This window comes from Heterocephalus glaber, unplaced genomic scaffold (genome assembly GCF_053883595.1).
Source record: "Heterocephalus glaber isolate CG9 unplaced genomic scaffold, H.glaber_assembly_v1.0 deba00001532, whole genome shotgun sequence".
NCBI lineage: Eukaryota > Metazoa > Chordata > Mammalia > Rodentia > Bathyergidae > Heterocephalus > Heterocephalus glaber.
In genome coordinates this window covers 20,044,683-20,333,040 of record NW_028258330.1, presented here as the reverse complement: position 1 = coordinate 20,333,040, position 288,358 = coordinate 20,044,683, and the positions used below count along the sequence as shown (strand labels likewise).

General features: G+C 43.2%; 6 protein-coding genes, 1 long non-coding RNA gene and 5 other non-coding genes across 17 annotated transcripts; 9 read left to right on the top strand and 3 right to left on the bottom strand.

Annotated features, from left to right (window-relative positions):
* Positions 1-30,061: 30,061 nt before the first annotated feature.
* Tgm6 (transglutaminase 6) lies at positions 30,062-49,213 on the top strand. Its single transcript, XM_004841155.2, has 13 exons — positions 30,062-30,206; positions 31,696-31,869; positions 32,421-32,663; positions 33,376-33,494; positions 35,125-35,253; positions 36,497-36,674; positions 37,295-37,433; positions 38,318-38,421; positions 38,496-38,738; positions 40,349-40,690; positions 46,550-46,704; positions 46,952-47,085; positions 47,989-49,213. Exons 1-13 carry the CDS (start codon positions 30,062-30,064, stop codon positions 48,140-48,142), a joined length of 2,259 nt encoding a protein of 752 aa, XP_004841212.2. The 3' UTR covers positions 48,143-49,213.
* Positions 49,214-70,254: 21,041 nt separating this feature from the next.
* On the bottom strand, positions 70,255-78,942 carry Snrpb (small nuclear ribonucleoprotein polypeptides B and B1). 4 transcript variants are annotated; one of them, XM_021254973.2, is made up of 7 exons: positions 78,753-78,942; positions 75,813-75,964; positions 74,018-74,129; positions 72,520-72,672; positions 71,931-72,069; positions 71,494-71,619; positions 70,255-70,780 (listed from the first exon to the last, which is right to left on the bottom strand). In XM_021254973.2, the coding sequence occupies exons 1-7, from the start codon at positions 78,753-78,755 to the stop codon at positions 70,743-70,745; spliced, it is 723 nt and encodes a 240-aa protein (XP_021110632.1). In that variant the 5' UTR covers positions 78,756-78,942; the 3' UTR covers positions 70,255-70,742. The 4 variants fall into 4 exon arrangements, with proteins under 4 accessions (XP_021110632.1, XP_012926141.1, XP_004840725.1 ...); XM_013070687.2 differs by having other exon boundaries at positions 70,255-70,931; positions 78,753-78,936; XM_004840668.3 differs by having other exon boundaries at positions 70,255-70,931; positions 71,503-71,619; positions 78,753-78,936.
* Positions 78,943-80,845: 1,903 nt separating this feature from the next.
* LOC101708846 (uncharacterized) lies at positions 80,846-90,377 on the bottom strand. The gene is made up of 4 exons (XR_015441991.1): positions 90,013-90,377; positions 87,795-88,261; positions 86,632-86,837; positions 80,846-85,757 (listed from the first exon to the last, which is right to left on the bottom strand). It is a non-coding gene; the product is annotated as an uncharacterized LOC101708846 (long non-coding RNA).
* Positions 90,378-99,365: 8,988 nt separating this feature from the next.
* On the top strand, positions 99,366-164,199 carry Tmc2 (transmembrane channel like 2). Its single transcript, XM_004841156.3, has 19 exons — positions 99,366-99,399; positions 112,720-113,038; positions 115,970-116,125; positions 122,814-122,904; positions 129,038-129,119; positions 129,539-129,645; positions 131,519-131,617; positions 132,020-132,162; positions 133,983-134,130; positions 136,147-136,335; positions 138,900-139,079; positions 139,655-139,804; positions 140,740-140,868; positions 143,170-143,237; positions 144,007-144,246; positions 152,231-152,356; positions 159,457-159,535; positions 160,706-160,820; positions 162,549-164,199. Exons 1-19 carry the CDS (start codon positions 99,366-99,368, stop codon positions 162,764-162,766), a joined length of 2,673 nt encoding a protein of 890 aa, XP_004841213.1. The 3' UTR covers positions 162,767-164,199.
* Positions 164,200-179,013: 14,814 nt separating this feature from the next.
* Nop56 (NOP56 ribonucleoprotein) lies at positions 179,014-184,312 on the top strand. The gene is made up of 12 exons (XM_004840672.3): positions 179,014-179,044; positions 179,199-179,288; positions 179,628-179,742; positions 180,450-180,611; positions 180,765-180,963; positions 181,323-181,510; positions 181,592-181,743; positions 181,908-182,008; positions 182,360-182,508; positions 182,754-182,875; positions 183,058-183,195; positions 183,847-184,312. Exons 1-12 carry the CDS (start codon positions 179,042-179,044, stop codon positions 184,213-184,215), a joined length of 1,788 nt encoding a protein of 595 aa, XP_004840729.1. The 5' UTR covers positions 179,014-179,041; the 3' UTR covers positions 184,216-184,312.
* Positions 180,239-180,309, top strand: LOC147824685 (small nucleolar RNA SNORD110). Its single transcript, XR_015442093.1, has one exon. It is a non-coding gene; the product is annotated as a small nucleolar RNA SNORD110 (small nucleolar RNA).
* On the top strand, positions 181,059-181,190 carry LOC147824684 (small nucleolar RNA SNORA51). The gene has a single exon (XR_015442128.1). It is a non-coding gene; the product is annotated as a small nucleolar RNA SNORA51 (small nucleolar RNA).
* Positions 182,070-182,155, top strand: LOC147824683 (small nucleolar RNA SNORD86). The gene has a single exon (XR_015442126.1). It is a non-coding gene; the product is annotated as a small nucleolar RNA SNORD86 (small nucleolar RNA).
* On the top strand, positions 182,590-182,659 carry LOC147824682 (small nucleolar RNA SNORD56). The gene has a single exon (XR_015442122.1). It is a non-coding gene; the product is annotated as a small nucleolar RNA SNORD56 (small nucleolar RNA).
* Positions 182,917-182,987, top strand: LOC147824681 (small nucleolar RNA SNORD57). Its single transcript, XR_015442121.1, has one exon. It is a non-coding gene; the product is annotated as a small nucleolar RNA SNORD57 (small nucleolar RNA).
* Positions 184,313-190,138, bottom strand: Idh3b (isocitrate dehydrogenase (NAD(+)) 3 non-catalytic subunit beta). Of its 3 annotated transcripts, XR_002393444.2 has the most exons (13): positions 190,051-190,137; positions 189,839-189,913; positions 189,630-189,728; positions 189,406-189,526; positions 186,750-186,810; positions 186,543-186,675; positions 186,308-186,441; positions 186,112-186,214; positions 185,870-186,016; positions 185,540-185,634; positions 185,382-185,442; positions 184,511-184,763; positions 184,313-184,437 (listed from the first exon to the last, which is right to left on the bottom strand). XR_002393444.2 is itself a non-coding variant. In XM_004840670.4 (12 exons), the coding sequence occupies exons 1-12, from the start codon at positions 190,084-190,086 to the stop codon at positions 184,357-184,359; spliced, it is 1,146 nt and encodes a 381-aa protein (XP_004840727.1). In that variant the 5' UTR covers positions 190,087-190,138; the 3' UTR covers positions 184,313-184,356. The 3 variants fall into 3 exon arrangements, 2 of the variants coding, with proteins under 2 accessions (XP_004840727.1, XP_004840726.1); XM_004840670.4 differs by lacking the exon at positions 184,511-184,763 and having other exon boundaries at positions 190,051-190,138; XM_004840669.4 differs by having other exon boundaries at positions 184,313-184,763.
* A 19,713-nt stretch (positions 190,139-209,851) lies between these two features.
* Ebf4 (EBF transcription factor 4) lies at positions 209,852-268,145 on the top strand. The gene is made up of 18 exons (XM_004840674.4): positions 209,852-210,148; positions 210,637-210,758; positions 222,316-222,472; positions 222,696-222,759; positions 222,931-222,986; positions 224,611-224,684; positions 225,716-225,784; positions 258,518-258,599; positions 259,323-259,440; positions 259,526-259,659; positions 259,749-259,875; positions 261,413-261,501; positions 261,638-261,703; positions 261,802-261,979; positions 262,071-262,256; positions 265,337-265,534; positions 267,036-267,111; positions 267,353-268,145. Exons 1-17 carry the CDS (start codon positions 209,852-209,854, stop codon positions 267,104-267,106), a joined length of 2,088 nt encoding a protein of 695 aa, XP_004840731.2. The 3' UTR covers positions 267,107-267,111; positions 267,353-268,145.
* The last annotated feature ends 20,213 nt before the right edge of the window (positions 268,146-288,358 follow it).

Genomic DNA, 288,358 nt, shown 5'->3' with positions numbered 1-288,358 from the left:
TTTCTAGCCTCCAGAACCATGATAAATAAATTTCTCTTTTTTTTTATTAAATTCTTTTATTGGTACATTGTAGGTATACAACACAATTACATTTGTCATTGGGAATTGTACCTTTACATAATGCATCTTGGTTCTTATGTTTTCCCCATTCCTAGCCCTCCCTTCACCCCCTCCACCCTTCCCTATTTACAAAGACTTTATTTCCATTTTTTCCATTTCTCATCATTTTTCCTCTCCCTTCTTTCCTTTCTCCTGCCCCTCCCACTACCCCTACCCCTTTGGACCTTTTCTTCCTATTTTACATTATCGATTATTCATTCTAATCATTGGTACATGTTAGGTATACAATATAATGACATTCATCATTGGAGATTTGCACCTTTACATAGTCTCTCTTGGTTCTTATTTTTCACCCTTGCCCAGCCCTCCTTTCAACCCCTCCATTCCTCCCTATTTACAAAGATTTGGTCCCTATTTTTCCATTTTCTTATATTAATCCCATTCCCTTCTATCCTTTCCCCTAGCCCTCCCACTTCCTTCCCCTTTGCCCCTTTTCTTCCTATTTCACATTACCTATTATACATTTAGTCCTTATTTACACTTTCAGTTTCTCACACCAGAGAAACTATTCAGTATTTACACATGTGTGTCCTATTTATTTCACTTAAGAGTATCGCCTCAATGTGCATCCACTTAGCTATACATGTCTCTAATTTCTCATTTTTTATGGCTGAGTAGTACTCCATTTATTTAAAAAACCACATTTTCGTTGTCCAATCTCCAGTTGGTGGGCATTTGGGCTGTTTCCAAGTTTTAGCTATTACAAACTGTGCTGCTATGAACATGGGCGCACATATATCACTGTGGTATGATTCTTTTAATTCTTTGGGGAAGATCCGCAGCAGTGGAATAGCGGGGTCAAATGGGACTTCCAGTCCTAGTTCTTTGAGGTATCTCCATACTGATTTCCACAGTGGTTGCACCAGTCTACACTCCCACCAGCAGTGGTGCAGGGTTCCTCTTTTCCCACAGCCCCGCCAGCATTGGTTATTGGTTGATTTCATGATAGCAGCCATTCTTTCTGGAGTGAAGTGGAATCTCAGCATTGTTTTCATTTGCATCTCTCAAATGACTAGTGATGTTGAACATTTTTTCATGTATTTATTTGCTATTTCTACTTCTTTGTCTGAGAAATGTCTGTTCATTTCAGATGCCCATTTTTGGATTGGGTCTTTAAATTTGGGAGGTCTGATCTTTTGAAGTTCTTTATAGATTCAAGACAGTAGACCTTTGTCTGAGGAAGAGCAGGTGAAGATTTTTTCCCACATTGTAGGTTGGCTGTCTCTTCACACTGCTGGTGGTTTCTCTTGCTGTGCAGAAGCTTTTTAATAAGAAGAGATCCCACTTGTTGATTGTTTGTGCTAATTCACGGGCAACTGAGGTTTTGTTCATAAAATCTTTTCCTACACCGATGTCTTCAAGGGTTCTACCTAACCTCTGTTCCAACTGGTTCAGAGTTTCTATTTTAATATTTAGATCTTTAATCCATTTTGATTTTAGTTTAGTGCATGGTGAGAGATACAGGTCTAGTTTTAATCTTTGGCAAGTTGAAGCCCAATTTTTCCAGCACCATTTATTAAAGAGGCTATCTTTCCTCCAGTGAGGGTGTTTGGCTCCTTTGTCAAAGATGAGATGGCTGAGTGTGTCTGGCATTGTTTCTGCATCTTCTAATCTGTTCCACTGGTCCTCAGGTCTATTTCTTTACCAGTACCATGCTGATCACAGTAGCTTTGTAGTATAGCTGCAGATTGGGGATTGTGATACCCCCAGCCATGTCTCTGTTACCTAGAATTGCTTTTGCTATTCTGGGTCTCTTCTTGTTCCAAATGAATTTTTGGATTGTTTTCTCAAGGTCCATGAAGTATGCTGCTGGGATCTCAATTGGAATTGCATTAAATCTATATAGCAGTTTTGGAAGTATGGCCATTTTCACTATATTAATCCTTCCTACCCAGGAGCAGGGGATGTCTGTCCATTTTCTGATATCATCTTCAATCTCTTTTCAGAGTACCATAGTTTTCAGAGAAGAGGTCTTTGATTTCTTTCGTTAGATTGATTCCTAGGTATTTCAGTTTTTTGGATGCTATTGTGAAAGGAATTATTTGCCCTATTTCTCTCTCAGTGAGTCTGTCATTGGTGTAGAGGAATGCTATTGATTTTTGTGTGTTGACCTTGTAACCAGCTACTTGACTGAATTTGGTTATTAAGTCTAGAAGACTTTTGGTGGAGTTCTTGGGGTCTTCTACATAGAGTATCATGTCATCTGCAAATAATGACAATTTGACTTCTTCATTACCTATCTTTATTCCTTTTATTTCTTTCTCTTGTCTAACTGCCGTGGCTAATGTTTCCAGAACTATATTGAACAAGAGTGGTGATAGTGGACATCCTTGTCTTGTTCCTGATTTGAGTGTGAAGGATTTCAGTTTGTGACCATTTAGTATGATATTGGCTGTTGGTTTTTCATAGATGGCTTCTATCAGTTTGAGGTAGAGACCATCTATTCCAATTTTTTGTAGGGTTTTTATCATAAATGCATGTAGGATTTTGTCAAATGCTTTTTCTGCATCTATGGAGATAATCATATGGTTTTTGTCCCTGGCTCTATTGATATAGTGTATTACATTGATTGATTTTCATATATTGAACCATCCCTGCATCCCTGGGATGAATCCCACTTGATCAGGGTGTATGATCTTCTTGATGATCTGCTGCATTCTGTCTGCCAGTATCTTATTAAGGATTTTTGCATCTATGTTCATTAGTGAGATTGGCCTATAGTTCCCTTTTTCAGTTGGGTCTTTCTCTGCTTTGGGGATCAAGGTGATGCTTGCTTCCAGGACTGAATTTGGGAGTATTGCTTCCCTTTCAATTTCACTGAAGAGTTTCAACAGTAGTGGCAGCAGTTCCTCTCTAAATATCTTGTAGAATTCAGCAGTGAAGACATCAGGGCCCGGGCTTTTCTTAGTTAATAAGTTTTTAATTACATTTTCAATTTCATTGGTTGATATTGGGTTGTTCAGAATCTTTAGGCCTTCTTCATTCAACTTTGGTAATTCATATGTATCTAGGAATCTGTCCATTTCTTTTGTGTTGTCCATCTTATTGGCGTATAGGCTCTGGAAGTAGGTATTGATGATCCTCTGGATTTCTGTTGGGTCTGTTGTCATTTCACCCTTTTCATTCCTAATTGCATGGATTTGGGCCTTTTCTTTCCTTTTTCTGACAAGGTTGGCTAAAGGTTTGTCAATTTTGTTTATTCTTTCGAAGAACCAACTCTTGGCTTCATTGATTTTTTGTATTGTTCTCTTAGTCTCCATTGCATTGATTTCTCCTCTGATCTTTATAATTTCCTCCCTTGTATGAGCTTTGGGGTTGTCCTGCTCTTCTTTTTCTAGAAGCTTGAGGTTCAGCATCAGGTTGTTTAATTGGGATCGTTCTGTTTTCCTAATATGTGTATTCACTGCTATGAATTTCCCTCATAAGACTGCTTTCATTGTGTCCCATGGATTCCGATATGTTGTATTGTCATTGTCATTTAATTGAAGGAACTGTCTGATTTCTTCTTTAATTTCCTCTGTGACCCATTGGTTATTCAGAAGTGTGTTGTTCAATTTCCATGTGTTTATGAAATTTTTTTCACTTTCTTTTGCTATGGATCTCCAATTTCATCGCACTATGGTCTGATAATATACAGGGGATAACTTCAATTCCTTTGCACTTACTTAAACATGTTCTATGTGTGAGTATGTGGTCTACTTTTGAGAATGACCCATGTGCAGCTGAGAAGAATGTGTATTCTGATTTTGTGGGGTGGAAGACTCTGTAAACATGTTAAGTTCATTTGTTCAAGAGTTCGATTGAGTTCTAGTATTTCATTACTTATTTTTTGTCTAGTTGATCTATCTATTTGTGACAGTGGGGTGTTGAGGTCCCCCACTACAATTGTATTAGTGTATATATGATATTTCATGTCCATTAGTATTTGTTTTATATAGTTGGGTGCATTAGTGTTTGGTGTATATATGTTTATGATTGTCATCTCTTCCTGTTGGATTGTTCCCTTTACAAGGATGTAGTGTCCTTCTTCATCTCTCTTAATCAGTGTTGGTTTGAAATCTACTTGATCTGCCAAGAGGATAGCTACTCCTGCTTTTTTTCGGGTTCCTGTCACATGGAGTATTGTTTTCCACCCTTTAACTTTCAGGCTATGAGTTTCCTTTTGAATTAAGTGTATTTCTTGTATGCAGCATATTGTTGGATTTTGCTTCTTGACCCATTCTGCCAATCTATTTCTTTTGATTGGTGAATTGAGACCATTAACATTGATGGTTATAACTGAAACGTATGGACTTGTCATTTCCATGACTTTTTCTTTTTGTTGGGTTCTCCCCCTTTACATTTAATTTCTTGTTGTGCCAGATGGGTTCATTCTGCTGTGCTTCCTGGGGTTGTGATCCTCATTGTCTGTTCCTAGGATATTGTGTAAAATTCTTTGGAGTGCTGGTTTGGTATTCATGAAGTTCCTAAGGTGCTCTTTGTCATGAAAGTATCTTATTTCTCCATCCATTTTGAAAGATAGTTTTGCAGGGTACATCAATCTGGGTTGAAGGCTGTTTTCTTTTAGGGCTTGGAATATGTCACTCCAAGCTCTTCTTGCCTTGAGTGTTTGTGTTGAGAAGTCTGTTGTGATTCTGATGGGCTTTCCTTTGTATGTTATTTGTTTCTTTTCTCTGACTGCTTGTAGAACTTTGTTCTTCTGTTGTGTTTCTGGAATCTTAACAATTATATGCCTATGTGTAGATTTTTTTTGATCAAGGCTATTTGGAGTCCTATATGCCTCACTTATCTGTATGTCAAGTTCTTTTCCCCTGCTTGGGAAGTTTTCTGCCATTATTTCTGTGAAGAGATTTTTTTATGTCATCTCCACTCTCTCCTGTTTCTTCATTGAGCCCAATCAGTCTTATGTTATTCTTCTTTGCATCATCTAGCAGCTGCTGGATTGATTTCTCATGTTCCCTTATAATTTTGAAGCATTTTTTCTTTTCCTGGTCACTAATTACAATCTTATCTTCTATATCTGAAATTCTGCCCTCACATTGGCTCATTCTGCTGTGTAGACTTTTAATGGACGTTTTCATGTCCTGGAAATCTATTTGCATCTGTTTTATGGATTCCATTTGTTTCTTATGTTGGGATTCCATCATGTTCCTGAGCTCCTCTCTAGATTTATTAATCATGTCTTGCACTAGGGGCACAATTTCTCCTGTTATCTGAGAAATTATTTCTGATTTCATTTTTTCCAGATCCCCTTTTGTTGCCAGTTCAGTGGGTCCAGGTGGTTGAGTATCAGAGAGAGTGTTCCATCTCATTGCCCTTTGGGGTTGCTGTAGGTGATCTGGAAGTCTGGTTTTGAGACTTATTTATGTGTTTTCTCATTTCGACTGGGGCGGTGGGCTGTTAGTGCCTGCACGGATTACCTCCCCTGAGCTGGGAGAGGTGGGACAGGGGCCTGGAGCAGCAGTAGGGATGGTGACGCAAAAGCCCTTTCCTGTGGGCTGGTAGCAGCGGGAGGGATGGTGGCTGGGAAGCCCCTTCCTCTGGACCAGGAGCAGTAGGATGGTGGCTCAGAAGCCCCTCCCTCTGGGCCGGGAGCGGTGGGAGGGATGGTGGCCTGGATGCCCCCTCCTCTAGGCCAGGAGCAGTGGGACGGTGGCTCAGAATCCCCTGCCTCTGGGCTGGGAGCAGCGGGACTCAGTACCTTGGTCTGGTGGTCTGGTGTCCTCTGCGTCTTTGTAGTGTGGAACCAGGTGGCTGCCTGTCTGCAGCGGGGTGATTTGGCATCTTCTGTGTGACTCGGGACCTTGGTAGGGCGTGCACAGACCTGCCTGTCTGCAGCGGGCTGATTGGGCGTGTTCCATGCCACTCGGGACCTCAGTAGTGCATGGGCAGACCTGCCTGTCTGCAGCGGGGTGATTCGGCATCTTCCGCGTGACTCGGGACCTCAGTGGGGAGTGGCAAAATTTCTATTATTTATAAATTACCCAATCTCCGGTATTTAATTACAGTATACGAACAGACTAAGACACTGCTCATACATACAGCACTTAGAAGAACCTTATAAAAATTCTGCTATAAACTCTGCTACAAAGATTATGTGGTTCTATTTATGTAACATTCTTTAAATACCAAAAATTATAGAAATACAGAATAGCATAGTGATTTCCAGTTATCAGAGATGGGATAGAGATGTGAGGGAAAGAGATGAACACAGTTATAAAGGAACAACTAGGAGATTCTTCTAGTGATGAATTTTGCTTCACGTTGGCTGCGGTCATGGATACACAAAATCATGTATGATAAAATTTGCATAAAACTAAATACACACATAAGTATGAATTACAAGTGAGGACATAACCAGATGAACCTTTCAATAGCAAAGAATTTTCCCTGCCGGTTCATTGAAGAGGAACTCAGAGAGACCTACTTCAGTTGCCCTGGACAACACCATGCACCCATGTCCCTACAGGGGCCACTTGAGGAAACTGTGAATGACTTCTAGGAGCTGAGAGCAGGGTCTAGTTGGCAACTGGCAAGAAAGCAAGGACCTCAGTCCTACAAGTTTCAAGTTTTACCAACAATCTGAGTGAGCTTGGACACGGGCTGTACTCCCAGATGAGAGCTGCCCTGCTCAACATCTTGGTTTCCACCTCACAGTGCCCTCAGCAGAGAATCCAATTAAACTGAGCCTGAACCTTCAGAAACTGTGAAATAGTAAATGGGAAGGGTTTGGGTTTTGTTTTCAGAAAGAGAATTTTAACTCACATATTCAACGTCTTAATTTCTGGCTACTCCCCTCCACAATGCTGGAGAATGTAGACTTGTCATATTTAGTTAATAGCTCACATTGAAGAGAATCAAAACATTTTCCAAAGATACTAATTATCACATCCCTAACTCCATTTTTAAGGTTTTTTAAAAGGAAACTGTACATTTTTTATAATGAGATTTAATGGAAGAAAAGACTGGAAATAGTCAAAATAAACAAAGAGAGCTAAAGGATATCTGAGTTGTTTCTGCCTTTTGACTATTGTAAATAACATTACATAAACTTGCATGTGTATGTACTTATTACGTAGTTGGAAGTAGAATTTCTGGGTGATATGAAATTTCTGAGTAATTCTATGTTTAACTCTTGAGGAACCATCATTGTTTTTCATGGATGATGTTTTCAGCTGCAAAATTTGTGGGAATTTGTTACACAAAATTAAAAGACAAATACACATTTTTATCTGATAGATTTTAAATTTATATTGATATCTCTAAATAACCTGCTGTAAAGAATATAATTGCTATTTATTGCCTTATTTGAAATATGGTAGGGAGTGCTTGGTAACTTCCCAGCCCAGCAAGTGCAGTTTAGTCCTCTTCATTCCCACCAACACCACACCCAAATACAGCCAAATACAGCCTTCTTACCTCACCCTTCCTGGACTGTTATGTCCTAATTTTGGTTAAATAACTAATTAATGTTTCCACTTCTATATCCACACATAGTTAATCCCTATAGTTAATCTCTTTACTTTTCTTTTCCTTTCCTTAACAACGTTTTATTTTCCTTGGAATAAATGATTCAAAGTCTAGGCTTTCCATTTGCCTAGTTTTCTACGTCCTTATTACAATTTCAACACCAAGCACTGACTAATCGTTAAAATACCCTGGCAAGACTTCTAGACACACCAAGTATTCTGTCAGATTTAATATATTAGATGAGTTTCCCTACAAGTCATGTGACCTGCTGGACCTGACTGACTGATTGGCCTTTGCCCAGTTCCCAGGTGACAACTGGGTTTTCCCTTCAGGATCACCCTGGACTCTGCAAATACCCCCTGCTGGGTCTCTCATTTCCTGTGTCACATACATTACCTGCTTACCTGGCTCCCTCCTTCTTCTATGTTGCAGAGTATCCTCCAGCAACTCCCACAAAGGGTTTGGCAGTGAATCCTAAAATGGAAATTATTTTCCCTCCAAATTTTCTGCATTCTAGTGTCACTGTTGGGAAAACTGAAGTCTCTTCAATTATTATCCTTTGTGTGAGGTTTTTCACTTCCCTCGAGAAGCCTGCAGGATTGGCTCTTCATCTCCAGTATTCTGTGATTTCACAAGGTGTGGTAAGTGCCCATTTTCATCATTATCCATTCTGCTTGGCAGTCAATGATTCCTTTCAGTTGGAAAAGTCAGAGCCAGCCGGGCCGTTGTGCCTGTAGTCTCGGCTAGCAAAAGGCTGAGGCAGGAGAATTGCTTGATCCTAGGAGTTTGAGAACAGCCTGGACAACATAGTTAGAACTCATCTCAGAAAAACTGGAAAACTGTATTTTTCATTTCTGAACATTTAAAAAAATATTTTATTTATAATTTTCTTCCCTGTTTGCTCGCTTACTCTCTCACTCATATTGTCTCTCTCATTCCTTCTAAAACTCATATTGCTCAAGTATTGAACCTGTGTACAGGCTTTCTAATTATCTTATCTTTCTCATCCCTCCTTGTTTTTCTTTTCACACTACTTGCTGAAAAATACCTTCAACTTTATTAATTCATCTTTATATTGCTCTCATATTTGGAATTTTCTGAATGTTTCTTTATCAGACCCTGTTCTTCTTGTTTTGTAGCTACAGTGTCTTTTCAGAGCTTTGAAAATATCAAGCATAATGTCTTTCCCCAAATTTTCTCCTCAAATTTCCTCCCAGTTTAACATTTCAATATATTTCTTCCTTTCTTTTTCATGTTAGAAGTTTCCTTCAGATATCCAGCAATTCTTATCTGTTCATATTTAAGGGTATGGACTATAACAAAGCTCATCAGAAGTTCTAAGAGAGTGTTTGTTGACCAAAGCTGTCCTTGAAGGGTGACTACTCTGGAGCTGTTTGACTGGGAACACCAAGTGTCCATATTTTTAGGTCTTTCTTATGAGCTAGTCAGACTCCTATAAGTTGTTCATTCCTGGATGGCAGCATCATGGGTGAGACATGTGGGTCAGCATCTCAGCATCCAGTATGTAAATGTCCCTTCATACTCCATGCTCAGCACAGCTCCCCAGCCCTCAACAAATCTGCTATGCTTCAGTCAGAGACCCTCTGCTATGATCTCTGCAAAGAACGAAGCATATTGGGCCAGGGGCAGGAGAAATCATTCAGCTCAGAGTGGTGAAGGGATCCAGGATTGACTTTCATAAACAGACTTCCAACCAATTCTTTTTATTTTATTACTACCATATAAGTCTCTCCCCACAACATCCATTTATGGAGGTTTCTTTCAAATTCTAGAGCCTTTGAAGAAATTCTGCAGTGAATATTGGGTTGGTTTTCATTACTGCCTTGATTTCTCCATTGCCGGGTTTGGAATAGTTCTTTCAGATCTGCTAAATTATTTGCCAGTCTTCCCTTTGCTTTCCAACTGTCAGAGTTTTGCTACTGTAACCTTCTCTCTGATTCTGCCATCCTTGTGCATTTATAACTTTTGCACATATTTTTATATATATATATATATATATATATTTTTTTTTTTTTTTTTTTTTTTTGTATCAGGGATCCAACTCAGGACCTTGTGCTTGAGATACAGGCAGTGGCACCACTGAGCTAAATCCCCAGCCCCGATATTTTTTATTTTTAATTGTTGCCTAATGTACATACAATATGAATAGGGTACAATGTGATATTTTGACATATGTATATAATATGTAATGATCCAATCAAGGTAATTAGCATATCTATCCCCTCAAACATTTATCATTCAAAGTCATCTCCCTTTAGCTATTTTGAAATAGACAATAAATTATTGTTAACTAGAACTTTCCTGTCATTTTGGTGAGATCCTGGGAAATGACTGCAGGTGTCCACTCTAAAATCTACATCTTATTTCCCCTTACCTCTCTGGCCTGCAAAGCTCTCAGTAAAGTGTGTTTGTGTTTCAGTGGGCAATATTCCTGTCTGGATTTCTGGAGTGAGTGGGCTCAATGTGATTCAAGTTGTGCTGGCCAAGACACATCAGAGCTGGAAGACTCACACCTAATTGTTTCATCTTTTTGTTCCTTTTTCACATATCTTCGGAGTTTGAAGGATTCTTTGGGGGCAGGAAATATTGGGAATTACATTGTAAGAATTTTTTCCAACTGATTCCACTTGAGATGTAATAAAAAAGCACTTAGGATTCACAGGAAGAACATCATTCTCCAAAAAGAATTAAATTACTTTTATTCTGTTTCCTAGGAAACTTCTGTTAGAAACATCCTCTCCCAGCTCTGAGCTAACATGATTCTCTGTTTATGCATTTCATAGACATCACCAATTATTACACTGTTATCATATTATTACGTATTATATGTTTATTATGTTTGCTTTTCTTTCTTAAGACACTGAGCTCCTTTCAGGCTAGGGACCATGTCTAATTTATTTGTACATCCCTAGAGCAGATATTAATAAACATTTTATAAATGAATGAATGATGGAGAGATCCTTAACAAAGTAACAACTGATGGTGGGAATGTGTCTTAACTACTCGCTTTTCCACAAATGAGTGCCCAATTTAAGCATTCATAAATGTTTGGTGGTTGGCAGGATGAAGTACAGAATGTTGAACACAGTGGTAACTAGACCAGTGAAGCCTATCTGAATTTATTAAAAAGATGAGGAGGGAGTGACAGAGTCAACAGGAGCACGCGGCTTCCAGCTTCTGCAAACTCAGAACTGGCCCAAAGAGGAAAGGGCAGCTGCTGCTGATGCTGCTGTCCCTGCCCTGCCAGTCCCACTTCTCTCAACAGTTTGGAAACCATAATCTTATATAAGTTGGTCTCTGCCCCATCCTAAGCCCACAAACACTGGTGTGTAAAGACTCAGTGTCATCAGACTGCACACTTCTGAGCTGGAGTCCTGCCTGCCTGCGGCTCACTGAAGAGAGCAGGTTTCAGGCCAGGGTCCTACCTCCAGGGAAGCTAGGCTTTGAGATTTCTGTGTTCTAACTTTGGATGATGGGAATGTTCGGGCTGGAAACTCACAGCATACATTAAAGACATTCAAAAGAGTCTGGCCAGCTAGACATCATGACACCAAATGAAGCAAAAGCTCTTATCTCAATTTTAGTATGAAAATTTTCAAATGTAGAACAAAGTTAAAAGAATATAATAGTGAACACCAATATACCCATCAACTAAGATTCTACCATTAATATTTTATTATACTTGTTTTATCATGCATCCATCCATCTACCCACCCATCCAATCACCCAACATTCTTATTTTTTTTCATGTATTTCAAAGTAAACTGTAAACATTGGTACACTTTTTTCTAAATATTTCAGCATGCCTATTATTAACCAAAGGTTAAATTTTGTTTGTAGCTTTTTTTCTTGGATGTTAAATTCACATGCAAGGAAATATACAAATCTGAACTGTATGTTTGCTGAATTTTAACAAATACTTATGCAACCAACATCCCAATCAAGATAAAGAATAAACTATCATACTAGAAATTTCCCTCATGCTCTTTCCCAGTCTCTGTTGCCACATCCCCAGTGGCAACCACTAATCTGGCACTTTTCCTACCATAGATTATTTGCTAAAGGCCCTCTTAACTTTGGTTTTTCCTCAAATCTATGTAGCTACAACTGGATCCTTACCATTGGAAATCTGATCCAGAGAGGTAAGGTCTGGTAGCGATCTCACCTGCTTCTCCTCCCTTGGCCTCCCTTCCCCTTTCTACCCTAACACAGATAGCTCCCCTCATTCCTTTGGTGGAAAGAGCATCCCTTAAATGGTATAGCTAGAGATCTCTGGCCATGGCTAATAATATAACCTTGATAGTTAAGTCCATCAGGCCTGACTCCCAATTTTTGACAGAAATTTAAAGAATTTAGTAACCCTTCATTGACAAACTCTAGCTTTAAAGACAATATTATCTTAAGAGACTAAAGAGAACAACAACAACAACAACAAAAAACAGAAAACAAACACTTTTATGAGGTAGTCAGTTCAGGATGACAGCCCATTGCAATTGGTCCCTTCTGCCCTATTCATGAATTACTAGCACACTGGGCCTCTGTGGGTGGAGAGTTCCAGGGTGACATAATTAGCAGGAAATATAGCTGAAAATATTTCAAAAAACCATCAAGGAATGAGTAAGCCAATATGAGCCAAAGAGTATTTAAACATTGACAGAAAAATTTGTAACAGCCACTTTGGTTTCAGCAGGACCCACAATGATTTATCCTTTAGTGGGCATGAGGAAGTCTCTGATGAATGAATTTTGGAGTGACTAATTAAAGAATGAATGAATCCACAAATGAGGGGATCATAAGAGAGGAGACTCTTGAGCCTCCAGAGAAAAACCCAGTAAGCACTGAATTCTTTGTAGCTTCATAGCATCTTGTAAGTCCCAGTGGTGTTTGATGGATGGAGAGACAACACTGAGAAACTGGGGGCAGGTGAGCCGCCTCTGTCCTACTGGCTGGACCCACAGCTTCTGAGGATGGCACAATGTTGTCTTGCCTTCTGGCTAGGGGAGGACCTCCTGAGTCTGACCGCTGGCTACCTAAGTCATGGATGAGGTGATGCAGAGATGAGTTAGAGCCTAGTGACTTTGCCCAGGGTGGGAGGGAGCAGTGTCATCTTAATTTTTTTTCCATTAAGTTTATTGGTACATTTTAGGTATACAATACAGTTACATTCATCATTGGGATCTTGTACCTGTACATGACATATCTTGGTTCTTATTTTTTCCCCATTCCTCTGCCCTCCCTTCACTCCCTCCATCCTTCCTTATTTACAAAGACTTTGTTTCCATGTTTTTCCTTTTCTCATATTTTTCTTTTCCCTTCTTTCCTTTCCCCTACCCCTCCCACTCCCCCTGCTCCTTTAGACATTTTCTTTCTATTTCACAATATCAATTATACATTTAGATTCTTATTTACACTTTTAGCTTTTCACACCAGAGAAACTATTCAATATTTACACGAGTGTCCTATTTATTTCACTTAAGAGTATAGCCTCAGCGTGCAGCCACTTAGCTACAAATGTCTCCAGTTTCTCATTCTTTGTGCCTGAGTAGTACTCCATTTTATATTTTAAAAAAAACACATCTTCTTTATCCAGTCTCCAGTTGATGGGCACTTGGGGTGTTTCTAAGTTTTAGCTATTACAGACTGTGCCACTATAAACATGGGTCCACATATGTCACTGTGGTATGATTCTTTTAATTCTTTGTCAAACATCTTTTTTTGCTTAAATTCTTTTATTGTTGCATTTTAGGTTAGTACCTGTACATGATGTATCTTGGTTCTTGTTTTTTCCCCATTACCTGTGCACCTTTCCCCCACTCCACCCTTCCCTATTCACATAGACTTTGTTTCCATTTTTTTCTTTTCTCATAATTTTTCCTTTCCCTTCTTTCCTTTCCCCTTTCCCTCCCACTTCCCCTACCCTTTTGGATCTTTTCTACCATTTCACTTTATCAATTATTCGTTTTAATCCTTATTTACACTTTCAGTAGAGGAATAGCTGGGTCAAATGGGACTTCCAATCCTAGTTGTTTGAGGTATCTCCATATTGATTTCCACAGTGGTTGCACCAGTATGCACTCCCACCAACAATGAAGAAGGGTTCTTTTCTCCCCACAACTGCACCAGCATTTGTTATTGGTTGATTTCATGATAGCAGCCATTCTTTCTGGTGTGAGGTAGAATCTCAGCATTGTTTCCATTTGCATCTCTCAAATGACCAGTGATGTTGAACATTTTTTCATGTATTTATTTACTATTTCTACTTCTTTGTCTGAGAAATGTCTGTTCATTTCAGATGCCCGTTTTTGGATTGGGTCTTTAAATTTGGGAGGTCTGATCTTTTTAAGTTCTTTATAGATTGGAGATAGTAGACCTTTGTCTGAGGAACAGCTGGTAAAAATTTTTTCCCACATTATAGGTTGTCTGTTAGCTCTGTTGGTGGTTTCTTTTGCAGTGCAGAAGCCTTTTAATAAGATGAGATCCCAGTTGTTGATTCTTTGTGCTAGTTCCCATGCTATTGAGGATTTGTTCATAAAGTCCTTTCCTATGCCAATGTCTTCGAGAGTTCTACCTAACTTATTTTCCAGCAAGTTTAGTGTTTCTGTTTTAATATTTAGATCTTTAATCCACTTCGATCTTAGTTTAGTGATGGTGAAAGATAGGGGTCTAGTTTTAATCTTTGGCAAGTTGAAATCCAGTTTTTCCAACACCATTTATTAAAGAGGCTATCTTTCCTCCAGTGCGGATGGTTGGCTCCTTTGTCAAAGAGGAGGTAGCTGAGTATGTCTGGAGTTATTTCTGCGTCTTCTAATCTATTCCACTGATCCTTGGGTCTGTTTCTTTGCCAGTACCATGCTGTTTTTATCACAGTAGCTTCATAGTACAGTTTCAAGTTGGGAATTGTGCTACCCACTGCCACGACCCTGTTGCCTAGAATTGCTTTTGCTATTCTAGGTCTCCTCTGGTTCCAGATGAACTTTTGGATTGTTTTTTCTAGTTCTGTAAAATATGCTGTTGGGATTTCAATTAGGATTGCATTGAATCTATATAGCAGTTTTGGAAGTTTGGCCAATTTCACTATATTGGTTCTTCCTACCCAGGAGCAGGGGATATCTCTCCATTTTCTTATATCCTCTTTGATCTCTTTTTCAGAGTGCTGTAGCTCTCAATGTAGAGGTCTTTTGCTCCCTTCATTAGATTGATTCCTAGATATTTCATTTTTGGGGGTGCTATTGTGAAGGGGGTTGTTTCCCTAATTTCTCTTTCAATGAGTCTATTATTTGTGTACAAGAAGGCTATTGATATTTGAGTGTTGACCTTGTATCTAGCTGCTCTACTGAATCTGTCAATTAAGTCTAGAAGTCTTTTTTGTGGAGTTTTTAGGGTCTTATATGTAGAGTATCATATCATCAGCAAATAATGACAGTTTAACTTCTTCCTTTCCTATCTTTATTCCTTTTATTTCTTTCTCTTGTCTAATTGCTGTGGCTAATGTTTCCAAAACTATATTGAACAGGAATGGTGATAGTGGACATCCTTGTCTTGTTCCTGATTTAGCATGAAGGTTTTCAGCTTTTGACCATTTAGTATGATGTTGGCTATTGGTTTTTCATAGATAGCCTTTATCAAGTTGAGATAAAGACCATCTATTCCAATTTTCTTTAGGGTTTTTATCATGAATGGGTGTTGAATTTGTTGAATGCTTTTTCTATGTCTATTGAGATGATCATATGGTTTTTGTCCTTGACTCTGTTAATATGGTGTATTACATTTATTGATTTATGTATATTGAACTATCCTTGCATCCCTGGGATAAATCTGGCTTGGTCAGGGTGTATGATCTTCTTGATGACCCTCTGTATTCTGTTTGCCAGTATCTTGATGAGGATTTTTGCATCTCTGTTCATTCAGGAGATTGGCCTGTAGTCCTCTTTTTTGGTTAGGTCTTTCCCTGGTTTTGAAATCAAAGTAACACTTGCTTCCAGGAATGAATTTGGAAGTATAGCTTCCCTTTCAATTTCATTGAAAAGTTTAAAGAGTAGTGGCAATAATTCTTCTCTAAATGTCTTGTAGAATTCAGCAGTGAAGCCATCAGGACTTGGGCTTTTCTTTGTTGGTAAATTTTTAATTACATTTTCAGTTTCACTGATTGTAATTGGGATGTTCAGAATTTTTATATCTTCATTCAGTTTTGGTAATTCATATGTATCTAAAAGTCTGTCCATTTCTTCTGTGTTTTCCATTTTATTAGAGTACAGGTTCTTGAAGTAGGTATTGATGATCCTCTGGATTTCTGCTGGATCTGTTGTGACTTCACCTTTTTCAATCCTAATTACATGCATTTGAGCCTTTTCTTTCCTTTTTTTGATAAGGTTGGCTAGTGTCATCTTAATTTTACAGCTTGATTAACATAGGCCCATAGAAGGGAAGAGGTATCTTGCCAACCAACCAGTCCAGATCTAGCTCGACAGATTCTTCTGACTCACTATCTTGTGGAGATGAATGCCCAGTACAATGTTGGTGACTCCTGACTGGAGCACACAGGAGATCCCATGTCTAGCTAGGTGCTCAGACCTTAGAATCCACCCATGGGAAGCACCAGGTCTTTGGCTACTGGGGGTCTAGGGTGCCCCTGCAGAACATAACTCCATTAGACTTTCCCAATACGTGGTCTCATCTTTAGCCTCAGGCCCCTCTCTATTGTTTGGGTCAGTCTGCAATTTTTTCTTAAGGAACAGAACTGGAACTCCAGATGGGAAACATTCTCTAAGACAGCAGATCTCAGATAATTACTCTGTTAAAATTATTGAGAACCCCAAAGAGCCCATACTTATGTGAAAGTTAATTTGGAAGTTAGCACTCAGAAACTTACAAAAGATTTATTCATCAAAGCATTTTTAAAAATAAGCCTATTTACACAAATGAGAAACAACATAAATAAAATATAGTTATATGGGGCTGGCAATTTAGCTCAGTGATTTCACTGCCTGCTGCATAAGCGCAAGAACCTGAGTTCGATCCCCAGTACCAAAAATAAACCAAACAAATAAAATATAGTTACAAAAAAAATAACTAAATCCTCCTCCAAAAAATAATAAGAGTACCATTGTTTCATGTCTTTTGTTGTTTTGGGGTTTGGTTTTGGTTTTGCAAATCTTTTTAAATGGAAGACTTAAGAGAGAACAGCTGGATTCTCATAGGGCTTCTGAATTCAAGTTTTTGCAATCTCATATCGTGTTGCCTCTGGAAAATTTCACTGAACACTCATGAGAAAATAAGAGTGAAACAGGCAAACAAAGAAAATACCTTAATAATGTTACACAGTTCCCCAAACACTTTTGGGGACCCTGAAATTCCTTTTGAGGACAACTGCTGCAGATAGTTTCCAGAACTTTAATGTGCGCATGAGTCATCTGAGGAACTGTTCAAGTGCAGTTTCTGGTTGGAGGCTTATGTTAGTCATTTTTCTGTTACTACAAAAAATACCTGAGATAATAAGTGTATAAGGAGAAAAAGTTGACTTGGCTCACAGTTTTAGAGGTTTCCATCCATGGTAGATGGGCCTCATTCCTCTGGGCCTGTGGTGAGGCATTGCATCATGGCAGGAGCGTGTGACAGAACAAAACCACTTATCTCATGGCCAAGATGTGAAACAAAATGAGAAAGAAGGGGTAGGGCCCCACAATCCTCTTCAGGGGCACTTCCTCAATGACCTGAAGATCCCCCACTACCTCTTTAAATTAAATGGTTCTCAATAATACCAAGCTGAAGACCAAGCCTTTAACACATGGGCTTTCGGGGACATTTAAGATCCAAAGTATAGTAGGGAGTCTGAGGTAGGGCCCAAGAGTCTGTGTTTCTACCCACTCCCCCTCCTCACACCTTCTTCCCATGAAGCCAAGGCTGTTGGTTAGAGGGCTACACACTCATGGAGTCACAGCTCTGCCTCCAGCATATCCCGAGGCAGGGCTAGATAGATGTTCTGAGCTCTGGAAAAATCATGGGGCCCTCTCTATCCATTAAAGCAATAATTAAATTAAAGCAATAAATTTAAAATTAAGTAAACTCAACAAAATTCTTATTTTCCCAAAGTAATTAGATTTTTATTTTAAATTATTTTTTAATGGGTTTGGTGTCCACACTTTGCTGACACCCTTCACTGCTCCAAAGGGAGGGGCCAACACAGGCCTCTACTTCTTTGCTCCCTGGAGAAGCCCCTCTTCCATCCTCTGCTGCCCATTGAGAGGCCCCTGATTCTCATTACTCCTTCCAAAAAGACAAGGAGCTTTAGCATGACTTCTTCTCTATTGAACCTAAAGTTCAACTAGAGAGCAGGTGGGAGAACAGCAAGATCCAAGGTCCTTAGCATGCTCCATCAAGGAGACTGAGAAGAAACAACCTTTTGCAGAATGTGGCACATAGACAGACACTATGGGGAGCTCCACAAGGCAGGTGAGACCCTAGAGGCTATGATAGTGGGGTCAGGCTTCCTTCAAGGAGCGCAGCTGGACTGCAGTTTGCAGTGCATGAACAAGGGGGTCATTCCAGCTGGAGGACCAGACTAAGATATGGTGGGGCGATGTGCAAGGTAAATGTGTGAAAGGCTTCGATGTTGAATTTTCCACCTGTGACATTAAAAATGACACAAACTGATGTAGAAGAATCAAATGACACAGAAAATAAAAAGAAAGTAGTAATAACAACTACGTTGGCTACATGCCAGGCATTGTCCTAAGTGCTTTACATTTACTGACATTTCATTTTCACAACAACCCTACTTTTATCCTCCATTTTACACATAAAGAAACTGAGGTCCAGAGTAGTTGAGTTACTTTCCAATAGGGAACTAAATGGTGGAGCTGGAATTTGACACAGGCCATTCAACTCCAGAGCCAAGATCTTAAGCAAATATGTAACCTCTGTAAACGTTATTATACCCTGAGCACCTGCTATGTGCTGGGTAATCATCTAAACTCCAGATTCTTGAGTCCAATTCTTAGCTATGATTTCCCACCTGAACATTTAGGATATGAACACTTATTTTTAGAAATAGCTTGTTCACTGTCCTCACACCATGGTGGGGTAGTAGATGGCCTGGGGGATGCTGCTGAGCTTGTATAAGGCAGAGTATTCACCCAAAGAAACAAGTCTTGGGGAAAATTGTGGTTGTGTTGCAAAGCGTATTGAAGGCCATGACAAAGGATTTGAACTTGACACTATAGGCAGAGCATTAAGGACCAGGAGTGCTACAAGAGAAATGATGCTTTAAAAGTTATGTGTGTCTATACAGGGCAGCTTAGAAAATATGTGATAGTATTATTCTTTTAAATAATCTTTTTGAAAAGACAGTATAAACCTACAGTAAAATAGTCTAAGAGGTCAAAAATCAAGTTTCTCCCTTATTTCAGGCCTCTATCCCTGTATGAATCCATCTCCTTTTTTTTAAACAGCTGGATTGGTATTTTATTGCATGGATATTTTGTTATTTAACCTATTGATGAACACAGGAGTGTTTTCATCCTTTCTGTTATAATCAATGTTGTAATAATAAGTTCCTTGTGCGTAAGTCCTTGAATATAAATGAATACATCAGTCAGACAAATTTCTACATGTGAAATTGCTACCTTGAAGAATAGATTCACCTCAATAATTTTACTTCTTAGAAATTGTTTCATTAAAGAAATACACAAAAATACATGTAGAAAATTATTACTTTTCTTCATAAGGGCAGAAAATTAGAAACAACTTAAATTTCCATTAATTTGAGAAGGGTTAACTAAATGATATGAATTCACACACGTTGACACTAATAATGACAATGCATACCCACATTCTGTGATTTGAAAAGGGCACACAATATTTGATTTAAGCAAAAGAGGCAGGTTACAAAGCCTTTTCTATTACAGTTCGATTTATTTATGAATGTTTGCAGTGATGGACATTTTGCTTTCTTCTTTCTCTGTATGGCTTGAGTTTTCTACATGAGTATTATCTTTATAGTCAGAAGAACAATTAACTTTTTAAAGCATTTGATTTCTCCATCGGCATTACAAGCAAAGATTTTAATTTATAGTAAACCCACTAGGCTTTGGTCCAAGTGTTTACACTGGGGTATTCTGAGTTGCCCTGAGTCTCTGGCTCTTGTCTGCCATCTCTTGCTTGGTCATTTAGTCAGAAAACATCTAATTTCATGGATGAAGTTGCCAATGGCCAAAGAAGGCAAATGACCTACTAAAGATCACACAGCCAGTTTGACCTAGAGATAACAGAGCCCAGGGCTCTGCAACCAAGGAACATTGTTCTCCCTGAAATCTGAGTATGAATCTTAGGGGATGGGGAGGGGAGTGATCTTTAATGCCCTGTCTTCAGGGAGACCCTGTCCAGGCAAACCCAAGATGAAACATAAAAGCACCCTAAATAAAACTGTCATTAGTGGGGAGGGGCCTGAGCTTGCACAGGCAGAAGTGCAGCTTCACTAGGCCTGGGTCTGCCTGCCACCCAGCAGCAGGCTACAAGGCCTTAGGGAAGGAGCGTCTCTGAGCTGGGGCCAGATGTCATTAATTATAAGGCTACATGGACCTGCAAATACCCTATAAAATGCTTACTGTGCATCAAGCAGAACTCAACCTCTTTGCCACTTTCTATAAGAAATAAAACCACATCAACTTTGGGGTTTTTATATACTTTCCTGATTATTCGGATGATCCAAGGGCATGGTCACATGGCACTGGCACATAGCCACCTGCTTGCCCCTCCTTGATCCTGTCTCAGACTCTATCCCTCCCTCCCTTCCTTTCTCCCTGGCTCAGCCCACACCCAGCCTCTGAGAGCCCCAGGTCATCCATCAAAGCATTTCCCCCACAAAGAGAAACTTCCCCACCAGCTTCCATGAAAATAAAATTTCTTCTATTTAACTACATAGAAGACTTCAGAGGCCTGAACACCTGAGTCATTGAACCCAGAATCTTAGATTTTGGGCAGAAAAATTCCTTCAGTTTATAGGTGGAGACCCTGAGGTTCAGAGTAGGAAGGGGGTTGCCCAAGGTCACAGACACCCTTGGCTGCCAGGTCCCTGAGCTCCATGCTAGAGCCAGCTCACAAAGTCAGGACATATTAGCCTTGCCATTGAATCAAAACATTGGCTCTCCTCTTCTTCCTGTTTACCTCCTCCCCAGAGTCCAGGTGGCTGCTTCCCCAGCAGATGGGTTGTGATAGAGGGGCCCTGTAAGATGTCCAACGGGCAGAAGACCCTGAAAGAAGCCAGAGGAATCTTCTCCAAGTTTCCAGGGTCCATGTACCCCAGAGGCCAAACAGCATGACATCATCATCACTCCACCTCAAAGTCCACAGGCTCAAGTGGGAGTGTTTACATGTACCAAGGGAGGTGAATGTGCTCTGCAAAATGGCCCAACTCACAATGACAGAGAGTGCAGTAGGGATGGCTGAGGGCGTGCAGTGCCTACGAAGGGAGGGACAGGTGAGTCAGGCTCCCTAAGCATCCAGGGTCTGTCCATGAGTTATCTTATTTACCCCTTAAGGAGACACTGTCCACTTTACTAAGGCTCAGAAGGCCTTGGGACCCAACCAGATCACAGAGAAGGAGGCAGGGCTTCAGCATCAGGCTGTGGGTCTAAAAAGACCCCTCTGCAGCCAAGCTCCCCAAGAGGCTGAGCCTACCTGGGGGTGGAGTACTGGCAGTGTGTCTCCGAAGGAAGATCAAGGATCTGCGCCTCTGCAGGTACCTGCAGAAGAGAGGGGAGCTGGGCTTCCATGACTCTTCTCAACTCATCCAGAGAAGAGACAGCTCTGGACTGGATGCTGCAGCTCCTGGGCTCTGGTCCTACTCTCCAGCTTCTAACCAGTGCGTTCAATTCCTCTGAGTCTCCATTTCCCACCTGAGGGTTGGTATAAAGGGTAAGAATAGCTGGCAGAAAACCTCAGTTCTCTCCCTTTCTCCCTGTCCTTCCCTGCTCTGCTTCTCATCAGCCTTATGACCACTCCCAGCCTCAGTTTCTCTCACAGCCCAGTTCTCAACTCTACGTTCCAAGGCCTCTAGGCAGGAGCCCCTCCTACACCGGACACATTCTAGGTGCCAAGCAAGGCAATTATGGGTGATTATGTGTCTCCTTGGTGTCAGTACCGGGTGAGGAAGGCCACGCCTCCTGGATAAATTCCAACTTCCCTGTCCAGGAGCCTCCTGAGGTTGGCTCATTAATGAGGCTCTGGCTGGCTACTCTGACACACTGCGCTGACAGTCACACACCACTGTGCAGAAGCAAGGATTCTGTCCAGCTTTCACATGGCAGGTGAGCGGGCAGGGCCTGGGGACCTCAGGCATGAGGGCCCAGAGAGGAGTTCGGAGGGATGAAACTTTGATCTTGCTATGGGCCTGGGTTCTAGAGCTAGTCAGTCCAAAAGCTGTCAGCAAATAGGGGATCAGAGATGGAAGGAGCTGGCCCCCAACCTTGTAGCAAGTCCATGACTGAGGTTAGGCTGCGCTGGGCTCAGGCCTTCCCCTCAGGCCTTGATGAACTGTGGGAGGCAGGAGCAGAAAGGCACTGGAGGAGCTCAGAGCTTCTCTTCCCCAATGCACAGTGTATGGATCAAGAGACATTTCTGGGCATAGTTGGGGATTATTTCTGGATGAGAAGGACAAAGAGGATTCATGGACAGTATACTCTCCTAATAGCTGCCCCAAGCACTTGAGGGCAACAGAAACTATCTGTGGTTGACCTTGAGCAGGAGTTTGCCCTTGGTGCCTCCATTTTCTTATCTATAATGTAGGAATTATAATACAGATCACCTCACAGGCCTGCTATGAGGAGACTCAGTGTGCTATTCTGTGTCATGGATCTCACGTGGGGTCTTGTGAATAGTAGACTCAGAAAATCTGTCTCCATGTCCCAAATACATTGGGAAGCAAACTCCCTCCCATTCCATGCAGCCCAAGAATGTGTCAATTAGATGCTGGGGTCTGGTAAGGAGCCAGAGCCCTCCCCTAATAGGTCTCTAAGGGATGTTTCTGTTTCTACATCCATTGTTTTCAGTTGTTCAGCATCAGGTGAATCAATTCCTGTTATTTTTTTACTTTTAAAGGAAGGTATTTTAACTTCCTTGCTATATTTTAATTTCTTCTTCCTATTTCCTCCTAGTAGTTGGTAATATTATTATGCCTCTAGGCCCATTTGGCTCCTGGGATGGTCTGCTTCCCTAAGGACAGCCCAGACCACCTATTTCAATCCTAGTGCAGAGGACACTGGCTTTGTTTCCACCAGGATTTGATTTTCAGGACTCATGCAGAGGGTCCCTCCTCCCTGAGCATTGATGAAGGATCAGTCCTAAACTTAGCAGTACCAAGCTTAATTGCTGAGGAAGGAGCAAAGTTGGTGGTGGGGGTCCCCATGTCAGGTCTATAACTAATCTGGTGGCCAATCCTTTCCCTTAACCTCGATTTCCCCATCTATAAAATGTTGAGGTCAGACCCATCATGCCTAGCATATAAACTATTTGTTGATTGAATTCAATTCCCTTGGTTTTCTGGGTGTCCTGGTTTCTTTAGAGGATCTTCTCAGAGCAGCAATCTGTCCCTATTGTCTACTCTACGTATGAATAAAGGAGACACAAGATCCTGATGGAAAGTCCATCCATCATCCCAGACTCTTCCCTCTCCCTCACTCTGTTCATGGCAGACATCACTAGTTGATCCCAGAGCTCTACACTACAGACAATTCTCCTCAACAGTTATGCAGCAGTCCCTACTGTTTGATCAGCATCAGCAAATGAGATAAGACTCCCTTGCCATTACTGATTTATAACAATCTTCCAACTCTAGAGCTCTACTATTGAGTGGAATACTCGGTGTAAGTTGGCTCCATGTAGGACATTGGTTGTAGCTGAGAGAGAGGCCAACAGCTTCAACAGGAACAGGAAAGAAAGGGAGATTGGGCAATAGCCCCAGGAAGGCTCCAGGCAACTCCCCAATTAATCATTTAGCTACAGAGCTCAGGCGCCCATGATGCATACTAGGATGGAGTCATTATGGGGCCCATTAAAAACTAATTACAGAGTCCAGAGTCTGGGAGATGTTGCTAGCTTCAGCAAGCTTCCTGGGATCAGCTTCATGGGTGCGATGCCCAGGCCAGGACAGAGAATCAGGAGGGTAGTACTGTATTATTCGATTCCTTGGTGTTAGCCAAGGGTAGGAGGCAGAAGAACTGTGTTGAGCTAGGCTGGGTGGGGATGATGGTGGAGAGTGAGTGGGGATTCTGATCTTCTGCCCACAGACCCCTCCCTCTCCCTCTTTCTTAGGCTGATATCTGAGGTTGGTGAGCACGTGAGCTGGAAAGGAGAGGTGAAGGTGGCAGAGAGGGGAGTGGTGGCCAGAGCTAGGATGCCAGCAGGATGTTTGTGGACTTCATGGTTCTAGAGCAGGGGAAATGATGTGCTGACACTCACTCATGTAATCAGGAAAGTCTCTCTCCCACTCAAAGTCTGTTTCTCCAGAGTGACAGGGTGGATTGAATAGGAGGAGCTGCAATTTGTTCCATGTTGGGACCATGCAGTGACTTAAGCAAAAGGTTAAGAAAAGAGAGTAAAAAGGAAACCACTGTGTAGGAACTGGGGTGGGAGGGCCAGAGTGATAGGGAGATTTGGGGAAAGGAGGTGACAGTATAAAAACTCCCACCTCCTGGGCTTGTCCTGACCATGGACCCAGAATTGTGCTAAGGACTTGTAGACAGGGAGCCAGTGCTTCCAGGTGGAGCCTTTTGTCCTAGTGTGCTTGTGAATAGCTTCTTTCATGCTCAGAATTTCCTGGTTTAGGTGGGGCATTCTCTCTTTACCCTATTTATAATCACTACCTCGATTAATCCTCCTTAAAAACCTATTAGGAAGATATTATCACCTCTTTTCAGGGAAGAAAATCTGAATCTCAGAGAGGCCCAGTAATTTACCAAGGCTGCACAGCCAGTAAGAGATGATTCCAAATGGCATTAATTGGCAGAATACTGGAATGGCAGCCAAGAGGTCTTGTGCAGTACAGATGATGATAATAACATGGCTAAGAACACATTCACAGGATACCTGGTGTGTACCAGGTACTATTCTGACTGCCCTGTATGAATTATTTCTTTAAATCCTCACAACCCAATGAGCAGGGAACTATGATCACCCCCACTTTTACCAAGAGACCGAGTATTAGAGAGGTTCACTCAATTGCCTCAGGTCACACAGCCAACAAATGCCAAAGCCTGCATTGAAATTCAAGTGTGCACTGCTGAAATTGGACTCTGAGTGGCTATGCAGGGTGGAAATTAAGACCAAGAGAAGATGATGAGAGGAAGAGGGGAAGAAGGGTGGTAAAACTGGAAGGGCCGCGAGGCTTAGGGTAACAGGCAGGTGGAAGAAATGGTCTTACTGCAGCCTTCTCTCCCCGAGCGTGGTGGCCACTGCCCCAGCCTGAGGTGTGTGGGCCCAGGGTTTGGCACTCACCCTACATATCCCCCAGAGGGAAGGTCCGGGGCTACCAACATGTTACTCATTCTGTCCTCTGGCCTCGGGTTCACTCCCAACCAGAGGGGCCCCAGATCAGATATTGTCTCTCCCAGGCCCTCACTAGTAGCTACCAAAGGGCTGTATGACTGTCCCCACATCACCACCCTCTGGAAAGGGTGGCCAAGTGGAATCCTTGGAAGTATTAGATTTGCTTGTTTTAGCAAACCCCAGCCTCTCCGAACCAGAAGGGTCCTGCTGGGTCATTTCACAGATAGGACAACTGAAGGCCAGAGAGAGGAAGACTCTTACTCCAGAACCCAGGAGGAGTCAGTAGTAGATCTGCCCCCCCCCCAACAGAGGCCACGCAGACCTCCTCCTCCTGGACACAGGGCATTGTGGGAGAAGGAATTTAGGAAGGAAGGGCAAATTTTGGAACCTGACAGCTTGAGAAAGAATGATGATAGGGTGGGTGGGTGTGGGCAACTGATGAGTGGGGGTGTGCCCAGGATGCTGGTGAGTGCCAGCTCCCTCGTCATACCCCAGCCGAGGGACAGGGAGAAACATTCATTTATTCATCCAAGTATCTACTATGTCTGGGAACTGAGTCAGACTCTAACCACCCAAAGAGGACAAACTAGGCTTCATCTGCATGGAACTGTCAGTCCAGTGGAGAAGAGAGACCTGGGAGCAAACAACTACAATAGCATTTGTGAGCACAGATCAGGAACAGATGACTTAGTCTCAGATAGCAGAATCTAGCTGAGCACATGAGGAGGTGACATTGAGCTTATTTTGACAAGAGGTCTGGAAACCATCCCAGGTGCACTGCTATGTCCTGTGGGTTGCCCCTATAAGCAAGATTCCTCCTCTGTGCCCATGGGTCTTGCTAACCTCATGAGGGCTAGACATTATGACAGAATTGAGCTGTAATCACCAGAATAGTTGCTTTTCTCTTGCAGAATCTTAGACCCCCAAGTTTGACCACCATTCCACAAATAGCAAGTCATGTGGGTGTGGTGCTGATGGGTGTGGATGACTCAGATTGCTTAAGGAGCAGCTCCAGAAACAATCACACAGGATTTGGACAGTGACATTCTGGGTTATGGGACAGGCATAGAGTTGGAGTGGGTAGTAGTAGGTCGAGATTCTAGGTTATGTCTCTACAAATCCACCAAGGAGCAAAAAAAAGAAAAAGAGGTGAGTTACTTAGGGGCAGTAAAGGAGCAGAATGGAGACCAATAGGGGGAAACTACAAGAAAAAAGAACTTGACTCATCAGGAGGAAGGACTTTCTAAACCTTGGACAGTGGATGAGTTGCCTCTCCTAAAGTGGTAACTGGGACCATAATCAAGTTTCTGCCAAGAATTTGGCTGAGGGCATTTGATCCTGGCAGGAAGCTGTAAGAGAGATAATCGCTGAGATTCAGGAATAATGATAATAGAGATGACTCTGACTCATCCCACCCCTTTTTGCGCATCTGTGATAAGGATGCAGATGCCTCGGAGGGAAACAGAAGCTGGCTTGGGCTGGGGCAGGGAAAGAAGAAAACACTGCAGCATCCTCAGGGTTCAAACACAGGACCCTGGGTCCAGGAACCTCATCAAATCCCGAGCCTCCTGCATCCAGCCCCCGGGGCATGCCAGGTTGAGCTAATTACTACTCACTACCTTCCTCCCCGTTCCTGATTCATCTTGGAAAAACAGAAAACACTAGCATCCTGTTCTGTCCTGTACCCTCTGGCACTAGGCTTGGAGGGTGGCAATAGGGCTTGTGGGCCAGAGAACAAAGTATCCTCAGGCAAAAAAACCCTTTCTTCCCATGTGTATTCTATGGAAGTAAACAGGCCTGGGATTCTAATGGCTCTGTTGATGCTAGACTTGTCCATTCCATGTACAAGGTACTTGAGGTACCTGCTAAACAGAACTACCTCTGCTCAAAGTCCTGGGGCTTCCAAGGCATGTGTTGCCCAGGAACTACTGGGGTGAGAAGCCATCCGCTCCTTTCCCTGGTGAGCACTGTTGTTCCAGCTCCTGCCACAGAGGGTCGCTGTTGAACACAGGCCCTGCATATCACACAGCCTTAGACACAGGAGCAGCCAAACAGGACGCAGAAGTCAGCTGTGTAAATCCCTATTGGCTCCAAATCACAATCCCAGGATGGGATTTAAGTTTAAGCCAAGTTTAAGCCAAGTCTTTTCCATGAATCTTGCATGGCACCCTCCCAGACAACTCACAAGAGACCATGTAGGAGGCTGTTGCAGATTAGACAAGAGACATAGCTCCCTGCGAGGCCGGTATGTGTCACTGTGTGATGAGCTACCTCAACACTTCGGGCCAAAGACAACAGCAGTCATTCTCTTGCTTTGAACCTGCAATTTGGGCAGAGCTCAGCAGAGATAGCTGGTCTCTGCTTCATTTGGAATCAGCTGGAGCAGGCTGATGTGCTGAAGGATCTGCTTACAAGCTGGCTCACTCCCATCGCGGCCAAGCTGGTGATGCCAGTCAGCTGGGAGCCCAGCAGGCTGGAGGCTGGAGGCCTAGTTCTCCACGTGGGCTTCTTCATGTTATGATGGCTGCTTTCCAAGAACAAGCACTCAAAGGAGCCAGGAAGAAACTATCAACATTTATAAGCTAGCCCTTGGAAGTCACAGAGTGTCATTCTGTTTTTGCTATAAGTCTTTCAGATTCTGGGGATAGAATTCATCCATCCCATTTATCAATGACAGAAGTATCAAGTTCATACTGTAAGAGTGTATGTGAGGAAGGAGATATTATTGCAACCATCTTTAGAAACTACAATCTGCCACAGTCCTTACCTAAAAGATTATTTGACAGGTATTGGATTCCTTAAAAAGTTAAATATTTTGGCCAGAACTCTCCAGACCTTACTTTGGCTAAGCCACTGTTGTAATGTCCATGATCCAAGCTCATGTTGTATTTTACAGTCTGCAACTTTTGGGTCTGTGATTCCTATGTGATCAGAGACAAAGGTAGCAGAGCCGAGGGTTCCATAGAAGCATAGAATTGGAAATGGAATTCCCAGCTCCCTTGTTATAAGGCCATGTGACTCTGTGCCTCAGTTTCCTCATCTGTTAAGTCAAGATAACTATAATATATCCATTTTTTTTTTTGGTACCGGGGACCGGGGATCGAACTCGGGACCTTGCACTTGTGAGGCAGGCGGCACAACCACTGAGCTAAGTCCTCGGTCCCATAATATATCCTTTAAATGGTTTATGAAGATTAAAGAAGCAAATATTTTTAAAATATCTAGAAAAATGCTTGGTTCACAGGAAGTCTTATTAAATAAAACCTATTTAATGGTTCAGCCCACAATTACTAAGCACCTGCTGTGTGCTTGGTGCCAGATAAAATAGAGGCAAGAGCCCCACAGCAGAGGAGTAAGTACTTAATGATACCTCTTCAGTGTTCCTCAATTTCATACAATGGTCATATTGATACATATCTCCTAATTATTTTTATAATGTGATATTGATATATTTTCAGCAGGAGATGGAGCATTTTTCCTCTTCCTGAATCTGGGCAGACCTCTGTAACTGCTTTGATGAGTAAAATACAGTAGAAGTGGCAGTGTGTGACTTCTGAAGTCACTCCCTAAAAGCCATCGCAGCATCCACCCTAGTCTCTTAGATCACTTCCCTGAGGGAGGCCAGGCATCGTGCCATGAGGACACTTACGCTGTCCCAGGGAGAGTCTATGTGGGAAGGAACCAAGGTCATCAGCCTAAGTAGAGCACCAACTCGCCAACCATGAAAGAAAGTGAGCCACCTTGAAAGTGGGTCCCCCTACCCCAGTCAAGCTTCCGGATGAGTGCAGCCCCAGCTGCCATGTGATTGCACCTGAGTGAGGAACTCCAAATACAAACTGGCCAATTGAGCACCACCCCAACTCCTGGCCCACAGAAACCAGGAAAGGGTCAAATTCCGAGTTAAGCAAATCAGTCAAATAGGAAAAGGTAACTAAAACATCAGCTTTCTCATCCATAACACCCTCTCACTATGACAAATATTTTATAATAGTTCACTATCCTGAAATTAAATCAATGCATATTACTGACCTTCATCCCTCACTTTTAAAATTATGTCCTAACTGTAATGTTAAATGGGAGGAAATCAGTTTTTAGCTAAATGTACTTAGTATGTAAGTGCTTATTGAAGCTCGACCAGAGATATATCAAAGTGGTCAGATGCTATCCTGCATGAAGCCACCAGCTACAAAGGCAGACTCACTCCTGTGGGCTGTGCTGGAAACTCAACTACTCACAAGCAACATTACCATGTGTGACACTACTTTCCACAGTCTAAATGGGGGACCTGGGAAAGTTTCAAATGATGTAAAACATAGTCTTCAATTTACATAATAGTTAATTCCTCTGGATTCATTAAATCTTACAATACTGTAAAACTTGATGAATATAAACATGTAAAACAGAGTTGGATTGGAGCTTTGATGATAATAAATAGATTTTCTTCATCTGAATGTCCATCAGGACAGTTAAACACTGTGTAGGACTTGGAACAACTGTCTTATCCTTTGTGTTTTTTGGTTTTTGTTTTTGTTTTTGTTTGGTACCGGGGATCAAACTCGGGTTCCATCATGTTTCAGAGTCTGACATCGCTGGTCTCTCTCCATCTCTGCAGCAGTCAAACAGTTTGCACAAATACCCAAAAAGCTTTGGGGCCGGGGATTTAGCTCAGTGGTTCCACCGCCTGCCCCGCAAGCACAAGGACCTGAGTTCAATCCCCGGTACCAATATATATATAGATATAGATATATCTATATATATCTATATATATATATATATCTCCAAAAAGCTCCTGGGCAGCATCATTCCCAGAACCACCACCAGTGATGATGGATCTTTAGCAGGAGGGTTACACTGCAGGCCCTTTGAGAACAAGGCCCTGTCTTTCTCCTGTGCTTCACATAAAGGAAACAGCATGTCCAAAGGCCCTGAACCAGAAGCAAGCACAGCAGGTTCAAGGAACAGTCTGGAAGCCAGTGCAATTAAAAAGGTTGAGTCGGGAGAAGAGAAAGAGAAGACTCAGAAAGATACCAAAGGGCTCAATCATGAAGGATTTGTGGGTCATTGTCAAGACCTCAACTCTGCTGAGTAAGACAGGAGCAATGGAGAGTTGAAAGAAGTGAGGTGACCTTAGATTTTAACAGGGTCCTCTGGCTGCTACCTGATTTGCATAATACTGATCTTCATTTGGCCATCAACTGTATATTTCATGACTATCAGGTCCCTGGCACCCAGCAGCACACCCAACACCTGAATCAATAAGCCTGATAGATGAGGGAAGAGAATGTTTGGGCTGAGGCCAGATTCATCACCCTCCTCTCCCCATCCAATTCAAGACTCAGCCTCAATGCCACTGTCAAGGAACCCATGCTTGTCACCTTCACACCCCAGACCTCTCTGTCATGTGCCCTTTCAGCACCTGTACTTCTTCTTTTTTTTTTTTTTTTTAGTACCAGGGATCGAACACAGGACCTTGGGCTTGCGAGGCAGGCGGTAGAATAGTTAGTCACCAGGTGGACTCATCTATTTGGGCATCACCCCTGCCCATCTAGAACATAATGAACATTGACTATCTCCAAGGACAGGCAGTGAGCCACACCATCACTCCAGAGGTTTTATTATTTCCATTCTGCAAAGAGGAAACTGAGGTACATAAGCAGAAGCCAGTAAGATGGCCAAGCCAGGATGTGTACCCCAGAGGCCCTGCTCATAACCGCTGACTCACACAGCCTCACATGCCCCCTGCTGAAGATAAGACCATGTTTACCTTGTTCACCATTATATGCTCAGCACCAGCCCCAGTCTGAAGAATATGCATTCCATCTTCAACATTGGATTGTGCATTGTGAATAGACTAACTCACTAAAATTTATTTTCAACTCCAAAATCAATTTTCTTGGCACTCTCTTGGTCATTTACAGACATGCATAGGATGGCAAAAAAAAAATGGAGGCATCGAACACTCATGTTTCTTGCTGACGTAAGTTGAACAGGTGACACTCTGGCTTCTGGTTTCAACTTTCATGAGTGTCCTTTCTTGGGTGGTTGCATTTTTGTGCTTTTTGTTGGTGATTTGCCGTTTAGAATGACATAGTGCTGAAGTGCTGTTTGGTGTTCTTAAGTGCAAGAAGACTGCATGTACCTTACAGAGAAAATAGATGCATGGGATAAACTTCATTCAGGCATGAATTACAATACTACTGGCAAAATGAGTTCAATGTTAATAAACCAGCAATATAAATTAACTAAGATGCCTTTACACAAAAATACACATAAAACAAAGTTACAGATTGATGAATAAATTGTGACCAGAGGTTCACAGGACCCTAACCCTTTATCTTCCTTACCAGCAAAAGTACTCACTAATTCGGCATTTGCCAGAATTTTATAGAGCATAATTGCAATGAATCACAAGAATTGAGGGTATGCGATAAATAATGGCTGGATGGACGCTTGGTTGGCAGGACAAAGTGGGTGGGCCACAAGCCAGGCTTGGATGAGAAACATGCCAAGGACTTAGCCTCATCTCCCTGTTCTCTCCCTGCTCAGGGGTCAGAGTCACCAAAGTGGATTGGCAGCAGACAAGGAATGGCGCTGCCCACAGAACCCGGGAATACTCTTGCTGTGAGCTGGTGGTTCGCAGAGGCCAGCTGTTCAGCATCAGGCTGTATCTGACTGGAGTCCTAGACAGAGAGGAGACCCTCACCCTCACAGTGGAGACAGGTAACTGAGCCCGCTCACGCCCCCTGCTGGGGAGTAGTGGGAGAGAATTCTTTTGTGACCAGTAATTTGAGACACTCAGGTGAGCAGTCTTTAGGGGAAATAAGTCCTTACGGTGGACCTAGCCTTGAACCCTGGAGGCTGCTGATAACAGCTTCCTGAAGACCACTGGAAGGTGCTGCCTGCAGAAAGTGGGATGAGTGAGGTGACTTCTCTGGAGCTCTATGCATGCCAAGGAATCCAGGGCTGCAGAGGGTATGGGAAATTACTGTGCATTTCTGGAACTCAAGCTCTTCCTTTCTTTCCTGGCCAGTAATAAGGCAGATTTTGGTTTGGAAAGGTGCTATCATGTTCTCCTTAACCCAGGAAGTGGCTGGGAGTCAAGGCAGCTGAAGTGTCCCACTCTGCTATTGACCTTGTGATCATTTGGGTGCTTCCCCCAACCATCTACAGCATTTCAGGGAGAGATCTGGGCTCCCAAGCCTGGGATTTCTCCACTTCTCTAAAGCTGGGTTCCCTAGGCTGGGTCACCTGATGCCCTCTCCTTCTGCCAGGGTCTCAGGCTTCCGAGGCCCTCCACACCAAAGCTGTGTTCCAGACAGCACATCTGGAGGTGGGTGATGCATGGACAGCAGCGAAGGAGGCACAGACCGGGAACACCGTGACTGTCAGCCTTGCCAGTCCTCCAGATGCTGTCATTGGCCGCTACCTGCTGAGTGCCAGGGCTTCCTCCCGCCACAAGCACGGCGACCGGAAGCTGGGCGAGTTTGTTCTGCTTTTCAATCCATGGTGCCCAGGTAGGAGCTGCCAAGTGCAAGGCAGAAAGTCTCCTGACAGCTAGCCTCAGAGGCCAGCCTGCCCCTGAACAGTGGGAGGCAGATTAAAGGGCAGGGAGGTGAATGCAAAGAACTTGACATGGACAGCAGCAGGTACTGGGCAGAGGAATCTCCTAGCCTGTGCCTAAGAGACAGGAAGCTAGCAGGTTCTGGTATCAGAGGCCAGTGGGTAGGGGTGGGGCCTGATAGTCAGGAGAGGCCTGAGAGTGGCTAAAAGCCAGGCTTTTGGACTCATTAGCTCCAGCTCTGCTAAGTCATTCTCTGTAATATGGGAATAATAAATAAAAACTAGTTCTTGGAATCTGGTAGGAATTCATAGAGCTAATGCTGTAAGGTGCAGGGTGCATCATAAGGGTAAGGGGCACCCAGGATCAGTATTCTTTTCCATGTTCAAGAAATATGAGTTTTCCATGGGTATCGAGGTGGGCCACCTAATGTGCAAGGATTTCTAAAACGCTCCCATCTTGGGCTGGGCAGGGGTTGGTCCCTGCCTGGAAAAGGACCACCCAGGAGGGATGGGGCTTGGCAAGGAGGAGGAGGGAGAGCCAGAGAGATGCCTGCCCCAATCAGCCTCCAGGCATCATCTGTCATTCCTGACCCCTGATGCAGCCCCTTCCCCAGACCAGTAGGGCCAGAGCCCCAGCCCATGCCAGGCCTGATGACTGCTTTTCAGAGGACGATGTATTTCTGGCCTCGGAGGAGGAGAGACAGGAGTATGTGCTCAACGACAGTGGCATCATCTACCGCGGTGTGGAGAAGCACATTCGAGCCCAGGGCTGGAACTACGGGCAGGTCTCCAAGGGCACAGCCAGAGGGCTGGGGTGTGGGAAAGGCCAATCTGGGAGCCCTGCTGGGTGCTCGCTTTTACCCAGGAGGGCAGGATGAGCTGATCCATTCATCTACACAGCAAATCCTTTCATTCATCCATTCATTCATTCAACCGCTATTGTGCAAGGGCCTGTGCTGGATCCTTGAAAAGGGGTGATACTTTGAATAGGATTTGCAAATAAAAGAGGTCAGTTCTGAATGGAAGAATAAATAGCTTCAATCAGTGGTTCTGAAACCCAAGTGTGTGTCAGAACCCAATGGAGGGCCCCTTAAAACACAAGTGGTGGGGCTCCTACCCTACCACTGCTGATTGAGCAGGTATAGGGCCAGGCTGAGAATCTGCAGTTTAACAAGTTCCTAGCTGATGCTGATGCTGATGCTACCAGGACCAGACTTTGAGAGCCACTGGCCTAGGGAAATACTGTCATCTTTCAGTAACAATAGGCAACCCGTTTCAGAACCCCCTGTAGGTACCAGATTTTGCAGGGGCTTGAGTCTCTTCCTCTTGTATCTTTAAATCATCTCTACATTACTTATAAAATCTAACAAAATGGAAGTGCTATTTAAATAGTTGCTATCCTGTATTGATTAGGAAATAATGACAAGGAAAAACTCTATACATGTTCAATATAGAGGTAATGTTTTTTTCCCAAATATTTTCAATCTGAAGTTGTTTGAATTCCTAGATACAGAACCCAAGGCCACAGAGCCCATCTATATGGAGGGCTGACTATAGTTACCATGCCAGCTGCAATGGAGGGAGGAAAGTTAGAGTGGTAAAGTGGGAGCAGAGGAACACAACGAGGGCAAAAGGAATCTCCATCTTGGAACTGAGGGTTTCATGATATTGGGATGGGGTCTCCAAATTTGGACAGGATCTGGGCAGGCAGGGAGGGGAAAGACTAGACAGAGAAGCATGGAAGTGGGAAGTAAAGGAGTCCGGAGTCTTCTAAAGGATTCTACCTGTGGGATCCAAGTGCCATGGAGGAGGAAGGTGGGACAGGCAAGTTAAAGTCTTGATTATCTAGCTGAAGAGTCCTACAGTGCCCTGCAGGCTAGAGGGGAAAGCTTTTGAGGCCCAAGGACTGGGTAAAGATGATATAATGGAGGGGCCCATCTAAGGAGTAACCACTACTCAGCACCCACCTCTTATAGCCATGGGAAAAGTCATCCTAGGGTTGCCCAGACTTTCCCAATTTTCAGAGAATAGAAAGCTAAATGTATATTTAAAATCCCTCAGGTTTTAAGTGTAACCAAGTAATCCAAATATATTGAAAGAATCATGTAAACCAAAGGAGCCTATTAGTGAGGCAGATGTGGCTTAAGAGCCACCAGTCTTATGACTTTACAGGGGGTGAGGGGAGCCATGGAAAGTTATTGCGCAGGAAAGGGACATGACTAAGTCTGAGCTTCCACTAACCCTGGTATTGCTTAGGGGAGAGTTTCTGGCACTTGGGGAGGAGCTGTGATGTTTCTGGGGACAGAGTGGGGGAAACTCCCATGCAGACAACCGTGACTGACCAGGTAGGGCTGTGGAAGGGCCTGGAATGTGCATGAGGCTCCAGCCTCTGAGCACAGCCTCTCTGGGAAGCAGTTTGAGGAGGACATCCTGAACATCTGCCTCTCCATCCTGGACCGAAGCCCCAGTTACCAAGAAGACCCAGCCACAGACGTGTCCTGCCGCCACAACCCTGTCTATGTCACCAGGGTCGTCAGTGCCATGGTGAGTAGCCCCGGCCTTCCCCTTCTCAAGATATATGCTCCTTCAAGGATCCACAAGCCAACTCCAGGGCCCAGCCGGGGATTTTTCCCAAATCCCCTTGTTTCTGTTCTCTATTGCTGTATAACCAACCACCCCCAAACACAGGGGCATAAAGAAACCTGTGTTGTGATTGCAATTCTGCAGATCAGGAATTTGAGCAGGGTACCATACAAATGGCTTGTCTCTGCATCAAGATGCTTCACTGGGGGTGTCTCAATGGCTGTGGCTGGGTGGGATGGTTTGGCAGGACCATACATCCGGGGACTTGATTCTGGTGATCAGCCTATGCCAGGTCTGCCTATGCCATGTCTTCTGGAGCTGGAATGTCCACTCTCTCACACCAGGCTCCTGGACTGAGGAGCAGCAGGGACTAGCCTGGCATCAAAGTTTTTCTCTGAGCAGCCTCTCCCTAAAGCTAGCTTGGCCTTACTCACAGCAGAGCAGCCTTATGCAGTGACTGTTCCAAGAAAAAACTAGTAAAGTTGCCCATCTTCCAAGGCTGGAACCTGAAACTGGTCCAGTAACTCTTCCACCATAGTCAGTAAACAAAAAGTCCCAGGCTGTCTCAGACTCAGGGGAGAGGCACAGATCTCACCTGTCCCTGGGAGGAGTGCATAGCTACACAGGCTCCAGGTTCAGGATCAAACTTTACCCAGCTTGCTGTGTAACTTGGGCAAGCCCCATAACCCCTCTAAACTTAGGTTTTCTCATTTAATATGAGAACCTACAGGTAAACTCAAACTAATTAACCTAATGTGCATAGATAGAGTCCTTAGAATAGTGCCTGGTCCACAGTAAGCACTCAGTAGATGTCAGCTGTCTCTATAATTATTGTACCACTAACAGCCCCAAAATAGAGATCATTTAAAACAGGAAATACTCTAAAATTATACATGATTTTAAAGAACAGATTATCCAAATCAAAGATAATTGGAAATTGTAAGTAGTGCCAAAAGTAGGAGTAGGTATTTTCTGGGGATTCAACCCTGGCCCTTGTGCATGCTAAGGACACACTCTACCCCTGAACTATATCCCCAGCCCTCCAAAAGTAGGTATTTTAAGACAGCAGAGCCCCTAAGTTTCAATTTAAAAGCAAGGAGTAACCCCAGTTGACCTGATAGTCCAAGCTGGGAAGATTTTGCAATGGTGAGGTTCCTGAAGGGGAAGGCCAGCCCAGTAGTGGACCCATGGCTCCTTCCCCCAGGTGAACAGCAACAATGACCGGGGCGTGGTACAAGGCCAGTGGCAGGGCAAATACAGCGGTGGCACCAGCCCGCTGCACTGGAGAGGCAGCGTGGCCATTCTGCAGAAGTGGTTCAAGGGCAAGTACAAGCCAGTCAAATACGGCCAGTGCTGGGTCTTCGCGGGAGTGATGTGTACAGGTATGGGAAGGGCTCCTCTCATCAGCCTACTCCCTCATTTGCATTCATTAACATATATTCGTATGTGCTCCAATCAGTCTGCCTTGATGAGGACATAGAAGTCTGGTTAATGAAGGGAAAGACCAGATACTGTAGTTTGTTTATTTGACTTTTGATCTTTCATTTGGCAAAAGAGTCCTCCCTTTGCCTCTAACTCAGTGAGTGGTTTAGGTGGGCTCTGTGGCCCCTTAGGACTTAGGTCCCCTCAGAAAAACTCTAACGTGACCCCAAGGGTTTGCCAGAATCAGAGCCCACCTGGCACTAAGGTCTCGGGAAGTTCCCTAAAAGATTGCTGAGAATGGGGCTGGGGATTTAGCTCAGTGGTTTCGCTGCCTGCTACGCAAGCTCAAGGACCCGAGTTCGATCCCTGGTACAGGCAAAAAAAAAAAAAAAAATAGATTGCTGAGAAGATGGTGGTATTGTGGAGGGAGCAGGAGTCCCAGCTCCCCGACCCTCCACCCAAAGTACAGGAAGTGGCCAGAATGAGGTGGAGCAGCCTGTGGGGGCACACAGATCCCAACTCACCTCCCAGGGTCTGGGTCCTGCCTGCCCCTGGAGCCTTTGGGCCCTCTGCTCTGCAGTCCTCAGATGCCTGGGGATCCCAACACGGGTGGTGTCCAACTTCAACTCAGCCCACGACACCGACAAGAACCTGAGTGTGGACAAATACGTGGACTCCTTTGGGCGGACCCTGGAGGACTTGACAGAAGACAGCATGTGGTGAGTCCCAGGCCTGTCCAGCCTAGCCCCAAGTGGTCATTTTCTTTTCTCTTCTCCTCATACCGACATTTCTTTCTGATGGTGGGGCCTCCACCACCACCTAGCTTGATAGAGTCACCCTTCTTACTCCTGGGTGCTCATCAAGATATTTTCCCAAAGGGCTGGGGATTTAGCTCAGTGGTTCCGCTGCCTGCCTCACAAGCACAAGGTCCCGAGTTCGATCTCCAGTACCCCCCCCAAAAAGAAAAGAAGATATTTGCCCAAAGACAGTGATCTTCCTCAGAGGAGCTCTGAGGCCAGCTGTAAAGATGCCAAATCAGGCAAACCAAGAACGAGTTTCTCTCTGCTGCCTACTTCCTGTGTGACCTTGTGAGACCCTTCCTAGTCCTATATCCTTACCTTGAATACAGGAAACTGAGGATAAACCAGGAACTGCTTACTAGGGCCTACAGACTTCTGCATAATCTAAACCCTACCTATCCTCATATTCATCATGTCTCAGAGATACTTGCATACTTTCTATTCCTTGTCTCAGAAACTTTGCACACACTGTTCCTTCTGCCTGGTGTATTCCCTTCACTCTTCCTCTTGCTAATTCTGTCTCACCTATGGCATCATGTACATAAAGTAGGTCTCCAGAAGTTATTCTCTGTTCAAGCCCCTCTTTCTTCACAGCACTTATTGTCACTTGCATTGTTTAAGTTTATCCACTAACTTGATCTTTCCTGTCCTTCCATCTGTCCCCTTTGTTTGACTGTAAGCTGCAGCATGAGGGCAAGGATCTTCTGTCTTGTTTACAGTTGTATTTCTGGCACCCTGAAGAACAGGTTCTGTATATATGTACGTGCTCAGAGAGGGCACCTTGCCCATCCTTTCTCTCACAGGAATTTCCATGTCTGGAACGAGAGCTGGTTTGCCCGACAGGATCTGGGCCCCTCTTACGATGGCTGGCAGGTTCTGGACGCTACCCCCCAGGAAGAGAGCGAAGGTGGGACTCACTGGATGTGTCCCAGACCCCTGTCTTCCCTCCCAGCACTGCTCACACCCACCCATCCCACCCAGGCATGTTCCAGTGTGGCCCAGCCTCAGTCACAGCCATCCGCGAGGGCGACATACATTTGGCCCATGATGGCCCCTTCGTGTTCGCGGAGGTCAATGCAGACTACATCACCTGGCTGTGGCACAAGGATGAGAGCCAGGAGCGTGTGTACTCAGACACAAAGAAGATCGGGAGGTGCATCAGCACCAAGGCAGTAGGCAGTGACTCCCGCGTGGACATCACCAGCCTCTACAAGTACCCAGAAGGTAGGGGCCACGTGGTAGCTTTTATTAGCTTCCCAGGATGGCCCATGGGCTGTAGAGAGCCAGGGCAGAGAGTGGCCCAGGGCCAGATCCTATCTGAATGTTATGACAGTGACCAGCACTTCTGCTCAGCATTGTCTCAGGCTGGAGCCAAGTACCTCTATTTAAGCTAAATTAATTGCTTCCTCTGTTTGCTAAGTTTCTCCACTGTGTTAGATGATTTCCCACATATAATGATAACAGCCTCATTTCCTTGACCACTTGCCATATGGCAGGCACTGTATTTAGGTACATTCACATATGATCCTGATAATTACTGCTAGTAATAATAGTGATGGTCATAACAGGTATTGTCCATTGAACACCTAGGAAACATGGTGCTAGGCACAGTTCAGAATAATAGTGACAGCAGTTTCTGCTTGTCATCTGCCAGGACCTCTGCCATGGTCACTCGTTTATGGTCACTGGTTTATGGAAGAGCCTGTACAAAAACAAGACAGTTGCATTTTTTCTCATAGCTGCCTCCAACTATATTCTTTTCCATGGAAGAACGTGTCCCTAAACAAGGACACGATCTGATCCATATATGCCTAGCCATTTCTGCTTGCTAAAACAATGTTAACAAATAACTAAGACTTCTAGTTCAGCCAGCCAACTGGTACATGCCTATAACCCCAGCTACTTGGGAATCAGAGGCAGAATGATGAGAAATTTAAGGCCAGTCTCAGCAACTTAGTGAAATACTGTCTCAAACTAAAAAATGAAAAGGGCTGGAGAAGTAGTTTAGTGGTAGAGTACCCCAGGGTTCAATATTCAGTAATAGAAAGAAAAAAAAAGACTTCCTGGAGCGGGGACTTGGTCTGCTCTAGCCACCTCCACTGCAGATGAGCAGAGAGGTCTCCATTTGACATCACCCTCAGGTCTCAGATAATATGTGGCTCAGCAGAACAGGTGAGCAAACCTCCTACCAGAAATAAAATGCCAACCTTCCCTTCCAGTAGGTAGTCCAGTCTTTACTGGCCAGCCGCTTCTTCATGTTGATTCTTTTAAACACCGCCCTCCCCCCACACACACCACCACCATTCCCTCCCACCTGTCTCTAGGAACATGGCACTTGAGTGACTGATGGTGACTTCCCTTCTTTGTCCTTTCCTTACTGTCCTGGACTGGGCAATGGATGGGTGGAGGGTGGTGAGGCCTCCTTGGCACCAGGGCCTCTCTCGCAGGTCCTCCAGGTTGGCTGGTCCCATCTGCTGAGAACTTCTGGAACCTAGAATGCAGGGTCTTTAGCGGCATTGGTCCTGAGCTTTGGCTATACCTCAGGAGAAATCAACATCCTGCTACATGATGACAATGAGTTTCTCACCTGCTTGTCAGAGAAGCCTGAAATCTGCATCTGTATGTGAAATTTCCTGATTTGAAGCTATTGGCAGCTGGTTAAAAATTCATTTAAATAGAGAATCTGATGCAGACAAATGAAATGGCTGACTTCTGCAATTGAGGCCATGGGAATTTGCAGTAGTGACAGAGTGGTGGCCTCAGCCAGAGAAGTAGGCTGGGCCTGGTGGAGGTGGCAGGGGGTGCCTGTCACTGACGGTAGTACTACCCTGCAGGGTCTCAGAAGGAGAGGCAGGTGTACCGCAAGGCCATGAAGAAGCTGCTCAGTGTGGAAGCCTGGGGGAAGAGGTCGCAGATCCAAAGGGCCAGCAGGCACAGCCTCCAGCATGATGACCTCCTGGAGCCGCCCACCAAGCCCAGCATCACTGGCAAGTTCAAGGTGCTGGAACCGCCAGTGCTGGGCCATGACCTGAAGCTGGCTCTGAGCTTGGCCAGCCTCACCTCCCAGGTCCTGCAAGTCCAGGTCAATCTGAGTGGTGCCACCATTCTCTACACCCGCAGGCCAGTGGCAGAAATCCTGCATGAGTCCCACACAGTGAGGCTGGACCCGCAAGAAGGTGGGAACACCATGGCTTGGTAGCATTTGGCTAACCCAGAGAGGGTTGGGGATGGGGGTGGGAGATTCTGGATCTATGTTCATTCCTGGGAAGGAAAGGGATATTCCTGAGCTTTGTGCTCAGTGCCTTGTCTCTTGTCCCCACTTTACAGTTAAGAATACTGAGGCTCAGAGGGGTAAATAATGGTAATATCAATAGAAGGCTACAATCACTTGTAGCAAACTCATCTGATGGTGAAGTGATTTGTAGTCTCAAAATCATCCTAACTGGTATGAGTATTTATATTTCAAAGAAACACATTTCATAGTGCATGATGTATGCCTTGTATTATTTTCTAATATCCAAAAATATCTCGGAGTCCATCCAGCTCCAGGTGTGCAGCATGAGAGGAGAGGACCAATAAGAGATAGTAAGTGCCCTTATGTGCCAAGCTGTCCCAAGAACTTGTCAAGTGCTATTGGGAGTACCATTCCTTGGAACCAAGGTCACACAATTAGTGCAAGTAGTGGTAAGACTCAACCCCCAGCAGCCATACCATAGGGACACTCCTAACCAAGGACAGGGACTGACCAAAACCAGGATTCTAAGTCAGAACTGTTGGACCCTGGGGCATATGGTTGCAGCTGGCTCCATGGCTTGACTGTGGGTGGTGGGCAGATCAGCACACGCCAAGGACACTTAATGTGCCTGACAGTACATTTGCCTCAAACGTGACCTTAGTATTTCACTGCAAAACCACTAAGTGGCTTCAGACTTTTTGAAGGTTTTTGTATAATTTTAACTGACTTTATTCCAATTGCCTTTTTTTTAATATAGCAAAGATTTTTTCTTTCATAATTCTTAGATACATAGTGCTTCATGTATGAGTTAGTAAATGTATCCCGTTTGATTATTCTTTCTTCCTTCTTGTCTCTCTGTCTCTGCTTCCCTTTCCCTCCATCTCCCTATCTCTCTGTCTGTCTGTCTCTCTCTCTCTCTCTCTCTCTCTCTCTCTCTCTCTATTTCCTGCCTTGGTCTCATTGTCTCTTTCTGACTCTGTTTCTCTCTCTGTGTCTCTGCTCACCCTCTTTTCCCTCCCCGCTTCCCTCTCTCACTTCCTCCCCCTTCAAAGAGTCAGTTAAACAAAGTTTAATTGAAGTTGTTCTCTGGACCAGTTTCTGGCAAGTGAACCTTGTAGAGTTTGACAGGGCATGAAAACATATGAAGGAGGTGTCACACATTTGTAGCTCTTTTTGTCATTTTTTTGTCACAAAATTCAAATCATAAAATAACACTTCATAACGAAATACTAATTAATATACACTTTCCCCTGGCTTTTAGCAATCTTTTTCATGTTAAAAGGAATACATATTCATTAAAGATTTTAAGAGCAAACAAAAAAATCGCTTGTGATCTTACCACCCACCTACAAACTGTTAACAGGTTTTCCTTCCAAATTTTTAATGCCAATTTGCTTTTGAAAAACAGAGTTCTAATTAAATATTGCAAATACTCATTAGTGCTCTGCTCTTTTCATATTACATTGTAATTTAAATATTTCTAAAGTGCTTCATAAACATTTTAATAAATATGTGCTGTTTAAATAAATATATGATGATTTATCTTTTCTTTTGGGTAGTTATCAGCTTATTGTTATTAAAAATAACATTAAAGAAAACACCTTCGTACAAAAAATTTTCATTTTTTTCTTCTGGAGTTTGGACTATTTAATTAGAATAGATTCGCAAAAATGGAATTCTTGAGGCAAGTGGCATGGCTGTTAGACTTATGATCTATTAAAATATATTAATAGACTTTATTTTTCTAGGTTTTAGATTTACAAAAAAAATTGAGTGGAAAGTACAGAGAATTCCACCTAACACTTCACCACCGCCCGTATTCTCCTCTTATTAACTCCTTGCATACTTGTGGTACATTCCTTACAATTGATGAGCTGATGTTAACTTGTTATTTTTAACTGAAGTCCATAGTTTACATTAGGGATCACTCTTGAAGTTATACAGTCTATGAGTTTTTGAAAAATGCATAGTATCTATTATTAAAGAATCATAAGAAATCATTCTATTGCCTTAAAACTCCCCTGTGCTTTGTGTCTTCATCCCTTTCTCTCTCCCTCCCTCCCTAACCCTGCATCCCCAGCAACTACTGATCTTTTTGCTGTCTTTTTAGTTTCATCTTTTCCAGAAAATCAGAGTTGGAATCATATAGTTGGTAGCCTTTTCAAATTGGTTTCTTTTCCTTAGCAATATATATTTATGTCTCCTCCATGTTTAGTTTTGTTTATCTCTTGATATCTCACTTCCTTTGATCACTGAACAGTATTCCCTTATGTGGGGTGCAGTGTATATGTCCACTCATCTACTGAAGGCATCTTTCTTGGTTGCCTACAATTTGGAGCAATTAAGAATAAAGCTGCTGTAAGCATTTGTATTAGTCCATTCTGCATTAGTACAATGAAATACCTGAGGCAAATTAACTTGAAAAAAAGAATGGAAAGGAAAAAGGGAGAGAGGGAGGGAGGGAGAAAGGAAGGAAGGAAGGAAGGAAGGAAAGAAGGAAAGAGGGATGGAAGAAAGGAGAAGAGATTTATCTAATTCACAGCTTTGAAGACTGAAAATTCAGATACATGGCACAGGCTCTGGCAAGGGCCCCTCCACAAATGACAGAGCACCTATCGAGGGAAATATATCTTAAAACAGAAAACAAGACATACTGAGGTTTCAGTCTCCTTCAGGGGTACACCCTCCATGACCTACAGACCTTCCACTAGGCCCCACTTCTTAAAGGTCCCACCACCTCATAATATTGCTACTGTGAGAAAAGCCTCCAACACAGCAACATTTTGGGGAACACACTTAAGTAATATCTAAACCATAGCAACACCATGTGCAGGTTTTTGTGTGAACAATGCATTTTTTATTTGGATAAATACCCAGGAGCTCAACTGCTGGATCATACAGTAAGAGTATGTTTAGTTCTGTAAGAAACTGCCAAACTGTCTTCCATGGTAGCTGTATCATTTTGCATTCCCAGCAGCAATGAATGAGAGTTTCTGTTGTTCTATACCCTACCCAGCATGTGATATGTATTTTGGATTAATACCATTCTAGCAGGTATGTAATAGTATTTCATTGTTATTTTAATTTACAATTTTCTACTGATGTGTGATGTTGAACATCTCTTCATATGTTTATTTGACATCTTTGTGTCTTCTTGAGTGAAATGCTTATATCTTTTGCTCATGTTTCAATTGGATTTTTTGTTTTCTTATTGTTGGATCTTAGAAAGTCTGTGTCTTTTATCAGATGTGTCTCTAGCAAATATTTTCTACTCTAACTTGCCTTCTCATTCTCTTGACAGTGTCTTTTGCAGGGTAGAGTTTAATTTTCATAAAATCCAATGTATCCATTTTTTTCTTTCATGGATCATGCCTTGGTATTGTAGGCAAAAAGTCATTATCAAACACAAGGCCATCGAGGTTTTCTGCTATGTTATCTTTAGTTTTACATTATTGCATTTTATGTTTACGTCTATGACCTATTTTGGGTGAATTTTATGAAGAATGTAAAATCTGTCTAGATGTTTATTGGTTTGTTTGTTTGTTTGAGGGGTCTCACTATGTAGACCAGGCTGGCCTCAAATTTGCAACAATCATCCTGCCTCAGTCTCCCAAGTGCTGGGATTACAGGCATGCACCACCGTGCCTCTTCCAGGCTGGGAGCCATGGCACGCTGACCTGCAAGTCTCCTCTGGGCTGGGAGCTGTGGCATGCTGACCCAGAGGCCTCCTCCATGCTGGGAGCCACGGCATGCCTTTGTCTAAATATTTAATTGAGCTGTCATTCTTGTATCTGTAGGTGTGTGAAGCCCTTTTGTCTTTTGGTTTTTTGTTTCTTTTTCTGTATACATGTAAATGCAGCCAGATTCGCACCTGTGCTGAGCTGAGAGCTGTGTGCAACCAGATTTCCCCACTCTGTATCCTCCAGGGTCAGTGTTCTGGGGGCAGTTTCCTCTTTGGTTCTCAAGAAGAGATGATTTCCTGTAGGGACAGTTTGTAAAGGTTTCAGTCCATAATCAGCTGGCTCCAAGGAAGGGTGGCATGGTAGAGGGGCATCACAGAGGAGAAACAGTTCATAGAGTCCACATGGTACAAAAAGCTAAATCTTATTTCTTTTCTACTCTATGCACCAAATGATAAACATTGTAATTGCTGCTTTTGTCACATTCCACAAATTTGATGCTTTATTTTTGTTTTCATTTAGTTGATAATATTTTAAAATTTATTTGAGATGTCTTATTTGGCCTACATTTTTTTAGAAGTATGTTGTTTAATTTCCAAGCACTCTGGATTTTCCAGCTGTCTTTCTGTTATTGGTTTCTAGCTTAATTCCACTGTAGTCTCAGGGCATACATTGCATGATTTCTATTTTTTCAAGGTTGTTAATATGCTCTTTATGGCAGAGAATGTGATCTATCTTGGTGACTGTCCCATGTGAACTTGAGAAGAATGTGATTCTGCTGTCATTAGAGGAAGTATTCGATAGATATCAATTATATCCAGTTGACTATTGATGCTGTCGAGAATCACTGGTCTAGGGAAAAGGTCTCAGCTTTGCTCAAATTATCAGTAGAGTCCATGTTTCAGAGGCCTTCAAGAAGCTTTACTCTGAACATTGTGGGGGGGGAAAAAACTTTCTCTGACTTTCTCTCTAGGTTTGAACTTGTGTCAAAGCTCTGTTTATGCATATCATTTGGTGGCATACGATGGTTCTTTATGCTGGAGCCTATTTGCATTTCTAACAAGTTTCCTAGTGATGCTGATACAACTGGTCTCAGGACCCACACTTGGAGAACCATGGTCTCCCAATATGCAAGGAGTAAATGAAATACTGTATACAAAGTATTTGGCACATTCCTACCATCTAATAAACATAGACTTTTTGGTGGTATTTGTCAGTGTTTTCATATTACTGTTAAGTTGGGGATAACAGTAATAATATCTGCTCATGGAACTGTGATGATTAAATGAGTTAATCCATGAATATACTTCCAAATGCCCAGCATGCTTTAATCCTTAATTAAAAGTTAGCTTTCATAATTATGAATTATTGTGTTCTTGAAGTAGAAGTTCTTCTAGCAATAACATATTAGAATAAGGGAGTCCAGAAAACAAGGTAGTACTTTAACACATGGACAGCCTACTGGCCTTCAGAAGCATGTACTATATGCAAAATCCTGAGGGACCAAGAGTATGAGGTCATTCAAGCTTAAGCATCTTTTCCACAAGTTCAAAACTCAGATGCCTTTGGGGTCAGGGGAAAAAAGCATAAAAGGAAACACTAACAGAAAAAAGGATGGTAGGGCCTAGAACAAATCAAAAAGGACACGATGCACCTAAAAGACATATAGTGGACTGAAATCCCAAGTTTAACTGATGGGGAGATATGGCTTGTGGCCACAAGAAGAGAATCCACAGGCAAGGAGTCTGTAGTTGAAAAGAAGGAGATTAGAGATGGCCAGGACCATGGGAACTCAGAAAGCATGTGGGTACTTCAGTAATTAGGGAAAGTTTAGACACACATTTGAGAGGTTTTGGAGAGACAGCCTGATGTCATGATAGCTTCCTGCCATAAATCCAAACCCCATTTTGCTTTGGTTCCTTATGTACTTACTGGGTGACTTTAGATAAGAAATTACCCTCTCTGAGATTTGGGTTGCTTTATCTATGAATTAAAGAGAATATTATGCCTTTCTCTGAATGATTGCAAGGATCAGAGGGGATACAGCTATTAGTTGGGCATCCCTTTCCTCCTGCTGGGTACCACTGAGCCCCAACACCCATTTCTTCCTTCCCTTCCAGAAAAGAAAATTCCAATCACAATATCTTACTCTCAGTACAAAGAGAACCTGACTGAGGACAAGAAGATCCTGTTGGCTGCCATGTGCCTTGTCACCAAAGGAGAAAAGCTCCTGGTGGAGAAGGACATTACTCTGGAGGACTTTATCATCATCAAGGTGATGCCTGTCCACATCCACCAACCTAATCCTAGCAGACTCCCTTCAGAGCTTGGAGAGGCCATCAGAAACTGGGAGGTTGTGCCTTTGGCTCTCAAGGGTGGGAAGGAGTGGTGTGGGTGCAGGGGCATCCAGTAATGGGGCATGTGGAGGCAAGAGTAGATCTGACTAATCCTCTGACCCAACCAGGAACATGGGCTTCCTGGGAGTAAGGGGAAAGGATGGCTCATGGGTGTTGTCCCTCCAGGTGCTGGGCCCAGCCACAGTGGGAGTGGCAGTTGCTGTAGAAGTGACCGTGGTCAACCCCCTCTCAGAAAGAGTGAAGGATTGTGTGCTGATGGTGGAGGGCAGTGGCCTTCTTCAAGGACAGCTTAGCATTAAGTATGTACCAAGCTGGGTTGGCAAGGAGAAGGGCTGCCTTCCTCAGGCCATGAGCCAGAGAGAATCTCCTCAGAGAACAGGAGACATTCTAGAAACTAGCAACAAGCCTATCACATCAGCCTTCATCCATTCAATCATGAATTTACTCAACAATATAGTTATTTGCTCACTCACATCACTCATTGACACTTTCACTCATTTACCCATTTGCCTGTTCATTCACTGTTCCTCATTCATTCACCCTCTTTGATTCATTCATCCATTCTTTTATTCACAATTTTTACCCACTCATTCAGTTTTGATTGGCTCATTCATCCACTCATTCATTCTTCAATTTGCTCACTTATCAATAGCATATATTATATATGATCATTATATTCACTCATTTATTCATTTATTCATTCACACATGCTCCATTCATTCATGAACTTATTTATTGAAAAGGGCAGGAGATGTAGCTCAGTGATAGAGCGCTTGCCTAGCATCATAAGGCCCTAGATTAAGTCTCAAGTACTGGAAGAAAAAAAAAAAGAGGGAGGGAAGTAAGAGGACTTGTCAGACAGAGGTCTCTGGACTGATGTAGTCAGAGAAGGTCCCCTAAGGAGTAGAAACTTTACCAGGGCCTTGGGTGTGAGGAAAATGGGAAGGCGTCCTGGGAGAGAGGAACCCTAAAGACAAAAGCCCAGGGAAGGGAAGTGTTAGGTAAATTCAAGACACAGAGGAAACTAACCTGGCTAGAGGCCAAGAATGTGAGTGGCAGGTGGAAAGATTAAGATGGAAACATGTTGATGAGGTTCAAATGTCAAACAAAGTAAACTTGACCCTGTGTGCTTCTGGGAGACTGGACTCACTTAGAATGGAGAGAGGTCTGATGGTTTGCCTTCCCCTTCCCCTTGCCTCCAGCATACCCACCCTGCAGCCCCAGGAGAGGGCCTTGGTCCAGTTCAGCATCACCCCAACCAGGAGTGGCCCACGGCAGCTGCAGGTGGACCTCGTCAGCCCCCACTTCCCAGACATCAAGGGCTTCGTGATCATCCACGTGGCCGCAGCCAAGTGATGGGCCCAACTGAGAGAGGAGGATATGTTCACCTCATATTGCTTCCTTGTGGGGAGCCAGAAGCCCTGGGTTCATCCTGTTTCAGACTCTGCCCTACTTTGAATTTAGGTCCCTCCTAGGCCTCACCTTCCTCATTTTTAAAATGAGGTGTTGGACTCAGCAGTCCCTAACCTTTTGGACACATGATGTAAGGACCTAGGCCTCCTCTACCCCACCATCTCATCATCCTCCTACTATAGCTGGGAGGCTGATGTCCACAAGCATCGCAGCAGCCTGGTCACCCAGCTCCACTGGCTCTGCCCAGCATTTTACCTCCTTGCCTCTCGCTCAGCTCTTCAAATATCTTGGCCACATCCAGACCGTAGAATCCTCCCAGACCCAACAGAGACCCCAAAATATTACAGCTGGACCTAAACATCCCTCAACACCCCCATTACAGAGAAGAAAAAGTCTAACCAAGGCCACAAGGTGAGCTAAAGACAGAGTTGGGCCATGTGTATGTATCCCTTTATCCCATCTATATTCTACCCCCCAAATCATGTTTCAATTTCAAGCAAGGGGAGAGATTTCCTCTCAATGGAAACCCAATCTCTGGATTTGAGGAGCTACTACTGCCTAAGAGCTGTTAAAGAAGATAAAGGAAGCTCCATCAGACTGGATTGTATTCCCGGAAAATATGCTGCCAAAAATCTGATCTGGTTATGGCAAGCCCAGCCACACCCAGTAGTTCTTCCTTTGGAACCAGCACAACACTAGCAAAACATCTCTAGGAGCTTGCACTATACAGATCATGGGATTGGAGTCAAACCAAGCACAGACCCCAGGGATAAGAACCAGAGTAGACTCAACCAGGCTCTGAGATAACCACACTGGATATGAAATTCTGTGGAATTTTCTACACAGCCCAAAAAACCCTAAAATTCATGATATAATTTAAGTAATCTAAACAACAATAACAAAACAGGCTCCTCTGCAGTGAGACACCGCCTGGATACAAATTCAGATGAGAATAACTTATGTGGGGGTCTCTGCTGAAAGGGGGTCAAACAAACACACAAGCAGCATGTGATGGATGGTCCTCGTGACACTTTGGTGCAAGCATTTCCCAGATGGTGCTACAGAATGTGGAATGGGATTTGGAGAACCAGATGAGCAAATGAGTAGATTTTCTTCTCTTTTCTTTTGAGACAGGGTCTCACTAATTTGCCTGGGCTGGGACTGAAGTTGCTATCCTCCTGCCTCAGCCTCCCAGGGTTGGGATTACAGGTGTGCCACCACACCCAGAAAGTGTATGTGTTCAATGTGTTCAGTGAGTCAGGTCCTCAGGCTGCTTCCCCTCCACAATCCCTTTTGCAAATCTAGGTTTTTGATATTGATTCCATATAAGAGGGGCAGCTGGAGGAACAGGGCAGGCAGCCTTTCCCTGGGGACTGAAGTCAACACCAGGCCATTGTCCCACTCCAGGGGGCTCTGTTCTGCAGGTAGCCAGGAGGGGACTCCCTAAGTGGGGCTCAGGACTGTTCACTCTTCCAGCAAACACCACCAAACTTCCCCCCTGAAACTCCCACAGCTGGAGTCTCCCAGGAGCTGATTCTGAGGTGGAGTTTGGGGAGCAGCATGTTGGCTGAAGAGTGACCTGGAGATCAACATCCATGGAAGGCAATGGGGGAGCAGGAGAGGGCAGAGGCAGGGCTCAACCATGAGTCAGGCCCTGTGACAACCTCAGGGCAACCCACAGACAGCTCAGAGCTAGGACGGGAGAGTACCTGAAGGTGACAGGGCCACATGCCAGGTAGCTGTTTCCAGGACAGCTCTCGAGATTGGTGCCTACCAGCTGGGCTGAGGCAGCTCTTTAATGGGACCAAACTGGCCCCACAAGATATTCCAGCCCCAGCTGAAAGCAGAGGCTGCCTAGCATGAGAGGCACCTGGCTGGGTTGGGGAGGTAGGAAGGCAGGTGAGACAGCTCAGAGGCCCAGGGAGAGTGTGCTCTGAGAATGCAGCTTGGGGGTGAGATTACCTTGAGGTGGGCAGGGCAGCACCCTGACAGTGCCCCTGACATACAAAGGGCAGAACAGGTAGTTCAAGACTGAGAAGAGCCTTGGAGTTGGGTTGTCACAGGTACCCAGAAAGACACCAGCACTGGGCTTTCCTGGAGGCCCAGTCCTTCTCTTCCTTGGTCCTATAGATACCTCAAACCTTCACAGAGGCTCTGGACACTGAGCTGCATCAAGGACCTGGGCTCCTGCACAAGAGAGTTCCCCCAGGCCTTTAGAACAGCGGTTGGCAAGCTTTTACCATCAAGGCCCAGAGAGTAAATATGTTAGGTTGTGCAGGCCAGAAATTCTCTGCTACAGCTGCTCAACTCTGCCCCTACAGCACTAATGCCGCCATAGAAAGTGAATAAACATATGAGCACAGATGTGTTGCAATAAAACTTTCTTTACAAAGACATGCAATAGGCCAAGTTTGGCCCAGGGGTTGTAGTTGCCTAGCCCTGCTGTGGAGCAAGAGCTAACTCAAATGCTTACTCCAGGACTGAGCTCTGACACCAGATTGCACTGGGGCCTAGAACCAAGCACAAACCTGGGCTAGGCCTAGCCCTGTGGACTCCCCAGACCAAAACCAAAATGAGATTCCAGTTTGTGTGGGTGACCCCAGATAGAGCTGTGACTCAGACCCAGACTGGTCCAGACCCTGATGATGGCACATGCCCCAAACCTTGACTTTCCATCAAGTCCTCGCTCCTGCCAAGCTGAACCCTGATCAATCCCAGGCCTAGTCTCAACTCTGACTGGTCCAGCCCCAGATGGTCCAGTCAGAGCCTTCATCCCAGGCTCAGACCAAAGTCCAGACCCCACATTGAACTCCAGTCCTAATCTCTGATTGGACCCTAACGCTAGGCTGAGCTCAGACCACACTGAGGCCTGCCCTCTACCAGACCCCAGCCAGAGCTGGCTTAGGCCTTGGCTTTGGATTTCCTGTCTGGATCTGAGCTTCTCAAATGGTCCCTCCTTCCCCTTCCCCAGTCACTGGGTGAAAATGGCCTGTCTTCCTGGACCAGGGCTCTGAGCTCCCTTCCTTCCCTTCGAGGACATTGGGCAGAAATACTGGAGAAACACAGTGAAGTCCTGGGTCCTTCTGGCTCTGTCACACTGAGAATCTGCATTCAGGACTCAGTTCTCAGGAACACCTGACCAGGGCCTCCTCTATCACAGGTTCTCTGCTTCTCTTACACATGTGTCCAGGAACTCTGCAAGCTCCTGCCTGGATGGAGAACTACCTGCCAGTCCTGGCATCAAGATGCTCCTTTCTGCAGGATTAGGAACAAGAGTGGGTGGAGGCAGGGGTCAGCCATGAGATGGGCCTATGATAATTTCTGGGGACCCATAGGCAGCTTGAAATGCCATGACTGGAGAGATGGCTGGATCTTAACATGCAGGCATCTTTCACTGATTCACCAAGAAGTGTCTTGCCAGGGATTTAGCTCAGTGGTTCTGGTGCCTGCCTCGCAAGGGCAAGGTCCTGAGTTCGATCCCCGGTACCAAAAAAAAAAAAGAAGTGTCCTGACTCTGGGTGAGACAGCTCTCTATAGCTGGGACATTCGGCAGCTGGCCAGAAGCTGAGGGGCATAATCCTTCCACCCAGGGAGTCTGGGCCAGGCCTCTCCATGTCCCCACATGACATTCCATTCAACTCCTGGCAGGGCCAGGGATTTAGCTCAGTGGTTCCACAGCCGGCCTCGAAAGTGCAAGGTCCCAAGTTTGATCCCTGGTACCATGAAAAAAAAAAAAGTGTCCCCATTCAACTCCTGGGACAGGGTAGTCACTTACGTTCCCCACATGTGTGCTAACAGGCATTAGGAGTTCAATCACAACATTTTAAAAGGTATGAACAACAAAGTGAGAAATAAAAGCAAATGAAAACACAACTTCTTAAGTAAATAAGCTAATTAGATTTAGTGGTAAGTGCCAAAATAAAATAAGTGAGTGATCGTGTTAGGATACCTTTACTTTAGAGAAGGGAATCAAAGAAAGGCTCTCTAAAAAGCCTGACATTTTAATAATAATAAAAATAATGATTAAAATCTAAATCAGAATGTGTACCAGGAACTGTTTCAGGTGCTTTACACATGTTAATTAATTAATCTTCATAAGAACTCTGTGAAGTAGGTAATATTATTCTCTCCTTTTTCCAAATAAGGAAACAGGAGTGCAGGGCAGAGGGGGGACTCAGAGAAGAAGTCACTTTCAGACACTTGCACAGGACATAAATGGCAGATGTGGTATTTGAGGCCAGGGTGTCAGAAGCAGTGCTCTCAGCCATTTTGTTTTTGTGGGGGGTTTTTTATCCTTTTATTGGTACATTTTAGGTGTACAATATAATGACATTCATCATTGGAGATATGCACCTTTACATAATCTCTTGGTTCTTATTTTTTCCTCCTTCCCCTGCCCTCCCTTCAACCCCTCCATCCCTCCCTATTTACAAAGACTTTGTTTCCATTTTTTCATTTTCTCATATTAATTCCATTCCCTTCTTTCCTTTCCCCTACCTCTCAGCCACTTTGTTAACTGCATGTGAAGAGCCAGTTGTGTGGCGATCTGAGAAACTGTGATCCATCAGAGGAAAAAGTCATGTCAGTTTGGGGCTTGTATTAGTCAGCTTTCTGTTACTATAATAAAATACATGAAATAATCAGCTTATAAAAAGGAAAGGTTAGAAAAAAAAAAAAAAGTAAAGTTTGGGTCGGGGATTTAGCTCAGTGGTTCCGCTACCTGCTTCACAAGCATAAGGTCCCGAGTTCGATCCCCAGTACCAAAAAAAACAAAAAACAAAAAAAAACCCACAAAAATTCAGGGCCAGGGATTTAGCTCAGTGGTTCTAGCACCTGCCTTGTAAGCACAAGGTCCCAAGTTTGATCCCTGGTACCAAAAAAAAAATTTTTTTAAAAAGGAAAGGTTTACTTTTGTTCACAGTTTCAGAGGTTCCAATCCATGATCAATTACCTCCATTGTTCTTGGTCCTGAGGCAAAACAGCACATCATGGCAGAAGCACAGTTGGAGCAAAGCTGCTCACCTCATGGATGAGATGCAAAAACAAAAAGGAGGGGCCGGGGTCCCAAGACCCTGCAATGACACACCTCATATGACCAGACAATTTTCAAGTAAGCTATACCTCCTGAAGGTTCCACCACCCCTAATAGTGCCACAAGCTGGGGACCAAGCCTTTAACACATGGGCCACTGAGGATACTTCCAACCCATTAGACTTATGGGAAGTCACCTTTCCTATGCAGTCTTGTAGGGAGCAACTCTTGGCCCTATCTCTTTTTGGAATGAAGAACAACAAGCATCCCTCTACCTATCCCAGCACAGCCCGAGCTGAGCAACTTCGCCCATACAGTCACATGCTGTCTCCTGGGACTTTGACTCTCAGGAGATTAGGAAGAGGGAATGTTCAGGGCACTTTAGACTTGGTGGTGAAGGTGGGGGTTGTGGGGTGGTGACAGAACCCTAGGCATCATCTTAACCAGTGATTTCTGCCATAACTGCTCTTTTCTGATTACCAATTTCTGTATAACAAACCAACCCATAATGTAAGGCTTAAAATGATGACAAGTGTTTTGCTCTCACAAGTCTGCACTTTGGGAGGGGCTTGGTGGGGATAACTGCCCTCTGCTCAACCAAACTGAGGTGATCATCTACAGCTTCCTCCATATTGCTGGCAGCTGACTCTGGTTGTCCACTGAGCCCCCAGTGGGATTTTTGGCTGGATCACCTGCCCACAATCCCTCCATAGCTTGGGCTTCCTCCCAAAGTAGCAGCTGGTTGCCAGGGCACACGCTGCAAGACAGCAAATGCCAGAGAAGTCATACTGCTTTGGTGGCCTCTTGCTGGATGTCACCCAGTGTCATTTTTGCCACATTCCATTCATCTTGGCAGTTACAAAGTTCTTCCCAGTTTCAAAGGGTAGGGAAATTGATTCTAATTCACAACAAGGCATGGAAAGTTTCTAGAGGGGGTTGGGGGGCTGGAAATTTGTTATGTCTATCCTGGGAAATATACAACATGCCATACTGTTTTTTGCTGCCTGCTTCTTGATCCTCTGGTATTCATGGGATCCCACTTCACCATAGGTTGGGTCTGTGTCTTAGCATCCTCTCCATTTCATGCTAATTTCTACTCCATTCTCTGTTTGAGCCACCAAATTTCTTTTACTTATAACCAAGAGCCCTGATTCACAGAGATACTGAGGCAGAGATGAACCAGATATGTCTAGGGAACTGAGGGAAGCCAGTGTGCCCCAAGTGTCCTGCAGCTCATCTCCCTCTTCCTGACACTGGTCAGCAATCCTGATCTTCAAACCCTAGAAGGCAAAGGAATTTGGGAGGCCAGGACCTTGACCATGATCTCCAATAACTTCTTACTGGAGTCATCTTTGCAATTTCTTCAGGCCTTCGGGGCTGTCCCTCACAAAGATCCCTAGCCTCCTGTTCAGTGGTCAGGCAGAATGTGTTACAAGACTGTTTCTTAAGTTGAAGCAAGGAAGGCGAGGGATAGTTATGGTAATGCAGTGCTGGCAGTAGATTGATCCTAGGAACAGAACCAATAGAATGCATATGTAGAGAGAAGGGGATTTTTTTGCAAGAAATTGACTCAAGTGCTTATGCAACTAATGCATCCCAAGATCTGCAGCTGACAAGCTGGATTCCTGGGAGAGTTGATGGTAAAGTTCCAGCCCAAAGACTGGTAGGCTTGTCACTGAGGAAGAGACAGTGTTTCAGTTCAAGTTCAAAGGCAGGGATACCCAGTTGGAAGGCAGGCATGCAGCAGGGCTCCCTTTTATTAATGGGATAACTGCCTTTGTGTTCTCCTGATTCCTTCCACTTATTGGCTAAGACACACCCACACTAGGGAGGGCAAACTGTTTTACTTAGTGTACTGATTCAAATATTAATTTCATCCAGAAACACCTAGAATTGTACTTGACAAAATGTCTGGGTACTCCATGGCCCAGTCCAGTTGACACAGAAAATAAACCATCACACTGATGAAGTCAGTTATTGACTGGACCTCAGGAAGCAGTTTCAGCCTAGGTTGGCTATTGCAATTTCTGAAGTTTGTCTGCAAACATAAGCAGAAGAAGCAGGGAGTCAACATTCTCTAACAACAATGACAATATTTAATGAACTCTTATTATGTGCCAAATAGATAGATAATATTCTTATCTCTATTTTACAGACAAGGTCTTTGAATCTGTGAGATGCTGAACAGCTTCTCAGAAGTTAGTAAGTCAATAATAGTAGGGCAGGCAGTGAATTCAGGTAACCTAGCTCCAGAGTCTATGTGCATAATCACCAAAGGATATGTTTCTTCATCTTCTTCTGGGACATTTCCCCGGTGTCTTTCTGAGGTGGGAAGAGAGAAGCTCCCCTGGTCACTAAGGTTGGGTAGGCATGCTGTCCTATGTGTGCGTGCACGTGTGTGTGTATGCATGTGTTTTGCTGGTATTACTAGAACTGTGTGACACTGACAAACTGTGTGAAAATTACTTGATTTCTTCCCTCTTCCAAAGGGAAGACAGATATCTGGAGAAGGTAATACCTAATTCAATTAGAAGAGTGACTCTCTTAGGGTTTTTTTTTTTACTCCTAGGCAAATTTGAAGTATCACCAGTGGAACTTACTTGGATTACAAGACCTCCAAAGAATCACTCAAATTTTAGGATGCCTTTGGAACTAGGTTAAGTTCCAAAATTCTGCTTCAGCAGAACCAGGTCAAGTGATACAGAGCAAACTAGAAATCAGCCCCCTTTCACTCCTTCCTTCCTCTGGAGAAGGTGTCAGCCGAGGTGCCAACAGGGACTTGATTGAGACTGTGACCTGGGTGAACCAAGGAAGGTTAGGTTTAGGGGAGGTTCAGGCTTTTTCAATCTCCAGGAAAGGGCTGTGCTCCAAGTATTACCATGGCCACAAGGCTGAGCCAAACAGATGAGGGTGGCATGATGATGCATCTGCATTTCAGCATTTATATTTCTTGGGTATCCAGAGGAGGAGCCCTGATTGGGAATGAGGAAGAGATGCCCATTATCATTACTTTTACTTCACATTGTCCAGGAGTCCCTAGTACAATCAAGTAAAACATAAAAAATAGAAGAAGAAATTAAAAGGATAAGGATCAGGAAAAAACTAAACTGTGTTTGTTCATAGTCAACAAGATTATGTAAAATTATAGGAAATCTAAAAGTGTCTACACATATTAGGATTGATAAATGAATTTAGTAAATGTGTTGTATATAAGGTTACTAAAAATCAATTTCATTTCTATATATGGCATCATAAAATGTTAGAAAATAAATCTTAAATATACCATTGCAACAGCATAAAAAGCATGAAATATTTGGAGAAAGAATACAACAAAAATATGTAAGGCCTCTATCCAGAAAACTCGAAAACATCAAGAAAAGTGAAAGATCTATACAAAGTAATTGAAAGATTATACCATGTTCACGGGTTGGAAGGCTACAAATTGATCTTGGAAAGCAATGTAATAACAATAAAAATTACTACCTATCCTACAATGTACATGGAACACAAAAATAGCCAAGACAATTTTAAAGAACAAAATAAGAAGACTTTCTCTACAAGATATCAAGGTTGATTATAAAGCTATAGTAATTAATATATTGAGCTATTGACAGGAGTAATAGAATTCCTCCAATGGAATAGAATTGAAAGAGAAATAAACACTATATGGGTATTTGAGTTATAAGATAAGTAGCACTATAGAGCAGTAAATAATGGAAGATTATTTTCAGTAAATAATGCTGGGTCTGTCAAATATCCAGAGATAAAATCAAAATCAAAATCTACTCCATGCATTCACAAAAGAGCAGCTTTCCTCCACCCAGGCCCTTCCACCATGCTGTTCTGCCTTGGAGCCAGCCAGCTCTGGACTTAAACCTCTACAAACTTTGAGCCAAAATAAACCTTTCCTATTTTAAGTTGTTATCTCAACAAGGAGAAACTGACTAAGACAGTTTTTAGCATAAGACAAGTGGAGTCATTGCTGTGACTACCTGACCATGTGGTTCAGAAGCCTTTGGAACTGGTTCTTTGGAGAGCTTTGGAGATGTCAGCCAGAGAAGCAGCCCTAGCATGCTGTGAGCTGAGCTTGATGAGAAATTCTGGTTGGAAGACCAGAATGCAGATAGAAATGTAGACAGTAAATATTAGACTGAGATTTCAGTTGGCAACAAGGATTAGATTAGCAGTTAGACTCCAGACCATGTGTATTATGCTCTGGCAGGAAAAAAAGGTTTTTTAATTTTTTGAGACAGGGTCACACTGTGTAGTTCAGGCTTACCTTGAACTATGTAGCCCAGGCTGGTCTTGAACCAGCCGCAACCCTTCTGTCTCATTCTCCCGAGACCTGGAATTATAAGCATGTGCCATCATGCCCAGCCTTTGGCAGAAAATTTGTCTAGAGTTTGCTCATGTCCTGAGACTGTACAGGAGACTGAGTTTAAAGACAGTGGACTCATTAATCTGGCAAAGGGGCATAGTGGAAAAAAGCATAACAGGAAATAAATTGTCATTTCCTTACAGTAAGAGAGATTGCTTAAATAGAACACACAGAAAAGGATTAACCTTAAAATAAAATATTAATAAATTGAACTATATTAAATTTGTGTGTGTGTGTGTGTGGTACCGGGGATCGAACCCAGGTCCTTGCACTTGCGAGGCAGGCAGGGGAACCACTGAGCTAAATCCTCAGACTACTATATTAAAATTTAAGTCATTCTTTAAATCAAAAAAACACTGAGAAATAAAAGGGCAAACTACAAAATGAAAGATGCTATTTGTAACATAAAACCAACAGAGATTTATAGCAAAAGGCTGTCTATAAATCAATTAGGAACAGCCAGATAATTTAAAAATGGATAATAGGCATTGTAGCACAGCACTCAAGAGACAGAGGCAGGAGGATCACTGTAAGTTTGAGGCCAGCCTGGGTTACATAATGGGTTCAAGACCAGCCTGAACTACATAGCAAGACCATGTCTCAAAAAAACAAACAAACAAATAAATAATGAGGTTTGTTTGTTTGTTTGTTTTTGGTACCTGGGATAGAACTCGGTCCTTGTGCTTGTGCAGCAAGCGGCGAAACCACTGAGCTAAATCCCCGGCCCAATAATAAGTTTTTAAAAGCACTTAAAGTGCTATATAACAAGATGCCCTCAGTCCCAGGATGCCATCAAGAATGGGAGAGTAAGAATCTTCAAAATTCCATTCCTCCATTAAAACAACAAGAACACTGACAGAAATTATGAAAACCAATAATTCAGTACAGTGGAAATTAACCAAAGGGTTGCAACAATCTAAGGAGTGTATATGCAAATAAAAGTAGCTGAATACTGATAAGAAGAGCAATTGTTTCATGTTTTAACTTGCCAATTCCCACCCTTCACCTTCCCACTCCCCCACCCCCATGCTGACTCTGGTTGCCTTAAAAATCAACAACCCTGCAATCATGGTGAAGTTCAGCAGCTTGGCAGCCACTGGAAAAAGTAAAACAGATTTGGCATTCCTCAAAAGCACCATTCCTAGTGAACTGCTATCATTTGAGCAGTTGTGTGTTTCTCTAGAAATCTCCATTTGTAGAGCTTCTCTTTATGTGACACAGTTAGAGATTCCTAAGTGCAAACAGCCTTTTCTCCCTGTGTATTTGTCAAAAACAACCAGCACCAGTTGTTTAACATCACAAGTACCTAAAGTTGGGGCCAAAAAAGAGCTGACTAAAAATCCTAAAATATGAGAAATGAGATGTCCATAGGGGACTGTAAAACATTCCAGTATATACCTAGAAATCTCAGAAGCAGCAGGCATGCATGAAACTATGCATGTACACAGGACTTTGTACCGTCCAGGAAAGACCATAGAAGGCCCAAGTTCTCACCTCTGATTGACCTTGAGGCTCTGCACAAGAAGGAAGTGAAAGATAAGGAAGAGTTATGAACTTTCAGCCTAAGAATTGAAGGTATGCCTCATCACACACAATTCCTGGAGAATTTATCATTCAAAACATTTAAGAAAATCTCTGCCCAATAATTTGCCAACTAATGATCAGAGACTTTGGTTATTATACAAAATTCTACAGAATTAGTACAAGAAAGTCACAGATCAAACAACAAAAAAAGCACAGCAACAAGAGCTGGGGAGGCAGAAGAATTTAGTTTCCAGGCTTGCCACATTGTATTATTTTTAATGTCTGGAGTTCAAAAAACTTATAAAACATACAACAAACCAATAAAATATGGACCATATTCAAGCCAAAAATAAAAACTCAATAAAAACTGTCCCTTAGGAAGCCTATAGACATTGAGTTTACCAGACAAAGGGTATAAATCAGCTGTTTTCAATATGTTCAAATAACTTTTAAAAACCATATGTAAAAAACAAAAAAGATGGGAACAAGATCTACCAAATAAAGAATATCACTAAGGGATAGATACCATATAAAAAAATTAAACAGAAATTCTGGAGTTGAAACATAATTAAACAAAATGAAAAATTTGCTAGAGGGGCTCAACAGCAGATTTAAACTGGCAGAAGAATCAGATTCTTTGGGGCTTCATTTCCTTATAAGGGCACTCATGTCATATAAAACATATTAAATAAACTTTTATACTTTTCTACTGATAATCTATTTTATGCCAGTTTAATTCTTAGGCCTAGGCAAGACCTTAAGAGAGACCCTAACTCCTCCACCCATACAATACAGCAATTACTCCTATTTATTTAACCCAGAGAAATGAAACTTGTGTTCACACAAAAACTTATGCATGGATGTTTGTACATCTTTGTTCATAATATCTCCAAACTAGAAAGAATCCAGGTGCCCTTCAACTGTTGAGTAATTAAGCCAAATGTAGCAAGCTGGGCATGGTGGAACATACCTATAATCCCAGCACTCAGGAAGTTCTGACAGGAGGATCAAAATAAATTCAAGGCCAGCCTGGATTACATAGTGAGTTCAAGGCCAGTCTGGGTCTACACAATGAGACCCTGTCTCAAAAAACAAAAAACAAACAAAAAAAAACTGTAGCATATCCATACTATGGAATATTCTCAGCCATCAAAAAGAAGGAACTATGAGCACAAACAACACCTAAACAAATTTCCATAAAATTATACTGAGTGAAAAAAAATCTAAAAAATAACATACTGTAAGATTCCGTTAATGTAATATTTTTGAAATGATGAAATGAAAACAGATTAGTGATTGCCTGAAGTCAAAAAGACAGTGGGGCTGATTCTGAAAGTGAAAAAAGGACAACACACAATATAAAGATATTCACTGTGATGAGATGTTCTGGGTCTTGATTATATCAATGACAACATCCTGATTGTGATATTTTACTACAGTTTGGCAAGATGTTACTATTGAAAGAAACTGGGTAAAGGGCATAGGGGACCTCTCTGTATTGTTTCTTATAACTGCATGTGAATCTATACTTATCTCAAAATAAAAAGTTTAATTTATTGAGATTTGTTTTATTGTCTGGCATATTGTCTATCTTCAAGAATGTTTCATATGTGCTTTAGAAAAGTGAATATTCTGCTGTTGTTGGGTTCTGTAGATTTGATAGGCCAATATATTTATAATAGCTGCTTTGAAGTGTTTGCTAAATCTAACATCTGGGGCCCCTCAGAGATTTTGCATATTGATCATTGTGTTAGTCAGCTTTCTGTTGTTGTGACACAATACCTGAGATAATCAACTTATACTAAGTAAAGATTTATTTTGGCTCAAGGTTTCAGAGGTTTCAGGCCATGGCGCTGTTGCTTTGAGCCTGTGGTAGCACAGTACATTGTGGCCAAAGCACATGGCATGGGAGGTCTGTGCATTTTATAGTGATGAGAAGCAAAGAGAGAAATACCAAGGGGGTGGGGTCCCAATATCCCCTTCAAAGGCTCAGCCCCAGTGATCTCCTATTCTTCCACTAGTTCCCACTTCCTAAAGATTCCACCATCTTCTCAATAGCACCACATGCTGGTGACCAAGCCTTTAACACAAGGGCCTTTGTAGGACATTTATTCAAATCATAGCAATTGCCTTTTTTCTGTTTATGAGTCACACTCTATTGGTTTGTCTGTGTGTGTGTGTTGCATGTCTCATAATTTTTTTGTTGTAACTCTGAATTCTGATCCTACTAAGAGGAATGGTTGTTATTATCATTTGTTTCTTTATTTGCCTGGATTAATGCTATGAATCTATTTTCCTGCTACTGTGTAATGGATAATGTCTCTGATTAGGACTTTTTAAAATCTTGCTTTTACTAATAAGCCTGACCGGGCCTGAGATTTAGCTCAGTGGTTCCGGTGCCTGCCTCGCAAGTGCAAGTATCCAAGTTCAATCCCTGGTACCAAAAAAACTCACAAAAACCTGCAGTTATTAATAAGCCTGACTTCCTAGAGGTCCATGCTGGGTTTTCATAAGCACCTTGAAACAGTAAATCTTCCATTATTTGCTGGACAATCTATTCATGACATAAAGAAAAATAAATAAAAAGTAAAAGAATCTATCCAGGTTTTAAAGAATGCATTAAAATTTCTGGAAATTTACAAGGGCCCCCATCTTTTACTCTGTTTTCAAGATCTCACTTTTAGCCTAAGAGGACTAGTAAGCTGGTATCTTCTCTGGTCTCTCCTTAGCTATCCATGACCTTCTAGACCACCAGGAATAAGTAGGATCCTGTCAAGATCTACTCTACGCTAGGGATGTAGCTCAGTGGTCAAGTGCATGCCCATGCATGCAGCCCTAAATTCAATCTCCAGTACAAAAAAAATCTCTCTAGCTGTCTCTTTCTAAATCTCCTTTGCTGAATTTCTTACTGGTCTATCTGCTGTTTGCCCCAACTAGTATGGAAAGCTCTGGCTATGATGGTAGTCTTCTCTGAGTTTTTGCTGCTGATGTTGCTTTTGTTTTAACAACTCTTCTCCAAATAAAATTGCCCCTCATCATCAGAGCTCTAGTCCCCACAGCCTGCCCTGCTGGTAGGACTACAGAGCGTGAAGGACAGCCACTGTGGGGTAAAATGCCCTGGATTCCAATTGTTTTTACTGAGGTTTGATGTTTTCTTAAATTAATGCTTCCCAATTTATTATATCTAACCTAATACAGATATTTCTTGGCTTACAATAGGGTTTCATTCCAACAAACCCACTTTAAATTGAAAATATCACAAGTTGAAAATGTATTTAACACCCTAACCTACCAAATGAGCTAGTTTAGCCACACAGTACCCTGTAGTCTTGGATGTTGTCCCTCGTGATTGTGTGGCCAATGGCAGCTGCCACTTGCTGCTGCCACCCGACATCAATGAGAGAGGATTGTATCACATCCTAAGCCTAGGAAAAGGCCGTCTACTGAATACATACAACTTTTACACATCATAAAGTCAAAAAATCCTAAGCCAAGCCATTGAATTTGGAGACCATCTGAACATCTAAAACTAAATCCCTGATTCCTATACCCTCCAATACAAATGCACACTGTATCTTTTCAGTTCTTTAGGTCAAAAACCTTGGAATTATTTTTTGCCCCTATTTTTCTCCCTCATCTCATTAAATCCAACTATAAATGCTGTCCATTCTACATTTAAAGGATGCCCAGAATCCATCTGTCTCCTGTCACCACCACCACCACCCTGGATCCATGCCACCCTTCTCTCTTGGTGTCCCTGATTCTGCTACTGCCCTCTTCATCCCTTCTCTAGGCAGCCAGGGGGAGCCAAATCTGAGCCACAGTGTGCCATTCCTTTGTTCAAATCCCCTCCAGGCATGCCCCATCCACTCAGGATGAAAGCAGGTGTGAGGGGGGTGCTAGCTGCTCTCTGACTTCATCTCCTACTACAATCTCAGTGCTTTACAACTAAGATGGCCATATCAGTCAGGGCCTATTCATAAGGTAGGGGAAAAAAACTATGCAGTAATTTGTATGGGTAAAATTTCATATAAGGAAATATTTGTCATAATGGGGGCAGGAGGTTACAGGTTAGTTAGTAAGCAATCACGATAACTCCAGAGATTATAGGAATTTCAGATTTAAACCATCCTTAGGGTCGGGACAGAGATCCAGGCCTCGCTGGAAAGGACATTCATGACTCAACAGATGACAGAGAAGCCACTGTGGTGCCTCATTACCAGAACTTGCAAGAAATTTGCCCTCTAGGATACCAGGGAAAGCCATTCATGAAGTCTGCCCAGAGGCAGTGTTACAAAATCACCCACGAAGGGTGCCAGGGGACACTGCTGGGTGCTGAGTGCTGATGGCCACTTTGCCTTGCAAAAGCCATCTTCCCTACAGAGCATGCACTAGAGGAATCACTCAGGCTGCGAGCTAGGCCAGAGAAGCAAGGAAAGCTGCTGAAGCCTACTGGGAACCCACCACAACCACAAAGGAAGCCTTTTCCTGAGATGTCTCTCCTGCGCCCTCTACTGACAAACCTGAACATCGTGCCGGCTGACAAGAAATAGGAGTCTAACCGGGAGTAGGCTCTGAAAGGTGCTTTTGAAACTGAGATGCAGTAAATAGATAACTGGCACTGCAACCTTCTTGGTCTGAGAAACAAAATGCACCAAATTGCCTTTGCATGTGTTGTGTTCCCTACTTGGAAATTTTTTTTCAATTCCCAATCATTTCTGCTTGCCTTGTTTCCTTACTTCCAACAGGTTACTGCTCAACTTGCTCTTTATGACCTCTCTACTTACATAAACCCATTCTTCCAGTACATTCCATCTCCTCTCTGACTTGCTTTTCTCCATAGCAGTTATTCCCATTTGAATTCCTATTATTCATTTATGTGTTTATTAATTTATGTACCATCTTCCCATTCTGGATTGTAAACTCATTAACTACAAGGAATTTTTCTGTTTTGCTTACTCTTGTATGCCCAGCAAAGTTTAACAGAACAGTGTCTGGCACACAGTAGGTGTTCAGTAAATATTTTTGGATGAATAAATGAAGTGTACATTAGAAGGACATCAGAAGAGAACAGAAAACACCAGCTAGTGTCATCTCCTGGACTCTCCCACAGTGAAAACACGATAGTACATTTCTCCTTAGATTCTCCTCTGTGAGGTGTTTTGTTTTGTTAATTCTTATAGGACCTTAACATATACTGACAAATTTATTCATATCAAAAGTGTGGAACTCACTGAATTCTTTCACAAACCAAACCCACACTCCTAGATCAAAAATAAAACATCACCAGCACCCTAGGAGCCCCCACCCTTCTGTGGCCCCTTCAAGGATAACCACTACTCTACAGGAGCAAAGTTAGTTCTTGTATTTTATATGAGCGGAATTACATACTATGTATTTTTTTCATGTTTGATCTTTGGCTTCTGTCACTTGGCACTTCATCTGAAAGACTCATCCATATTTCTGTGTTACTACAGACCTGTTTTCATGTTTTGTTTTGTTTTGCCTTGCTTTGTTAAGAGAGGATCTCACTATATAGTCCAAACAATCTATAACTCATTATATAGCTTAGGCTGGCCTTGAACTCTCAAACCTCCTGCCTCAGCTTCCTGCCTCAGCCTTCTGAGTGGTAGGATTATCAGGGTATGCCACCATACCTGGAGACTGCAGACCTGTTGAACTACTCCTTGATGTGTAATTGCTTGGATAGGCTACAATTTGTCCATTTTACTATTGAAGTGTATTTGAGTAGTATCTAGTTTTAGGTTATTATGAGTGGAGTTGCTAATATATTTTCTCATACATGTCTTTTTGTAAACATACATCAGCATTTCAGTTGGATATATATTATATGTATATGGAGTTGCTTGATCATAGGATATGCATACATTCAGATTTGCCAACCAAACCCCTCCCCCAGGGGTAGACTCATTCACAGCAACTAGTGTCCGCTGACCTAACAGGTGAGGCACCCAGCACTGAGTGTGGCACTCAATACAAGGCACTCTGGAAATGGGAACAAGCTTTCTTTGACTTCCTGCTCAACACTGCCCGTGGTTCCATGGGGAGAAACAAAGACAAGGAAGATTAATCGTACAAGGGTAGCCAAAAGCTATAACTATAGATCTCACTCCCAGAAAAAATAAGACAAGATTCAAAAGAAAAAGCTCTTTAGAAAATCAGAATCGAGAGGCTCAAGAAAAAATAGTAATGGCAAATATCTACTCACCACATTCTCTGTGCTAGCCACATTACCTGGATTAGCTCATTCAATCTTCAGTAAGATGAGGGTTTTTTTCATTCTGCAATGAAAAGTCTGAGTTGTTTTTTTTTCTCTCTTTTTGATTTCTGACAGCTCTCAGGCACCACCCCTCTTTTTTCCCTCTAATCCCACATCTGGGCCAGCCCATGAAAAAGACTGTGAGCTGGACTAGAGGTGTAATTCAGAGGCAGACCGCTTGCCTAGCATGTGTGAGGTCCTGCGTTTGTCCCCTAGCACTCCAAAACTACATATATAAATAAAGACTTTTGGCACGAAGGTTACATATCAGGCCATTTAAGTCTGGGGGTGGTTTCTGGGCATCAGTTTTTCATCGACCACACATTTAGTGTCTGAGCACCTCAGGTGACACACAAGAGATGATACTTGATTCCTGTTCTCCAGACCAGTATCAAATGGGGGGGGGGGGGGAGGAGGAGGGGAAGGGAGGAAAGAGGAAGAAAGTGAGGGGGATAGGAAGGGGAAGGAGGACAAGGACAAGGAGAAGAAAAGAAAGCCAGCCTGTGGTCTCCCTCCCTTGAACTATGCAAGCCCAACCCTTTTCTGGGATCTCACCAGAGCCCTACCCACTGAACACAATAAAATGGCTTTTTTGCCACTCCTATCTCTCAAACCATTTTGCACATGTTTAAGAGGCTGCCCTCCTCTGCCCAGAAAGCCTCATTATGCTAGTAGTAAATCCGTTCAAATCCAATTAAGGCACGTGTAGAGTCAGCAGTTTCACATTCAGGAGATGGTCAACCCACACCTGCCCCTGAGGTGCCCACACCTGCCTCTGTGAGGCAACTACAAGACACACTCCCATTTTGCAGATGCGGAAACAAACAACACAGAAGTTTTTCTCCATTCATTCAACACAGAGTAGTGGGAATATACTGTCACAGTGGTATGAGATAACACAATTGGAGGGCTCTTTGGCATGCCTGGCAAGGTGTTTGTTGTTGTTGTTGTTGTTGTTGTTGTTGTTCTGAGGACTGAATGCAAGACCTGCTAGACAAACACTCTACAACTGAGCTACACCCCTAGCCTCATATCAACATATTAAATTCAATCTAATTCCCCTCTTCCTCACTAACTCTACTTTCAGAGATATAAACATAGAGAGGTATGGCCACATAGCTAAAGAGAGACAGCCGTTGCACTTTCTTCTTTAATTAAATAAAACATATTCTATTCCTATATAGATCTTTGTAGAAAATTTGGATAATATAGAAAGGGAGGAAGAAAAACATTGACTCCCATTCCCAGTGCCCATGCTTCAGACAACCTCATATTTGCCTCTCAACTTCCTCCTTACAGAGCAATGCTGCCTCCTGGTGGATGTGGGCCTTTTAAATTCAATCATTTTTCAGTTTTAATTTTTTTAAATGTATTTAATTTTTAAAACTAGGTAATGCACTCACGTTCAATATTTAAAAGGCTGTAAGTGGTATTCAGTGAAAACTCTTCTTTCCATTCCTGTTCCCCTCAAAGGCAACCAAATTGGTCAATTCTTTATACACAGCCTTCCAGGGATATTTGATGCAAGCACGTGGACTCAGTAAGAGATGGTTTCCTTTCTAGTTCCTGCCTCTAAATAATGAATATTGCTTCTAAGAAATTTGGAAAAGCAAAGAAAATATATTTCTGCAGAAACTAATTCATTTCTGTATAATTTGTAAAATCAGAGATAATATGAATTCCCAAAGTGGGAGAAATTAACAAGTTATATCCATTCATTAGACATCACTAAGACTTATGTAGCAACATAGACTATGTCTCTAAGCTCTGTTTTGAAAGACAATACTCAAAAAAAGACAGAGATGCCTAAAAATAAAAACAATTCAAAAACACAGATATAATGCAGTGATAAACTTCAAAATAAAAAAATACAATAAAACAATGATGTTCCATTTTTTCAGTTCAAATTAGAAAAGTGTATTTTTTCTAATAATCATCAATTCTGAGCATGTTGTGAAGCGTAAGTTGTGTCTGATTTGTAACACTGCAAATCAAGTCAAGCTTTTAAGTTAATTAACTTTCTTGTTAATTAAAATGTTTACCTCCTTTGACCCAGAAATTTCATTTTCATTATCTAAATACAGAATAATCTTTATGTAGAAAATATGGTCATCATATTATCTGCTAGTGAAAGAACTAAGCTAAATGTCCAACCTCAGAGATTTGGTGAAACAAATAGCAATATGTTCGCTTAATGAGATACAAGTCATTATGTTTGCAAAACTTGGGGGATGTTTTTAATATTTATATATATATATATATATATATATATATACACACACACATATACATATACATTTTAGGCAAAACAGCTCAGATAATCCAACTTAAAGGATACCTCAAGAACACATAAAGGGGTGATCAAAAATACAGCAAGTCTTTAAATTTAGAAATGTATCATAGTAAAAGACACATTGTCTTTAATCCCCCTCAGAATATTCCCCCTCACTTCAAACACACTTATCCCATCTTTTTGATGAAGTTCTGGAAATCTTCCTTCCTGTCTTTACGAGGTGTGATCAAAGCTAGTGAATGCTGCTGCAGAGTACCAGCCAGTGAAAAGACAGCCTCATAAAAACATTACAGGGTGTCCTCACTGAGCTTTTTCACTGAATCTAGCATCATGCAACTTCTGGCTCTTCCCCAAAATCAAAATGACCATGAAAGGTAAAAGTTTTGAATCAATTCAGGACATCAAGGGAGCCAAAACAGTGCAACTAAGACATGCACAATAGAAGACACTTCCAGAACTACTTCAGAAAGTGCCAAGGATGATGGGACAAATGTGTTCAAAGTAAGAATGTTTTGAGGTGAATTAATGGCAATGTCTTTTACTGTAATACTTTAAATTTTGATATTATTTTTCTAATATATATAAAATTCCCCAACCCCAGACCACAGTATGTCTTAAGAAGTGCCTGCTTTGTGTACTTCCTTAATGCTGCCTAATAAATCTGCCTATGCCTCTCACTGACATGTCCTAAAATTATTTTTCTGTGGCAAGCCAGTGAACTTACTCTGTGGGAGAATCAAGTGAAGGTCCCCATTTTCTCTTGGGGAGACTTCCTCAGACCCTATGTGGTGACACAATCATTAAGTAAACTTACTTTTCCCTGCCCCTATCCCTAGTAACCTCCATTCTGCGGTCTCTATGGACGCATCAGTGTCTCATTTATTCAAAGCCAGCCCTAAAGGCAGAGGGACTTCTGGGGCTTGTCTCATCAAATCTCAGATGCCAGCCTTAAATCCCACATTGGGATCTGTGCTTCTGACATACCAGCTATAAACTGAAGTCTCCAGACACCTCCACCTCCCACTTAGCACCTTGGGAATTTGCCAGGATGACTCACACAACTCAGAGGAACACTTAGGTTTGTAGTTTATTACAAAGGATATTTATTATAAAGGATACAGATGGGATGGGGGAAGGGACTCAGGCCTTTCCTGCCCTCTTCAGGCACAGGATCCTCCCAGTGTTCAACCTACCAAATCTCACTGTTCAAGTTTGGAGAGCCTGATCTCCAGCCACTCATCCCATCCCAGAGGCCAACACTCCAAAGGATGGAAGAATGGAAATGGCAACACTCCAAAACTGCTTGATAGTTCTAAAGAGGGCTGTTCCCATCCTAAGGCTCTCCAAGGGCCCCATCCTAAGTCACCTCAGTAGCTTCAACTCATGTTACAAAGGGGTCTACTATGAATAACAAGGCACTTCCAAGAAATTCCAAAGGTCTTAGGTGCTTTGTGACAGAAACCAGGGACAAAGACCAAATGTATATAATGCCACAAAAAAAATTTACTCAGGAGTGGAATTCTTGGACCATATAGTGATACTGTTCAGCTTTCAGAAGTGCCAAACTGTTCCATATCTGCAACACTATTTTATGTTCTCAGCAGCACTGCTTGAAGGTTCCTATTTCTCCATATTGCCACCAACAGTTATTTTTAGTGGTTTTTAGTTATCCTAGTAGTGATGCCAAACCTTTTACACATTTAGGTATTATGTGATTCCTAGAAATACCTAATATGTATTCTGGTTGCTCTAAGAATTTTTTTTTCAGATTGTTTCACACTGCCATATAATATTGATTTTTGTGTCATCTTTTACCCAACTTCGCTAAATTCAATAGCTCTAATAGCTTTCTTGTGGATTTTTTATGCATGATTCTATCATGTTCTACTTCTGCCTTTCATTTCTTGCCAAACTGCTGTAGCTAGAACTTCCTATACAATGTATAGTAATGAGAATCCTTGTTCTATCATAAAGGAAAAGCTTTCAGTCCTTCATTGTTTTTTTGGTGGTACTAAGGATTGAACCCAGGGCCTCTGCCCTTTTTGAACTACATCCCCAGCTCTTTTCGAGAAAGGGTCTAAGTCATTAAGTTGCCCAAGCTGAAGTCAAACTTACGGTCTTCTGGCCTCAGCCTCCCAGAGTGCTGGGATAGACAGGTGCCACCATGCCCAGCCAATCGTTCACTACTTTGGTGTTAGCTGTACGTTTTTTCATAAGTCCCTGTTGTGTTTACAACGTTCCCTAATTTCCTGTTTTTTAATAAAAAGGTGTTGAAATCTTGTAAAGGCTTTGTCTGCATTATTGAGATGATCTGTTAGTAGTGTGTTCAACTGACTGCATGTTGAACCACGTTATACTCCTGGAGAAACCCATGAACACGTTGGTGATATACCACTAGTTTTTTCCATTAACACCTCCTTTGCCAAAAGTTTAGAACTATCTTCCCCTCTACAGTAACTTAACAGTGTCCACCTTAGTTCTGTACCCGAGTACTGCTCAGTGACCACGTTTTCAATTAAACAGACTCTGGGAAGAAATCACAGACATCATACATTTCAAAAGTAGTATTTAATTATGTGTGTGACCCTGGGAGAAAGTGATACTGTAACTTTTCCTCTCTTCAGTTTTCATAAAGCACTGCCCAAGGAGCTATCTAAATGAGTGCCTTCCCAAGTGGATATACCAATTCACACCCCTGACCAAGAGCATATGAATGTTTATTTCAACAAACTGATTTTCAAAGTCTAATGAGGGAAATGTCTCATTAGTTTCATTTTGTAAATCTTAGTATATGAGAATAAATGTATTTTACAGGGAAGCAGCTAAAATTAGAGCTAGTTTTTAAATACAACCTTTCTTGACTCTACTAAGCACCAAATATATCAAAGTTTTTCTAAAATAAATGGATACATCAGGTGCATTTATACTATTCTCTTAAGAGTTTATTATAAATCAGTTTCATAGGCCACAAGAAATAAAAGGACTATATACAGCCTCACAGGAAACAGGCAAGGAGCAGAGGAGGGTCAAGATGAGTCTAGGGCCTTGGTGGGCGCATTCCCGGGGGAGGGGGCCCTGTAAGGGAAACCAGACAATCCGGTGAGACTCCAGGAACAACAGCATAACAAACAAACAGGTCTGTGGTAACGTGGCCCTGGGGAATCGGGCCCACACTTCTGTGGAGCTACTTGCTACTTCCGTAACTCTGGCCAAGGTCAAAGAAGGCCTGAAGTAAGAGTAAGAAGTTTAGTCAGTGCCTGATCTGCAATTTAAATCCCCATCCCCAACCACCCCCCCACACCACCACTTATCAAGCAATCAAGGGACTGCCCTAGGGCTGCTGGGTTCCTATACCTGGAAAACCCAACTAGAAAAACAAGGGTCACTAAATCTGGCTGTGGCTTGGTGGAAAAAACAAGGCTGACAGCCAGGACGGCAAGCTCTCTCTGGGCCTATTTTCTTATCCATATGGGTATCATCTCAACATTTCTCAAACTAGAGTTAAAAAGGCATACATAATAATAGTATTGCTAAGCCCAGAGTACCTCTTCGTTACTAGACAACATCAAACCCAGGACATAAGGCAATCTCATATCCTCTGTTGGGAATCCTTAGAATGCATTATTTCTCAGTGCCATTAGGCACTGAGAAGTACACTGGAGTTCATTTCCCTAAACATAAGGCCCAAAAGCCCAGAGGATGAGGACTAATAAATCCAATATTCCCTCTATTTCCTATCCCATTAAGCTCTAGGGAAGGAAGCCAAAGTCACTGCAGCAGAAACTTACCTCGCATACCTGGGGGAGGGGGCCGCATCCCTGGAGGGGGCATGCCCATAGGAGTCCCTCGTCCAGGAGGGATCCCCATTGGAGGACCCATGGGTGGCCGCATGCCAGGAGGAGGGCCCATCATGCCTGAAAGAGAAAAGCCCCAAGAATATAGCTCAATGGCTTGTTTGAAAAGGTAACAGAAAACATACAAAGCTCTCTACCAAGTCAAATAAACCATTCCAACCTCTAAACCTCTCCTAACAAACTGGCACTTGTGTCAAAGAGCCAGGCCTCTCAATGAATGGCTCTTGTTCAGTTAGTTCTAAGCCGGATCTCAGAGTAATCCTGCTTCATTATACAAATACATCATCAGTTTCAGTCAAGATGCTATCTCATCATGAATCCAGCTACTGCATCTCGTATCACTAGCACTGGTCTCTTCATGGGCTCCTCACCTGGAGGGGGGGCCCCTCGGCCCATAGGCGGGGGAGGACCCCCACGGCCGGGTGGATACTGGGTCGGGGCCCCTGCAATACTAGCTGTGGCAGCAGCTGCTGCAGCTGCAACAGTGCCTCTTCCTTGTGGGGTCATCACCTAAAAGGATACAGAAAGGAAGAAAGCGAGAACAGAACAGTGCAATGCAGCTTTCCACTCCCCTGCCTCCCCAACTTGGTAAAAGAATAGCAGACACCAAATTCCTTAAAGCTACAATTCATGGCATCAGAATTCCTATCCAAAACCAAGTGTCAGGAAAGGTCAAATGTGAATGTCCAATTCCCTCCCACCTTCTAGGCCTGAATTTAAAGATATCCGATTCAATTTAGGGAAGGCACCTACATTTTCAAGCAAAACTTGATGATAGATTATAAGAAAGTACATTTAATGTTGCCATAGAAAAACTGCTCAAATACAGTTGGCCAAAATCTCTTTTGTATATCTCTTCATTTTAATAGAAGTGAATGGTCTGATAATCATGGACTGGTCATTCTGGACTCCTCCCTAAACAGTGGACCAGAAGATGATCCCCTTCTACCAATTCCTCACCTGTTGAGATGGCCCACCAACCCCACGGACTGGCCCAGCAAGTCCTGCAGGAGCCTGCGGCATGGGAACACCAGCTGGGATTCCTCTACCAGCAGCCCTACCAATTCCTGGTCCCCCAGCAGCTCCAGCAAGTGGCACTCGGGCAATGCCAGTCTGAAAAATAAAGAAACAAGCTAAAATACTCAGTGGCCTAGAGAATCAGAAATATATTTTGGAATACCATTGCTAAGAGATCCCCTCAGACTTAAAAGGCATCAAAACAACTTGTAACACTACCTGCCACTATGTGCTAACACCATTCTTCCCCCAACCAAGAATATATGACCATAGGTCACCTCTGAAGCAAGCTAGAAATTAAGTCTAGAGAAATGTGTCACAACTCAACCACACATATGCAGTACTATGAAACTTAAACCAAGAGCAAAGACCTAGGTTCCACTCAGATGGGTTCACTAGACAAGAGAATTTGACGTGGCAACAAAGGGACATAGGATCCATTCCCAACTAACTCTCACTTCCTAGGTGACCTGGGCAAATAATGCCACAATGCTAGGGCTTAAGTCTTTTCATCTGTAAACAATGGGATCATAATAAAACAAATTCTACTGGAAGGATGTACTAAGCATTATGAATATGTACATATAATTCGAGCCAAAAAATATGGTAACATCTCTTATAGACATTTATAACTGAAAAAAGTTAAAATATAGAGCTAAAAAAAAAAGGAAATGACTGGGATAAACTACTTTGAACTTATTGGAGGGATAACTTTAGGTCATTAGCATGACTTACAATACTCATGAGAAAAAAATATGTTAAGTGAAAAAGCAGAGCAAAATATAACATGCATGTCATGTGTTAAGTACAAAAAAACAAATGTGGATAGAAGGGCAAAATTATTCCCTTAACAATATCTTAAAATGAAAAACGGGAAAACAAACTTGGTTAGACTCTCTCAAGCTTGCTCTATTTATAAACTTAGCTTGGTGTTTATAGAACCAAGATTATCTGGGATCAAATGTCAGTGTCATCACTTAGTTGTGACATGTTAGGCAGGTTATAAAACTCCAGTTTGTTTCACCTATAAAGTGAGGATAATTTATCTCAAAAGACTATTAAGACAGGGATTAATAAAATACTGACATGCTCGGTACACAGCAAATGCTCAATATTATAAATTGTTGTAACTACAACTGGTACAAAATAAAATGCACATGTATTCCATTGTTTGGAGTTAAAAAAATTTAAGTTCCACCTAGACTTTGCCATCACATAAAAAACTGACCCAGCCGCCCTTGGGTGCCTCTCCACTGACTACGTATATAAACTGAGGAAGAAGGGAGGTTTTAAATTCAGAAAACCCAAAACCTAGCTCCATTTCTTACTCTTTAAGTTTCCATTTGTTACCTGTAAAAGGAGGCAATGATATTCAGAGAACCTAACAAAGAGCCTGGCTCATGGGAGAGTCTCCCTTTCACAGCTTCCTGCTCAGACTCACATCTTTGGGAGGAGGTCCTTCTACTGTCATGGAGACCAGGTTCTCCCCTCGAAGCAGCACCAAACCGAGGACTCGTTTCTCTTCCCTTTCTGCTTGCTTAGAGTTCTTTGGCCTAAAGTAGGTTTAGAAGAAACAAAAAAGCAAGAATTAGAGAATGGGTAAAGTTCAGGTTCACCTGCCTAGGTATCTCCAAGATTCGCTTTATACTCTCTCCTGACAAATGGTACAGAAACTTTCCAGAGGCAGATCCTATGGATACTCTCCACAGGCTGAGTGTGTGACCCCTTAGGTGGTTATCTATCTGCTTCTGACACACAGACCAAAAGACAGGACAAAGGCAAAAAAGCCCAGCCCTGGCTCAGACACTCTCCTACAGCCAACTATGAAGATCTTTCCTTCAGCCAAGTCTCTGATATGTCAAGAGGCAGCCACAACTCCCCAAGTCAAATGAATCCCACCCACCCCACTTTCATTCAGTGTCCTTCCAAAGCCAATTCAACCTCACTGGCCTGTACTTTTGTTCCTCACCTCATTTCAGAAATAAAAGCGACAAAGGAAAAGGTAAGAGAAGTTTCACACAAAAGATGAAATGTTCACATTGGTTCCTCAAAAGCACAAAAACAAACCCCCAAACTGCAAAAAAGAGGAAAAATAACTGCAACAGGATAGGGGAAAAGGGCGGAAAGTAGGTAGCAAAGGCCAAGATCCTCAAAATAAAAGACAAAATATTCTGATTTTTTAATAAAAAACAAAAATTTTAGTTTAATGAAATTTTATATACTATTAGTTGGTTTTCTATGGATAGACCTTTTTTTCAGCTCAAATTCTCTTACTTTTAAATAATAGGCATGTTCATAGTAAGGGGAAAAAACCCTTATGGGCAGTTCAATTTTTTTCCCACTGCCTTTTACTTTTCAAAATTTTTCCAATAAATATTTTTTTATCAGAATAAAAATCAGTTTCATTTAAAAAACTGGAAGGATAAAAGAAAAAAAATAAAAAACAGAAGGGAACCATTAGGAAGTTTCACACTGATCTGCTGGTTCCTCTCTAATACATATTAGGCCCTCAGACAGCTCTACATTTTTTATCCTATACTTGCTTGCCAGAGACCACAAAAGAAAACAACAGGTCCCTTAAAAAAATCCAAGGAAATTCAGTCAGTGACAACAATATGGCAACTACCTAGGACAAAAAGTATACATATGACCACAAAGTCACATAACCTCTTTGGGCCTCAAGGTGTCTTAAATGTATTTAATTTTGTAGGCCAAAAGCTTATGATCAACGATACTTAAGGGAGTTAACCAATAACTTATGGAATTGTATCACAGAAGACATCTCCAATGTTTCTAAAATGCCAACAAAAATCACTGGCCCCAAATCAACATGGGGAGCAGAGCACTTACCCTGAAGAGGGTCAGAGGCTTCTTAAAGCAGTTTCAGACCAGGCTGCATTGGGAGAGCCCTTTAGGCTACAGCTTTACAAATAGGTAATGAAGCCAGAAAATCAAGCTCTCCCCCCTCACACCTGTGGGGAGAACATGAGAGCCCTTTACCCCAGTAGCCAGGGGCATGTAAAGTCAGAAACAAAAAGCCTAGCAGCCCTCCTCACAACTTGTACTTTGCTAGAATTAGAGAGGCTTGATGAACTAAGATTTCTTAGTGTTTAATGTCCCCACTTAAGTCTGCCCTCAAAAGCAGAACAGAGAAGAGCCAACTAGCTACATCACCTGCTGCTTGGCCCACCCACTCAGACAACTCCTCCAGACACCCCCAAAAACCCACTCCTCACTTGATCTTCCTGAATTCATCACAGTCACAGAGGATCAAATTCATATGCTTGTCGAAAGCCTTGAAGGTACCAATGAAGATCCGGCCATCTTGTAGGATGCACCTCATCCTGTAGTCAATGTGCTGCAGCATCTTGCTGCTCTTGCCCACCGTCTGTAAGAAGAAAGCAGCAAGGATGAGACTTAGTCCTTCTGGACCCACAAACCCTTGGGTCCTCCCTAAAATCTCCCACTATAGCCTTATTTTCCATGTGTCTTTCTGATAGAGCTGTCTTTTATCACAGCTCTTTTTGGAGAAGTCTCCCATGTCACCCTGTTTTCAGCCCAGTAATCTGCTATTCTCCCTTCCCTTAAAAGTCACTCTTTCTCAGTTAGGTGTGGTGGTGTACACCTATAATCCCAGCACTTTAAGGAGGCTGAAGCAGGAAGATCATAAATTCAACTCCTGCCTAGGCAACTTAGTAAGACCCTATCTCAAAATGAAAACCAGGGCCGGGGATTTAGCTCAGTGGTTCAGCCACCTGCCTCGCAAGTGCAAGGGCCAGAGTTTGATCCCTGGTACCAAAAAAAAAAAAAAAAAACCAAACAAAAACACAACATTTCAGGGAAAGGTCAACATTATGAGGAGAACAAGTGCTCTGAAAGAGTTGACTTTTAATGTTCAAAATAAAAAATAAAAAACCCATCAATGTAATCCCAGCACTTAGGAAGGCTGAGGCACAAGGTTCACAAGTTCAAGTACTACCTGGACAATTTAGCAAGATCCTGTCTCAAAAAATAAAAAGGGATGGGGATGTAGGTCCCAGGTAGAGCACCCCTGGGTTCAATCCTCAGTAACATCAAAAAAAATCTTTCTCATATTACAATTGCCTTTGTCTATGTTATATCCATTTCAAGGAGGAGTCATCAAATTAATTAAATCCACTTATACTAGAGATTAAATCATCTGCTGTTTTAAGGATTATAGATGTTTCATGTTCTATAGGATAATTTGGATATCCAAATTTAATTTAATAAATTTAGGTATCCAAATTTAATAAACAATAAAGGTCTGGAGTGGGACTGGCACTAAAATCCAATCAAGGAGAAGCTCATTATTTGAAAGGAGTTGGTCATCTTGGAAGTGAAGAGAATAGAATCTCCAAATCAAGAATTTATTAGTGTGCTTCCCAGACCCACTGTGGTAAACTTTCAGTGCTAATCTCTCTGGACAGATAATAGTATTCTTACTTATATAGTCTGGCTTCCAATGTGGCTTTGCCAAAATAGAGGGATCATACAGACATCACCATCAGGTGCCCTTGGCAAGTTTGATTCTTTTAGAAACACTACCTGATTATCAGCTTCCCATCAGTTTGACAGGTGTAGGCCAGTCCTAACTTATCCAAGTGCCCTCTCCATACCACCCAGTGTGCTTGCTGTTCATCTTCTTGAGCTTGAGTAAGTTCCTGAAACTATGAATGTGTGGATCTGAAATTTGACTCCCCCATGCTACTGCCTACTATGCTTAAGATCCACATTATGTGGTTGTGCTCTTTGTGATTTTTTTGAAGCCAAGGTCTCACTATTTAGTTCAGACTAGCCTTGAACTTAGTATGTAGCCCAGGCTGGCTTCCAACTCATAACAATCCTTCCTCAGCCCACTCCCCCACCCCCAAACCCCAGCCTCTGAGTGCTGGGATTACAGACCTGCACCACCACACCAGGGTTAGTGATCATTTTAAAGGACTTCTATACATATGATCTGAACCTTTTGGGCACCATTCATTTATTTCCCTTGTAATAGCTAAGACTTCTTGGGTCCTCACTGTATAGTCTGGCACTGTGATTAGAACTGTTCCTATCACTTAATCCTCAAAATTAGATCCATTATTATTCCTATTTTACAGATGAAGCCACTAAACCTGGAAGAGATTAAGGAATCTGACATGTCTCACCAGTGGGAAAGCTGTTCTGGAACCTAGTCAATTCTTCAGTATTGTATGAGGTTTCCCTGCTCCCAGTCTTATCCACTACCTAACAGCTAAAGAGCTTTCTAAACCCAACTGGGTTCAAATCCTTCTGCTAGTTAAAATCCTTCAATGGCAAGCTTCATCACCAATATGATAAAGATTCCTGCCAATTCCTCTCATCTCATCTTCTACCTCTTCCTTCCCATTGCAGCAACTTCGAATCATGCTACCCTTCACACTTGTTTGCCCTTGAGATTTTTAGTTCCTATTTTTGCTGGGAAAACTGACAATTTTTAGGAATCTCCCAGGAACCATCATCCCCCAAAAAACATTCTTACTTCGCCCTCCGCCGTTACTTTTGCCTAGTTCTTAATTTCCACACGAAATTATAGTATCCGTGTGCTCAACAAGAAAGCTAAAACTCGGTAAAAATAAATAAATAAATAAAACATTTCATGATGTAGCCCAAGCGCCTGAGAACTGTTACACACACAAACATTAAAAGTATGCTACACAAATGAGTGGAACTCCTGCAATCATCCTCCTGCTTCCTCTTCTCCATCCATTGACCCAACAAGGCAGTAGTTTCGGACCATAAACCTTTCCACAACTCCTTGGACTCTTAGCCCCTTTCACCAGTCTGAACCTTATACCAGGTCCTCCCTAGCCTTCTGAGGCTATCGTTCTGCTCCGAAATCTCAGACAACATTCACTCAGCATATTTACTTAATGCCTTCCGGGTCCCAGGCATTACAGCTACTGCGGTGTGGAGTACCACGGTCTACCTTCGCCACTACTGAGCGACCCGGCCCTCGCTTTCTCCCCCTACCCCGCCAAGGTCCTGGTATTCGGCGCCGGGAGCGAATACCCGCGGCTCGGGCCTTCACCGCTTTAATTGGCTCCAACCCACAGCTCCCTCTCCCATCCGCGACGGTCCCCAAAACACAGCAGATTCCGGAGCTCTAGTGCCGCTGGCCCGCGCGTTCTTACCATGTTGGCGGTTCTGATGGTTCGGATTCGCGCCGGATTCGCCCCCTCAGAGGCCTACACAGAGACCGCGGCCCGTTTCGCGCCGCCACTACCGGAAATTCAGCCGCCAGTAAAATAAGGTCGGGTAGAACGCTACTTCCGGTGTCAGCCGTGAGCCCTTGAGGTCCGGCCCCAGGGCGGAGTTCTGTGTTTTAGGGCAAGAGCAGAGGCGAGTTTGATGGGGCAATGTTAACATCAGCTTTGAAATTCTCAGTCTTAGCATTTTCTTTGGACACACACTTCATAGTTTGCGTCCTCGTTATAGCAGCTGGTGTCACCTCGTTCCTTTTCCCCCGGCATATTACTACTCCGTCTTCATTTCCTACCTTCATTTCAGGGCCTCTCTCTTCAACCACTCCTGCTTTTCTGTTAACTGGCTCTTTTCTCTGAATATTGATTGCTATCTAACATGATTCTGTAAGCAGTTTCTCCTTATCCCTGGGGATAAGGCAAAGATCCCCCACTGGATGCCTGAAACTGCATATGGTACCAAACATGTATGCTCACTTTAGGGCCACTGTTAAGTAAAATAAGGACTACTGAGAGACAAGGACTGCAATACCACAATCTGATCATCAATATGGCTACTAAGTGACTAATAGCAAGTGGATAGCATACATAGCATGTATAAACTGGCAAAGGGATGATTCACAGCCAGCAGGACGGGGGCAAGAGGGCATGGTATTTCATCATGCTACTCAGAGTAGCACACAATTCAAAACTTGAGAATTGATTATTTCTGAGATTTTCCATTTTAATATTTTTGTACCATGATTGGCTGCAGGTAACAAACCACAGTAAGCAAAACTTTGGATAAAAGAGGAAGGAAGTATGCTTTTATTCGTTCTTTTATTATCTATCCTCTTTCCTTTTAGAATGGAAGCTCCATTGTGGATATGAATTTTGTGTGTGTGTATTGTTCATTGCTATAATGTCTAGAACACCACTTAGGACACAAAGTGTTCAATAAATATTTACTGAATGAATCTCGTTCAATCTCAACACTTTTAATTATTACCTATATGCCCAGAACTTTAAAATTTATTCCTCTAGGGCCGGGGATTTAGCTCAGTGGTTCCGCCGCCTGCCTCGCAAGCTCAAGGTCCTGAGTTCGATCCCCGGTACCAAAAAAAAAAAAAGTTATTCCTCTAACCCTGGTCATTTCTAATTCTTGGCCTTTTTTACCCAACCCCCTGCTTGACATGACTGTCTAGTAGGTACACTAAATTTAATATGTTGAAAACTGAATTCTTGATTCTATTCATTCGTCTTTCCTAAACCATTTCTCTATCAGAGATCACCTTTGCAGTTTTTTAAGTTTAAAAAAAAAGGACAGAGTGACAAACTTGAAACATACTTCTCTCTCATCTCATAATCAACCCATGAGGAAATCATGAACCCCCACATTCAAATTGTCTTTATTGTTGTCACTCCACTGCTACCATCCTAGTCCTAGCCATGCTCATCTCTGGCTTGGATTACTGAATGAGCCCCTAACTGGTCTCTTTGCTTCCTCTCTCATACTTACATAGCCAGAGGAATCCTTCTAAAATGAGCTTGAATTATATCAGATTATTTCATTGCCCTACACCCCACCTCCCAGACTTCTGAGCACCTGTGGACTAAAATCCAGCCCTGCACGCCTTTCCGACCTCGTCTCCAATATTCTGCTCATTCATCAGCCTCCACTAGTCTCCTTGTTGTTCCTCAAGCCCAGTAAGGAAAGCTACCACCTCAGAGCTCTGTCATCTTCACAACATCTCTAAAAGGTGTGTTCATTCAGCCTATTTCTGTAAATCTATAGATGAAGATGTGGAGGCTCAGAGATGAATTAGCTTCCACAAGGTGGCAGTAAGAATGGGAATATAGGTCTACCAGGCTCTTCAGTTGTTCCTTTGCCCCCAAGTTACTTAAGCACCTATCATTCCTGTGTACATTTTAAAATATTTATTTAGCACCTACAAATGCCATGCCATCTTAGGGGATATAGAGTTTCTTCCTCCAAGGAGCTTATGTTCCAGTGAGAAAGACAATAACCAAACTAAGAAGTGTAATTAAAGTAGCATTAGAGTAATGTGAAAAAAATAAAGCACGGTAGGGTTGCTGAAAATGTTGAGGTACAAATTTGCCTAGGTAATCAGGGAAAGCCACTAGGATCAGCAGTTATATAGAACTACAGCTGTCACCATAGTTCTGCTATAAATTTTGCCTGGACAACTCCAACATCTCTCAATTTTATCTTAGTCTCAGTGCTGTTCATCACACTTTATCATTCATTCTCAAGATTTCCCACAGCATCTCTTCCAGAACATCCATCCCATGTATTTACTTTTGTCAACATATCCAGCAGAAAACTGATCTGAAATACAAAGTGTGATTGTAAAATGTAGTGTTTAAATTTTAAAATTTATTACACTAAAAGACACATTGCCATTAATCCACCTCAAAATATTCCTCTTCTCTTTGAACACACTTATCCCATTGTTCTTGCCACTTTCTGAAGCAATTTTGGAAATCCTTTATGTCTTTAGTTGTGCTGTTGTGGCTGCCTCAGTATTCTGAATCAATTAAAAACCTTTACTTTTCACTGTCATTTTTACTTTGGGGAAAGGCCAGAAGTTGAATGGTGCCACATCCAGTAAATAAGCTGGATGAAGACACACGGTAAAGTTATTACGAGCCTGCCCTTCCATTGGATGGCACTCAGTGGCAGCATTCACTGTATTTTTTATCAGACCTTGTAAAGACACAAAAGAAGACTTCTAAGACTCCTTCAGAAAGTGGCAAGAATGATGGGATACGTGTGTTAGAAGTGAGGGGAAGTATTTTGAGGGGGATTAATGGGAGTGTCCAATAAATTTTTAAATTTTAAATATTCACACTATTTTTTAATCACCCTTTGTATTTCATTAGTTTGGTCCAATATTGCAAAATTTATTATTCTTCAAAATTTCATATATTGGGCCTTCTCTCTTAAAAAGGCAATTAAGGACCAGGGATTTAGCTCAGTGGTGCCGCCACCTGCCTCACAAGCGAAAGGTCCTGAGTTTGTTCCCAGGTACCAAAAAAAGGCAATTAAACCTGTTTTGGTGGCAGTTTAGCAGACTTAGGCAAAGGTAAAGCCCTTCTGTTTTTACTCGTTATTAGAACAACATAAACTATATTAAATATTAAAATTCACAAAATGAAGCTTACTTCCTCCTAGCCAAAAAGTAGCATTCTGGTTTCCAAAGAAAGTAGAGGAAAAGACAGGAACTGTTGGCTAACAGCAGTGAGCATCCTGCTGAGCCAACTCTGTCTTACAGCCTGTTGAACAGGGTAATTTGGGAATCCACCTTGTGTTCTGGAGCAGCCATGGACAAGAGCGTGGCCTGTCCCCTTGTGTAACCCGGCTTTGTGAGATTTTCCCAGCCTTCAGCTGTGCCTTAATATTCAAAGAAGCAATGCTTTTAACCTTTTAAGAACATTGGTGAATGGAACTCTAGGAATTCAGTAGTTTTGTTGTTGTTGTTGTCTTTTAGGATTCTAAAATGTCATGTTTCAACCAATCCCAAACTTCACTTTAAAGAGAAGTATTTAGCTATTCTCCAAAACAAGTCTGGGTTAAAATTAACAAATTAAGTATAAGACTAGATACACAATGAAAATATGGATTTTATTCCTTATATATTTCATGCATATTAGGAGGAAATAAAAGGATAATATGGTATTTACTAATGGAACATGATGAGGCAATAAGAAAATTTCATGTTTCCAGGAATCTAGTACCATCTGTTCTCTTTTAGAAAGAAACTGATTCAAAAAAATTTTTTTATGTTGAGGGAGGGATCAGGAGAGGTTGATAAATGGGTTCTGAGGTATAGTTAGGAACAATAAATTCTGGTATCCTGCACATAGCACGACCATTATACTGTACTCCAAAAAGCTTGAAGAAAGGACTTTGAGTGTTCTCACCATTAAAACAATATATTTTTGAGGAAATAGATTTTTTTTACCCTGATGAAAACATTACATAATGTGTATATATCACCATGTTACCCCTAAACATATACAGTTCATTAAAAAATATATTTAAAATTCTGGGTTTATTTTTCATAAGTGAGAAATATATGTGCAGATTATTACAACACTTGTGTGTATGTATTTATTAGGTCCACTTTAATATGCATCACCATACCTGGTTGTTTTGTTTTTTGTTTTCTGTTTTTTGAGACAGAGTCTTGCTATGTAATTTAGGCTGGATTTGTACCCACTATGCAGACCAGGCTCACCTCAAACTTGTGGCAATCCCCCTGCCTCAAACTCCCAAGTGCTGGGATTACAGGTGTGTGCCAACATGCCTGGCCACCATACCTCATTTCACAAACAAGTGCTGTCACATTGCTAGCCATCTTGAAAGTCCTTCCTGCCCCAAACTTCTCTGTAACCTAGAGGTGACTATGACACAGAGTCATTATACATGGTGCTACTATATCTTTCCAAGTAGTCATATTTCTACAATTTTTTCCATCAGATTACATAGTTCCCACCTATTGCAATTATTGAGTCAAATGTTTCCATACTAAAATTGATGTTCATTTTTCACAATCACCAATTTTTTCTCCAGAAAACTCAGCAAAAACCAACATGAAAAAAGACCATTCTAAAACTGAAAGTGAGGAAGAATGATGAGGGTTCTGAATTCAAGACCAAAGCAAAGGATAAGAAGCCAGGGAAAGAACTGATGTACAAAAAGAAAACTTAATGAATGCCTACTTTTTTATTCCATCTAATTATAAAAAGTGGGGGGAGTCCATTTAATTTCTATTGCCACTTTACTCTCAGAGTATGGGGGGAGGCTGGGATTTCTCCTGGAGACCCTCAGAGGTGAATGAGGCAGGACCATCAAGGTAAACCTTCAGCCACAACCCCTCCCACACACAGGCCTTCTTCCTAAGTGTGTCCTTTGGTGTCTGGGAGGTTAAACTTACTGCTAAGGCATCTCACATCCTCCCCACTCCTGCCCATGTAACACCTCTCCCAAAAAAAGCTGTTCCCTGAGACAGCGTGCCTCTTTCTTATGTCCTTGCCCACTCCCTGTGCACCCAGTTTCTTTTCTGTATACTCTGATATCTGCTCAGAGGTGACATGGCAAAAGCCTCATCCTCACTCTGACACAAAAGATGGCCTCAATTAGCTTCCTGCAGAGACCATGGGATGTAGTCAGGGTCCACTTGGGCCCAGGGCAGGACTGGGCAGAGGACAGGGCTGACCTGCAGTGTTTGCAACTGAGAGATCGTTTAGTCCAGTGGGGCTCTGGATTGGGCAGGACCTGGGTAATTGTCTCAGTTGAGTCAAGGGTGGGGTTTTGTCTCCTAACTTGAAGCAGTCACTTTTAGGAGTCCTTGGGGAGTCTGCAGCTCCCTGTGGCTAAGAGCTGGTGCCTCAGAGGAGTGCAGCTTCCCTTAAGGGAGGGAGAGGCCCTTCCCTCAAGTAGCTGGGGTATCAGCCCCAAAAAGATCACCTGACTGAGCATCCCCCGTGCAGATTCTTCCTGAGGTGTGGGACCACAGAAGGCCCTCTTGTGCTGCCTGTTCACCTTCTTGCTGATGCTAACCAACACCCCAAATGTTTGACACCTCCACAGGGCAGTCACTGGATGTCTCTAAGTGCTGGCTTGCTACTAACACCTTACCCACACTCCCTACACACACAGGACTTTCCCTAAATGAGGCTGATTTATTGCTATGCTCCAGAATGTGTCCTCGGGGCCTACAGGAGGTGACACAGCTCTGAAACGTCACTCATACTCCACATGCACACAGAGATCCTCATTGTGTCTCTGCTTTAAGATAAGGCCTGACTGGTGGCTCTAGTCTTGCCCGTGAGCCTCTCACATACAAGGCTTCTCCTCTCAGTTTATCCTCCAGTGTGAGATCAGATTTGACTTCTAGCTAGAGCTCTGCCCACACTCCCCACAAACATAATGCTTCTCCCCTCTGTGTCCTATGGTGGACAAGGAGGTGTGATTTCACACCATACTCACCCCACTCACTGCACATGTGAGGCTTCTCCTGTGAGTGTGCCTCTCATGCATAATGGGGTCTGACTTGAGGCAAAAGCCTTCCTCACACCCTGAAAATTGAAGGCTTCTCACCTGAGTATCCTCTGGTGTGCTGAGTAGGACTGAGTGTTGCTAAGGCCTCAAACTCCCTGCAAACATAACCTTCTCCCCTAAGCAGCCTCTGGTGTCTTCACCTCATCATGAAGCCTCGTCCACACTCCAGGCACATGGAAGGTTTCTCACCTGAGTGGATCTTCTGGTTATGAAGAAGGATGACCTCTGGCCAAAGCTTCACTCATGCTTGCTGTGAATGCAAGGATTCTCCCTAAGTGAGTCCATTGATGTCTACTGAGGATAGACTTATTTCTAAAGCTATACTCACACTCCTTGCACAAGAAAGCTTTCTCTTCTGAATGTTTTCTGATGGCTGCTGATGTTGGGCTTCTAGCTAATGCCTCTGCCACCCTCACTGCACACATGGCTTCTCCATTGAGTGTGTCCAATGGTGTCTGATGAGGGTCGACTTATGGCCTGAAATCACTGCAAACATAGGGCTTCTTGCCTGCAAGAGTCTTGGACTTTGCAATGAAGTTTGATTTCAGGCTACAGTCTGGCTCACACACTCTATAGTCCACTGCTCCAATATCAAGGTCTCTAACTCCTTCAACCCTTTGGTTACAAAAGGTTTACCCTCTGAGCTGAGTGAGGCTCTTTTTCTACACCATGTTACCTCCTCTTGACGACTGTTCTTGGAAGAGGGTGGAGAATGTCCTTGAGGCTTCCTTTCCTCCTTCTCTCCTGTGCCCACACTTGCGAGTCTTTGAAGCCACCTTCTCTCTCTCACAACTTTGGTGGTTTCACTCTAGAAGCTTTGATCACAATACTGCTGCTCCTGGGACTTCTGATTCCTGGGCTGGAGTCACCTGGATGGAAGAGACTTTTTACATGTGATTCTGGGAAAATCTGAAGTACATGTTGACTGAGGAACTGCTGACAGGAAAAAGCCAGAAGCAGGAGGAACCAGGGGAGACTTCTAGCTTTGGTTCTGCTAAAGAAAGGAAGTCTTCAGTTCCAGCAGCTGTAAGTGGGGCTGTGAAGCTCTGCTGGATATCTTGGGGCAGAGTGTCTTATTGCCATAACTGCAATTGATAATATATGAATAATACAATTTGTTTCTCTCCTTTATATTCCATTCTACAACTTACATTTTCTATTGCAATCCAGAAAATCGATGCCAAAAACATCTTCAACATGTCAGACTAGAAATCTTTTTTTTTTTTTTTTTTGGAACCAGGGATCGAACTTGGGACCTTGCACTTATGAAGCAGGAAGCGAAACCACTGAGCTAAATCCCCAGCCCTCAGACTAGAAATCTTTGAAGCAAGCACTCTACTCTGTAAAGAGCTTCCACTACAGTTAGCCTTTTCTTCTACTAAAATCATCTAAGCCACATTATCATCACATTAGGTCTTTAGTCAAATGTTACTTCCTCGTTAATTTCAAAATTCACCCAGCTACCCTATCACACTCAACCCTACTTACTTTGCTTTATCTTATTATTTTTTACTATGAAGCAATGATCACCTTTTAACATGCTATACTGTAATACCCCTGTGTATAAAGCCTTTTGCTTGTTGTCTGTTGCCTTACACTGGAAAGTAAGCCCAATGAGCCAGGGATTACTATTTCACTTACTAATAGGTTCTACATGTCTAAAACATTTTCTGGAAAATAGTAGGTAGTAATCCATTTCTCCTAAATTAATGAAGGAAAGGAAAACAAAGAATATGGCCTCACCCAAAGACAGCAGATTCCAGTTTTCCAGCATCCCTTCATTGTATATGTTCCTCGCTCACAGCTCAGTCTCTTCTATTCTCCTCCATGAAGATAATAATATGTCCTTGGATGTGACTGTTACCCACAAACATGCAGGAAATGCATGAACACCAAGCCACCACCAATTTCCCCAGTGTGAGGAACATAGACCCCTCTTACTGGAAAACCTGGAAACATGAGAAATTGGTCTAAATCATTTCCAAGTACATGGTTCTCCATATAAGTTCTTCTGGGCATTACTGCATGCCTGACTTTATGATAAAATCTAAGAAGCACATCAGAGACACACAAACTTCAGCCCCTGACACCTTATGATTTCACAGGAGAAACAGTGTAGGCATCAATTTGAAAACCTTAAGCAGTGTTCAGGACACTGACTTCAAGGATCATAATGGAGCAACTCTGAAATGGAAGAATAGAGGATGGGCTGGAGAAGAAAAACAACCTCGTGGGGCTTGTGCTGACCATCAGGGCCAGAGAAGACTTAGAGGAGAAAATAAAAGAAAACTATGATGATAGAGAAAATGAATGAGGTATGAAACGAGCATTACTGTCGAGTTCAGGTTACTAAATGGAACCTTTAAAACCCTTGTCTTTAGGATGAAATAAATAACAAGTTGTATTAACATGTCATGTCACCTTTTTGAGTTAAATATAAATACTTTGTCAAATAAGAAATTGAGCCAAGGATTTAGCTCAGTGGTTCTGCCGCCTGCCTCATAAGCGCAAGGTCCTGAGTTTGATCCCTCGTATCAAAAGAAAGAAAGAAAGAAAGAAAGAGTAAAATAAAATAAAAACAAAATGCCTTTGCCTGTGTATTTTAACAACCATTTTATTTTATTTTCTTCTTTTTTCTTTTGAGACAGGGTCTTACTGTGTAGTTCAGTCTGGCCTTGAACTTATTATGTAGTCCAGGCTGGCTTCCAACTCACAGCAACCTTCCCGCTTCAGCCTCCAGAGTGCTAGGATTACAAGTGTGCACCACCACATCTAGCCTAACAACTATTTTCAGTTATGCTTCCCTCATCTGCCTAAATGTTGATCCCTTGGCAAGAAAGAGAATTTGTCTGTTTTCTAAATCAACCAGCAATTCAAGGGGGAAAGGGAATGAAACCCCAGCTTACCGGCTGTGGGGCTTCCCCTTCTTTTCTTAGAACCAGCATATTGTTAGAAAGTAAACCTAAAGGAAGAAAAAGAAGCTGTGAGATCAGACCTCCCAAGATATTCTGAGAGTGCTCCTGAGCCTAGGATGGGAAAAGCAGCCACTTCACTCAGCTGTGACCTGAACATTCTCTCATAAGGCTGGAGACGTGGCCATCTCTTCACCTCTCCAGACCCTCAGCCATGAAGCCAGTTTCTTCATGGTCTTCATATCTTCCTTATTCCTGGAAAGCAACATCTTCTCTCATTCCTCTGTTCCAGGACAGAGTGATCAGGCAACACCAGGGCCCCAGAGTCAGCCCAGAGTATGCCTTGAAATACCTCTAGAGGGCCAGGTAGATATTATTTCATCTTGAGGTGGATTTCTGCTGCCAGGGTGGTTTGTTCCAATCTGAACTGTAAAAGCCCATCTTGTCTGTGTGCACAGGACCTGTAGGATAGAGCAACAATGTGATGTTGCAGGGTCTTTCCTGGGAGCCTAAGCCTACGCCTCTTCTGCAGAGATCCTGTTCTCTTATTCCCTCCCCATTCAACAAATGTGGCATTTCCACCTACAGGGGTTCCCTGGAATTCTGTCTTAATTCTTTCCCAGCCCATTGGCCCTCAATTCTTTCCCCTGCCTTTCCTCCTTTACCTTCAAACCTTACAATTTCCTCCACCTCTGCATCTCAGATTCCAACAACACATCTTGCCTCAGCCTCTGCATCCTCAAGCCTGGTTCAGAGAGCAGACAGAATGCAGCATATTGCTAGAAAAGGAGCCTCTGAATGTCCCCTTCCAGATCACTTGGGACATGCAGCACTCAGCTTCTGGTTCCTGGCCCCAGGTTCCATCGGTATTCAATCCTCTATGTCCCTGTACTCTGCAGAGTTTTGGGGGTCTGAACAGTCCTTCCTAAGGGGCAGCTCCAGGCCTCACAACAACTCTGTAAAGATGACCCCCACCTTCCATTTCTTTATATGTGTGCCATGTGACCTTATCAGAGACATCCACTTGTGGCTCCTGATGGGCCCAAACCAAAGCCCTCCATTCCTGTGGTCCTGCAAGAGGCAGGTGGTGTTAGGAGCTATGTCACCTTCAAAAGCTCCTCAGACACCACGTCCTGACTCTCAGGCCAAGTGACTATGGTCCCACTGTGGCTAGTACCCTGCTGAGGCTAGCGGGAGTCCCCTGAGACACTCCTGTGACTCATCCCCAGCACCACAGCAGAGATGCTCAGCCCCTCTTCTGTCTGTGAGCTTCTCACACCATATGGCAACTCCTCTATGTATATAACTTTTTAGAATTTATGTAATTTTTACTAGAATATGAGCTTCTTGTAAGAAGAAATGCACTTCTGTTGTTTTGCTAGTCCCAGTGATCAGAATTTTAAAAGGTCTTTGTGGTGGATTTTATCATTGTTCCCAGTTATTTGTTTCTCTCTAAAAGGACTGTACTTTCGTGCCCCTAACACCAGGCTTGGCCTTGTAACTCGCCTTGGACAAGAGGTGAATGAAAGTGACAGTGACACTTCTAAGCCCTGCATGATTCCATCATCTGTCTTGTTCTGAGAATAGTATGTTCCCAAAGGCACTTTAGTATAGTACACACATGTTCACATGTTCGTTTTACTTAATTAAGTCTAAAGCTGCCTTCCTATAAGCCCTTCCCCCTTCACTTATTTATTACAAAAGGACAGGAAGAAACTAAAGGCCAGAAGGAATGCCTAGGTTAGGATCAAAAACAGCGGAGAGAATAGATCAGATGTATCCAGATATCGTCCAGCACCCACTTCGGGGATGGGAAGACACTAGCCCACCTAAATAAAAGGAGCTTGGGATAAAGCTCGGGGGCTTTCAGCTCTGATGCCCCCTACCACCTCATGTTAGCTGTCTATCCTCTTTCTTTTCCATCTTTTCCCTCAAATAAACCGTCTTCTTTATGTTAACTCTTCCTTCTTTAATTCATTTACTGAAGCTCAGAGTTACGTTCCCAACAATAGCATGTGCCAGGCAAGGAGCCCATCCTGACTCAACACCACCACGAGGGATATTTGTCTACTTGGTCCCAGCTGAACTTATCCTCAAAGCCCAATAAATATCAGAGAGGTATGACTGGAGCCATCTTCCCGATTCGGGAATTCTTTGGCCAAGAATAATCCTACTTCCTTCAAAAAAGAAATCAGAATTCCAGGAATCCTACCCCAGTCAGGGAACGAAGGTCCACGTATGCCCAGGAACTCGGGGGTTCCGGGCTGATCACTCCGTTCGCTACGCGCCCACCGCTCTTAAGGGTAACCTGGGGCCCAGGATCTAGACCCAGGAGGGCCTAGCTCACCAGGACCAGCGGGACTGTTCCCTCCAGCCATCGCCTCTGACCTACGCCAGAACCCTGGGTTCCAGAATCCTCGTAGGCTCCGCTCCCCTTGGCTGCCATGGAGCAATTTGGGGGCCGTGCAACAGTTAATTTACCACGACAATAACTACAGTAGTGACAGCCTCTCTGTATCCTTTTGTAAAATACTCAAGGTGAAAACAGGTACTGGCTCGCGAGAGATTTCTGTCCCCTCCGCCAGTATCCGGAAAGACTACACTCCCCAGAAGACCCTGCGAGAACTTTCGCAGACACTTCCGAGTCTGGATTTCCGGTCCTATTTCGGACTTGTTTCCGTTCAGGTTTTTACTCCTTCTATGAGCCGAAATCCCTGTGCTAGGGCTCCGTGACTTATAATCCACTTAATGTGAGTATCCCCGCGCATCTCTGTGGTCATCACCATTTTACTTGAGGATACAGACTGGACAAACCCATCTCACGAAAGTCTCGGCCTAGGGCCGGGGATGTAGCTCAGGGGTTTCGCTGCCTGCTGCACAACCTGAAGGACCTGAGTTCGATCCTCGTAGCAAAAAGACAAACAAAAGTCTCCGCCTTTACCCTGAACTCATTTTCATTTTGTCAAAGTCCTCAAAAGGCCGGGAATTTAGCGCAGTGGTTCCGGCGCCCGCCTTGCAGGTGCAAGGTCCCGAGTTCAATCCCCGGTACAGGAAAAAAAAAAAAAAATCTTAAAAGCAAAGTCCCCCATATTGACAAACTCTCTTCAAGTTGCTGGAGGGATGGAAACCTCACTCAGGCGGGGTTCTGGCCTTTTATCTAATACCCTGATTATGGATCAGGAATCAATATCGAAGCTGTAAAATACAAAAGAGCTTTCTTTATGGGGGAGATCTCAGGGATTGCAATTCAGAAGACGCTAGTTCAGGCAAACTGGAAGTGTATTCCAAGGAGGAGACCAAAGGACTTGGGTTTAAGAAGGGAAAACTCATGATTGAGGCAAGCCACAAAGTCCACGAGACCACATCCCATTCTCAGCCTAAACGTTGCCTGTTTTTGGATAGTCTGTCTCACACCGGAAAATGATCGTCTTGGGTAGAATTTACCGTAATTTCGCACGTTTAGGAACTAGGCTATTCTTGTTCCTTCTTGCACTACACCAGTTAGAGTTCTGCAAAGCAAGCCTATTTCACTTGGGAAGAACATTAACATTGTAATGGAAAATAAAAATTAAACTGCGCCTGCCTCGCAAGCGCAATGTCCCAAGTTTGATCCCTGGTACCAAAAAAAAAATTAAATTGAATTATCCCTGTTTCGAAAAGGGAACTAGACCTTGTCCTCTTTCCTTTAGAGGGAAAAATGTATGTGTAAATGACATGCCCCAGGCTGAATAAGCATCTTGACAGCTTTTCAACTTGAAAGTTTTTCTTAAACCACCACTCCCCACACCAGCCATCTCTTTGAAATGTAAACATTTGGAAAATAGTGCCCCATCTCCCTGTCACACATATTCCTTAATATTGCTTAGATTTAGCCAAATTGGTTTTAACTCATTTTTATTTGCCCTTTCTCACCATTAGAAGTTTCCTTGAAGCCCAGGTATGGCAGCACATGCCTGTAATCCCTGAACCCTGGAGGCTCAGGCTTAAGGATCACCCCAAGTTCAAGACCAGCCTTGGCTACATAGTGAGTTCAAGACCAGCCTGAACTATACAGCGAGACCCTGTCTCAAAAACACACACAAAAAAAGTTTCCTTGAAGGAGAATTTGTTTCACACCTTCCTTACAAACATACGGCTTATTTGTACACAAACAGTGTAGTTTCATCTTCAGTTCCACTAACTCAACACAATATGGTCCTTTTGAGTTACCTTCAATATAAAAGTGATATGATACTGTTTGTATTTAACCTACTTTAATTTGCTCTTTCAGTAAGATGGTACTGTAGGGGTGACTCTGTTTCTGAGCTTGTTTGCACATATAAAATGTACACAGAGCTCACAAAATGCATACATTTTATTTTAAATAAGTGACTTTGATCTTGACTTCACATAATTTGTTCTAATTACCCACATGAAATTGGGTTTAGGAATATAGTTGATTGCTTTAGCTTGCAATACAATATTCAGTTCTAGATGTGTCTGGGCTAATGTGCTGTAATTGGCAATAAGTCAATATAGCATAGTATCAATTTGCTCATTAGTGTTCAAGTCTCCGCTTGGCCCCACAGTTTCCTTTTGTGGCCCAGCCTGTCCACCAACCTCTCCTAGCTGCTACGAAAGCCCCTTTGCCTCAAAGTCCAAGTCCAAGGTGACCGACAGGGGGCGCACCACCGAGCCGCCGGAACCCAGGCGGCGCCCGAGCAAGCTTCGGGCCTAATTCCCAGGTCCAAGCGGTCGTAAGAGTGGCAAGGACCTCTGGGGAACCCCAAGCACCATCCCGAAGAGAGGAGAGCATGGAGACCTTTACAGAGGGAAGCCCTGGGTGACGGACTGATGCTTCGTCCTTCCCGCAGCCTTTCCAGAAAGACTCTCGCCTTCTGGCCCCAGAACCCAGGGTTCTCTTCTCGGTTCAAAATACTAGCCCTGGGCCGGGGATTTAGCTCAATGGTTTCTCCGCCTGCTGCGCAAGCGCAAGGACCCGAGTTCGATCCCCGGTACCCTACCCCCCCCCAAAAAAACACCTGAGCCCTTCTCCACTGGGCCGAATTGGATCTTATTTCCCACTCTGAATCCTTGGTTCCCCCTCCTTCCGCCCCCCAGTGGTTCCCTTAAGAAGTTTTCACCCGACTCCACAACGTGTGACCCGAAGCCTTGGCCCACCTTTGCCTCACAGCCTCAGTGTTGATCTCTGCAGCTGGCACCCCCTCGCTCCGCGAGACTCCTGACTTGTCGCAACAGAAGAGTCCTTGACCTCGCTCGAGAACTTAACCACAGACCCCCCAGTGTCCTCCTCCACGTCCATTCCCACAGAGGCTGAGTCCCAATTCTAAAGCTTCCGTGAAGGGAGGCGCCCACCCAACAGCAAGAATGGAAAGGGGCTGGCGGTAAGTGCCTCCAGCCCTCTGCATCGTCCCAAGATCTCTCTTGGTGGTGATTAGGGGAGGGTGTTGGGGACCCAGGGAGAGGTGAAGCCCCAAACCCAGTGCACCCTCTGGGCACAAGTGCTTCGCTGTCATGCCTGCCCTTGGCCACAGAGAAACTTGCAGCACACTGGCTGAGAACATCCACTGTGGAAATGTCACCACCTAACAGATGTAAGCTAGAATCACAGTCAGCAACAGATTAGAAACCAGAGACACCCAATGTGTAGAGACACCCAATGTGTAGAGACACCCAATGTGTGAATATACTAAAAATCACAGAATTAGACTTTTTAGACGGGTGAATTTTATGGTATGTGCATTATACCTCCACAAAGCAGTTATTAAAAACAAAGAAATGACTCTTGGGCCGAGGATTTAGCTCAGCGGTTCCACTGCCTGCCTCGAAAGCGCAAGGCTCCGAGTTTGATCCCAGGTACCCAAAAAAAAAAAAAATGAAATGGCTCTTTGGACCCAGATCCTCTTTCCTACTCCTGCAGATTTGAAAGTTAATTCTGAAGAAGCAAGCAAAGTAGGGGGCTGGGGGGGCAGTGTCTAGAACCCATTCTCCTGCTAGAGCCAGGTGGGGCAGAGAGAAATAGAGGGCAAGGCATCAATAGCCTGGCAAAGTAGGACCCAAACACACTGCAAGCCCAAAGACCAAAGGTGTGAGCAAAGTGACAGTGACCAGGAATTCTGGACTTCTCCAAACTCTTTAGAACTTTGGGGATTGTTTTAGTCTATTTCACAATATTATAACAAAATATCTGAGGCTGGGTACTATATAAAGAAAAGGGATTTATTTCAGCTCACTTTTAAGGGTGAAAAGTCCAAGCTCAGAGAGGCACATCTGGCAAGAGCTGCATGCCGCATAATAACATGGCATGACATACCAGTAAGCAGCATGTGCAGAAGACGCCAAACATACGGAGTGACTTCACTTTATAACATGGTAGTTTAATGGTAACACAGTCCCCCTTGAGACCTAATCCACTCCCTTGGGATAGATATTATCCTTCCAGGGTTGGAGCCCCCATGACCTAATTGTCTCCCAATAGGCCAACCTTTTCAAGGTTTCACCATCTCTCAGTCCTGCTACATTGGGGAACAAACTTCTAGTACATGAACTTTTAGGGGACAAACTGTTCAGACCGTAGCAGCATATTCCAGTTATGGCCACATTATCTCATTTGCTCCCCAAAGGCTCCTTGTAGGAGTCATAAGATACTTGCCTAGATTCAACAGATGAAAATATGGAGGTAGACAAATCTCCAGTGCCTTGCTTGTGGTCCCACACATAGTGAGGGTCCCATCCCTGATTCAGGTGACATCTCTAAATGGAGTCAGACCTCACTCACATAATGTTTTTGCTTTGGGGAGCATTCCAGTTGTGAATTGTCCTTCTCTTGTGTGGGCAGAAGTAACACAGCCTCTGAATACTGGTTCCTTACTTTCCCTGATGCTGCCTCTTGGCCTGGTGGGGGAAGGAGGGGACAAATAAAAACCAGGACCCAGAGTCACCACCTGGCCACAGTTTTCCTACTGATCTGTGTAAAACATGTGCATTGGTCCCTCTGGCTTTTATCTGACAGTAGCTGTCCTCTGCTCTGGGAGTGCTGAGTCCTATTCCAGGTCCCAGATACCCAGACAGGGGCCTAACTTCCTGAGTCTTACATGGAAAAAGAATCCTCAGCAGTCACTTGAAAACAAGACCCTTCAGCCACACCTTCAGTGCTGATCAAAAAAGGTTGATAAATTAACATTCTGCTCACACATTGTGTTCCTAACACACACCCATTGCTATCACCCAGATCCTCATGACCTCTCTTGCCCTGCACCACAAAGTACTCAGCTATGAGCTCTTCAGTGTGGGTTAGTAGGTGGAGGGCAATGGCCTTGTGATAGCACCAGCTCACATTATCCAGCTAGGGTGTTACCTGCACGCAACTGGATCCTCTCCATTGTACTGGTTTACAAGATTCAGAGAGCGACACTGGATGTTTTGTAAGCAGATACTCATAGCTAATTATATATACATATACTTTTAATTGGAGAGATAAATTAACAAGATGCCCTAAGAAGCTTTCCCATTGACAAGGGTTTTTATGACAAAACCACCACTGAATTTAGATACTATGGACATTTGGTTGAAATTGCACCTGTTATGTGTTTGTTGCTGTTGCACTGGGCTTTAAGGTTTTACTTTTTCTGATTACACCCATTGAAGAGGATTAATTTGGAGCTTACCATCCATAGCTTGAGAAATAGGAATGTTTACTATCCTGATGAAATATTAGAGTGAACCTCTCTGGTATTATTATTCATTAGAGCAATGTTTATTTCTGTTGACTTGAATGTCCAATATACGAATCTCAAATATTAATTAGCTAAACCTTGTATTAAGAAGAGCAAAGAAAAAGAACATCCAGTGAAAGATTAAAAGGCATGCTTTTATGTCACCTAAGTTAGTTTCTGTGTTCTCAAACTAGATTATTTTTCTTAAAATGGGCAAATGTGTGGAATTAAGCAGTTCTGCATCACAGGCATGTTGGAAACATCACAAAGGAAAGGCAGATCTTGAGGCAAACTCAAGGGCAGAGCAGAGAAGAAATCTTTCTGAGCCTTGAATGCTGGCAATAGACTCCAGACCCCACCTGACAGTTATTTAGGGATGTAGTTCACTCTCAGAAATGGACTATTGGTACCCCACGCAGTAGCTCCCCCAACAGTATAGAGCTTGTCTTCTAACAGGAATTCTCAAGATGATCTCATGCACACTGCCTCCTCATCCTCTGAAATAAGTGTACCCTCTACCCCAGGGGAAAGTTGTATGTCCAAGACCTGTGTAACCCCCTCCCCAGGGCAGTGATGCAAGTGCTTGGCAGAGTGGAATTTTCAGTTTTCATAGGATAACATGAAATAGCAGAAAAGAAAAGCTTTATATTTTGGTGGCTTTAACTGCCTTGTTTCCCTTTGATCAAAGGGCTCCACATTTTCATTTTCCCCTGGGCTCTGCAAATTATGTAGCCAGTTCTGTCGGTTTCATTATTAACTACTAGGGGTAAATGAGGATTGGGGAGAAGGCAGTAAATCCCAATAGCCCTCAGAGGCTAGGGTGACATTTATGTTATAGAATCGTTGTGTTTTGTTACTGACATAACCCCTTGGACTCCATGTCCCAGCAGGTGAGCCAGCTCAGGGACTGCCACAGGCCCATCCTGCCCTCTGCTCAGATCTGTCTCCTCCTGGTTTCATTGAACATCCTGGTCCCTGCCCTCAAATCACCTGTGTCCTTCATCCCCCCTAGTCTAGCTCTCCTTCCCCCTGTTCCCTATGTCAGGGAGATGTGCAGATCTTGCCCTGTACTCTAGAAAAGACATTAGTCCTGGTTCCCAGCAGAAATTCTGATATGGGCCCAGGGAGAGCTATCAAGATAAGGGAGACCAGGAGGGAGGCCTTGTACACACCTGACCAGTCAGCTTGATGCTGGCAGCCATAGTGGGCTACAAATTGGTCTTGGCAGGAAGAGACACTGACTGATTCTAGACTGCATACCTGATGGAAGATGCAGATACCCAGAGTTCTATAAAGGACCAAAACAGAAGACACTAAACCAATCTGGATTCTAGCCATCATTTCTGCAAAACAGGAAACACTCTTTATAGCCCATTAATATCCAACAATGAGAAGAGGTATCCTCCTCCAAGTAACAGTTTGGTAGAGAAATGGGTCATGCACATATGCTTACAATCAACATAATGGGAACTATGATCACACTAGAGAGTATCCTGTTTTCTAGTAGAGAAGAGGGGATGGAGGAGAAAGCTGATATATAACACTCTTAAGGTCTCTTCTACTGCTATAATAAAATGCCTGATGCTGAGTGAAAAAAAAAAAGATAAGAGAGAGAAAGGTAAGAGAAGGTCCCACTGGAGTCTAGCTGCAGCATGACCCCACAGGGAGCTCTGGAGTGTGAATGACAGCAAGTTGTCCCTTCTTTTGACAAAAAGACCTCCATATAAACCACTGTGGCAGGCTGACCCAGGAGTGGTGGTGGGGTTACCTCATCTCCTCCGAGAAGGGCTCAGCTGTGCACCTGTAGCCCTGGCGGATAATGTTCTTGCCCTGAGAAACTGGACAAGACACCAGCAGTGTCACTACAGAGACTAACCTTGGACAATGACAAAACCAAGGCCTGGGTCAGAGTGACTTTCTCAGTGTCACTCAGAGATTTAATAGTTAACTGATGTAGGGCCGCAGATTTAGCTCAGTGGTTTCGCCGCTTGCTGCACAAGTACAAGGACCCAAGTTCAATCCCCGGTACCAAAAAAAAAAAAGTTAACTGAAGTTAAAACCATTTATCCTGACTTCCAGGCCAAAACTCCATTACTCTGTCACAGACCCACCTGAGGACCCATCGAGGGGCCCATCAGAGCTGAAACATGGAGGTGATGCCACCACCCATCCAGGCTATCATGAGGAATGGAGAGTTGGCATGAAAACTCTGGATCAGAGACCAAGGTGAGGTGACAAAGAGAGAAGTTTAAAAGCTTGAAATGGCACCACATCCCTTCTCAGGGTCTAAGTGACAGGCTGTCCTACTCCTGACCATCTTGGAAATAGGGCAAATGAGAGGCACGTGGGCCTGGCCAGAGGCTGGATCTCTTGGGCAGGTTTTTGTTTTTGTTTTTCCCAGGACTGGGAATCCAATTTAAGACCTTGTGATTGCCAAGCAGGTGCAGCACCACTGAAATACATCCCCAGCCCTGGGGCAGGTTCTTAATTGTTCGTGTCACAAAATCCTTTGACATCCAAGTAAGATCCATAGATCCTTTCTCAGAACATAGTTTTGTTTTGTTTTTTTCAGTACTGGGGATTGAACATAGAGCCTTTGCACTGAGCTACATCTCAAGCACTTTTTAAATTTTTTAAATTGTGAGTCAGGTCTTGCTAAGTTGCTAAATTGCCCAGGCTGTGCTCAAACTTTCGATCCTCCTGTCTCAGCCTCCCAGAGTGCTAGGATTATAGGTGTGTGCCACCATGTCCATCAGAGCCTAGATTTTAAGTCCATGAAATATTAGGATTACAAAACAGACAAATAATTCTGAAATAGACATTGAAATTATTTTAAACATCTGTCCTATGACACGTGTGCTTCCTGGTAATTAAATAACAAGATGTAGCTCTAGGTCTATAATTTTAAAGTAGTGGTAAGCATAAGTGACATTTTGAAATATCCCCAACAGTTTAAGGTGATGTAAAAAATACCTGTGTCTTCTGTTGGGACAAAAATCATACATTTTTGTCTACATTCATAATTGAGAGAAATTGCTAAATTTCAGTTAAAGACTAGGAAAAGAGAAGATGTAATGTTTTCCCTCCCACTGTTCACCAACCCACAAAATTCTGGCCACAACTCTTGGAGTTGCAGAGACTGCAGATTAAGAATCTTATACTCTGGGGCCTTGTGACCACCTTCCAGAGGGTCCCTCTGAAACTCAGGCAGTAGTTTTCAAAGTAGTCAAATCTGCCCTCCCTGAAGGCAGGCAGCAGTGGGGAAGCTGCTGAGTGAGTGAGCAGCTGGCTGGACAGGAGACAGTCATCAGTGTGAGCTCAGGACTCAAGTGCAGATTACTGGCACATCCCAGACCTACTGGTCCAAATGCTTAGTGCTGTCTTGAGAATCTGCATTTTAAACAGAAGCCCAGGTGACCACTTGGACAAGTATTCTGAAACTTCCCTGGTGCCTTGTCCCAATCAGGTACTCAAGATACTGGGATGCAGCTCACACATCCCTTGGCTGGAATGCAAGTGGTGTCATTGCCAGGAAACAGCCTGCAGTTCCTGGCCCCTCCAGGGCCCCTCATGTATAAATGATACCTGAAACGTGAGGCTATGCAGTCCTCAGCAGGGAAACCTGAGCAGAGAAGTGTGTGGCCGGATTGATGTGCTGGGAACTTGCTGCCTCCTTCCCATCTCTCTCCCAAACTTCGCATTCAGTCTGCAGCCAAGGAGCCCTTGCTGCTGTGGGGGCCCAGGAAGGAAGTCCGGGTACCATGAGGCCAGGGAAGCACTCCAGGCAGTAAGTGTGCATGGCTGAGCAGGGTGTGTGAGCCCAGGTGGAGACCTCGGAGCGCTGCTGGCCATGAGCCCTCCACCAAAGGGCATGGAGGTGGAAGGTAAGTCCTGTACTCATCCTGCCAGGTCCTACCTACAGTCTTTCTAGGCAGAGGTGAGGTGGGAAGCAGTCTTGAGAGGCAGGGGAAGGACCTATGTTTGAGTCCAGGCCTATGCTAAGTGACCTCATTGTGGTTACTCCACCTCTCCTTGCCTCCACAGCATGAAGGCAGTCATTCATGACACGAATGTGGTCTTCACTACCTCATGGGGTATTGAAGGGACTGAAATGACCTGTGCAAAAACCATGCATGGAGCCATGTTGGCATGTAAACTGGAGGCTATCATGGTCCTTCAGGTCCTTGGGTCCTCGGAGCCTGCCAGGGTCTCTCAGCCTCCTATTGTTTTGGTTACAGTTTCCTTTCCTTAGCAATCCTCTTAGCAGTTCTGTCTACCTATCTGGGATGGTGTGTGTGTGTGTGTTGGGGGTGGGGGGATGACCTCATGGCCTTTCCAAAGTGTCAGAGAAATGTTAAGGGCTGGGGACTTGGAGCTCATTGAGTAAGATAACTGGAGCCAAGTTCTAGTCTGAGGCATCTGTAAACCAACTGAGAGCTCCCAAAGAGAAATGGGGGTGCTACTGGGAGGAGAGAGCAGCTGCTTACCCCTTTCCTGTCCCTTGCAGCATGTGGTGGAGCAAGAGGGTGGGCCCGGAGCAGCTCTCCTCAAACAGGTGAGAGGGGTGGTGGTTTCTTGGGGAGTGTACAGCGTCCACCTCACCTCCATACCCAGTAGTCCAGCTGACCATCCCATTTTCTCCTTCCTTCTTTCCCCTGCTTCCTCTCATTCCACACTGCATCTGAGCCCCTCATCTCAACCCATAGGGGCAGGCAGTTTAACTGATGAGGAGGCAGAGTGTCACAGAGATAGGTCCTGCTGCTCTGCCCTGGGGACCTGGGTGTCAGGGGACACTCCAGAGTTAGAGACACATTGAGCCAAGGCTCGGGCTACTGTGAACATTCACCACCCAGGAGAAAGGGCAATGTCCTGCAGGCAGTAGATGGGTGGTACAGCCAGGACTCACACCCCAGCCACCTGGCTCCAGAGGGTACCCTCCTGAGAGTCCCCTGGGATTGGGTCCTCAGGTATCTTCCCATCAAGAATGTGATCACAGCTCTTCTGTGGGCCTGTGAAGAAGGCAGCCAGCTCCAGGAGAAGCTGGAGAGCCCTAGGAAGCCACAGAAGAGAGAGACACCCCCTACCACCATGATGAGGAGAGGGCAGGGGCCACACCCACAGGCTGGGCACCTGATGCTGCACATCACAGCATCAGAGATGTCATACCATTTCTCCTCACCTCCTGTGCAAGGCTGGGCTCCTTGTAGGTGAGGAAGTAGTCTTTGGAAACAGTGGACTTCTGGAGGCTTGGAAGAGTCCCCTCCTCTCAACCAGCCCCCACTGTGACCCTCCTTGTGTAGAGAAGCTGCCCCACAACCCGCCTCCTCCTCCCAGGCCTTCTTCTCTCACCTCCCTCTGCTTCCCCATTGTCAGGGCCTGAGAATCTCAGTGGGGCAGCTATGCAGAAGGGAGAGAGCCAGGAGCAAGAGGTCCAGAGGAGCTGGGTGGGAGGGAGGGCCTGAATATACTCTTAGTGTCTCAGCACCCCTTCCCACCCCCCTGCTGCCCAGCTGCCCATCCCCAGTGTCCCTCCTCCCCAGCTCACCTGTCTTCCTCATCACTCTCAGCTCTCTCCAAAGGCCCAGGAGCAAGTGTGAGGAAGCATGGTGTGCACCAGTATGACCCCCAGGACACCTCCTCTCAGGAGTGGTGGGGTCAGCGGCTCCTCTGGTGACAGTTACTGGCAGGATGCTCCTGTTGTACGTGTGACAGGACATATTTCCCCCCTGCCCCATCATGTCCTCCAGTCACTGTCTCTTCTCTCTGTAATTTGGCTTCCCTCCACCCTAGCAGAAGGGGCTGGGACTCGAGGAGTCACCTGTAAGCAAACATCCCTTGAGTAAGGCTGAAATGGAAGGTCATTTTGCCTAAAATACAAGCCTTTTACTACTCAATTAAATCCCCTTTCCTTCCACTGCCATTTCCATTTTCCATAGAAAAGATAAAAGAGGTCAAAATTTCCACCTAGAGAGCCAAATGGTCAAGGGATGTAGTGAAGTTAAATATTGGGAATCCACTACATTAACTGAAACCCAATTACATAAGGATTACCATTTCAGTCTGCTCTGGAGTTGCCTCTGAGGGGAGATGATATGCAATTGAATAGGGCTTATTCCTTTAGTTTAGCTTACACTTCATAAAGAAAAAAAGGTCTGAGAATACAAAGTTCTTTTCTCAACATAATTGCAATCTACCACACTGTTGGAAAGAAGGGTCAGAACTCTCCATAATTCAACTGTGTTTAGTAAAAACACTGAATTATTAAGATCACAGAGCTGGAAGGCAAGCTAGATTTACTGGTTCCTCCAGCCTCTCAAGTCTGTTTTTTGCTGTCTGAAGTCTCTGGTCAAGGTCAGGTACATAAACATGGGGCCCGTGATGCTCAGAGGAGCACCTGCTGAGCTCAGAAGTCTTCCTAGTAAGACAGCTGCCTTACAAGTTCCTAAATGATGCATTAAATGGGGTCTATTAAAAACTGGCTATGAAAGAAAGAAAAAGCAGCCTGTTTTTTGTGTGGACAAGGTTCAGGGAAGACTAAAGGGCAAATTCTGGCTCATTTTCCACATTCCCCATGAATTTCTTTCAGTTGAGAACCAGATTACAACAGAAATTACAGCTTGGAAAAACATTTGCAAACCTCCAACTTACATCTACAGTGTTTGGAAGAATGCTTGGAATGGTTCATGACCAAGATGAAATCATTTCATTAGCTGGTTGAGAACATACACAGAGTACAGAAGAAGATATAAACATATATTTACTTTCTTATCCAGTCCCCTCATGGAATATGGAGTGGGTCTTTCTGAGCCATCTTCTAGACCCCTTGCCTCGATCTCCGCTTCTCTCCCCCCTCTAAAAGCCTGGACTAGTCCTGTGGTTCTCCTGGGGAAGAGGGGTCACACTGTCTCACTCCATTCCCTCTCCAATAGCCATGTACAAGAGTACTTCCCCAGTCCTCTCCACGGGAGCCCTAGAGTCCAAGAGCCATGTTCAAGTAATCCTTATTATAGGAAGTGGTGGCTTCAAAACACAAGAGCAGTGATGCAAAAAAGGCACCAGGGCATAGACTTGGAAGGAAAGATTCACTGTAGTGTTGTGTGGTAGTGCTACAGGGGATATAGGAAGAAACATAGCACATATAGGAGTTGGTACTATCTATAGTTTCTTGCATCCCCTGGAGATCTTGGAGCACATCTACAAAAAAAGAGAGGATCACTGTAGCGCTGTCCAATTTTTTCAGTCTAAAAGCAGGACATAAATTGCCATCTGTAAAGATGTCTCTCTGTATTTTATCAGGCAGAGAACTACTTTGGAGGCAATTCTTTTTTGTTTTGTTTTGTTTTTTGAGATAGGGTCTCTAGATATGTAGCCTAGGCTGGAATTGAACTCACAGTAATCCTTCTGCCTCAGCCTCCTGAATTCTGGGTTTACAGGAGTGTGCCACCACACCTGGTTAGCACCTGTTATGATTTAAATATAAAGTGTCCCCCAGAAGTAGATGAGTTATGTAGATGTACCAACTCCTTATGGTGAATGTACCATAAACATGTACTAATAAAAGTATTTAATTTTTAAAAATAAATAAATTTTTTAAAAAGTTTCATATGTATGGAGGACACTAACCTCATCAATGGATTAATCCGTTGATGAGGTCATAGGTGAACGTGCTGTTAGGAAGTGAGTCTTGGCTGGGGGAAGTGGAGCACAAGGTGTGTTTTTATCCCTGGCCCCTTCCTCTCTTTGGCTCTCTCTCTCTTTGGCACCCTCTCTCTCTCTCCTTCTCTCCCTTTCCCTCTCTCTCTCCCTCTTTCTCTCCCACTCTCTCTCCCTCTCCTTTCTAGCTGCCATGGGGTGAGCAGCTTTCCTCTGTCATGCTCTTTCTGCCTTGGAGCCAGAAGACAACCACAGACTGAAACTTCTGAAACCATGAGCCAAAATAAACCTTCTCTCCTTTAAGTTGCTTATGTCAGGTATTTTTTTCCCAGAAACAGAAAAACTGAACAATATAGCATCTGAGAATACTCTTACTTGCATAATAAACTTTACTAAACAGGCTTTGTTTACCATACATTTCCTAGTCACCTTCCATAACTTACTCCACTCAGAAGCCCCAAACCCCTTTTCCTTTGTCAAGTCTCTTCTCCATATTTTGTTTCCCTTTAAGACAGTGTGTAAACCTCAAATTCTTTTTTTTGGGGGGGTGAGGCTTTATTTTAATAGCACCCTTAACATTGGTTAAACAACATGCATTTTTTCTGATTCTGATTACATGGAACGCCAAAGTTGCTTGGTAACAGAAAGTGCTCTAACCTGTAATTAAACTCAGGATTTATTTTTTAAAGGGATAAAAATTGCTTTAGTAAGAACTTTAAAATTCAAAAAACCTATTAATCAGACCAACAAAGTTTAGTCTAATGAAGTATCTCTATCTTCGTTCATAGTTCAAGCATTTGCCAACTTAATTAGAAATAAATACATCTGTATATTTAATATATATTTAATATACAGAAACATTAAGTATACATATTAAATAATTTAGACAGAATAGACAGACAGAATGGAAAAACTACGTCTGCCTCTAAACCTCACCGGACAAGGAATGTGAATTATAGACATTGATAAGTGTCTCTAAAATTATATTTCCTGGGAAAATTTTATTTCACTCCTGAATTTTTTTTGTCAACACAATACATAAGAAAAGAAATCTAGGTTTTTTTAATTAGGTACTAAGATATGACCATCGGTGTTAAAGAATTTTGAAAAGTCTCCAGTAGTAAGTACAGGGTGGGAAAAATCAGTCAAGAAATATTAAAAGGAAAGAAATGGCCTAAAGCTTTTTCTTCATTGCATTGAAGGAAGCCTTTGGGAGAAGGTATTAATTCTTCTTGGGCTCTGGGGTGAGGTCATCTTGGCATGGTGCTGGGGCCCTGGCTCCAGCCACACTGTTTCTGTGAGCTTGCAGTAAATGTTTCTGTGGCCAGTCATGGCTCCTCCTTGTGTAAACTTCTCCTCTCAGAGCAGCCCATAGACGCAACACCGCCCATTTTAGGAGACCTCTGTCCAATAATCTCCAAAATGATATAGAGGGAAGAGATGTAACTCCCAAACCTGATAGGTATCCAAAACTCGAGTTTGTGTTCTCTAAAATCAAAGAATGAATTCTAGGAACAACAGAGGTTAAGAGCAGGAAAAATTTATTGAGAGAAGGTAGCTTCTAAGAGAGACAGAAGGGGGACCAGAAAGTGGGTTGCCCCTAAACGCCAAATTCTAACCACTCCCTTTAGTAGGTTCTTTGTCAACTCCTGGGTATATGTAAGTAATTAAGTCTTTTTTCCCTCTTGTTAAACTCCTTCATAAACATTAATTCTTTGTGAAGCATTTCTAATAATCCCAGCCATAATTTAGCACTCTCTGTATTTCCAGTCTTTTTTCTTTAGTGGACCATTCAGTCCTTTCTTTTAAAAACAGAATCCAGGAGCCAGCAATTTAGTTCAGTGGTTCCGCCACCTGCCTTGCAAGAGCAAGGTCCTGAGTTCTATCCCTGATACCAAAAAAAAAAAAAAAATCAGAATCCACTTACCTAAGTCATTGCCCAATGCTGATTCCATAACTATCACCACACAACCTGTTGATAAGACAAAGCGGATTTATTGCTTATAGCAGGTAAAGCTTTGCAGCATTTCAGAGAGGGGAAGGTAGAGTCAGAATTTACTGAGAACTGGAAATTTGACTTAAGCCAGGCCTGTTAGTCATGTTCATTTTACTGTAACAAATACCAGAGACTATCAAGTTAAACAGAGAAATAGAATATTTTTGCTCACAGTTTTAGATGCTCCAGCCCATGACCAGCTGGCCTATTGCTTTTAGGCCCAAGGCAAGGCTGCTATCCTGGCAGAAGCACATGGAAGAACAACATCACTCACCTAGGGCCAGGAAGTAAAAGAGAGGGAGAGGGAGCTGGGGTCCCACTATCTTCTTCAAGGGTGCCCTCTATGACCCAAAGGCCTTCCACTAGGCCACACCTCTTAAAGGTTCTACCACTATCTGTTAGTGCCACAGGCTGGGGACCAAGCCTTTAACATGTAGGCCTTCCGGGAGGACTGTTACCCAAACCATAGCAGTGCCATTGTCTAAATCACATGCTATTCTCTCCATCATAGCATTTAGGATTCCCTCTACTATCCAGGACTCTTGTGAAGTATGAAATGAAGGGACTTGAGAAAAGAAAAAAATCCAGAATCCTCTAGAGTAGTAAGGTTTCTGTTCTTAAATAGAGCCCTTTTTTCCTTCTTCAATGAAACTATCAACGGATCTCTTTTTCATAGAGGACAAACCAGGGGGTGATATGATCAATAATCCTGATAGTAGTATTAGTTTATCAAGATAACAGTTTCCAGTCAACCTTGTGGATACTGTACCAGATCCCATACTAGTATTTGGCCAAAAATACTCCATGAATTGTCAAACAATGCTGTAATCTTTTGGCACTGTTCTTCAAGAATATGAGTAGTCTGGTGTCAGGGAGTGAGTTTTGTATTGTTAAGATCATTGAAAAGGTCTAAAGCAAAAAAAAAAAAGTAATGTCTTACTTGTAAGAGATGTTTAAAAAAAAATGAGACAACAGTGGAGAAAATATACCCTACTGTTTCCTAGTTCCCTTCCAAGTCCTATTCCAGTGAAAGATGGGTTATAATGACTCTCATAAAAGGCTCCCAAATATTGTTGAAGAGGCAGGCCTTTCCAAGGATATGATGAGGATTGTATTTCTCATCACCTGGTCTACCTACAGAGTTGCCATCAAAAAGGCAACTCAGTGGTTAAGTCTAGTTACCCAGTAAAACCAAATAATTTATAAAGAACAAGCACCAACAGAAACTGCGCAGTTCTCAAAGGAAAATGTGCACTTTAGCCAGTTTATGAGTGAATTATAGCTGGTATTAGACTCATACCAAGAAGCAATCAAAGATGTAAACAGCAGTACTGAAAATAGGAGACCCAGTTAAAATTAGCCTTAAAACGCCGGAGATTTACCTCAGTGGTTCCGCTGCCCGCCTCCAAAGCGCAAGGACCTGAATTCGATCCCCAGTACAAAAAAAAAATAGCCTTAAATCATTTAAAGCATAGAATGTTAGCAAAATAATAGAAATCAGAGGAATATAGGTTATAGAAAGACAATCTGTGGTCTTAATCCATAGGTCTTTGGCACAGGCTGTCCAACAGTCAACTGAATTTCACCACTGTGCTGGTTGTTAATAGAACCTGATAGGGCCCTTCCAGTTGGGATTCTGAGATTTGTTGAAGACAAAAGTCTGCCCTAGAGCTGATGTTTCAAGGGAAACATTAGGGAAAAAACAATCTGTAGGTTACAGAGACTTCAAATATTTGTGGTTAACTAGCTACTGAAAACTTTCCAAAGTAAAACATTTCAAAGCAACAATGAAACTCACAAGGAAATTTGGATGTTACTGAAGCATACACAACAAACATAATAGGGCATTCTAAAAGATTTGGGCAAAATCTCTATGAAGATTAAGCAAGTTCTCATGGACAATGAGCATTATACCTGATTTACAAAAATGGATAGCCGTAATTTCCATAGAGGAAAAAAATCTTAAGCGTGTAATTCTTAAAAGGTTAAACAAAAAAATCTTAAATATATAAAATTATTTTAAGACATAATACATATAACATACCAAGAATATTTGAAGCATATAAGACAAATATATCAATATATGAAGAACATCAAGCAAAGATACAGTAGTAGGTCTGGAGTAGGTTGTGAGCATCTGTATTTTAATGAAACTCCATGTGTAAGTCTAATGTGCATCTTCACTTGCAAGCAGTGGCCTCAAAGATGCTAAATTCAATTTAAATAAGAGAGATTGGGTCAAAATTAAATTTTTTCCCCTTTGGTACCAGTGATCAAACTCAGGACCTTGCGCTTTCGAGGTAGACAGCAGCACCACTGAGCTAAATCCCTGGCCCCAAAATTAACATTTTAAATGATAACTGAATTATGACTGATAATTATGGTGTTGTCTAACATCATGCAAATCCCCACCAGGACTCTGATAAGTGGAACACACTATAAACAGGGACGGCATTATCAGATCTCTAAGAACTTCTTTTTTTTTTTGGTGCCGGGGATCAAACTCAGGACTTTGCGTTTGTGCAGCAGGCAGCAAAACCACTGAGCCAAATCCCCGGCCCTTCTAGGAACTTCTTGTCAAGCATACAATTGCTGAAATATTTAAGCATTTTACCTACACAAATTTAACCTACAAAAGCCAAACCTCTCCTGTTTGACAATTCTTCCCATAAAACTCTGTGACAAATCAAGCAATCCTAATTCTTTCTGGCATCTCTCTTTTTATAAGGTGAAAGAACAAATCTATAACTTTTCAGGGGCTCTGAAAATCTCCAAGATAGTTTTAGATGAAAAGATATTCTGTAATTCATTTAGCTTTATTTTACACTTAGGAGTCAATCTTAGAATCAAATCAACCAACCAGACAACCAACAAACCAACCAACTAACAATCTCCAAAATTTATCAAGAGATTTAAACTCATAGAAATTATATTTGGCTACTCATTTAAAAATGGAAATCAAATATTTTAAAACATGCACAGAAGATAACATGATTACTTACAAAGATCCTTAACTTTTTCGTAAGTGAGGATATTTGATTAAAAAATCAGGGACATAATAAAGCCAACATAAAATATATATAATTATTGTGGGGAGACACAAAATCTTTGCAATATGGGTAGATTATGTTTGAAAAAATCTTTATATCATAGCTAAAGGCAAAAACAAGTATATATATATGTATGTGTGTGTGTGTGTGTATATATATATATATATATATATATATATATATATGAACAAACCCATTGAAACAACAAACTTTGCTAAGATTTTTACATATTTTACAACTTTCAGTCTCATTATTTGCATGTCTATAATCTAAGACCCAAAAAGTCCCTTTCTGAGCCTGGTGTAATGGCATATGACTGTAATCTCAGTATTCTGGGGAGCTGAGGCAAGATTGCAATTTCCAGCCCAGCCTGAGCAATTTAGCAATTTAGCAAGATTCTCCCTCAAAATAAATAAATAAATAAAAAGGGTTGGAAGTGTAGCTCAATGCAAAGACCTTGGGTTCAATCCTCAGTACCCCCCCCCACACACACACACAATTCCTTTTCTGAGAAACTTCAGCTATTTTCCTTTCAGGTTTTGTTCTTCATGTGCATCTTTCCTACTCTAGAACAACCCAATCATTTCAATTTAGTATACAAATACTCTTTTTCCCTTAACGAAAACACAGTTCCTTACTTTGCATATAAAGTTGTACTTCATCAAGATTGATCATAGTAGAGTCTCATTTGATTATAACTTTTAACCAAAAGAACATCTCTTTACAGAATAAACTCCCATTTCACAAGACAGATCATTGTAAACTATCACATATTAGCATTTTAGACCGTCAGAGCATATGAGTATACATTGTACAGGTTTTTTTACATTGTACAGTTTTATACAAACACATCTTGTATGCAACTTTTCAAAATTATATGGACACATTTATTCAAAAATGAGCACGTTCATTAACAGATTCAAAAGATATAACTTCTCTGTACCATATAAAAAATTAGAAGCAGGGCCAGGGATTTAGCTCAGTGGTTCTGCCACCTGCCTCACAAGTGCAAGGTCCTGAGTTTGATCCCCAGTACCAAAAAAAGTTAGAAGCAAAAATACATAAGCTTAAAATTATGCTTTGTAATCAATGTTTCAGAATTCCCTCTTAGAAATGATCTAGGCATCTACTACAGTTTGTTTATCGAGTGTTCCTCAAAGGTCTGTACATTGAAGGCTCAGTCCCCAGGTGACGCTATGAGGAGGCTGTAGAACCTTCAGGAGGTGGAGTCTTGTGGAAAATCTTTAGATTATTGGGAATGTGCTGTCAAGAGGAATTATGGGGCTCAGGAGTCTTCCTCTACTCTTCTTTCCTGGCTTATGAAGTGAGTAGTTTGCTCTGCTATGTATTCCCTACTATTGCCATCCAGCACCCCTATCAGAAGCCCAAAGCAATGGGTCTACCTGGTCTTGGACTAGAACTTGAAAAATCATGAGCCAAAGCACACATTTTCTTCTAAAAGTTAATTATCACAGGTATTTTGTTATAGTTACATGAAGCTGACTAATATAGCATCCAATGAATAGCCATTAACTAAATTTAATATCAGCCCAAGGATTTAGGATACTTAAAGATCTTGGGGGGCCGGGGATTTAGCTCAGTGGTTCCGCCACCTGCCTCACAAGCACAGGGTCCCAAGTTCAATCCCTGGTACTAAAAAAAAAAAAAAAAGATCTTGGAAATAAATATCCCAGCTTGCATATTATAAACATAATTATTATTGAAATATGCTCAGATTAATGAATCTACTGCACAAATTCATGCACAAATTTAGGTATTTCATAATCCTAAACATTAAATAGAAGTAATGTTAATGTATTTAATCAATGAACCTATGTGAGTCTAGAAACAACATACTCAAGTAGTATAAAAATATAAGCTTGTGGGCCGGGAATTTAGCTCAGTGGTCTGGCACCTGCCTTGCAAGCACAAGGTCCCAAGTTCGATCCCTGGTACCAAAAAAAAAAAAGTAAGCTTGTATTATAATCAATGCTGATAAATAAACCAAAGGTAGTCAGTTTTATTAAACCACATAGGTTTTTAAATCTTTTCTTCTTTTTTTTGAGACAAGGTCTTGCTATGTAGTTCAGGCTGTCCTTGAACTCACTATGTAGCCCAGGCTGGCCTTAAACTCATTGCAGTCGTTCTTCAACCTCCTGAGTGCTGAGATTACAGGTGGGTGCCACTGTGCCTGCCCATTTATTATTTATTATTTATTTATTTGCCAAGTTTTTATCTAATTTCTGGGAAATTTTTGGAATATTTAAATTATATGAGCACTTTTATTTTATAAGCCAATATAATGAGCTCCTTTAATCTTAAAAAAAAAACTTCTTGAGCATTCCCTCTAAGTGGCTCATTGATCAATCATTTCATGTTTTTAAAATGGGTTTAATTTTTAGAGCAATTTTAAGTTTACATAAAAATTTTGCAGCAAATAGTTTCCACAAACAGCCTTTTTTCTCCTCTTCCTCCCTCCAGTGTTTCTCTTATTAGCATCTTACTTTGGAATGGTGTATTTGTCCAACTGATGAACCAATATGAATACATTATTATTTACCAAAGTCCATAGTTTACATTTAGGTTCGCTCTTCGCATTGCACATTCTATGGATTTTGACAAATACGTAATGTCATATATTGACCATCACAGTATCATACAGAATAATATGTTTCCAAAATGCCATATGGTTCACCTCTTCAACCTTCTCTTTCCACTGAACCCCTGGCAACCACTGATTATTTTATGATTTCTAAAGTTTTGTCTTTCCTAGGATGTTTTATTAATTGCATTCATATGATATGTAACCTTTTCAGACTGCCTACTTTCACTTAGGAATATACACCCAACCCTCTCACCCTGCCTCATCTTGTCATAGCTTGAAAGCTCATTTCATTTTATCACTGAGTAATGAAGGCACTGTTCATTTATACATTCACCTATTTTAGGATATCTTAGCTCCCTTTCAGTTTTGTCAATTATGAATCATATATGTTTGTGTTCAGGTTTTTGTGTGGACATTAGTTTTCAACTCCTTGAGATAAATACATAAGAATCAATTGCTGAATTATATGGTAAACCTCTGTTTATCTTGGTAAGAAATTCTCAGACTTCCAAAGTGGCTGTACCATTTTGCATTCACACTAGCAATGAATGGGAGTTCCTGTTGCTCCACATTCTTGTCAGCATGTATTTGATCTGATGGGTCTCTTTAGAATCACTTACTGGGCCGGGATTTATTTAGCTCAGTGGCGCTGTGCCTGCCTCACAAGCACAAGATCCTGAGTTTGATGTCTGGTACCAAAAAAAAAAAAAATTGATGTAGGAAAGACTTACCAACATACACAAAATAACTTGCTGGGATTTTTCTTGGGTTTGTATTTAATCTATAAAGTTGGAAAGAATTGACATCTTAATAGTATTTCCTATCTATGAACACAGACTATCTCTCCATTCATTTAGATTTTTTTGACACAAGATCTCGCCTGCAGTTCAGGCTGGCCTTGAACTCATTATCAAGCCCTGCCTGGCTTCAAACTCACTGATCCTCCTGCCTCAGCCTTCCAAATTGAGTGCAGGGATCACAGGCATGTGCCACCATGCCTGGTTTCATTCATTTAGATCTTTGATTTCTTTCAACAGAATTTTGTAGTTTTCCTCCTATATCTCCTACACATATTTTGTTAAATTTATACCTACATTTTTTCATTGTTTGGTACCAATGTAAATGGTGTGGTAGTTTTAATTTCAATTTCCAATTATTTATTACTAAGTATAGGAAAGCAATTAACTTTTGCACATTAACCTTGTATTCTGCATCTTTGGTGAAATTGATATCTATCTGAAGTTTAGGCAAGAGCATGGAGGAGTCAGCAGGTCAGAGGAAGAAGATAATTCTCATCCTAGACATGAGGCTTCCCACATAGGTGGCCTTTGTTGCTGTAGGGAAGATTTCTTTCCTCACCCAGCACAGGCTCATGGCCAAGGCCTCTATAGCAAAAGACAGATTACTAACAGAAAAGCATACAGAATCATTGAACATAGCTTTCATGTGACATGGGAGCTTTCAGAAGTAAGGACCGAAAGACCCAAGGAAAATTATTTTTAGGGACAGAGCTGAAAAGTAGGACTGGAGGATACAAGGGTGTGAGCTAATGGCAATCATCTAGAGGTCCTTAGCAGGGTCCACTTAATCAGATTTTTCTTGGCCTCTCTGTGTGATATGTCTCCCACTGGGTATAGACAAGGATACCTGTCACATGTCTCTATTCAGGGGAATAGGGAAGGAGAAGTTTAGGGAGTGACCTTCAGCTTCTGTAGTTGTCTTAATTTGCCCCACTGTAAAATGTTCTGGATTCTGGACCACATTTTGAGTGTCATCTTCTGAGCTCCGACAGACCTGACAAGCTCCAGGGGACATCTTGGACTTCAGATTTCTCAGCTGGGGGTACTTTCCTGGGGCTGCAGCCAAAGGGGTCAGTGCTGTCCATTTCCTGCCCCCACAGGTGACAGGTCAGGAAGGAGATCCTCGAGAAAGCAGGCTCACAAAGCTGAAGGTCTGGTGGGCAAGCATGGAGCCCAGCCTGGCCAGAAGGAGCGGGTCAGAGGCAGCCCAAGGCCCAGGTCCCCCCAGAGGAAGCAGACAGAATTTAGGATCTGCCGTGAAGAGCTGCGGGGACAGGAGCGGAGCCCAGCCATGAGGACTGGCGAGTCGAGGAGGAAGAGAGATGGGAGAGCTTCCTTCAAGGAGCAGAGAGCATCCCCAAAGAAGGACAAGAAGGTTCTGAGGAAGGAGGAGAGGTGGAAGAAGCTGAAGAAACCCAGGTGTGGTGTAGCTCAGACTCTGGGGCACTTTCCCTCTCTTCTGCCCCTCCTACCTCCCCTGTGAGGGGCTGGTGTCCTCTCCTCTGTGGGAAGCAGCACCTGCTCTTCTTCTACTTCCATCTGCCCTGTCTTTGCCACTGCTCAGCTCATGGCATCCAGGCAGAACCGGCTTAGAGGTCACAGGCATCATGGGTGGCAGAGCCACTCCCCACTCACCAGCTCCAGCCATCTGTGTCACACAGGGGAGGGGAGGCTCTGAGTCAAAAGGACTCTACCAGTAATGTGGGACAAGATCTCAAGTCCCATGAATTTCACTTGGTGATTTTGCTCACACCCTTAGTTAGATGCTCCACTGTTCCTCTCTGCTTTCACAAAGAGGAAAATGAGACCCTCTAACAGGGTCACCAATGCCAGCTGTCCTTGGCCAAGTTGAACTAAAGGGTTAAAGGATGCATGTGGCCTTAACAACTTAGAAGTTAAATGCACTGGGTGCATTGGGTGTCTTCTTCATCCTAAATGGCATGTAAAGTAAAGGATGCAGATAGGACTTAAGTGTGCCACTTTGAGCTGAATACCATGGCAGGGCATAGAAGGATGAAAAGGACTCAACCCTGGTTCCCCAGATGCTGATGGTCTAGCAAGGAAGATGAGACAGAGGCATCAATTATGACAAGGCAGAAAGCAGTGTATACACAAGACGGGATGTGCTGGAGTGCTGTACTGCAGGGTGCTGGGGCATCAGGTTTCCCCCATGGAGAAGGTAAGCATTTCAGTAAGTTCTTGAAGAACAGGTAGAATCTGAACAGGCAGTTGCTAAATGCCCACACCCCCATTCCCCCCAACTCCTTATGCAAAGACCAAATGACAGCTCTCACAGTGAGTGCATGAGCCATGGCCCAAATTCCCTGTGTTATAGGCCTTCCAACATTCAAGAGCATGTTGAGACTTCTTGTCTGCTCATCAGGGATTAATCACAAGCTGAAACTCACAGAGGCTGCTGAAAACTGGCCTTTAAAACTTGCTGTCACCCACACCTACATCCTGATTCTTCCTTTTGTGATTCTAAGGCTGCCCTGGAATAGCCTTCTCTGCCCTCTTTACCTGCCCCATCAGCTGCTATCTGGCTCAGCTGAGAATCATTGTTTTTATCAGTGAGACTGTGCAGGGCACACACAATAACTTGGATCTTATGGGAACTAAACATATAGAGTCTGGGAGATGGGGAGGATCCTGAATGGGGATTTCTTGCTGGAAGCTATCTATGGATGTGCTATCCAATAAGATGGCCATGACTTACTTGTGGCTGTTGAGCATTTGAAACGTGGCCAGTATCGCTGAGGAATTGAATTCTCAATTTAATGTAATATAATTTTAATTCAATGTTAATACCACTGAGTTGACACGAGTGAGTGAATTTATTTAACAAACAGACTTTTTAACAGATGTAATTTTGTAACTGATTTGATTTGTCTTTAAAGCCAAAATATTTCTTTTACAAAAAGATGAACTAGCTTTGTCAGTGAGGATACAAATATTTTTTAAAATGACATTTTGCCACTTGATTCAGTTATTGGGAAGGGCTGGGATGTAGCTCAGTGGCACAGCGTCTGCCTGGCAAGTGCAAGGCCGTGAGTTTGATCCCTGGTACCAAGAAAAAAAAAGTGAATTAAGCTCTCAGTTATTCGGAAACTTTTAAATATGTCTAAAATAACTTGGGTATGTGACTCTACTTTTTCAGCTATAATTTTGTGAAATCCAAATACAGATCAAACACGTCCAATGGAAATTTAATGTCTGAATAGACATGCAACATGAGTACAAAGTGAATAACAGATTTCTAAATTAGTATAAAAGACTATAAAATAACTCAATAGTTTTATATGGATTACATGTTGAAATAATTTTATATACTGGATTAAATTAAATGTATTATTGATATTAATTTTATCCATTTCTTTTACCATTTTAATTTGGCTACTAGAAAATGTTAAATTTCAAATAGCTACTCTTCCTGTAAGTGGCCAGAGGTGACCTGTGAAAATGGTTCGATACTCTCTTGACCCAGAAAACCCCACAAAATCATGCAAATCAAGAGGCTCAAATCTTCGTGTTCACTTTAAGAATACCCGTGAAACTGCCCAGGCCATCAAGGGTATGCATATCCGAAAGGCCACCAAGTATCTGAAGGATGTCACATTAAAGAAACAATGTGTGCCATTCAGGTGTTACAATGGTGGAGTTGGTAGGTGTGCCCAGGCCAAACAGTGAGGCTGGACACAGGGCAGATGGCCCAAAAAGAGTGCTGAATTTTTGCTGCACATGCTTAAAAATGCAGAGAGTAATGCTGAGCTTAAGGGTTTAGATGTCGATTCTCTGGTCATTGAACATATCCAGGTGAACAAAGCACCCAAGATGCGCCTCTGTACTTACAGAGCTCATGGCCAGATTAACCCATACATGAGCTCCCCCTGCCATATTGAGATGATCCTTACTGAAAAAGAACAAGTTATTCCTAAACCAGAGGAGGAAGTTGCACCGAAGAAAAAGATATCCCAGAAGAAACTGAAGAAACAAAAACTTATGGCACGGGAATACATTAGCCATAAAATAAATGGAAATAAAAGTTAAAAAAAAATTTCAAATAGCTCATATTCTGCTTCTACTGGGCAGCAAGCACTGTGCTAGACTGTGTGGGGAAGAAGTTAAATCAAGTTTGGGGGACATCCCTGGGGTACATTGGGCTATAGAAGAGGGTTGTGGCCTTCTTTGACAGGCAGAGGTTGTCACTGGCAGCTTCTGAGTGGGGGTAGGCACAATCATCCACATGAGTGTTGGAGGGCATGCCTCTCCATCTTGCCCATGCACCAGACCAGATGAGTACCCCCACCTCCTTTCCATCTTCCCTCTGACTTTGTGCTGGCTCTGTCCCAGGTCATTGTCCTTGGCCTCCAGTACCTCTGGAGTGGAGTCTCCATACTCTGAAGAGGAGCTGGCCCAGATCCTCGAGCAAGTGGAAGAAAAAAAGAAGCTCATTGCCACCATGAGGAACAAGCCCTGGCCCATGGCAAAGAAGTTGACTGAACTAAGGTGAGCTGAATAGTAGCCAATCAGGTTTCTCAATGTCCACAAGGTTCAGCCCTTCTGTTGGGAAAGAAAGTCTCTTCCTCCTCTTTGCCCCAAGGGAACATCCTTTCATCCTCCCCAGAGAAACCACAGCAAGGAGGTGGGATCCACTTTGGGACCCAGGGGGCCTTGAGATTTGCCAGCACCAAGCAAGAGAGAGAGAAAGCTGGAAGACCTGTGATCAGCCCTTCCGTTACCTGATCTCCCTTCTGTCCAGTGCCCTGTGTCACCTGGTGGTTCTGTGCCTCCCTCATGACCCAGCATAGACCTTCTCTGGGGAAGTCACCTATGATGTCTTCTCTCAACAAGATCAGCTCTCTCTTGTGTTATTATAAGCACCCAGAATCTCTACATGTGTAGCTCACTCTCACTTGCAGTGAAATAATTTTATATATTGGATTAAATTAAATTTATTACTAATATTAATTTTATCCGTTTCTTTCACCATTTTAATGTGGCTACTAGAAAATGTTAAATTACAATAAGTAGCTCATATTTTGCTTCTTCTGGGCAGCAAGCACTGTGCTAGACTCTATGGGGAAGAAGATAAAGAAATTGAGTTTGGGGCACAGCCCTGGGGTACATTGGGCTATAGAAGAGGGTTGTCTTTGCTATTTGCTCATCCCTAATGCAAGACCACGCTGGGGATGGTGCTCCATGTAATTGATAGTGGACTTCCTACCCATGCCACTTGACTTCCATTTTCAACTCAGCCACTTCTCTGGTTTCCATATGAAAGGCTTGCACATCAAGCTTTTTATGACTCCTGAGTCACTGCTGCAGTTTTGAGAAAAGAATAGAAGTCACGCTTCTGGTTTTCTACTAGAAAATTCCCACCCAATATTACATTTCCCCTAAATCTGGCTGGTTTTCTGCCACAGCCTTAGGGGTGACACTCACTTTCCCTTTTCTTCTATGTGAAACCCATTTTCCTTGGCTTGTTCATGCTCCAGTCAACTCCTCACCCTTTTAAGGAACACGATTTAGCAGTCATGTTTTGACACTATTTACCCAAGAGGCATAGCAATGATTCTGACCAAGAGTCACAAAAGCATCAAGTAGTTTTCCCAAGGTCATGCAGCAAATTAAGTGGACCAGCCAGGGTTTGAACTCAGCAACACAGTACAGACCCTGCCAAGCATTTTTACAAACATAGCTCCCTCTATGGCCCTGCAGACTGTTCCACGGACTCCCATGAAGTTGTGAGAGGAAGCACACTTAGTGTGACTGAGAAACTGAACTTTTAAAATTTAAATATATTTAGATTAGGTATGGCATGGTGACAATATCAATGACAATATATTGTGGACTTGAAAATTGCTGAAGTAGATACAAAAGTTTCTCATTGAAAAAGAAATGCTAAATGAGGAAGTGCATATGTTAATTAGCTTGATTTAGCAATTCCATGATGTATTTAATTATTAAAACATCATGTGCTAGCAGTGAATACGCATATTGGGAAAACAGAACAAGCCCAATTAAACAACCTCATGCTGAACCTCAAGCTTCTAGGAAAAGAAGAGCAGGACAACCCAAAGCTCATACAAGGGAGGGAATTTTAAAGATCAGAGGAGAAATCAATGCAATGGAGACCAAGAGAATGATACAAAAAATCAATGAAGCCAAGAGTTGGTTCTTCGAAAGAATCAACAAAATTGACAAACCCTTAGCCAACCTTGTCAGAAAAAGGAAACAAAAGGCCCAAATCCATGCAATTAGGAATGAAAAGGGTGAAATGACAACAGACCCAGCAGAAATCCAGAGGATCATCAATACCTACTTCCAGAGCCTATACGCCAATAAGATGGACAACACAGAAGAAATGGACAGACTCTTAGATACATATGAATTACCAAAGTTGAACAAAGAAGGCCTAAAAATTCTGAACAACCCAATATCAACCAATGAAATTGAAAATGTAATTAAAATCTTATCAGCTAAGAAAAGCCCAGGCCCTGATGTCTTCACTGCTGAATTCTGCAAGACATTTAGAGAGGAACTGCTGCCACTACTGTTTAAACTCTTCAATGAAATTGAAAGGGAAGCAATACTCCCAAATTCATTCCTGGAAGCAAGCATCACCTTGATCCCCAAAGCAGAGAAAGACCCAACTGAAAAAGAGAACTATAGGCAATTTCACTAATGAGCATAGATGCAAAAATCCTTAATAAGATAATGGCAAACAGAATGCAGAAGATCATCAAGAAGATCATACACCCTGATCAAGTGGGATTCATCCCAGGGATACAGGGATTGTTCAATATACGAGAATCAATCAATGTGATACACTATATCAATAGAGCCAAGGACAAAAACTATATGATTATCTCCATAGACGCAGAAAAAGCATTTGACAAAATCCAACATGCATTTATGATAAAAACCCTATAAAAAATTGGAATAGATGGTCTCTACCTCAAACTGATAGAAGCCATCTATGAAAAACCAACAGCCAATATCATACTAAATGTATATACATTTTTATTTATCAGAGAAACAATTAAAAACAATTTAGAGCCAGGGATGTAGCTCAGTAGCACTGTGCCTGCCTCGCAACCACAAGGTCCTGAGTTCAATCCCTGGTATTGGGGGGGGGCACAATTTCAAAATGAAAATAAACCTGTGTGACTCTTAGCTACAGTTTGGACTGTGGGTTCAACTTCGGCAAGTAGGTGCCCTCCTCCCAACCTCCTTTCTCTGAGTCCCTTTTCCCCTCTCCCTCCATGCCGGGTTCTACCTCCTGTCGAGGGGCTGAACAGCCACCTGTCATACTCACAGAACCTCATCCTCACTCAGGTGTCACCAGATGTATCTTTTATTAACAGTGGAAAAAGAGCAACCTGGATGCTTGTGGAAATGAGATCTCCAGCTAGCTGGAAGTCTCAGGGACTGGGAAAATCCTACCTGGAGAAATCTACATTCCCTCTGGGCCTCTCAGAGGCACAGTCCCTGCTGCTGGTAGGGTGCGCAGTGACTAAGGCCAAGAAACTGAATAGATCAGGTCTCTCCTGCTCAACAAGTCTCCTTGTCAAACAGTGGATCTTTTCCCTACAGACCTGTTTCCTCCCCTTCCCCAAGGTGCCCAAGTCCAAGGCTCTCCAGCCTTTGAGACTCCACGCCAGTGTGTCTTCTGCCTAGAAGACTCCTGCTTCCTAGCTAATTCCTACACCCCAGAAAGGCTCAGGCCAAGTGTCACCTCTACAGAGGAGTTCCCAGTCCCTCCCCACATTCAGGCTGAGTTATTCACTGTCCTTCTGATCCCCAAGGCATTGTCCCCTCACCTGACCTGAGTGCACTGGTTTACAAAACTGTGTCTTTTTCATTCTTTAGTATTCTTCCCCTTTAAAATCTAGCCAGTGTCTGCTGAGTGTGCCCTAGGTGCCAGGCCTGTTCTCAGTGATCCTCAGAACCACCTTATGATGTAGGTATTATTGTCCCCATTTTACTGATAAGGAAATTGAGTCACAGAATCATCAAGTAATTTTCCCAAGGTCATGCAGCAAGCTAAGTGGCCCAGCCAGGATTTGAACGCGGGAACTCTAGTTCCAGGGCCTGCATTATTAATTTGCAATCACCTCTCCAGAATTACCAGACATTCTAGAGCACCTTTGTCTACTGTATGATTTCCTTTGCTGGCAGTAAAGTCTCCAACTAAAAGTGCCATTCCCAGACTCCATTCTCCTTTTGTGAAGCAATAACATGTGGCCTCAGTCTCTGTCCCCAAGATCCAGCTGGCTAGCTTGAGCATAGTTGTCTAAGAATGGCAGGGTATGAAGAGCAGCAGCAGGGAACTGGGCCAACCTAAGTTTAGCCCTCTGCCACCTCCTTGGAGACATAGCTGGCCCCTTAATCTCTCTCAGGCTGGTTTCCTTTACTTAACCTCTCTAAACCTCACATTAACTGCTCTAAACCTCATTTATTAAAGTGAGGATAATAATTATCTATCTCACAGGGTTATTTTATAAGTCCAAAACTATTTCTACTAATTAATATGTAATCAATATTAGTAGTTATTATTATTAAAGTTTGAACATATTTTGTTCCATTACACTATGTTGAATCCTGAGACATGAGGCCAGGGAACAAAAATAAATTGGAGAAGCACACAGATATTGTTAATAACAAGACGAGGCAGGAAGTTATGGTGGCATTAAGGGTTCCAGTGCCTGTGAGTCAAGATGTTGCTTTAATTATAGAATTTGTCAGATGGGTCCATGAGCTTTGTAAGAAGCTTGGTGTCTTAGAAAATTACCCAAACTGCCTGCTTTCTTTAGAAAGATCAGAAAGCTACTTCTAAGAAAATGAAGTAGACACACTTTCCCCTATTCTCCCCACTACAATTAAAACCCTGGATGTTATATATGAAGCAAACAAAAGAAGATTTAGAAAGGTGAAGAGAAGCTAAATTGGCAAAGGACCTCTGGACCAAGAAATGACAGGGCATTGGGTTACCTGGCTTTTCTTTTTGTCTTATGTATCCCAGACCGGGTGTTGGAGAAGTCAACAACCCAGAAACTCCACGTGTTAGTTACTTTTCTCTTGTTGTCAAGACAAAATACCTGACACCCAAGGTTTAAAAGGGAAAGATTTATTTAGCTCACAGTTTGTAGAGGTTTCAGTCCATGATGGGCTGGCTCCAAGGCAAAGTGGCACATGGCAGAAGGGTGGAGCAGAGGAGAAACAGTTCATGGTGCCTACACAATAGCAAAAGCAATAAAGGACCTTAACAGGATCTTCCTGCCCCTTTTATTTTATTCAGATCACTTAGGGCAGGTATCAATCACACCTTTAATCCTAGTGCTCTCAGGCCTAGCATTGCAACATGAATCACACAGTCTAGATTCAGCCACCTCCAAAATAGTTCCACCTCATTCGCATGAGGCTTTGGGCGGACATCTAAACACAAGCCATAACACTCCAACATCCTAGCAGGGTGCAGATCTAATCTGGGGCCTGAGTTCCTCTTCCAAGCTTCCTGATTGTTAGCAGAGCTCATTTCCTTCTCATACTTTCCATGTGGCCCCTCCAGAGGGACCCAGCAACAGAGGTCAAGAATTTCTCTGCTCTAAAAATCAGATCTTCCAAATTTGAAGACCCAGTCCAAAAATGGGCATCTGAAATGAACAGACATTTCTCAGACAAAGAAGTAGAAATAGCAAATAAACATGAAAAAATGTTCAACATCACTGGTCATTTGAGAGATGCAAATAAAAACAACGCTGAGATTCCACCTCACCCCAGAAAGAATGGCTGCTATCATGAAATCAAAGAGGAATCCTGCTCCACTGATGGTGGGAGTGTAGACTGGTGCAACCACTGTGGAAATCAGTATGGAGATACCTCAAAGAACTAGGATTAGAGGTCCGATTTGACCCAGCTATTTCCCTATTGGGTATGTTCCCCAAAGAGATAAAAGAATCATACCACAGTGATATATTTGCACCCATGTTCATAGCAGCACAGTTTGTAATAGCTAAAACTTGGAAACACCCCAATTGTCCATCAACTGGAGAGTGGATAAAGAAAATGTGGGGTTTTTCTATAAAATGGAGTACTACTCAGCCATAAAGAATGAGAAATTAGAGACATTTATAGCTAAATGGATGCACATTGGGGCGATACTCTTAAGTGGAATAAATAGGACACATGTGTAAATACTGAATAATTTCTCTGGTGTGAGAAACTGCAAGTGTAAATGAGGATCAAAAGGCATAATAGATATTGTGAAATAGGAAGAAAAGGTCCAAAGGGAAAGGGGAAGTGGGAGGGATTGGAGAAAGGAAAGAAGGGAATGGGAATTAATATGAGAAAATGAAAAAATGGAAACAAAGTCTTTGTAAATAGGGAGGGGTGGAGGTTTGAAGGGATGGCAGGGGAATAGGGAAAAAATAAGAACCAAGATATATTATGTAGGGCCGGGGATTTAGCTCAGTGGTGCTGCCACCTGCCTCACAAGCGCAACGTCCCAAGTTTGATTCCCAGTACCAAAAAAAAAAAAAAAAAAGATATATTATGTAAAGGTAAAAATTCCCAATGATGAATGTCATTATATTATATATCTAAAATGTACCAATAAAATTAATTTTAAAAAATTTTTTTAAACTGCCAAAAAAAATTCTCTGCTCTAATTTCTCTGACTTCCCCTTCTGCTAGATCTCTCACTCTGTTCTGCCTTCCTCATCTGTTTTTAAGGACTCAGGCAATTACATTGGGTTCATCCAGATAATAATCTCCCTATTTTAAATTCAGCAATCTTAATTATATTCACAGAGTCCCTTTTACCACATGACAGCTTATCCACATGTATAACACCCAGTTTCTGGGAGCAATGACAAAATTCTGCTTCCCACAAGGGTTTACCATATGCCAACCATTATTCTTGGCTTTTGGGAAACTTCACTAGACAAAATGCCCTGCTTTTGGGGAATGCAACTTTAATCCAAGATATAAAATCATCCAAGAGGGCCGGGGATTTAGCTCAGTGGTTCCACCACCTGCCTCACAAGCTCAAGGACCCAAGTTCGATCCCTGATACCAAAATAAATAAATAAATAAAATAAAATCATCCAAGACCTTCAGCCATATATACTCTCTCATAGTTTAGATTTCCATCAGTTAGTTGTTAATTATATATATTTTTTCCACTGACCAGGGAGGCCCAAGAATTTGTGGAGAAGTATGAAGGAGCCCTAGGAAAGGGGAAAGGCAAGCGACTCTACGCCTACAGGATGCTGATGGCTAAGGTGTGTGATGCAGAGATGACACACCTGTTGGGAGGGCCTGCTCAGCCAGGGAATGTGGGGGACCCCTGCAAGTACCTACCCCCGTCTCACCATTTGTGTCAATTTCCCCTAGAATCCTGTTATGCCTTGTGTTTAGATGTCCCCCACCCGCACCCCAAAGCCTCATGCTTTTTCAGAGGTGGCTGAATCTAGAGTGTATAATTGATTCATGGTGGGGCTAGACCTGAGGGCACTAGGATTCAGAGGGTGAATGCTACCCACCCTAAGTAGTCTGAATAAAATAAAAGGGGCAAAAAGACGCTGTTAAGGCCCTTTGTTGCTTTTGCTGTCTTCCCACCATGAACTGTTGCCCCTCTGCCACCCTACCTGGGAGCCAGCCCATTATGGACTCTATGAACCATAAGCCAAATAATTCCCTTCCCCATTTACTTTGGGTGTTGGGTATTTTGTCTCAGCAATGAGAGAAAAGTAATTAACACAAATCTGGAAGGTGAGATCCAATAGACCATTCCAGTTCCTCCAGGAAAATATGGTATCCTGCCAATTATTTTATACTTATCTGTGGGGGCTTCAATATTTGTGAGATTTGTTTCCTCTCCCTTCAATAAACACAGAATTAATGATGTTAAAACCACTGGTATTTTATTTTCCAAACTCCAAGTAAGGACACATTGATTTGGTGGAGTCCCAGAAGGGATAGAGCATAATTGGGGTCATATGGATGATAAACTGTGATGTCCCCAGAGGGGAGAACATCTCTGCTTCTGATTCAGGCAAGGATAATTTTCTATGACTGGATATTTACTGTGGGACTTATTAAAATAACCTTCCTTTGGGATATTGAAATGGTATCAAAGTATCCACTGATTTGAAAAACTAACATTGTCATTCACTTAGTTCTTATATAGTCTGCCTCAAGGCTTTTATTCTGAATGATTTGATGATTACCTTAGTGTCTCTCTCATTTATTTGTTTATTTATTTATTTATAGCCTCTGGTAGCCACATTCTACTCTCAGCTTCTATGAGATCAACTTTTAATTTTTATTTATTTATTTTTTGCATTTCTAGTGATTGAACCCTGGGATCACATGAATGCTAAGCAAGCTCTATCACTGAGCTACACCCTCAGCTGAGATAATTTGGGGGGGGGATGTTGAGACAGGGTCTTACTATGTAGTCCAGGCTGGCCTTGAACTAACTATGTAGCCCAGGCTGGCCTCAAACTCCAGACAATCCTCCTGCCTCAGCCTCCCGAGCACTGGAATCACAGGTGTGTGCCACATCACCCAGCTGAGATAGATTTTTTGTATTCTACATATTTGCTTGAAAATTTTAACCCTTGATTTAATTTGGTGAAGCTTCTTGTCTATATAACATTTAGTTTTGCATCTAAAAATACCATATATTTCTTATTTTAGGTCCTTCCACAAAGTTTGTCATTTTCTTTATTTAAATCTTTTCTATGTTTTAATTTTACTTCTCCATAGCTTATAACCTAGTTACTTTTGTGAATGGAATCATTTTTCATTAATTTAATAACTAGTTGTTGGTTGTATGTAGAAAGGTACAGATTTGTGCATTAATTTTATATCTAGTTCTCTCTCTCTGTGTGTATGTGTGTCTGTGTGTACACATGCACTGAGGATCAAACCTTGTACTCACATGTGCTAGGCAAGTACTCTATCACTGATCTACATCCCCAGACTTTTGCACTTATTAATTCTAATTATTCTAATCAGTTTCATCTGAATATGTATGTTAAAGAGGTTTTGTCAGCTTCTTGTAAATGTGTTGTATTGTTCTTACCCTAAACAGTGGGTTAGTAATTCTAGAACAATTTCAATTGACAATAGTGACCACAGGTTGCTTTGTCTTTTCATCATTTTAATAAGAACAACTTCAGTGTTTCATATTAAGTTTACAAGAGCTGTCAGCTTTGAGTATATTTTCTCATAATAAGAAATTAGGCTTTAGTTATAGTTAATAAGAGCTACATTTTGTTGGAAATAGGTATTAGGTTTTATTAAACATCTTTCCCTTTCTGCTACCAAACTTCCTTTTATTTCTGGGATTACCTCTGTTGTAGCACATTATTTTTAATTTCATAGACACACTTGGTATACTATTTTTCTTATGGTTTTTACATAAATTTTCTTTTTTTGTTGTTGTTGTTTTTTTTTTTTGGTACCAGGGATCGAACTCAGGTCCTTGCGCTTGCATGGCAGGCAGTGGAACCACTGAGCTAAGTTCCCAGCCCCATAAATTTTCATAAGGTTGATCTAAATTTTGTGTATGTATATGTGCACAGGAGTTCATGGATGCCATCTTGGCAGATTTTTACTACTAGGGGTGTACTTGATTTATAATATTAAATGGAGAACATTATTTTCTCCTTATGCTGTACATTTATGGAGCATGAATATTCATTTTTTTGCAAGTTCCATCTTTAGAGAATACTTTAATAATGTTTTTATGTGATCCTTCTTTAATGAGGTATTCAAGCTTCAACTTTTGAGGGCCCATCTTGATAATTCATATTCTTCTCTAAATTTGATTATTTCATTTCTTATGTATTTATAGATAGAGGCATATGGCATTGCAGTAATTTTATAATTAGTCTGTATATCTGTTTGATTTAAATCTTTTATTTTTAAAATTACTTTTCTTCTTTTCCAGGTATAAATGCCTGACAATGACATTTTATTAATTTTTACTAGAAGGTACCACTGAACAATTGTACACTCAGATTTTGTTTTCCAACTGAGGAATGTGGTCTTCAATGATATCTTTTTCTTCCCTAGTTTTTTTTTTTTTCTGCAACAAATATCTTCCTAAGCTTATCTTAGATCTGTGTGCTTTGGATTTCAACAGAACAGAATTCCCAAAGTGGTACAGCTAGCCCCTAAGCATGCATATTTTCAATTTCAATACACATCTCCAGATTATTTTTCCAATTTGTAGCAGCTCATACACAAATGAACAAAGTCTGAGAATGACTTATCCTCTTTAGTTGTGTATGTTGCTGTCTTTTAAGCTGTGTGCTGAACTAAATACATTTTACTCTTCCTTTAAACTGCATTCACTGTTCTTTTCATTGTGGTAAGAACATCCAACTTGAGATCTACCTTCTTCATAAATTTTCCAATACACAATACAGTATTGTTAAGTATAGGCACAACGGTTAGATTTCTAAATGCACATATCTTTGATAAATGAAGCTGTTCATTCATGTTTCTGCCAAGTACTTCTAGCTCCCCCCTTAGGAAGAGGATCATCGCCCATTGTCTGGTCTCCATATTTACCTTCCTTTGCTGTTTTCAATTCTTTGCTTTCTAAATTTCAGCAATTTCAGAAATTCTCAGTACCACTGAATCCATTTTCCCATGTCAATTGTAGCCTTTATTATGTCAAATGTTTCTTTTCATTCTATTTCTGAATTCTTTGCTTCCTATAATCCTTCTACACTTCATCTATATTATCTTTAAAATTGCAAATTGTCATCCTTTACTTTAGAAGCCAGGTTTTTTACTTCCTACTGAGAATGCTGAACTGCATCCTAGATTTTATATATCCTGAGAAATATTTTCCACAAATTTCCTTGTTTTGCAGTACTGTTTCCCAGGTTTCCCTGAGTGTTTTCATTTTAGTCACCCAGACGACATGTATTCTGCCTGGATCCTGTTTGACCACTACTGGAAACCTTTTTTATTATATTTACTTGCAGAGCAAGATGACATGATCTAGAACCAGGCCAGCAGCTCCCATCTCATGTAGCCCAGAGGAAGAAACTCTGCATCTTTGGCCCTTACTCAGCCCAATTTTCTGGCTCTCTAAACCAATAAAGGATAAGAGCTTCACTGCACATCTTCTTCCCAGCCTTTCTCTGACTCTGCCCCAGAGCCTCATTTTCAGTCCAGGATGCCCACAGCCTTGAGAGACTGTCAGGTGGTTTCCAAGGCTCTGCCCCCACTGACCTCACTTGGCTATGTTCATTATTCCCACTAGTCCTCAGCTTTGCAACCCTATATTTTATACTGATTTTATCAGCACCCAGACAAGAGATCCATGTCTCGGGGGAGGACTCATATTAATAAAGCTTATGAGACAGATACATAAGACCAGCTACTAGATTATTAATTTACAAGGAGAAATTACTAATGCAAGAGCTGAAAAATGCGAAGTCCACAGTAGCAGTGCCTTTTATTTTTCATAGTCAAGTTAGTCACATGGGCACCTATACCTTCACCCAAATTCCAAGCTTCCATTTACAATGAAATTCACTACCATAGAAAACAAGATACACATAGCCCAGGTGATCAGCAAGTACTCTCTTTATAGGCAAACCTGTGTAGGAAACCAGATAAACCAAAGATTATTTTTGAGCACAGAATCAGAATTAGACAAAGGGGATGAAGCCACTGGGCTGGAGCAGCCAGAGTCTATCATCTGCCTTTCTGCACATCCTTTCAGATATCTGCCCTTATTATCATCTACACTGTTGCTTATGGGATTCTCTTTTCTTTCACATTTGCGATTATCCATGTCTTCTGACAAGTGGTTTTCTTTTTTCCATAGTAATCATTCATTCACCATATAGCAAAACCCTGCCTAGAAAATCAGGTTTGGAAGCCTGTCTCATTCCTTCACACAAACCTTTCATCCTTTAGGGACTTTACAAGAGAAAATCTTCATGAATAATCTTTAGGAGACCTTTTAAAAATGGAAAATATTTTGAAGAGATTAGAAAGGAAACAATGTATGCTTACTTTCAAATAATACAATTACCTGAAAATTTCCTGAGAATAATTCTTTTTTTGTTTGTTTGTTTGTTTTGTACCAGGGATCGAACTTGGGTCCTTGTGCTTGTGCAGCAGGCGGCGAAACCACTGAGCTAAATCCCCAGGATCCTGAGAATAATTCTTTAAAATAAATAAAAATAAAAATAGAAAACGACCTTAGAATCTGCTGTCTACAACTTCTTTGCCTGCTATTTTCCATGAGTCTCTTTTAAAATTTCAAATGGATTTATTTCCAAGAGGTGGGATGAGTGGAGAGCAAACCTTGGGAGAATTGACAAAACAACACTTAGCCATCAGACAGACAGCTACTCTGGTTTCTAGTTGACACAGACTCTAGGTGTTGAGTTGGAGACAAACCCATGTGTGTTGGCCATCTTTCCATCACTATAACAAATACTTGAGTTAATCTACTTATTAAGAGAAAAATTATTTTGGCTTACAGTTTTGGAGGTTCCAATCCATGAACAGTTAGCCTCATTGCTTTGGGCCTGTGGAGAGGCAGCACATCATGGGATCACATAGAGAAAAATCATTCACCTCATGGCTGAGATGCAAAAAAAGATGTGAAGAGGAAGGGGCTGGTCCCACTATCTTCTTTGAGGGCACACCTTAATGACCAGAAGCCCTCCCACTGGGCCCTAATTCTTAACAGTTCCACCACCTCCCAAAAGTAGCACTCTGGAGAACAAGCCCTTAGTATATGGGTCTTTAAGGGATGGTCCAGATCCAAACCCTAGCACCGTTAGTGGGGAAACAATGCCTTCCTAACTCCTTCCAAAAAAGCAAGGCTATTGTTACCCCAGGAGAATGAGCAGCCAGGAGTTGAGAACCCTGTACCAGTTCCACCAGCTTCACAGTTTAGTATAAATTCCTATTTGGGATAGGTACTTGGCTGTCAAATGTGAGTATTAGAGCTGTAAAATATCTTTTTCTCTTGAAGTTAGTTTTGTTTTAAGATGAAAAAAGTTGTATCAGAGGTTGCTAACCCAATTCAATCCCCCAAACCAGAAATTGTACACAGAATTTCTAAATTCATGTATAAACTTTTCAAATTTGAGACTTTATCAGCATGGTAGAGAAAAGCAAAGTGTTGCTGTTGTCCTGGCTTCTCTCTCACTCCCTCCACACGTAACTTTGGGAAAGCAAAGGGTGGAACATTCACTTCAGGCAGCCTGGGCTCAGGATCTCAGGAGACAGGGACTCCAAGATGACAAGCCCCACCCGTATGTCAACCTCATGTTGACATGGCAATGGCACCATATCTTACCACATGCCACTTTGTGCTCCAAGTCAACGGATTAATAACTGAGAGGTTTTCCTGTTTTATTTCAGAAATGGGTCAAGTTTAAGAGAGATTTTGATAATTTTAAGACTCAGTGTATTCCTTGGGAAATGAAGATCAAGGACATTGAAAGTAAGTACTTTGGTGTCACTGTTTTCAGTAGGTTTCCTGAAGAGTCTTCCAAGGGCCTGGATTGTGTTCTTGACCTTATGATTAGGTTATTTCATAGATTCTGTTATATTAGGAGGAAGAAGAGAAGAACGAGGAGGAGAAGAAGGAGGGAGTGAGATGGAGGAGGAGAGAGAAGGGGGAAGAAGGAGAGGGGTTTGTGATTAGTAGGATCAAGACTTAAATTATCTGGTTGTGGCGACTTAGGCAGGTTGGTTAGCCCCACAGAGATTAGGGTTATTTATCTGGAAAAAGAAAATGGAGATTAGGATATTTGTTCCTCAGACTAAAGTGAAAATTTAGTTGCTCAGAAACATAAAGTCCTCAACAGTGTCAATTTCTTCCATCTGCACACGTAAATCTGCCATCTTTTCTCTCTCCAGGTCACTTTGGTTCTTCAGTGGCATCATATTTCATCTTTCTTCGATGGATGTATGGAGTTAACTTGGTCCTTTTTGGCTTAATATTTGGTCTAGTCATAATTCCAGAGGTAAAAATAAAATTTAAAAGCACCTTTCTATTTCTTTGGTTAGTGTTGAGGCTTATCAAGGCCACCACCTTCATTTGTATTATCCAAATGCTCTCTGTTTTCCAAAACATTAGATATTCATTTTAAATTTTATACTCATATCAATTATGCAGATGGCTCAGTACAGAGAATGGAACTAAAATACTTATGTTTCTATTTAACAAATGGATACCACATTTTCTTACCTTTCATTTTACCTTAAGATCCCTGGAGAATTAATATCTCCATGGGAAACAGACAAAACTAAACAATAAATGAGTAAAATATAAGGAAAAGCAAAGGAATGGTTATCATAAAATACTACATCTTGGTTGCATCTCAGCTGGAAGAGAAGTATGATTCTGGGGGCACTTACCCAGAGTGTCCTAAAGTCCTGGTGACTTTCTGTTTCTTAAGCTAGACTGTGGGTACACAGTAGTTAATTTTCTTTTCATTATGATCAACTGTCCATGAGTGTTATATATGCTACTTTATGTGCAACATATTTCCCAATAGGAATATAAATTAAAAACAAAAGAAACAGGAAAATAACCTAAGATGATAAGCCAAAAAATTTAAAAACCAAAAATAATGATATATTAAATGGTAAAATACTAATGCCTTTGCTACAAAATTTATGAGCAGGAGGGCAGGGAAGGGGGAAGTAAAAGTGATCAAAATGCAATATGTACATGTATCAATTCCCCCAAATGAGTGTAATTATTACATACTGCAAACATATGCTAATAAATGTCCTTTAAATGTCATTAACTAAAAAAAATTACATGCAATATGTCCTTACCCTCACTACTTTTCAATATTATTTTGAAATTTCTATCAATAAGTGAGGAAAATTAAATATCTTTTGCATTTTATACAAAAAGCAATATTATTTTAGTTTGCAGGTGATATGATTGAAGACCCACACATGCAAAAAAAAATCCAGTTATTCTATCAAAATCTAGTTGGTTGTATTTTTTATAGTGCTGGGGATCAAACACAGTTTTGTGCATGATATACAAGCACTTTACCACTGAGGTACATTTCCAGCCCCTAAACTAAGACTCACTTTAAATAGATGAATAGCAGAAATTCTCCATATTCTTAACATTGTTTAAAATAGAATTCAAAATTTTTATATTCATAGTGGCAATAAACATATAAAATAACCAGTAAAAATTTAACAAACCAGAAGACTTCTGTGAGAAACACTATAAAGTTCATATTACAGAACAAAAATAGGACAATAAATGGAAGGATACATCCTTGGAAAAAGAAACTTAATGTCATAGAAAAGTCAATCTATCCTCAATCAATATGTAAACTCCATCTGATTCTGATTTTTTGCATATTATGCATGTGAATAAGGGCCTAGGTATAAGGATATTGACCAAATTATGTACACATGCAGAACTAGAAATACTCTAATATCCAACAATAGAGAGTTGTTAAATATGCAAATAATACACAAGTGATTAGATATTTTTTAAAGTCATTTTATTTTGGGAAATATCTTATGACTTAAGGAATTGGTTGTAATATAATATATTAAGCTAAATAACTAGACTAAAATATATACAGAAGTCAGAAGTAACTGAAACAAAATCTATACCTATCTAGCAGTTATTATCTTTGGGTTGTAGAAGTGATACATAATTAAAATGCTTTTCTATGCTTTTTCACATTTTCTACAAATGAGTGTGTGTTACTTTTAAAATCAGGAAAGAGATTAATGTTATTTAAAGAAAATGGAAGGTCCCATTCTGAGAGGGGAGATCTTTAACCCAGTACCTGCTTGTCTGTACGTGTCCTTGTTTCCTCCAATTATACTTGTGTCTTTCTGTCCCTGCTCAAGGTACTGATGGGTGTGCCCTATGGAAGCATTCCCAGAAAGACTGTGCCTCGGGCTGAGGAAGAAAAAGCCATGGACTTTTCTGTCCTTTGGGATTTTGAGGTACTATGGCCAACAGGCCAGTGCGCTTCCACCTTGTGATTCTCAGGCCTAAAGATAGAATGGAAATACTGCATGTAATTATTAAAAAACCAGTGCTTTAATCAGACAGAATCTCAGCATTATGCAAAATGCTTTCCCTGGCCCTTCTACTTCTGCTTAGATGGATGCCCTCATTTTACCAGGATTACTGTCTGAACCCTCTGCCTCTTCTTCTTGTCCAAGCGTGGCTCATACTATTTCTGTTGCCAAAGTGAATTTTCCAAAATGCAAATCTGGCCCTGCACTCTCCTACACTGACACTGTTCAAACACTGAGATAGAAACCCTAGGTAGAATGGAAGTGTCTGATGCCCAGCTGCTCTCAGCTCACAAACCCAAAACATTTGGATCTGCTATCCCACAGGGCTACATCAAGTATTCTGCTCTCTTCTATGGCTACTACAACAACCAGAGGACCATTGGGTGGCTGAGGTACAGGCTGCCCATGGCTTACTTTATGGTGGGGATCAGCGTGTTTGGCTACAGTCTGATGATTGTCATTAGATCGTAAGTATGACATCTTATTGGGCCAGGGATTTAGCTCAGTGGTTCCAGAGCCTGCCTCACAAACACAAGGCCCCAAGTTTGATCCCTAGTACCAAAAAAAAAAAAAAAAGTTGCAGACATCTTGTTTACAAATTTTGACTTTTCTTCACACAAATAATTCACTTCCCTGGCTCCTCTATGCCTACTTACCTTCTTATGGAGCAGTTAGAGAGAAAATAAGGAAATAAATACACAAAGCAAATGTGAGTTATAATGTTAGACATAAACAGGGCTATGTGCAAAGTTCTGGAAGATAAGATAAAAATTTATTTAGATGAGGCGGAGAACTGCCAGCCATGCTGAAAGTCTAAGGTGCAAAATTTTAGACAAAAACCATGTACAAAGGCCCAGAGGCAGTAAATGTCCTAGTATATTCCCAAAACTGTCAAAAGATCAGTATTGCTTGAGAGGGAGCATAGTAGCTAATGAGGTAAGGGTGTAGGTTTGTAAGGCCTGTGTGCTTTTCTGTAGAGCTCAGGTTCCTCAGAAAAACTACTTTATAACTCTAGAATGCATGTTAGAACCAAGCCTGGCACCTATAAAGATATAAGCAATAAGCCTATGTGGCTGATTAACCATGGTAGCGTCTCTGGCCCCAGTTTACCTATCTCTATCCTCAGAAATGGCATTTGTGCCTCTTAATTCATATTTTTTGAAGACAAAGTTTGGCTCAGCCCATGAATTGCCTTCACAGGAGTCCCAGAACACCATCAGCCAGGGCCACAGTGGTGGGGAAGGGAGAAACAGTCTCCTGTACAAACCTGACCCAGAGCCCACTCACTTTTTCATAGGACCATAAGGAGTCATTTTCCTCAGGAGGGAATGGGTAGCTGGCCCTCCATAACTGGAATAGAACATTCTTGGGCTGGGTGAGGGTCCCAGAGAAGGATTGTCTCAGTAGAAAGTGCTGCTGCTGACAAGATGTCGGCCAGCACTCTAAAGTGACTGTGAGGTGATATCTGGCAACCCAGTTCTATCAAACCAAAGAGAAAAAACAAGGATACAAACTTGATTTTGCTTCTAACCCTCATGTTTTTACTTGTTTGCCTGATTTTATCCCAGGGCTAAGATAAGTAGGGATATGGAATGTTTCTGTGATGAACCAGAAAAGCTAAATCCTGTGGAACATAAAATTCAAATGCATAAGATAGAATTAGGATGGCACACAAACACCACATGGCATTTGATAGAGCCCCTGCTTAGAATTCTGTGGTTCCCACAGGGCTGAATTCCAGGGAGCACTGAGAGGCTGAGTGAAGACAAATAGGATGAGGTGGTGGGAACAAGGAAGGCCCAAGAGACTTTCAGCCAGGCTTGCTTAAGAAAAAGGATGTAGTACCTGATTACAGAACCAATATCCTAAGAGGTTACTGGGTTTTATATCAGACAAAAGCATATGCTATATCCAAGAAAAGAGATGACTTAGAAGGGCATATTTCTCTTTAAGAAAAGCCCCCCAGAAGTTTTCAAACTGCATTGGCAGGTGAGTGAAGCCACAGGAAATCAAGCACAAGACCAAACATGATCAAGTGTGCTGTATCCTACAGATGCTTTATTATCCAACTGACACTATGTGTGCTTGCAGGGGACTCTGAATTTGGGGGGGGGGGGGTAGGGGCTCTGGCTGTCATCATAGTTGTCTTGCCTCCAGTCCCTGGCTGGCTTGTTTCCTTTTGGATGTCTGCTACCTGTTTGTCTGCTACCTCTGCTCAAGCCTGACTCAGGTCAAGGTTCCCTTGTGTGACATAGCAGGCATAACAACAGTGATATGTGCCCTCCAGGATGGCCAGCAATACCCAGGGGAGCACAAGCGAGGGAGAGAGTGATAACTTCACATTCAGCTTCAAGATGTTCACCAGCTGGGACTACTTGATTGGGAATTCAGAAACAGCAGACAACAAATACGCCTCCATCACCACCAGTTTCAAGGTAGTCCCTGCAGAGCAGTTCTCACTTTCTGGGAGATCTCTGGGTCCCTCTGATCACTGGGAAACTTCTCCTAGGAAATGAGACCCCCAAAATAATCTGTGGCAAGAGCTTTACCAGAAGACAAGCCCAGCTCTCAAGCCTTCTAGAAAGACTGGTCCTGGTGATACCCATCTGTTTCTTACATGGCACAAAATCCTGAAGACTGCAATCTGGTCCTGCCTGATTCCTCATGAAATTGTTTTCTGTTAGAGGAAATGGAATTTAAGGCAACACTTGTTAATCTTTTCTGCATGCTAGAATCACCTGAGGAACTTTTAAAACCTCTTGCCCCCACCCAAGATTCTGATGTAATTGGCCTGGGGAGGGGTCCTGGCATTTTTTAAAAACTCCCCAAATGACCCCAATACCTAAGAAGAGTTGAAACCTTGGTTTAAGGATGTGAGAGTTAACGAATCAACACTATGTTTCAGTGCCAGGGATGTAGCTCAGCATTGTACCAGCTGCATGGGAAGTGCGAGGCTGAGTTTGCTTCCTGGTATGAAGAAAGAAAGAAGGAAAGAAGGAAAGAAAGAAAGAAAGAGAGAGAGAAAGAAAAAAGAGAGAGAGAAAGAGAAAGAAAGGGAGAGAGAGAAAGGGAGAAAGAGAGAAAAGAAGGAAGAAAGTGATAGAGAAAAGAAAGAAAGCAATAAAGAGAAAAGAAAGAGAAAGGCATGACACTTTCTTATAATTTCTTATAATCCACACATAAGTATCCCTTTAATTTGTTCACAAAAGAAAATGGAGGTGAGCTACAGAGCTATTCATACAAATCAGACAGTAAGCAAATGAATAAAGATGGAAGCTGTTGCACTGGCACACTGCATATCGAGTGTTTCCTTTGTGACTGTAAAAACCACTCCAAGTTTTTTCTGGTTCACTATTTCTTCTGTCTGATCTATCAGATCTTTTCCCCCAAGGCCTAGCAGAGGTCACATTATGTGAGCTAACATAGCTTAACTACCTGATGAGTTAGTTAAACTAACTTGAATCTGAGCACAGTACAGTAACTAATAATTGGTCGGAAAGGTGTCCTCCCAAGTACTTTAGTGCTCTGCCATTTACTATTTGTGTCTTCATAGAGAGCTACCAATGCATGACACAAGGATAATAAGCAAAAATCAATTGTATTTTGTATACTAGCAGAAAACAATTAGAAATAATTTTAAAAATATATTTACAATAGTATCAAAAGTATTAAATTCCTGGGAATAAATTTAGCATGCCCCCCCAAAAAATGTATGAGACCACTGCACTAAAAAAGTTCATAACAGGGCTGAAAGAAATTAAGAAACTCTAAATAAACAAAGAGATATACCATGCTCATGGATTAGGAGTTGACAGACCATGGCCCTTGGCCAAATCTAGCTGGCTGCATGCTTTTGTAAGTAAAATTATATTGAAACAAAGCCACACCCATTTATTTACACATTGTCTATGGCTGTTTTCATGTAATAATGGCATACATAGTTAAGTAGTCGTGAAAGAAACCATAGGCTTACAAGCCAAAATATTTACGATCTAGATTTTTATAGGAAAGTTTTGCTGAACCCTAGATTGGAGGACTTAGCATTGTTAAGATTCAATTTGATTCTGCCTTATTAACTTCAAGCAATTCTAGACAGTTACTGAAATCTCCCTGGGCCTTAGTATCTGTAATGTGGGTAGTAAAGGTAACTACTCTATTGATTTGCTGTTAGAACTAGGAGGGATAATGAATGGAAAGTGTTTAGAACCATGTTTGGCACATAGTGAGTATTCAATAAATCTTACCCATAATGTACCAAAATAACAAAAACAACAAAATATTTTTTCTTAAAAAAATAAAAGCTAATTCTCCATAGTTACAAAATATTATATCACCTCCTCTTTACTATTTATTTTTGGAAATACAGAAATTAGTATTTTCTAGGATCCAAAAACCATGTTTTCTGTTGGTTCCTGGCCTGACATTATTACTTCTCATTTTTACATACAAAGGAATCAATAGTGGATGAACAAGAGAGTAACAAAGAAGAAAATATCCACCTGACAAGATTTCTTCGTATCTTGGCCAACTTTCTCATCATCTGCTGTTTGTGTGGGAGTGGGTACCTCATTTACTTTGTGGTGAAGAGATCCCAGGAGTTTTCCAAAATGCAGAATGTCAGCTGGTATGAAAGGAACGAGGTAAGAAGGGCATCTCTGATGAAGTGAAGGTTGAGGGCAGATACTATGCCACTCAGCATATTTACTGAATGTCTGGATTATTGGACTTTTTTGCTTGTTTTTTTATTTTGTGTGTGTGTGTGTGTGTGTGTGTGTGTGTGTGTTTCTTGTGGGACTGGAGATTAAAACGAGGGCCTCCACACTGAGCTATATTCCCAGCTCTTTTCATTCTTTATTTTGAGACAAGGTCTCACTCATTAAGTTGCCCACAGGGGACTTGAGTTTATGATCCTCCTGCCTTAGCCTCCCAGAGTGCTGAGATTTCAGATGTGCACCACTATGTTCAGCTAGGACTTGGTTTTTCGTTTGTTTGTTTATTTGCTTGCTTGCTTGTTTTTGAGGTTGTGTCTCATTTTGTAGTTCAGGCTGGCCCCTGAACTCACTATGTAGCCCAGGCTACCCTCAAACTTTCAGCAATCCTCCTGCCTCAGCCTCCAAGTGCTGGGATTACAGGCCTGCGCCACCATGCCCATTTTAGAACTTGTTTTTAAAAGTGAAATCACATCAGTTTTAGTCAAGTAGCATGAACATCTTGAACAAAGACCCATTTGTTCTAGGGGTTAGCATTTGTAACTAGGTAAAGATAGATTGTAATTAGCATGTCAGTCAACTGGATATTCTAGTTCTTCTAACACCAGTTATTTAAAAGAAGATCCCGGGCCAGGGATTTAGCTCAGTGGTTTCGCTGCCTGCTGCGAAAGCTCAAGGACCCGAGTTCCATCCCCGGTACCAAAAAAAAAAGATGATCCCTTCCTCACAGCTCTGCAGTGCTATACATTATAAATCACATATGGGTGTGATTCTGGCAATTCCATTGCTCTATTTCTGTGTTTTTTATGCTAATAACACACTGATATTCTATGGCTTTCTAGTATAACTTGATATCTGGTAGAGTGAGTTCTGTCATGGAGAGCCACAATAAAAGACATTAAAGTTACCGTGATTATATTGAATTCATAAATCTCTTTTGGGAATTTGACATCTGTGGTAGTGTAAGAAACAGGGAAGGGGGACGTTACTAGAACCTCTGCAGTGAGTCCTAGTCTCCTTCGAGCCAGGGCAGCACAAGGCGAATTAACTTATTATGCAGGAAAGGTAGAAAAATGAGACTTGGAGAAGAAGCTGAGCTTTGGGCCTGATCAGTGCTGCTCTGGGTGGCAAAGACAAAAGACGGGAAGCTTGCAGCACCTTTTATTCAGTACATCGGGAGAAACAAATGTAACAAATGAAAATGCAGGGAGTTCAGTACCTCACACTGGGATAAGCAAGGTGTAACAAAAGACTGGGGGCGGGGAAAATCCAAGAACAATGAGGAACTATGCAGATGAGAATTTGGTTCCTCCCAGGATGTCTCCGGCTGATGTAATTTTGTCCTGGAGAATCACAGCCTCACCAGATCATTGAGGTCTCAGTTGTGACTGGAGGCCAAAATATAATTATGTCTCAGAATGCCATAGCTGGGCTGTAGGCAGGAGAACTAGGCCTAACCAAATGATTTTTCCCTAAAATTATGTAGCATTGCTCCCAACATGGTAGTTTACAAAAATAGCTACAAACAGTCCTTTGCAATATAGTTTTATAGCTATGCTCAGGAAGAGATGCCTCCAGGCCCCCTTTACTGGAAGCCAGCATCTTAGTCTGCAGCAAAATACTGTAACAAAATACCACAGTTAGGGTGGCTTAAGTAACAGGAATTTATTTTCTCACAGTTCTTGATGCTGGAAGTCCAAAGTTAAGCAGTTGACAAGTTTGGTTTTTCCCAAGGCTCCTTTCCTTGACTTATAGATGGCTACTGCTCTCACTATGTCCTTGCACGGCCCTTTCTCTGTTCACGTGCATCCCTGACATCTCTCCATCTTCTTGGATGTCAAGCCTGTCATCACCATTTTACACATGAAGAAGCAAGAAACTAAGAGAAGTTATGTAACTTTTGCTAAGTTACAAAGCCAACAAGTGGTAGAGTTGAGATACAGATCCAAAGAGCTGGCTGCAAAAGCTACATACACTTTTAAACAAACTCCTACCTTCCACTGTCAGTTTCTTTCTGTGATCTCAGTTTTGTCTTTACTACTCTTGAGATAAGGGCTACCATGGAGACTCCTATCTAGTGCAGAACCCTACAGAACTCCAAGCTCTGCCTCATATGTTAACTCACTTGCTCATTCAAGAAATTTTGCTACTTTCATCAATACTAATAGCAACATTCATGACAACAACCACGAGCAGAGTAGTTGTGATGTGCAAGCATATGCCAAGTTCTCAGGACATGTTGATGTCTTGACCAGGGTAATACAGCAAGTTGAAGAAACCCTAGGACAGTGATGGCAAGCCTTTTGGAGCTTTCAATGATACAAACAGCCCACTGTGGCCCGTGTGCCATAGACCTGCCACCACTGCCCTAGGACATCCTCAGAGGCAGAGGAAGGGACAGTAGAGAGATGGAGGTGGATGGCCATGGGGACAAAGGATGGTGGCCAAACATAAGAGAGACAAAACAAGTAAACTAGGGTTTTCTGATTTCTCAGGTAGAGATTGTGATGTCCCTGCTTGGGATGTTTTGTCCCCCTCTCTTTGAAACCATCGCTGCACTGGAGAATTATCACCCTCGAATTGGACTGAAGTGGCAGCTGGGGCGCATCTTCGCACTCTTCCTAGGGAACCTCTACACATTTCTGTTGGCTCTAATGGATGATGTCCATCTCAAGGTAAAAACTACAAACTCCCAGTTCCTGGTGTCCACCATATTCCCTTTTTAAATATAATGTAATCATGCATAATTCATGTTAATTAAATAAATGATGAAAGTTTAGAAAAGTAAAGAAAAATATCCCTAGAATATTAATCACAAGTGTTGACATTTTGCTAAAGTTCTTTACTATCTTTTTATTAGGATATCTTTTCTCACCTCATATACATGTCATTTAGTACCCTTCATATTTTATCTGTAGCCTTTCCCATATTGTTTTATCACTGCCGTAAGTGACTAACAGCCAAGTAACTATCCAGTGAGGTGGTAGTCATAGTTGACTTAACCACTCATCCGTGCTCACCAGTTATGGAACTCTCACTAGCCTTTGTAGGAAAGACCCAAGGACTTCAGCCTATCCTTTCCTGGATAGATGCAAAGCTTGGGGAGGGCATTTTGGAAAGACTCTGTCAAGGGCAGGGAGAGCAGTGGCTACATGGAAGAACTGTAACATGTGCTAATTTTAGTTGTTCCTGTGAAAACAGATGGACCCTCCCTGACTCTCTAACATTACATCCCCATCTTTGATTCTAGCTTTCTAATGAAGCAACGATAAAGAACATCACTCACTGGACTCTGTTTAACTATTACAATTCCTCGGGTTGGAATGAGAGTGTCCCCCGGCCACCCCTACACCCTGCAGATGTGCCCCGCGGTTCTTGCTGGGAGACAGCTGTGGGCATTGTAAGTAGTTATGCTCTCTGAAAAGGTGACCTGATCCCTGCTCTCCATTCTTTGTTGTTCCTTCCTTAATATTTCCATATGTGGAATAACCCCGAAAACTCATCAACATTTCATGTGGCAAATATTTCTCAATCGTTTTAGAGAGGAAAAAGTGAAGAAATCAGACCCTCTGAACTCCGAGAACTCTAAATCCATCTGCTGTCTTAAAAATTATGATGGGGTCTGATAGATCTTTACAATTTTTCAAAAAAATAATAAATTTTCTCTACCCTATAAGAGCAGAGAAACCTTCATTCTTCTGCTGTTGGTTTTTCTGTTATGTGCTTGTATTTCATTTTCTCTCTATATTAAGGAAAAATTCAATTAGTAGGAGATGGAGAACACCAGCTGTCATACTCAGTGATTAATGGTCGCATTCAGTCTTAGTGGGGACATCAGGTGTGGTGGTGCACACCTATATTCCCAGCACTTGGGAGGCTGAGGCAAAAGAATTGCTGCAAGTTCAACCCAGCCTGTGCTACATAGTGAGTTCAAGGCCAGCCTGAACTAAATAGTGAGACCCTGTCTCAAGACAAAAAAAAAACCTTTAGATTTCAGTTATAATTATGATACATTGGACACTGTCAACATACCAAGCAATTTGCATATATAATCACTAAGCTTCCCAATATCCCTTCAAGAGTAGTATAATTACCAAGTTAAAGAGGCTCAAAAAAAAAAGAGGCTCAGATTATTCCAAAGCTATACAATTAGTAATTCACAGAGCTAGGGCTTAAGCATGTTCCAAAGCCTGAGGTCCTTCCTCTGCACCACCACTCTGCCATGAAGGATTGGGTCATAGAGATGGATTCAGGTGAGTAGAGGAGAGTTTGTGTGGCTACAGTGAACAATGTCAAACTCTGACCTCTCCCTTCTTTCCATCTTCCTCCTTGCAGGAATTCATGAGGCTGACTGTGTCCGACATGCTGGTAACATACATCACCATCCTGCTAGGGGACTTCCTACGGGCTTGTTTTGTCCGGTTCATGAATTACTGCTGGTGCTGGGATCTGGAGGCTGGATTTGTAGGTTACTGTTTCATAGACATCCTGTAGAAGGGTGGCTCCACCATCCTCTCTAATACTTACAGTCAGATGCATTCTTGAGCATTTTGTTTCTCTCAATGTTTAATGCAAGGCAGCTCTGTGAATTGGTGTGGTGTTTAATCTTTACTTCCTTTAAGGATCCTCATTGCCTTTGATAGCGGTAACTCTGTGTTTTCACCAGTGTGACCTTATATGGGAAGTGGAGGCACTCAGCCTTGGGAAAATGTGGACCACACACTGCAGTGCTGAGCACTGGTGGAGAAATGTCTGAGTAGCATCAACTCTCATTAGGAAGATTGAAGTCCTAGGTCTCTTCCATACCCCTCCACTGACCCACCCACTAATCCTGGTGTTGGGGAGGGAACCACTCCTTTAACTGAGCTTTTGGTGAGAGGTTCCATACCTTGGTTACCTATGTAGCCTGCATTCAGGTCTACAGCAGAGTGCCAGTCCCAGGTAAGGGTACAAGTACATATTTTTTTCTTTTAGTCCATCACTAGTTTTAAACAAACTTAGTAAATTCCTCAGAAGCGAGGAAAATTTCCTAATCTGGTTGGAGAATGAGAATGAAAAAACGTCATGCCCAAAGATGATGACATCTTTGATAGGAAGATATAATTGCTAAGATGTCCTCATATTGATTTTTTTTTTTTGGTACCGGGGATCAAACTCAGGACCTCGTGCTTGTGAGACAGGTGTGGTGCCACTGAGCTAAATCCCTGGCCCCTCATAGTGATTTTTAAGTTCAACAAAATTCCAAAGTTATATTAAAGTTTATTCAAAAAATAAGCATGTGGAGCCAGGTGCAGCAGTACATACTTATAATTCCAGATACTCTGGGGAGGCTGAGACAGGAGGATTGAAGATTTGAGGGAGCTCAGGCAATTTAGCAAGACTCTATCTCAAAATAAAATGGCAAAAAGTGGTAGGGTGTTGCTCAGTGGTAGAGTGCTTTCCTAGCTTGCATGACAACATGGGTTCAATCCCCAGGATCGACAGGAAAAAGAAAAGCATATGGGAATATCTAGGAAAATCTCTTAAAAAGAAGAATAAAAGAAAATAAGTCTACCATTATATTGAAATATATTATGAAGTTATAATAACTAAAACTGAAAAACTTATCAATGGAACAGAATAGAAAGTCCAAAAATAAATACAATTTACATAGTATAAAGGGAGCCCATCTATATGATAAAGGAAACCTTTAAAATCAGTGGGAAAAAGAGGGATTACGTAAAAATGAGCTAGTGGTGGGGAGGAGACTATATTCCTCACTCATTTCACCTACATAAATTATAGGTGAATCAAAATTTTAAACATTAAAAAAATAATAAATTTCTAAAAGAAAGCACATATCAACTTGCAATCTTAAGGGTAAGGAAGATTTTCCTAAGCCAGACACAAAACTCAGTAGCTAAGTTTTTTCCAAAATTAAAATTTAATTTCCTAAAATCTAACCTTGGAGATTTGGATTGCACATCTTTCCTCCTTTGAACCATGCTCTCCTGACCTTTCTATCTCCTTCCTACCCTGTCATTCCTCATCCTCTCATTCTTGTGTCCCTGAATCTCCATTTCCAGAAGAAAACTGTGAAGTAGATGTAAGCATCCTTCACGGGGACCCCTAGCTCCTCAGTGCTAACAAATGTTACTTGTGTTTTTCCAAATATTTGATGAACTACCAAAACTCCAAAAATTAGTCAGGTTGAAAATTGAAGTCAGCTCTTTCCTTTCTTTTTTTTTTTAAGCTATCTTTCCATTTTATTCCTTAGTTTTATTATTTATTAGATTTACTCCTTGATAATAATTTCAAGGAAAATCTCTAATTAAAGCATTGATAAAATGTTCTCTTAGGGGCTAAGTTCCTCCCAAGAACACAGCAGCATTTGCAGGCCATAAAAGATGAAAACTATCACAATTTTTTTTTAGACAGTCTCATGTTGTAGTTCAGGCTTGCCTTGAACACACTATGTAGCCCAGGATGGCCTTGAATTTGAGGTAGTCTTCCTGACTCAGCCTCCCTAGTGCTGGTATTACAGGCAAGTGCCATCACACCCAACCCCAATTTTTTTTATAACTGAAAAAAGTTCCAGCTTTGAGAATTTCAAAACTTTTCTTTAAAAGTTGAAAACATTTTAAGAACAGAATTCTGAACTTAAAATTTCTCTCTGGCTACCACAGCAGGGTCTTTGTGAGGGAGTAGCCCTGGCTTGGCCACCTGGTGGGTGATAGGGCCTCGCTGATATTGGCTAATCTGTTCCCTTCCTTTCTCTTTCTCTAGCCATCATACGCTGAGTTTGATATTAGTGGAAATGTGCTGGGTTTGATCTTCAACCAAGGCATGATCTGGTGAGTTATCCATTTCATCTGAAGATTACCTAATTTAGGAGTCAAAAAAATTAGAATCCCAGGCCTTGCCCCTCAACTCATCCTGCCCCACTGTGCTCCCTTCTTTCACATGAAAAATAGAGGGTAGATCTAGACGAGAGGTAGGTGTTGGGCTCACGAATGTGCTACCATGAGTGTAGAGGTGGAGAGAGTGGAGAGGGAGGGAGAGAAAGGGAATAAAAAGGAAGGAGAGGTAGAGAAAGGAGCGAAGAAGGAAGAAAGAAAAATAAAAGGACAGAAGGAAGGCAGGAGGAGAAAGAAAGGAGCAGGGAAGAAAGAGGGAAAGAGAGGAGAGAGGGAGAAAAAAAGAGAGAAGGAAGGAAGAAAATGAACTAAAGAACTTTCTGCTCTGGCAAGACAGTAGGAGGAGACTACAAAACTTAGCCAAAGATTTTCAAAATGCCAAGGGCTCCCTGCAGGTCTCTGTTGGAAAACAATGGAGACCATGGAGAAATAGGCCGCCACATCATGTGATTTGCTGACACCTACTAGGATGGAAGTAGTAAAATTCTGACCAGAGCCCAAATTTGCAATGCTGAATGTCTCCCTTTCCTAAAGACTATGACTCCCTCCCTCTCCTAAAGGTGACAAAAGGCCCCTGCCCTTGAGATGTGCAGGGAAAGCAGTTTCACCTCAAACCCCTAATCCTTCCATCTCATTTCCTTCTATCCTCCTTCCTTCATCTTTCCTGCTACTAGGCCAACTGAGTATCCGGTTTCTGCCCTTCCAGGATGGGCTCCTTCTATGCTCCAGGACTGGTGGGCATTAACGTCCTGCGCCTGCTGACCTCCATGTACTTCCAGTGCTGGGCAGTGATGAGCAGCAACGTCCCCCATGAACGCGTGTTCAAAGCCTCCAGATCCAACAACTTCTACATGGCCCTGTTGCTGCTGGTCCTCTTCCTCAGCCTCCTACCAGTGGCCTATACCATCATGTCCCTCCCACCCTCCTTTGACTGCGGCCCATTCAGGTGCAGAGTCATGGTTGTTCGAAAGCAGCTCCCCTCCTGAGGCAGTCTGCTCACAAGGCCTGGGTCAAAATTCAGGTTCTGGTTTCATGTCAGCTTGAAAAAGGCCAGAAAGCTTTGGGCAAATCATCAGCACTTTTCAAGAGAGTTTTCTGCCAGAGTAGAAATGTTCTATGTCTGTGCTGCTCAGTATGGTAGCCACCATCTATCCATGGTTGCTGAGTGCTTGGAATGAGGAACTGGGAAGCTGAATTTTATTTAATTGCAATTAATTTTAATTAAAATAGCCACATGTGGCTAGTGTCTACATATTGGATAGTGCAGTTGTAGTCTTTCAACATTGGGTAATCTGGGATTACTTTACCATAGGATGTGTGGCAGGAAATATTCTGAAGATGAAATGACTATAAACTCACAAGTGCCGTCCAATGTGACATAGTTGCAGCTGAGACCCTTGCCTGGGCCCCCACCCTTTGCAGAGCACTGGCCAGCACTGTGGGTTCAGGGTATAAGTTGAAGTAGTTTAGGAATCTGGATAGTGTATTAAAAGATCAATAGTAAGAAGGTAGATTGAGAAATAATGTGCATCTTTCCAAGTGAGTGACCCTCTGAAAACAAAGTCCTCTAGTACTCTACAAAAAGGGGTTCTGGATTTAGAGCAATATGGAATATTGTCCCTTTTATCTGCCATCTTTTCACCTGATGCACTCTCCTCAGGAATCATGAAATAAGACCACAAGTGTAAGCCATTGCCCCCATCCTCACTAAATACCTCTCCCTGCCCATAAGGGGGGCGAGGCAGGTGAGTGGGACCCTGAACTGCATTTGTACAGCCCTCAGAGCAAGTGTTTCCTCAAAATGTGCACCACAAGGCCTTACCCACCTTACTCTAGTGCCAGCCCTGCCTATCAGTGTGAAGAGTCACACATGGGGAAATGCTGGTTGGGGGTGCTCCTCAGTTTATAAGGGACTAGTCTAGATAAAGCCCTGTGGTTGGTGAAGTCCAGAAGATGAATTCACAGGAGTTGCAGCACAGCATGATCTGATCAAACAGGGGATCAGAGAGGAGGAAGGGAGTGTCAGTCTAGAGTGAAGGCAAGTGAACTGTAGAGAGTTGGAGATGCCAAGCTGAAGGGAGAACCACATGGGAGAAGCTTCAGTTGGCTTGTTCCTGGGTGCAAATGCCAGAACTCTTTTCCTCAGTCTTCCACCTATGTTCAGGGCATTGCCATGAGCAGACAGACCTGTGCCATTCCTGACTCTGCATTCTTTTGCTTCATCTGCCACCTTAAAAGGCCTTGACACCCTACACCCAGATCAGAGGGAAGGACCTGAAATGCAACTCAGGGGAAGCATAGCTGCCAGCTGCCACCTCCTTCCTGTCATTCATCTAATCAAAACCCACCAACACCTGGAGCATTCTTCTCTCAAATATTTCCACAGCTGTTATTTACTTGCTCCAGGTTTCTACTAAAAGGTGACCCACTCTCTCAGTGAGGCCTTTCCTAGAGCTCCTAACTGAACTGTCTCTCTCACACACACACACACAAACACACACACACACACACACACACACCTGTTTCTGCTTATTATAATAGCTCCTCATTGCCCGTAACATGACTTTTTTTGCTTATTTTATATATTGTCTTCTCCTCCACCAGGACATAAGCTCCATGAGGACATGGTTTTTGCTTCCTTTCTCACTTCTTTATGCCCAGTGTCTGGAAAAGAACATTTAGTTTGTGGTCAATGCTCAAACTAGACCTTAGAGAAATTCAGTCATATGAAGGGGAGGACTTAGGGTTTGGGGAAAATCAAATGCCTGCAGGGCCAGCCGAGCAACAAAAATGAATGAGGTAGGCAGTACTGCATGGCATATGGTTAGAAACAGGGCTTGGTAAACTATAGCCTATGGGCCAAATCAGACTACCATTTATTCTTGTACATAGTTTTACTGGAACACAACCACATCTGTTTACTTACATGTAATCTATGGCTGCTCTCTCATTGAACTGAGTAGTTGAGCAAAGGACCATATGGCCCACAAAGCCTAAGATTTTTATTATGTTGCCCTTTATAGAAAAAAAAAATTGCCAACCCCTTTATTTATTTTTTTCTGGTACCAGGATCAAGCTCAGGACCTTGCGCTTGTGAGACAGGCACGGGCCAAGCCCTTAATTTAGAGAATAGACTATAGCCAGCTCTGTTGCTTACCAGCTGGGTGATCTGAGAAAGTTACTTAGCTCTCTGCACTTTAGGTTCATTGTCTCTAAGATGAAAATGCTGGTGGCATTTATCTCATGGGGTGGTTTTGAGGACTTAGTGTGTTACTGTTTGTAAAGCACTTAGAGGAGTGTACAGGACCATCATAAGGCATATCTGGGAATTTTGCTAAGCCTGAGTTCTACCCAAGTTGGGGGCAGTTAGTGCTACAGACAGTTGTTTCCATCAGGAGCATGGGTCCACTCTTACCAGACCTTCCAGATAATCACAGAAATCAGGGCACTTCTTTGAAAATACTCTGATATTTTTATTATAGCCACTAATTTGAATTTTAAAACTAACTGTACTATCCCACAGAAAAGAAACCTGTGGACATGGAGTCCACATTGGCCAACATTTTACCTGTTTCCTCCAGATAGAGTCTACAGGTATTCGGGTGTGTGTGTCTTCAAGTATGCAGACCCACCATGTCTGGTCTAAGTCACAGTAAGATAGGTGCTTGACCATGGCCTTAAGTTTTCCTCTAATCAGTGAGCCAAGAACTAGCTAGACACTTGAAGCCAGTTTAGAGAAGTTCTTTATAACATTCAGTTCACACAGGCATGCAGATCACTTTTATATGAGTGGTAGCAATGAGCTACATGTCTACAGTAATACCTTCAGTTCATGAATGCTGCAGTTTGCAAACAATTCAGTTCACAAACAGAAGCATTGGGCAAAATTTTTTCCATTCACAAACTCTGTATCTGGTGATGGGTGATGAATACAACTGAGGCCATCTTCCCTGCATGAACACTAACGCAGCCATCTTTCCTAGAATCATGAAATAAATTAAGTTTGTGAACTGAGGTGCCACTGTATTTCGAATTCCTTACTCACTAATCCACTCATTTTTGATAAAAAGAGAAAGAGCAATACCAGGCAACATGGAATATAGAGAAGGACTATAGATTTCAGTCACTCTATAACTCACAGGGGAAAAGCTGCAGATTATAGCTGATGATATATCTTCAAACTCATTTCAGTTTGTGTCTGTGACCCAAATATTTTTATTTTTTGCTTCTAAGAGAGATGGGGAATAGTTTTGGTTTACTTTACCTTCTTTCTCTGAATTTGTAGAAGTTCTACCAACAACCCTCTAAATTGGCCAGGAGAAGGAAAGAAAAGAGGAAGAAAGGTACTAAGGACCCCAAGTATCCTCAAGATGGTACATACTTATCACTGAAGAGGGACAATTGTGGAAATATGGGGATAGCCAAGGTATTTTGAATGCTTGGTTAATGACAAGCATTGTACAAAGCATGTATTTAATCCTTATGACAATACTAAAACTGTTAGGGCCTTCGAGGCTGAAGGGTTTATGGAGTGAGAAATGACAGTGGGAGATTAAGGAAAAACAAAGACAGAGATATAAAAGAATAAAGGTGGGACCAGGTGGGCCTCTTTTTTTTGATGGGAAAAAAAGACAACCAGACAACTATAGCATGTTTATTTATAGTGGTAGAAATAAGGGAAGTGTAGGGGGAGGTAAAAGGGGCTGGTTTGTAACCAGAGCCAGGAGAGTAGCTAAGGTCTGTAGGACAATATGTTTGATGGTTTTTTGGCGAATGGGTGGGGAGGAAGACAGGGTTTTTTTGCCAGGCCTTGCTTTATCACGCCCTCTTGTCACCTGTTTTTTTGTTTGTTTGTTTGTTTGGGATTTTTGGGGGGCCCTGTCTCTTTTGTGGGAGGAAGCAAACAAGATGTGTGTTTTTTGTTTTATTCGAGGCCCTGTTTTATCTGTGGGAGGAGGTGAGTTAGGCCTGGTCATAGTGATCTACAGTGCAGCGCTCTCAGCATAAAACATCTTTTTTTTTTTTTTTTTTTTTGCTACCGGGGATTGAACTTGGGTCCTTGCCCTTGCGCAGCAGGCGGCGAAACCACTGAACTAAATCTCCGGCCCAAGCATAAAACATCTTAAACTCCTTTTCTCTAGTCACGTATCTTCAGCTTTTGCAATCAAACACAACTTAATTACTGCACCACTGGTAAATGAGAAGCATGATTCTGGAAACTAAAGGAAAGGAAATCCTTGCTATATCATAAAAGAAAGCTTAGCTGAATCATGTCCTGCAATTACATGGAAAGCTGAACTTACAAGTTTGAACTTGGATATTTAGCTGAGATTTTGAAGCAAATTGTTGAATATGGATTCCTTTTTTTTTTTTTTTTTTTTTTGGCTTGCTGCTTATTGTAAACTGTAAGAGAAAAGAGCCAAATTAAGGAAGGAACTAGTAAGTAGAAAAATAGAAAAAGAAACAGGACTTGCAGGGTATAGAGGCACAAACATATAATCCCAGCATTCAGGAGGCTGATGAGACAAGCGGTTGCCATGAGCTAGAGGCCAGCATGGGCTACGTAGTAAGTTCAAGGCCAGACTGACTGCATAGCAAGATCTTGTCAAAAAAAAAAACCCAAAAACCTAGAACCAAGACATAATGATTTTGGAAATTCTCAGCCTCCCTACATTGGAAAAGAAGCTACAATTAGATTCATTGTTAGAAAACAGTGCTCTAAAAAGAATGAAGACTGTGGCTGGACAATCTTTTGCTTGTGCTTCTGAGGGATTAAAAATAAATATATTCATTCACACAGAGGACTCACTGATGAGAATAAGCATGTGACTCAAATCCCCTCAACCATCTCAGTGGAAGCTAGGAACAGAGATAAGATTATCCAGTGAAGATAGTATAAGATTCTTTTGTCTAATAGAGTAAATTCTCATGGCATACATGGAGAACCCACAAGGTTTTTGAGAATGTTATATCAGGAGAAACATTGCCAGCTTGGACTGAAAGGGACAGAGCAAAATCAAAAAATAGGAAAGGTATTGGCCATCCAGAATTTACAGGCAGGAAACAGGCTGATAAAAATCTACATCACTGGAACACCTTCAAGGAAAGGGAAGTTTAATTCCAAAAGCAGAACTGCAATCCTTAAGAGCAGATCTACAGGCACAGAGGTTGGATCCAAGAGCCCAGAGGATTATTCTTAGGCCTTAAATGCCACAAAAATGGAGTTTGGTTGATTGAATTTTGAGATGGCTCAGGACTGATGATTCCATCCTTCCATTTTCTCCCTTTTGGAATTGGAATTTATGTAACTGTTATTCTATGCCTGTCTCATCATTGTATTTTCGGAGTAAATAATTTGTTTTCTAGTTTCCAAGGCCTACAGCTAGAAAAATATTTTGCCTCAAAAATAAGTTAAACCTAGAGTCTCACCCACACCTGATTTGGATGGCTTCAGTGATGAGAAGTGGAATTTTTGAGCAGTTGATATATAGATATTTTGAACTTTGATGATGTTGTAATAAGTTGAGACTTTTGGGGATAAAGGAGTAGAGTGAATATATTTTGCATGTAGGATGGATGTGAATTGCAGGGGTGCAAAAAACACACTGTAGGAAGCTGAATAAAGTCCCACAAAACATCCAGGTCTTAATCCCTGGAAACTGCAAATGAGACCTTATATAGCAAAAGGGCCTTTGCCAATATGACTAAATTTAAGGATCTTGAGGTGGGAAGATCATCATGGATTATCCAGAGGGACCCCCAATTGGAAGTGTCCTTATAGGAGGAAGGCAAAGGGAGATTTGACTACACGAGAGTAGAAGGTGGGCTGGGGATTTAGCTCAGTGGTTTCGCTGCCTGCTGTGCAAGTGCAAGGACCTGAGTTCGATCCCTAGTACCAAAAAAAAACAGAGTAGAAGGTGATGTGATGATGGAAGCAGAGATTTGAAGATTCAATGCAGCTTGCTTTGAAGATGAAAGATGGGGAAATGAGCCAATTTAAGGAAGATAGTTCTAGAAGCTGAAAAAAGCAAAGAAACCTATATTCTTCTATAGCTTTCCCCAGAGTGAGAGCAGCCCTGTCAAAATTTGGTTTTAGCTCAGTGAAACTATTTCAGACTTTTGGCTTATCTTTCTAAGCTACCAATGTGATAATCTGTTACAGCAGCTACTGGAAACTAATATTTACCTCAATGACAAAATAATCCACACTCAGCTTTGACTTACAGCATAACATTTGGAGTCCACTTTTCTTACTGTCATATGAAGGGCATGATCTAGTAATAAAAATTAAGTGAAATGTCATGACGTGGTGACATGCACTGCACTTGAAATGCTATCATGTTACAACCACATCATTGTGATCTATAATATGAGGCACAGCAGTGCGGAGCAATGAGATGGCCACAAACGGTCTCTGAGGCAACCGCTCACCTCTGCTATTACAGCCCAAAATCAACCATAGACAAAATGTAAATGAATGAGAATGGCTGTGTTCCAATAAAACTTTATTTATGGACACTGAAATGTGAATTTCTTTCTTCAATTTTTATGTGTCACAAAAATATATCACTTTGATTTTTTTTCTAACCACTTGAAAATGCAAAAATCTTTCTTAGCTCACATGTCATATAAAAATAGGTGACAAGCTGAAGCTATCTATGGGTCAGTGTCTGTCAACTCTGATCTACATTTTACACAAGAGAAAAATGAGGCTGCTGGCTGCAGTGTTCTGGGAGGCACTTATAACTTGACACTCACATACTCAGTATTTTACATGAATTCATGTCTATGTCATCTAAACAATCTTCTGAGAAAAACACTATTATACTAATGATACCATTTATACTATATTAGTATTATACCATATTAGATAGATAGATCAATAGACAAATGAGGAAACTAGGGCAGAGAAATTTTTAGTATCTTGCCAAGATATCAAACATTAGCACATCCAATAGAATTTTGCATAATCAAGGACCCGAGTTTGATTCCCGGTACCAAAAAAGAATTTTGCGTAATGATGAAAATATTCCACATCTGTTCTCCTATTATACTAGCTAACAGTCACAGTACTATTGAGTACTTGAAATGTCTGACAAAGAAATAGAATTTTTCATTTTATTTCATTTTAATTAATTTCTATGTTCTTTTTAATAGACACATTTGACAGTAGAGCTCCAGTGGGGAGAGCCAGGGTATGGAACAGGCATAAAGAGAATAAGTAAATCATTTGTAGTGTCCCAAAGCTAATGAAGGGGAGAGCAAGGATTTTAAGCTGGAACTTCAAATCCCTAAATCCATTTCTTAGTACCAAAATTACCAATTAAGAGCTACCAGCACCCAGGAATCTCTGGGCAGGCATTAGTGGAGTCATTCTCTCTAATGATTCTTAGGAATTTGAAGAAAATTGAAATTACTTTTGTGGATAGTAGAAGCTTACTCGGGGCAATCCAATCTCCTGGAATTATAATGTGGAGACTAATTGTGGATATGTCTGAGAGGCACCATGAAGTGCCTACCATATCAACCCCTGGAGAACTGTTTCTATACCAATGATCCTAGAGGTAGCAGCATGTGGGTCTCCTAACTACATCATAGGAAACTCTTCTTTTAGAATATATTAGAAAGCCCAGATTTTTTTGGTTTGGTTTGGTTTGGTTTTTTCTTGCTGAGGAAGGTGTCAAACAGGGAAGACCAAGTAATTTGAGAGGACAGAAAGCTGGCGAGCCAGTGTGCAGATGCAGCTATGGGCCCCAGCCAAAGTGGCAGCCACTCAGGGGACATTTTTTACTTATAGTCCATTTGGAGCTGAGCTCTAGTTCTTCCAGGAAAGCAGTGCCAAGTGGCAGCTCTGGAGGTGTGGGGACGTGGACACAGTTGTGTGTGCTATATGAGCTTTGCAGCATGCTGTAATCCTCTCCTCTTTCCAGTGGGAAAAACAGAATGTATGACGTCCTCCAAGAGACCATTGAAAATGATTTCCCGACCTTCCTGGGCAAGATCTTTGCTTTCCTTGCCAATCCAGGACTGATCATCCCAGCCATCCTACTGATGTTGTAAGTTAGCCAGGGCCCTGGCTCCACCTTGTGGAAAACTGCCCTTAGAGCTGAGACTTCCTGGGTAGGTCCTCCTTCACCCTCTTAGTGTATATTCCCAGAAGCAGCCCCTGAGATAAAGATTCAAATGCAAGCAGTTTATCAGCAAGGGAGTAGGAAACCAAGACAGGGAAGGAAAAGAGATATGTATGATTACCTCTGTGGAGGACTTGACTTCAATCCTGCTGGGGAACTTGGGCAGATAATGTGCCTCCGAGTTACTCCTCCCAATGTGAGTGAAGGGTCTCAGTTTTGTAGAGCAGATCCTATCAGTCACTGACTGAAGGACACTGAAGTTGTTTAATTCCCTGGGAGTTTGGGGTAGAATGGCTTCAGGGGTTGCTGTGGGGCTGGGGGGTGCAGGAGAAGCTTCTGGCACAGAGGTGAAGGTACTAGCCTTTGCAAGTCTTTCAAGGAATACACTGAAAAGTAGGATCCAAAGGACGTAGGTTCCTGGAAAAGTTCAAGACATCATATTACAGCAATACATGTTTATAGTAGCACAACTCATAACAGCTAAATCTTGGAAGCAGACTATAGGTCCATCAGCAGATGAACGAATAAAGAAAATGTGGCATTTATATACCATGGAGTACTACTCTGCCATAAATAAGGATAAATTTGAGGACTGCTGCAAGTTCGAGGCCAGCCTAGGTTACATAGTGAGTTCAAGGCTGGCCTGGAATACATACCGAGAGCCTGTCTCAAAAAACAAATTAAAAAAGGATAAATGAGTCATTTTCAGGAAAATGAATGTACCTTGAGACTATAATGTTAAGTAAAATAAATCAGACACACAAGCTTACATACCACATGGTTTCTCTTATATATGAGAAATCCAAATTATAGATAAAGAGCAAAATAGAAGATAGAAAGTAAGGAGACAGATTTTGTTCAAATGGGAAGGGAATCAAGAGCTGGAGGGAAGGAGCTGGGCAGAGGGGTGCACACCTGTAACCCTAGCACTTGGGAGGCTGAGGCGGGAAGATCAGTGTGAGTACCAGGCCAGCCTGGGCTACATAGAAAGACCATGTCTCAAAAAAAAAAAAAATGACGCCGCCTGCCTCTCAAGCGCAAGGACCCGAGTTCGATCCCCAGTACCAAAAAGAGAGAGAGAGAGGGGGGAGAGAGAGAGAGAGAGAGAGGGAAAGGGATGAAAAAAAGAATTAAGATGTGTTACGCACATGTACCAACCCACAAGGAATATAATCATTATGTAAAGCAAACGTACTAATTTTTAAAAACTGGAAAAAGGGGGAATGCAGGGCCAGGGATTTAGCTCAGTGGTTCTGGCGCCTGCCTCGCAAGCGCAAGAACACAAGTTCGGTCCCCAGTACCAAAAAAATAAAGCGTAGGAAAATGGGGAATGCAGGTGAGCCCTGAGAGTATTTTCAACAACTTCCACAACATTCACTGGAACTATCAAAGAATACAATGTTCTTGCTTGGGGAAACTCAACAAAAATATGCCAATTATTTCTGAATCTAATACAAATGATTGTAACAGCCTAATCATTGACCTAATTCATTCCATTTTTTGTCTCCCTCCGACTTGTTTTTTTCTGAATTATTCTTTCTCTCAATTTATCTTAAATTCCTAGATCACAGATCCAATAGATAAACATGCTGTAACTGAAATCTAAACTGTCCCCAAACCCACCAACTGCAACTTGATAAATATGTAGCAGAGATGGGGAGAGTGGAGAAAACACTCAAGCTTGCCTTAGCAAACGAAGCTGTTTTATTCACCCAAGAGCAAAACAGGCAAGCTGACTCCAAGCGAGAATCAGTGTAGAATGCAGGGAGAGCATAGATTTAAGTAGAGAATTGGTTGCTAGGCAGTTGCCAGGCTTTGGTCAGAGGATTTGTTGCCTCGAGGAGTCTGGGGTCAAAGATAGGGCAGTCTGTGCTTCTCAGGCAGTACAGACGTTTCTGGAACTGAGAGCTGGGACACGATGGCCTTTCTCGCTGGCACCAAGTCTGTGTGTGTAAGGGCTTTTTCTGTGGGCGACAAAGCTTCCCACTGGGTATGATCCTGGCCAAGCTGGGAAGCGGGGAGGTGGCCAGGCTTTGTCATGTCCTTGGGCATGACAAAATATTTTCTAGCGTTCCATTTTAGTTCCCTTGTCATTTCTTACTGTATTTTTTTTTTAGTTATTTTCTTAGTGATTACCCTGGAAATTACATTTAGTATTGTATAACAAACTACTTTAGACTAATACTGAATTAACTGTAATAGTATACAAAAATCTTTTTCTTGTATAACTCTATTTCCTCTCCCTCCCCTCCTTTATGCTATTATTTCCATACAGTTCTCATCTTGGTACACTGAATGCTGGCTAAGTCAGAGGAGAAAAAGACTTGCAAGGACTGCTTTGATATTCTCTCTTATATTTACCTATGTAGTTATCCTTACCCTTGCTCTTTACCTCATCATGTAGATCTGAACTACCATCTGGTGTCCTTTCATTTCAACCTGAAGGACTCTCTTCAATAGTTCTTGTAAAGAAAGTCTTTTGTGGTGAATTATCTCAGGTTTTGTTTATAGCAATATTTTAATTTCACCTTTTTTTTCTTTAGACAGAGTTGTTCAGGTTGGCTTTGAACTCACTATGTAGTCTGAGCTGGCCTCAAACTCAAGACAGTCCTCATGCCTCAGCCTCCCAAGTGCTGGAATTACAGGCATGCACCACTACACCTGGCCAATTTCACCTTCATTTTGAAGGACAGTTCTCCTGGATGTAGAACTTTCAGTAGACTCTCTTTCAGCTCTTTGAATATGCCATTCCACTGCCTCCATGGTTTCTGATGAAAAAATTAACAAATCTTTTTGAAAACTCTTGCATGTGATGAGTTGCTTCTTTCTTGCATCTTACCAGATTCTCTCTTTGACTGTGGCTTTTGCCAGAATTTATTGTGAGGTGTCTTGATGTAGATTTATTTAAGTTTATCCTACTTGGAATATATTGTTAACCTTATAGAGATGAATATTTTTCATCAGTTTTGAGTCTGCAGTTACTATTTTTACAAATAGGCTTTCTAATCCTCTCGGTCTCTTCCTGGGATTCCCAATAGGCATATGTTGGTACACTTCTTGTTGTCCCACAGATTTACCTCATTCTTTTTTCTTTCTGCTTCCCAGGCTAGATAATCTCAATTGGTCTATCTTCAAGTTCGTTGATTCCTTCTTCGGTCAACTCCAATATAGTATTGAGCAGCTCTAAAATTTTTTTCATTTTAGCTATTATAAGTTTCAACTCCAGAATTTCTACTTGGTTCTTTTATTTATGATATTTATTAATATTTTTATTTGATGGAATATCATTTTCATACTTTATTTTAGTTCTTTAGACATGATTTCATTTAGTTCATTGAATGCTTTGATTTATTTTTCATAATTGATTTATTTTTTCCCAGTAAGTATAATACCTAGACTTCCTCAGAGACAATTTCTACTGATTACTATTTCCTCTGTGTATGGACCATACCTCCTTGTTTCTTTGCATGCCTTATGTTTCTTGTTGAAAACTGGACATTTAAAATAATATATGACAGCTCTAAAAGTCAGATTCTATTCCCTTCCCAGGTTCATAGTTATGGTTGTTTATTGTTACTGGTTTGTTTAGTGGCTTTTCTGAGATATTTCTATAAACTATGTATTCTTTGTTGTGTGTGGCCATTAGTCAACCACTAAGCTAACTGAACACAGCTAATAACTGAACATAGTTAACTTAGTGATCAGCTAATTATTTAACTTATTATTATTACTATTTGAGACAAGGTCTCTCCATGTAATTCAGACCAGCCTTGAACTCACTATGTAGCCCAGGCTGGCCTTGAACTCTCAGTCATCCTCCTGCCTCAGCCTCCCAAGTGCTGGGATTATAGACATGCACTACCACACCTGGCCAGATTTAAAAGAGATTTCCTCATATGCCTAGTGCTAAGAAGTCTTCCATTATTTGCCAAGTGGCTCTGTATAAATATATGTCTCCAATATTCAACCAAGCAATTTACAACTCTCCCTTAGCCTTTCTGCTTAAGCAGTGGTTCAAAGATAGCCCAACATGGAAGATTAGAGCCTTTTCAAGTCTTTCTTGAATATGTGCACAGCCATGGAATTGTAGAGCATTAAGCATCATGCATATGGCCTCTAGATTCCCCGGAATGTTTCAAAGCTTTAAAAATCCCCAATTGGGCATCTCCTTTTCTAACTTTTCCTTTTAGGCTTTTTGATTAACCTATTGTATTAGCTTTCTTGTCACTGGACACAATACCTGAAGCTCACAATTTAAAGAAGGGGAGATTTAATTTGGCTCATGTTTTCAGTCCGTGGTTGACTAGCTCCAAGGCAGAAACATTATGGGGAAAGGATGTGGTGAGCAAAGGTACTAAGTTCATGGTGGCCTCGGATGCAAAGCAGGGGGAACTGTGCCAGAGAGGAAGGGGTAAGGGACCAGATATAGAACCCAAGGCCATGCCTCCATGACCCATCCAAAACATATCCAGAAGTGTGCTCCATTGATCCCTGGGGGTATCCCAAAGCCAATCAATTTGGCATTCCAAGTATTATTTTCCCCAGCTGTTATTCAACACCTCACACAGCCATGCTCTTCAACAATTAGCTCCTATTCTTACTGACAAACATTCTTAGAGAAAATGCTGTTCACAATGGAAAGGCTCTGAATCTGATCAAATAAAGGGAGCTTTGGGAATAGTATCTTCCAAGGAACCATTGGATAAATAAAATAATAGCAATTATTTGGGAATCAAGATTTGAAAGAGCTTTAACCCACTCCCTCCAGTGAATACTGAGCTACTGGTTTTCACCATGATTTTTGACTGCTGGTTTTCAAACCTACTGCAGAACTGAGTTGGGGAGGGAGAATAAGGCTACTTAAATCTTGCAAAGCTCACTGTTCTTACTAAGATTCAGCTGTTTTCCTTGAAAAGACACTGAAAACCTTTGATTAATGTTCAAGTTCTGAAAAAGTTGATTCCAGTCATTTTCACCAGTATCCTCATTGCTTTTATGGAGGAGAGAATTTTCAGAAGTCCTTACTATGGCATTTTTGCTGACGTTTGGGTTGAACTTTAGCCTTGGATAGTCTGTAAAGATTTTTTTTAAATCTTCGCTTTGAGTATTATTCTTGTCATTTAGTCATGTCTCTTTCTCTCTGCCTATTTATAAATTCTCAAAGACTATTTCAAGGAATGTTCTCTGCTGCCTCTCATCAGAGCCCCTTCAACTCAGGATGGTCTAATGGAGCCAGTCTTCCCTAAGCCTGTGGTCATTTTCCTGGCTTCTCGTACAGAGCTGCTTCCCTGGAAGGGAACCTAAACTCCGCACCCTCAGGCAGCACCTCTCATTGCTCACCCACTCTTGGAGCTTTCTGGAGGGGGATACAGGCTCAGAGGGATTCCAGTGTCCAACAGGACACAGATGCAGAATCCTTTCATTTGTTCATCCATCCACGTGACACTCATTTTTAAGATCTGCCCTAACTGCCATTATCAACAACAAAGATTTACATGTCACTCAACATCCTTGATTTCAAATACCCTCTGCTTCTAATGCTGGTATGACAGGGATGACATGACAGTGACTACCTGGTCTGCCCTGTGACCTCCTGAGGAAATCAAGGAACCCAGACATCAAACCTGACTTTTGTAGGCAGTGAGGAGGAATACTAAATCTGGAAAGAAAAGCTTAGGCAGGAGACAGCCACCCTTGAGCATTTTAGCTACCGTTTGTTGGGTGTGTGATTTTTTTTTTGGTACTGGGGATTGAACTCAGGTCCTTGTACTCGCAAGGCAGGCGGTAGAACCACTGACCTAAATCCCCGGCCCTGGGTGGGTGATCTGGAGCAAGACAAACCACTGTCTGACCTCTAATTCCACTCTAATCAATGGGTTAACTAAAAGAAATGAAGAGAACTGGCACAGAGTAGAGGCCTTATGAAACAAATATTGGTCTTGTCACCTGCTTTCCCTTCTCTCCTCTCCTCATCCACAGTCCTCTAAGTCATTGTTTTGAGAGGCCCACACAACAGCCTCAGACCTATATTCTGCTTTAGAGACAATGTGACATCTCTTCTCTAACTGTAGATGGCCCAGCCCTGAGGGGGAAGGCTCAGAAGACCCAAGATGAAGCAGCTGAGACTTGAAATTCATGGAGGAAAGTGACTATAAGGATGGACCCAAAAATGTGCAGGCAACAGGTGGTGGGGCAGCCAACCCAGACGCATTCTGGCTTTTATGTCCCCTCCCAGATAGTACAGTCCAGGTCATAGCCCTAGGTCATAGGTCCTGTAGAAGGGAAACCTAGGGTGCAGCCTCAAAGGACACCAGTCACCTAGTCAGTCAATGTGGACTGGGCTCAGAACTACAAGGCCTGTGCCAGACATTCCAGGGCAACCTGGGCAGAGGACTGTCAGGGCATCTGCAGTTCTTTCTTGGCAAACTTAGAGATCACTTAGCATCTCTGTCTGTCTTCACTCTGGACTTGAAGTTTGTTGTTTGGCTTCAAATGTAGGCTCCAGGGAGTTCTAAAGGGTGGGCTGAACTTGGACAAATTATTTAATCTCTGTGAATCCCAGGATACTGGTTTGGAAATATGTGAGTCATCTTTTTTACCTCATAGAGTTTTCATCAAAACCCATGAGATGTGGGGTGTATGTGCACATAGAACAGAGCCTAGGCACATGATGGGTGTCCACAAAACATTGCCAGCTTCTTCTCTAGACAAGAAACCCTGCCATTCTCCCATTTCTTTAGATTTCCCAGAAGAGGAGTAGTTCCTTTTGCCAACTTTTATTGAGGACTCTGACAGCTAGAGATATGTACACCATGCCATCACTCAATAAAATAGAGAAGCAGGGAGGGTCCGGACCTCTCTATGTTGAGAAGAGAACAAGGATGGTAGCATCTCCTCCATCCTGCCCAGAGGCACAGCCTTCACTCCTGTTCCAGGAACCCAACTTTGATTCTCCAGAATAGGCACCCAGCTCTTATCATTTTCCAACATCCTAGAACCATAAGAGGCCTGCTTTTCTCTTTCAGCCTGGCAATCTACTACCTGAACTCAGTTTCCAAAAGCCTTTCCAGAGCCAATGCCCAGCTGAGGAAGAAAATCCAAGCAGTAAGTTTGTCAGGAGTTTCATCCTGGAGGGTGAAAAAAATGTCATGATTTTGGATGTTGTGTTGTGTTTTGTTTTGTTGCTAATTTTCTCTGTGATCTCATTGTATTATCCCAATGGCTTTCTTCTAAACCAAACTCAAAAATACCTGTATTATAGGAAGTAGCCTTGCGAGATTCAACACTACGCGCTGATGAGACTATTTGAAGGGATAAAACAATAACGACAATTTTTGAGAGGTGGCTAAAGAGGAGAAAGTCAATGGGTTCAACCAATGCTCATACATAATAAATCTAATACCCACAAAAATTTATACAGATTAAAACTTATAAGAAAAAAAAACTTATAAGGGGCTGAAAATGTAACTCACTGGGTGGGGGGGAGCACATGCTTGCCATTTATGAGACTATAGATTCAACCCCCAATACCCTGCCTCAAAAAACTAATAGTATAAATATTAGAAGAAATATTGTCAAGCCAGGCATGGTAGTGCACACCTATAATCCCAGCACTCTAGGAGTCTGAGGCAGGAAGATTACAAGTTCAAGCCCAGCCTGAGAAATATAGCAATTTAGTGAGACCCTGACTCAAAATAAAATGTGCTGGGAATGTAGCTCAGTACAAAGGCTCTGGGTTCAATCTCCAGTACTGCAAAATAGTAGTAGTAGTAGTAATAGTAATAATTTTTAAAATAAAAGAAATATTGTTGAAACATATTGCTCTGTGCCCTTTGGAATATGGGCAGCCTCCCTCAACATCCCAGCTGACACCTTCACTTCTGACTGCTCTCTCCTAACACACACAAACCCTAAAGTTCAGACTCGCCCTCTCCAAACCTTGTCCTCTTTGCTTTCTCTGCCTCGCTTCTGGAACTAATCTCATCTGTCTTGCTGCTGGTTCCCCACCCATCCTTCCTTCTGTTAACTTCACTGGGCTTCTGCCCAGATATAGAAAGCCATCAAAATGGGGGTTGGGCTGTTCCTTTGAATGCTGTGCAGATCTGGGGTCTCAGGCTGTGCTTTCCAATTAGTTGTGAGGAACAATAACAGATGGGTGAAGGTAATCAGCAAGAACTGAAAACACAGTCTTGCTCTCTGTTTCTCACCATCAGAGTTCTGAGCCTCAGATACCCACGTCCCTGGCCAGAACCAGAAGTTCATTTTTTCCTGCAGCTCCGTGAAGTTGAGAAGAGCCACAAATCTGTCAAAAACAGAGCCACAGACAGAGATTCAGGGGACACACCTAAAAGCTCCAAAAATTCCACCCAGCTGCAAATCACCAAGCCAGGTAAATTCTTTTCCATGACAATGCTTTCTACAGGCCTACCTGGAAAGGTAGAAAGAAAGAGTATATGAGGTGAAATCAGACTGATTTGAGGTTGATATCAGAATGCTGACAGTTAATAGCTGTATGAAGTTGGGCAAGTCAATACAGGAGTAATCACAGCACCAAGCCCATGGGGTAGTGAAGATGAAAAGGGACTGCACAGGTAAAGTACTTAACAAAATTCCTAGCACAGAGAACAAACCAATGAATCCTTGCTGGTAGAAGTTGAGAATGGAATTAATATGAGAAAAAGAAAAAATGGAAACAAAGTCTTTGTAGATAGGGCAGGGTGGAGGGGTTGAAGGGAGGGCAGGGGAAGGGGAAAAAATAAGAACCAAGATGGATTATGTAAAGGTGCAAATTTCCAATGTTGAATGTCATTATATTGTATACCTTAAATGTACCAATAAAATTTTTTTAAAAAGAAAAGCATTAAAATATCTAAAATAAAAGGGTGAGAAAAGACCACATAAGAAGTTTCTGGGACCGGGGATGTAGCTCAGTGGTGCAGCACCTGCCTGGCAAGCAAGAGGCCCTGAATTTGATTCCTGGTAAAAAAAAAAAAAAAAAACTCAGAAGTTTCTTTTTTGGGGGGAGGTGGGTACCGGGGATCGAACTCTGGTTCTTGCACTTGCGCAGCAGGCGGCAAAACCACTGAGCTAAATCCCTGGCCCCTAAAACAGAAGTTTCTGAAAGAGTGTTATAGGGCTTTGAAGGAGAGTGACCACAACAGATTGGCTCCATCTTGAGCATGAGAAAAGGTCAAACTGAGAGATCATCTCTGAGGTAATACTATTTTCCTAGGATTGTCTCTGTTTTAAACAGTGTCAGTATGCAGTAATGTTGGCCTTGGATGTGAGAATTTAAGGAAATGCACAAGAAATGACTGATATTTTAGGAATTAGAACATTTTTATTTATGTGTTCCAATTTCTTAGCAATTGCATTTTAATTTATTATTTTTTAAGTATTAGCTAGACAGATACTAGCAGCTGCAACAGGCCCAAAATGGCTAATAGTCTAAACACAATAAAAGTTTGCCTCTCACTAAACATGAAGTCCAAATTGTGTTTACCCTTGATGACCACAAGTGGAGATGAGGGAAATCTGACTCCTTCCATCCCAGGGCTCTACAGGCAGGGGAAGAGCCTAGAGGATACACTTGGAAGTGGTATTCATCCAATGCCATGATTCTGTCATAGGCATACCCACCTGCCTGTGGGACATGGGTTGTGTCCCAAAAGAAGAAAAGCCGGCTTAGTGAACAGCAGGCCATGTCCTTAACTTAGAGTTAGGGGAACGGGAAGAAACAGACAAGCGAGAGCTGGATATTGTATGTGACTCCAAAAGCTGCACAGCCTCTTCATCATCATATTTGACCTTAACAGTCACACTGGGAAGCTGCTCTTCTTTTGTCCCTATTTCATAATCTAGAAAACGTAGGATACAAGCTCTAGCCTAATGCTAGAGTATTCAAAATCTAGCTCTCCAGCCAGCAGAACACACTCCTCCAACAGCTCTGTTTACGCAGATGCCAGGCCAAGGTACCCCCAGACTGTTGAAGGCAATCTGACAGCTTTCACACCACCAAATGAGACTAAAAGCTATATAAGCACAGGGCAGCTCTAGGGAGCTCCAATTCAGGCAATACAAAATTTCCTGCATCCACATTCTTGTCTTTGTTTTTCAGAGCCCGCATCTCACTCTGCTAGCCAAAGCCAGTTCCTGGACAAGAAGGCACAGGACACTGGGACCACCAGTTCTGCCAGTGGGACCCTGCTGCCTGCCTCCCAGCACCTTCCTGGATCTCAGCCTCCAGGAGTCAAACCTGATTCTGGCAAACTCCAGTCTCGGACTCATCCCTGGAGGTCAGCCTCTGGAAAGAGTGCTCAGAGGCCTCCCCATTGACAGCTGGATGCACAGGAGTCCCAGTCCAGGGGCTGATCCTCAGGCCCCACCGTTTCACATATTCCCACACTGGTGTCCTCTTTCTGAGCACATACGTGCATATTCTCTCTTCTCTAGTTTGTTTTCCCGGTACCAGGAATTGAACTCAGGACCTCGTGCTTGCCAGGCAGGTGCAGTGCCACTGAGCTAAATCCCCCTGCCCTTTCCTCTCATTTAACATGGGAATTGTGATGACTTAGTCTCAGATTCTTGTTGGCAATCAAAAGGAGGACAATGGCTTCCCCTGCCTTTAGGGGAACTGGATCCTTCCCTACCCTGTCCTTTTTAATATTTGGTACAGGCAACTCTAGACCTCACTCCAGTGAATTGCCTTGGCTCCAAATTTCAGGAGGAGGGATGGGGCTATGAGCGCCCTAGTAGACTATTCTCATGGTACACATAGTAGAACTCAGATTTCTGAAGCTCCACTAACCAGGAGGAAGACACAGAAGGGCCTAAGTTTCTGACCACCACCCCTACCCAAAGGAGGTGAAGTGGCTTAAACAAAAGGTCAAGAAGCAAATAAAAATAAAGGTAAATGATCCAAAATCCAGTCGTGGTGAGTAAGAACACTGGAGATAACCCCAGCACCTAGCCTGAGGAAAGCTGGTGCCAATTAAATACACACACACACACACACACACACACACACGCACACGTGCATGCATGCACACAGGCACAAATACAATGGAGCCTCTTAGCAGCAAGACAAAGGAAAAAGTGAGTAATACAGTTGTTCTGGTCTAATCAAAGGAAACTTAAAGATGCTCAGAACAGAAAAATCTTTTTTATGCACCAAATTTTTTTTATATATGTACCAAATTCTAAAAGGAATTTGATAATCCACTAATTGTATAAAGGACCTAGAAGATGGTTTAAAAATTTTTCAAAGGGTACAATGCAGAGCCGGACTTTGGTGATACATCATGGGTCTATGAAGAATGTCTCCTGGTAGGCATTAAGTCAGGGAGGCCAGACTATTAAGAAGGCTTTGCCAGCAGGGCCAAAGGCTTAGCATAGTGGGAGTCATGGTCTAGGACTCTCCAATAGCCCCGGGTATCTTACAGACAGGTCCTTCCTTTCCTCTACTCTGCACTCCCAGATATAGGCAAGCAGTGTGACTTCAGAACCAAAGGGCCATCTCATTCCATGTCTGAGTGTTCTAAAGGGAGTCTTCTCCCTCAGCCAGATACCAACCAATCAGCATTGGAAGGCCTAAGGTCAGCTGCCATGCTAACCCCTGGCCTTCAATATCATCCTGACTGGGGATGTCAGGCCCTGGGGATAGGAACAGAGTGAGGTACCTTCCAGAACCATCAAACTCCTAGTGATTATTTTAACAATTACCTGTACAAGTAAATACCCACTACAAATACAAATAAATCATCTGTTGACAAAGCATAATTTTATGTGAGGGGGTGTATTTGTTATCTATTGCTGTATAACAAATCAGCCCCCAAACCTGACAGATTAAAACAATGGATATATATTACTATTATAGATTGTGTGGGTCAAGGATTTGGGAGTGGCTTAGATATGCAATTCTGGCTCTGGATATTGCAGGCAAATTTCCAACCAGGCTATAGTCACTGGAAGTCTTGACAAGAGCTGAAAGATACATTCCCAGAGTGGTTCACACATGTGTCTACTGGCAGGAAATTTCAGGTCCTAGTTGGCTGACAGACCTTGGTTGCTCCCCTATGGACTTCTCCATAGGGCTGTGTCAAACTAAAATATGGAGGCAAATGTCCAATAAGGGAAATTTTACTTGGGAATAAAGACAGAATAGGATTGCAATCTGAGACACACAGACACATAAGCCAGAGTGGCCTCTGATATATCTGGTGGGTTTTATCAGGACAGAAAAATCTATGCAACTTAATTTGAAACCTCTCTGGCACTTTTTGGTTCTCTGCAGGAGCTGGCAAGCTCTGATTGGCAAATGGTGGCAGTTACTGTGTAAAGTTGGTCTTACGGTCATAATTAGCAGTTCTGTCATCAGTTGCTAAGTAAAAATAGTCTTAAAGATATAGCAGGCTGTTTCACTGTATTGATTCTGTGAGAATCTCTGGAGAAGGCATCCATGAATTAAGTGTTTCCTTTTCTTTCTCCTGGCCCTTCAACTCTATTTTAGTGGAGTATGACAAGAATGACTCTGTTTCATTTAATAAATTTTCACAGATGCTTGGATGTCCTCATAACAAGGCAGCTGGTTTCCCCCAGAGTGAGCAACTCAAGGAGAGCAATGTGGAAGTCAGGGTCTTTTCTGACCTAGTGTCAGAAGTACTATCAGGCTGGGGATTCAGCTCAGTGGTTCTGGCACCTGCCTTGCAAGTGCAAGGTCCTCAGTTTGATCCCCAGTACCAAAAAAAAAAAAAAAAAGTAAATTCCACCATTTTTCACTCATAGAACTGAGTCACTAAGTCTAGTTCACACTCAAAGGGAAAGGGATTTAGGCATCACCTCTTGAATGGAGAATTATCAAAGAATTTGTAGATAAATTTCAAATGATTGAAGAAAAACTCTAAAGTGTTTTTGTTTGTTTTTTTGAGAAGAAAAATACACCAAAGGATTAGTTGATAGCAGCTACCAGGCCCTCAGTCAACAGGAAATTTCTTAGCCATTTCTTTTTTTTTGGTACCAGGGATTGAACTCGGGTCCTTGCACTTGCAGGGCAGGCAGGGGAACCACTGAGCTAAATCCCTGGCTTACAGGAAATTTCTGATGACCTAAGGGTATGAGTAGAAGCATAGGCAAGAGGGAACAGATGTTCATGTGCTGTGGCTTCACAGGTGGGACATACTGTGTCAGCAAACAGACTAAAGGTCATTATCATCTCTGAGTATACAAGTCAGAGGAGACCAGGTGTCGCCCTTGATCTTCTTCTGAAGTGTGTTCCTGAGTCTTATGTGATTCTTTGTACAATGGAACTCTTTGCAGAAATTGAGCTCTTAGTTATTAGAAGTAAAAGGATTGCGCTTTCAGCTCCAGCTCATTCCATCTTAAAACTTCACTACTCAGCCTACAGGACTATCAAGCATAAAGAACCATTCCTCCCTTCTTTCCTTTCCTCAACTCTTCTAAGTATGATTTGAACTAGATCATTTATTTAACAATTATTCCAGATAAATATGACTGGTGTCTTACTGATATTACTCTAGTTGATAGGTCCATCTCTTTCTAGAGGGAAATAAAGTCGACACTAAATTTCATCTGCTGGAGATTATAAGGGTTGACTCTTTCACTTTTTTTCCAGTACTGGGTATTGAACCCAGGATCTTCACACTGAGCTACATTCTCAGCCCTTTTTTATTTTGAGAAAGGATCTCACTGAGTTGCTAAAATGCCCAGGCTGAGCTTGAACTTGTGATCCTCCTGCCTCAGCCTCCCAGAGTGCTGGGATTACAGGCGTGTGCCACTATGCCTGGCTGGACCCTTTCACTTCTAATAACTAAGAGCTCAACTTCCACAGAGCTCCATACTACACAGAATCACATATGATGCAGCTACATACTTTTGGTGAAGATGAAAGGTAACACCTGGCTTCCCCTGGACTTGTGTACTCACAGAAACTGGGGGCAGATGCAGCAGCAAGAGGATCTGGGCAGCATACCAATAGCATCCACAATGTTGGTGCAACTCAAAAGTCACTGCAGACATGCTCTGAAGTGTATATCCAGCCCTTCCAAAGCTAGGGCACCAAGCTCCTCTTGCTCTATAAGAAACTATAAGAAATAATTTGCCACTTACCTCTCTTGACCCTAGCAGAAACTAGAGAAATGGTCTCCTTTGAGAAGTCATATCCACAAGTCAGCCCTCATACCACACATCTAAACTCCCATACTATCTGTATGTTCTAAAAAACTCAAATGGAAATTTCAATTTAAAGTCATCCTAGGTTGATAGAGCCTCCAAGAGAAAGAAAAAGGCAAAGAAATAAAAACAGCACAACATATACACAGCATGTAAGCAGATAAATAAAAATATATCAGGAATCAAAATAAATGTAAACACAAAAAAAATGAAATACCAGGGCCAGGGATTTAGCTCATTGGTTCCCCCACCTGCCCCCCAAGCATAAGGTCCTGAGTTCAATCCCCAGTACCAAAAAAAAAGAAAGAAAGAAAAGAAAAGAAATACCTAGGAATCAGTGTAATGAAGGAAGTAAAAGATCTCTACATTGAAAACTACAGTACTCTGAAAAAGGAGATTGAAGAAGATATCAGAAAATGGAAAGATATCCCTTGTTCTTGGATAGGAAGAACCAATACAGTGAAAATAGCCATACTTCCAAAATTCTTGTACAGATTTAATGCAATCCTAATCAAAATCCCAACTGCATTACCTCACAAAATTAGAAAAAACAATCCTAAAATTGATTTGGAACCAGAAGAGACCTAGAATAGCAAAGGCAATTCTGGGCAACAAGGCAAGGCAGGGAGCATCACAATCTCTGACTTTATACTACAAAGCTACTGTGATTAAAAAAAAAACAAAACAGCATGGTACTGACAAAAGAACAGAACTGAGGATCAATGGAACATACTAAAAGAAGCAGAAACAACTCCAGACATACTCAGCCACCGAATCTTTGACAAAGGAGCCAAACACCTGCACTGAAAGAAAGACAGCCTCTTTAATAAATGGTGCTGGAAAAACTGGCTTCCTACATGCCAAAGATTGAACCATATCTTTCTTTCTTTCTTTCTTTCTTTCTTTCTTTCTTTCTTTCTTTCTTTCTTTCTTTCTTTCTTTCTTTCTTTCTTTCTTTCTTTCTTTCTTTCTTTCTTTCTTTCTTTCTTTCTTTCTTTTTGGTACCAGGGATCGAACTCAGGTCCTTGAGCTTGCACAGCAGGCAGTGAAACCACTGAGCTAAATCCCCGGCCCTGAACCATATCTTTCACTACACAGTAACCTAAAATTGAAATGGATCAAAGATCTAAATATTAAAACTGAAACACTAAATCTGCTGGAAAAGAGAATAGGTAGAACACTTGAGGACATAGGAGTAGGCAAAGACTTTATGACCAAAACCCAGAACACACAGGAAATACTACAGAGAATCAACAACTGGGACCTCATCTTATTAAAAAGCTTTTGCACAGCAAGAGAAACCAACAGAGTAAAGAGATAACCTACAGCATGGGAAAAAAATTTTACCAGCCACTCAGATGAAGGACTATTATCTAGAATACATAAAGAACTCAAAAAAATCAGACCTCCAAAATTTAAAGACCCAATCCAAAAATGGGCATCTGAAATGAAAAGACATTTCTCAGATGAAGAAGTAGAAGTGGCAAATAAATATATGAAAAAAATGTTCAACATCACTGGTCATTTGTGAAATGCAAATTAAAACAACACTGAGATTCCACCTCACTCCAGAAAGAATGGCTATTATCAAGAAATCAACCAATAACAAATGTTGGAGGGGCTGTGGGCAAAAAGGAAAACTTCTCCACTGTTGGTGGGAGTGTAGACTGGTGCAACCACTATGGAAATCAGTGCGGAGATTTCTCAAAAAACTAAAATGAGAAGTTTCATTCAATCCAGCTATTTCCCTTCCTGGTATTTTCCTGAAAGAATTAAAAGCATCATACCACAGCAATATATGCACTCCCATGTTTATAGCAGCACAGTTTATAATAGCTAAATCTTGAAAACAAGATTTGTAGGCCCAAATGCCTGTCAATCAACAAGTGGGTAAAGAAGATGTGGGGTTTTTTATATAAGGGAGTACTACTCTGCCATAAAGGATGAGCTTCAGACATTTACAGCTAAATGGATGGACCTTGAGATCATACTCTTAAGTGAAATAAATTGGACACATATGTTTAAATATCACATTGTTTCTCTGGTGTAAGAAAATGAAAATGGAAATTAGGACTAAAATGTACAATAGATATTGGGAGTGGGAAATGGGAAGAGAATGTTCAAATGGGAAGGGAAACACAGGAGGAAGGAGGGAGAAAGGAAGAGAGGGAAAAGAAAAAGGTGAAAATAGAAGGAAAAATGGAAACAAAGCTTTTGTACATAAGGAAGGGAGGGGGCATTATGGGGGGGAGTGGGATAAAATATAATTTATTTTTTAAAAAGACACAACAACAAAGTAAATGCAAGGGATTAAACTCTCCAGATAAAAGGTGAAGGATATCTGACAGATATTTTTAAATCCCACATGCTAACTTGGGTGTGGTGATACATGCTTGTAATCCCAGCACTTTGGGAGGCTGAGGCAGGAGGATCAAAATTTTCAGCCCAGCCTGGTCAATTTAGTAAGAGAGTCCAAATCTCAAAATAAAAACATAAAAGGAGCAGGGGAGATAGTTCAGTGTGAAAGCCATGAGTTAAGCAGGGCGTGGTGGCACATGCCTGTAATCCCAACACTCAGAAACTGGGGCAGGATACTTGCTGTGAGTTCAAGACCAGCCTGGGGTACATAGTAAATTCAAGGCTGGCCTGAACTGCATAGCAAGACCCTGTCACAAAAAAAAATTTTTTTTAATTAAAAAAAGTAAGCTCTGAACCCCTGAGTTCAATCCTCAGTACTATTTTTTGTTAAAAAAAAAAAAAATCCCATATGCTGTTCTGAAGAAAACCTTTTAAAACCTAAAAGTGGTAGAGACTTTATCTCTTTTGGCTCCTGGGAAATAAAAACCAAAATATATTCTTTGAGGGAAAATCACCAAGTGTGTGTGTGCCATCGACTGTTATAAATTAGGCTTGCTTCTGAGTGCTAAGGATTGCTACTAAAGATAGCCATCTGCAGGGTCATACCAGACAATGTATCCTTCAGTGCAATATTAGTTGGAAGACTAATGTGAAGAAAAGCCAAGGTCATAGTTGGGATAGATGTATATGGAACAATGAGACACTTCTATCTCTAAACCACAACCCAACTTCTTGTGTTGTGAAGATGTAACAAATTGATGTAAAACTACAAAGTGCCAATCATTATGCTAAGTGTTCAATAAATAACAGACATTGTCACAGACATGATAAGATCTATCCTTAGGATAAACACAAACACTAAGTAAAGCATCTGATAATCCTAATCAACTACTGGGCCTCAGAAGCTTCCAGGTCATCACTGCCAAAAAAGACGAGGACTAATCCCAACATGCTCCCTAATCTTGTGTGTCCATGTAAAGAAATGTTGTTTATATGTGGAACTCATCATCAAACAATGTTGTGGAGCGTCCTTGAGAAAAGAGTCCAGGAATTGCTAGAAGCCCTTTCCAATTTGATTTGAGAAGTTTCACTGGGGAAATTTGTAAAGTGTCCCCATCTTGTGGTGATTTTAAATTGCACATTCTACTTCCATAGGTTCCCTTTGGTGCTGGCTGCAGCAAAATTTCTGTTAATTTCTATACCAGCAACAAACCAGTTAACCATAGGCTGAGCTAAAAGAAAAATGACCCTTCTCAGTAGGTGAACAATGTTATTTACATAGAAAAAACAAAGGCCCAGGTGCCGCATGGCTCTAAGCTTAACCTGAGGCACACCTGGGAAATCCACAGCCTCCATTCAGAGCTGCTGCCCATGCAGGACATTTTCCCAGCAGACACCCACTGGGCAATCTGTCTTGCACATCATCACTTCCAAATTAATCTTCAATTGAATTTCTTGATAGAGAATGAAGAATTTCATCAACCCCAAACAACTCACCCTGTCTTTCTTCCAAAGCCTCTTATAGTATATAGATCTTACATTCTAAATCCTTCAGTATTTTGTCTCTTGAATTTTATACCTCTACCACATTCTTCTCTGGTTTCTATCTTTTGATTCCACTCTATTCACCTTTCATCTTTAAATGACCTGCATACTGTCCTCTGAATACCTAAATCCCTTCTAGTTGTGAAGTCTACCTTGGGAACATTAAGCCAGACCACCTTCCAGTCAACCTCCATAATGATAAAGGGAAATAATGTAACTCCCAACCTGCTAAATATCAGATACACTGAGTTTGTGTTCCCAAAATCAAAGAATGAATTCTAAGGAACAATGGAAGTTAAGAGTAGGAAAAATTTGAGAGAGACAGCTCCGAAGAGACAGGAAGGGACACAAAAGTGGGTTGCCAACAAGTCCACTTCTCAAAGAAAGTTTACAGAGCAAATTCACGAGGTGGGTACAAAATCACGAAGTGGGTACACATGGGTCAAAACTATGATCAACCAATTAGATTACAAGTATAGCTGCTTAGGTAATACTGATCCAATGGGAAAGCAAGTCACTTAGCAAGTGTACATGGAAAGAACAAAGACCTTTTCTTAGGAAAGTATGGATCAGGAGGTCCTGGTCACCTACTTGGATAACTGATGTCTATCTAGATTTTATTGGACCAGTTGATACCAATTATCCCCTGGGGAGGTATGTAGGCCTGGTGATTCCATCTTTATCTTGAGGCCCGGCCTTTAACAGATGCACCTCCAGCCATAGTTGTAATGTGTTCTCATCCTCTGCACTGACTCCCTTGAGGGCCTAGCCCTGTCTGACCACCTATAATATTTCTACCTAATTTAGCTGTCTATAATACCACTGCAATTTAGCCCTAGATTATAGTCAGTCTCCTATGACTATAGTCTCTGAAGACAGAGATCATGCTTACCATTGTTGTCACTATTCTCTCAGATTTCTGTATGGCTCACTATTTCTTCAAATGCCACTTCTTCTTTGAGGACCACTGTAAACATATATTCACATCAGATGTGCTACATGTTTACTTGATTTCTGTCTCTGATGGAACGTAAACTCCATGAAGACAAGAATTTGATTTTGTTCCTTTTCTTTGCTGGCTACCAAGTCTTTAGCATATATGTTTTTGGGGGACATTTAAGATCCAAACCATAGCACAATAAATATAAGAGCAAAAGTTAATTTAAAAAATATGTATAGGGCTGAGGATTTGGCTCAGTGGTTCTACCACCTGCCTCGCAAGTGCAAGGTCCCAAGTTCGACCCCCTGTACCAAAAAAAAAAATAAACAAATAATAAAAATAAAAAATATGTATATACAATAAGCAAAATCAAAAGTTAGTATTTTGAGGGCTGGGGAATTAGCTTAATGGTTCTGCTGCCTGCCTGGTAAGCACAAGGTTCCAAGTTCGATCCCTGGTACCAAAAAAAAAATTAATATTTTGATAAAATTGATATTTTTCTGACAAGTCTGATGAAATTAAACAGACAAATATAACCCTCAGAAATTTTTAAAAGAGATCATCTATACAGATGCTGCAGAAGGGACAAAAAAAACCTTCAACCCAAAATATGTGAAAACACAGATGAACAAATTCCCAGAATGTAACAATAAAATTGGTCTCAGATTTCTTATACCTGAACAATTCCATAACCATTATAAATCTGAATCAATTATTTTAATATTTCAAGATCCTCTTTGGTTTTGGTGTTTTGCTGTTTCTTTGTAATGGGTACAAATGTGGATTCCTTTTCATTCAAGAGATGAAATTCCTACACTTTTGCAGCCATATTTTTCATCAGTTCTGGGGAAACTGCATTCATTATTGCTTCAATATTGCTCTTCCTTCTTTCCCTTCCTGTCTTCTGAGTTTTCAAAGTAGATGTTAGACCCTTTCATTCCACATTCTGTGTCTCCTAGTCACTCCTTCACTGTCTTATCTCTCTCTGTTGCACTCTAAACTATTTGGTTATATCTTCCAATTTTGTAACTCTCTGCCACACCTGTTTCCTTTGTGAGTCACTCCTATTTCTTTTCCAAGAGTTTTTCATTTCTACAAGTACTATGTTCATTTCTGCCCCACTCTCCTGACCCTAGCAAAGATGAACTGAACACCTTCAGAACAGAGACTGGCAATCTTCTCTAAGGGGTCAGACAGTAGATATTTTGGAGTGCGCCACATAATCTCTATCACATATTTTTTATTGTCTTTTTTATCACTATTTATTTTAATTTCCAGTAATAGGGATTGAACCCAGTAAGCACTGAGCTCCTGTCCCTGTTTTTTTAAGACAGGATTCCTGGTCTCAAATTTGCAATCCTCCTTACTCAGCCTCCTGTGTAGCTGAGATTGTAGGCATGAACCATCACTCTGGCTACAACACTTTTAAAATGTAAAAATTAGCCAGGGGTGGTGGTGCACACCTGTAATCCCTTCACTCAGAAGGCGGAGGCCGGAGGATAGTTTTAAATTCAAGGCCAGCCTGGGCTACACAGTGAGTTCAAGGCTAGCATGGACTAAATAGCAGGACCCTGTCTCAACCCTCCCCTCCACCAAGTAAGAATTGCCAGGTGTAGTGGTAGATATCTGTAGTCCCATGCTACTCTGAAGGTATAAGGTCACATTGTAAGTCAATGGCAAAACTGGGGTTTGAATTTGGTTTTGCTTTCTCTGATTCTGCTGCATAACAAATCACCCCTAAATTTAATGGCTTAAACCCACAATATATTATTTTTCATAATTCTGTGAGTAGACAGGGAACAATGAGGGGGGATCTTCTCTGGCCGCATTTGGGGTCTCATGTGGCTGCAGTTAAGAGAGTGACAGTCTGGAACACACAATGTCTATCTTGGTGGGACAGCTGGAAGGCTAAACCTCTGTCCCTGTCCACTTAATCTCAGGGTCTGCCCCTCTCCATATGGCCTCACAGCAGAGTAGGTGCTTTTATTTTTCAATATTGGAGATTGAACATGGGCCTCACACATGTTAGGCAAGTGTTGTACCACTGAGCTACAACCCAGCCCTTTTCACTTTTTACTTTGACTCAAACTTGTAATCCTGTCAGGGATTTAGCTCAGTGTTTCTGTCACCTGCTTCAAAAGTGCAAGGTCCCAAGTTTGATCCCTGGTACAAAAAAAAAACCTTGTAATCCTTCTGCCTCAGACTCCCTAGGCTCTGGGATTGCAGGTATGGACCACCACTCCTGGCCTATAGGTGCACTTCATATGAGGCAACTCAGGGCTCCCCAGAATGCAAAAGGCTGAGGCCTACAACTGGCAGAGAACCACTTCTGCCACAGTCCATTGGGTAAAGCAAGTGAGACCCAACCCAGTTCAGTGTGGGACACAGGGCCTGATACACAGGAGCCATGGATTATTGGTGGCCATTTTTGAAGACCAGCTACCACAGGTGATCCTGGGATATCAAGGTCTACAATTCTCCCATTACTTCATGTCACTATGAGGACCCACAAACAGAACATGAAAGGATATTCTGCCTTAGGTCCTTCTGGCTGTAGAGAGGATGATAGCTTGGAGAGGGGGAAGATAGATTTTGCTGAAGTACATTTTGATGGTGAACATCTGAACCTAGGCAGGAAAAATGAACCTAGGCACCAGCCCAAAGAAAGAGACAGTCTATGTCATCACATGCTGCAGATGCATACTGGGATCAGGATTATAGACTCAGCAAAAAACTTCGCAAAAAATATTTCAATGAAGGGATGGAAGTGAAGAAACCAATACTTTGTCCCCACCTAGTCACAAGTATTTGTATCTCACTAGTTGAAGTATACTTTTCTTCAGCCACCTAAATCAGCAAACTACTTGATTCAGCCCATTTGTGGCCAATGGGTTCAAATCTAACCAAAGTATGACTGGGGGTTTTTTAGCTCATTGAGTGACTCTCTGGTATTCTTTTTTATCTTGATCTAATACACAGAAATGTGAGTTTAATAGCATATGTGTGTGTGTGTGTGTGTGTGTGTGTGTGTATGAAAGCTATTTTCTATGGGCATTACATACAATGTATATATCTGTATATACAGCTGGGATGTTTTACAAATCAATACTGCTTACTCTATGTGATACAAATTTATTTCCTATTCTCTTTAATTTGATCTTTTATTTCTTTTGTTTTATTTTTCAGTTTTCTGAGACTTGATCTTATTTGTTGTTGTTGTTGTTTTTGGTGCGGAGGAGCCACCGAGGTACTCGCACTTTCAGGGCAGGCAGCAGAACCACCGAGCTAAACCCCCGGCCCAGCGACTTGATCTTATGTAGTTCAAGCTGGCCTTGACCTATGTAACCCACACTGGCCTCAAGCTCATCTCAATAGAACTCACCTCAATCACCATCTCACCCTCCTTCCCAGGTGCTGGCATGTGCCACCACACCCATCCTTAATCTGAGTTTTTTAAATATTTCCCATGTCACCACTCCTGTTCAATATAGTTCCGGGAACATGAGCCACGGCAATTAGACAAGAGAAAGAAAGAAAAGGAATAAAGATAGGAAATGAAGAAGTCAAATTGTCATTATTTGCAGATGACATGATACTCTATATAGAAGACCCCAAGAACTCCACCAAAAGTCTTCTAGACTTAATAACCAAATTCAGTCAAGTAGCTGGTTACAAGGTCAACACACAAAAATCAATAGCTTTCCTCTACACCAATGACAGACTCACTGAGAGAGAAATAGGGCAAATAATTCCTTTCACAATAGCATCCAAAAAACTGAAATACCTAGGAATCAGCCTAATGAAAGAAATCAAAGACCTCTTCTCTGAAAACCATGGCACTCTGAAAAGAGAGATTGAAGATGATATCAGAAAATGGACAGACATCCCCTGCTCCTGGGTAGGAAGGATTAATATAGTGAAAATGGCCATACTTCCAAAACTGCTATATAGATTCAATGCAATTCCAATTGAGATCCCAGCAGCATACTTCATGGACCTTTAGAAAACAATCCAAAAATTCATGTGGAACAAGAAGAGACCCAGAATAGCAAAAGCAATTCTAGGTAACAGAGACATGGCCAGGGGTATCACAATCCCCAACCTGCAACTCTACTACAAAGCTACTGTGATGAAAACAGCATGGTACTGGCAAAGAAACAGACCTGAGGACCAGTGGAACAGATTAGAAGATGCAGAAACAATGCCAGACACACTCAGCCATCTCATCTTCGATAAAGGAGCCAAACACCCTCACTGGAAGAAAGATAGCCTCTTTAATAAATGGTGCTGGAAAAATTGGGCTTCAACTTGCCAAAGATTAAAACTAGAGCTATATCTCTCACCATGCACTAAACTAAAATCGAAATAGATTAAAGATCTAAATATTAAAATAGAAACTCTGAACCAGTTGGAACAGAGGTTAGGTAGAACTCTTGAAGACATTGGTGTAGGAAAAGATTATATGAACAAAACCTCAGTTGCCCATGAACTAGCACAAACAATCAACAAGTGGGATCTCTTCTTATTAAAAAGCTTCTGCACAGCAAGAGAAACCACCAGCAGTGTGAAGAGACAACCCACAATGTGGGAAAAAATCTTCACCTGCTCTTCCTCAGACAAAGGTCTACTATCTCCAATCTATAAAGAACTTAAAAAGATCAGACCTCCCAAATTTAAAGATCCAATCCTAAAATGGGGATCTGAAATGAACAGACATTTCTCAGACAAAGAAGTAGAAATAGCAAATAAATACATGAAAAAATGTTCAACATCACTGGTCATTCGAGAAATGCAAATGAAAACAATGCTGAGATTCCACCTCACTCCAGGAAGAATGACTGCTATCATGAAATCAACCAATAACAAATGCTGGTGGGGCTGTGGGGAAAGAGGAACCCTGCTCCACTGCTGGTGGGAGTGTAGACTGGTGCAAGCACTGTGGAAATCAGTATGGAGATACCTCAAAGAACTAGGACTGGAAGTCCCATTTGACCTCACTATTCCACTGCTGGGGATCTTCCCCAAAGAATTAAAAGAATCATACCACAGTGATATATGTGCGCCCATGTTCATAGCACCACAGTTTTTGATAGCTAAAACTTGGAAACAGCCCAAATGCCCATCAACTGGAGACTGGATAAAGAAAGTGTGTTTTTTTTTTTATAAAATGGAGTACTACTCAGCCATAAAAAATGAGAAATTAGAGACATTTATAGCTAAGTGGATGCACATTGAGGCCATACTCTTAAGTGAAATAAATAGGACACACATGTGTAAATACCGAATAGTTTCTCTGGTGTGAGAAACTGAAAGTGTAAATAAGGACTGAATGTATAATAGGTAATGTGAAATAGGAAGAAAAGGGGCAAAGGGGAAGGAAGTGGGAGGGCTAGGGGAAAGGATAGAAGGGAATGGGATTAATATGAGAAAATGGAAAAATAGGAACTAAATCTTTGTAAATAGGGAGGAATGGAGGGGTTGAAGGGAGGGCTGGGCAAGGGTGGAAAATAAGAACGAAGAGAGACTATGTAAAGGTGCAAATTTCCAATGATGAATGTCATTATATTGTATACCTAAAATGTACCAATGATTAAAATGAATAATCGATAACGCAAAATAGGAAGAAAAGGTCCAAAGGGGTAGGGGTAGTGGGAGGGGCAGGGGAAAGGAAAGAAGGGAAAGGAAAAATGAGAAATGGAAAAAATGGAAATAGTCTTTGTAAATAGGGAAGGGTGGAGGGGGTGAAGGGAGGGCTAGGAATGGGGAAAACATAAGAACCAAGATGCATTATGTAAAGGTACAATTCCCAATGAGAAATGTAATTGTGTTGTTATCTAAAATGTACCAATAAAAGAATTTATCAGAAACAAAAAACAAACAAACAAACAAACAAAAACTTCCCATGAAGGACTAAATTAATTCTGCAATCCATTAATGGATCTGACTTCTCTCTCTTTTTTTTTTTTTTACTTCTCTTGAAAACCCCTTCCTGCAACCCCACAATGATTTAGGATTAACTATAAAAATAATGAAGTAGGCTGGGCGTGGTGGCGCACGCCTGTGATCTCAGCACACTGTGATCTCAGCACTGGCAGGCTGAGACAGGAGGATCACTGCAAATTCGAAGCCAGCCTGCGCTACTTAGTGAGATCTTGCCTCAAAAAACCAAAAGAAGGGCCGGGGATTTAGCTCAGTGGTTTCGCTGCCTGCTGCGCAGGCTCAAGGACCCGAATTCAATCCCCGGCACCAAAAAAACAAAAAACAAAAAGAAGTAAATCAAAGTCATAGTATTGGTATTTTCCATTACATTCTGTAATCATTCATTTAATTTGGTTTTTCAAATGTTTAAGAGACTAACACACTAAAGCATGTAATAGGTTAATTTTGCAAATTCATTCATTTTAAACTGATTCAGACTCATGATTATAAGTAGAGAGGTGTAACAATGTAACCACATTGGTAAGTAACATTGAGATTATGAGCTTTGTAAGATCCACCAACCACATTTCTAGGCTTAATATATTAAACTTATAAGAGTGAACTAAAAAGTTAAATATTTGGATTTTTGTCAAGTCACTGAAATGGTTAAGAAAAAATTTACATTTATTATAAATGCGGCTAATAGTCGTGAGAATTTAACTTATAAAAACACCGATAAAGATTAATTTACCAAGGCATACAACCCTCAAGGATAAGCATGTTTTGGATTTTTAACTCAATACCAAAAGTAAATTTAAAATCATCACCAGAGTGCCTAAACGCAGAAGACATAGAAGCAGCTCCGATTCCTTCGGAGCTACTTGCATTGGAGAATTTAAGGCCGATCCCAGTCAGTGAGCAACACGTGGTCCCGCGAAAGGAGCTGGGTCCCTGGAAGCACCCCAAGAAATCGGTCTACGAAGACGGGACGTGGGGTCGTTTATCTTTCTACATTATTTCCTGCCACCATCTTGCTTTTGTTTTTTTAATAACAGTTGAGAAAATGTAAACTCAAGAAAAAGAGAAGGGGGCCCTGTTTCTCACAGGATCTGCACACGAACGCTCCAGGCCTCATTCCTGTTCGGAAAAGGTGGAAAGGGAAAGGGCTCACTGGGATACCGGCGGTGGGCCCTGAGTGGGAGGAGGGGACGCAGGGCTCTGGCGCCCGAGGTCACCAGCGCAGCCTCTGCTACCCTGTCTGGGATGGTCGCTGCGGTCCACGTGGAACCTTTCGCCCTGACTCCACTGAGCTTTGCTGCCCACCACAAACATGATGAGACCTCTAAGGATCGGACTATCTGGGATAAAGCCTTTCCAAGCCATTTCGCGGCCTTCAGGCCCTGCGAAATCCACCGCGTCCTCAGCAACCGCGCTCCCCCGCGCAGCCGCAGAGGCCGGAAAAGCCCTGCTCGCCCGCGCAGCGCGCCACCCGCACCCACCCTCCGGGCGATACCACCTGGTGAAACCCCCCTTGAAAGCACAGCAATGGTGTCATCCCTGGCTTCTGATTGGTCAATCGAAAGAAGGCGTGGCCTCAGGAGCCAGCTTCCGCGCGCCAGAGCCCACTAGCCGCATTGCGAGCTGGGCAAAGAGCAGACGCCATGGTGAGGAGTGGGTGTGGGTTGTGGGCTATGCGAAAGCTGTTGCTTGGGTCTGGCTTCGGGTTCCAGCCCGTTCTTGAGCCGGGGCCTGCTCTGCGAGTGGGGTCGAACGGACTTGGGAGCTTCGCTGACGTACGCGCCCCGGCTCCCCTTCCAGGTTCTGCTGCACGTGCTTTTCGAGCACGCGGTCGGCTACGCGCTTTTGGCGCTGAAGGAAGTAGAGGAGATCAGTCTGTTGCTGCCTCAGGTGAGTGGGATCGGTGGGCTCACCCGGGGCCGCAGCAGCCCCCAGGCTGTCGAGCCCCAGCATGCCTCGCGCGCTCCCACGTGGCCGGCCGCGCGGGGCGGGGGGAGGGGGGTGACTAGGCTTGGAAGGCTCTGGAGCGGGGGTCTTTAACTTGATTCATGGTTAGAATCGTTTTATGAGTGGTTAGGTCTAAGCCTCCCATACTCTGCTTCGTGGCGATAAAATAGTACGGAAGATGCGGGGTCTAGGCACCGTTATATTTTAACAATATACAAGACGGGTAACTACTAGTGCTATAGAGAGTAGAGCAAGGGAAGAAATCTGTCATTTTCCTCGCAGGTGGAGGAGTGTGTGCTCAACCTGGGCAAGTTCCACAACATCGTTCGCCTGGTGGCCTTTTGTCCATTTTCCTCTTCCCAGGTTGCCTTAGAAAATGCCAATGCAGTGTCTGAAGGTGAGTTCGGGGAGATACTGAGATGTGGTTCCTGCTAACAATCCTTAGTGAGCATGTAATATTATTTGCCTTTGTGTGATTTGATACATATGTGATGTGTGCTGGGCAGTATTTGAGACTTATACTGTGTGATTTAAAACATTTGATTCTCATTGCTCAACTTTTGAGAAATATGAAAGACTAAATGTTCAGTAGCACACAATCCAGTATGTAGGTTTTATTTCCTTGTTGGCCCTGTAATGCTAAATAGTTCCCAATGGGGTTATGGGGTGCTGTGCCCAAGTTTGCCTACACACAAATATTGTATCTGGTTCTTTGCTGTGTCTTTCAATTTATTGGAAAGGGCTATTCTGTTCTGATAAAGGATATAAAAATAGGGTTTGATCCCGAAAGGCAAATCAGGTACTGAATACTCCAGGACAGGTTATAATCTTTCTATATATTTTACACTGGTGCTGTTGGACCTCAGTCATTTCTCCCGTGGTCAAGCCAGGCTTTGCAGTGATGACTTGTGAAATCTGTCAATCCCCTGAATGTAATCACTGATGTCTCCATGACTCTGAGCAATGCCTGAACGGAAGGACCTTAAGCATGCCATCCCATCATGTTCCACAGGACCAGCATAATAAGCTGAAAGATAAATGAGATCTTTTTGTAATTTAAGTAGTCTTCAGCACGTTAGTGGGAGCTGTGTTCTTTTTCCTGAGGCATTGTTCATGAGGATCTCCGTCTGCTCCTGGAGACCCATCTGCCATCCAAAAAGAAGAAAGTACTCTTGGGGGTTGGGGACCCCAAGATTGGTGCTGCTATACAAGAGGAGTTGGGATACAACTGCCAGACTGGAGGCGTAATAGCTGAGATCCTGCGAGGTGAGATACTCCTGCCAATCTTGAGATCTTCAAGGGAGGTTTTGGAAACTTAGTAGGGTGTTTGAGGTTGCTTCTGGGAAGATCTGCTTGCTGGTACCCATGAGTGTGAGAACCAGCTCAAATCCCTTGCTCACAATACTATCTTACTCTTAGGAGTTCGTCTACACTTCCATAATCTGGTTAAAGGTCTGACAGATCTGTCAGCCTGTAAAGCGCAGCTAGGCCTGGGACACAGCTACTCTCGTGCCAAAGTTAAATTTAATGTGAACCGGGTAGACAACATGATCATCCAGTCCATCAGCCTCCTGGACCAACTGGATAAAGACATCAATACCTTTTCTATGCGTGTCAGGTAAGGTGCAGTGTTTGATCTGTAGTTTAGCTAATTTTTCATCCTGAGGTCAGAACCGATCATTCCTGTGGGTAGGACCGTGTGGGCTGCAACAGGGCCTCCTGGTGCTTACCACAGGCAGTGTTCTTACACTGATTGTATAGAAAAAGGAGGCAAAGTAAGTCTTCCCCATATACACCTCAGCCCAGGCCTTGTGCCTTGTCTGTATTGTGAATGGGGAAACATAGGCTTGAGGGGGATTTGAATCTGACTTGTCCTGTTTATCTCCAGACAAAATAGGTATGGAAAGGGCTGAGGCTGTGGCTTCATTGTTTTGAGATGTGGCCACTGGGCCAAAGAGTGATTATGCCTCTTTGCAGGGAGTGGTATGGTTATCACTTTCCAGAGCTAGTGAAGATCATTAATGACAATGCTACATACTGCCAACTTGCTCAGTTCATTGGAAACCGAAGGGAGCTGAATGAGGAAAAATTGGAGAAGCTGGAGGAGCTGACAATGGATGGGGCCAAGGCCAAGGCTATTCTGGATGCCTCACGGTCCTCCATGGGTCAGTGCAGAGCCTGGCAGCTGGCAAAAGGTATGGGACTCTGAATATCTAGCCCCTTTGTTCACACTAGGTGTTTCCTAGGCATGGACATATCTGCCATCGACTTGATAAACATCGAGAGCTTCTCCAGTCGAGTGGTGTCTTTGTCAGAGTATCGCCAGAGCCTACACACTTACCTCCGTTCCAAGATGAGCCAAGTAGCCCCCAGCCTGTCAGCCCTAATTGGGGAAGCGGTGCGTCATGGGGAACACAAATGGGGGAATAGGAATGTTACCATTCTGCACTGCTATACTTTTGGACCCACAGTATCTTCTCCAGTTGGGTGTAATGAGGAAGAAGAAAGCAGGGGTTGTGCAGCTCAGGTCAGCAATTTGTACTTCCTTAAATCTTTCTCCAGGTAGGCGCACGTCTCATTGCTCACGCTGGCAGCCTCACCAACCTGGCCAAGTATCCAGCGTCCACAGTGCAGATCCTTGGGGCTGAAAAGGCCCTGTTCAGGTACCCGTGAGGGCACCTGCCCACATCAGGTGCCACTTCTGGTGTGCACTGCTTATTGGGGGATCACAGTGATGGCTGATCAGGGCTCCCTGACCCATACAGACCTCTGTTGTGGGGGTGATGGGCAGTCCTGGTGTCTGAGTGATTCCCAGGGCCCAGCAAAGGGACAAAGTTTCCAGGTCAGCGACATTGGATGCCTTCCATCTGCCTCTGAGAGCTGTGGGTTGACGTGTGGCTACAAGATCCAGCCCAGCCTGAGGCTCGTGCTGGAGATTTGGGAGGGAGGGGTTTGGGAGGAGCTACCTTGGATTATAGGATTGAAATTAAATTCTTCACTAAATATTCTCTCAGAGCCCTGAAGACAAGGGGTAACACACCAAAATATGGACTCATTTTCCACTCCACCTTCATTGGCCGAGCAGCTGCCAAGAACAAAGGCCGCATCTCCCGATACCTGGCAAACAAGTGCAGTATTGCCTCCAGAATTGATTGCTTCTCTGGTATGGGTGGGAGAGTTGGCAGTTGGCAGGGCTTGGGAGGACGGGGGGCGGGGCGCCACTGGGGGCTGACTACTTTAGCTTCTACAGTGATGGTAATATTTTTCGTCAACAGAGTTCTCCTTGTGAGTGTTGATACATTGGGTCTGAGTGAAGCTGAGGGTAGAGAAAATGCTGGGGGGGGGGTGGTTTGTTGCTTTGGGGGCTGACAGGCTTTCTTTCCACCCCCCCATCCCCCACATGTCCAGAGGTGCCCACCAGTGTATTTGGGGAGAAGCTTCGAGAACAAGTTGAGGAGCGCCTGTCCTTCTATGAGACTGGCGAGATTCCACGGAAGAATCTGGATGTCATGAAAGAGGCAGTGGTTCAGGTCAGTGAGTTTTGCTCAGTAATAGAGAAACAGTTGGCTGCTGGAGGTGATGAACTGTCTTGACCTGACTTTGTAAAATGGAGGCAAAAAACTGATTTAATGAGCCTGATCCAGTAAAGCCAGAGAGGAGGGTGTAGTGAGCCAGGGCTCTTCAGGCCTTTTCACCATTTTTCTTTTGCCAGGCAGAGGAAGCTGCTGCTGAAATCACCAGGAAGCTAGAGAAACAGGAAAAGAAGCGCTTGAAGAAGGAAAAGAAGCGGCTGGCTGCACTGGCTGCTCTGGCATCTTCAGAAAACGGCAGTACTCCAGAGGAGCATGAGGTCAGTCTGTTGGCAAGTGAGCCCTCCGAGAAGATCCTAGATTGTAGGATTTTCATCAGCAGAACTGAGGATGTGCTGCCTCAAGCCATGGTCTGGAATCCAGGCTTTTGGATTGAAGTATCTAAACTACCTCTTGATTCTACATAGGAAGGAGATAGGTGCTGAGACAACTTGCTCAAGAGCCCAGAGAGCTGGTTATAGCACACACTTGTTCCCTGGGCAAGTTGTGTTCTGTCCTCGGCTGCTTCCCAGGACTCCTCAACAGGGGGTAGTGTAAATTCCTGCTCTGCTTGTTCTCAGATGTGTGTCCAGAGATGGTACGCTTTCACAGTGGGCATGGGTGCAGGGAGGTCTCCAGTGTACCAGGCTAGAACTACTCCCCCTGGGGGCAGTTAGTGCCATCTGTGACATGGTTTGTTTTCCCTTTGATATTTGGCATGATGGACCTATTTGACCAGCATGGAGGGTTTTGTATAGGTTACCTAAAAGCCTGAGACAGTTTCTCTTTACATGTTCTTGGATAGCTGTGGGATTGGGTTTCCAGAGTTATTGGTCACCCCAGGAGTACTGGACAGTTTGCCTTTCTGCCCTGACTTTTATGGGGAAGTGCACACACATAGGTAACACTTCTCCATGCCTCTTCACCTTTAGGAGACACAGGAAAAACCCAAAAAGAAAAAGCAAAAGCTCCAGGAGGCTCCTCAGGAGAATGGAATGGATGATCCATCTGTCTCAGTCTCCAAACCCAAAAAAAAGAAATCTTTTTCCAAGGAAGAGTTGGTTAGTAGTGATCTGGAAGAGACAGCTGGTGGCAGCATAAGTCCACCCAAAAGGAAAAAGTCTTTGCCCAAGGAGGAAACTGCTAGTGAACCAGAGGAGGCAGCCAGGAGTGTCCCCAAGAAAAAGAGAAAATTTTCTTCCAAGGAAGAGCCAGTCAGCAGTGGGTCTGAGGAGGCTGCTGCCAGCAAGGGCAGTGCCAAGAAAAAGAAAAAGCTCCAAAGAGCACCCCAGGAAGATTAGAATGGACATTCCCTGGGAGGGAGGGGTGGGTGGGATGTGCCCCAAGGAAACATTTCCCCATCCCAAATCCCCAATCAATAAAAACAAATCACAAAAATCTGTATATATGCTTTATTGACACCTTGTGGGTGTGGGCAGGACCTATGGGTGGGACAGGGCATCAATGACAGCCTCGGTGAAGTCATGGCAAGTGGCATAGCCACCCATGTCGGAGGTCCGAACCTGTGGGGGAAAATGGTCATCGTCCTGTGGCTGAGACCCCATCCCTTAACCCCACCACCATCACCCAACATACACAGCTTCCTAAGGAAGCCAGCCTCAGGATGACATAGGCACTGCCCAGGAAAGCGATTATGCTCCACTGTCTAGAGGTCAAGGTCTGTCTCCACTGGTCCACTGAACTGAAGGGATGGGTGTGTAGGTAGTAATGGTCCTTGTGAAGTTGGAGGGAATAAAGGGCTCTAGACCCCATGGGGGTGTAGATGGCCGATGACAGACTTGATGAAGTCGGTTGTGGTGCTGTAGCCGCCCATGTCTCGAGTCCGCACCTACAGCCACCACCGGCAATAGCCGTGGGGAAAAAAAGAAGAGAGCCCATGAAGCCGGGTAGGGCAATGTGATCAAAGACATGGGACCCAAAAGTGCTAGAGGGCCAGAAAAGATGCAGTACAGCAGAGATGAAAGGTAGGTGAGCAGGGAGCTGCTTGCTCTTCGGAGCCACTGAGCTGTGCTGCAGCCAAGGCAGGACAGGAGGCTGAGCAGAACGGAGAGATGGGGAAGTGTGCATCAGAAAAGAGAGGGTTGCCTCAGGAAATGAAAAAGATCAGGAGGGAGGAATGGAAATGAAGATGGGCTCCCAGGGATGGAGAAGGTGAAGCTGGTGCCTCATCCTACCTGCTATCTGCCCCACTGCACCACCCCAGCCAGCCACATATTCTGCAGATGGCCCATGAAAGGGGCAATGGATAGAGCGCAAGAGGGAAAAGCAGATGGGAAAATAAAGAGGCAAAGAAGACCAAGAGGATGAAACAGCCAAGAGGAAGGAGGTAAAGAGCCCTGAGAATTACAGAGCAGATGTTCTGGGGATCTGTCAAGAATGGAGGCCCCTTCCAGGTTTCCCAGTATGTAGTGCCAAGCCCCTGAATCTAACACCTTTCTAAACTCACCTTGCCAACTTTGATCACCTTCTTCACTGCATCAGCAATCGTGCTGGAGTGATACTCAAGACTGTTGATGGGGACAGGAAGAAAATCAGGCTCTCAGAAGACCACCTGCGCTCCCTCTTACACCACCCAGCCTCCAACTCCAGCCTCTCATGACCTACTTGAGATGCCGAAGCATGTTGGAAGCTGACAGCAACATGGCTGTGGGGTTGGCTATATTCCTGCCCACTGCTTGGGCAAATGGATGTCGGGCACCCTGTGGAGAGAGAAGGCCAAAGTCACTGGGAGGAGGCACACACCTGCAGAGGCTGAGATCCAGAAAGAGCATTGGGGTAGAGGGTAAGGCCAATGTCACCAAGAAGAGGTATGGAGATGGGGGACAAGGGGCCAGGATCATTAGGAGGGGGCAGTATTGGAATGAGGGAGGAATAGAAGGAGACTTGAGACCAGAGGAAGAGAATACAGATGAGGGAGGAAATGGCCTCACTCACCGTCTCAAAAACTGCATACTCGGCACTGTAGCTCTCACCAGGGACCACACCAGCTCCCCCAACCAGGCCAGCAGCCAGATTGTCAATAATGTTCCCATAGAGATTGGGCATCACAAGCACATCAAACTGGTAAGGATTCTGCACCAGCTAGGGGGTAAGATGGGGGAATGAGGAAGACCAGTGAATTCTATTCCTCACTCTATCCCAGTATCATGAGAGTGGAGACATGGGGATGGTCTCACCTGCATGCAGCAGTTGTCTATGATCATTGTCTCAAACTTGATTTTGGGATACAGTTCAGCAACTTCCTCACAGCACTGCAGGAACAACCCATCCCCAAGTTTCCTGTTCACAGGCCAAAGGGAACAAAATCAGCCAGGAGAGTGCAAGGGGGCCACCTCCCTAGGAATCTTTTCCATACAAAGCCATGCCCCTCACATGATATTGGCCTTATGGACAGCTGTGACCTTGCTCCGCCCCTTCTTGGTGGCATAGTCAAAGGCAAACTTTGCAATCCGCTGAGATTTGGTTCGAGTAACAATCTTTAAGCATTCAATCACACCCCTTGCACTCTAGATAAGAAGGGAAGCAGCTGAGTGACGATGAGAAGGCAAGGAGGAGCTCCCCCTTTCTCCCACCTCCATACTTGCCTCCCCAGTTTCCAAGGACTTACCTCATGCTCCAGAGAGCTGTATTCCCCTTCTGTCTGCTCTCGAATAATCACCAGATCTAGATTGTTATGCCGAGTCATGTACCCAGGAAGGGACTTCACATGGACTACGTTGGCAAACAAATCCAACTTACGCCTACAGATGGACAGGCATCAGCTCTGCACCTGGTGCCCAGCACCCCTCTAACCCAAATTCTCACAGCCACCTACCTTAGCCGCATATCATAGGAAGCTAGTTCCCCCTTATACTCCATTGGGGTATGGATCTTTCCTGCATAAACAAAATAAGGGAAGCACTGTTAGGCATGAGCCATGCCCAAAGGACAGAGACCAGTGTCCAATTCCTCCAGGAACATAATGCAACCCAGGTTCCCATCTCCAATTCCCAAATTTGTGACTTAATTGCCTGTGGGCACAAGGCAAAAGAGACATTCTTATTAAAATCAGAAATATTTTTTAATAAAATAAATTCAAATATTTAAACACAGGCAGGGCCAGGGATTTAGTTCAGTGATTCTGCTGCCTGCCCTGCAAGCGCAAGGTCCCAAGTTCAATTCCCAGGTACAAAAAACACAACAATCCAATGCTTTCCTCTGGGCCAGAGATTTAGTTCAGTGGTTCTGCCATCTGCCTCGCAAGCACAAGGTCCCGAATTCAATCCCCGGTACCAAAAAAAAAATAAAACACAGGCATGGTAGCACACACCTATAATCCCAGCACTCAGGAGAATGAGGCAAGAGGATCACCATGAGTTTGAGGCCAGCCTGGGCTAATCTGAACTAAATAGTGAGATCTTGTCTCAAAAAATAAGAAATATTTAGTCTACTGCTTTACTTTCAGCCACCATATTTAGTTAATGTTTAAACTTCAAAATGACCTAAAAAGAGGCCAGCTTTTTTTTTCTTTTTGTTTCTCATAAAAAAGCCTGTATTTAATAGCAGGGTGAAAAACAATGCTAGGTAATCTATGACCTTCTTTGATATTTCTATGTCTACTTATTTGACATTTTCTAAGCCAATACTTACTGAAAATCAAACTATGTCAGACAACAGGTATCAGTCAAAAACCACACAACTTCTGCCCTCAAGGAGCAAGCAATGCACTGGGGGAACAAAACTAATATAAAAGGGAATAAATACCATAGGAATAGTATTAACAACATGCAAAGGAGCACAGAGAAGAATCCCCTCTGGTAATAACAGGAAATGTCACAGAAGAGCTAGTGCTTCGGTCAGACTTTAGATTAAATGAATCCAATGGGTTGAATAATGATCCCCAAAAATGGTATGTCCATTCCTTAATCCTAAACACCTGTGAATGTGACCTTATTTGGATAAAGGATCTTTGTAAATGTAACCCAGATTCTTTTTTTTTTTGGTACCAGGGATTGAACTCGGGACCTTGCGCTTTCGAGGCAGGGATCAGAACCACTGAGCTAAATCACCGGCCCTGTAATCCATTCTTGAGATGAAACTGTCCAGGATTAGGGTGGGCCCTAAATCCAACAATAAATCCTTATAAAGGAGGAATATAGATATAGAGACACAAGGGGGGCAAAGCCATATGAAGGTAAAGGAAAAGACTGAAGAATTTCATTTACAAGTTAAGGAATATCAGGAAGAAGCAGAAAGGATTCTCCCCTAAGCCTTTAGGAGTATGGCTCTGCCATCATCTTAATTTCAGACTTCTGGTTTCTAACACTGAGAATAAATTTCTATTAATTTCAGTCACCAAGTTGGTGGTACTTTGTTATGGCAGCCACGGGAAACTACTGCAGTATCATGGATGAGGATTCTAACAAGTGGCATCAAAGGAAACACCTTCTGGGCAGAAGAAATAACATTAAGCCAAGGCAGTACAGTGGACCCTTGACTTACAAACTCAATTAGTTCACGAGGGCTGGTTGTAACTCAGGTTCGTCAACTGAAGCCTCAGTCTCCTCTACACAGCCTTCAAATTCTCTCTCCTGTATAATTTTAAGCCACACTTTCTTCCAGGCAGATCTCAGTGTCCTTAGAGTGACACTGGTCCAGGATTTCTCAACCCCACACAGGAAAGGATGTTATGATGTTCCTTCCAGAACTCTTTAAGATGAACCTGAGACCATCTGGAAGTAAAGAGGCCAGCATTCAGGTCGTAACTCAAGACAGTTTGCAAGTTAAAACTAAAATTCTGGTCATAACCCAAGTTGTTCATGTGTCAGGCCAGTTGTAACTTAAGGGTCCTCTGTACATATATTTGGAAACTAACAAAGTCTAGTGTGATCAAAGCACAGAACAAGTATTGTGGAAACCAAGGCAGAAAAGTTAAGATTTATGTGCGGGAGCTTTTTTTTTTTTTTTTTGGTACCGGGGATTGAACTCAGGACCTTGCACTTTTGAGGCAGGTGGCGGAACCACTAAGCTAAATCCCCGGCCCAGAAAAAACTAAGATTTAGCTTATGAAGAACTTACTTTCCTACGCTAAAGATGGGCCTGGCAAAGTCAAGTTGAAAGAGATGTAAAAGTTGGACTGTAGAGGCAGAACTGGAAGCCAAAAAAATTTAATGAGGACAGTAAAGTAGAGCGGCAAGAGAGAAGACAGAAGAAAAGGGGCAGTTAGAAGTGGCAATCTAGAAACACAATTAATGAGACTTAACAATGAATGATGTCACCTCAGGACAAGACACCAAAACCATGGAGCCTTCCTGCATAGACAGCTAACAGCTGACATGACTCTTGAGTTTCCAGTGAAAAGGAACAAATACCCAAGTATCAGCAGTGGGAACTCTGGAAAGTTGATGTATTCAGATATGGAGGGGCTTAATGAACACTGCTCATTTCAATTTAAATGGCACATGGGCAGGATGGCAAGGAGGCACACATACCAATGATGGCCACTTTGTTCTCCTTCATGGAATTCAGCACCTGCTCCAGCTTCTCCTCAGAGGCCATATTCTGCACCTCACTCAGGTGGTGCTCCTGGAACTCCACTGGGACAGAAGCAGCCTTTAGGGACAGGTCCCAAAAAAGACCGCGTCAAGGTCAAATAAACCCTTTCCAAACCATTCCATCTCCCCAGAAGCCTGAGGTGTCCCCCCGGGCTATTTACCTTGAACACCTCCTTGACAGCATGCATGAGCTCCGGCCCAACGCCATCTCCCGGCAGCATGGTCACAGGAAATGCGCCCTCGACTTTCATGTCTTGAGCCTGTGAATGGGGACAGCTAAGATAGAGCTGGCGAGGGAGAAGGGCCGTAGGAAGAGGGAGAGAAGAAAGCAGGGGAGGCGCGAGAAACTAGAGCGGGGCCTCGGGCGTACCTGAGAAGCTGCATTCGCTGTGACTGAAATACTCAGACCTCTCCATGCCCCAGGGCTCCGGACGGCAACCACTGCCTGCGACAGAGACAGCGAGATTAGACCTGGGACCCCCAGACCACAACACTGCAATGACCTTGCCCTCCTTAGGAAGCCCTTGGAAATATCCTCCGCTTCTCCGCCCACCCCAACCCCGACGTGTCACCCGCCCTCACTCGGGTCAGCCAGCGGACACCGTTCAAAGCCGCCATGATCTGGGCAGGAAGTCGCCCCGGACGTGACGCCAGAAGCTAGTGCAGTGCCGGCTCCCTACTTCCGGCTTGTGCTGGTGCGCTTTAGTGATCCTCTGAGTCCCGCTTACCTGCACCGACTGCACACTTACCATCCTTCTCCTCTTCAGGGTGGAGGTACATGAGACACATAAGCACTTTGTCTATTGCTGTATTTTCAGTCGCCATATTTAACTGATGTTGAAACTTCAAAATAACATTAAAGGAGAGTATGTGCCTTTATCAAACGAGGACTCGAGTTTAACAAGAGGTTGAGAAACAATTCCGGGGAATCCTTCCCTCTCGCCCTCGGACTCCTCCTGCCTCTTTACAATATTGGAGATTGAACTCAGGCCCCCTCCCCCGCCTCCTTTTTGTTTTTCCTAGACAGGGTCTCACTAAGTCTCTAAATTGCCCAGCCTGGACTGAACCTGTCGGTCCTCCTGTCTCGGCCTCCCAGAGTGCTGGGATTACAGGCATGTACAATCATGCTCTGCTTGGATCTTCTTAATGTACAGTATTTGTAACTGTGTGTTTCTTGCTCCCTTTAACCAGTACTAATTGAACACTTGCATGTCGAACACTAGGATCATTAAATGGACACCACACGGTGAGTGGGACAAGATAAGTGTCAGGTTTCTCTTTCAATCTACTAACCTGCCATCTACCCTGTGTTAATCAAGTTTCTTCATTGTTTTTCCTATAGGATCTTGTTCATTTCTCTGGAAGATTTCCCTAACAGTTTGTCCCAGGCTTGAACTTTCCAGGAAAAGCCTATAAGTGATGTTGGAAATTAGTTAAAACATGTAAAAGTGGGACCAAAGGTGAATTTCAAACTAGATTTTTTAAATTTCTAGTCATATATTGTTTACCTGACTGAAAACAAAATGACAGGAAGATATGCCTAACCCAGTATCCTGGAAGTGTGAGTTTTGAGTCATCTGTCCAAGTGGACTGGCACCACTTGTTAAGAACTCAGGTTTATGAGTCCCACCTCAGACTTGCTCAATCCAAATCCCAGTGTCAACAGGAAGCTAGGTCCTGACCCCTCTAGGAACTAGCCCTTGCAAACCCCCTTGGTCCTTTGTGACTTTGATGAAATAATTCAATCAAGACACATAGGTACGGGACGAGGATTTAGCTCAATGGTTCTGCCACCTGCCTCACAAGTGCAAGGTCCTGAGTGATCCCCGGTACCAAAAAAATTAAAAAAAAAAAAAAAAAGTGAAGACACATAGGTAGACAGAAGCACAGGTAGAATTTATGGTAAAGTAGATTTATATAGAGAGAATTTGCCTTCAAGTGAGAAGGCAGGCAAAAGCATCTGCATGAGGTGCAAGTCCAGATATCTTTTTTATGCATACAAGATTTATACCTGGGGTTCAGGAAACTGTGGTAATTGTAATGCTTTATCAACAGTTTTCTTAGAGCTTACCTTGGAATTGTAAAATGTTTTCCTTTGTTTTCACATGGTCAGTGTTCCCTCAGGAGCCTTAATCATGTAAGAAACTAAGAAAAGAAGTCTATGGGACCTGGGATTTAGTTCAGTGGCACCATGCCTGCTTCACAAGCACCAGGTGCTGAGTTTGATCCTGGTACCGGAAAAAAAAAAAAGAAATTTATGAAAGATAAGTTCTTTAAAGAACATTTCCTTCCTGATATCACTGGACTGTAGGCTATGGCAACCAGGAATCCTCTGTGCCTTGTTTTAGAAATAGAGCTCCTAAGCCAGGCATGGTGGCACACACCTGTAGTCCCCGCACTCCTGTCCCAGACTGAGACAGAAGGATCACTGAGACATGGGACCTTGTGGCCTTGGTAATGCTAAGCATGCACTCTACTACTGAGCTACACACCCCAGAACCAGAATATATATTTTAAACAGGCTCCTCCACATGATAAACAGTAAAATTTGAAAACCACGAGTTAAGTCCTCTGTGTGATAAATGCTTCATCTAACCAAAAAGGTGGCTGGGTGTTATTTCAGCACAAGGGAGAGAATGCAGTAGTTCTAAGCTGGGACCATGGACAGGGTAAGTGCTACCTTTCTGCATTCCTTTAGGGGGAGCGTTCTTCTCTATAGTAGTGGGATTAAAGGTTAGAAAATGTGTAAGTTTTGATCAAATAAAAAGTGTTACATTATTACATTATTTTTAAGCATTACATGTTACATTATTACAGTTAATATAATTTAATATAAAATGTTAATATACTTGTCTATCTCCATTAATATATCCCACAAAACAAATTAAAAGAAGAGAACACCACCAACTTTGCCTCCATAGACTCCCTAGTCCTGACTTTTACATTGTTATTGCCATCTACTACCATTTTTCTTCTCCAAACATCTCTTTTTCTAATTATATTCATCCACTTTCCCATTACTGGAACAAAATACCTGACAGATTAAAGCAGGAGAGGTTTAATTTGACTCACAGGGTCAGAGGTTTCAGTCCAAGGTTGGCTGGCTCCAAGGAAGAAAGATCATAGTGGAAAGGTATGATAGAGAAAAGCTGCTCTTCGTGCTCTGAATGCAATTCATGGCGTTTAGAAAACAGAGAACAGAGAAAGAGCCCAAGAGGAAGGTGCCAGAGGCCAGATATAGTTCTCAAGTTTATTCCCCCATGATTCACTGCCTCCAACTAGGCCCCACCATTTAGCTACAAATTCATCAATAGGTTAACCCACTGATGAGCTTAGCAACTTCATAATCCAGTCATCCTCTTAATTCAGTCAAATTGATAATCTAGATTAATTGGCACACTACTGAAAAAAGTGGGAGATTGCTCTTTTTTAAATAATATTTTGTATTTACTTCAGGTCATTTAGAGTAGATGTCTTAGTTACTTTCTCTTTCCTGAGATAGAATACCTGACACCCACAAACTGTAAGGAGGAGAGGTTTATTTTGGCTCATTGTTTGTAGAGGTTTGGGTCCATAGTCCACTGGCTCCAAGGCAGGGTAGCATGGCAGAGGGGCATGACAGAGAAGGAAGAGCAACTAAGCTCTCCTCTGCTCCATCTTTACAGACCTCAACTTTACCAGAGTTTCATGACAACAGGCAGCAAAGAGTAAGACCAAGGGAGGAGTGAGGAAGAGCTAGACCTGGGCCATGCCACCAGTGACCCACCTGCTCTGACCAGGCTTTACCTCCCAGCATTATATTTAGCTATGAACTCATCATTGGCAAATCCACTGATGAGTATCATACTCTCATGATCCAGATAGCTCCTGTGAATGCATGAGGCTTCAGAGGACATCTAGATAGAAACCAAAACAGTGGGAAAGAGAAAAGATGTGCTAGGTTTTTCCAATCTCTGATAATAACCTAATTTTCATTCTAAAAAATACTGGTTTTCTTGAGGATAGCTATAACATCATTTCCATCCCTAAATTCTGAACCCAGCCTAACCCTAAAAATATCTGTTGATAAAACACTACATAGCTGTCACCACGATAAAGGGATGGATGTAGGTTACTAGGTGACCCAGGCCAAGGAGGTGAGACTATTATTATCCAAAGGCCATTGTATTCTCCTGTGAGCTTAGCAAGTTCTTCTGGCCTTTGAGTTCCCATGAAGGTCTCATAAGGGGAAGTCCAGTCAGGACCTTTGAAAAGTTCCTTAATCAGTCTCTTGAGTCGTGGGAAGGAGTGAAACCATTTTGTTCCCTTCTAACTATTATGGAGCCTCCTCTAGGTAGCACCAGAGGCCATAATAATGAGTGATCTGCCCATATATGAGTGTTCATTGTGAGACTGAGTGAACTGAATGTCAGTTTCCTAGACCCACTAGTCCTCCAGCACAGGGGTCCTGACATAGGGTACACAGAACTCCAAATGACCATGAATAGAAATCAATACTGTGGTCAGGTGAGGAGGCACACACCTGTGACCTCAGAAAACAGGATTATGAATTCAAGGGCAGCCTGGGCTACACAGTGATTTCAAAATTGGCTTCGACTATATAGAAAGACCTCAATTACCTGTCTATTACCAGAGTTGGGACCCCCATATTCTTGGTGAACAAAATATAAACACAGGGAAAAAAAGGAAGATGAAGAAAAAAAAGAAATCAATACCATTATTCTAGGTAGAAAAATCCAAAAGCCATATCTTTACTCTCATCAACCTCTAACTGAAATTTAGCATTTCCTTTAATCTTGGAGATCACAGTACAGCCTGCAAAACACTTGACTTTATCACTAACAGAAATTATGCATAGATATTTTCATATCACATTTCAGTTACAATAGATATCTTAAAATATCATTTTCTCTCATCTCTACTTCGATATTATGGACCCAATGCTAGATCATGTTATTTAATACAGTGATGAAGTACCACACATATCATTATATTACAAGGTACCATTTTTATTACCATATATCACATAATGGCTTTTCTTTTTGTCTTATTTCTTTTATAAACTTAAAGGCCTTCTCTAAAAAGGTATCCACAGCCTTCAGTAGTCTTCCAAAAAGGTCCGCAGCACACAGAGGGTTAAGAATTTCTTCTGTGTTAGGCCTACTGGCTCTTTTTCTATAGCCATGAGTAAAGAGTAATGTCAGGCTGGAGATGTAGCTCAGTGGTATGATGCCTGCCTAGCAAAGCAAGGCCCTGGGCTCAATCCCTAGTACCAAAAAAGGGGGGAAAAGAGTAATATAATAAAAGACAACTCCTTGAAGTCTGAGAAATATTCTAAAAAGAGGGAGAACTTGTTCTGGGACTGAAGGATAAACAGGATTATAAAGGACAGGTGACCTCATTTGAGGGGAAAAGAGATATATAAGTAAAGGTGGTGTCTTAGGTTAAGCTCCCTAGAAGCAGAGGCCAGGATTATTTGTTACGCAAATAACTTACATGTGGGCCCGGGATTTAGCTCAGTGTTTCTGGCACCTGCCTCGCAAGTGCAAGGACCCAAGTTCAATCCCTAATACCAAAAAATAAATAACTTATATGTGGCATGTTCTCAGGAGGAAGGCCATGTGGCCCCAGTGGAGCCCTGGAGAATGAATGAGGACTCAAGGTTGTCCAAGTTTGGGAAAGACTTATTATCTTGCTTCAGCCTTGCATGGCATAAGCCAGGGACACTACTCTAGAGGAGGAAGTTGTGAGCAGTTAATACTTGCAGCAATACTTGGAGCAGTTGAGAGATGAGATGGAGCAGCTAAGGAAGGTCTCAGCAAGGTAGCTACAGTACTACCTTGTGGGTGTGAAAACGAACATGCTGCCTGAGAAACTAGAAGAGCTGTGTGAAGAGATGACGTATATATAGTGAGGAGTATTGAGGAAGTAAATCTAAGGCTAAGAGGAATGGAGAGAGATGTATGAGCAATACAAGGTATCCTGTTAAGGTTGATGACCATGAAACTTATCATGGTACCATTGTGTGTGATTCCATGGAGAAAGAAAACATTTAGCTTCATCTAAAAGTGATGTTTTGTCAGAGAGTGGTACAAAGGAGTTGAGAGTGCTGGTAAAATGGTATCAGGAGGTAAGAGAAGATAGCCAGAAGAAATGTAATAGGCAAGTAAAAAGAATCAAAGATCCTAAAGTATTCAAAGAGTATTATTTGTGGGAGTTGAACAAGTAAGATGGATCCACCAGCACTTCTGGAGGTGGACCATATGCCTGTGATAACAAAGGCCCAGATGGAATTATGGGAGTGGGTGCCAAGGAGATTTGGCATATGAAGACTCAGACCCACAGTACTGGATGGGTCACTCTGATCACTGTGGGAGTGAGCCAGCATAGTGGCCTTGGATAAGGCAAGAGACCTAGAAAGAGGTCTCTTTCGTGGTAAAATGGAGAGACCAGCATGGGCGGGGGGGGGCTGAAATAGAGAAAGGTGATATCAATGACTGGGAAGAGCCCACAAAGAGTTGAACCTCTTTTTTTCTATTAGTTTTTTTTTATCACCACACATTTGTGGTACATAAAGTTTACATTCCTTGTGTGGAGTTGGTACATGTACATAACTCATCTTCATTCCTTTTTTCATCCTCCTTCTCTCCCCTCCTTCCTCCTACCTTCCATTCACCTCTTGATCTCCTTTAGAGCATTTGAAAAAGCTCTATCACCAGGGATTTAGCTCAGTGGCAACACGCCTGCCTTGAAAAAGCTCTATCTCCCTACTTTCTATTAGTTTTAATGTAAAATTCTGCTTAAATGTTTAAAATTAGACACTAAGTAAGTGATAACAATCTTCTTTTTTAAAAATAAAAATTATAAACAAGGCCACCAAAGTTCCTTACCACTTCAACGATAGCCCTCAATTCTTTCACCCTGTCCTCAGAATCAATTATCACCTTCAAAAGCTTTTCCCTGCTAGCGTGCATGCACCAGCACACACACACTCTTTCTAAGAGAGAGTATAGCATTTAATGTATGGCATATGTTTCAGAATAAATGATTTCATATTCTATATGCTTACTATTCTATAATTTACTTTTTTCATTCAAAACTATATCTTAGATATCTTAGACATCTGAGAGACACCATATCTTTTTTTTTTTTTTTTTTTTTGGGTACCGGGGATCGAACTCGGGTCCTTGCGCTTGCACAGCTGGCAGCGAAACCACTGAGCTAAATCCCTGGCCCAAGAGACACCATATCTTAGACAATAACCAGAACCTGTTCTTTTGTTCTGCTTCATAGTATACTAGAATATGAAAGGAAAACCCTGACCATTCCTTCTTTTCAGAAATGTAAAAGCTTTCCCAGAAACATTCTTAGATTTCTTAGGTATCACAGGTCATTACCAAATATGTGACCACTTCCACTTCAAGGGGAGCTGGGAAAAGGGGAAGAGTTTTGTCCAGATTGGTTTAAACCCATTCTCCACATCCTGGCTGCACATCAGAATCACCTGAGAGCCTTTTAAAAATACCTATTTGAGCAGGATTTGGTGGTGCTCATCTGTAATCCTGGCACTCAGAGGCTGAGGAAGGAGGATTGCAAATTCCAGCCCAGCCTACACAATTAAAGGACTTAGTGAGTCTCAAAATAAAAAAGATTCTGAGGATATACCTCAGTGTGAAGGCCCTGAATGCAATTCCCAACACCTCTCTGGGCCTTAAGTTTTGATGCAGTTAGTCTTGGGTGGGGTCCAGACACTGGTGTTTTTGTTTTTTTTAATTTCCTTGATGACTCTGAAAGTCAACCAGAGTACAGAACCAATGGCTAACAGCCACCATGATACTTCATTTGAAGCTGGGCTACTATATCAGCCTTGAATTCAGCTGCAAATGATAACACAAACCATACAGCCTAAACAAGAGAGCAACAGATGATGCAAGGCTGAAATGGCCCATGACAGTCTCAGAGGCATGGACTTGTTATCTCACTGGCCCACCTTGCATAACTTCCATCTCAAGATAGTTGTTCTAGTTCTGGCATTCCAATCACCAGGGGAAAGGACAGGAAAGAGAAGGGCGGAGGACCCCAGCCCTTTCACGATACTCTAAAATTGCTCATATTATATGTACCTGCAGTACATATCATAATACAGAAATATGTCCTTCTTTTCCTTCAATGCTCTAGTTTCTGTTTCAGAACCCCTCTTCTACTTTAAGATAATAAGCATATTCTCAAATATTTTTTTCTAACACTGTTATGGTTTTGTGTGTTTGTTTTAGGTCATTAATTTATCTGAAATTTAGTTTTGTGATGGGGAAAGATGAAGATTTAACTTTCTTTTTTTCTCCAAAAGTTCAGCTAATTGCCCCAGTTATCATTTACACATCTTTTCCTCCAGATGATAAATTCTACCTTTATCAACTACAGAAGTTCCTCAATTTATGATAAATTTAAGTCCCAATAAATCCACTGTAGATTGAAAATATCATTAAGTTGAAAATTCTTTTAATACAGCTAACCTACTAAACATCATAGCTTAGCCTAGCCTATCTTACATATGTTCAGAACACATACATTAATCCACAGCTGCACAAACTCATCTAACACAAAGCGTGTTTTATAATAATAAAGTACTGAGTATCTCACGTAATTTTAATGAAAGTGAAAACCAGAACAGTTGTATGGATTTGCCTTCTACCATGGTAAAGTTGAAAGGTTGTAGGTAGCAACATCATAAGTCAGGAACCATTTGAACTAAATTCCCACATATACATTAGGTCAAATCATGTGAAACTGTTGCTATCTACCATCTCGCCCAACTTTATTTTTTCACTTTTGCCAGTGGGGAGGTTGAACAGGCAGAAATCAAGAATCTACGGTGACACTACAGGTGCAGTAAACCCGGCCTCTTGCCCTGTTAGGCTTCTGTGAACTAGCATGTACTAAATGACCATAGCATTCTGTACAAGCTAAACTACACATAAAGGATGATTTCTGAACTTTCTTGAATGGTCCTGAAGAAGCGGTATAGACTTTCAGAAGGAGAAAGGAAAATCAGAGCATTAAAGATTCAGCCTGGCAGATTACGCCAGATGCCATTTTTCCAGTCCAACAGTGCCACCTGCTGGACTCAGTCGCCAAGCACATCCTTTTTAAAAAATGAAACCCGCTGGACATGGTGGTTCAGACCTGTATCCCAGCACTGTGAGAGGTTTAGGCAGGAGGATTCCAAGTTCAAGCCCAGCTTGGGCAACTTATTGATTTAGTGAGAACCTGTCTTAAGATTTAAAATAATTTCTGAAGACGGCCCTGCTGGGACTGGACAGTGTTCTTGAGAGCTGGGCACTTCCTGCGAGGTGCCTGCACCCCCTGGGGCCACCCCGAGCCCCGAGCCCTGAGCCTCGTTCTCACTCCTCTGTCCTTTCGGCACTGGCTGCATGATCGTGATGTCACACGGTACAGTGTCCCACCCACAGCTCCTCCGCCGCCTCCCCCATGCCTCGCTGTATCTCAGGAGACAGAGGCGCACATCTCATGGACTGTTACCACAAAAGACAAGTCAGTATTACATCGTTCTCAGACACTCATGTTTCTGTTGGTCCTTCTGTAGCCCTGCTCCAGGCCCTCAGGTCCCCCCGTGTGTCTCCAGCACTGGCTTCCCTGTGGGGTGAAGAATCCCTGCTCCCGTTTGCATGCTTTCTTGCCTCAGTGTGTAATCTCCTTGTACAATCTAGGCCCATCTTGTATTCTGTGGCCCAGAATGTCAAATGGCTTTTTTTTTTCCTCCATAATCCAAAGGGCAGAGCTGTGGGAGGCCGCCAGGCTGTGGTGGGCAGGGGCTGGAATAAAATATGTGGGCTCTCTAAAAAAAAAAAATTATTATTATTATTATTATTATTATTATTATTATTATTATTATTATTATTTCTGGAGCTATAGCTCCATGAAAAGGCCCTAGGCTCAATCCCCAGTAATTGTATCTCCTAGAATTTTTATTTTATTTTATTTTTTGGTACTGGGGGTCAAACTCAGGACCTTGCATTTGCCAGGCAGGCACGGCACCATGGAACTAAACCTTTGGCCCCCTACAAATTTATTATTGACCCAAAGAGGTCAAATGACTGTCCAACCTGATAATCCCACTTAAGGATGTCTCAATTTGGATTCAGTGGCTATTAAGAGAAGGGGACAAAAGGCCTTATCAGTCAAATGGAAATGCTACATTCAAGGGCACAGTTGGCCTGGTCCATGTGTTATCTGGGTTTTACATAGAAAAGTGGCAGCAAAAATCTCTTCGGGGGAACGTTATTCCTCACTTCACCACCAGAGGTAAATCTGCTGGCTCAGTGGGGCTCTTTAGTCACAGAGGGTCCCCTAAGTACCTGGCCTGGTACACTTGTGGTTTGGCTAAGCTAACGACTTATGGTGTCAAACTAGCACCAACTACATGGAATCAAAAATAAGCATGTTGCTCTGCTCAGTAGATAGAACTCAAGGAAATGCTACAGTCCTAGCTAACATGAACCTTGAGTCTTGCTACATTTCCTGTCTTTTGTGTTGCCAGGGGCCTAGCTCTCTTGTTCACAAGACTGGCAAGTTAGACATCCTCACTCGAGCTACAAATTGTGGAAACAAATTCAGTTGCCAATCACACAACCTAGGGCCAGGGATTTAGCTCAGTGGTGCCAGCGCCTGCCTTGCAAGCGCAAGGTCCCAAGTTCGATCCCCGGTACCAAAAAAAAAGAAGTTCACACAATCTGGATCACTGATGGAGATGCCCATAGTGAGGACCCCTCTGTAATAAGAGCAAATGAAACTGTCTACTGATCCAGGCCTCACTGCCCATACTATCACCATCACTGCCTGAATCCTCCATCAAACCAGACATAGCAACACATGTGCCATCGTGGGCTGGGCACAAAGTAAGGAATTCTATGTTTCTGATGCAGAAGCTACCACTGCACACTAGATAAGGATCACCTCCTCTCAGCCACTTCCTGAGTGATGATAAAGAAAAAAGAGCTTGAGGGCTACAGAGAGCTATTCCAAAAACTTGGGATCTAACCATTCCTTAAAATGGTACTTGTTTGTTTGGGTTTTCTAGGCGGAAGGTTTTTCCTAACCAGCAACCCTAAGCCAGTCTGGTTGTGTCAGCCTGGCAAAGGGGCCTAGCAGATTCAGACTTAATTCTAATTTTGGTTTAGTGCCTAGATTCTTTTGATAGATTAGCATAGTCCTAGATCGTAAAGGGAATGGCCACTTAGCTAGTTAAGTACACTGCTTGCTGAATCTCTCAACACTGGCCCGCACTAGCTAAGGTCATAGATATGATGAGTCTCTGTACATTTTGTAAAAATGCCCTTTCTCTCTTGTGCCTGGCTAATTCAAACAAAAGATCTATGAGTGATAGGAAAAAGTGGAGAAATGATGAAATTTTGGCTTCTGGAATGGGAGGCACTGGTTTTGTGGCCATGGAGGTCTAGCAAAAAAGGCACGTTAGACACCAGAAGGTGCACAGAACAGAGGTGGGTGATTAATGAGTCCTTTGTCCCCTAGATTCAGCACTGCAGCCTAGAAAAACCATCATCTGGTTCATCTGAGTAGAGCAGCAACTGTGGCTGACAACCTGACCCCTTCTGGGTTTATTATGCCACGAATGTGCTATGAAAACAAAAATTCACACAAACAAAGCCAGTTTTGAACTATTTAGTTGTGCCCTTTGCCAGCCAGCAACAATAGTTCCTGAATATGCAGCCTTCTCTTCCTCTATACACGTACAAACAGGTCTTGCAGAACAACTTTGTTTTAATCTGACTGCTACAAATGCATGTACTTTTCTCGTCAACCAAGTGGCCTTGGTTCATGTATGATGGCCAAAGCTGCAGCTACTTGATAACACTGCCCATGAGGCTAACCAAACCAGTAAAATGGTGATCTAAACCAGATTCAACAATAAATCGTAAACTGGAGTGACATGTGAACCTTTGGGTTGTATATTTGTATGTAGGCCATGGAATGTCACTCCATTAGAGATAGGAATTGCTTTTGGGCTCATCTGTTGCTTCCTATACTTATTGCAATGACGTCAAAGATCAGATCAGTCTAAAACTCATTTTATGGCCTGTAACAAATAATAGTCTGGCCTTAGACTATATCCAGTCTGAAATAAGATCTACTGGTCCCCTTAGGACTTATTCACAGGTGACTGAGCCTGAGGCCCTTGGCTACATGATTTGAAGCTAATACTGTAGGTTGGCTTCTCCTTGCTGAAAGTCTCTTAATAGTAGCTTTAATTTAATTCTGTATGAAACAAATTGAATGGACTTGGTCCCAGCCTTGGTTGATAAGATTAATTGGAGTGGTAGATAGAGTGGCAAATTTATGTGAATATTTGAGTTCAGCCACGAATGTGTAGTGCCAATTGTTAGGATAGGCAGGGCACTCTAGGCCCTGATTATCCCTGCACAGCTTTACTAGGCTTGCCCAGAATACAAGGTCCTGACCACTCTTTGTCAGTGTCCTTCACATTGGATACTTCACAGTATGGACAGCATCCACGGGGCTCCTCCACATTACTCTTGTGGGACTTGGGAGACCAGGGGAGCTGATGCAAACACGATGCTTTGTTATTTGCTCTACTAAATAATAAAATTCCTTGTCTCAAGTCCGGGAATATCAAGTCTTCTGCCAGCATTTATAAAGCAGTAACAAGATAACTTACTATCTTGGAAGTAAATCAAAATTTTCACATATGCTGATGTGAAAGGGAATAAAAAGGAACTGCTACAGAAGGCCTTAGGGGAGAGGGTATCCTTGGACATTGTCTTAGTCTTCTTGAGTTACCATAACAAAATCACATGGACTGAGCAGCATGAGTAAAAGAAATTTATTTTCTCAGAAAGTCCGAGATCAAGGTACCAGTGGATTAAGTTCCTCATAAGGGCTCTCTTCCTGGCTTGCAGCTGGGCACCTTTCCACTGTGTCTTCATTTGGTGGAGATAGGAGTGTTCCTGCCTCTTCTGCAAGGCCAGCAGCCTGACTGCAGTAAGGCCCCATTTTATGACTTCACTTAATCTTTATCATCTCCTCACAGACCCTATCTCCAAATGTAGTCATTGAGGGTTAGGGCTTCAACATATGGATGTGAAGGGGACACAAACATTGAGCCCACACCAGGCACGATCCATGTCTCAGTTAAGGTAGAAGGAAGAGAGACTTTTAAAAGAAATGTTGAGAATATGAAGAAGTTGATTGATTTTGCAGAAGGAATTCTGAAGAGTATGGCAGATGAGGGCAGTGAATAAATGGTAGAGGAGGGGTCATGGCCAAAGAGAAACAGATCATATGGGACTGAATATATAGTCAGGTAGGCCAACCAGTGGGATCCACAGTTTCAGAGGTGAGAGACAAAAACAAACATGGGAAACATTCAAAACTTTTATTAAGTTAAACATATTAGAAAGTCAGTGCTAGAGATATGACATAGAAATGAAAATAAATTACTCCTGCACACGACAGCATGGGTAAATCTCACAGATAAAGTGATGTGAAAGACAGATCACTACATAATGCATAATGTCATTTATATGAACTTCAAAAATTGGACAAACTAGTTTATGGAGTGAGGAATCAGGAGGGGTTACCTCTGAGGGGAAGAGACCTGAGAGGTTGTGGGGATGTTGGAGACATCCCATATTTTAATCTGGATGCTGGATATATGCGTGTATATGTGCGCAAAAAGTCATCAAGACATGCATCCAATCTTGTGAATTTATTATGGCATGCTGTAGGTTATATCATAATTTTTAAAAAGCAAATTTAAAAATATTTTTGTGGTATTGGGGATTGAACCTAGAGCCTTTGCACTCAGCTATATCCCTGGCCCTTTTTTATATTTTTAAATTTTTAGACAGGATCTCATTAAGTTGCTAAATTGTCCTTGTTGGGCTTGAATTTGCAGTACTCCTGTCTCTCAATCTTCCAAAATTTGGGTTGCAAGCATACACCACTATGTCCAGATAAAAATTTTAAAACTTAAAAAAAAAAAAAAAAGATGGGCATTGGGCCAAATTGATCATCCACATATAATTCATCCATATGAAATGATGATCTTTCTGGGAAAAAATTTGCTCACATACAGTTTGGCACAGAATCTGGGTCCCCCTCATGCAACACTTGTTAAAATATTGGGGGATGCCAGTCATCAGGACCCACATACCACTGTGCTGTGTGCTGGAATCAGATCACACAGATCCAGAAAGCCTCTGTGCGCAACTCTTCACAACATGTTCAAAAATCACATTAGTGGTTTGAAAGCAGCCATGGAAAAGAACTTACTCATCATGAAAATCAGTAAATGCTACACCTGAGGTTTAATTCACTTAACCATCTCTCCCCAGCACTCCAGGTTCACCCGTGAAGTAACTGAAGCTGAGAATTCTAGGTGACCTGCCTACTCAGGTCAGGTCTGCAGGCCCCAAGTCCAGGGTCCTTTCCAACAGGGGACACATCCCATGGACCTGGCTTCAAATGGCCATGAAGGCTAAGGGGAAAGCTGTCTTCATGCTGTCTCTCCCAGGGATGGGGCTGGATGGCAGGGCAGAGCAGCCTAGGTGACAGGAGGTAGATGTGCTGGTGATGAGCTTCCTGCACAGGGTGCCCCACATACCCAATCAGTCATGATTTCCTGTCTTCCATATCCCAAGCAAGTATGCATTCCACAAATATTTATGCACCAGGAACTTTTCTGTGCACTATGGGTTCAGAAGAAAAGAGACAAAATTTTCCACTTGCAAAAGCTATTGATAAGTGACAAATCTCATTGACCCTGCTTTAATTTAGGTCTTTATTGTATTGTACCTGAACTTTTCCTAACCAACTTCAGGATCCACTGGAAAATACAGATTTGGGAGGCCCTGAAACCTTTATACTAGAGGGGGCAGGTTCTTAAGAAAAATAGATTATGAATGCACAATTATTAAGCTGGGCATGGTATCACATCCCTGTAATCCTAGCACTCATGAGGCTGAGGCAGGAGAATCACAAGTTCAAGGCCAACCTGTGCTACACAGTGAGTTCAAGGCCAGCCTGAATGACATAGCAAGATCCTATCTCAAAAATCCCCTCCCCACAAATTATATATAGCCATGGGAACTTGTCTTTTGTGTGTGTGTGTGAGAGAGAGTTCAAGTACAATCCTCCTGCCTCAGTCCTGGAATTATAGGTATGTTGCCACCACACCCAGAAACCATGAGAATTTGTCATTTCAAGAGGCCTTGGCATGAGCCTGTGTGGATGAGACCCTGAAGATTAAGCTCCATAAAGAATCAGCCTCTGCCAGGTCCTCACCTGGACAAGGGGGAGAGCAGTTCCTTCCCACTCACCCCTACTCCATCCTACTCCTCTTCAGGAGCAATGGCTGTCTTTCCTATTGCTGCCTAGCGATCCGGAAAGGAATTTGATCTTTTTCCCACTAATAGAATACATATGTACTTTTATTTCAAGGGTGTTTTTTTGGTACCAGAGATCGAAACAAGGGTGGTTTTTTTTTAATTTGGGGGTTGGTGTTTTTTTCTTTTGCCTGTGGGTAGCTAAGAGCACCCATCCAGGGATATGCTGGGTGCTGTTCCTATGTGAATTTAGAAAACTGAGGGCTCTGAGCCCTCTCTGCAGGCTGGAGGGTGAATGAAAGGGGATAGCAGGGCTATGCAAACCAGTATGGAGTGAGCATATCTTGCTGTACAAAGGGAAACAGTCCCTTCCTCTTCCTTAGTGAGGATTGAGACTGGTTGTCTTTGAGATCATTCGCAATTAGCAAGGTGTAACCAGGAATGATGAACAGACATATCCAGCCTTGGCTCCAGCTAAGAAACTGGAGATACGAACTCAACTCTCTTGCCAAAGGGCCAGCCATTATGGCTCTCATTCTGCTATTATTCAAAACTGAATAACTCAGCCTAGAACCTGGGGGTGAGATGGATCCTAAGGCAAGACTAACACTTGTGTGGGGTTTTCCTGAAACAATTGAAGACTTCAGGAGTCAAAAGAGAGGAAGGTTGAGAGCCGGAAGCATACCTTTCAGGCAACCTTCTGGAATGGCCCTTGTCTTTTTTGTTTTCTATACAGTAGCCAAAATTAGCTCATGCTTTAATTTTCCTATTCTTAGCATTTTAATTGCCATCAGGGGATTTAACAGGGATTAGAGCCAAGCGCCGGCCTCACATTAAGGGCCTCCAGGGGGCGCTATAGCACAACACACAACTAGGCTAAGCGGGCCTCAGTTTAATAATCCACTTTGGATACATCTTTTAAGGTTTGTACTAGCAGGGGGGGGGGTCGTCCTTCTTTTGATAAAAAAAAAAGTATATATATTGTCTTAAGGCCCATACTTACAGAAGTGTCAAGGTCCTCAATATGGCATGTTGGGCACCAGCACAATGCCCAGGGCCTAAGCCCCTCTACCTTTTTGAAGCAAGTGTGTAGCGAATCCACTCTTTCAGCTCTGCTAGTCCTTCCCTAGGCCAATCCTTCTGTCCTAGACACCCTTCCCCACTCAGGCTCAGGCCATTCTTTTGCATTGGTCTTACACCTGCTCCTGCTTCTGCAACAGCCCAGGTCACTCTGGAGTGACACAGAGTATTTACAAGTCCCCTACCACCACCACCACCACCACACAATGAGCTCCCTAAGGGCATAGCCCAAGTCTTGCTCTGGCTTATCGTTAGCTCTAAGCATAGACAAGGGCCCTTCCCTTGGATGTAAGCACAGTGTCCATGAAGGGGAAGGCTGAGGTCAGAGGCTTTGCCCTGGAGCTTTGGGGTGAACGTGCCTCAGCCAGAAGGGAGTGGCATTCTCTGCAGGCTTGGGCCAAGCGTCCCCTGTCTGTCACCACACCCTGCTAATCCCCCAAATTCCTGCCTACAAAGCAGCTGCAACAGGTGAAAAGAGGGAATCTGCCAAAGTAACTAAGATAAATAATGCAAAATAGTTTGAAGAAACAGACTTTCAACTGGACCTGAAGCAGAAATACTTACCTCTGACCCCAGAGACTGACCCAAGATTTGTCCATCAGCCCCCCACATGGTCCACGAGGTATCCTCATCACCCAGAAACCCTTCTCTGGGGCTGCAGGCTTTAAAGATCCTCAAACACCATCCTGGCTGTTCCTTTCTATTCCGTGGGTCTGGGATAGAATAGAAACCCACACAACTAGGGAGCCCACCCCAGCTAATGACTGAGTCTTCATTCACTGTCAGTTTCCCCTTCTGCTCCTTGTTAATTCTGAGCACCCATCCCGCAACTCTACCCTGGGACAACCTTCCAGAATCATGATGCAATGCCATGAGAAGCATGGAGTCCCCACTGTTTCCCAGCAGAAAACCGTTACCTTCATGAGAGCATTCCTACCATTGGGAACAACAGAGTAAAGGCACGGAGATGAGTGTGTGGGAGTGGAGTCTGGGCAATGGTGAGCTCTTCTGCATCAAGGAAGCAGGGAACTTCCCAGCAAAGATGGGAAGGAAGGCTGGCTGATGAGATAAGGTGGATCAGGCATGAATGTGCCTAAGACATCCCTAAACTGAGTCCCAAAATGTCTATTTGGGGAGCTATGAGAGACATTTAACAGTTCTTGAGCAGAAAATGGTCCAATTCAAGCAACTCTTTAAAGACTATGGCAGGAGGTTGGAGGGGTGAGCAGCTGAGAACCAGGACAGATGAGGAGGCTGTAGGAGGACAGGGCATCTCTTTCCTCCAAGCCAGAGTGGAGTCCAGAGGAGAAGTAAGTTTCACTGTTAAAGATATTCTCTGTGGGATCTGGGGCAGGGAGAAGGACATAGAAGGGAGATCCTTAAGACCTGACTAGCTCAGGGGTACAGTGCTTACCTAGTGTGTGTGAAGCCCTAGGTTCAATGCCCAGCAATACACACACACACACACACACACACACACACACACAGAGAGAGAGAGAGAGAGAGAGAGAGAGAGAGAGAGAGAGAGAGAGAGAGAGAGAGTGACTTGACAAACAGGTGGCGAGAAAGATATCTGTGATGATGCCCAAGCCCCAAGCCTGGTAGGCAGCAGGAGAAGATGGTGTAGACACAGACAGAAGGGCTGGCTTGTGGGAAACAAGGCATATGAAGACTGAGCAGCCCCACCAAAGCCTTGGGGCAGAGTTACTGGTGATAGAGACCCTCCCTGGAGGGAGGCACTCCTTTCCAGCCTCAAAGTCCTGCCCAGGTCTGCTCACCAGTCAGCACAGACAGAAGCAGATAGGGGAGATCATCTCCCCCAGGGATGGTCTGTGAGACTGAGGAAACACATGGGTTGGGGGAGTATCCAGGCCCAGTAGAGGGCAGGGGGGAGAAAGGGATTGCACTTTGGTTATTAGGGCTTCTCCAGGTGTGTGGGAGGGGAAAGAGAAGTGACCTCCTCCATTCTGCAGGAGGTCAGAGGGCCTGAGCCCCCAGAGAGGCCACAGAATCTGAGAGCAGAAGAAAGCAACCACAGAGCTGGAAAACAGCCAGACCATGAGAGACCCAGGAGTGGCCTGCTGGGCTGCCGAGGTGTCCTTGGAGTGCTACTGTAAACTTTCTCAGAAACAAGAGCACCAGAAACTGAAGAAGGAGGTGGGGACAAGGAGAGTTTTAAGAATAGGGAGATATGAGCAGAGAAAAGAAGGGAGATCAAGATGGAACAGGCGATGGGATGGGTAACTCTCTGGAAGGGGAGAAGATGGAATGAGAAAGAGGTCTCACATCCATCGCTGGAGCTGGAGGAGAGGAGAATGGAGGAGACTGAGAAGAGCACAAACTGCTGGGAGAACCGGCATGCTTCTGCTCAGGTGCCCTGTGTCCCCTCTACCAGATGAGTGGAGGGTCCCTGCTGGAAATTAGGTAAGGAGGTTGGGGAGAGAAGTATGGCAAGTATGGAACAGCTTTGGGGAGTTTTCTAGAGCCCAGCTTCTCAAGCAGATCATGTGCACAGATCTCATCAGATCTTGTTCCAGTGCAGATTCTGCACTTCTAACAAGCTCCCAGGTAAGGTCAAGGGCCACAGGAGCAAGGCTGAGAGTCAGATAAAGAGATGGAGATAGGGATTGGGATAAGAACTCATCCTATGGCAATACCTACCTTTGGGGATCCCACCTAGGGTAACCGCTGCCACCTTGAGAAATCCAGGTGGAAATGGCAGCACGCATGCAGGTTATGGGGAGGACGCATAAAGAAGGGACAGGAAAGAGGGTGGGAGATGAGGAGGGGAAACCTCCGGATGGTAGGAGGTAAAAGTGCCCCCTGGGATCCTTCATCTGGCTCAACTGTGGCAAAAGACTAACTGCACACTTGGACCCCCCACCCCCACCAAGAGGGCGGGAATCCGTTGGTCTCTGAGAGCTCAGCCTACTCTGCTGCTCTTCAGGAAAGTGCTGGTCTGATTCCGGGCTCAGTTCACAGCCTGGCCAGGAAGCACCAGGCCAGAATGTAGGGAGAGGAGCAGAAATGCCCTGACCCTGGGGCCAAGGGCCAGATGTCTTCTGTGCCAGGAACTGATAAATAGGAGTGGAATCTGAGCGGAGAGGTGGCTGGGGAAAAGGATGAGGTGAAGCTGGGCTCTGAGCCCCAGCGTTCTATGTGCAATCAGAAATCAAGCGGTTTCTGAAAGGCACTGCTTTTGGTTCAGGCAACCCTGTGACCAGGAGGAGATGGAGGTGCAGAAAGTCGCTCTGTTTGTCTGGGGTTCCTAATAGAGAGAGAGGTGTGTGAGTCCTTGGCCGGCAGAGGTTAAACCGAGGTCAACTTTGCCGGGGGAAGCCCGGAGCGGACAGCCCCTAAGAGTGAAAACCAAGGGGGAAGCTGGGAGGCGTCAAAATGAGCAGCAAGTCCAGGAACTGAGCGTCTGGCATGCAGAGTACCGCACATACTCGGGGGGCGGGAGATGAGGCCGCGAAGCTGCTTGGGGCTTCATCCTGCGGCGACGGGCGGGCCGTGGAGGTTCCTCAGAGCGGCGCGACGTGCCCCGGGGCACGGTTCCCTCGAGACGCCGCCCCGGATCCATCCTGCCTCGGCTTCCCGGACCCGCCCCGGTCTGGCCTGTTCCCTCCCGCGGCCTCCGTCAGGCAGCCACCCCCGGCCCCGGCCACCAGCTCGCCAGGGTCCGCCCCGCCGCGGCCGCCAGAGCCCGGCCGCTCCTCCCCCGATGATGTCACGTCCCTGGCCGCCCCTCCGCTGGCCGCGCGCCCCGCCCCCGCCTCCCCCGGCCCCCCGTCCCCTGGGCCCGCCCGCTCCCGACATCCCTCCTCCCGCCCGCGCTCCCTCCTTTCGGCTCCCGCTCCCCTGGGAGCGGTGGTGGCGGCGGCGGCGGGGGCGGCGGCGGCGGCGGCGGCGGCGGCGGGATGGCCCGGGCCCGCGGCCAGGCCCCGGGGAGCGGCGGGCGGCGGCGGCCGCGGCGGGGCGGCGCGGGAGCCGGGCCCCGGGGGGAGTCTGCCGGGCTGCTGCTTCTGCTGCTCCAGGTGCTGCCGCCCGGGGCTGCGGCCGGGCCGGGGCGCCGGGGCGCGCGGGGCGCAGGCAGCGGCGGGGTCTGCTGGCCCGGCGCGGCCCCTGTCGTTCCCCGGGACGCACGGCTGCTGCTCCTCCTGCCACCGCCGCTGTCGCCGCCGTGCTCCGCGCCCGCAGCCTCCGCCTCCCGGATGGTAATCAGCGCCCCGCGCCGGCGCCGCGGGCGGGCGGGAGGTGGGGGCGGCGAGGGGGAGGGCGGGTAGCCCCGCGCCTCCGCCTCGCCCGAGCAGCCCCCGGGACGCCCGGACCCCCCCTCCGACGACCGCGGCCCCGGGCAGCCGCCAGAGCGCGCCTCTGGGGCGCCTCCGCGCAGAGCGGCTGCGGGCTCCGCTCCCCGCCCTCCCCGCTGCGCTCGCCGTCCGCCCGCTGGCGCTCAGGCCGCGGGGGAATCCCTGCATCTCCCCGCCCCGTGCCCCGGGAGGGGAGGGAACAGCGCTGGCGCCCGCGGACCCGCTTTCTCCGAGGGAGCGCCCAAGCAGCCAGCGCTCACGGAGCCACGGACTCGGCACTGCGCTGCGCTCCCAGAGGCGCCGCGTGCCGTCGGGTCGCACAGCCTCGGCGGGACTGGACCCGAGGCGGCGGGTGCGCCCACCGACCGCGCGCCCTTATGTTCCCCGCGCAGGACACTCTGCCCCGCGGGGGGCTGAACCTCAAGGAGGAGCCGCTGTTGCCCGCCGGCCTGGGCTCTGTGCGCTCCTGGATGCAGGGCGCGGGCATCCTAGACTCCAACACCGCAGCGCAGAGGTAAGTGCTTGACGGGACGTGCGCTCGGGTTGGACGGCCGGCGAGGCGCCGCCTGTGCTCTGCTTGCTCCGAAGCTGGAGCAAGGGGTGGAGAGAGCCCAAACTCCGGACCGGGCGAAGAGCTCTCCAGCTCACCTGGTCCGGAGCCTGTGCTTCCTCCCCAGACTATGGGGCAGGTCAGGGCGGGGCTTCTGCCTCAACTCTGGCTGTCCAGGCTCTGATTTCTGAAGGTCGCTCGTGAGCGTCCAGGGCTCGGGAAGAGGAGGCATCCCCACTGCCTGCAGCCCCTGAGCCATCACTCACAACTATAGCCGTCTAGGAACGTCCAGCCTCTCTTTGACTCTGCTTGTCAAATTCCGCAGCGCTGCCAAGTAAACCAAGAAACCCTGCCCCCTTTCTCTTTTCCCATGCCCCTCCTCGGAGTTGGAGGATGGGGGCGTGCAGGGCCAGAGAGGCAGCTAGGGGCTAAAGAGGTAGGCTGTCTGCTTGGCTGGACAGATTAGGGATGCAAATGGGGGCGGAGCCCTGCCTCTTTGGCAGGTGTCTCCCCCCAACCACCACCACCGTTGGTCCAGGCGGAGGCTGGGAGCCATTGGGAAATCAAAACCCACGCTTATTTCCTCAGAGAAGTAAGAGTTCTGGCCAGGGGACCTAGGTGTGTGTGGGGGGGGGGGTGGATTCCGAGATTTGGGACTGGAACTTTGAAGGTTTCTTGACCTGCCCCTTATAGCATCTGAGATTCTGGCTTTTTGTAACGCCAGCTGTGAGCTTGGGGAGAAGGTGGGCTGTGCTATGGGGAGTTTGTAGTAGCTAACATTAGGGAAGGCCGCAGCAAACAGCTGGGACAGGTGGGCGCTGGCTTCTCAGAAGTCTGAGCAGCAGCTGTCCTCCAGCAGCCTGAAGGAAGTCAGGGAACTGCCAGGGCAGACCAGGCCTGTGCACTGGCCCACCTTCACACTCCCAGTCCAGGGCAGGGAACACCACTCAGCGCGCCCTAACCTCAGCTGGTAACAGACACACATGGGCTTTCATGTGCTAACTGAAGCCATGTTTCTGTATGCCTGTTCTTTCACAGTCATCAGAAGCAAACCCTCGGGGCTCTATCGGGAGCTAGTCTGTTCAGAACAAGAAAGGATCCTTCAGATTAACTCAAGTTTTACAGGTGATATAACTATATATTATAGAAAATCAAATGTCACCTGTCAACACGACTATCATCATTTTAGTGTATTTCCTTCCCAGCTTACTTCCCAGTTACTTTCTTTTTCCTGTGCTATGATAAGAGCTCTATCCTGCCTGTTTTTCTGTGAGTTCTGTCTTTTTCTTTAACCTGAGATGGTCAGTTTCTTCATCCTTGGCCACACCTTGGGCTGTGTGGGGAGAGCTCCTTGCAGACATGGATGGAGAGCTGCAGTGAAGCGTCTGCCTTTGAAGGTCCCTATTTCTGACCTCCCTGTACCTGCCCAGAGCTGGCAGGTTGGATAAAGAGGAAGCAGATGCTCAGCGGCAGTGCCCTGGTAGCCTGTGTGGGGTGCAGGCAGTGTGGAGATGAGGCTCTGGGCACCTCTTTCCCCAGCTGCCTGAACAGGTTGGGAGCGGGGTGGGTCTTAAGTGGGGTTGAGATATCAAGATGTCCAGTCTTAGTCTCCAGGAGCATGTCACTGGGACTCATAGGGTTTCCACAATTTGAACAGGAGCGTTTCAAGACTGGGCTGCTTATCCCCAGGTCCACAGACTGTTCTGTCCCACGACCCCGATTGGGAGTTCCCACGCATTTGATTGATTCTCCTCTCCACTTCCCAAGGGAAAGGCTAAGCCTTGCTCTTCACCCTTTCCTTGCCTGTTATCTCTAGAGACTGCATCTTGCTCCTCAGTAAGTCCTCTGGTCAGGTTTCTTATCCCCAAGCAGCAACAAGGCACATTCCTTTCCCTATCTCCATCTCCCTCTTCACCTCTGCCTGGCTTCACCCCCCACCCACTGGCGCTTGGGAGTGGAGAGTTGTCTGATTTTCAAGGCTTGAATGTCTTGTATGTGTCCTAATCCCAACCTCAGTGTTCACAGTCACTCTTATTTATTTATTTATTTATTTATTTTGGTACTGGGGATCAAACTCAGGACTTGGAGGTGGAACCATTGAGCTAAATCCCCGGTGGCCCTTATTTATTTTTATTTTTATGGTAGTACTTAGGATTCAACTAGAGGATTTTTACTTAACTACATCCCAGGCCCTTTTAAATTTTGAGACAGGGTCTTGCTAAGTTGCCCAACCTAATCTCAAACTTGCTGTCCTCCTGCCTCAGCCTCCCAGAGTACTAGGATTACACAGTTACCACATTTAACAGTGAGCCCCCCTTGCCCTTGACTCTTTTCTTCCCTGGATTGAAGGATAACTGTACCCTGCCTGCGCCTCTTGGTCTGGTGTTCCAGCTTCAACTTCTCATCACTCCTCCAAACCATCTTCCACGAACCATGAACCAAAGCAACATTTCCAAAGTACTTTTCTCTGATCATGTCTCTTCCTTGATTAAAAATAAAGTGACCCACTCTACCACAGCTCCTGCTCTATCCTTGCCTGGGGGAATGGTTCTTAGTGCCTAAGCATGCTTACCATAGGTCAGACTCTGCTGTCCTACACCTGTACCCACTTCCTCCTGTATAGTCAGCATTCAGGGCTCATCACAGACTGACCCCAACCTTCCTTCCTGGCTTCTGTATGATGCTTGGCATACAATTCTGGGGAATGAGAGAACTGCCAGTAAGTCCTGCCTTCTCTTAAAGCCCACTGAGTAAAGTCTCCACAGCCTTCAAGACTCCCATCCCAGCACCTGCTCTGTCTGTGCCCTCCTTCCCTTCCTGCCCCAGGGGGACAGCTCTTAGTGCTGCCTAAGGATGTTTACCATCTTCCTGACCCTGCCAGCTGGTGACTTCCTCTAGGGCAAAGATGGTGGCCCATTCATCCTTGTGTCCATGGTACCCAGGACTGATTCACACAGTCTGTAGAGGGACAATGAGTACCCACTGAGGACAACAGTGCATTTATAAGGCTCCCCTCTTTGCCCTGATGGGGTCCAGGATCCAGGTCCTTCCATGTAACATTTTACATGTTAGCCTTTACAAAATTGCCAAGGTTTTACAGAAGGTAGCTGAGGAGGGAAGGCCCATGAGTCTTGCTAAGATCAGTGAAGGAGGCTCTGCCAGTAGGAAGCAAAGTTCTGAGCAATTAAAGTAGGGAGAAAAGAGGGATTCCATGGAGGCATTTATGGAATCCATTGGAGGACTGTCCTGCCAGGAAAGTCTACACAAGGACCCCTGGCCATTGCTTCTTCCCTGAACCAATAGGACTTTATCTCTGAGACCTGCATACCCAGCTCCAGCCCACCTTCCCCTGGCTGCCCTGTGGACCAAGTGAGAACTAGCAGGAAGCTGCTAGTACAGTAGCAGTTCTCTCCTGATCTGCTTCCCAGGCTAGAGAGACCTCTGGAAGGCACAGGCCAGTCCTCCTTCTAAAAGAGATCCCTGGAGCACCCAGGCTGGCCCTCTCCCATGAGCTGATCCCTGCACACAACCAAGGTCCGGGAGAGAGAAGCCAGCTGGGGCTTCCTTTCCTGTAAGCAGCTATGGGCCAGCCTCCCTGCTAGGAAATGCTTTTGTTTGCTTTAATAATTAATAGCTGCTCCCAGCCTGGGACCTGGCAGGCAGGCCTGCGGGTGGGTGGCAAGAGAGTGGGCAGAAGAAAAGAGAGCAGGAGAGCAGACTAGTGAGACCTTCCTTACCCTTCCTACCCCACCTCCTTCAGGGACTGGGGTCACTGAGCCAATTTCCAGGGGGCAGGTGAGCAGAGTAGCTGCCAGGGCAGTGAGAAGGGAGGATCTGAAGCCTCCACAGACCTCCTCTCAAGCAAGACCATCTGCATACAGCTTCTGGCAGCCACCTCTAGCCAAGGGCCCTCCCTCTGCCTGCATCGCTGAGGTGGGTGTGCCCCAGCCAGCCTCTGCTTTTATCTTTGGTCTAAAGCATAGCCAGGCTCTGAGCATATCAGGGGCTTTGCAGGACTAAGCTATAGATCTTGGTTGGGAGCTGGAATGTCAGGCCCGGCTTGATGATCAGCAGCCAGCCCCCAGGGGCCCAGACAATGCCTGCAGGGAAAATAGGCACCAATGTGATGCTTAGAGAAAGGGAGTAGGTAGAGAAAAAGAACAGGGGTCTAAAGAAGGAAGCCATGCCAGCACAGGGAAGACAAGAGCTAGATTTCACAGAGGCTCTAGGGGAATCTGAGGCCAGAGAGAGATGCAGGTGACATAAACTTTCTGCTCCTTCTACTTTATGGCAGCGGGGAGGATGACCAACAAAGCCTCTTTCCACTGCTCATGACTTTAGGGCTGTTGCCATTACCTCAGCCTCCCACACTTGAAGATGCATGAGGCTCAAACCAAAGCACTGCTCAGAACCTTGGGATGTCAAGGTGGCAAGAGTTAAGAATTTGTGAGGTAGGCCCGGGATTTAGCTCAGTGGTTCTGGTGCCTGCCTCGAAAGTGCAAGGTCCCGAGTTCGATCCCTGGTACCAAAAAAAAAAGAATTTGTGAGGCGACGGGAAGGGAGAAGTCCCAGGGGTACCTCTGAAGGAAGGCCAGGACTCCAACTCAGTCACTTGTCCCCTGGAGGTTTGGGATGATTGTTGGTTAATCTGGTCATAGGTATAATGAGCTTGGGGTCAAGGATGTAAAGAGCCACAAGTGGCTTGTGAATACAGAACAGAGTCTGCAAGGGGGATTTTTGTACCAGAGATCCATGGTGGGTTTGTGGCTGCTAGAAGAGCCCTGGGGTACCTGCTCAGCCTCACAAGGGAACATGTCTAGGGACCCACTGGGTGGTCCCAGCAACAATAGGCAGTAACAACCAGCAGCCCCCTCTATGTCCCCACATGCATCTCTGTGTACCCTGGAGCACAGACCACCTGAATAGGTCAGGTTGTTTAGTGTCCACTTGACACCACCAGCCTCCCAACACAGTGCTCGGGAAGCCCTTGAACCCCCATGCTTGCTACAAGGCAGGTTCCTCTGACCAAAAAGTATCTGCAAATGAAATCTGGTGTCCTTTAACTTGGTCTACCTACAAGGAAAATGGAAAGGGGTGAGTGGTACACAGTGGAAATAGGAAAGTGAATGCTTTCTCCTCCTGAGTTGAGGTTCTCTAGTATAGGAGAGGTGCCCCAGCACCTTAGCACCCTCCAGAGTTGAGAGGAAAGCACCTTGAACATTACATTTAAAAGTCATTTAAGAAAGTGAGGAAATGTGTAATTCATTTTAGAATCTTCTAAAAGTGGTTAATGCTACTGTTTTTGTCATTCAGCTACATTCGTCTGAGAAAGGTGCTTTTGTGGCGTGCTTTGTTTCCTAATGATGCAAAGTGAATGAAATGTCTCTGAATTTGAGCTCCAGCCATACCCATGCTAAGTGGGCAGGACTTACATTTGTCACAAACCAGGATCTGCCAAGCTGCACTCAGTCTCTTGGGGCTCTAGCTTTGCTGGTGTCCTTCATATCCCCAGCCTCTGGGTGGCTAGAAGATGGTGCCCACCCTGCAACCCTCAGGACCCTCAGTAAAGGGTTTGCTTCTCCAGCCAGCATCTGCTGCCCTTTGCTTGAGGACCTGCTCAAGAGTCTACAGCCCGCTTTGCCCACTTGCACAGCAGGTCGGAAATGCCAGAGAAACAGCAATTCTAGAAGTCAGCAGCGGCTAATTGGAGTTGCTGGACAAACACCCCAGTTCCCTCACCCGTGCCTCTGGGGGGATAACTGAGGCATGCATTTTTTTGTGTTTCCAGAGTTTCCTGTGGGACTGAGCTCCAGCTGCCCACAGTGATGGCTTGTTGGAAATGCTCCTTTATGGGCTGCCTTCTCCCCCCTCCCTCTGTCACTGTCACACACACGCACACACACACACACACACACACACACACACACACACACACACGCATGCACACACCAGAGGTTCCCAGAATCACTGTTCATATGAACTGTTGGTACTTGAGTCTTTGCCTCAGGGTCTGCTTCTAAGGGGAATCCAAATGAAATACTTGCTCTCCAGGCTTCAAGGTTTCTTTTCTCCCTTCCCTGAAACCACCTTTTTCTTCCTGGCTTCCTGCCTGCCTGCCTGCCTTCTTCTCTTCTTTTTTTTTTTCTTTTCTTTCTTTCTCTTTTTCCTTTCCTTTTTTTTTGACAGGGTCTCACTAGCTGAGGCTGATCTCAAACTCTCAGTCCTCCTGCCTCTGCTTCACAAGTGCTGGGATTATAGGTGTGTGCCACCACACATGGGGTTTTTTTGATAATGAATAAATATTGATAGACATCTGGAAGTTTCTCCATGTCTCAATGGTTGTCTTGGACAGCTCCACTTTGAAGACCACAGAACCAGAGACATTGATCTTTGTCCACATTCATCTGTCTCTTAAGCTGGTCTGAAAGCAGACAGTGTCTCACCTTTCACCTGTATCCTACACACTTGTACCTAAGATTCAGGTGTCAGGGCTTCTGACCTCTGGACACCTCTTGAGTTGTCTGTGCCTATCTGTTTCTTTCTTTCTGTTCTTTCATCTTGGTTTGTTTTCTCACCACAAAAGCATCAGCCTCTCCCAAGGGAAGAAAAGCAAACATCTCTTCTTTCTCCTCCTCAACCGTGTCCTTTGGGACCTCCAGTTCCATTCAACAGGTGTTGATCAGTCACCTACTGCAGCAGGGGGTGGAGAGCCCTTGGGAGCAACCAGGGAAGGAAGGTACAGTCCAGCCTGCTTGTTTCCTCTTGCTTCCTGTTCCTCCCCTCAGGTTGTGCCTGGTGTCACTCTGTCTCTTATAGGAAACACTAGACTGTCCTTAGAGAAAAACCCTGTCTCATTTTACCTTGATCTCCTCACAAGTGCAGCAGGGGCATGGACAAGGTCAGCTGAAGACCTTCCCAGCCAAGGAGCAGCCTGTATGGTCAGCAGGGTCTTCCCCATTCTACAGTCACCCTGGGCTGAAGGGGGTAGGGGCAGTTATTAATATAGCTCTGTGGTTGTCCTTGATAGTGATCCTGTCCTGGAGACGTAACCTAGTCAATACTGTCCCCTGGATTCTAGTGAACCTGAGAGGGTGATTGTGCGTCTGATCTCTGGGGGTTGTGTGCTTTGGGAAGGAAAGCTGGGTGCAACCAACCCCACTGTGGGGAAGGGTACAGGCCTGTGACATGGCACAGCCCCTCCATGATCCCAGCTGGCAGCGCTGCATATTGGTCCATAGGACCCAAAGGAACCTGTTTTGCTCCCCTCCCATGGTCCCTTTGCCATCTCTCCCCAGAAATCCTCTCCCTTGGAAAGGATGGGCCCAATGAAAGGAGTTTGGCTTGAAACTTAGGCCAGACATCCCAGGTCTGGTCCTCAAGAGCCAGGCAGGAGCTGGGGCCAGCCAGGACTCAGGACTGACTGATATTTGCCCAAGGGAGGTGGTTGGGTAGGAGAGGAAGCTCAGGCCAGCAAGGCTGACTGACTGCACCAATGTGGCATTTGGTCTGGGCACTGCAAGGACATCTGCGTAGAAAGTGCATTCTGAATTGTCTAAAGGCTCCTGTTGTTCCTCAGTATCCAGCCCTCCTCTACCAAGGCCTTTCTTTCTCTGTACTCTCCTTCCCCAAGGTCTGAGAGCCTTCTAGGCTCAGAATACCAGAATTAAGGACAGCAGTGACCTGGGGTTGCACCATAAGACCACCCCTTTGGGCTTCTTTTTCTCTATGTGGTGCTAGAGCCTCTCTCTGGTGGAGTTCAAGCTAAGCTGGCTCCGGGAGCAGGGAGCAGCTCAGGGTTGGTGCCTCATTAGCATATTCATCAACAGTAATCAGGGACCTGCTGAGATCGAAAGCCCTCTTAGGGCTTCCCTACCTCTCAGCTGGTTAGAGAAGCGATGGAGGGGCTGGTCAAGGCCCCCACTTGAAAGAATGGCAGCCTAAGGGGGAGGAAATGGGGAAGAAGGGAGGGAGGATGACGCCCCTGGAAAAAGGAACTTTTGGTAGGGAAGAATGTTGCCCCCTCATCTTGATCTGGGGACAGAAGACCCTTCACTGTATGTGGCCACTGTGGCTCCCAAGCATGCTTTCAGGAGGTGGAATGATATTCTTTTTGTTATTTATTGTAGTCTGTATGAGTAAAAACTTAGCAAGCCCTTCACACTCATGACATCTCAGATACTATGGCTTAGTGTGAAGTCAAGGAAAAGAGTAAGTTGACTGTGAATTATAGAGACACACACTAAGAAGTGATGAACTTGGCAGCCACTGTCACAGTGTCATGCCCCCAGTGAGCACTGGGGATGCTAGCCCTTCCTGGCTGTCAGGGTAGACAGTACCACCATCCCCATCCTCTCTCCCGCATCCCTGCCGCAGCCTCTCATATGTCTACTCCACTGAGTCCTGCTCACCTGCAGCATCTTCCCAACCTCTGCCTGGCTTCAGAGCTGTCTAGTGACCTTTAGTCATTTTTCGCAAATGCATTCCTCAATAAAAGTGTCCTGTGGGCCAGGGATTTAGCTCAGTGATTCTGCCACCTGCCCAGCAAGCGCAAGGACCCGAGTTCGATCCCCAGTACCAATAAAATAAAATAAAATAAATAAAAATAAAAGTGTCCTGTAACAGAGTAAGTGGGGGCATTCATTTCTATTACTTCATAAAGTAATTAGCCCAGACACAGCAGCTTAAAACAACCAATACTTATTTGTTTCATGCAATTGCTAAGAATCAGAAATCAGGGAGTAGCTCAGTGGGGTGGTTCTGACTTCAACTCCTGTCCTGAGGCTGCAGGAGCTGGAGTCATCTGCAGACTTGACTAAGCCTAGAGGATCTGCTGGCAAGTTAGTGCTGGCTGTTGGGCAAAGGCTCAGTTCTCTGAATGAACCTTGCCATAGGGCAGTTTGCATGTCCTCCCAAGGTAGCAGCTGGCTTTCCCTGAATGATGATCCAAGAGAAAGAACAAGGCAAAAGCTGCAATACTTTCATGATCTAGGTTTGGAACTTATATGCTGTCACTTCTAATGTATTCTGTTGGCCACACAGACAAATCCTGATAGGTTATGAGAGGGGACTCCCCCGGGGCATGACTCCCAGGAGGTAGGGATCCTTGGGAACCATCCTGGACCTAGCTACCTAACACATGGGGAGCACCAGCCTGAACTCAAGCAGGTCCATTTCTAGATAGTGTCCCAAGGCCCCCAAAGACTCCCATGAATGCTACAAAGCCAAATGTCCCAACAATTGCAGCCATAACATTCTTTCTAAAAGGGGAATCTAAAGCCATGAGCCAACTGAAAAACAGGCTTTGGAAGACCCTGGCCTAGAGAAGAAAGTTTAAGCTTCTTCCATAGGGTTTGTGTCCTTGTATGACCTGGCAGGAAATTCCAAAGCAAACTTTACACTGTTTTTTTTAGAAGGGATCTCTTTGTGTAGCTTAAGCTGATCTCTTTGTGTTGCTCACCAATCTCCAAGTGGTGAGCTCAAGTGATACTCCTGCCTCAGCCTCCCAAGTACTTAGGACTACAGGCACCACACTATACCTGGTTCTTGTTTCACTTTTTGAAATCTGTGGCTGTATGTTCTTAGACTGTATGTTCTACCCTTTGCCTCCTTCACCTGTAGAGCTCCTACATATGCCTCAAGGACCAGGAAAAAAGCCATCGTGTCTAGGAAATCTTCCCCTATCTCTTACAAAAAAGAATTAATTTTGTCCTCCTTTGCTCCTTTAGTTTTTTGCATGGTGACATCTTTTTTTTTTCATGGTGACATCTTTTGATCCCATTTTGTCCTGTGTCCCAACTCTCTCTGAGTATTCCTTCCCCTTCCCACATTTAACCCAAGCCTCACCTGTTGCATATGCCCAGAGCTTGGTACTCCATTGCAGCTCAAGAAACACCTGGTTAAGGGAGCTTTGGTTCTTCTCTTCCTCCTGCTCTCCTTGGCCTTGCCTCTGGGAATGGTTCTGATGAAACAGGTCCCTCTATACCTAGGTACACATTACAGTGAGTACAGCCAGACTGCATTCACTGTTGTAGTTTTTACACAAACACTGTGAGCTCTAACTGGTTGCAGTTATGAACCACACCTCAGATCATACACTTATTCACTTCTATGGGGCACCAATGGCACGGAGTATCTTTGTCTGGAATCTTCAGATAATACAGCAGAGCCATTCTGGAAAGTCACTTAGGCTTCTAAGAAAGAGTTAGTGTTAGTGAATCACTCAGAGCTCCCCAGGCCTTTTCTTTGCAACAGAGCTGCATGGCACTTTCTAGGCCAAACTGCCATTTACAATAGAAGCCTTGTATAGGTGCACTCAGAAAATTACTTATCACAGCTGGCAGCCACTCCAGAGAGTATAGCCAGACTCCATTCCCTGTATCTTGTTCACACCCAAACACTGGGAGTTCTAATTGGTTGCAGTTTCAATCTACACCTTAGGTCATACACCCCCATTCATTTCTAAGGGGCACTGAGTGCCAAGAAATATCTTAGGCTGTGCACTTCAGGTAAAACAAATCTGGAAAGTCAGTTTAGGCTTTCAACAAAGAGTTCATATTAGTAAGACATTCAGACCTCTATAGACCCTTTCTTTTTTAAAAATTACTTAAATTCTTTTATTGGTACATTTTAGGTATACAACACATTTACATTTCTCATTGGGAACTTGTACCTTTACTCGATGCATCTTGGTTCTTATTTTTTTCCCATTCCTAGCCCTCCCTTCACCCCCTCCACCCTTCCCTATTTACAAAGACTTTGTTTCCATTTTTTCCATTTCTCATCATTTTTCCTTTCCCTTCTTTCCTTTCCCCTGACCCCCCACTACCCCTACCCCTAATGACATTCATCATTGGAAATTTGCACCTTTATATAATCTCTCTTGGTTATAGACCCTTTCTTTATAATAGAGGTACCTGGCATTTCTAGGCCAAACTGCCATTCACAACAGAAGCCTTATGTAAGTGCACTGTGAAAAATCCGTAAGGAGGGTGTCCACTGCCTTCAGCTGCAGCCCAGGGTCCAGGCTGGGCACACTAGTGGCCTGTAGTCAGTCTGATGTCTCTGTAGTCTGATGGAATCATCATTTCCCAGGCAGTGCCACAGGCTCACGCAGTCTTCAGCTATGGACTGAGGTTCAATGGGAAATTTATTCCTGAGCCTCCCTGGTCTTTCTCCATACCCTAACAGGCAGTCCCAGAAGCCTCTGGTCAGTAAGATGAACTAGTTTATGCATTTGATTTTGAAGATAAGTCTTTCAAAATGTGGGTGGGAGCTTGATAGGATGCCTTGATGTAGACCTGCTAGGTCCCTTGTTCCCAAGGGAACAGGCTGGGATGGCATACCTCTGAGACCGAGATGGCTAGGTGGGTGGTTTCTAGAACCCAGCCACTTTGATTTCTTGCCCAAACCCTTGACATGTTGGAGCTAAGTCCTGGCCAGCCCACCTACCTGGCCAGAGGCTCTGGGGTCTTTCTCACCCAAGGATCCTTCCGATGGTTTTCTAGCTCCTTTCCTTCCACAGTGGTGTGGGCCTGGCACGAGCACATTTTGAGAAGCAGCCCCCCTCCAACCTCAGGAAATCCAACTTCTTCCATTTTGTGCTGGCCATGTACGACCGGCAGGGGCAGCCCGTGGAGGTGGAGCGCACAGCATTCATCGACTTCGTGGAAAAGGACCGAGTGAGAGGCTCGTGGGCTTGCTTGGCACTGGTGCTGGGAGGGATAGGAGGGGGACACATGCTTGTACATACACAGACACACACACACACACACACACAATGGGGCATATGAGTGAGTGGATGGATCATGAAGGAGTAGACAAGGGTGTGTGAAAGGCTGAAGTGGGGGGAAAGAGGCTGGAGGATCTCCAGCACCTGAGTATCCTTCTGTCTTGTCCCCACAGGAACCTGGAGCAGAAAAGACAAACAATGGAATCCATTATCGCCTCCGGCTGGTATATAACAATGGTAAGCCAAGGCCACTGCCCCTGCTGGGCCTGACCCTGAAGACTGAGTACTGCTGCACAGTGCTACACATAATGCCCCCTCATCAGGGCTGGGAAGGGTGTGGGCATGGGTGGTCATTAGAGGTCCCAGGTGCTCCCCTGATAGCAAGTGCTGTCCACCTTCCCACCCTAGGGCTTCGGACAGAGCAAGACCTCTATGTGCGTCTCATCGACTCCATGTCCAAGCAGGTGAGCCAGCCCAGGGGACACTCAGGCCTGTCCTGTCCTCTTCTTGGACCCATCTCTCCTTGGTCTGAACCAACACCCTAACCTCTACCCTGGTCTCCTGAGTGCCCTTCAGCCCCATGGGTCTAGCTCCCCCAAATCCCACCCCCATCTACAGCAGGAGGATTGGGCTCTTGCCTTCCAGTCTTGAAAAGTCAGTATTTGTACAGACCTTGCCTTAGGTCATATTCTCTAGCAGCCCAGCCTGAGATGGGAATCCAAGTGCATGTAGTTAATGGGGAGACAAGAGGAATCTCATAGGAGATGGGAGCTAGACAGGAAGATATTCAGCACACAAATGGTCTCAAGCAGACTGTAGCCTTAGCCTGATCAACAGAGTGCTAGAGAAGGAATGGCACTGAATCCACTCCCCGCCACACACACTCCTGGAGCGAGGAGGTTAAGATTCTGCACCTGTATCTGTCAGTCATTGGCTGGGCGCTGCTCCCCTTATGGGTAAAGGAGAGGCGGCTCCCATCAGCCCGAAGCAATTCTCAAGAGGAACCCCTCAGCCCACACTAACCGCAGCTGGGGGATGGGTGCACCGGTTTAGTAAAGGGATCTGGGAGCAGCCCAGGAGCTTCCACTGCACCACTCAGCACCTGGCTGAAGGAAGGAGCCTTGAGGCCAGCATAAATAGCCCCCAGAAACTGAAACCTAGATAAGCTCTGGCAGATTCCACAAGGCAGGGCTCAAGTCTCAGGGCTTTGCATGCTGGTCAGGAAGGACTTGACTAGATCAGTGAGCCCAGAAAGCAGTTGCTGGTGGAGGCTTGGGCTTTCCCACAAAGGTTGGGGCTTCCACCTGATCCCAAGACAGAGGAAGAAATGGCTGTATCCAGACAGCCTATGGTCACTGTGGTGGGGGAAGCAAGCAAGGCAGTGACAAAATGGGACTGTGTGAGGGTTGTGTGAAGAAGGGTTTCAGAGAAGTTCAGAGAGAAAGTGATCCCACAAATGGAGGAAGGTTGGGAGGCCCAGAGGGTTCTAGACTGACTGGTAAGCCAGATTTGCAGTTTAGGAAGTCTTCCCTGCTCAGGGAAGGAGGCTGGGAGACTAGGGAAGTGGCCAACTCAACTGTCCAAGGGGGAGACACTCGACTGCACTGGGGGGATACTAGGGATGTGAGAACTGTTTGCTCAGTTAGCAGGGATGGCTGAGATGGCAGCATTTATGAGCAAGGGCAGAGGGCCGCTAGGAGCTTGGGAACAGCTTGCCCAGGGAGGATGCTGAGGGTGAGGGGAGGAGCGTGCCTCAGGCTGAGGACCCTCCCCAGCCTGACCTTGGTCTTAGTTGCCCGGGGATCCCCCCCATCCTCCAAGCAGAGCAAGCTTAAGAAAGAGCTGTCTGCAGACAAACAGAATCTACAGACCTTGCCCCCCTGCCCTGTGGTGGTCCTGGTTTGGGGGGCGTGTTCTCCAAAGTCCTGCTTTGTACCCCTGGGCTTCCCTAAAGCAAGGCAGAGGACATTATTTTCTCTAGGGGCAGAATCTGTCCTCCAAATGGGCGGGGAGATGCCATAAGTAGACTGACACTGGACTTGAAAGGAGCTTCCTTCCTCTCCAGCCTGCGCACTTCCCTTCCCCTAGGCTATCATCTATGAAGGTCAGGACAAGAACCCCGAAATGTGCCGAGTACTGCTTACCCACGAGATTATGTGCAGGTGAGATGGGCTGCGTTTCCTGCACCTTGTCCCTTTGCCAAGATGTTGCCAAGGCCTCCTGTCAGGCCCTGCCTCCTTCCCCTGCCACGCCCTTCACAGCACCCCTGATCTCAGAGGAAACTTGGAGAGGGGAGGGTAAGGCCCTTGGGCACAGTGCTGGCTGAGGAGAGGGTCCTTGAGGCCCCATTAACCAGGCCTGTTTATGTGGCTTCTCTGCGTGTTTTTGTAAGAGAGGCCTCCTGCTGCCACTGGAAGAGTAGCTAATAAAGCTCGGGGGAAGGGCTCGCTGGGGAAGTGGGGGCAGGGTCTAGTTGGGCAGCCCCAGGCCTCAGGGATTAGCTTCCAGGCAGGAAGGAGGAAACTCTGCTGCCTCCTGAATGAACCTCAAGGTAGGCCGGGTCCCCTCTTCCCTGTTATCCCAGAGTTTGCATTTCTAGCAAGATCTCCCCCAGGCGATGCCTGTTATATAGGGCCCTCCTATTTGACAGTTCCTGTTGTGTGGAAAAGAAAATGGTACTCCAAACTGTGTGGTTGGGGTAATGGCCACTTTTGAGGAGAGGAGTGACCTGAGGTGGTTTTTAGGGTACTGGTCCTGTAATATTTCTTGGTCTGGATGCTAATTCCAAAAGCAAATCGATTCACTTTGGGAACACGTATGAGATGCATGCTCCCAGTTTGAGCTTTCTCTGTGTAGACAGTGCTTCCATAAAATGCACAGAAGGAGACCCTGTGGGTGACCTGCTGCCTGCCCTGTCAGGTCCTCCAGAAGCAATGTACTTTGGGGACAATGATTTCCTGGCCAGACTTATCCCCTAGGACCAGGATGTCAAGATTCCTGCCAGGACTCTCATTGCCTCTCCCTCTGCCCACCTCCCTCCATACCCTGGGAGTGAATCCCTGCACCCAGGGATCCCACACCCAGAGCCAGGACATCGGCACCCCACCAGGGGCAGCCCCCTCCACACACACCTGGTAACCTCCCCTTTCATTGCTTCTTCCTCTTCCTCCCTCCCTCTTCATCTTTCCTTCAGCCGGTGCTGTGACCGGAAGAGCTGTGGCAACCGGAATGAGACACCCTCAGATCCGGTCATTATTGACAGGTACTGCTGTGGGAGGGGCCCAGAAAGGCCGGGAGGCAGGCTGTGTTCATCCTGGGAGCAAGGGGGATTGAGGAAGGAGCACAGCGGCCCAGAGAGAAGCTGCCTGGGACTTGGGAGGCAGGGAGCTAGGGCCCCTGCTAAAGCTGCTACCTTGACTCCCTGGGAAAGGAGCCCAGGAAGGCCAGAGGGTTGCCAGAGGTAAGGTTAAGGTTAGGGGCAGGAAGGGAGAAGGTGGACTAGCACCCAGGGGAGGCTTCAGAGAGTCCAGGGGCACTGGCTATCGGTGAGAGCCTGGCCCTGGTACCTCGGTGCATTTTAATTTCTCTCGATGTCTGTTGCCATCACTGGAAAAGTAGGGAACACTTGTTAGGTTTCAGTCCTAGCATTGTCAAGATGACGCATGTGAAAATGCACTAGCTTATCATGATTTTCTTCTTTAAAATTATTTTTGTAGGAAATGCATAAAGTAAAAAACTCAAAAGGTAGAAAAGTATAAATATGGAAAAGTCAGCCTGCCTTCCTCATGGCTAGCATACTGTACACTTTTGCACCTTATTTTTTTTTGGCAACAATATATCTTAAATATCATTCCATATGGGAGCATAAGCCATACCTTTTCTCCTTTTAACAAATAGATAAAACATTCACAAAATGTAAAATTGCAAGATGTTTGAAAGGGTTTATAGAGACCCTCTTCCTCTGTGTTTCCAGCCCATCCTTTCCCCTCCAAGTAAGGAACTGTTGTTACCATTTTTTTTGTGTATCCTCTCTGAAATAGTCCTTGCACGTACGAGAAAATACAGGTCTGCAGTACATTCTTTTTGCACTTTTCCCCTTAGTTTTATAAAATTGATGACATACTAAATACATTTTCAGCACCCTTTTCTCTGAAAAATATATCTGGCTTATATCCCAACAGAAATCTCCTTATTCTTTTTTGCTACTGCAAAAGATTCCATTGTATGGATACATCATAATTTCTTTAAATGATCTGCTATTGCTGCACATTCGGGCTGTTTTTAGGGATTAAAAGATGTTGCAGTGAATTATTTGGTCTATATGTCATTTCACACATCTGTAAATTTATATTAAGGATATTAGTAAAAGGAGAATTACTGAGTCAAAGGATATACGCACTTGTAATTTTGATAGTTATTGCCAATTTGTCCTCTGTAGAGGTTAATCCAATTACATTCATACCAGCAATTTTTAGAATGCTCGTTTCCCATGCTCTGACCAATTAAGTATTTTATTTCTTTTATAAATAATTTTTGAGCATCTCTTCCACCTAGGGTCTCTTCTATATGCTGTAGATTAAGCAATGAGCAAAATAGACATAAAGCCTTGTATTCCTGGGCTTACAGTCTGGTTAGGGGAGGCAGACATAAGCTAACTAAGTGAACAAAACATATGGCATGTTAGATGGTGGTAGCATGAAGGAGAAAAATGAAGCTATCAGAAAGATCAAGGAGTGCCTAGGAATAGGGTATTGCACTGTTAGAGTATTTAAGCTTTCACTGAAAAGACATTTGAGCCAAGACCTGAAGGAAGAAAAAGAGCACGCCATTTATGTATCTATTGGAAGAATGTTCTCTGAATGAGTGTATCTGGTGTGTTCAAGGATCAGCAAACCAGTCCAGATAGCTGGAATCCAGGGGACAGATGGAGATGCTGTCTGAAGTAATGGGTGGGGCAAGAGTAAGGCTAGACCTTGCAGGGGCTTGTAGGCTGTATGTGAGCTGTGCTTGAGGACACTGCAAGAACTTTCACTTTTATTTTGATGAACATGGAAACCATAGTGGATGTGGAAAAGAACTCAACACTCTGGGAAGCTGAGGCAGGAGGATTGAGTTCAAGCCTTTGTGACATTACACTTCAAAAATAAAAAGGAGGGTGGGATGGGCATGTAGTCCAAGGTGAAGGTCCTAGACTTGACTTTAGCATACACTAAACAAAAGTAATACAAATGCCACTAAATAAATAAAAAGATTTTCAATATCATCAGTAATCAGGAAAAAGGAAACTAAGTCAATCACAAAATTCCCTGTACACTCACCAGATTGGTAAACAATAAGTTTGACACTATCAGCTGTTGGTGAGAGTGCGGACCAATAGGAACACAAGGGTGGGAGTGTTACTCAACACAACCATCTTGGAAAACAGTTTGACATTAACTTGTAAAATTGATCATGTTCACACTCTGATCTGGCAAATCCATCATAGTTTATATTTTAAACAAACCTTTTCAAATTAGAACACAAAACAAGAATGTTCAGCTTCCCAGAGTGTTCAGATTATAGGCAAACGTCACCACCCTCAACTTCATTTTTCTTTTTTAAGTTTGGGTTTTTCATATTGATTTTAGTGATCCTTCAGAATTCTAGACACTGATCCTTTCTCAGGATAGCATATTCCACATATTCTAATGCAATTGAATTTATCACTATTTTCCTTATGGTCTTTACTCTGTTTTATTTAACAAATCTTTTCCTCTACTGGCTCATGAAGATACCCTTTTACATTTTCTTCCAAGCATTTTTCCATTTCACATTTAAATCTGTAGTCTATGTAGAACTAATTTGAATGTATGCTGTGAATTATGAAATCAATGTAATTATTTTCTATGTGTGAATCACTAATTATTCTAGTACTGTTTATGAAATAGCTTAGTCTTTCCCACTGAGTTGTAGTATGAGCTAGGTTCTAAATCAGGTTTCCTTCTATTTGTGGGTCTGTTTCTAGGCTCTCTTTTTTATTCCTTTGATCAATTTGATAATCCCTGTGCTAGTATTGTTTTAATCACTATAACTTTTTTTTTTTTTTCAGTTTTTTGAGACAAGTTCTCACTATTAGTTCAGGCTAGCCTTGAACTCACTGTGTAGCCCAGGCTGGCCTCAAACTCACGGCAAGTGCCACCACACCTGGCATAAGATGTTTTTGTTGTTGTTGTTGTTGTTGTTGTTGTTGTTTTTGCGGTACCATGGATCAAACTCAGGACTTGCACTTGCCAGGCAGGCACAGTGCCACTGAGCTACATCCCCAGCCCTTAATCACTATAACTTTATAATAATAATGTAGGAAAAGTGTACAGGGCAAGTTCCCTACTTTACTTGAACATCCTTCAGGAACATCTTAGATAATTTGGCCCTTTGTATTTTCATATAAATTTTAGATTTCACTTATAAAGTTTCACACAAACACCCGTCTTAGAGTTTTGAGTAATTTTACAATGAACTTGTACATATGAAGTTGAAGGAGAATTACATCTTCATGATACTGAGTCTTTTTAAATACCTTTCAATAAAGTTAAATAATTTTTTCACATACAATTATTATTTTCACTCAGATATTTATTGAACAAGTGAATGAGTGAAAACAATAATTGTATGTGACCTTAATTGAAAAATTATACAGCTTTACTGAAAGGCATTAAAAAGAGGTATCATTTGTTGAAAAGCTACTATATACCAAGCATTAGGTATATAGTACCTGTACCAGATTGTAGGCTTAGGCATAAAAGAGTAAGCAAAGCAGGGCAAGGTAGTTACTGTCATGGAGGCAGAAGACAGAGGAGTCAGGCAATAACAATAGCTAGAAGTCTGTTAAAAAGCAATAAATGGAAAAATAGAGAAAAAGGAGTAATAGGGCCGGGGATTTAGCTCAGTGGTTTCACCACCTGCTGCACAAGCATAAGGACCGGAGTTCGATCCCCTGTACCAAAAAAAAAAGAGAGATGAAAAGGAGTAATCAGGCTTTGGAGGAAGTGATGCAATTTTATTTATTTATTTTTTATTTATTTATTTGAGACAATGTCTTACTATGTAGCCCACATTGGCCTCAAACTTGAAAGTTGTGCTCCTGCCTCAGCCTCCGGAGTGCTGGAATTACAGGCATGCACCACCATGCCTGGCTAATTGGTGTAATTTTAAATAGACTGCAATAGGCCCAATTGGGAAAATGGAGTTTGAGGAAAGAAAGAGACAAAGGAATGAGCCACGACATTTATATTTTATTGCTATTATGTTATATCTTTTGGTATGTTTTCTAACTTTGTTGATAGTATAGAGAAATCCAACTGAGTTTTGCCTGTGAACTTTGTCTTTATATTTGCTTTGTTTCAATTTTTCTTATGCAAACTACTGTTTTAACTCTCCAGCCCTTTTATATTTTATTTCTTTTCCTTGCTTTATTGTACTGATTAGGACCTCGAATATGGCTTAAAATATAAGCAGTAGCAAAGGGCATTTTTGTCTTGTTCTTAATTTTGAAGAAAATGTTTCCAGAATTTCACCACTGTAGTTAACTGTAGCTATTTGGTAGGTATGGTTCACGAGGTTAAGAAAGATTGTTTTTCTTTGTAATCCTAAGTATATGTTGAGTTTCATATGCCGCTTTTCTCTACATCCATTAATATACTGAATTACATCAATGGATTTTTTTCTACTTAATTACTCATGGTACCAAAATAACTTGGTAATGATTTACTATCATTATGTGCTCCAATATTTGCTTTACCAATAATGTTTTTGGCAATAAGGTTATTTGCCAAAACCTTATTTGTCAGTAAGGTTTTTGCTTTTATGTTCATCTGTGATTTATTGGTAATTTTCTTTTCACATAATGTCCTTGTATGATTCTGACAATCAGTGCTTTCCCAGCCTCAAATAACTAAATGGGGCATGTTCTGTCTTTTACTGTTTCCTGAATGAGTTTGTGTGAATTTGATTTGATTCATTCCTAGAAAATTTAAAATTTGCTTTAAGTTTGTAGGAATAAAGGGAGAGAATTTTTCAACCATTGACTCTATTTTTTAAACCCATTTGAAAGTCATGAGACTACTTAGGCCTTTATTTCTTTTTACTCTGTTTTGATGGGGGCGTTTTTTTGTTTTTGTTTTTGCTTTTTTGGTACCAGGGATCGAACTCAGGACCTTGTGTTTGCACTGATGGATATTTTTTTTTTTTTTGGTACCGGGGATCAGACTCGGGTCCTTGCACTTGCACAGCAGGCGGCAAAACCACTGAGCTAAATCCCCGGCCCATGATGGATATTATTTTTAAAGGAATTTGCACATTGTACTTAAGTTTTCAAATTTGTTTCCATAAAGTTGATCATAGTATTCTCTTTATCTCTGCTGTTCCTAGCTGTGACATTTTCTATTAGATACATTTGTATCATATCTTTGTTTTTGATAAGTTTTGCTAGTAATTTGTCATTTTATCAATTATTTCTAAAAACTAACTTTTAGCTTTGTCAATTGTGTGTGTGTGTGTGTGTGTGTGTGTAGTACTGGAGATTGAACCCACGGTCTCATGAATGCTAGGCAAGTGCTCTACCACTGAGCTATATCCCTAGTCCCTTTTATTTTGTTTTGTATTTTATTGTATGTCATGTCATGTCATTTCGTTTTATGACAGGGTTTTGCTAAATTGCCCAGGCTGGCCTTGAACTTGCAAACTTCCTATTTCAGCCTCCTAAGTAGCTAGGATCACAGGTGTATATATTTATTTTTCATTAATTTCTGCGTTTATCTTTGGTATCTCCCTTCTTTCATTGGGTTTATTTTGTTTTTTTCTGACTTCTTAAGTTGGACTGAATTTTTTACTTCTTTATAAAAATAATTATTTAAAGCTATGATTTTCTTAAAAGTATTTTTCCTGTATCTCACATTTTCATATTTTATAATTTCACTACCATTCAGTTCCAAGTATGATTAAATATCTGCTATGATTTCTCTTTCAGTATATGGATATTAGAAGTATATTTCCTTATTCTTAACTTAATAGATTTTCTTAGATATAATTTATATACAATAAAATTGCATATAAAGTACAATTTGAAAAGTCACACTTTTTTTCTCTTATAATTTTTTTGATATTTATCCATGTTGTATGCACCAATTATTCATTTCTTTATATTGTCAAATATTATTTCATTGTATGAATATAGCAAAATATGTTTTTCCACTTCATCATGATAGACATTTGGGTTGTTTCCTGAATATTTGGGGTATTACCAATAATAGTTTACAATCATTCATCTGTACGTGTTTCTTGATTTTATTTCTTCTAGGAGTGGAATGGTTCAATCATATGCTAAGGGCATATTTAATTTTATAAGAGACAGTGTGTCTTCTAAAGAAGTTGTACATTTTACATTCCTTCCATCAGTATATGAGCAATGTAGTTCCTCTGCATCTCCATCAAAATTTGGAATGATCTCTCTTTAAGTTTAGCCATTCTAATACCTGTAGGTATGTAGCAGTATCTCATTGTTCTTTTAACTTGTGTATCTCTAAAGACTAATGATATTGAACATCTTACATGTGCTTATTTCCTATCCATATTTTTTCGGTAAAGCAACAGTTCAAATCTTTATCACCACCCCCTTTTTAATTTTATTTATTTATTTATTTATTTATTTTTGATACCGAGGATTGAACTCAGGACCGTGCGGCTGCAAGGCAGACGGTGGCACCACTGAGCTAAATCCCCAGCCCCTCCACCCCCTTTTTTAAATTGGGATTTTTTTCTTTTTTTTTTTTTTTTGGTACCAGGGATCGAACTCAGGTCCTTGCACTTGCACAGCAGGCGATGAAACCACTGAGCTAAATCCCTGGCCCGATTTTTTCTTAATACTAAGTTGTAGAAGTTCTTTATATACTGTAGACACAAGTGGTTTATCAGATGTATGTTCTGTAAGTTTTCTTCCAATAATTTTTTTCTTTTGTGGATGGTATATTTGGTGACATAGCTAAGGTATTGTTGCATAATCCAAGGTTATTGAAATTTTTCCCTTCTGTATTTTGTAGTCTTAGGCTTTGCTCATGATCTATTTTAAGTTAATTTTTGCAGATGCTGAGAGGTATAGATTCAAGGCACTTTTTTCTGTGTTAATTAATTGTGTTTTTTAATCAATAGTGCATTCATAAGCTATCATTACACCATTACATTGCTTTTGCTCCTGTGTAAAAAATATGTTGTTTACACATGTATGGGCTTATTTCTGGACTCTCTTCTTTTGCATTGCTCCTATAGTTTGGCTTATGTGCCAATAACACACTAGTTTGTTTTGTTTTGTTTTGGTTTGATTTGGTTTTGGTTTTTAGAGAAAAGGTCTCTCTATACAGTTCAGGCTTATTCTGAATCACTATGTAATCCAGACTGATCTCCATCTTACAGTGATCCTCCTGCCTCAGCCTCTCAAGTACTGGGATTATAGGCATGCACCACAGCACTCAGCTCTACAATGTTTTGATTGTTACTTTATAATAATTCTTTAAATCAGGTACTGTAGGGCCGGGGATTTAGCTCAGTGATTCCGCTGCCTGCCTCACAATCTCATGGTCCTGAGTTCGATCTCCAGTACCAAAAAAAAAAAGGCACTAACAAATCAGTTAATAAAGGTCCTTGAATTTTGTTCTTCATTTTCAGAATTATTTGGGTATCCTAGATTCTTTACATTTCCATATAAATATGAGGATCTGTGTGTCAATTTTTACAAGAAAAGAAGGGGGGAAAGAAGGAAGGGAGGGACAGGCCCAGTGGGATTTTTGATTGAGATTACATTGAATTTCTGTATAAATTTTGGAAAGTTAATATCTTAACAATTTCAAGTCTTCTAACCTAAGAACAAAGCATAGCTCTCCATTTATCTAGTTCTTCCTTAATCTCCCTCAATACTATTTTGCAGTTTTCAGTGTAAAGATCTTTCACATCATTTGTTTAGATTTAGTTCTATTTCATTATCTTCATGCTATTGTAAATGTTATTTTAAATTTTAATTTCTGATAGTTTCTAAGTCTAAATAATTTTTTAAATTGATCTTGTATCCTGTAGCCATGCCAAACTCACTTACTGGTTCTAGTAGCTTTTTAAAAATTTCATGGGCTCTTCTACATTGCCAATCATGTCATCTGCAGATAAAAAGCCTTTATTTGTTCCTTTCTATTCTACATGCCTTTTATTTGTTTTTCTTGCCTGATTGTATTGGTTAGACTTTCCAGGGTAATGTTGAATAGTCGTGGTAGGAATGGGTATCTGTCTTGTTCCTGATCTTGGGTGGAAAGCATTCAGTCTTTTACCATTATGTATGATGTTAGTGATTGTTTTTTCATAAATGCCCTTAATCAGGTGAAAGAAGTACCTTACTACTGTTTTTTTTTTTTGGTACTGGGGATTGAACTCGGGTCCTCACGCTTGCGAGACAGGTGGCAGAACCACTGAGCTAAATCCTGAGCCCATACCTTACTATTTTTAGTTACTGATAATTTTTTAAACCAGGAATGGATGTTATATTTTGTCTAATGAATTTTCTGCATCTACTGAGTTGATCATACATTTTTATTCGTTTTAAATTTAATATTGCAAAGTGTTTGGCTACAGTGTTAAACCAACCCTACATTTCCCAGATAAGGTCTGTTTAATAATCATGTATTATCTTTTTATATACTATTGGATTCAGTTTAATGCTTGTTTAGAAGTTTTGCATCTGTGCCCATGATGGGTATTTACAGTTTTCTTCTCATTTCTTTGGCTGGTTTTGGTATCAGGTTAATGCTGGCATCATTTGAATTAGTTAGAAAATATTTCCTCCTCTTTAATATTTTGAAATTTTTTGTGTGGAATTGTTATTACTTCTTCCTTAAGTGTTTGATGGAATTCACCAGCGAAGACATCTGAACCTGAAGTTTTCTTTGTGGAAGGATTTTAACAGCAATCTCAATGTTTCTAATAGATATAATAAGTTATCTATTTCTTCATGAATGAGCCTTGATTTATGTCTTTTGAAGAATTTATCTATTTCTTATAAATTATTGAATCTGCTGGCATTAAACTGTTCATAATAGTCTCTTCTCTTTCACTTAGTATCTCTAGATCCTGTAATAATACTGGCAAATTGTGTCTTCTCTCTTTTATTCCTTGTCAGTATGGCTACAGATTTATTCATTTCATTCATCATCTTAAAGAACCAGCTTTAAGTTTGACTGATTTTCTTCATTGTTTTTCTGTTTTCTGTTTTACTAATTTCTACATTGATATGTATGTACTTTATCTGCTTATTTTTGTTAATTACCTCTCCCTTTCCTGGTTTCTTAAGGTAGAAATTAAGTCATTGGTTTAAAACCTTTCATTTTGTCTAAATAATACTTTTAGAGGTATACATTTCTCTGTTAAGAATTGTTTTAGTGACATGTCACAAATTCTGATTTATCATGGTTTTGTTTTCATTCAGTTTTAAATACTTTCTAATTTCTCTTTTGAGATCTTTTTGACACATGTTACCTAGTTTTCAAAAATGAGACCTTTCCATTATTATTTCTAATTTAACTCTGTTGTCAGGGAATATATGCTCTGTATGACTTGAGCCTCTTTGAATTTATTGGGATTTATTTTATGGCCCAGAATAAGGCACACCTTGAAAATGTTTTCTATGCACCTGAGAAGAATATGTGTGGTTTGGTCAAGTGTTCTATAAATATTGAACAAGTCAAGGTAGTTGATAGAGTTGTTCAAGTCTAGTGTATTCTGGCTGATGTTCTGCCATCAGAATATCGTATATTGGGAGAAAAATATGAAAATCACTGACTATTGTTGTATATTTTTGCCTATTTCTCCCTGAGTTTCTGTCAGTTTTGATTCATACAATTTGAAATTCTGTTATTATAGGTGCATAAATGTTTCATATTATCCTGTCATTTTGTGTGACTCTTTCATTGTAAAATTCATGATCTCAGCTTGGTGTGGTGGCACATCCCTGTGATCCCAGCACTCGGGAAGCTGAGGCAGGAGGATTGCTGCAAGTTTGAGGCCATCCTGGGCTATATAGAGAGGCCAAAGCCAACTTGAACTGCATAGCAAGACCTTCTCTCAAAAAATAAAAAACAAATAAAAACAACAACAAAAAGAATCCATGAACTCTACTTTGATATTATACACAGTATCTATTCTTTTACTTTTAACCTACTTATGCCTTTATATTTAAACTATATTTTGTTTTTCTTTTTATCTCTTTTCTTTGTTTTCCTTATTTATTATTTTCTTATTTATTTAGTTTGTTAAATATATTTATTTATTTATTTATTTATTTATTTTAGTGTTGGGTACTCAACTATATCTCCAGCCTTTTTTATTTTGAGACATGGTCTTACTGAGTTGCCCACGCTTGCCTGGCCACCATCCTCCTCCTCAGTTTCTTAAGTGGCTGAGATTACAGGTATGCACCACCATGTGCAACTGACGTGCATTTCTTGTAGACAGCATTTTGTCAAAAATCCAATATGTTAATATCTGCCTTTCAATTGGGATATTTACACTATTTCCATTTAATGTAAATACTGATATAGTTAAGTTTGAGTCTATCATGATTTTGTTTTGTGTAGACAGAGTCTCACTATGTAGTTCAGGTGCCCCTTGAACTCATAATCCTCCTGCCTCAGCCTCTCAAATGCTGGGATTAAAGGCATGCATCACCAGGTCTGGCTCATTGATATTTCTTCTGGAATGTGCTTCTCATCTGTTCTGTCTTTCTTTGTTCCCATTTTGCTCTTTTCTGTCTCTTCCTTTTTTTTTTTTGCTTCTTTTAGATTATTCCATTTTTTTATTATTCCATCTTATTTTCTATGCTAGCTTATTAATAAAACTCCATATTTTGCTATTTCAGTTGTTTATTTAGAGCTTATAGTATATATTTTAAACTTATTGCAATCTACCTCCAATTATACCACTTTTTGTTTACTATTGTTGTCATGAATTTCATTTTTATGCGTTATAAAATACAATGCAATTAATATTTTGTTTAATCAATTTTGGGGGGTACTGGGGATCAAACTCAGGTCCTTGTGCTTGCAAGGCAGGCAGCAGAACCACTGAGCTAAATCCCTGGCCCTGTTTAATCAATTTTTAAAGAGATTTAAATCCTATGAAAAATATATATTTCTCCTTTTAGTTACCATGTTTAGTGCTTTTTTATTCCTTTCTGCTACTCTACATTTCCATCTGCTATCATTTTTTTAATCTCTGAAGGACATACTTTATTCATATATTGTTTTTGAAAGATATTTTTGCTGGGTATAAAACTCTAGATTAACAATTGTTTAGTCTTGTTCTTAAGAATATTGTTCCACTGTCTTCTCTCATGAATCTTTTCTTCTCTCTCTTTTTTTTTTTGGTGTGTGTGGGGAGGTGCACGCACACACAAGTGTGCACAGGAGAAAAAATCCAGAGCCTTTCACATACTAAACATGTGCTTTTACTCTGAACTATATATCCTTAGCCCCCTTTCTGGAAATCTGATATCATCCTTATGTTTATTCCTCTTTGCATAACTTGTCTTTTATTTTTGGCTGCATTTAGGGTTTTCTGTTTATCGTTCATTTTGAGCAACTTAATTATGATGTACATTGATGGAATTTTCTTCATTGTTTGTAGAAGTTTCAGTTCATAGTTGGCTGGCTCCAAGGCAGGGTGGAATGGCAGAAGGGCATCGCAGAGGAGAAACAGTTCATGACAGACTGAAGGCAGCAAACGGTGAAGTAGTGAAGCAGCAGCAGCAAACTACAACAGAAGCCTTCTGACCTTTATGTTCTATCCAAGCTACACACCCTTAGGCCAGGTAGCACTCACACCCAGGGTGAACCTTCCCATTATCCACACCCAGAACTATGCCCAACAAATCAGTGGACTGATTTAGTAATCACACACCCTTCATCCCAGCATCATACACTTCATCCCAGCATCACGCACTCTAGATCCATCCACCTATGACTGTATGAGGCTTTGGGGGGACATCTAGACACAAGCCATAACAATTATTGATTATTCTCTTTACTATGGGTTTTGTTGTTGTTGACGTTTGGGGGTTTTTTTCCTCATCTTGGCATGTCTGGTAATCTGTCATAGGATGTCAGATATTGTGACGTTTGTCTTGAGCGGTAGATACTTTTGTGTTTATGTAAATCTTGAGCTTTGTTCTGGGGTGTAGTTAAGTTCTTGGAAACAGTTTTATCTTTTTTAGCCTTGCTTTTATAATTTATTAGGTAGGTCCACAGTAATATTCAGTCTGGAGCTAATTATTCTTCACTACTAAAATAAGATCGCACTGAGTACTTTACCCGGTGCCCTGTGTATTATGACATTTTTCCCAGTCTAGTTGGTAGAAAGGAATACTATTCTTGCCCTCTGTGAGCACCAGAACTGCTGAACATATTCCTTTCAAGTGACCCTTTGCCCAGCCTTGAGTAGTTTCTTCACATTCATGCACTGATCAGTACTCTATAACTACTCAGAAGGGTCCTTCCGGATCCCTGCTATTCTCTTTGTACACTGCTCCTTCCTCTCCAGTACCTTGTCTTATGAAGTCTAGCTACCTTGTTTTCCCTGAATTCTCCACTCTCTATCCTCACCGCTAGGAGTCTCCTGGGATGTGCTGTACCCTGGAAATTTTCCAAGTACTATGCTAGCACATTTTTGAAGTTCATCGTGTTTATTTCTCATTTTCCAGGGATCACTGCCCTTTGTTGTCTGATATTTATTGTCTTGAAAAATGTTTCATATATTTTGTCTGGGTTGTTTTGTTTTCTTTTTGTTTTCAGGATGCAAATAAATGTGGTCTCTATAACTCCATCTTGACTAGAAGCAGAAGCTTGTTTCTTAATTTCCAAATGTGATATTTTCTAGTTATCTTTTGTTACTAATTTCTAACTTGTTATAAATTTAAATAGATTTGTTTAGATATGTAGTTTATTCAGCATTATCTGCTTGACCTATTAAAAATTGAGAGATGGGCCAGGGATTTAGCTCAGTGGTTCTGCCACCTGCTTCGCAAGCGTAAGGTCCTGAGTTCAGTCCCCAGTACCAAAAAAAAAAAAAATTGAGCGATGAGGAATAGTCTCCCAGATGAATCTTTAGCTTATCACTGTGTTCCATCTTTTTTTTTTTTTTTTTATACTGGGCATTGAACTCAGGACCTTGTACTTGCAAGCCAGGCGCGGTGCCACTGAGCTACATCCCCAGCCCTGTTCCATCTTTTTTTTTTTTTGGTACCGGGGATCAAACTCTTGTTCCATCTATTTTTGATACATATATATTATTGATTGTTTTACTAAGTGTGGACTAGCTTTTTAAAACCTTGTAGATTGCTCCTGAATTGAACTTTTGGTATTTCTAAACATGTTTCTTTTTTTTTGGTACTGGGGATCAAATTTGGGTCCTTGTGCTTGTGCAGCAGGTGGCAAAACCACTGAGCTAAATCCCCAGCCCTAAAATTTTTTATTATATATTTTTTGGTACCGGGGATCAAACTCTGGTCCTTGCGCTTGCGAGGCAGACAGAGGAACCACTGATCTAAATCCCTGGCCCCTGAATTGAACTTTTTGTCAGTATTTATTTACTTTATCTGATATTATTTATAAACTATTTCAACTTACTTTTGGTTATGTTTGTCTCAGATACCTTTTTCCAACCATTCATTTTCTTCTAAAATTTTACTTTATGAAAAAATAAAACATTTCATAGCAAAATAATAAGAAAATAACAATAGTTAATACACTGTATATAATTATCTTCAAAGTAGTTACTCAGAGTATAAGACATAGATAAAAAAAGATTCTCTCACCAAGAAAGAAACAGATAATAGCACAAAACTTTCTTTTCAATGAACTAAAGGAAACTAGTAGGATAAATGAAACAAATTAGAATATATATTAAAATATTTTTGAAACAATAGAATAGGCAATTTGAGGAATTATTTGAACTTCTCCCTACTCCCTGTGTATATATCTTCTCTTTTGCTCTTTATTTGTATATATATATATATTGAGTTTCTCATATGAGAGAAATCATACAATATTTAAGCTTGTGTGTCTGACATTTCACTTAACATGTTCTTAAGGTGCATCCATTTACTTATAAATGCCTCAAGTTTACTTTATGGCAAAAATGTATATAAATACTGTATTTTCCTTATCCATTCATCTGTTGATGGATATATGTGCTTCTTCCAAGATCTAGCTACTATAAATTGTGCTGCTTTAAACATGATTATGCATATAATGTAATATAATGATGTAAATTCTTTGGGGGAAATACTCAAAAAGGGGATAGCTGGGTCACATGGAATTTCTAGCTTTAGTTTTTGGGGGAATCTTTACACTGATTTTTTCAATGTGATTATAGCAGTTTACATTCCCACCAACAATTTAGAAGAGTTTCTTTTTCCCTGCTTTGTCACCAACATTTGTTGTTACTAGATATTTTGATGATAGACCTTCTTTCTGCAGTAAGATGGTATCTCAAGTGGTTTTAATTTGCATTTGTCTAATGGCCAGCGATGTTGAACATTTTTTTCACGTATTTATTGGCCTATTTGTACTTCTTCTCAAAAGTGTCTATTTTGGTTGCCTATTTTTTTTAATGGGTCATGTTTTGTGCAGATATCTCTTTGAAACTTTGCTTTCAGTTATGTTGGATATTTGTCTAGAAATGAGATTGCTGAATCATATGAAGGTAGTCATTCTAAAATGTGTGAAGTAATGTCTGATTATTATTTTGCTTTGCAATTCTTTAATGATGTTGAGTACATTTTCATATACTTCTTGGCATTTGTACATCATTGCTGAAGAAATGTCAATTGAAGTTCTTTATTCATTTTTAAAATCAGGTTATTTGAAATTTTTTATTGTTTAGTTGTAGGTTTTTTAGAGTTCTGGACAATAAAAAAAAAAGTTCTGAACAATAGCCAGATACATGATCTGCAAATATATTCTCCTACTGTTGATTTTGTCATTTTTACTGAAATCATATTTAATTCAGATCAATCTAGGAGGGAATGAAATTGTTAGAATACCATGCCTTGAAAGTGCTTTGTAAAAAATGTAACTTGTGAATTGTATAAGCTGCATTAGGAAGGTGCAAACACAAGCAGCTTTACTCTTTCTAACAAGTGCTCTATGACCTGCTTTTTTTTTTTTTGCATGTTACCAGGGATTAAACTCAGGACTTTGCACTTGCCAGGCAGGCGTGGCGCCACTGAGCCACATCCCTGGTCCAACAACCCGCTTTTCTTTCTTTCTTTCTTTCTTTTTTTTTTTTTTTTTTTTTTTTTGGTGCCGGAGATCGAACTCGGGACCTTACGCTTGCAAGGCAGGTGGCAGAAGAACCACTGAGCTAAATCCCCAGCCCACAACCCGCTTTTCTTGATGCCATCTCTTCATCTTTTGGTGAAATCATGGACTGGTTCTGGTTCCTCAGGGGTTTTTTTTCCCCATCACTCTCATGAAATAATAACCCTCTGGTAACTTCTAGATAATAAAATATGCAAAGGCTCTAACATGGAAATTCTGCAGATGAATTCTAAAGCAGCCCTCTGGCCTTCCTGGCTTGATCCTGCCTTGGGTTTAGTGATGGGGAAAGAATTAGTAGAAGAATCTTCTTTACTCCTCTCACTTTCACCCCTGCTTATTACCTGTAGTTTAGAGTCATCACTGTGCTTGATGTAGCAGAAAGAAGTTTGGGATAGCACAAATGTTCTGCGACCATGGTGAGAGGCATGACTGCTCCTCATGCCTCTGGCTATGGTGAATGACTTTGACTTTCTCCCTGTAAGAGTTTGTAGATTTCTGAGACCCCACCCCTTTTAGGGGTCTTAAGGGACCCCTCTTATTCCATAGCTTCTATAGCCAATTCTTCATCCACAGCAGGAATTCCTAACCTGAGGTCTATAAGAATCCTTGTAGGTCTATAGATAGAATTCTGAGTGAATTTGGATGAAAAATAGTTTTTTTTACCTAACTTCTAATTCAGGAAACTTTTAGCTAACCTTTAACATTTGCTTCAATGGAGGGATTGGCAACAGACAAAAACAGTATTTGTATTGGATGTAATTTTGTCAGTTAATGCTCATCTCATTGTAGAGCTGTTGTAGATATTTTGATACAGCATTATACTTGCTGCTACTTCAAAATTACTGTAGTTGTTTGAACTGCTGCTAGATCTGTAATGAAGTAATAAAGTATCATATAACCATATCACAATTTAAAATATATTTGATTATATTTGTGTGTTTTGTATTTATGGAAGCATTATTTTGAGAATAAGTCTAGGGGACCGTCTCACACACACACACACACACACACACACACACAGTTGTTAAGAATTCCTATTTTAGAGCTTTTCTTCCCTCATCTGCACTCTTTCCCACACCCCTTGAGTACATTTTTGTGACAGTTCGCAGCCAGCCATCCTCAAAGAACCAAGATCTGGCTGAAGAAAGCAGGTATGCTCCTTCCCTAATAACCTCTAGGAGAACATCTAGTTCCTAAGTCACTCCAGCACTGGCCCTGCTCAGCTGCCTGGAATGAGTTCACCAGTCCCCAGCCCAGATATGAGTTCAGTATCGATTTCCTGCTCTTCACATTCTAGGAGACTATTGTCACCTTCTCCAAGCAGTTCTTTTGAAGCACTCCCACTAGTTAAAATAGGATAGAAGCATTGGCACTGAGATGGGGAGCAGCAGCAGCTGGAGAGCTCCATCCAATACAGTTCTTGCTTTTCTTCAAAGACAGATAAGAGCTCAAGGTCACAAACTCATTTCACAGTCTGTTACCAGATGGCATAGGTCCTCTAACAGCTACCCTGTCATACCTCTTTGAGGTCTCAGCTGAAACACAGACCAAAAAAATCCATTTTCACATCCTGTTGCACAAATGTAAGCAGTGGTTTTTACTATTTCTAAATCAGCAATCTCGCTAGAGGATTCTTGAGGAAATGTCTTCAGAAGGTGGCTAATAGAAGTGGGATGAGGTAGGGGAGAAGGTAAGCAAGGATTTGGGTTGAACTGGAGCTAGCCCCAGCTTGAGCCCTGCAGAAACTCCGGAGTGTTGATCCTCCCTGTGTCAATGAGGTAGGCTTTGTAACCTGTGAGACCAGATCAGTTAGAAGACACAAGCCAGCCTTGTGGTGGGGGCATTAGCACTAAGAGTTTCCAGGTGAGGTGGCTCCTCATCTACTGAGGGCAACTTGAAGCTGGTTGATGAACACATAGCACAGTGTATTGGTTTCTAGGGTTGCCATACCAATTGCCACGGATTTGCTGGCTGAAAAGAGAAATTTATTCTGTCAAGAGTTCTGGAGGCCAGAAGATTAAAATCAAGGTGTTGGCAGGTTTCACCTGAGAGCTCTAGAGAAGACTCTTCCCTTCTCCCTTCTAGCTCCTGCTGTCTGTGGGCACCCTTTGTGAGTGTTTCACCCCAATCTCTGCCTTGGCTTTCACAGTGCCTCCTCTCCTCTTCTGTCTATTCTCTGATTTATTGTCATAAGGACACTTAGCATTGAATTCAGGGCCCACTAAGATAATTCAGAATGATTTCATCTCAAGATCCTCAATTTAATGACTCCCACCAAGACCCTTTTTCTAGATAAGGTCACATTCACAGGTTTTGGCCCATGGACATACCGTTCTTGGGGACACACTTCAAACCCCTACACCCAGTGAAGGGTTTTGGGTAAGGTACAGTGACATCCCCTATACAAGGAATCCTCAAGCCAGTAAGTCACCTGAGACAGGCTCTATGGTCTGTGCTTTCCCTTGGCTGCCAGTGAAACTCAGAGCAGAAACATGAAGCACTGTTCCCTACAAGCATGCCAAAGCTAGCCCGTTCACCCCGTGTAGAAACAAGACGCAGTCCTTGAAGCTGGGTGACATCTGTGCTATAGAAAGCTTTCTCTTTCTTCCCCCATCATATTCCTTGTATACCATCCCATCCATCAGTGCTCCAATTTTAGAGTCCATTTCCTCTCCTTCTTATCAGTCCCCTATCAGTTTTGTGGCCTTGTGTATTAACTTTGCCATCACTGGGACACAATACCTGATACCCACAACTTAAAGGAAGAAAGGTTTAATGTGGCTTATAATTTGGGAGATTCAGTTCATGGTTGGCTGGCTGCGCAGCAAGAGCATCATGGTGGTAGGGGTGATGGAGTGAAGCTGCTTAGTTCATAGTGGCCAGGAGCCAGAGCAGGAGAACAGTGCCAAACAAAGACCCCAGACCATACCTCCGTGATCAACCCAGATGCTTGCAGAAGTGTGCTCCACCAATCCTCCAGGCAGATCCCAAGGGCAATCAGATTGACAGTACTTCCTAACCACCACACACTGCATAAGTTAAGATAATCTACTATAACAAAGACTCCTCAAATATTGGTTTGATTTTCTGTCACAAAACAGTCCAGAAGTAGTCAGTCTGGGGTGGTTTTCTTCTCCTTGAAATTATCCAGGACCAAGCTGTCTTGCCCACAGATCTAAGCTGAGGAGGGTCACATCTCACTTTTGTTCATGCCATTGGCCGAAACTGAGTTATATGGCCACTATTAACTGCAAGGGAGACTGGGAAATGTAGGCTTTTAGTGGGCTTCCCTGAACCCAGGTAGAACTCAGAGTTCTGTCTTTAAAAGAAAGGAAGGCAGTTGAATAATAGGGACAGTGAGCAGTCTCTGCCAGTCTCTCTGGCTATTCTTACTATCCTTGTTCCTAGAATAAACCAAGTTTTCTTTTGTTCATTGCTGCTAGATGCCTCTCTCCTGAAACAAGCCCTCGTCATCTCTTATATCTCTAGAACAGGGAGCTGGTACAGAACCACACCTCCATCTACCTGTGACTTGAAGGTCCTTGTGTTTCTGGGGATGTAAATGATAGTCAAACCAGGAGTACCTCAACTTTCACCTACAGAGCTTCAAAACAGAATTGCGTTTCATTTTCATGCTAATTTCAGCCTAGGAATATCTCCTGCACTATTGCAATCTTTTTTGGGGGGGGGCAGGGTTTCACTATGTTTCCCAGGCTGATCTCAAACTCCTGGGCTCAAGTAATCCTCCCACCTCAGCCTCCCGAGTAGCTGATACAACAGACATGTGCCACCACACCAGAGTGAAATAAATTTTTTACAATAGGTTTTTCAGAGATAATTATTCCAAAATACAGTATTCACTCTTTTTAAGGGTACAAATAGATAGTTTTCAGGATATCACAAAGTTGTACAAACATCATTACCGTCTAACTTTAGAATAGTTTCCTTATACCAAAAGAAACTTCATACCCAATGCCAATCACTCCTTATTCCCCCTCTGCCCTCAATCCCTCAGAAACTAATCTGTTTTCTGTTTCTATGGATTTGCTAATCCTGGGCATTTTATATAAATGGAATTGTATAGCATTTGGTCTTTTGTGACTGATTTCCTTTACTTAACATAATACTTTCAAGGTTCATTTTTTTTTTTTTGGTATGGGGGATTGAACTCAGGACGTGCTTGCCAGGTGCTGTGCCACTGAACTACATCCCCGGCCCAAGGTTCATAATATTATAGTACTGTACATATTATAATATATTTTGTTGCCAAATACTTTTCCATTGTAAAGATATACTACTTTTTACTTATCCATTTATCAGTTAATAGATATCTGGGTTGTTTCTACTTTTTGGCTATTATAAATAGGATTGCTATGAACCTTCATATATAAAAACAATTATTTTTACATTAAATATAAGTGATGAAATGTTCCAATTAAAAGGCAGAAGTTGAAGGAATAGATTTTTTAAAATACAGCGTGGTCCACTTATATGCTGTCTATGTGAGACACATTTTAGATTCAAAAGTATAAAATGGTTGAAAATAAAAGGTTGAGAAAAGATGTGTCATGTAAACACTAATCAAAAACAGAGCTGGGTGCCTCTACTAATATACAAAATAGACTTATAGGTAAAAATATTACAAGAGATGAAGGAATTTATAATAACAATATCAATATATCAGAAATAATAGTTATTTCTAACTTTAAAATACATGAAGCAAGAAGATATGCTAATGTTTATGTTTACCTATTTTAGTTACTTTATTTCTTTGTGTGAATTCAAAATATTGTCTTGTATCCTTTCATTTCAGGCTGAAGGATTCCTTTTAGTATTTCTTATGGGACAGATCTATTAATGATGAATCCTCAGTTTTTGTTTACCTGAAAATGTCTCAATTTCTCTTTCATATTTGAGTGAATAGTTTTGCTAGATAATGGAATTTTTGGTTGACAGTAGTTTCTTTCCAGCACATTCTATCATCTCACTGCTTTTTGACCATCATTTCTGATGAAAAGTCAGAAGTTAATCTTACTGAGAATTCCTTATACATAAGTTTTCTCTCTTGTTGCTTCCCAGACTTTCTTTTTATTCTTGTCTTTTAATAGTTTGAGTATAATGTGTGGATCTCCTTGCTTATATACTTAAGCTTATTGAGCTTCTTGGATGTGCTCAATAAAGTTTTTCATTGGATTTGAGACGGTTTTATATTTCTTCAAACATTCTTTTTGCTCCTTTCTCTTTTTTCTCTTTCAGACTCCCATTATGCTTGATGATGTTCCATAGGTCTCTTAGGCCCAGTTCATTTTTCTTCATTCCTTTTAATTTTCTGGTGTTTGTTTGTTTTTGTTTTGGTAGCGAGAATTGAACTCAGGACCTTGCACTTGCCAGGCAGGTGCACCATCATTGAGCTACATCCCCAGCCCTTTTCTGTTTTTGAATTAAATGATCTCAAATAGCCTATATTCTAGTTCACTCATTATTTTTCCTCTGCCACCAAAGATATGCTGTTGTGCTCATCGAGGAATTTTTTCATTTTAGTTTTTATCTTTTTCAATGCCAGAATTTAAACTCATTTTTTAAAATAATTTGTATATCTTTGTTTTCTTTTTGGTGAGGCATCTTTCTCATACTGTTTTTGTTTTGTTTTGTTTTGTTTTTGGTACTGGAGATCGAACTCGGGACCTTGCACTTGTGAGGCAGGCAGCAGAACCACTGAGCCAAATCCCTGGCCCTCTTTCTCATACTTATAAATCTTAGACAGTTTTTTTCTTTAGTTCTATGAACATATTTATAATGGCTGATTTAAATTCTTCATCTATAAAGTCTAACATCTGTACTTCTTCAGGAACAATTTCTATTGACTGCTGTATTTCTCATGTATGAGCTTTAATTTCCTATTAGTTTGCATGCAACGTAATTATTTGTTTAAAAACTTGGCATTTTGGGCCGGGGATTTAGCCCAGTGGTTCCGCCACCTGCCTCTCAAGCACAAGGTCCCAAGTTCTATCCCCAGTACCAAAAGAAGAAAAATCTTTCTGATCTTATAAGAGTCAGCCATTTTTCTTTAATAAATGCTCATTGGGTTATTGCTAACATTTGTAAATTTTCGGAGTTCCGAAAAGTTGATTTGGGCCATTTTTGCTAGTAATCTCGTTGCCTTATGAAGGGATGGAACTTCAGAGGTCTTTGCAATTCTAAAAGTCCTGGCTCTGTTACTGACACTTTTAACCTGAGTACTGGATTTTACATTGTTTCCTATGATTGAGGACTTTAGTACAATATTCATCCTGTCACAGTAATATTTGATCCTTTAATTCCATCACAAATCAGAACTGCTGTGGGGCAGACACTATGATAAATGTTTGAGAAAAATGAAAGGTTAAACAAAGATCCCTGCTCTCTGAGAGCTTACACAGAAGTTGAGGAGATAAAACATAATTATGTAAACGTTTCATAATTATAAAAAAGGTCAGTAAACTTGAAGATAGGTCAGTTGAGGTTGCGCATATTGCATAATGACTAGTATGATAGCCAAAAGTTATCGAGCACTTAAAATGTAGCTCCTGTGACTGAGAAACTGAATTTTTAATTGTATTTAATTATAATTAAGTTAGATTTAAATAACCACATGTCACTACCTTATTGGACATCATAGCTCTAAGACCTTAAATATTGGCCAGGATGATCCTAGGAAGACTCCCCCCATGGGAGGCCCATAGCTTCCCTTCTCTGGCACTCAAGGAGCCTTGGGCTGTAGACACTCCCTGACCTGTGGTTAGGCCTGCTGCACAGTGAGTATGTGCTAGTGACACTGTTGAAGCAGGTCAGATGGAGCCATCTGGCAGAGGTCAGCTCTATTCTTCCCTATTAGGGGCAAACTTAGATCCCAATCCAGAGATCAAACACAGCCTGACAGTGCAATTTGATGAGGAGGGGGTATGGTAGCTACAAAAGAATCAGCCACCTTCCTAATACGATGGTCATTGTAACAGTCTGGTTTCCCACAGCCACAAAACAAACACAGAGTAGTGTCTTCCTTCTGTCCCTTCCAGCGGAGACTCTGCTCCCATACTTGTGCTGCTAGCATAGGCTTCTGTCCAGGACCCATGCTGGCAATTCCCCTGAGGTCCCAGGACCTCCCTGCTGAGTCAGTGCTGATTTAGGGCAAAGGTTTTCCCTCCTGCCATCTGAATCTCCCACACTTCCTTTCTCTGCCCCTGCCCCCCTTTCCAGAGCTCAGAGCATTTGAGGAAGGGAGAAACAACAGGGGTTTGAGAGAGATTCCCGCACTTGTTTTGGGGGTCAGACAGTCAAAGATGCCAATCATAAGGACAAGAGACCCCTATTAGTGCAAGGACTTATGAGAAGACTGCTGGGCACCTGAAGCCAAGCTCACTGAGTGGCCCCCATGCTAAGCCAAGAGTGGAGCTGCAGGCTTTGCCTCCAAAGGAAATCGGAGGAGGAAAGGGAAGACAGGCACGAGGAGGCCTGGTGACCATAATGTGTGGTGTAGGGAGTAACATAGAGAATGATCTGTCCAAAATTTGAGTGACGAATTCTCTCTTAAAGTAGAGTTCCAGGTTGGGAGTTCAAGCCAACCTGGGATGTCTAGCCCTGTGACTTGGATCAAGATTTCTTTTCAAACAGCTTTAGTCTCCTAATTTGTAAAATGAAGCTGACTGATAACTCATGTGATAGGGATGTTGGGAAGGGCAGCAATGGAATAATATACAGGAGAGATGTGCAAAGTTAAATAAGATGTACTTGTGTGGTGCCCATGCCCAGGGCAGTATCTACCACAGAATATTTTCTTACCTTCCTCCCACTCTCCTATCACTACTGATCATCTTGGAGGGTCAGTGCATCTGGGCCTAGCCAGCAGCAAGAAGCTTCAGTCGGAGGCAAGGAAGAACTTCCTAACTAACTAATGTCAGAGATGAGAGAAGAGTTTGAGCCCTGGCCAGGGGCCCTAGGATGTCTCAGAGGGGAACGGATCTTTCTTTGAATAGGAAAGGGCTACTCTCAACCTTCTGGCTGATTTCTCTTCCCTTGGTCACCTGGTGCATGGCAAAAGATTCCAGGTCTTGCTAACACACCCTGTCTACCTCTCCCATAATTTATAATTAGAAGGTGACAAGGTCTCTGGCCTCAGAGCCCAGTTTACCACCCTTCAAGGCCAGAGGAGCTCACAGCTTCTTTCCTTCAGTCTTCCCCTCTGCTTCATGTTCCCATGCTACCCACAAGCTCACCTACCCCCTTTGGCTTCATCTGCCTGTCCATCCTCTAACCCCATCCTTCCTACTCTTTTGGCTCTTTCCTCCTCTTCCTTTCTCTCTGTGGTGTCCAATATCTTACATTCACAGTAGACTCCCCAGGCTTGAGGTGACATTCAAGGGATGTGTGTATGTGTCCATACCAAACCAGCACAAACAGCTCAGGTCACCCACTATCACCCATTCCACATGGGATGCCCAGAGGCCTCCCATTAGCAGCCTCCCCACCTTTCCTCTCCTCTCCTCAGGCCCCTTTGGGGAAAGTGGAGTCACCACTACTCTTCATGGGTAGCCGGGGGCCCCTGAGCAGTCTCTCCCCTTCTCCTCAGACCCCATGCCCAGCCCTGAGTTTTGGAGAGCCTGGTAAGTGCCCTATCAACATGTTAATCAAATTACTTAGGAGCTAAAATTGACGCTGTTCATTAATTATACAAGATTATGCTAATTGTGCATGCAAATGCATGCAGGGGAACAGAAGGTGTTCAGGCGCATGGTGGGCCATTAGCATAGAGGATGGGGTGCGGGTGCATTGGCATGCTAATGTATGCGCCCTGGCTATTTATAGTCCCCCAGCCCATCTGCACTGCAGCCACCTCTACCCTGGTTGAAGATCTTGGTGGAGAGGCCAGGTCCAGGCCTGGCAGGTGGCTGTGATCCTAGGGACACTGTCTTACTGCTACCTCAGACCAAGACCAGGATGCAGCCTGGACCATTCCACAAGAGCCAGAAATATTCAGCAACCTTCTTTCCCTTCTCTAGCCTAGGCCTGCTGGTGCTTGTTTCTCCCTGAAAGCAAAATGACTCTTCCAAGTGACACAGTCAGTAATGTACATCATACAGACTTCACATCATCCACAGGACCCAAATCCCACACATTTTGTAGCCAACCCCCAGGTTCTGGCCTATGGTTGCCCTCTGTCAGGCACCAATGGACAAGTGTGCCGTTCATGCCACTGTCCCTTAGCAGAGCTGTTATTTCCTTTGCCTCCTACTCCCCTAAGATCCAAAGCCCAAGATCAAATGCAAGCTGCAGGAACCCTTGCTCCTCTCCCAGGCAAAACAAGTGACTGCCACAGATGACACTTGGCAAGTTATCCTGCTGCACCCACCACTGTGTCTTTCTGGTCATACTTTGAGTTTCTCTCTTTCCTATTACATTAAATTCTTTGGCTTTGCCTTCCTTCCCCCAGCCTATGGCCCTTTCCAGCCAGGAAGATCTTATTTACTTCTAGATCCCTGGTGCCTAACACATAAGAGGCATTTAGTCAACCTTTTTAAGCAAGTATATGGAAAGAACGAGGGAATGAATGGTCCATCACCTATATCCTTCAGCAGAAAAAGAAAACACTGGAGAGCAATTCTTCCCCAGAAGCTGTTCTGTTTCTTCTGAGGTTCACCAGCTCAAAGGCAAGTTCTTTAGGATAAAAATTAGCAGAGGGCCCTTTCCCCATTTCCCGGTCTCAAGCTGCAGCAACTTTGGGCATGGATACATATGCAGTTTCATTTCTACCCTTATTCTCCCAATCTGCTTGCTTCCTCAAGGCTTTCACAGGATACACTGTTGTTTTGAATACCTAGCCCCAATTTGTATATCCGTTCATTGCATTCCCTCCTTCTATATCTGTACTATTCAATATGGCAGCCACCAGCCACATGTGATTATTTAAATGTATATAATGAAAATAAAATAAGATTAATGTGGCTAGGGACTGTCATTCTGTTGGACAGCAATTGAAAGCTAGCCCTTCCTTGCTCTTGACAGTCCTGTAGGTGAAAACCCACTTGGGATCTCAGGTCAGCTTTTTTCAGTTACTAATAGCTTTCTCTTTGGAAGCAGGAACATAATAGCACCCCAAGTGTCTCACAGGGAGGCAGGGAGAAAAAGTCAATGAAAACCCTTAGCTGTGTGACCTGGTTTCTTAGGATGGGATTCCTAGAAGCAGAGCCAGGGATGGGAATTCTCATGGAAGTGGTTATTGGAGGAGAGCTCTTGGGACAGAAGGAGTGAGGGAAGCTGGATAGGCCAAGAGAGGAAGCTTAGTTAGGAGGTCTAGCTTGCTAGTTCCCTGGGGTGGTCCAGAGTGTGAATGGCCCCAAGAACTGGTCCTTTGTGACATCATTCTGCCATTGGCTGTGGACTGCTGGCAGGAAGGATGTGCTCCTGGATAAGGGTAATTCTTGGGTAGCAAGGCAACTGTAAGCCCCTTAACAGCCAACACTCAAAGCAGCTGGGGGATGCTGGAGTGAGGAAGGCACCAACCCCTGGATATTGCCTTCCAACAAGTAGCACCATCTCACTGTACTCTCCACCCACTGTGAACCCCGAGTTTAGCAGTGGACTCATATCAATCACCTCCACATTTTCCTCATTTTGAGTCTCTTCTGCATAAAGCACTGTAGTTGGAAGCTTTTCTGGTGCCATGGTGTCACCCCTGAGAAACTGTGTGTAAGTCCAGTGATTGCACTTGAGTCATACTCAACCCACCATTTGTTTCTTTGGTAGGGAACATTCCATTGACAAGGAAAGCTCATTTTCATTTCATCTTGAGCTAATTTCACTGAAAGGAATAAAAAGCATTTATAAAGATGATTAGGAAGGCGAGACTAAGTTCAGGATGTAGTAAGGTAGGTATGCAGGTGAGAAACTCTTACCTTTCATTTAAATCATAAGCATGATGTGTCATGATGCATAATTACCACCCTTTAAATGCTTTATTAGTAGCTGAATGACCACTATTCACAGCTCTTCATCTGGTCTTTTTTTTTTTTTTTTTTTGGTGGTGCTGGCAATTGAACCTAGGGCCTTCACATTGAGCTAAATCCCCTTTTTTCTTTTTTTAAATTTATTTTAAGACAAGATCTCACTAAGTTGCCCAGGCTGAGCTCAAGCTTTCAATCCACTTGTCTCAGCCTCCCAGAGTGCTGGGATTACAGGTATGAAGCACCATGTGTGGCTTTATTACATTTTTTTAGTGTGGAGAATGTTGATCATATAGGCAGAATAGAATAATGAACCCCATATGCCTTCAGTGAGCCTTAATAACTATCAACTCTTGGCCCATCTCATTCATCTGTTCTTTAATCCTGAAAATCTCCATCTGAGTGCAGCAGTCCCAACATCCGAAGTCCTAAAACTAGGAGTAGATTTATAACCTCAAGGAAGTCCTCATAAAATAGTTCTACTAATCCCTGCACAAGATGATGCCTCTAAGGGCTGCTCTTGAAATAGGACATTCTGCACAGTCCACAGTATCAGCCTGATGGCTGGGCAGGGCTGGACTCTGAGAGCCCCACTTCAAAGGACTTTTTCATGACCCTTGTCCACATTGGAAGTTCATAAAGACCTGAGTTCATACCCCAACTTTGGCTTTTACCATACTGGGTAAATTATTCTTGCTTAACTTTGGTTTTCTCATCTGTAAAATGGGAGCAATTGCAGACCTACGTCACCTCGGGGTTCGGAGAGGGTTAAGCAAAATAATGCCATGTGAAGAACTCAGCAGAATTCCAGGTACTGGCTGTGTGTTTGATGCTCAGACCTGCTTCGCTTTGGGATTTTTTTTTTTTTTTTTTTTTTTGGTACTGAGGATTCAACTCGGGTCTTTGCGCTTGCGCAGCAGGCAGTGAAACCACTGAGCTAAATCCCCAGCCCCGGGATTTTTTTTACATACACTGAAGCATTTATTTGTAATTCATGTTTGTATTTATGATATATCTTCCACTGGCTCTGATGGCAGCTCCTAGGTCTTGGCCTTTCTGTTACCACCTTTTTTGTAAGGATGAAGGGATGAATATTCTATTCCCCCAAAGATCCTCATAGGCACCACTGGACACAATCCTATAATGCTTACCCCGTGGGGGCACTTAGCCAACTAAGGTTACCTTGCTTCCCCCAGCCTGTGGCCCATCCCAGCCGGGAAAAGGGGCCTCTCTAGGGTCCATTCCAGCCCCATTGGACCAGGGTGGGAACGACTGCTCAGAGGATAATCCCCACGCTCACCAGGCTTTGGGGGTGAAGAGTACTTCCTTGGTGACGAGCAGAGATTCACAGCTCCTCAATAAAATGTGCATACTTACCTGCCATATGTCCCTGAACCAGACCTCAGAACTTTTCCCTCACATCCCAACCCAGCCCAGGTTCTTGTCCATCCAGAGGAGCACAGTCCCTCAGGTTCCATGTGCACATGTGCATTTGTCTCTCTCCAGCTCCCCTTTCCACCAGCTCCCCTGGCCTCCATATCTGCCCTCTGCACAGATTACAGGACCCTGCTACCCTTCTTTTCTCGCCCTTTACTTCATATCACTCTTCACCAACTGCTCAGGTGGAATAAAGTGTCACCTCCTGGGTGAGCCTGTGGAGAACTCTCCCAAGCTGCTTCATGTCAGCCCCTCCACTCTCCATGGTGTGTCCGCTCCCAGGGGTGGGGAAAAAGGACAGAGCAGGCCCTGACCCACCAAGTCTGAAGGCAGGCATTCTAGGGACAAGGGACTGTAGGACAGGAGAGAAGTTTCCTGGTTCTCCTAAACCTGATGGGACATTCTCAAACTACAGGCCTGATGTTGGAAGGCAGGGGCTTTGGAAGCCATTCACTTTTGCTAAAGCACGATCTTCAAATGTGAAAAGTATGATACTCATATAAATTGTTACTGAACATGTGTTGTAGTTTTCTGTAACTTATTGATAAGGGAACCAGTGGAGTGACAAAGCTGGTTCAGAAAAGACTAAGCAAAATTTACACATAAATATGAAGAGGAGTAGAGGGGAGGGAGAGAGGAAAGGAGACACAAGAGAGTACATTAAAAATGCTGGAATAAGATTGCCAAGTTAGAGCCAGCTGTGGTGGCTCATGATTGTAATCCTAGCACTCAGGAGGCTGAGGCAGGTGGATCGTGAGTCTAAGCCAATCTGGGCTATATAGTGAGACCCTGTCCAAAAAAGAAAAAAAGACTGCCAAGTTACATATGAAGCTAGGTAATGTCCACAAGACAAAAATAGCTGTAACCTTTAGGGGTAGCTTCTCTACTGAACAAAAATTATTTATTTCTAACAAATATTATTTGCATCTTATCAGCTTTCTGCACATTAGCCCCTAGAGCAGTGATTGTGAACCTTTTAGAAACAAGGGCCCAAACGGCAACCCAAAACCCAGTTATTTATCACAAAGTGCCAAGCACTGCAATTAAACCTGAATGCTGATGTTTTAGTTTTGAAAAAAACAACTCATACATTACCATTTTTTGTCATAAAAGAAAAACAAATAACACACGCGCCAACCGCCCTAGAGAATCAGATGCTCTTGTAGGTAGTGTTGTTAGCATAACACTCTACAGCAGTGTTGTCTAATATAAATATAATACAAGCCACACATGGAAGATTAAATTTTCTAATTGTCATATTTTAAAATATAAGAAGAAACAGTAAGACAATCTATCTAAAATATTGCTTCAATGTGTAATCAATACAAAAATTACTTATGAGTTATCTCATATACTTTTTTCTAACTAAGTCTTTGAAAATCCAATGTGCATTTCATACTTACAGCACATCTCAAATTGGGATAGCCACATTTCAAGGGTTCAGTGCCACATGGGGCTAGTGGCTAAGGACTGGATAGCTCAGTTCTAGAGCAGGGCTCTCAGGCTTAAGGCCACATGAGAATCACCTGGAGGAATTATGAGAACACAGATGTGTGGGCCACACCTCAGCAGTTTGAATTCATCAGGTCTAACGTGGACCTGAGGATCTGCATTTCTAGCAAGCTCCAGGATTATGCTGCTGCTGCTCTTGGCCCCATACTTTGAAAACCACTCTTCCAGATAACTTTGAAAAGATGCACAGTGGTCTTTCTGCCTGATTTCCAAGTTGTGGGTAATTTTCTTTGCACCTTTCTATCTGACAGGCGGCAGTAGCAGCAGGCTGTCTGGAGGGTATTTGCATTGGCTCAGCCTCTGATGGGAGCAGTCTTATGGACCCCCAGCTAGTGGTGGGTGTGAGTGCAGCAGACTCATTGATGCCCTTGCCTGTGTGCTGGCTGTGCCATGGGGTGGGGGGGAGGAAAAGGATTGACTCTCAACACCCCCTTGGTGGGCCCAGGCCCTATGCTGGCTGCTTCTTACTCATCTCTCTGCAGGTCATGCCAAGAAGGCTCAGAAACTGCAGTGCCAGGCCAGGTGTTTAGCTCGATGGCACCATGCCTGCCTCGCAAGCGCAAGGTCATGAGTTCGATCCCCGATACCAAAAAAAACAAAAACAAAACTGCAGTGCCCACAGGGATGAACTCCTTGCAGAGTCCCAGCACTCTCAGGGAGGGGTGCCCTCTGAAGCCTAGAATGGCCAGAAAAGGCTGGTCAGACAAGATGTGAGAACTGGTTTAGACCAGAGGACAAACAGAACCTGTACTGGATAAGAAAAACATGGGCAACCTGCTAAGTACAGGCTGTGGAAGGCCCAAGGAAGGGTCTGGACCCTAGAGGAGACTGCAGCCTTGAGGGACTGGGAAGAAAGAATACACCAGAGGCAGGGATGGAAGGCAGACAGCCATCAGTTGCTTCTCTCCTGGTCATGGATGCAGAAGGACTCATGCTAGGTCATACAGAGAGCCAGTCCCAATCCCATCCCAAGGGCCATTCATCTTGATTCTATAGGAGTGAGGTTGGGTACAGTGGGGAGGTATGGATGTAAAGGAAGGGCATACCATCTTTTGGGGCACCTTATGCTCATGGCAGTACTAATGACATCCAAGGTTTAGCGACATTAATCCCCTCAGGACAAGATTGTGTCCCACCCCAGTGTGTTTCCCTTCTTCCAGCACCTGATAACAGATGAAGCATCTTGAATACTGAATTTAAATGAACTGGCCTGCATTGTGTGTGTACTTAGTCACATAGTGTACTCTATGTTATATATGAGTGTGTCTTAGTCACTTTCCTGTCACTGGGACACAATACCTGATACTTACAACTTAAAGGATGAGAGGTGTATTTTGGCTTACATTTCAGTCCAAAGAAAAAACTGGCTGGCAGAGAGGTTTGGTGGAGGAAAAAGCTGCTTACCTCATGGCAGTCAGGAAGCAGAGAGCAAAAAAGTCAGCTGGAGAGGGAGCTATGCCATTTCAGGTCATGCCCCCAGTGACCCCTCTCTTCAGACCAGGCCCTGCCTTCTAAGTAAGAGCAAGTCAGCTGTAGCACCCCATAACCCAGTCACCTTTCAAAAGCCCCACCTATGGGCACATGAGGCTTTCAGAGGACATCAGTATATAAACCCAAACAGTATATTATAGACATGTGGTGATACTGTGATTATAGGGGTATCTGCACCTTGGGGTATCTTAAAGTGTATAGGAGGTGATTATTATGGCATATAATGTGAGATAGATTGAGTACCTACGCTGCAGATATATTACAAGTATCGGGGACCTTGGAGTTGTCTGTACCTTGGGGTGACCTATAGGGGTATACATGGTGTCTATATTCTGGTGACTACTGTTTGGAGCCATATAAACTATCTGCACTACAGGCCAACCTGTAGGGGTGAATGGAGTGTCTGTACTGGATGTGCAGTTTGGAATCCTATGAGGTTTCTGCATCCCAAGATGCTCTGTAGGTGTACACAGTCTACAATATGTGAAGCTATTTTCTGGGGGATCTTCACATGTGTGCTGATGTGATTTCTCTGTGGAAAGGTAAATAAAGGAGCTTCCAAGGAGTGCTCATTGCAGGGGGATCTGATGGGTGCTGTGGACAGAGGCAGAGCCCTGGGGAGCATCTCCAAGAAAGTGTCTCCCACCAGCTCCCCATGACAGGCTGCCCCCTGTAGACACCTCTGTTCCAGGGCAGGTGCCCACTCTTCCCAACACTTTGGGGACTTCTTTTTTAGAATCTAGATTTTCACAACAAATCTTCATTTGAACATGAATTTTATATTTTCAGACTTTGGAGACAGCTCTGGTGAATAAATAGATGTCATGTTTGAGTATATGAATAGTACATAGGTAACTACTGTATATAGTAGTTAAGAGTCTCATCTTATCTACTGTTTAGTCTGGTACATATTGTGGTAAAAATACCTTCCAAGTGAGTGGGAATAAATTGAGGAAGCTGACCAGAGAAGATCACACAGTGGCCCAGGAGGCTGTCCCAAATGCCAGGACCCACCATAGACTTTAGCCCAGCATTCTGCAGTTGTAAAGGGTACTCCCCACAAAACTCACAGAGTCCCATGGGTGCTAAGGCAGACACTGATAGTATTCTGAATTTACTAAGTGTACAAGGGCCAAAGTATTGTCCACAGCTACCTTACTGGTGAGTGGCAGGCCAAAACTCCACTCTCCCCACCCACTGCCTGGAAGAACAAAAGGACCAAGTGTTCATGTGTTTGTACAAAAAGAAGCTTCCTCACTGCATATCCTACACTTTTTGCTAATTACTGTATGTGAAAAGGAAGATAATCACTGTATATCTGTATCTGCAGGCACCATGAGTATATGGTAGGTATGTGCTCTGTGCGATTAGATCTTGCTATGTGTATAATGGATATAGAATGTGTGGAAGGTGGATCTGATGGGGGGAGTTCTGCTGTGTGGGATAGCACTACAGTGTCTGTAATGATGTATTTGGGGTTATACACAATATAAAATGGTGTATCAATGTATATACTCTGTAGGATGGGCATAGAACATATGGCAGATGGTAGACTCATGTATAGTTACTATACCATACGTGTGAGATGATTATAGGCTGTGTGTGGAATATACACTGAATATACTTGTGTGAGTGCTATATTTTGTGAGTTATGTTTGTGATTAGTATACATTGCATGGGTGATGGGTCTACTCTAAGGAGGAAATACGATGTGTGACTGATGCACTGTATTCATTGGCTCATATAATGACAGATATAGACAATGTGTGATAAGTTTACACTGAGTGTGAATACATGCTACATGTGAAATATACATTATATGTGCGATAGGTATATAGCATGTTGGGTATAATTTATGAATAATAGGTGCATATACTTAGTATATATAATAGATATACTCCTAATGATGAATGTATGTTATGTGGGTGCAATAAGCACTTTGTGGACAAATAAGCACTGTGGTCTATACAAGGTGAGCACCATGGATACTCTGTAGTGAGGTAGTCCTTGTGATGGGTCTGTTTAATGTGTATCAGGCACCCTGTGTATACACAGCTCATGATGGGAATATGGGGTATGTACCTGTGTGTGAGCACACAGAGAGGAGTCACTGATGGGGGGGCATAGGAGGAAACAGTTGATCTTCATGTTTCCAGAACTCCCTGACCCTTGAGCCCACCAACTGCACTGTTTCAGGTTCTTCCTCAAATTCTTCCTCAAATGCAACCAGAACTGCCTAAAGAATGCAGGGAATCCCCGAGATATGCGCCGCTTCCAGGTGGGTTTAGGGAGAGGCTCCCTCACAAACTCAGCCTTCTCTGACAGGGGGAGGAGGGGGAGGCTGAGCCCCTGCCAGGGCACAACCCTGCCCAGCTCTGTGCCTCTGAGGCCTGGTGCCCGCTGGGGGTGGGGCAGCTCCATCTCAACTTATGCTGGCTGCTAAGGGAGGCTTCATTAGAGCCCCACTTAAGAAGATGCTAATTGTGACATTTTTACATGATTAACGACCCAGGTAATTTGCATAGTGTGAAGCAGCAGCTGCCCTTAGCACATCGAAGCCAGCACATCCCTCCCAATGTAAGGGATAGTGGGAGAAGGCAGCCCCAATTTCTTCCCCCAAACAGGGTGGGGCTCCGGCTAATGGGTTCTCCAGCTGATGCCGCCCCCGCCCCCCCCACACACCTTGTCCAAAACTGAGTTTCTGCCTTGAAGCCCTGTGGGTACAGCCTGGTGTTCCCGTGTGTGCACCAGTAGTGGCCACTCTACCCAAGGAGCCAGTTTTTTCCAGGGCTTTTAATTTTCTAGCTCCTGGAATGTTAGTCCATCTGGGGGTGTCACATGAATCCAGCTGGCCCCAGTTCTGCCAGCTGAAGCCCCCTAACTCCCACCAACTCTGAATCCCAGCATCCTGCCACCTCCCTCGAGTTGGTAGTTCTCTACCATTGTCCCCTCCCCCCAGCCGCCGCGGCTCCAGCCAGACCAGCCTTAGCTTTCCCCACAGGTGGTAGTATCCACGACGGTGAGCGTGGATGGACACGTGCTGGCTGTGTCCGACAACATGTTCGTGCACAACAATTCCAAGCATGGCCGCAGGGCCCGCCGCCTGGACCCTTCCGAAGGTCAGAACCCCCAGCCCAGCCCTGGCCATCCTCCAGTCCCCACCTTGTCGGGGTCCCCTGACCTGGGTCCTCTCCTACCTCCCAGCTGCCACCCCCTGCATCAAGGCCATCAGCCCGGGGGAAGGCTGGACCACGGGAGGCGCCACCGTCATTGTCATCGGCGAGAACTTCTTCGACGGGTTGCAGGTCGTGTTTGGAAACATGCTCGTGTGGAGCGAGGTGGGCCACCCCCGCCGGTCTCCCTCTGGGCCTGGGACTGGGCCCTCCCCAAGGGACGGGACCTGCAGGCCTCCCTTCTCCCCTCGCAGCTCATCACGCCCCACGCCATCCGGGTGCAGACACCCCCCCGACACATCCCCGGGGTGGTGGAGGTGACTCTCTCCTACAAGTCCAAGCAGTTTTGCAAGGGAGCCCCCGGCCGCTTTGTCTACACAGGTAAGGAGTCAGGCTGCAGAGGGGAGGCTCCATGGGGTCAGCAGGGGGAGCCCTGGACCCGCCGAACCCTAACGTGGTCTGAACAGATCAAAATCTGTGGTTGGCCATGCCCCCGGGTGGCGGGGCCTCGCAGGCATGCAGGCGTGGTCTATGCCGGATCCTGGCGCTGGTACTTCCTTCCCTGGCCTTCTCTGTTTTCCTCCCTGGCCCTTGGCTCCTGAGACCCTACTCCAATATTCTCTCTGCCTTGGGCCTTTTCACCAGGGCGTCTCTCCCCTCTCTATTTCCAGACTTTTAGAACCTCACCAAGGGATTATTTACATTAAAGATGCCTCCAAATGGGCTCGTTGCTCCGCAAATCTTTCCTGGGTCTCTTGGCTCCCCAGGCAACCCTAGGCTTCACTCTGCGTGCGCATGCATGCACATAAACATAAACACCCTTCTCGACACCAGGGCGAGCAGTTAACGCAAGACATGTGAAGAGTAGCACAAGACACTGGCTGATTTAGCCAGTGGTGGCCGGGATCTTCACCTCCATCCACGCTCTGGGCCCCACTGAAGACACGGGCTTCCCCCTGTCAATCGCTCTCCTCCCACCCACTGAAATACTCACGGAGGGTACCCGACACCTACCCAGCTGATGATTAGGAACCTCAGGTTTAACACGGGAAGGCTACGGGGTGGGTGAAGTTACAGCGTCTAAGGGCTTGACCCGCTGCAAAATCCCTGCGGATGAGTGGGCTGAACTGGGCTGAGCTGAAACTTGGCTGGAGGATGGGATGGGGATGTGGATACCCGGAAGGAAGGGCTGTCGCGGGAGAAGGAATGGCCAGTGCAAAGACTCAGCAGTGAGCGCTTTACGCTTTGGGGGTAACAAAGGGAAACACTAAATGTGAAGTTGGAAGTGGAGAAGGTAGGACTTTGAGATTGGTCGGTTAGGACGTACCAGGCTACCCAAAGAGGTAGAAAAGGGGTTTGGACAGGAAGGAGAGGGGAGATGAGAGAGAAGGGGAAGGCATAGGGAACATGGCTGGAGGATGCTGCAATCCTGAGAACCCAGGGCGTGGGCCAGTCTCCTTCCTAGGATACATACAAACCCCCTACCTGTCAGATGCTGTTCAGAGTCTGCTGGAGCCATGATAAGTGGAAATTGGTAGTTTTTTATTTTTCTCTTTTATAAACTGCTAATATGACCAAATGTAAACAGAAAACTCACAAGTCCTGCCCCTAGGAATATACAACCCCTCACCTTGCACAAGTAGAATTGTATAGCGCTTGTGTGTTGATGCCAAGTGCCTGACACGGAGCCTGGCTCAGTAGATACTTATTGAATGAATGAATGAACAACAACAAAAAGGAATTGAAGAAACTTTCCTGAACCTCGCTGATCAGTGTGCCTGGGGTTTTCCGTGAGACTTGAGTTTGACTTGGAGCTAGGTGTCTGCAGCGGAGCTGCTAGACTGGTTGATTGTGTATTTTTTGCGCTCTGCGTCCTGCTCTGGGAGGGGCGATCTTCAAACACTGCCCCTCTCCCCAGCTCTGAATGAGCCCACCATTGACTATGGCTTCCAGAGGCTACAGAAGGTCATTCCCAGGCACCCTGGGGACCCTGAGAGGCTTCCCAAGGTACTCGAAGGGGCGGGATGGGGATGCGGGTGTCCCGTGCGTGGCGGGGGGGGTGGGTGAGGAGGGCCTCGCGAGGGTCCCCCTGCCACCCCCAGGGGCTGCCCCTCCGTCCCGCTGTCTCCTCCCCTGCCCTCAGGAAGTGCTGCTGAAGCGGGCGGCCGACTTGGCGGAGGCCCTGTACGGAATGCCTAGCAGTAACCAGGTATGGCGCCTCCGCCCGCCTCGCACCGCTCCTGCCCGGGGCTGCCCCCAGCAGGTGCGTGCGGCTGCCCGGGCCATGCCCTGCTCTTGTCTTCGCAGGAGCTCCTCCTGAAGCGCGCGGCGGATGTGGCCGAGGCTCTGTACAGCGCCCCCCGAGCACCCGCACCGCTCGGACCCCTGGCCCCCAGCCACGCGCATCCTGCAGTGGTGGGCATTAACGCCTTCAGCAGCCCGCTCGCCATCGCCGTCGGGGACGCCACACAGGGGCCTGAGCCGGGTGCGTCCCGCCGCTGCTCCCCGCAGTCCCTGGACCCCAGGATGGCCCCTTCCCTGCCACCACGGACCGCCTGACCGCCGCTCTCTCGCAGGCTACGCGCGCAGCTGCAGCAGCGCGTCCCCACGCGGATTCGCACCCAGCCCCGGCTCGCAGCAGAGCAGCTATGGCAGCGGCCTGGGAAGCGGCCTTGGCAGCTACGCGCCTGGGGTGGCCGGGCTTGGGGTGCCCGGGTCCCCTAGCTTCCTCAACGGCTCTACGGCCACCTCACCTTTCGCCAGTGAGTGTCCCCACCCACGCGGAAGGTAGGGGTGAGAAAACAGAAGGGGGCCCGGGGTGTGGGCTTCCAGCGTTTGCTTGGGTCGACTCTGGCTTTTGGTCCGGAGCAAGCACAGTGCTCCCTGCACTTGACCACTCCCTGCTGTTGCACTCCTCGGGGAGTCTCGCGGTCCTGGGGCCAAGGAGGGGACTTCTTGCTGACTCCAATGCTACACATCGCTTCTCCCCTTCCCGTCCTCCCGAAGCCGGCTTTAAATAGGAGGACCTGGTTGAAACCTAGTGGCCCGCCGCCTTTCAGCCTTACACCGGGTCTTCAGGAGGAGGCTGGCGCCCCCTGCCGGAACCCTAGGGAAACTCAGGAATTTGAGAAGCGGACTTCCAGTTTACGCCACGCCCCCCAAAGGTCTGAGCCGGTGGTCCTTGGGAGGATGCGGCTCCCCTGAAGGATCATCAGGCAGAGCGACCAACCAAATTCTGTGTGGTCAAAGCTGGATTTGGGCGTCGAAATCAGAAGCTGCCCAACACGCAGCAAGTTACTGTACTTCTTTGAACTTCAGTTTCTTAGTGAATGTGTACCACCCCCTGCCTAGAGAGGTTGTCAGATCTGAATGTCCCACCGTGCAGAAAGAACCAGACAAAATTCAGGAAGATGGTATGATTTCACAGGTCCAGCCCCGATTGTAGGTGCTAAGCAACCTCACTCTGGCTTCTTGGAGTGAGGCAGCTCAGAGCTGGGTGGGTGAGCAAGGTCTGGATGTCATGAGTGAGTGACATCCACAGCTACTTTGATGCTTTACTATTTTACACTGCCTTGCAGTTTCTTCCAATACCAGTTGCTACTCAGCAGACATTTATAATGCACCTGTTGTGTGTGAAGCGCTGGGTTTGGGGCATAATTACACTCTTGCTCATCTGCAAGAACCCTCCCTATCAGTCGTAAGAGAAGCTGTCCCTCTAGTCCCAGGAGACTCCTGAGACAGAGAAATGGGAACCTGCCTGAGAAAGAACTGCCAACAAAGCATCTTGCACGTAGAGAGTGAATGGAGACCTAGGTAAGCACTGATCAAGACAGTATTTATTATGAGATGGGAATGGACCTAAGGCATGTCCAGGTATTGCCAGCTAATGCTGGAAGCAGAACTTAAGAGGCACTGCTTTGCCTGCATTTCCCTCACATCTCCTCTGCCCTCTGATTGCCATTGCTGAGAATAGAACTGTCTAGCCACCTACCTAGTGGTCCTCAATGGGGGCCAGTGTCTTGGGTGCTGTTTTTTCTGGCTAAGGGTTCAAGCCCAGCACTCTTCTGATTTAGATTCAAATTCTGGAGCCCAAGGCCCCATAATCCAGAGACCACACAGCCATGGCCCACTGGTATCCTTCACAACTTCTCAGATTTCCCTTGGATTTAAATCTTTCCCTGGAACTTCTTTCCTTTCCAACGTATACACAGTACAGTCAACAGTAAGAATACATGGCCCAAGGGTACAGAAGCCAGTCACCTGGGATCTCCCCATTCAGTAGGAAGGTAAGAATTCCAGTGCCTCTTAAGTCCTGCTTCCAGCATCAGCTGGGGATACCTGGACGTGCCCGAGGGCCATTCCCATCTCATAATAAATACTGTCTTGATCAGTGCTTACCTAGGTTCCCATCCACTCATTGTGCAAGAAGCTTTGTTGACATGACTGCATGGGATGTCATTCTCATTGAGTTTCCAGGACATTCCTGAAGTGGCATCAGAACTGTCCCAGCCAGAGGGTCTAGGACTGTCTGTATGGTTCTCCCTTTTGTCTTCTGCATCAGCTACCCGCAACCCTGGAATGAACCACAACTCCCAGCACTCTCCAAGCTACAAAATGTGCCTGTTCACTCTGAGCCTGGAGAGATAGGATACATTTTCCAGCATTGATCTCAAGCTTTCCTTTGGGCTTCATGGCCCCACTAGCAATGAGAATTATCTTAAAGGAGATGGCAACCATGAGGAGAGGACATTTGGAAGAGGACAGCTGTTGAAGGCTCAGATCAAGGTCATGATAGGGTACTCTGATGCCAAAGGCAACCTTCTCTAGATACAGGATTCTTCCAGGAAGCCCCATCCACTGACTGTTGCCTACTCTTAGACAACACTCAAACTACAACCTTATTGCTTTTTAGAAGAGAAAGGCTGGGAACTGGGTTCAGATGAGGATATAGAGAGCTGGGATCCAGAGGTTCCCTAGCAGAAGCCCCAGGAGCAGAGGCTCAGGAAGGACAGACAAAGCCCATGTACAGGGATCTCCCTTGCTGTTCCTAGGAGAGCATACCACAGCCCTGAGTGGCTATGAAGGTGGAGAACAGGAAGCATGGAGGATGTAGATCCCTCACTTTTCTGTAAAATTAACTAGCTGTAAGAGGGAGATATTGGAGGGCTCCAGGGTCCAGACTGGAATTGCAGGAAGTATCCAGAGAAGAGGAATAGAGAGACAGAGTGTGGGTGATATTAGAAAGAAGAGCTTATTTGTGGAGGGAGTTAAGATGATTGTGTGAACTATAATCCTGAGCAGAGAGGCTTTATAATGGGAATTTGTACATATCCCAGGTTTCATCTCTTGACTACTTGCCCCAGCTCTGTTGTGACCCCCAAACTTTGACTCTAGCCTTGGCACCCCATAAATGTTTCTTGCCATCTTGAATCTAGTGGTTTTCACAAAGAATACTAACCTGTTCATCTGTAACCTTTAGGGCTCTCCCTCCTGCTTGGTTTTGTTGAGTATTCAGGTTTTGCTTGTATTTTGACCCAGTTGGCCCTGTTATCTCCACTTTTAAGAAAGGGTATCCAGAACTCCCAAGAAAGCAAGAGCTGGTCCAGGACCCCACAGGCTCCCAGCCCACCTCCTGACCCTGTTCTGTGCTAGTCTCCTCAGGACCCTTACAGCCCCAGGGAGGCCTGAGCCTGGTGCCTGCTCAGCAGCTCATGTGGGACGGGACCCACTGCCCATGTGGGATGTGGGACCCCAACCCTGCTGCTCACTCTGGTACTGTCTCCCTGTTGTGTCTCCCACTGCCTTCCCTGCTTCACCTGCCCCTCCCTGCCCCGCCCCGGAGTCATGCCCTCTAGCCCCCCACTGGCGGCTGCCTCCTCCATGTCCCTCCCGGCTGCTGCCCCCACCACTAGCGTCTTCTCCTTCTCGCCTGTCAACATGATCTCTGCTGTGAAACAGAGGAGCGCCTTTGCCCCTGTGCTACGTCCACCAAGCTCCCCACCCTCGGCCTGCCCCAGAGCCCATGGAGAGGGGCTTCCAGGTGAGTGGGCCATGCTAGCTCACCATGGCCTGGGGGAAGGGCCCTGGCAGAGAAGCTGGGATTCAGGGGATCATTTCATCCACATCACACCAACACCTCAGGCTGGCTGACCAGCTTGCCCTGAAGGGTGCCCAGTAGGAAGCTCTGCAGGGCCTGAAGGGAACCATCTAGGCTCCACTTCCCTTAGCCTCGCAGCTGGGAGTGGGCAGCAATCTGGACACTTTCAGCTGGCCACTTGGTAAGGAGAAGGAGTCTGAAAATCCAGTTGGAAAAGATCTGGAAACCACTCACCCTCATGCAGTCATGCAGAGACCCAGCTCCGGCTGGAAGAAGCCACATGGGCTGTGTGCCTTTTTCCTGTGGCCCCTTGTGTCCACCAGAGGGTAGCACACACTGCTGTGAGACAGGCTCACTTAGGGAATGAAAGGGAATTGACCTCAGATAAAGTTTAGCCTAGTTCCCTCTCCCCTGTTTTACAGACTAGGAATTGAGACCAACCCATTCCTCCATGTCCCATTGATGAATGACATGGTTGTCCTTGCACACCCATGCAACAGATCTTTTAACCAGCAGAACTTGCCCATCCAAGTGGCCCTTGGAAACTTACTAGCAGACAGAGGGAGAGACTGATTTGGGGGAAGGAGATGGAGGCAGCCAAATGTCCCAGTTGGCAGGGATGGTTGGGGACACAGCTGAGTGACGATGTCTTCCCTAAGAGGCTTGCAGATGTTTCTCTGCTGGCTGTGAGGCTGTCTGTAGGGGATCTCCTAGGACTCAGTCCAGAGCTTAGCACATAACTCAGTACTTGACACATAGTATTTGCTAAGTAATTAGGGGTTTAATTAATAAATTAATCAGAAAAGCCCCCTTCAACCCCAGAGGCAGAGGGCTGCAGTGCAGTTTGCTGGGGTAGAGCATGTCCTATCATACATTCCCCAGGCAGCAATGGGTACTAGGAAAGAACGAGCATTCAAATAGGTAAATGGCTAGGTTACTAAGATTTTTATTCAGAGCCTTTGTGGCTCTTTTAGGAAAGAGGAATTACAAGTTTATTTGAACACAAATGTATTTTTCAAAGAGCATCTTGAAAGTAGTTCCTGAAGGCTGAGGAAGAGACAGCCCCATTGTTTCTTCAGACTGAAGTGAGCCGCTCAGACTGGGATCTAGTCACGGGGCTAAGCCAGTGCCTTGGGCCCTAGAGCCACCTCTGGATCCAAGGCAGGGCCAGATGGGGCAGCTCCCACAGCAAGGCTAGGGAGGGGTAGTGGACAGTGCCCTTTTGGGCCTCTATGCCCCAAGGTCCCTGTAGGAGAGAGTTCAGGGACACTGTCTGCCACCCCTCATCTTTCTATTGCAGTAGTGGCCTCAGGCTGGGGCTGGGGGTGGCTGAAAGCCTTTAGGAACTACTATGTGCCCAGCCTGTTGTCTCCAGCCCAGAGAAAGACAGGAAAATAAGGTCATGAGGCTACACAGCTGATGGTTCCTTTCTGCTTGTTCCCAGATCAGCCTTTTGAGGATTCTGACAAGTTCCATTCTCCAGCCCGGGGGCTTCAAGGCCTGGCATACTCCTAATTACGGTAGGTCTCTGTCTGGTTCTTGCCTCGTACCCTGGCCCTAGAATGGGTTCTTTTCTCCAAAAGGCCTTGGCAGGAGTGCGAAGCTGCGGTCCAGTTTTCTCTCCCTGGGGCCCATCTAAACAACAGTCAGAGGCACATAGCCAGTCCCAGTGGCCTAAGCTAAATGGTGGAGAGAAGTGACTTTCTGTCCTCTTGCAAGCAGCCTTCCTCCAGGACCTTTTCTCTCCCCTCTCTCCACCAGGTCTGCAAGTGTTGCCCCCACTGAGCTCAGACTGGAAGATCCTCCAGGATTCACACCCATTCCCTGGATGATGGCACAAAGAGGGCCAGTGCTGTGGGCAGACTTCAACCCCTGGACCAAATGGGAGAGGAGTACCCCTGTGCTCAAGGTCCCCTCTGTCTCACAGGCTTCTCTCACCTCTCTCTCGGGGCTGGCCAGAAGCCCCACCACTGTACTGATGCTCTTGTCAGAAGAGCGTCCCAGGGAGGTACTGGGAGGTCAGGCCTCCCTCACTGGGCTGGTTCCTCTGGAAGAGATAGATTTTGTGCAGACCAGGAATGGGATGTGAGGGGAGCATGGGATAGGGACCATGGGAAAGAGGACAGCTCAGGGAGAGGTGACCTGGAAAGGTCCTGTTTGCACCCAACCCATCTCAACTGGCCCAGATCCCAACTTCTCTCCAGTGAAAAGGGTGGTGCCCAGCAGCCTCAGGAGGCCACCCAGGCTCCCATGGAGCTTCCGGTAGTCACTGGACCACATGGCTGCCCCCATTCCTTCAGGTCCTGCACACTCATGCTTGCCACATCATGCCTTCTTGGAGGGGCTTTGGCATGAAGGATGCAGAAGAAGGGGACCAGGACTCCTCGTTTTGGGGACTTCCTCCCAATGGATGTCTCATGAACTCTGGATCCCCACACACACTGACTCTGGTTGGCCCCATGAAATTGTGGCCTCACATTCTGCTCTGCTAAGTTTGGAGAAAACAGAACAATAAACCAGATGCAAGTGGCCACCTGGCCTCTCTTGCCTGCTCCCTTGGTGTGAGCCTGCTTTTCTCAGAGGCCCTGTAGCTCTCACAAGGCCCCTTTGAGCCATGCCCCTGGACAGCCTCCTTCACCTTGGGCATTTTAAACAGTCCCAGAGTTCAGCTGAGTTGCTATTTCCTGCCCCATGTCTATTCTTTGATCCTGTGTGTTGGAGGGGAATAGACTAATAAGCCTGAGGACCCAAGAAATGGGTTCAGCTCCAAGAGCTCTACATGGGGACACAATGAGGCCACTGAGGACTCAGTCCCCTACATGCCCAGCCAGGACCAAGATTGGGATTGACAGAAAGATATTGGTGGGAACCAGGACAAAGCAAATCAAAAACTACCCAGATATCTGCCTCACAAGTGCAAGGTCCTGAGTTCAATCCCCAGTACTAAAAAGCAAAACCCCAAAAAACAAAAACTACTCAGATATACAGAAGTCCAGAAGTAAAATCTAGACTCAGGCTGGAAGCCTTTATCTGGACTTGGTGGGACAGCTTCTGGCTACCAGGAACTTTCCCTCTGAGCCACACTCCAACTCTTCATCCTTCCTCCCGAAGCCCAGGCCCCTTCTGGCTCTCCTGCCTCAGAATTGGAGAGGAGGGCTGGGGATTTAGCTCAGTGGTTCCAGCACCTGCCTTGCAAGTGCAAGGTCCCAAGTTCAATCCCCAGTACCAAAAAAAAAAAAAAAAAAGAGGATTGAGAATTGGGGAGGATAGTAAAATAAAATTGCTAGGCCCATTCACCCACCCCCACCCTCAAAAGAATCTCAGTCACTCCTATTCTTCCTGTCACTGGACAAAGGTCTGGCTGTGTTTTGACCCACTATCCAGTGGGCTAAGTGTCCAGCCTGGGCCTCAGGCTCTCTTCTTTTTCCTTGGAACTTCTAGACTCTGGCCTCCAGAAACCCTGTCCCTCCCAACCAATGTGCCTATGCCTTGCACCTTTGGATAAACACACTTGCCAAGGCACGTGGGCTGGTCCTGTCCTTCCAGGGACTACTTCTTTCTCTGGTGTTCTTAGCCAGCACTTAGAGTTCATCTCATCTAGAATCCATGACAGAAAGTCATCCTGCCTCTGGTTGTCATGTCTTATTCTCAGCACTTGCCTGACCTCCTCGTCAGTTCTGGATGCACAACTTGTGTTCCATTTAGCTCTGAGAACTCCCCACTGCCAGGGGCCCTCCCAGGCTGAGCCCTTGCAGAACTCTAGTCTTCCCCGGACACAGCAGTAAATGAATGATGGTCACTGCCTGGTTCCTGGGATGTGACAAGTGTCATGATCACTATTAGACATGATATCTGTCCACAATGATCTCACAATGCTGTGTAAGCTACCATTTGAGTCAACACTGCCTTCTCTCTCATCCATACACACACAAAAACAATTCCAAGCAGATTGTAAATCCAAATGTGAAACCTAGGAGCTAGACTAGCAGCCTTTGGCCAGCCTGAACTCCAAGGTCTGTTTCCTCACCTGCAGGGCCAGTTTTGAAATAAAGCAAGCATTGGACATGTTTGATATGCTTCAGATGAACCCCAAGATCTCTATTCTGTAAGATAACTTTTCCAAATAGGAAAATTGTCAGAGTTTATAGTGTCCATCTCCCCAAGAAGAGATGGGGTCTTTACGGCTAGCAACTTTGAAGTCTTAACTCCTTAGCTTGGTGTGGCCACTTTCCCCCACCCCATCCTCACCTTTGCAGTTACATCATCAAGCTTCTTTCCTCTGCTACCATCTCAGTGGCAATAACAACAACTACATGGGCAATTCCCATGGAAAGGAATGAGTCACCTCCTTGGAGTTACCAACCTGAAGTCTAACCTTCACAAGAAGACCCTCAAAATGAGAGTCCTGATGAGTGTGTAGCGTTGGCTACATATGTGAACCTCAGATCCTTCTGTCACTTCTTCCATGCTCCTTTTTCTTTACTCTCAACATGGGCTTTTTTTTTTTTTTTTGCAAAAAAATGAATATAGTGTAAATTTTCAATTTTTTTCTGTGTGGTTGGTACTTCTTATATCCTTTTGAAAAATCTTTATTTGTTCCAAAGTCAAGAGGATATTTTAGAAATTTTCTTGTTTTGGTTTTTTGGGGGTTTTTGGGGGGGGCGGTTGGTACCGGGGATCAAACTTAGGACCTTGAGCTTGCAAGGCAGGCGGCGGAACCACTGAGCTAAATCCCCGGCCCCTGTTTTGGTTTTTATAGACTGATGATCTAACTAGAATTGGCTTTGGTGTATAGTGTGAGATAGGGATCAATTTTTTTTTCATATGGATACTCAAGGTCCTTCAGCAGTCACTGAAATGACCATCTTTTCTCCCACCTCAATCCAGTGGAAACTTTGTCATAAATCCAGTCCATACATGCAGGGGTCTATTCTGGATTCTCTATTCTGATCCATTGATTGTTTCATTTATCCTTATACCCATATCATTCTATCTTCTTGACTTTAGTTTTACACTAAACTTTGATGTCTAATAGAGCAAGTTGTCCAACTTAGTTCTTTATGATTACCTTAGCTACCCTGTGTCTTTTTTACATAGTAATTTTATTATCAGTCTGCTGTTTCTTCACTGGGATTGCATTAAATTTATAGATCAGTTAATGGAAAATCAGCAACTTTAAAATATTTCAATCTATTAATATCCATTTTAATATTTCTTTTAATAATATAGCCCTCTGAAATCTTTCATTTATCCCTAAGTATTTTATTATTTTAGGCTATTACAAATGTCATTTTCTTAATTTCTTTTTCTATTACAGATATATAGAAATATGACTGTGTAGGGGTGTATGTATGTGTATGCATGTGTGTGGTTGTGTGGTACTGATGATTGAACCCACAACCTTCACACGGAGCTACATCACAGTCCATTTTTTATTTTTTATTGAGACAAATTCTTACTAAATATATACATTGCCCAGCCTGGCTTCAATTTACAATCTTGTGTCAGCCTCCCAGAGCACTGAGATTACAGGCATGCACCATCACACCAGGCTTTAGCAAGTTTTTGGTTTTTTGAGACAGCATCTCAGTATGTAGTCCAGGCTGGCCTAGAACTCACTCCTGCCTCAGCCTCCCGAGTGCTAGGATTACAGGTGTGCACCACCACACCTGGCCTAACAATTGATTTTTATATGCTTGTACCTAGCAAACTTGCTTAGATCACTTACAGTAATACTTTATCCATAGATTGTCTTCAATTTTCTTAAGTACTTGATTATGTCATCTTCAAACAAGGACAGTTTTATTTCTTCTCTTGCAGCCTTTATTTCTTTCAATTTATTTTCTTTCCTAAATGCACTGGCTGGAATCTTCAGTACAGTGTCAAACAAAAGTAGTGATAATGAACACCTTCATTTTGTCTTGATCCTAGATGACAAACTTTTAGCATTTCACCATTAAGTATCATGTTTGGTCTATACCTATTCTTCTATTCCTAATTTTCTAAAAATTTCAAAAATATATGACCAGATACCAAATTTTATGAAATGCTTTTCTGCGTATATTGAGATAAACGACTTTCTCCATTATTTTATTAATGTGCTGAATTACATTAATTATATGTTTAATTTAAAATTATCACATTAGCTATGTGTTTAATGGTAAACTGCCATATATCCTTTGTCCAGGATATATTGATTATAACATGTAGCCCTGTTCTCTCACCCCTCCTTTTTCTCTCACTACTGTCATTCTTCTTGCAGAAGGCACATCATGGTCCTTCCCCTTCCCTACCTCTCAAAAAGTCATGCTTCTAGGAAACAAAATACAAAATACAGACCACCTCAGTACTTCTTACCATACTAGCTTCTGCTACCTCCTGGAAAAAATACAAGAACAAACATAAATTAATCTCTCACCAAGTCATTCTACCTCAGTCTAACCCATCTTTTGCCATCCTATTCTATTTATGATTCCAACCCACCTTGACTCCTCAGGTCTAGTCCCCTCTGTTGACATCCAGATGATCCCTCATGGGTGGTTTGTGGATCCACTCCACAAAGGTGAAGGAGTCCCAACCTCCTCCTTGCCTCAGCCTTGGTGGGGAACACAGTCAGCTCCCAGGGGTTTGGAGCTGCAGGGACTTCAGGGGACTTGGGGTGTTGGGGATTCTGAGGGCATGGATCTCCTCCACATGGAAGAGACTTCATGACTCTAAAGATGCAGAAGAGGTTTCCTGGCAAAGCAGTAACAGAAACAAGACATTCCTTTTTTACTTTTGTATTCCTTGAAAGAAGGAGCCAGGGTTTAGAAGAAGGAAAAATGCCATCAAGGAGTAGATTTGTTATTCCTTGGAGCCTAGCATCCTAGGATCTTGGTTCTCCAAAGCCTTTTCACCCCCACCCCTACTAGCCTGGGGATTAAAGCCACCCCTGAAGCACCCTTGGCTGGGGATGGTGGGAGCCTCAGGTTGCCCCAGCCCCCTCCACATGCACAGTTCCCACAGGCTTGTCTAGGGACCAGTGAAGAGCAGAAAAGCCCTCTGGTTGCCCCTGGGGCTTTTCTGGGGGCTCCACCCACATGGGAGTCTGGCCACCCCTATGCACCCACACACTCACCCAGAATCGTGTCCACCTTCAGGTAGATAGGGGAGGATCCATCTTCCTTCAGTCTGGCACTGACTCAAGTCCAGCCAACTTTGGCTTCTGTGGTGAAAGCTGGTTTTTCTGGGCCAGTACTCAGGCTCTTCTTGGAACTGGGCCTAGAGGTTCACCTTGCCAAGACAAACTGTGGCTGCCAGTGGAATGTGGTAGGGTGGTGGCTAAGCAGACCCAAATCTGGCAGGCTGTCTAAAGTGCCCCACTTGGTCCCGAGCACGGAGTCCAGCAGGTCTCTGGGGTCAGACCAGGCCAGGAAGGAGCAGGTTCCAAGAGTACCAGGCATCTCTCTGTCCCACAATTTTTGCACCAAAAAACAAAGCAAGCAAAAAGGAATTATGGAGGCTTTCCTTAAGATGGAGTGTGTAGTTTTCCTTAGTCCTTATTTCCTTATTCCCCTATCTCTGTTGAGTGACACAGGGGCAACCCCTTTTGATCTTGCTTGAAAATCAAAAACCCATCATCAAGCCTGAAGGATGCCAGAATTTCTCCAAATTCATTTCTTCCCCTGGGGAGCAGCTCAGCAGCAGAAGGCGGGAGAGGGGAAGGGTGAGAACAGTGTGTGTGTGTGTGTGTGTGTGTGTGTGTGTGTGTGCGCGCGTGCAGGTGGATGTAAGTGTGCAGAGAAAGTGCTCCGGCAAGGCCTCCTCTTCCCTGCACACAGCCAGTAGAATGGGACTGCATTGCCGTTAAGTCCACAATTTATTCAGCATGAACTATAGCTCACTATCTTAGGAGAGATTCCCTGAAAGAGTCTGAAATGAGGACTTGGGTGCACATGAAAGTGCTCTGTAGAAGAAAAAGAGGGAAAGAGGCAAGTCATGAAAGGGAAAAGAGCTAGGCAAGAACATGATCTCTGTAGGTGACAAGCATGGTCCAGCTCCTGGGTAAAGCAGGTCCTGCATGGCCATGGGCAGTGCTTGAGAGAAGGAGGCAGCTGTGAGCTGTCAGCAGCCAGCACTACCACAGCATGGGGAGGGGCACACTGGCTGGGAAAGAGGATCTAGGTGGGACACTCAGAGCCCCACTGTACCCGTCTACCTACTACCTTGAAGAATAGGAGCTAGGCCTGTCCATTTCAAATAAGACTTATAGGATGTGTTCTGGGCCATTGAAAAACAAAGGGTAGGGCCGGGGATTTAGCTCAGTGGTTTCGCTGCCTGCTGCGCAAGCGCAAGGACCCGAGTTCGATTCCTGGTACCAGAAAAAAAAGAAAAACAAAGGGTAGAGCTCTGCCCAGGGATACAGGATGAGGACGTGCAGAGCTCTACAATGAGGTGAACACACATGTAGCAGGTAGATCGCCACTCAATAGTGGACATTGTTATGAGAGCAACGGTGGTGTCTACATTAGTTCTGCTGACCCACAGCTCCCCAGTTGCTAGCATAGATGTCTCTAAAAGCTGATCTACTCTCCTGTACCTGAGCTTCTCCCACCCACCCTCTGCCAAGTTGGACATGCTTCCCCTTCCTTCCTGCCTCCCAGATGAGATGACCCCCCACATGAACAGTCTCTAAGGAAGGGTGAGGGATGTCCCTCATCTTTCCAAGATGATATCTTGGCATTGATTTTTGCTTCCTTCAACCCTTCCCTTTTGATTTCCCAAACAAAACAAAATGTACTGAGCCAACTCTGTTTCTTCTTCTGCAGGGCTGGGACAGCAATCCTAGTTCTCCCTTAAGCAGTATGGGCACCACAGAGTGACTAGGGGGAAGATCACAGAAATGAGAAAAAGGATGTGACGTGTTCCAGGACAGTGGGCACTGAGAGAGGTCTTGGAAAGCTGGGTGAGGGAGGATGTGAGGAGTAGGAAAAACTAAAGCGTGCAAAATATTTTTGCACCAAAAAACAAATAAAGCGAGCAAAAAGGAGTTATGGAGGCTTTCCCTAAGATGGAGTGTGTGGTTTTCCTTATTCTTTCTGCTAAGCATAACTTAAAACCCTAGGTGTTATATATAAAGCAAACATAAAAATATGAGTGGAGGAGAAAAGGAGACAGATTATTTAAGAGTGTCAGCATCTGAGGAAAGATATGGCAGAGATTTCCCTGAGTTTTCTTTTTGCCCCATACATCCTAGATTTGTAACTTTAAAACTAGCAATCCAGAAATGTCAATGAGTGTAAACATAAACAAACAAAAAATACTCCAACAAAAACCTGCTCTCTTGAGCCAAAGGACCAAGTAAAGAGCAACCTAGCAAGACAAACTTAAAAGCAATAACCCCCACACTCTAGTCAAACTTCACAGAGGAAACAGATGCAACCATATCTGTAACCACACCAGCAAGGCCCCATAAGGAGCCTAACCTTCCTCTCTCCCAAGGTGCCCTGAGGTGCCCCAAAGCCCACCACCAATGTGGTCTCAGAGAAGATCAATCAGAGTAAGGGGATTCACACCCCTCCAAAAAAGTGTCAGTAGATTTCATTTCTCCTGAGACTCTCTCCTTGGCTTACAGATGCCCACCTTCTCCTTGTATCCTCGCATGGCAGAGCGAGAGCGAGCTCTGGAGTCTCTCTTCTTGTAAGAACACCAGACTTATTGAATTAGGGCCCACATGACCTCATTTAGCCTTCATTACCTTGGCTTGGTCTTTAAATACAGGGACGTTCTGAAGTAATGGAGGATATAGCTTTAACATATGAATTTGGGAGAAAACAATTCAGTCCATAGCAGTATCATTTATAATAGCTAAAGAAATCAAATACTTAAGTATAAGTCTAACAAAACATGTGACAGATCTGTAGCTGAGAACTGCAAAATGCTAATGAAAGAGATCAAAGGAGATCTAATAAATGGAGAAACGTGCCATGTCCATGGATTGGGAGACACAGTTTAGTTAAAATATCAACCTTCCCAATTGATTTAATGTAATTCCAATCAAAATCCTAGAAAGAATTTTAAAATTCTGACACTAAAATGTATATGAAAAGGTGAATAAATGAAAATACCAAAACAGTTTTGGAAAAGAAAAAGGCATAGGTTTCACACTACCAGTTTTGGGGAGTGTTCTTTTGGGGAGGGGGTAAATTTTTATATTGTGGCAAAATATGTATATGATAAAATTTACCATTTAACCATTTTAAGTGTACAATTCAGTGTCGTTAAGTACATTCACAATGATGTATAACTGTCACTGCTATACTATTATTTACTTCCAACAACTTTTTCATCATCTCAAACAGAAACTGTATACCCATTAAACACTAACTCCTCACTCTTCTTCCCTCAACTCCTGATAACTTCCATTCCACTTTCTGTATGAATTTACCTACTCTAGGTACTTCACATCAATAGAATCATGTATTTGTCCTTTTGTGTCTGTTTAATTTCACCTAGCACAATGTTTTCAAAGTTCATCCTTGCTGTAGCTTGTATCAGGATTTCATTTCTTCTTATGGGTGAAAAATATTCCGTGTGTAAAACACATTTTGTTTATTCATTCATCTTGATGGACAGGTTTTTTTTTTTTTTACCACCTTTTGGCTATTGTGAATAATGCTACTATAAACACTGGTGTACATGTATCCGTTCTTTTGGATATATTCTGAAATGTAGCATTGTTGAGTCCTGTAATTGTATTTTTTTTTTGTATCGGAAATCAAACTTGGGACCTTGCACTTGCGAGGCAGGCAGCAGAACCACTGAGCTAAATCCCCGGCGCCCCCGTAATTCTGTTTAATATTTTGAGGAAACATTATTTTCCACAGCAGTTGCAACATTTTGTATTCCCACCAGCAGTGCACAAAGGTTCAGATTTGTTCATATCATTGCCAACATTTTTTATTTTCAGTTTTATTGATAATGGCCATCCTAATGGATGTGAAGTGATACCTCAAGTGGGTTCAATTTGCATTCCCCTAATGACTAAAAATGACTAATCTTTTTATATGCTTATGCTATTTGTATATCTTCTTTGAAGAAATGTCTTCTCATCCTCTGCCTGTTTTTGAGTTAGTTTGCTGTGGTTTTTTTTGCTATTGATGAGTTGTTGATAGGTTCTTTATATAACTGGGTATTTAAATTTCTGTGAATATTTTCTACCATTCTGTGGGTTGTCTTTTTACTCTCTTGAAAATGTTCTTTGATGAATGAGAGTTTTTAATATTGATGAAGTCCAACTTATTTTTGTTATTTTTACCAGTGCTTTGGTATTATATCCAACAAATCATTGACAAATTTTGTGTCATGAAGATTTTCCCATTTTCTTTTAGGAATTGTATAGATTTAGCTGTTAGGCTTAGATTTTTGATTATTTTGAGTCAATGTTGTATATGGTGTAGGATGAAGGTCCCGCTTCATTCTTTCGCACGTGCACACTACCCAGTTTGAAGATGTATCACAAAGCCATAATCATCAAGTTAGTGCAGTATTGGTGAATAGATATACACATACTAATGCAACAGATTAAGAATCCCAGAAATAGACCCACATAAATATAGTCAACTAATTTTTTTCTTTTTTACTTTTTTTCTTTCTTTTGGTCAACTGTTTTTGTTTTTGTTTTGTTTTTTGTTTGTTTGTTTGGTTGGTTTTATTTCCTGGTTTTGATGGCACTGGAATTAAACCCAGGGCCTTGTACATGCTAGGCAGGTGCTCTACCACTGAGGTACATCCCCAACCCTTTGTTAAAATTGGATTACAGACGTCCACTACAGCTCCCTGTTGGTCAACTGAGTTTTTTTTCTTTTCTTTTCTTTTAGACAGGGTCTCGCTACGTAGTTCAGGCTGGCCTTGAACTCACTATGTAGCCCAGACTGATCTTGAACTCATGCTTGATCAACTGGCTTTTGACAAAGATACAAAGACAATTTATGAAGAAAATTCATTAAGGAAAGAACAATTTTTTCAATTAAAAGTGCTAGAACAACTGGACCTCCCTAGGAAAAATAATAAATAAATACATAAATAAATAAGCTTGAGTGTGGTAGCACATGCCTGTAATCCCAGCCCTTTGGGAAGCTGGGGCAGTAGGATAGAAAGTTTGAGCCCAGACTAGGCAAATTAATGACCATGTCTCAAAAAAGGGGCTGGGAGTGTAGCTCAACATGAAGGCCCTGGATTCAATCTCCAGCACCACACACACACACACACAAAAAGTCACCTAGGAAATTATCACTTTATAAAAAATTCAAACTTTTATTTTTCAAAGAATATTATTTGGAGAATTAAAAGGGGGTCTTTCCTTTCCCTGCCACAGCCATAGACATGAGCATAGTTAGGTTTCAGAAGGGCTCCCCTAGGCTCTGGGGTTGTAGCTCAGTGCCTAGCATGCACAAATCTCTGGGTTTGAGCACCCAGGCACAATTTTTTTCAAAGCATCACAAAAAAAGAAAGGAACCCAGTGAGACCAATGACATAGCCAACTCTGGCCAGCAGACCCAGAAGTTGATCGTAGATAGGCTGATCATCCAAAAGCCAGACTATTCTCTCCTGAGCTGAATGCAGAAAAAAACATCTCAACCCAATAGAAGGGCAGGCATATGGACACAGGGGAGCAAAAGGGTACTGCCAAGGATCCAGTGCCAAAGAAGGTAAGCTGAGTGGATAGGAGTGAGAGTTCTGTGCCAGCTGCACAGAACATGCCATGAATCTGAGCACCACATGTGCCTGCACCTGAAATGAAGAGGAAATGTCAAAGCCAGCTAACTCATGGAACATAGCCATAAGCTGAAGGCAGACAAGGACCGCGAGCAGCTTCCAGCTGACCAGACTGGGGCCCACAGGTCTGGTATCAAGGGAACACCAAGTACAGTGAGGAGGGCCTCCATGCTGGGGGGTGTTTTCAAGACTGTCCACGGAGGAAGACAACAAATTAAAAGCTCCTCCTCGTGTCCATACACAGTAGCCTCAGTGATTACACAGCTCAATCATTCAAATATAACAAGCCTTCACTTGCTTATTTGCTAAGAGAAAGGGAGAGGAGAGGAGAGGGAGAGGGAGAGGGAGAGAAACAGAGAGAATATGAAAAGCCAAACCACAGATTGGAAGAAAATATTTGCAGATCACATATCAGATAGAGGACCTGTATCCAGTTCTCAAAATTCAAAAATAAGAAAAACAACCCAATTTTTTAAATGAGCAAAAGGACTCTCAAAACTCAATAGACAAAAAATTCAATTATAAAATGAACAAAAGACATGAACAGATATTTCACCAAAGAGCAGCTACAGATGGCAAATAAGCACATTAAAAAAATGTCCAACATCATTAGCCATTAGGGAAATTCAAATCTGAGACCATTCTAGAACAGTTAAGTAGATGTGAAATGGACAACTAAAATAACATGTAATAAGAGGTGAGTGTGCAGAGAAGCTGAATCTCTCATACATTGCCAGTGGGAATATAAATGGTGTAGCTATTCAAGAAAGTCTGGACATTTCTTACAAAATTCAATATGTACTTATGATACAACACAGCAATCGCAGTCTTAGGCATTTATCCTAGAGAAATATAAACTTGTGCTCACAAAAAACCTATTCATGAATGTTCATATTAGTTCTATTTATTATATCAAAATATTGGAAACAACTCAAATGTCCTTTAATGAGTGAATGGTTGAACAAACTCTGGAACATCATATAATACAATATTATTTGGCAATATAAAGATAGGAACTCCTGATACATGCAACAACCTTATAAACATCAAGGGTATTATGCTTACTGAAAAAAAGCCAATCTCAAAAGACTACATACTGTATTATCACAGTCTTAAAACATTCTCTAAATGACAAAGCAAGAGAAATGAAGAACAAATTAGTAGTTGCCAAGGGAAAGAAATGGGGAGGAGGTACAGGATGCAAATACAAAAAGGTAACATAATGGAGCTCTTTTTCAGAGATGAAGCTGTTCTACACATGGGATAAAATTGCATAAACTATACTCAGCACACACAAATAAATACAGGTTTTTTAAAATGACAAAAACTTGGTAAGGTCTGTGGTAAGTTAACTAAGGTACCAGTGTCAGTCTTCGAGTTTTGATGTTTGTATTAGTTTCCTGTGGCTGCCATGACAAAGTCCCACTGGATGGATGGCCTAAACAATGGCAATTTATTTTCTCATTGTGCTGGAATCTAGGAGTCCAAGTTCAAAGTTCTGGCAGATTTGCTTTCTCCTGAGGCTTCTTCCCTTGGCTTGTAGATGAATGGTTTGTCTCTACATCTTCACATGATCTTTCCTCTGAGCACATCTGTGTCCTAAAGGAGAGATGAATCTCTTCTTTAAGGATACCAGTCATGTTGGGTTAAGATCCACCCAGATGACCTCAGTTTACCTTTAAAGACCCTACTACTACATGCAGTCATCACATTCTGAAGTTCTGGGTGTTAGGATTTCAGCATATGAATTTTAAGGGAAGACATTCAGCCCGTACAATATTGTACTACAGCTATATGTCACCACTGGAGAATGCTGAGTAAGCACACATGGATCCCTTTGTGGTATGTTTGCAACTTTCTGAGACTCTATAATTATTTTAAAAGTAACAATCTTACACAATAGGCATAAGATTTGAAAAAGACTCATACATGAATGAAATGTATATATATGTGAATGGCAAATAAACACATAAAAAGATGCTCAACATCATTAGTAAGGGAAATACAAATTAAAACCAGAATGAGAAAGCATAATATTTTTGTTACAATGGTTAAAATAAAAAATACTGTGATGAGGATACAGAGCAATAGGAACTCTCACAATTCAAAACAGTACAGCCATTCAGGAAATCTGTTTCTTGTTTTGTTTTATTTTGAGACAGGGTCTTACTGTGTAGTTCAGGCTGGCCTTGAACTCACTGTGTAGCCCAGGCTAATCTTGAACTTGTGGTGATCTTCCTGCCTCAGCCTCAGGAAATCAGTTTCTTATAAACACATTTATCACATGACCCAGCAATCCCACCTCTACATATCCTAAAGAATGAAAATTATATTCACCAAAGCTTGTATGTGTTCACAGCAGCAGTATTCATAGTGAATACAATGACCTAAATGTCCTTCAGTGGGTGCACAGATAGACAAACTGTGATATATCACACAAGGAATACTGTTCAAAGATAAGAGGGACAAACTATGCATACATGCAACAACATTGATGAAACTCAAATGTGTTATGCTATTTGAAAAATTCCATTTACATGACACTCTGACAAAGGCAAAAAATAAAACCACTCCAGGTCTCTTTTGGTTACTATTTGCATGGTATATCATTTCCATCCTATCTTCAAACTATTTGTGTCTTTGAATCTAATCTGCATCTGTAATAAGTAGCAGATGTTGAACTATACTTTCGTTAACTCACATGTCAATCTCTGCCATATTATTAGAGGGTTTAATCTAATTTCATTCACACTGATAAGGTAGGATTTACATCTGCCACTTTGCTATTTGTTTTCTATGTCTTTTTTATTTTTCTTCCTCCATTGCTGCCTTCTTCTGTACTAAAATAAAAAAGTTTTTGTTTTTGGGTTTTTGAAACAGGGTCTCACCATGTAGTTTAGAGTGTCCTTGAACTCATTATTTAGCCCAGGCTGGCCTCAAACTCACAGCGATCCTTCTACCTCAGCCTCCCAAGTGCTGAGATTGCAGGAGTGCACCACCACACCTACTGTAAAATCAGTATTTTCTATTGTACCATTTTAATACTCCTGGGGTATATGTGTATGTTTACTGGGGATTGGACCCAGGGCCTTCACATTGAGTTATAGGCCCACCATGTTTTTATTTTTTATTTTGAGACAGGGTCTTGCTAAGTCACTAAGCTCCCAGCCTGGGAATTTGCAATCCTCCTGCCTCTGCCTTTCCTGGTTTTTTTAACTATATTTTTAAGTTATTTTCTTAGTGGTTGTCTTGCAAATTACAGTAATACAATTTTTTTGGTATTGGGGATTGAACTAATGGCTTTCACACTAAGCTACATCATACCACCCCTGCCTTTTTTGAGACAGAGTCTCATTAAGACACTAAGTTGCCCAGAATGAACTTGAATTTATGATCTTCCTGTCTCAGCCTCACAAGATCTGGAATTATAAGCATGTGCCACCATGCCCAGCATAACACCTAACTTTTACCAACTCATTTGGTAATTTCAATAGCATATAAAACTTTGCTTAAATTCAATAGTGTACAATAACTTTGCTCCTGTTTAGCTCCATTCCCTCTGCATGCCTGTGCTGTTATCATCGTGCAAACTACATTTTATACATTGTGTCCCTACCAATTCAGACTCCTTGAAGAGCTTTGAGATAAAATTCACAACCATACAATTCATTCACTTAAAGAGTATAATTCAATGGTTTTTAATGCATTCTTAGATTTGTAATAACCAATCCAGTCCATTTTAGAACATTTTTATCACCTCGAAAGAAACAAAAACAAAAATCCTGTTTCTTTTAACTATCATCCTTCTTTCCCAATTATGCCCAGACCTTAAAGAACCACTAATCTGTTGTCTGTCTCTACCAATTTGCCTGTACTGGGCATTTCATATGAATGGAGTCATACATTACAGAGCCTTAGTAAATGGTTTTTTCTACTTAGCATGTTTTCAAGGTTTGTCAATGTTTTATCATTCATTAGTACTTCATTTCTTTTTCTGTCTTTCTATTAGTATCCATTTCTGGGCTTCTTCTCTCACTTTTAGCAGTTCAGTAATAGAGTCCACAAAGCCCTGGTAATGAAAGTTGCACATTTTCTCAATTTCTCGGCCATGATTGCGGATGCGAGTTTCAAGCTTCTGCATGAGTCGTCCATATTCCTCACCATCATAGACAGACCTGAGCGCGGGCCGGATGGAGGCCGTGGGTGCTCTTGATCTCTCGCAGGATCTGCTCATGCTCCGCTGCCGATTCCAGGCTCTCCGCCTCTGCCGTCTTACCCTGCTCCATAGACTGGGGGCGCCGGACACCGCGTCCCCTCCTTCAGCTAGGCTCACCTTTTGCTCCTCACACTCCGTCTCACCCGAGGATCCACAGCCGCCCCCATTTCTTTTTCTTTCTTTAAAATGTGTTTCCAAATATAGCAGTTTAAGATTTTGAAATTTTTCAAGTATGGCAAAATATGTTTAACCTAAAACTCATCATCTTACCCATTTTTAAGTGTACAGTTCAGTGCCATTAAATATATTTGCATTGTTGTGCGATCACCACTACTTATAGAAAGCTTTTCACCCTGAAAAACTGAAATTCTGTATTCATTAAACAATAACTCCTCTTTCCCTCCTCCCCTCAGCCCTGGCAACCACTATTCTACTCTTTGTGTCTCAGTTTGACTACTGTAGGTACCCCATAGAAGTGTAATTATACAGCACTGTATTTGTCTTTTATGACTAGCTTACTTCACTTGGTGTAATATCTTCACGGTACTACCATGTTGCAATGTAGGCCAGAATTTCCTGCCTTTTAAGGAATTTCCCATTGTCTATTTGTATGTACCACATTGTACTTAATTTAGTCCATCAATGCAGCCTGGGTTGCTGTTACCCCTTGACTATGGTGAATAATGTTTCAACTCCAGGGAATAATGCTATGAATGTGGGGGTGCAAATATCTCTTTGAGCCTTTGCTTTTAACTATTGTAGGTATAAAAACCAGAATTGCAATTACTATATCATATGGTTGTTCTGTTTAATTTTTTGAGAAATCATCATATTGTCTTCAAAATTAACTATACCATTTTACATTCACACAAATAGTGCAACTTCTCCACATCTTCTCCAACAGTTTTTTGGGTTTTTTTAAGAAAAGGTTGATTTTTGGCTCATGGTTTTACAGATTGAATCCTGTTGTTATTTGTCTCCAAAGGAGAAACAACATAGTGAAAGAAAATGAAAATGATAAGTAACTACCATATAAAAGCCAGGAAGGAGAGCATTAAAAAGTGCTTGAAAGTAAGGGCACCTCCATGATTCAACCACACACAGCAGAAATGTGCTGTTTTCATAGCCTGCATATCTCTCAAGCCAAACTGTAACTGGCTTTTGGGTCTTGGTGAAATTCCTTCCAGGTTCTTGTTGTCCCGGACAAAGAATTGGACAAGACACACAGAAAAAGTAGTGGGGATGTACATTTATTGAAGATAGAAAAAAAAGTGTGCTCTGCACAGTGAGGGTGGGCTGGTGAACAGATCCACAGCAGCCATAAGGATAATGGAGAAGGTTTCTTGTATCTGGAATTCTTGGCTTGGTGCACCCTTCATAGAAAGAAAGCATTTGGGATGATTGTCACAGCAAAAACTGACTTGGCTTGGGACCAGATTCAATCGGTCCTATCAGAGACTTGCTTGGTTTAGAACCAGATTAAAGGATTGAAGGATTAAAAATACAACTCTTCTGACTGGTCCTATGTTCCTAAGTGCTTAGGAACTTGTGTGTGCTCTGGGACTCATGACTTTCACAGATTCTTCCCATCTGTTTGACCGGTTTTGCTCCAGCCCTAAAATCCTACCTGATCTCCCCCTGAGAGGCTGAATCCACATAATTCTTTATGAAATGCTGAGGGAGTGGAGGTCTCTTTTTTCTTATAGCTCCTTCCTGCTAAAAGGGGCTGTGGGCCTTACCTACTAGGCATTATGTTCTCTCCAACTACATTCAGATGTTTCCAGCTGGGCTGAAAAGAACATGTCAGAAAACAATGAGAAAAGAGTTAGTTTCTATATGTCAAGAATTGTTGAGCTACCTATTCAATGGGAAAAAATTCTGTGATTTTGTCAGTAGAAGCATGGGCTGTAGTCTGGATCATCATCTGAAGCCTTGAATAGATGAGCTTGACTATTAGGTTGAGGAGGCAGAACCCAAATATGAGAAGGAGCAGATCAGACTATTTCTTGGTCTAAAAGGTGGATGATGACAGATAGAGCAATTAGAGACATTATTTTTCCATGCTATTATGTATTTGGAAGATGTTTTCTAAGAAGATTTATTTTCATGGTTCCTGTGGAAAGAAAAGCATGGTGAAGGGGAATATTAGATAAACTAGCAAGAGCCTGAGAGCCTTAGCCTTAGCACGATTATCCACATTATGAATCCAGTGAAAAAGCAAGAGTCCAAATACTGATGACCATGTAAGCTATGGTGGATCAGAGGTCATTAGTGACTCTGTTCACCTGCACACAGAGCAGGACTAGTCTTGCTTTTGGAAGAGGATCCCAGATCTTCCAGAGAGAGGCTCATAGGCTTTCTCTTTTGGGTAGTCTTTTCCCTCAGACAGTTCAAGTGGGGCTGGCTTTATCCTAGAAAGGTGAATCCAGTTATCTATCTCTGCCACTTTACTGCATGGGTGTGGCAATGTTCACTGAAAAGGGGCCCTTTCATTTTGTTTTGTTTTTGTTTTTTGGTACCAGGGATCAAACTTGGGTCCTTGCACTTGCGCAGCAGGTGGCGAAGCCATTGAGCTAAATCCCCAGCCCTCATTTTGGTTTTAACTGGAAGGAATCCCTTCTTTCCAAGCTTTAATGAGTACTTGGTCTCCAGGGTAGACACAAGGTGGTCCCCCTGGGCCAGGAGCTGCCAGGAATTTGTTTCCATATAGTTGTATTTGGCCCAGTTTAATAAGTTGCTGTAAAGAGTCTTGTGGCCTCTGGGTCTACTACCATATCAGAATATAGAAAAGGACTCCCATGTAGCATCTCAAATGGACTCATACTTAGCCCAGTTTGAGGGTATTTTGAATCCTCATGAGGGCCAAGACTCAGAAGTCTCTTGGCAAAGTTTTGCCAGAGTTTATTTTAGGGTCTGGTTGGCTCTTTTAACCTTTTCAGAGGACTGAGTTCTCCATGCAGAATGGAGATAGTATTTTATTCCTAAAGCCTTTGCCAAAATTGAAGAACTGCACCAATTTTAATAGTAAATCTCTTCTGAGTAAGGGAGTAAGACACTGTAGTACAATTAAAACCTAATGATTGAATATTAGCCCTTTGAATTGATATGTCAAAGCAAGAGTAAAGAAGCTCTAACTAAGATCCTCCTTGACCCCAATTATGTCTATAGATCCATAGGAGTGTTTTCCAGAGAAGAAAGTTAAAACAGAGTAAGGCTGGGTATACTGGTGCATGCTTATAATCCCAGGACAGGAGGCTGAGGCAGGAGGATCGCTGTGAGTTTGAGGCCAGCCTGGGCCACATAGTGAGTTCAAGGCCAGCCTGAATAACAGAGAGAGACCTTGTCTCAAAAATAACAAATATCAATCAGAGTAAGCCACTTTTTAATCTATACAGGATTGAATCTGCTTACCTATGACCTCCAAGGTCATCCAGGGTTCCTCACAAAAAGATGGAGATGTCCATGGACAGGTGAAATGGAAAGGAACAAAGGACAAAACAGAGACTAACAGTCTCAAAGCTTGGCAGAGATTGATGGTCTCAAGGCTGACAGTCTAAGGCTTCTTCCTCCTGCTAAACCCACAAAGGTCGCTGTGCCCAGAAGATGAACTGCTGAAACACAGCTGCCTACCTCCTTGTCTTAAAGATAAATTGTAAAAACAACATTACCTCCACCTCCCTACCCTTTGCTAAGTTCTGCTTCTGTAAAATTCTGCTTTCTCCCCGACCCTGGCTGAAGAACAAATAAATATGAGAACAAATGGAGAAATGGGCTTAGACTCTGGAAAGTGACTTCTGCTGGGCCCACTAGCAAATAAACCTGCCCTTCCCTTCAATTCCCTGAGTGCCACTCTCTTCTTTGGTCTGCCTGCCCTCCAAATGCCATTTTACAGGGACATTGCAGTTTCCCCTGGAATTCTTCAGTCCTCTTCATCAGAGCAGAAGGAGAAGGTTTTGGCTGGCCTAGCCCCACTCTGGGAACTGGAATAGTCAATCCTGCAGTGCCATGAACCAGACACATCAGCCACCTGACTCACAGAGCATGGCCTGGGAAGTAGTCTAGTACAGTCATGAGCCCAGTGTCCCATTTCTTTGCACTTAAAGCAGGAATTCTTTCCTTGATTGCCCCTGGGTTTTCTATGGATGACTTGGGTATCCTTAAAGCACTGCCAATTGCAAACATCATAATTTTGGCCTGACCTTGTTCTCAGTTCCTCTACTTTTATCCTCCTCCAGATCTTGATTGTTGAACACAGAAAAGGCTATGTCCAGCAACTGGATCAAAGGTTCATGGGGGCTCATCTGAAGTTTGTTTTGTTTTGTTTTTTGTTTTGGGGTTTTATTTTTGTTTTTGTTTGTACCCAGAATCAAACTGCCCTTGTGAGGCAGGTGTGGTGCCACTGAGCTAAATCCCTGGCCCCCATCTGAAGTTTTTGTAATTTATGCCAAATATTTGAGGCTGATTCACTAATGAAATGTGTCCCATTAGTTCCTATCCCTCCTTGGAAGATGGATTTAAGTTTGGATGTTTATAGAGAGCTTCTATGAATCAGGAATGAAAGATGGCTGGATTTTCCTCTTTCCCCTGTGTAACCCCTCTCACTTTTTCATAATTAGCAAGTTTCTTAATGCATCTTTTTATTCCCATGGTAAGAGCAGTCATCATTTTGGACCTCATGTTTAGTCCATTCTCACTATTATAGTCCCAGTTTGGTTCTGTCAGAGGGACAGTTACCTTTCTGGAGTGATTCCCTTTTCTTTCTGCAGCATATCTCCTAGCCTCTTTTGGGATTTTTTGTTTTTCACCTGAGGTACAATAAGTGGCCAAAACAAATTGGACATTTTGCCATTTGTCTTCATTATTTTTCTCACTGCTGAGACAAAATACTCGACACCCAAAGTTAAAGAAAGGAAGGTTTAATTGGCTCACAGTTTTTAGAGGTTTCAGTTCATAGTTGGCTGCCTCCAAGGCAGGGTGGCATGACAGAGGGGCATTGCAGAGGAGAAACAGTTCATAGCAGGCAGAAGGCAGCAAAGCAGCAAAGTAGCAAGTAGCAAGCAACAAGCAATGACCTTCTTTTTGTCCCATGTATTCCATTTTAAGGGTGGGTAGCACACACTCCCAGTGTGGGACACCCTTAATCTTACCCAGAACTATGCCAAACCAATCAGTGGACTAATTTAGTAATCACACACCCTTGAGCCCAGCATCACACACTCCAGATTTCTAGATCCAGTCACCAATGAAAAGCCCCACCTATGACCACATGGGTCTTTGGGGTACATCTAGACACAAGCCATAACACCATGAGAGGTCAAAAGAAAGAGCCAAAGTTTGAAATCCATCTCCAAACCCACTAGGATCTTCTAAAAATTGGTCTAAGTGTTCTTTGCATTGTTGACTTCTGCCACTGAAAAAGGAGCCTGGACTCAAGTAGTTCCCTCTATTCCTGGGACCTCTCTTAGAGGCAGGATGAGTTGTGAGTTGCAAGAGTAAAAACTGCACTCTGAGTACTTCTTTTGGGGCTTAATGCTGTCTGAGAAGCATAAGGAGGGAGCTGTGGAATAGTGGCTATCTCTGGGGATCTAACTACTGATGAAGTTTCTGTGGATGTGGGGAGGATGGGACTGATTTCCTGGTCTGAGGACTCTAAGGAGGAGGTTGAGGAGATCTCCCAGTATGGTTTCATTAAACATGTTGGGGAAACCCACATGCCCCTGAGAAACAGGTGGGGGCCTGAGGATGGGATCATCAATGATATCTGTCTCCCCTTTGGGGGCATCTTTAAGCACCAT

Bases quoted from the DNA above. Each gene is read 5' to 3' on its own strand.
- Tgm6 (XM_004841155.2), top strand. From the start codon at position 30,062: ATGTCCAAAGGCCCTGAACCAGAAGCAAGCACAGCAGGTTCAAGGAAC. The intron at 32,664-33,375 runs GTAGGAGCTGCC...ACTGCTTTTCAG, and splicing joins TTTCAATCCATGGTGCCCAG to AGGACGATGTATTTCTGGCC. The intron at 47,086-47,988 runs GTATGTACCAAG...CCTTGCCTCCAG, and splicing joins CAAGGACAGCTTAGCATTAA to CATACCCACCCTGCAGCCCC.
- Tmc2 (XM_004841156.3), top strand. From the start codon at position 99,366: ATGAGCCCTCCACCAAAGGGCATGGAGGTGGAAG. The intron at 139,080-139,654 runs GTAAAAACTACA...CTTTGATTCTAG, and splicing joins TGGATGATGTCCATCTCAAG to CTTTCTAATGAAGCAACGAT. The intron at 143,238-144,006 runs GTGAGTTATCCA...CTGCCCTTCCAG, and splicing joins TTCAACCAAGGCATGATCTG to GATGGGCTCCTTCTATGCTC.
- Ebf4 (XM_004840674.4), top strand. From the start codon at position 209,852: ATGGCCCGGGCCCGCGGCCAGGCCCCGGGGAGCGGCGGGCGGCGGCGG. The intron at 259,876-261,412 runs GTAAGGAGTCAG...CCCTCTCCCCAG, and splicing joins CGGCCGCTTTGTCTACACAG to CTCTGAATGAGCCCACCATT. The intron at 261,502-261,637 runs GTACTCGAAGGG...CCCTGCCCTCAG, and splicing joins ACCCTGAGAGGCTTCCCAAG to GAAGTGCTGCTGAAGCGGGC.
- Snrpb (XM_021254973.2), bottom strand. The intron at 74,130-75,812 runs GTGAGGAGTGGG...AACCTACTTTAG, and splicing joins GATGAATTCAGGAAGATCAA to GCCAAAGAACTCTAAGCAAG. The intron at 71,620-71,930 runs GTGAGGAGCCCA...TTTCTCTTTCAG, and splicing joins CCGAGGGGCCCCCCCTCCAG to GCATGATGGGCCCTCCTCCT.
- Nop56 (XM_004840672.3), top strand. The intron at 180,964-181,322 runs GTAAGGTGCAGT...GCCTCTTTGCAG, and splicing joins ACCTTTTCTATGCGTGTCAG to GGAGTGGTATGGTTATCACT. The intron at 181,744-181,907 runs GTGCGTCATGGG...ATCTTTCTCCAG, and splicing joins CAGCCCTAATTGGGGAAGCG to GTAGGCGCACGTCTCATTGC.
- Idh3b (XM_004840669.4), bottom strand. From the start codon at position 190,086: ATGGCGGCTTTGAACGGTGTCCGCTGGCTGACCCGA. The intron at 189,914-190,050 runs GTGAGGGCGGGT...TCTCTGTCGCAG, and splicing joins GTGTCCGCTGGCTGACCCGA to GCAGTGGTTGCCGTCCGGAG. The intron at 185,443-185,539 runs GTAGGTCATGAG...CCCCATCAACAG, and splicing joins AACATGCTTCGGCATCTCAA to TCTTGAGTATCACTCCAGCA.